Source organism: Chiloscyllium plagiosum, unplaced genomic scaffold (assembly GCF_037043375.1).
Source record: "Chiloscyllium plagiosum isolate Xiang-an unplaced genomic scaffold, Cpla_swu_hap1 HiC_scaffold_41, whole genome shotgun sequence".
Taxonomy (NCBI): domain Eukaryota; kingdom Metazoa; phylum Chordata; class Chondrichthyes; order Orectolobiformes; family Hemiscylliidae; genus Chiloscyllium; species Chiloscyllium plagiosum.
In genome coordinates this window covers 25,172,751-25,461,108 of record NW_028270179.1, presented here as the reverse complement: position 1 = coordinate 25,461,108, position 288,358 = coordinate 25,172,751, and positions in this window count along the sequence as shown.

Genomic DNA, 288,358 nt, shown 5'->3' with positions numbered 1-288,358 from the left:
TTATCCCTCAGTTACACGACACTGAAAGCACTGTGCACAAAGATGGACGAGATGTCCCTTCGGTTAGTCACAGTAGAAGCAATGCGTACTTGTCTGGTCTCTACATCCCTTACTTCGTCCAAACTGCAAGCACTGTGCTCTGTCCTTGACGACATATCCCTTAGTTTGACTATACTGTTTTCACTGAATATAGCTATGGTCTCCATATACCTTGGTAAGACCACACTGTACATAGTTCTCGACGCCACATACCTCAGTTCGACGACAGTAGGAACACAGCACACAGTCCGTGTCTCAATATGTCTCAGTGACAACATTGTTTTAATAGAACCCCGACTGTGTGGAAACAGGCCGTTCGACCCAAGAAGTCCACACCAATCCTAAGAATACTTACTCACCGAGACCCATTGGGAAGGTGCAGACAGTTCTCATCTCTATTTCCCTTGATAAGACATCACTGGGAGCACTGGGCACTGTTCTCATCTTTACATCCCTTGGTAAGCCTACATTGGGTGTACTGCGCACAGTTCTGGCGTCCATCTCCTTGATTGGATCACACTGGCAGTGCTAGATACATTTATGCACGTCATGTTTCCTGCTTTGATGACACACGGAGAGCAAATTATCCCTGCTGGAGACATCAAATAATTATATCTTCTTGTCTTACAGCTTCCATGAAATATTGTTTAGTCCAGGGAGGAATTTGCAGGCGTTCCCTTTGTCTTCCACATGAAATTCCTTCCAGTGGGTTTTGTGAACATGGGGGGTTCTGCTGCCAGAGAAAATGAACGCACAGTATATAAATCTGAAGTGAGGCCCGTCTGAGGCACCAACTGTTGCACACTGTTACTTCTATTGACTGACTGTGTTCCATTGTGTGGTTCCAATGACCCTGACTTACTGCTTTGTAAATCATATCAATAAAATTCGTTGCAATGTATTTGTCCTAGCCCGAGTCTTTCATTCATTTGATCGGAGAGAGGGGAGGTCACAAAAACACTGGAAGAATCTTTCATATTTTGCAGTTCAAACTGTGTCATCCTCATCTGTTGGTCTTGTCCTCCACAACGTAAACCAACGGGAATAAACTGTTGGAGAAGATCCAGCACTTGATTCCATTCTGGCTTTCGGATTTGAACCGCTTTCACCGTGGAAGTTTCGGGTTCTCCAGAGACTAGCCGAATTGATCAAGGTTTGAAAGCACAATTTTGCCTGCAGTTCGTGGTGAGAGAACCAGCAGAAAGGGAAATAATGTCCTTGCCTTCCTTCTAACAAATCATCCTGCCTCACACACATCTGTCCACATCGTCATTGTTAGAAATGAAGACCACACAGTCCTGGCAAAGATAAAATATTACCGCCACAATGAGGATACAGTTCTGTTATTGGGTACAGTCATTGTCCCAAAGGCAGCAGATTCTGTGCAGATCTGGAATCTCCGATCTGGGCAGCCATGTGGCGGCAGTGGAATTCAATTTAATCACAATCTCTTAAAACACTGCTTAATATATGCGTAATCCCCTGCGATCATCACCTGACAAATCTACGTAATTCATCTCACCTTGGCCTTGTGAAGAGATCGCCAAGGAAATCTGGTGCATCTGAGCAATTCATCATGCACGTGGTACGCATTGTTGGTCTGAATGACCGTGGTGTGGGAGCAGATCTTTGTTGAAAGTGTCTCTGAAGCATTTACTCTATTTTCATACAAAGCTTACAGTGTGGAAACAAACAATTAGACCCACCGAGCCCCACACCAAAACACTGAGCGGTATCCCTTCTCCAAACAATCCATTCGCCTACGAAGTACATTTTCCATGACTGATTCCCTGAACCTACATAACCCTGGAATGGATAGGCAATTCAGCATGGCTAATTCACCGAACTTGCTCATCTTTGACTGTGGAAGAAAACCAGAGCACCGGAATGAAACAACTCATATGTGGGATTTTTACATGTACAGGTGCTGCCAGAACTGCTGAGATTCTCCAGCAGTTTCTATTTTGTCAATCTCTGAGCCAAGATCCCGTTTACAAATTCTACTCAATTTGAGGTGTATCCCAGCGAATCGAGCTGATAGAGGAACGCTGTGCAACGGATAGAGCAATGGCAATCTTTTCTCCCACAATCCCACGCCATTGTGAAAGGCATCTATATCTGGGCTTGTGTTTGCCGTCCACAGGGTTATTGCGAACGTCTTCCAGCAGCAGGAAGGGAAGTAGTCTCCAGTCCAAAGGCTGTGCTTAATAGTAATACAACTCTGCATTTCCCTTTCACCTTCCCTCCCAGCCAGAGGGGAGAAGGTTCTATGAGGCCGCAGGAGCGAAAGGCAAATGTTGTTTACTCTCACCTATGAAACTCTGACCACAAAGATACACACAGCTCCACGTGTTTCACTTTGTGCTTTTCTGTGCCCATTCACGATGCCTAGTCAAAAATGTGGGACCCCACCAAGAGCCATCAGTCACTCACTGACCAACGCCTGGACTCCGAGATCAAACACTCCAGTGAGTTGGCCATACAGAACAGAAAGATAATTTCCTTCTACGTCCTTTGATTTAATTCGGCGGAAACCAACCTTTGTGTATTCAGGCAGATTTCGCTTCATTTATACATTTCAAAATTAGCTTCAAACGCTCACTTTGGGTTGTGCAATTGGATAGAGCAAGGACTTTCAGGAAGGGTTTGCTCCATTAGATACCACGTATCCAGTCTGGCTGTTAGACCTCGACAAAGGTTCCCAGAACAAACCACACGAGGCAACCTGCACCATGGATTTTAAATTTGCATCAACCAGAGTACATCCTGCTCCTTTGCTGATTTTCCGTATTTCTTTCAGCCGACATTTAACATTGACACACAGAATGGCATCAGTGCAACAAATTTTGCACATCACTACCTGATGTTGATTGTTTGAGGTTGTTGTGTATTTATTTCTTAACCGCTTCAACAGTCACACATTGACAATTTATTGCTGCTCCAAGTCACAGTAAGAAAGCTCCACCCTTCATTTCCTTGTTCTCTGTATTTTCATTGCTCCTGATCTTCCTGTTCACTCATTCTCCATCTGTTTGCATATCTCTTTCTCACTCTAACGCTCGCTATCTCTTTCCATACCTATCTGTACATCTGCTCACAGAACTGTCCCTGAATCTCTCTCCCTATTTCTCTTTCCTCCCACATCCACATCCTTTTCCTATCTTTTTTTGTCATTGTATCTCTCTTTCTCTATCGTGCAGATTCGTGAGTTGGTTTTCTCTCTGCATTACCATTTTTACCTCTTTTCGTCTCTCAAAATCTCTCTCTCTCTCTCTCTCTCTCTCTCTCTCTCTCTCTCTCTCTCTCTCTGTTTCCCTGATGTATCGAAATGCTTCAGATGTTTAAATAGAGTCATAGAGTCATAGTGATGTACAGCATGGAAACCGGCACTTCGGTCCTCCTCTTCCAAGCTGATCAAATATCCCAACCTAATCTAGACCCACTGCCATCACCTGGCCCATATCAATTGTAACCCTTCCGACACATAACCCATTCAAATGCCTTTTAAATGTTGCAAATGTAAGAGCCACCACCACTTCCTCTGGCCACTCATTCCATTCATGTACGCCCTCTGCGTGAAAATGTTGTGCCTTAGGACTCTTTTACACTTTTCCTTTTTCAAACTCAACCTATGTCCCCCACTTCTGGTCTCTGCCACCCCAGGGGAAAATACTTTGTCTATTTGCCACATCCATGCTCCCTCATGATTTTTAAAATATCTTACGCCTCCGACACTCCAGGGAAAACTGTCTCAGCCCATTCAAACTCTCCTCCTACCTCAAAATCCTCCAACCCTGGCAACATTTTCGGACGTCTTTTCTGAATGATTCAAGTTTCACAAATTCCTCGCCATTGGAAGGAGACCGGAATTGACTGCAATAGTCCAGAAGAGTCCTAACCAATGTCATTTAATGCTGCAACATCACGTCCTAACTCCTGTATTCAATACTCTGACCAACAAAGAAAACCATACCAAACACTGGCTTCATCATCCTATCTACCTGAGACTCCACGTTCAATGAGATTTGAACCTCCCCTCCAAGGTATCTTTACTCAGCAACAATCTCTAGGACATTGCCATTAAGTGAATAAGTCCTGCGAAGATGTTCTTTCCCAACATGGAGCCACTCGCATTTATCTCACTTAAACTCCATCTGCCACTTCTCAGCCTGTTGGCCCATTTTAATTAGATCCCGTTTTAATCTGAGGTAACCTTCTTCACTGTCCACTGTATCTTCAATTTTGGTTTCATCTGCTAATTTACTAACTCTGGCTCTTATGCTTACATCCAAATCATTTATGTAAATGACGAAGAGTGGCGGATCCAGCACCGATTTCTGTGGCATGCCACTGGCGGCAGAGCTCCAGTTTGGAAAACACAATCCACGAGCACCCTCTGTCTTCTACCCTTGACCCAGTTCTTTATCCCTTTATTCCATGAGAGTAATCTTGCTAACCAATCTCCCATGTGGAACCTTGTCGAACGCCTGACTGAAGTTCTTAAAGATCACATCGAATGCTCTAGCCTCACCAATCCACCTTGCTACTTTTTTAGAAGACTCGATTAAGCTTGTGAACCATGGTTTCCAACGCTTAAAGTCATGCAGACCACGAGTCCTTGCCTTTCAAAATACTTGTGCATCCTCTCCCTCATGATTCCCTCAAACAACTCGCCCATCTTCGACGTCAGACACATTGATCTACAGTTTCCTGGCTTGTCCTTACCACCTTTCGTAAACAGTGGCACGGCGTTCGCCAAACTTCAGTCTTCTGGCACTTCACCCGTGACGATCAATGCTATGAATATCTCACCAAGGGGCCCAAAAATCACTTCCCATCTCCCCGCAGAGTTCCAGCTTACACCTGACATGGTGTTGATGATTTATCGAATTTTATGCGTTTCAAAACATCCAGCAATTCCTCGTCTGGAAAAAGACATTTTTCAAGATGTCATCTTCCATTTACCTATATTCTATATCTCCCATATCCTTTTCCACATCAAACATTGATGCAAAATACTCGTTTAGAGTCTCCCTCATCCTCTGCGACTCCACACAAATGCCATCTTGCAGATCTTTGAGGGGCTGTATTCTCGACAGTTACCCTTCAGTAAATGATTCTTTTATTTTACTCACTTGTGGATTCACAATTTATCGCCAAACATAATTTAGCCTTAAGAAAATAGCCTTAGTTCCATCGTGAAATACTATGTTCCATGTATTGTAGGTAGAGTCCACTGTGCCACTCCAGACGGAATTCCAAACTTTTGACTTAGCAGTTACGAAGGAACAGCGATATATTTCCACGTCAGGACAGCGTGTGGTTTGGAGGGGAACGTGCAGGGCGTCGTATTCCCATACATTGGTTGTTTTGTTCTTCGAGATGGAAGTCGTCATTTGCTTGGTAAGTGCTGTCTGGGGATCTTTAGAGATTTTATGTTTTTTTGTAGTTGATACGCATTACTGCTACTGTGCCTTTAAGGTGGAGGAAGGGAATACCTGTGGATGGGTTCCCGAAACATTCGTTCTGTTTTCGCCTTGCACCTGGTGCCAGATCTGCAGAGTTATACAGCAATTTCACTTTTTGGTTTGAAGAATGCTTGTTGAATGTGGTGTCAGCCAGGCGGGCTGATTTACCTGCGATAATGTTGACTCTCTGGATTCTTGTTGGAGTTGCACTCATTCAGACATTTAGAAAGCATTTTTCATTACGTTCCTGACTTATGCCTTATCGATGGTAGAACGGCTTTAGGGAGTGATTCACGAAGTGAGTTAATCGCTTCAAGTTTCCCTTATTGTTCCTCTACTGATCTGGTGACTCCAGTTCAATTTCCGGTCAATGGTAATCCACCACGTGTTAATCTGGAGGGAATTCAATGTTGGTAATGCCATTGAATATCAAGGGGCTATAATTAGATTCCCTCTCAATGGAAACCCCCAAGATGTTGTGGGGTGGGCAGCATTCAGTGACAGTGACATCATTGAACTTCAAAGGACAATGATTTGGTTCGATTTCAATGGTAATCACCAGCATGTTAATAGTCAGAGAATTCGATAATTCGCTGATGGTAATACCATGGAATGATATGAGGCAATAAGTCGATTTGCTCTCAGTGGTAAACCCAGGATGTGGATAGATGGGTTGAGGGGGGCGGGCGACATCAGTGATGGTAACGCCATTGACTATCAAAAGGTAATGATTCTAAAGTGTCTTATTAAGAGGGCCATTGTCTGGCAATTCTATGACGCTAAGATTCATTGCCAGTTTTCAGCACAGAGTACTCATGTAAAAGTCATTGCCGGTTTGTTAAACATTTACCCTCGAAGTGAAATTGTCCTGCTGTCAGTCTCCATTCTGCATGACACCCTTCAGCGAAGTTCAAAAGTGTGAGCTGGTGCCAAGTATGCACCAATCGCTCATTGTCTGTTTACGGGAACAGTGCATTAGCGGTGGATATTGACTGTTCAATCGCTCTTCATTGGAAACTGTGTTCACTATCATGGGTTCATATAACCACAGCGTCATAGAGATGTACAGCATGTAAACAAATCCTTCAATAAAAATCTTCCTCTGGCAGCACATTCCAAATATGCACCAACCCCAAGTGATAAAGGTCCCTTTTAATTGTTATTACTCTCACGTTAAACATATGCCTGCTTGTTTGGACTCCTCATTCTGGAGATAAGGCGTTGTCAATTTACCCTATCCGTGCTTATCATGATTTTACAAAAGTTGTTACGTTCATCCCTCAGCTCCTGACTCTCCAGGAAAAATAGCCCGAGCCGTTTCAACATCACCCTCTACCTCAAATACTCCAACCCTATTAACATTATTGTAAATCTTTTCTGAACCCTTTAAGATTCACAACATTCCCCGATGAGAAGGAGAACGGAATTGCACACCATCTTCCAAAAGTGGCCGACACAATGGCTTGCTCAACCATAATATGCCCTCCCAACTGCTATACTCTATGCAGCGATACAGGAATTCTAAACGCAGCCCTCACTATCCTATCTATCTGAAATTGCACTCCCAAGGTTCAATCTCGTACTTGTTGTGAAGCATAATGTGTCCGCATGGCAAGAAAAAGCAGGCATGCACGTGTATATTCTCACACAGACATACGTATATGCTGACACAAAAAAACCCACACAGAGTACAGAGTGAAAACATGAGATAAAATTGGAGATGGAGGCGAAGGAAGGAGGAGACAAAGCTGGAGAAATCAAGGAAGACAGTGAACACAGAAGGAGAGATATTATATATTTGGTGAGAGGAGGGGATAGAGGGCATTGAGAAATGTGATGGAGAACAGGAACGATCGGAAGTAGAGAGGAACAGTATCGAGAGTGAGAAGGTGAGGAAAATGAAGAGAACGTGAATATGAGAGAAAGAGTTAAAGACAGAAAGAGAGAGAGCCGTGCAAAGGGAAGGAGAACAGAAGGTCGAGTTTGAGCGATTATCTGAGACAGGCCAAGGACATCCCAAAATTCTGTTAAACAAAGCTATTTACAAATCACTTTGACTGCTCATGGCAAACAATTTGTGCACGGAAAGCTCACACAAACATCTGAATTGTAATTAGTGGAAGAGCTGTCCTCATTTTGCTACTGACGGGGTAACTACTGGTGCCAAGGTAACAGTGAGAGATCTGTGACTGCATCACGAGGCGTAGGCCATCTGTAAGAAAAAAGGAGATTGTGTGGGTATCTGTAAATGTTTCTCACTCGGTGAGCTGAAATTTTCGCAGCAATACAGAAAGATTCTGATTTCGGTCAGTGAAAGCAACAAAGTAGACTGTACCATTCATATGACCGCCGTTGGAGACCAATCCGCAGAGGCCCTGTTGGTCAATACATTATAGAATAATCGATAATGGGCGCGTCCGTGGAGCACAGTGTAAGGTGGGGTAAACAATGATCTTCAATCTTGCAAACTTGATGCCGCTGGAAACTTTTGTTTCCAACAAAAGATGTCATAATTTCTTTTACCGGGTACATCTCTGAATGAAGAGTCTGCTAAAATAATGATTGGCCCGGCGACGTTCTTTCAGCCTGTCTAACCTGTACTGATATGTCAGTGGAACATGGTTCAACAGTGTCGTCTTACCATCAGAAAATCGTAGTTGCAGGATTTGTAAAAAAAAAAATCCCTTTTCAGACGGAAAACTATCAATCAGGGTGTCAAGTGTTTGGAAAACATTATTTACACGATCATTGTCAATAGAGTGGCAAAAACGACTGCCGTCACTAATATATCCCTGGACCCCTTGTATCTCCCTCGAACATGTCGAATCTGGGAGATGATCTCCATCAATTCTACACCACGGTTAAAACTGTGTGTGTGTGTGCGTGTAGTTGTGGTGTGTGTGAGAGAGAATGGCTGTGGGCGTGTGTGGCTGTGTGTGGAAGGATGTGTGTCGGTTTGCGTGGATTCGTGTGGGTGTGTGCGGGTGTAAGTGCGTTTGTGGGTTTGTGTGTGTGAGTGTGGGTGGGCGTGGGTTTAATAGATTTGTGAGAATGGATGTGTGTTGTATGTGTGGGGTGTGTGTGGAGGCTGTGAGTGTGAGTGTATGGGTGGATGCATGCCAGTTTGAGTGGGTGTGTGGGTATGCGTGTGGGTGTGCGTATGGGTGTTTGGTGTTGTATGTGGAGTGTATGGGGGTGTGGTACGTGTGGGTGTGTGTGCGTGAATGGCTGTCGATGAGTGGATATTGATGTGTGTTGGTGTAGTTGTGTGGTTGTGTGGGTCAGTGAGTGGATGTGTGTGGGTGTGCGTCATTGCGTGTGGAGGTGTGTGGGAGAGTGGGTTTGTGTTTTTGTGTGTAGGGGATGTTTGCTTGTGAGTGTGCAGTCGTATGTCTGTGGATGGGTGTTTGTGTATGTGTCCATGCGATTTTGAGTGCGTTTGTGGTTGCGTGTGCATGCACTTGTCGGTGTGTGTGTGTGCCTCTGCGTGTGTGTGTGTGTGTGTGTGTGTGTTTGTGTGTATACGTTTAAGTGCGCATGTGTGTGTGTGTGTGTGGGCGTGTGTGTGAATGTGGGTGAGTCCCTTTCGGGTGCGTTTGTCTGTGCATGTGCATGTGGGTGGGTGTGTGAATTTGTGTTTAAGTGCATGTCGGCGTGTTTGGAAGTGTGTGACAGTGTGAGTGTGTGTGTGTGTGTGTGCGGCTGTGTGTGAGTGTGGATTTGTGAGTATCTGCATGTGGGTGCGTGAGTATGTTTTTGTGAGTGTTAGTGTGTGGGTGTGGGTGTGTGTGTGGTTGTGTGTGTAGATTCGTGTCTGTGTGTGTCTGTGTATGCCTGCATATGTGTTTGTGTGTGGTGTTTGTGGGTGTGCGTCTATGCGTGTGGGTGTGTGCGTTTCCAACGCTTATCCCTCCGGCGCATGATGATCCCTCCGGCGCATCTCATCCACTTCCTGCAGCTCAGCTCCGCCCACAAACACTAACCATCCGATTGCACGAAGGAAACAACCCCCTGGTCTTTCCCTTCCAACTCGCCAACCTCTGTATCAATCGCAACATCGTCCAGCATTTCTGCCCCCTGCAAACGGATGCCACTAACATATATATTTTTCCCGCACAACCTTTTGCCACTTTCCATAAAGAATGTTGGCTCTGCGATTCGCTCATTATTTTCACACCTCAAGCAATCCTCTCCTCCTGGTACCTTCTCCTGCTCCCGCAATTTTTGCAAAACCTTCGTCCAACCTCTCCCTCATCTCCATCCATGTTCCAAAGGAGCCTTTGGCATACATCAACGTTTCACCTGCTCTTCTGCACATGTCAGTTACTGCATCTATTGATCCAGATGCGTCTGCTCTACACTGGGGAGACAGGATGCCTAATCGAAAAGCCCTTCGGAGAACATATCCGCAGCACCCGCAGCAACCAAACCCACCGCCCCGTGGTTAAACACTTCATCTCCCACTCCTACTCCTCCGAGGACATGCAGGTCCCGGGAAACTGCCATCGCCACTCCCTAACCACCTTCTGGAGGAAGAACGCCTCATCTTCGCCTCGGGACTCTCCAAACCACGGAATGAATATGAATTTCACAGGTTTCCTCATTTCCTCGACCACACTTTATCCCAGATCCATGCTTCCCAATCGGCACCACCTCATGACCGGACTATCTGTTCATCTTCCTTCTCACCTATCCTCTCTACCATCGCGTCTGACCTATCCCCATTACCCCATCTCAATTTAACTCTCACACTCTCAGAGAACGTCCCCAAGCCCAAACTCCTCCTATTGACTTCTACACCCCCGACAGCCTCATTCATGATGAAGGGCTTTTGTCCAAAACGTCGACTCTGCTGCTCCTCGAATGTTTTTCCTTGACCTGCTGTGCTTTTCAGCACCACTCGCACGACTGCAATCTCCAACAGCCACAGTCCTCACTTTCACTCCAGTGGTAGGTCTGGGCTACCTTCCTGATATGTACCTTCAACAATCCGACGCTGCATATATCATTACAAGGGTGGATGAAGTACTGACATTTTTTTAAGACTGACATTTCAATGTTTTTGGTGTTTTATTTTTCCCAAGTGAAAAATGATCCATGTTGCAGATGTCTTTGTCGGACAGTCATGGTGCTCACCTATCCTGGCTGAAGATGTGTAAGTATGTCGTTGTCCAAACAAGTAAACAGTTGATTGTCCTCAACATAGATCAACATAAACAGAGCAGCAAGCCTTGATCTTATTCATTCACAGATGGGGGTGCCACTGGCTGGAAACAATATGAATTGGCCCACTGTTACTGCTCCTTCAGAAGGTGGTGCTGAGGTGCCTTTTTAAGCAGTTGCAGTCCATGTGGTGTAAGGACTGTGTAATTATGAAGGCAGTTGCAGGGTAGTTTCTCCTGGCACTGAAGGATCAGTGATATTTTTCCAGGTTGGAATGGTGAATGACTTGAAGGGGAACGTACAGATGGAGATATTCACATGTATCTCCCATTCCCATCATTCGAGATAGATCACGTGAAGTGGTCGTGGCTTCAGAAGATGCTATCTGAAGATGTTTGGCGAATTTCTTGCTGAGACTGAGCGTTGGTGGTGTACGGAATGGATGCTTGTAAATGAGTTTCCTAAACAATTGGGTTGCTTTGTCCCGAATACTAACGCTTCTTTTGTGTTATTGGAGCTGCCCTCATCCAGGGAGTTGGGGAATATTCCATCATACTCCTTACTTGGGCTCTGTTGAAAGGCAGTGACTGAGTGGCTATAGGATTCTGTATTTTCAACCTGCTCTTGTAGCCACTCCTCTTATATTGCAAGCCTAATTTGTACAGACTGCTGCTACTGAGCGCAGGGATGAGTTTGAAATTAGATGATCCATTAACTTACTGAATGGCAGAGCAGGTTTCTAATGATCAAGCTCATATGTTCGGAAGGGTAGCTTCCTCTGGGCATCAGAGGAGAGGTTTGACAGAGGTGATTGAGAAAGTATAAATGACCGCCCCAAACCCCCACCCCCCAATAAAAAAGGGATATGAGCATTTGCGTTGTGGCAGTGATGTGGATGGAGAGGTACGGTTGTGAGTGAGACCACCCGAGGAAAAGTGATACCATCTTGTGTACTGTACCATGGTGCCTGTTTAGAAATAGATTGAACCATAGGCGCAGAACTATCCGTGGTATTGTAAATAGCTTGTAAAGCGTTGGTTTTATAAATAGCTGGAACAATATATGTAGCCTGGATGGGTGGGTCCTGGTCTCACAGGTTAGGATTTCTAGATTGTTTTTAGTTCTTAAATTCAGCAGAAGTAGAAGAGATCTTTCACCCGCTCGCGTGTACAGCCAGAAGGTGGTGTTTCTCTTTCTGCTGCAGACGTTGCATGTGAGGAACTCTGACTTCTAAATTTGCGTTTTTTGCGAAGAGGTGTGTTCATGGCATGTTACTGTATTAGAACAGTTCATCAGTAAGATTTAATGTATCCAACACACTGTTAAATTTCCCAATGGATTAAAGTGATCCTCAGCTCTCCATTTGGCCTTTGCCTTTTAACGATAGTGTTTGAATAAATTGCGTTTTGCTTAATGTTGAGTTATTGAACCATTAAGTTCGTATCTGGAACATGGTGCCTTACATTTGCCTTAAAATAAGGAAACCATCCTGTTTAGACAGCAACCTTAAACTATTTGGCGATTGTCTGGTATGATCCGGACCATAACAATCCCTTTGGGAGAAGACCAGGAGTTAACCTACATCAGCCCGATGCCAGGCCAGCGAAAAAGACACTATTTCAAATCCATTGCCCACCATCATTCCTCCAACTACTGGATAGGCCCGGAAGAACAGTACCATGACGAAATCCCTCCCATATCTTTAAAAAAATTCATCAGGATCCGTGGAAGTCTGGCCGATTATCACAAACTGTGGAAATTGCAGAAACCCTGCATTGAGAATTATGCAAACTGCAACTGGAAGGCAGCATTGATATCAGCATTACAATCTCTCCCATGTTTACAAAATTAACCATCAAACACCTGGTTATTGTTCAACAGGTTTCTTTGAAATAAACCTTTTGCACTATAAGCTGGTGTTTTATATTATTTATAAGGTAGTCCACCTCCACATTATGTTTTCCATATTGGCTCTTGTAGAAAGCAAAGATTCCAAATACTCTTCATACGTCAGTGAACCTCTCGTTTGGTTCAGTCGCAACGGCTTCTTCACAAAAAGACATTCCAGCGATGGAAAACTTCCATAGCAGAGAGATTGGGCACGGTCCAATTAAAGTCAAGATGACATTCAAGACCAATGATTCAAGGAAACAAGAAATTTGGAAGAATTGGGAATTTTTCAGACACAGCATTTGTGACTTCGTAGGGTCGTTTGGATATAGGTGGTTTTGATGCAGAAGTTAAGCATACACACCGAAAATGTCGATGCTAACTCTAGTGTCAAGAATAAAACTTGGATAGAGCTCATGTGTCATCTCACTGTTTTGAAATAAGTATGTCAAAGATCAGATGAGACTTATCCAATCTAATTCTGTCGAAAATGCATGGATTGAAGATTTCAGCTCCAGGTCACAGTGTGTTAATTATCTCCGGTCTCTGAAAGTCAAAGAACAGTTATTGGTGAGAGAAAAAGTAACAAAGTAAACTCCTGGTTCCATGCCATAAAGCACAGTTTCATATGAACACAAGAAAGGAGGAGTCGGTTAGCTCTTCATGCACATTCCACCATTACCGACATACTGGTTGCCTCTCTTGCCGAACTCCAAATTCCTGCTTTTTGCCCATAATCCCTAGTGTCTTTGGGCAACAAAAGTCGAAAAACCCATCCAGAATTCACTCTCGTTTGTGCAAGATCGTTTCAAACATCCATGTGAACAAGTGCTTCGCAACATCTCTGGCTCTAAATGTCATGCAAAGTCCACTACTTCCATAATAACCAATCCGCAAAATAAATTTATGTTTGTCCACCCTTCCCCTCCCCACACTCCGACTCCATTGACAGTATGAAGATTTCCATCAAACCTTTACCTTTCTAAATTCTAGAGTCAAAATGCTAAGTTTTATAATCCTCATACCGTAACCCGGAAGAACATGCATCATTTCTGTAAACCTGTACTGTACTCGCTCTATCGCCAACATGCCCTTCATATTCTTGAAGACAAAGGCCCATGGTGTGCTTGCCTTCATTGGAAGTGGCAAAGAATATAAGTATAGACAAGTTATTCTGCAATTTTATCGAAATTTGGTTAGGTCACACTTGTAATATTGCGCACAGTTCTTTTCACCGCACTACCAGAATGCTTTGCCGACGGTGCAATAACGTTTAGGGGGATTGGCAATGTCAGCTGTGAAGAATGTTTGCACAAACTGGCTTTGTTTTCAATGGAATGCAGGAGGTTGAGGGGCGACCTGATAGGTGTTTATCAAATTGTGAATGCATGGATCGTGTGGAATTCAGGACACTTTTTTCACATTTTGGAGAGTCCGTTTACTAAGCGACTCAAGTTCCAGGCGTTGGAGGAAGTGGGGGCTGTGCTGTGGAGAGAGTTTCGGGATTGTTGGTAGCTTTAAAAGAGATTTGCGAGGCATGTCTTTGACGCAAATGGTGTTGAGTGCCTGGAACAGGCGGCCAGAGGAGGTGTGGATGTAGACACAACAGCAGCATTCAAGAAGCACTGGACGAATGCATGATTAGAAAGGGAAAGGATGAATACAGAATCTGCAAGTTAAGACAATGTAAAATTTATCACCACAGGTTTGGGGGCGGAGGGGTTGTTCCTGTTCTGAATTGTTATTTGCTGTTGGATAAAATTGACTGTCGAGACAGTAGAGAGCGAGAGGGAAGAAGAGAGAGCAATGGAGATATGGAGAGATAGCGAGTTGGTGAACAATGATGGAGAGGAAGGCAGGAAGGAAGAAGAGATACAGTTGACCAGTGGAATAGACGAATGTAGAGAGTCAAGCAAATTGTACAGCAGAAGGATTTTAGGGAGTGAGAGTGTGCGCGATGGCAGACCAATCGAATGATGCCTCCTTTTGTTTTGAACCCAGAGTAGGCAGACTGATCGACAAGTGCCAAATAATCTGTGCTGGAAGATTGAAACAAGCCAGTAGTACCTTTAGAGGTTTAATACAGCGACAGGCAGCGTATTGCTGCAAACTTTTTTTTAAAATACATACTTTTCTGGATTTAATTATTAAATTTGTGATTTTTGATCGATTGATTGAGTTGACGATACTCAGCACAATCTTCAGCTGCTGTCTGAATGTAGTCTGGGTCACAGCATGCAGCGCAGGCTCTGTTCAGCAGCTGAGGATCTGCAGCAAGAAGCCCTATTCTGGCACAAAGTAATGACATTGACTGGCATTCCGAATGATACATCTGATACCAAAAAGTATCACTGAGAATGTTGACCACACCAGGTCAAAATTACCCGCAATCACAAACAGTAAGATGTTTTTTTTTATTCTTGGGATTACACTTCAGGTTCTTTCTGACTCTCTTCATCGCTGTAAGACCGTACACTCCTTCATTTTTTTCTAGTCATTAAAGTGATTCTCATGTTTAAAAAATGGGAAGCATAACCGGGAGAGATGTAGTTTTGGGGTTAGAATGTGGTGGAGATTCTAAACTGTGAACCAAACTCGAGAATACATAACACTAATTGTTCCACCACGAAACCAGAGGGTTTGTGAGATTGAGTGAATGCACTTCCGAAATATAGTAATTTGTCATCTTCAATCTAACACTCTCCCACATGGCACTCCCTCAGATTATTTCGGTCATTTACCCAGTCATGATTAAAGCACATATCAACAAAACTGGTTGACCAGCGCGGAAGCAATTTTCTTCCTGGAGCATACAGCCCATGCTCCTCAATCTCAGCAAGCACAGCGAATGAAACGGAACCAAAGGTTACTACGTGAGCCCAGAGAGTGCTACGTAGGCAGAATTACAATTAAGACTACACAGATCAAACACTGGCAGCGTCCCCATGTATGCATGTGGAAATATGAGTATTTCGACACTAAACGTATATTTGCAATTGCCAGCGTATTATTGGTGCCCTTTCGTCCGAATTACTTACATAGATCGTCTTTCCGCAGATGAGAGTAATGTGGAAACTATGAAAACTATAACAAACCGAGGAAATGCCAGTTCTTAGAGACCTGTTGCCTCAGGAAGTTATTTGCCTTTCTATCATCATTGACTCTCTTTGTTAATGTAATTGATGTACTTCTGAACTGTGTGGGTCAGAACAGCTTTCATGACCCGAATAGAAAAGGTATACAATTGATTTTGCACGAGTGTGAGGCCAGCACAAAGCTGAATGTTCTCACTGCAACACGGTGAGAGCATTCTATATGTTACAGAATGCAGCAGAACTACGACAGAATTCGCAGCTATCTAAGCTGTTCCTTTCCTGCATCTTGAGAACCTCACACTGTGGTGGTTGTCCTTGCTCTGAACTCCGAAACGTCCCATGTCCCGACATTCACTCGGCAATGTTGGTCTCAGTATTTCAAGAAAGCTGGCGATATTACTGTTCTCTGGGCTATGTCGCCTTCTCCTGTGTATCAGGAACACTTTATGCATCTTCATCAATTGATTTGTGTTTTGTCAATGCCAACTAACTAACAACTGAGTGTTTGAGATACATGGTGACTCACCACCTCTGATAGTTGCTCAGGGCCTAAAGGTGTACGATCTGTCTTACGGGTAAGTGAATATATTCTGATATTTTGATTGCATTCTTTATAACCACTGTCTCCCCATCACAGTTATGACTTTGCCTATTCATTGCAGCTTCCCAAACAAAATGCTGAGAATGAAAACTTGTCCAGCTGGCGATGCAATGGTGTAGATTTTTTCTTCTGTTATATTTCTGCTTTCAGAATGTGAACCATCCTCCGTGAATCTCAGAGTATTCAACAGAAAAGTTCATGAATGCACGAAGTAAATTCTTTGCCAGATCTCCCCACACTAATGTTGATGTCAGCTCACAACCTGTGTGGTCGCATAAGATTCTCTGGAGAAACAAATCGATGGTCCTGAAACTTGACTCACAGAAGCATACAACTGAGGAAAGTTTTAGTTGCTGTAGTCATCGCGAAAAGATGTATATTATCTCACATAGCAAACATCACTAACCTCTGTTGTCACAAATTCGTTGATTGCTCAATTTGGTTCCCATCTGTAAGCAATATTTTCTTTCAAACGTATTTTATTGCACAAGACGACATCTTATGATAATAAGATGTCGTCTTATGCGATAAAAGAGAACTTTGAGAGAAAATATTGCTTAAAGATGGGGAACAAATCTGCAAGAACGAAATGTTTAGAACATAGAACATAGAACAATACAGCACAGAACAGGCCCTTCGGCCCCGGATATATACATTCCCCCCGAAACCTTCCACCCTTCACCTTAAATTTATGTCCCCTTGTAACACTGTTGTGCCCGGGGAAAAAGTCTCTGACTGTCTACTCTATCTATTCCCCCTGATCATCTTATAAACCTCTATCAAGTCACCACTCATCCTTCTCCGTCGTAATGAGAAAAGGTCTTGCGCTCTCAAGCTATCCTTGTACGACCTATTCTACATTCCACGCAACATCCTGGTAAATTTCCTCTGCACCCTCTCCAAAGCCTCCACATCTTTCCTAAAATGAGGGGACCAGAAATGCACAGAGTACTCCAAATGTGGCCTTACCAAGATCCTGTACATCTGCAACATTATCTCACGACTTTTGAATTCAATCCCTCTGCTAATGAACGCTAATACACCACAGGCCTTCTTACAAGCTCTATCCACCTGAGTGGCAACTTTCAAAGAGCTATGAACATAGACTCCAAGATCCCTCTGCTCCTCCACCTCACTAAGAACCCTACCGTTAACCCTGTATTCTTCATTCTTAATTGACAAACACCGCCCCGTCCAATCTACTTGATCTAAAGAGCTTCCAATCAATATTTGGGAAGTTGAAATCGCCCATGACTCCTACCCTGTGGCTTCTGCACCTTTCCAAAATCTGTTTCCCAATCTGTTTCTCCACATCTCTGCTGCTATTGGGGGGCCTATAGTAAACACACAACAAGGTGACTGCTCCTTTCCTATTTTTGACTTCAGCCCATACTACCTCCAAAGGCATATCCCCCTCGAACTGCCTTTCTGCAGCCGTTATACCATTTCTAATTAGCAACGCCACATCCCCCTCCTTTTTTTACCACCTTCCCTAATCTTACTGAAACATATGTAACCAAGAACCTCCAACAACCACTCCTGTCCCTCTTCTATCCACGTTTCCCTGATGGCCACAACATCGTCGTGCCAGGTATCGATCCACGACTTAAGTTCACCCATCTTATTTCTGATACTCCTTGGGTTGAAGTATACACACTTGAACCCATCTCTCTGTCCGCAAGTATTCCCTGTCAGTGCTACATTCTCCACAGACTCCCTACATTCTTGGACATCCTGAAAAACAGCTAACCTACTTGCTGGACTACAAGTCCGGATCCCATCCCCCCTGCCTAATTAGTTTAACCTCTCCCCCCCAAAGAGTGCCAGCAAACCTACCTCCCAGGATATTGGTGCCCTTCTGGTTCAGGTGCAACCCGTCCTGCTTGTACAGGTCCCACCTTCCCCAGAATGCAGTCCAATTGTCCAAATACCTGAAGCCCTCCCTCCTGCACCATCCTAGCAGCCACGTGTTCAACTGCACTCTCTCCCTATTCCCTGCCTCACTGTCACGTGGCACCGGCAACAACCCAGAGATGACGACTCTGTCCGTCCTAGCTTTTAGCTTCCAGCCTAACTCCCTGAGCTCCTGAATGACCTCCCCACCCCTCTTCCTACCTATATCGTTGGTGCCAATGTGCACCACGACTTCTGGCTGCACACCCTCCCCCTTAAGGATTCTGAAGACACGGTCTGAGACGTCACGGACCCTGGCACCCGGGAGGCAACGAACCATCCGAGAGTCTCGCCCATGCCCACAGAACCCCCTGTCTGTCCCTCTAACTATAGAGTCTCCTATAACTAGCGTTCTCCTCCTCTCCCCCTTTCCCTTCTGAGCCTCAGAGCTGGACCTCGTGCCGGAGATCCAGTCACTGCAGCTTACCCCTGCTAGGCCGCCCCCCCCAACAGTATACAAAGCGATATACTTATTGTTTAGGGGAACGACCACAGGGGATCCCTGCACTGCCTGCTTCCTCCCCTTCCCACCTCTAACTGTTACGCTGCTACCTCTGTTCTCTGGCGTAACTATGTCCCTGTAGCTTCTATCTATCACCATGTCAGCCTCTCGAATAATCATCAATTCACGCAACTCCAGCTCCAGTTCCCTAACGCGGTCTGTGAGGAGCTTGAGCTGGCTGCACTTCCTGCAGATGAAGTCAGCAGGAGCATTGCTGGTCACCCTTACCTCAAACATCCTGCAGGTGGAACATTCCACAGCCTACGCTGCCATAACTCTACACTTAGTCTCTACATGTGTAGTGTATCGGGTTCCTTCTCTACTCAAATAACAATCACTTAACTTCCCAACCAGCTCTGCGCTCCGACTTCACTTCTGCCCAGCTCCTGCCGCTCTCTGCTGTGAAAAGACCGTTGGCGTCGAGGTAAGTTCTTAAATAACAATCACTTACCTTCCCACCCAGCTCTGCCCTCCGACTTCACTTCTGCCCAGCTCCTGACGCTCTCTGCCGCAAAAAAATTAGTTTGTGAACTAATCACACATCTTCAAATACTCCTAAGACACTTAATATTTCTACTAATGGATAACTATAAAAAAAGCATGGCGACTCTGTTTGTTTACCAGAATTATTCGTCCAGCAGCTGTTTCTCAGCCATTCTTCCAGTGCTGCTGTGTTTACATCAGTTCTGCATCTTCCTGCACGGCTCATCTCCATTATTGGTATGAATGCAATTGCTATCAGTAAAAGATGTCATGTATTTTGAATATGTTCACCGTTATACTTACCCATGTGTTATGGACGAGGCCAGAAGCCTTCAAAATATTTTACAACCTGGACCATCAACGTTTCCAGTTCCTTTAAGCAGATGTAGCGTGGATATTCTCGGAGGAGAACGTGAGGACTGCAGATGCTGGAGATCAGAGCTGAAAGTGTGTTGCTGGAAAAGCGCAGCAGGTCAGGCAGCATCCAAGGAACAGGAGAATGGACATTTCGGGCATAAGCCCTTCTTCCTGAAGATGGGCTTATGCCCATAACGTCGATTCTCCTGTTCCTTGGATGCTGCCTGACCTGCTGCGCTTTTCCAGCAACACATTTTCAGCTCTGGATATTCTAGGAGTAATGCAGCTGGACCATCCGCTTCATTTTGAAGAAAAGTGAATGCACTTGCAAGATTATTAGGAAAACAAACAAAGCAAACCAGAATGCGGAATGCCTGATCGGATCTGAAAACCCAACAGATTATCCCAACTTAATGAAGCTGATCCAAATACCTGCACCAATCCCTTTGAACACGCCTTTACAAAAAAAAAATAAGAATCAAAGACAGGAGTCTTTTTCAGGAGTGATGTCAGGCAGAGGAAGGATCAGCATGGATCTGCCTATTTGGGTCCAGCTGCTTCATAACTGTCTGCTTTAAACAAAAATCAAGGGGAGACCAACTGAGTTGGGAGAACTGCCCACTCCTCTTTCGTTGGCCAAGTGTACTCCTTCAACTTGAATGCCTTTTGTCTGAGGCAGGTTCGGATAGCTATAAACAAGTTGGCCCTTTAGAACTTTGAACCTAGACACCCGGGAACCAGTGTATTTACCACCTCTCTGAGAAAAGACAAGGAAAGCATTACCTTGTTAAAGAATGGCACCATCACACATGTCTTAGCCCAGTGAATTCTGATATTCCGGGATTCCTACATATCAATTATTTTAGGCAAGAATTCTCTCCCTGTTCCACAAAGTATTTTTCCGACTTCCCACAATCCACCTGTGCTTGGACTACGCCCTCTGACCTTTCATCTGTAGTCGACCTCTTCATTGCAATCTTTTAACTTCACATTCGTCGCCTCAGATTGTCTGTTCCCCGTTCTCCATTCTAGACTATCTCCCTCTTACCTGACTGCATTTCGTGCTCTCAGATCCAACCCTACTATTTTCTTAAGATTGTCACTAGGCATGGTGCGGTTATTGTCTGGCCTACTGAACAAACATTACAGATGCTCGATGTTAGCTTTTGGATAGTGTCTGCCTTCTCCAACTGGACAATGACTCCAACATGGAACATCAGACCATAGTGTCTATAACGGTCACGAAACATATTCCATCCTGTGATCTCCTGTCCACTGCGTCCACGCTCTTAGTCTACAACCCCGCTAAAGCACGCATTTGCCTCCTTCCTAAAATTCACAAACTCTTCTGCCCATCTGTGTTTTCTGTCCACTCTTGCTCCGCAGAGCACGTCTGTTCCAAAATCGATTCAATGTTTTTCTCCTCTTCATCGGTTCATTCTGACGTACATCTGCCAGTCCTCTGTCGCTTTACTCCAGTTTCACAACTTCCAGTTGTCGGGCTCCTCCCAGCTTCTCTTCGCAATGGGACATGCAATGCCGAATCATCACCACTACATGAGGGTGTTCTGAAGGCGTGCCACACTTTATTGAACAAAATGCCCACCCACCCCTCTGCCTTGCCCACCTTGGCCTCACCCTGAAGAGCTGTTCTTTAGGTTCCCTTACCTTCTTCACATCGCGAGGTCTGGAAGCCATTGTTCAGGCATGGTTCCAAGTGCAGCCTTCCTCTTTGTGAGGTACATGGGACATTCCTTATTGCGGTCTGACTATGGTCCCCACCCACAAATCTATCTGCGAGGTATCAACGACATTATCAGTACTGCTTCTCTCTCTCTCATTGGGAATTGTAAAAGTTTACCTATTTTACTTTCAATTTCTATCCTTTCTTATCTTCAGGTGCTCCACCACTGACCTGGTCGGTTGCCTTCGTTAAAATCTCGATTTAAATTTATGATGACAGATTGTTCACTAACAGCCAGTATAAGCCCACTGACATGCAGTTACCTTAACTGTGCATCCTCACTCACTGCTTTCTATAAATACGCTATTCCATGATCAATTTCCTCCATCTCTGTTGCATCATTTCTGATTATGCCACCTTCGACAAGAAGGCCTTACGGAGTGTGCATTTTTATCCTCAACCGAGAATTCCTCAGCACTGCAACTGGGGTCCAGATCTGACCTTCTCTCACTTCAACCTTATCACCTTTCTCCTCGCCCGACAGGATCGATAGAGTCCGCCTTGTCCTCACTCACCAGCATCAGTGTCAAGAGGAGCATTCACCGCCGTTTGCGCCACGTGAGAGTGTTGTCACCACGAGTTACATGTTACCCTCCCGTCCCTTGTTAGCCTTCCGCAAGGAAGATTGCATCCGCGGCGCACTGATCTACTCCGTGACTGTCGTTTTGTCTTTTTTCTTAAAAGAGAGCTCGTGAAGGCAGAGGTGCCGCTGAGACCATGAAAATCCGAGTTGAACATTTTTAGTGCAAGGGTCATTTTTTTCCAGTTCAAGTTAGTTCTTGTTTGGTTCAGCTGTGGCAGTTACACGATTCGATGGCCCATCTTTACAAACAAACACCCATTAAAGTGTCCAAAGGTTTTGGTTCTGAGCATGATTTCTTGAACAGGACAGATTGAGAATGAAAGGGGTTACGCGAACAAACTCTAAACTGCTGTAGAGCTGTTCCAACAAACCTCTGTCTCTCACGTGTTCTGTTCTCCAGTCTCCATGCAGATATCGAATTCAATTATTTTCATCTGTCTTTTTTGTGTCTCTGCCCGTCATTCCATAAATGGCAGGATCAGTACTGATCATGTCGAAGTTTCAAGACGGTGCAATGGACCAAGTTAGCTTTTTCTGCTGTTGACGTTTGTAGGTGTTCGTGTATGGATGTGTGTGAGCGTATGTATTTGTGTGTGTGTGTTTATGGATGTGTGTGTGCATGTATGTGTATGTATCTGTTTGTGTCTGGGTGTGGGTGTGTGAGTGCTTGTGTGTGTGGTGATTCTGTTGACAAGTGCGGGTGTGTGTGCTTGTATGTGTATATGTAGGAGGTCTGCCTGGGTACGTCTGTGTGTGCATAAGTGTGTATGTTTTTGTGTTTGTGGATGCATGTGTGTGCAGGGTATGTATGCGTAAGCCCGACCATGTGTTTGCTTGTGACTGTGTGAGAGCATGTGCATGCGTACATGTGTTTGTGTGTGTGTGTGTGCGTGTATGTGTGTGTGTGTGTGTGTGTGTGTGTGTGTGTGTGTGTGTGTGTGTTTCCCTCTCTCTGTCCTTTTTTTAAACTTGCCAGTTTCAGGCTGAGCGATTGTTCAGGTTCGATGGGTCGATTGGCCTAATCCAACTGAGAATTGCCATTTCAAATAAATAGCAATGAACTGAAACAGTTCCAGGAGTCCAAGGACGAAAAAGAATATAAGCGTCATGTTCTTGTCAGGTCCTCCGAGACTGGACAGCACAAAGGACAAAATGTATCAGACACCAATTGCAATCCCAGGTCCACGGGTATGATCTCCAAAAGTTCCACAGCAAGGGTCAAGTGACAAGTGGAGCCCTCCATCCTGGTACCAGGAAGAGACCAGAAATAAATGGACTGGTCATATAAGCTAAGAATCCGATATCTCTCACCTAGTTTCTCTCATTCTGTCTTGTACCATCTTCCCATTCTATCAGTTTAGGTATCTCCTACTCTCTCGTCTATCACTTGCCTTTCTCTTATCTTCCATCTTTCTCTGATCTTGTGTATCCCTCTTTAATTTGTCACTCACTCTGCCTTTCTCTCTGTCCGTCACTATTTGTCTGTTGGAGAGAGTGAGTTCTGCAGATACTGGACATCAGAATTCAGTGTGTATTGCTGGAACAGCGCAGCAGGTCAGGCAATATCCGGGGAACAGGGAAATCGACGTTTCGGCTCGGAGCCGTCAGGAATGAGACTGGAAACCTCGGAGGTGCAGAGATAAATGAGAGCAAGTTGGAGCTGAGGGGAAGGTGGCTGAGAGTGCAATAGTTGGATAGAGGAGGGTGTAAAGTTCATAGATCGAAGACAATGGTGGTGCGGATGGGTGTGAAGGAAGATTGACATGTGGGACAGATCACGAGGGCTTTGCTGAGCTGGACATTTGGAATTGGGGTAAGGTGGTGGGCAGGGAAAATGATGAAACAGGTTAAATCCACATTGATGCCCTCGGTTTGAATGGTCCAGAGGCAAAATATAAGATGTGTTTCTTCCAGGCGTCGGGTGGTGAGGGAGTGGCGATGGAAGAGGCCCAGGACCTGCATATACTCGTTGGAGTGGGACAGGGCGTTGAGATGTTCGGCCACAGGGTGGTGGGGTTGATTGGTGCAGGTGTCCCAGAGATGTTCTCGAAAGCACTCTGCGAGAAGGCGCCCGGTCTTGCCAATGTAGAGGAGACTGCAACAGGAGCAACGGATACATAAAATGGCATGTGGAACTGCAGGTAAAACTTTGATGGAAGTGGAAGGCTCCTGTGGGGCCTTTAACGGAGCTAAGGAGCGTGGTGTGGGAGGAGGGGTTGCAATTCCTGAGGTAGCAGGAGAATGTGCCAGGAGTGGAGTTTAGCTTATTAGGGAGCATGGACCTGACAAAGTAGTCCCGGAGGGAACGGTCTTTGCAGAACGCAGATAGCGGTATGAAGGGAAATATATCCCTGGTGGTGAGGTCTATTTGTGTGTGGCGCAAATTTCGGTGGATGATGTGAATTATGCGGATGTTGGTGGAGTGCAAGTGAAGACTGGGTGTGTTCTGTCCTTGTTGCGGTTGACGGGGTGGGCGTCGAGATCATAGGTACGGATGGTGGATGAGATGCTGTAGAAGGCATCTTCAAACACATGGTAGGTGAAATATGAGCCTTCAAGGGATGAGGTCATCTTTTGTTTACTGTGGTGGACCTGGCCCTGCTGGGAGCAGATGCGGCAGAGGTGGAGGAATGGGAAATACCACGTGGCATTCTTGAAAGAGGTAGAGTGGGATGAGGTGTAATCCAGGAACCTGTGGGTGTCGGTGTGTTTATAAAAACTGTCAGTGTTGAGTGAGCCTTCGCGGATGGAGCCAGAGGGGTCTGGGAAGGGGACGCAGGTGTCAGAGATAGTCCAGGTGAATTTAAGGTCGGGGTAGAATGTGAGGATGAAGTGGATGAACTGATCGACCTCCTCACGGTAGCACGAGATGGCGCCAATGGAGTCATCAATGTCGCAGTGGAAGAGGTGGGGAGTGTTGCCGGTGTAACTCCGGAAGATGGGATGTTCTACGCAGCTGACGAAGAGACAGGCATAGCTGAGGCCCATGCTGGTGCAGAGGGCTACCCCTTTCGTCTGGACGAAATGGGAGGATTGGAAGGAGAAATGGTTGAGTGTGAGGACCAATTCAGCCAAACGAATGAGTTTGTCAGTGAAAATTTTCTGCCGTGGCATCTGGAGACGGAGAAACGGAAGGCTTGGAGGCCCTAGTCATGGCGGTTAGAGGTTTCGTGGGACATCAGTCCATGGTGAAGATGAGGCGTTGGGGCGGGGAACTGGAAGGCTTGGAGGAGGTGGAGGACGTGTGTTATGTCCCTTACGTGTGTGGGAATTTCATACTTTTTGTTTCATTCCCTGATTCTCTTCGTCTGTCCCACCTTCTCTCTCCATCTCTCTTTCTCTGGTACTCACACAGTGTGTCTTGAGCTCAACCACTGCCTCTCTGTCTCTGTCTGGAACTCTGTATCTCTTACTCTATATGCCAGTCTACCTCTTTCAGTTGGTCTTCTGCTCAGTTTCTCTCACTCTGTTTCTGTCTGCCTTGGATCGCCATCCATCCGAATTCATTTCAGGCTCTAATCATACTGATTTTGAAATTTGATCCCAGATTCTCCATCGCTGGTCGTTTCTCCAATAGTTTTTCAATCCGCTCGTAAACCTTCTTGACTCAGACACTTGAATGAAATATCCTTCTTAACCTTGTTTGCTTGTAGACGAACAGGTCCTGTCTGAAGTCTCATCTTGCACAGTGCTATTCAGCAATGGGGTCCTGCAATAAGCGCTTCTGCACAAGATCATTCCGAAGACGCTGGAACTGAGTTGTTCCGAACTGAATACGTTTGCAACAAGATGAGCGAGCTCTACTTTCTCGGATTAAGGAACTGGAAATACTGACTCTGCGATCGGGTTTTGTGGGCGGCACGGTGGCATAGTGGTTAGCACTGCTGCCTCACAGCGCCTGAGACCCGGGTTCAATTCCCGCCTAAGGCGACTGACTGTGTGGAGTTTGCACGTTCTCCCCGTGTCTGCGTGGGTTTCCTCCGGGTGCTCCGGTTTCCTCCCACAGTCCAAAGATGTGCAGGGTCAGGTGAATTGGCCATACTAAATTGCCCGTAGTGTTAGGTAAGGGGTAAATGTAGGGGTGTGGGTGGGTTTCGCTTCGGCGGGTCGGTGTGGACTTGTTGGGCCGAAGGGCCTGTTTCCACATTGTAATCTAATCTAATCTAATCTAATCTAAAATCTAATCTAATCTAATCTAAAACAGTACAATGCCAAGTGAGATGTGGTGCTGACATGCAATGACTCTCCTCACGATACCTGCACAGTGTTAACTCACTGCTGTCCCACTTTGACAAAGGGCTGATTGTGTAACTTCTATGGACTTTGGTTGATGCTGTATGAAGATAGAGAAGGAAGGGCATCATTGGTTTGAGTATGTCCCACGAATTTGAGTGCCTTCCTTATTTCATTAACATTTGATACAATCTGGGTATGTTCCATCTTACTACCTTGGCACTTCAAAATCTGCATCTGAATTTCAGTGGTTGAAACTGCTGATCATGAAACCCATTCCTACACAGGATCACAGGCAGATGTCTACACAAAGATTTGGGAAGTACATGTGTTCCTTGCGGAGAAGGAACACCGAATCAGAAGTAGACCATTCAGCCGATCAAGATTGCTCAGCCATTCAATGTGTCGTGGTTCATCTGATCATCCTTGCTTCCAGTTTCTGTTTCTATCCGTTAACCCACGATTCACTTCCTGATTAAACATCTGTCTCTGCATCTCAGCCTTTAATGTACTGACTGACCCAGACCCGACTCCTCCTTGTGGTAAACAATTCCACAGATTTACGCCACTGGGAGCACAGCCCCTCCAACAGTCTTGTACTCCATTAACACTGCCCCCCACCTCCCAAGATAGTGCTCACTCCTTCAGCACTGAACCTCCGAATGTCCGGCACTCCCTCAGTACTTACTTTCCGACAGTGTGCCACTCATTCAGCCCTGATCCTGTGACAGGGCCCACTCTTTCAGCAATGATCCTCCGATTGTGGAGCTTCCTCAGCGTAAATCCTCTGACATGACTGCAATTCTTCAGCACTGAACCTCCGATAGTGCGAAGATCCCTCAGCACTGACCCTCGACAGTGCAGAGCTCCCTTAGCACGGACCGTCTGACAGTGTGTTACTCTCTCGGAACTGACCTTTTTCCAGGGTGGCACTGTTGTAACACTGCCTTTCCGACAATGGAACTCCCTCAGCGCTGACACTCCAGCAATGCAACACTTCCTCAACACAAACCCTCTGGCAGAGCCCACTTCCTCAACAATGACCTTCGAACAATGCCCACATTCTCAGGGCTGACCATGCAATAGTGCTTCCATCGTCAACACTAAGTCTCTGACAGGTCAGGTCGGACCCTCTGACAGAGTCCACTTCGTTAACACGACCATGTGACAGTCTTTTCTCCCTGGCACTCTGACAATGCCATTTTCTTTAGTACTGAATGTTCAACGGTGCGAAGGGTTGCAGACACATCGTCCCTCTGATGGGACACGATATCTCTCGACGTCGTGATGAGTGTGTCCTTCGAGTTTTGGCTGGTTAGACGAAGCAATGTTGTTGCTTGCCTCTGGAAGTTTGGCACTGAGCGATAACACGGTCATTGGAATGGAAAACGAGAAACAAGATATCAACGAGGGAATTTCTACTTACTGATTTCCCCTCCACACTATCACCATCCAGCCCCACCCCAAACGGTCCACATAATGCTGAGAACACCCTGATTCCAGTGAGAAATACGAGTCAGACAGGATGCTGTGATCAATGCATCGAGCTTTATTTTAATCTTTTTGAACGCAGTGGATGATAATGCTATCGATTCGATGGAATGGAGCAGAACCCGAGTCATAGATTTGGCAGCGAGCATCAGTCGGACCTCAGTAATGCCTCGCTCTGTGACACACTCTGTTTTCTCTTACTCAGTTTTTCAAACAGTAGAACATGCCGGAGATGCATAACCCTTTCAGTGTAGTCTCACTTCCGCTACAATAGGCATGCTTACACGTTGCTCCGAACTTTTACATCCGTTGTAGAAACCTGGAAAATAGAAAACATTATTATTAGGATTCATTGTTATAAACAGTCTATGCTCAAAATAGGCCGAAGCAAGGATACATCGAAGAGAACAGTGCAGTGTTGTCAAATAGAGGAATACTGAAAACGGAATTATCCGGCGTGCTCCACGTGTGCACCAACGGAAGGACGGAGAGAAGATAACTCTGCAGTAATCTCTGACAGAGGATCATGGAGATCCAGTACTGTGCACAGAGATCCAACTGTGATCTAGCCGAGCGATACGGAGATCAGAAATGTTCAGCGTGCTTAATTTTGTATGTAAGTGAGGGATATGGTGAGCAGAACTGCATGCTGAGTTCCCAAAGTGTTCGCAATATGTGGTATGCAGATCAGAACTCTGTACAGTGCTCCAAATCATTTCGACTGAGGGAAATAGAAACTGGAATTGTGCTCGATTGTCAGAATATTGTACATTAGGATAAGATCTGCTTTCATTCATCTAACTCCAAATCGTGCATGCTCAATTAACTTAATCACGGCTTTGACGAGAATTCCTCCATGCTCAGGCCAAGCAGTCGATCCTCTGTATACTGCTTCCAATGCCAATCTGTATTTGCGTGGTTAAATAGAGTTAAATAGTTTTGCCATGTCCAGCCGTAGTTTGACCAGTCCATTGTACGATTTCAGCAAACCCACACGAATTATACACGACATTCCTTTTGAAATAAAGCTCACGTTCCAGTTGCTGTCCCTCGTAAACATTGCACATGGATGCTGTATTTTCGAACTTCATGGATGGAGCCCCGCTAATCACCCGGTTCAAGAATGTTCTGCATTCTTTCTCCACTTTATAAAATTGACCTACTCTCTTTTTCCTGTCAAAATGCACAACATCAAATTTCCCCACATTATGTCGCAACTTCCATTTTTTTTTCACATTCACATAGGTTCTCAATGTCCCTCTGTAGTATCTTTACATGATCCAAACGATTTGTCTTCCAGACTATCATAATGCCATTGAAAACTTGGTTCAGGTGCATTCGCCTCCCTCGTTAAAATAATTAATGTCGACTTGAGGTAATTACAGCCCAAGCTATGTTCCCTGTGGCAGCCCCCGAGTTACAGTGTTCCACCCTGAAGTTATCTCCTTGTCCCGACTCTCTGGTTTTTATTATTTAGCCATATCGTTGATCCGTTCTAAGGTACTATCTCCAACATCTCTTTCTGTAATCTTATTAAAAGTCTTAATGTGTATCCAATGCTTTCTGAAAACATTATTTTTAAAAAAGTTAAGGAATAGGTCAGCAGCTTGACAAGCTTATTTTAAGGGTCTCAGGAGCGATACATTAACAGGAGGTGCACCGTCATGTGAAACGGAAACGAGGTTCACAGTTCAAGTCAAAACTTTAGTGTCGAGACAATGGCAACTCTTTGCTGAGAAGTGATAATCCATCCGATTATTGCTGCAGTCCAATGATTTGTCTTTCTTGCTGAAGTTTAGTCCGTGTCATTGGAATGTCCTTCCGTTGAAGATTTTCTTGCTGTTAATTTAGAGCCATGCATTTCAGTCCGGTTATCCTGTTATCCTTGGGCAATTCTCCCCTCATCCCCATGTAGCTTGCTTTCTTTTAATTTCAGATATTTAGAGAAGCTTGGAGTGCTCAGTGTGAATCTTCATTGTCGATTTGAATTCCATCTTATCACCCAACGCTCCAAGTCTTGTGTTAATGATGAATGAGAATAAATAATAGTGATCAATGGCTCCATCATCAACACATTCCCTGTTTGGACCAGTGTCAAGCATTGTCCCATCAATGTTCCCAATCTACCTTTTTGCAATGCTTCACGTCACCGCCCCCAAGCTTCCCGCTGTAGTCATGATAAACTCCAGTCCTAACAGGAATTAGTCATAATCTCAACGCCTTTAAAACCAAAACCAAAATCCCCCCATCAGTGTTATCGAGCTGCAGTACGGAAATGGTGTTTTTACGTGTGGATGCTATCTGAGGGTGTATTCAAGACCATTGTCAGCACCTTTACAGGGTCATATGATAACGTGGGTCTCGTCCTGAACATCCACAAAACAGGCTCACAATTAACCTGGCATCGGCATCGCAGAGTGAATCCCCGATTATCAATGTCCAAGGGGAGACTTTGGACTTTCCAACCCCTCCGGAGTACCGTGTCGACCATAGCAGGTGTTGCAAAGAGATCGAACACTGCCTCCAATGTGCTAGTACCGCCCTCTGCCGTCTGAGGGAAAGGGCGTTCGAGGACAACAATAGCAGATCCAACCACAAACTCATATTATACTGAGCTGTGGAGATACCCAACCTCCTATGTGGTTCGGAGAGGTGGACTGTCTGAAGCAAGGTCCTCAAGGTGCTGAAGAAGTCCCACCAATGCTGCCCGTGCAAGAGCTTGTGAATCATTTGGGAAGACAGATTGACGAACTCCAGCGTCCTCGACCAGGCCATCATCCCCAAAATCGAGGCATTAACACACCGCCGCCTATCAGCTGAAATGGGCTGGGTGCATCGTCTCCATTACTGACACGAGACACTACCAAGCAGGTGCTCTACTCCCAGTTCTGAAACGGCCGGCGAGCCCCAGGTGGACAGACGAAGTGCTCCAGCAATACCATCAAGGCTTCAGTGGGCAAGTGAAGCATTCCAATCGACATTTGTGAATCACAGGGCCATTGGACCATTGGGATCCAATGATCACTTTAAGACTTGCTGTTGGGGATAAAAGGAAATCCAGGAGCAAACAGCAGAAGGAGTGCGCTAGCACACCAGCGCCACATCCATCCCTTCCCATGGCGACCTTTTGCCCCAAATGTAGCAGAGTTTATGGAAGACATCATCCGTCGATCAGAGCTTAAAAATGTGTTGCTGGAAAAGCGCAGCAGGTCAGGCAGCATCAAAGGAGCAGGAGAAGAAGATCTCCTCATCCGTCTATCAGTCAACTCCAGACTCTGCCTGCGAGTGGGAACAGACAGCATCGTCTGTGACTCAGCGTCAATGAGATGATGATATGGGAAGAGTGGATCTTGTCACAATTATCACAGTGCCTCTGTCACAAGTTCCAATATTTTCCTTTTATGCAGTACCTCAATACAATGCTGTAAAGTGGCATTAACAGTGTCCTTCTACTTCTGTGTTCTGACACGTTTGAGCCATAATTTGCGTTCATATTCATTAATAATCTGAGGCCACATATTTTTTGTTCATCCCATTGTTATCCCTAAGTATGAGAGCTCCCCATCCTGCTTCCCACTCTGCCTGACTTTCCACAATGCTGTTTATCCATGCATATTAATACCCAACCTTTATGTTCACCCTGTGACCACATCTCCCTGATTAGATAGAAATTACAATACACATATTAACCTTTTTACAGAAACTTCATGATTCAAATTAAGAAACAGTAGCTTACTATTTCACCACAATTCCCGTCACAAACTTTATTTGCTCATGTACAATTTTAGTGAAACTCAGGCCATTCCTGTTTCTTTCTTCAGCCGTATCCCCATGTTCTTCCAATATTTCAAAATTTCCCTACGGACTTTGGAATTTGCTTTCACCTGAGCCGTGCTTCTCCTCATCGATGTCAGTTCAATCGACTCTGCATAATTATGGTCATATGTTTGACCAGAGCACTGGCCCCAGCACAGTTCCAGATGAGCCCATCCTGATGTAATAGCTCACTCCTCACTGAGGACTGTTAGCAGTCTTCATTGAATATGTAATACTCACTGCATCAGTCTAATTTCTGACTCTTCCTATTTCTCAGTCTCCGGCTTGTACATAAAACGTTCTTGAATCAACAGAATTCCCAAAAACATCTCGTCCATCCCCTCATGGAAGACGGTTGTTCAGCCAAAGAGAGATGGAGAGTGACATCTGGAATCTTCAGTAAATCCTGCAGTCGGTAAGATCACTCACAGGAGACAGCATGTGGAGGTGAGCGGGCTGCTATATTCAGATCCACAAAACAGGGCATAGGTACAGTACTGGCAGGGAAACGCAACACTCTCGGCTTCATTGCCACCAGCTTGTGAGGGACATGCATTCACCTCTGTTGATTGGTTTTTACTGAGACTGCATAGGGGATTCAAGACATCACTCCTGCCCCGTGCTGAATGAGTGATCCTTGTGATATCCTTTCGATCATTCTTCTGTTTGTAACCACCTCCAGAACGCTCCCTATCTCTGTCAGCTTCAGAAATCCCTAACACTCTAAGCCCTAAACGTCGCCAGTAGATACTGCCTTTCTTTATCTCTGTAAATTCCGACGGTCATGTCTATCCCTGTAAGCTCCTCCTCCAAAAAAAACCTCCTGGGTCTGTATATTGAATTCTTTCAGAATGTTACAAAACACGCTGATTGCCTGTTCAGAAATTACGGATGCAAGGGGTACAGGGAGATTTGGCTGTCTGAATACATAATGAGCTGGCCTATAGATGACAGAGTGGCAACAGAGAGAAAGCATTCAGCCTGGAGCACGATGACCTGTGGTGGTGTGCAGGGACCGGCTCTGGGACCTCTGCGCTGTGTGATTTTTATAAATGACTTGGATGTAGATGTGGAAGAGTGGGTTAGTCATTTTGCTGATGACATAAGGGTGGATCAAGTAGTGGATAGTTTTTAGGGCTATTGTAGGTTGCAAAGGGGCATTGATAGGATGCAGAACTGGGCTGAGACGTGGCAAACGCAGTTCCAGTTGGAAAGGTTGAAGTGATTAATTTTGGAAGGTCAAATTTGAAACCAGATTACAGGGCTCAAGGCAGAATTCTTGATAGTGTGTAGTAACAGAGGGATCTTGGGGTTAATGTACATTGATCCCTCAAAATTGCCGCACAAGTGGATTGGGTTGTTGAGAAGACTTATGCTGTGTTGGCTTTCATCAGCTGGGGGACTGAGTTTAAGAATGGTGTGGTTTTGATGTAGATCCCTCGAGACCTGGTAAGACCAGACTTGCAAAATTGCTTTCAGTTCTAGTTCCTTCATTACAGAAAGGATGTGGAAGCTTTTTAGTGGGTGCTGACGTGCTTTACAATGACGCTGCCTGGACTCTGGGGTATTTGTTATGAGAAAGGTTAAGGGAGCCAAAACCATTCTGATTGGAGAGAGGAAGGTTCTGGAGCCACTTGATAGAGGTGAACAAGATGATGAGAGGTACAGATAGAGTGAGTAATCAGCGATTTTATACCATAGCAGAAATAGATTTCACAAGAAGATAAATATTGGAAGGCTTCGGGGAGATTTCAGGCTTCTGTTCTTTACACAGAGTAGTGTTTATTTGAATTGCACTGTCAATGGTGGGAGGAGAGTCAGATACGTTAGGGACATTTAATAGACACTTGGATCGGCACACAGATTATAGTAAAATGAAAGCTATGCAGGTTTGTTTGACCTTAGAGTAGGATCAATGGTTGTATTGTACTGTGTTCCGTGTTTCACGTTCCGTATGGTGGACTGGGCAATCAGTTCAGATCAACGTTAAAGGAGATGGCATCTATGAGGAGCTAGTCAAACGGATATAAAATTGGTTTGATAGGTCGAGACAGAGGGTGGTGCGAGACGTTTTGATTTGCTGACTGGAGGCATGTGCCAGCGGTGTAGTGGGTCCATTGTTATTTGTCTTTTGGATAAATGATTTGTATGAGAATTTTGGTTTCCTGGGAAGTAAGTTTGAGTGACACTAAAATTGGTAGTGAAGAAGGTTATCTTTGATCCATAAGGATTAACAACATTTTTGGAGTAGGGGGACGAAGAATAGCAGACAGAGTTCAATTCGATAAATTTGAAATGATCCATTTTAGTGAAGCAAATCAGGACGGAACGAGGGCAGTTTTGTTTTGGCATTAGGGTCGTGTTGTTAATACGTTACCTCGGGTTTCAGGTGCACAGTTCTTTAGAAGTGGCGTTGCAGGTGGATAGAGTAGTGAAGCGGGCATTTGGGTTCCGTTTCTTCCTTGATCAGAGCATTGAGAGTAGGAGTTGGGATATTATGTTGTGGTTAAACAAGACTCTGTTGGGGCCACTATAAAAGCATTGTTGATCAGTAGGAAGAACTCATCTGGTTCACTTACTTCCTTTAGAAATGGACATCTGACATTCTAACCTGGTCTGGCTCACAGTGACCTCAGACCAAAGCAATATGGCACGAATGAGCTGCGCTCTGGGCGATTAGCTTTCGGGCAAAAAAGGCAGGTAAAATCAGTGACACGCTTAAATAAAAATACATATTTCCTTCCCTACCACTGCAAACACCTCCAGTTGCAGCATTTCCTTTTGGCTTTGTAATACCGTCAGACCTGGCGACTCTCTGTAACACTCAAACCACCGCCAGCACCTTCACTTCTACCTTTTCCTCTGTATGTCATTATACCCCGACTATGATTACTCTTCCCACGACCCTCCTCCTGCTGGTATGCAATACCTTTAACATTTATTCCTAAAACACTCCCTCACTTCAGATTTTAATCTAATGTTTGGTGATCTTCCAAGCCTCATAATATACTAGAATCCGTTTTGGCGTCAGTGAGGGACGAGTGGGAATTTCATGCTGAGGTTTTGTCTGCTTCAATGGAATATCATTTTGTTGAGTGATTTACATTGTTCCTTCAAATTTTTACCACTGCCCGTTTGCAGACATACATTTTTCTCTGTTTAGCCAGTTTCCCTTCGTCAGTTTTCCCCTCAAACTCGTGTAAAAGGCAATTTTGTTTCTAGTTGTAGCTTTCTGTGATTCTCTTTAAAACTTTATTTTTCTTTAAACTACATGTAATCAAACTTTCCCAGGGTATCTCACCATGTGACATTACTCATTCACTCAGTTTCATGACACATTGGTCGATCTGAGATAGTTACATCCCTAGCCAGTTTCACAATGTGTTATTCAAAGAGACACTGACAGAAACATTCCCGAAACTCATTCAGCTATGTTACTCTTGCTAATGTCATGGTCCAAGATTATACGAATATTGAGGATTCCCAAACTTATTGCAATGCCATGGTTAAACATTCCAATGAATTCCAGTTAAATGCAGTGATCAGCAATGAAATGCTGTTAGATGCCCTAAAACCTTTCTCCTGCGTGAGTCCTTGGCGGGTAGGAGCCAGAACTCACATCCATACTGACATTAATTCATGAACTGAGACCAAATGCTTTCTCGCTCATATCTTTATTATACATTACTATCAGTGTTATCCATACTGATTTTCTCATTCTGGCAAAGACGCTAAAACGTTGTGTGCCATTGAATATTTATGTTCCACCTTTTATTCACACTGTAACCGTGTATCTCAGGTGGCACAAATCAGTCTACCTTATTGTAGAGATTTTGTCCATTCCAGAGAAATCACATAATTTACTCTTTCCCACAATTTCACGTCACAAACCTATGCGCTGATACGCAATTTTAATTAAATTCCGCTCCACCTGTGTGCTCATATTCAGCCAAATCCCCATGGTTGCCCGATGTTTCACATTTTCTCTTTGAATTTGGAAAACTCCTTTCACTTGAACCCTGTTTCTGCATCCTCTCTGTCGGTTTACAAACCTATCATAAACCTATCGACTTCTATGCCGCTCATTTAATACTTGCACCATTCTCTCTGTGGATAATGTTCTCCTCCGATCCCTTTTAAGTACTCCTCTCTCACTCCATACCTATGTCCTCTAGTTATGGATTCCTCTACCCAGCGGTAGATACCATGTTTATTCCCCTTATTTATATCCCTCATGGTTTTATAAACCTTTATAATGTCATCCCTCAGTCACGTACGCCCACTAGAATACGAAGGACAACGATACAAATCCTGATCCGTTCCCCGCCACTATTTTGCCACAATGTTCTGGATACACTTGTTCAGAACCACGAGCTTTCTCTACCTTCATGTTTTAAGACCTCCAACAACAGCTCTTCAGGCATAGGAATCTCTTTACAAGCCATCACTGCTTCTTTCCCTTTGTTTAAATGTTTTTGTCCACAGTACAGTCTGACATGAATTATTCATTTCTGGTCTCGCCCAACTCTTGTGATTCCACACATGGATGGCCTCATTGAAGTTTGAGGGCCCAATTGCGTCTCTAGTTGCTTTTTTGTACTTGTATCCGGACAGAATCTGTTTGCTTTCTCCTTCACCTTATCTGCCACAACTATCTCATTTCCCGTTTTGCTTTCAGCTTATGGAGCCTCTCCTTGTACGTCAAATCCTCCAGTGTCAGTAACCCCTTTGTCAATCTTTGCTCCATTTGCATTTTCCGAGAATGCTTCGTACAGCAGGATGATCAGAATTCTACTCAGTACTCCAAAGAGAGGTCCAGCAATATCTGGTATCAACTCATGCCCAAATTCCTCTGACCAATGAGGGCAAATGTGCCAAATGCAGCTTTCAGCACCTTTTCCACATGTGATTCCACCTCCAAGGAGAAATGCAACTGCGCCCCTTGGGCTCTCTCTATTCGAGAGAACTGCGCTTCGTCTACCATTCTCTGCGTGAGTCCTCCCTGTTCTATCTTTACAAAAGCCTACACCTGAATAAAACTCCATCTTTCATTCCTTGACCTATGGACAGATGATTACGATCCCCTGTATACACTTCCCACTGTAGCACTAATTTTGGCATCCGTAAACTAACAATGACTCTGATATTCTGAACAAAATCCTTCATGTAACAGATTAACAGAAGTGGATCCACCGCTGGTCGTTGGCCTCCAGTCTGATGAACAACCATCTAACACCACCACCTCGCTCCAACTTTCAAGCCAAGTTTGTATCCATTTGTAACCTTACTAACCAGTGTTGCCTGGAAAACCCTGTCCAAGCCCTTGCTGAATTAATTATAGAGAGCGTCTTCTGCTCTGCCATCATCTATCTTCTTGTTGAGCTCATCAACAAACTCAATCATGTTTATGAGATAGTAATTTGTATCCACCGACACCTACAAATGGACCCCACCACAGGAATACATTTCCCTCCCCAACCTTATCCACTTTCCGCAAAGACGGTTCTCTCTCTGCCCCATAACAAGCCAACCTCAAAGCCTGGTACTTTCCCCTGCCACCGCAGGAATTGTAAAAACTGCCCCCACACCTCCCCTTAGCATCCGTCCAAGGCCAGAAAAGAACCTTCCACATCCATAGAGGTTTCACCTGCACTTCCAGATATGTCCTTGATTGTATTCGTTTCAGTCTCCTTTCCATTGTGCAGACTGGACGCCTTCTCGCAGAGTGCTTTACAGAACATCTCCAGGACACTTGCACAAAAGAACCCCACCGCCCCCTGTCTGAACATTTCAACTCCCCTTCTCATTTTTCCGAGGGAATGCAGGTCCTGGACCTCCTCCATCGTCACTCCCTCACCACCCGACGCCTGGAGGAAGAATGCCTTATCTTCCGGCTCAGAACTGTCCAGATCGAGGGCATCAATGTGGACTTAAACATTTTCCTCATTTCTTTTACCCCAGTTCCAACCATGCAGATCAACATCGCCCTTATGACTTGTCCCACTTGTCAATTTTCTTTCCCACCTCTATACTCCACCCTCCTCTCTATTACTTTACACCCGCCTCCATCGACCTATTGCACTCTCAACTACTTTCTCTCCAGCGCCGCCGCCTCCCTTCTATCTCTCCACCCCGCGTCTCCGAGCCTCATTCCTGATGAAGGGCTCTGAGCCGAAATGTCAATTTCCCTGCTTCGAGGATGCTGCCTGACCTGCTGTGCTTTTCCAACAACACACTCTCAATCCAAGCACAAAGTTGTGCCGACTATCGCTTATCAATGCGTGCCTCTCCAAATGTACGTTATTCCTGTCCGGCTGAATCGCTTCCAACAAAGCACGGACAACTGACCTCAAGATAATTGGTGTTTGGGTCTCTGGCTTTCACTTGCAGGCTTTTTTTTTCAAATAACTTGCTGGCATAACATTAGCCAACCTCTAGGCTTACCTGTGGCGGTCAGTAGAAATATCTCTAAGGGGCTCCGATATTTCTTCCTGAGCTTTCCATAATGATCCGGGATGTACTTGATTAATTCCCAGGGAGTTGGCTATCTTTATACGTTTCAAAAACTCAAGTACGTCCTGTTCTGTAATGTAGACTCTTTTGAAGACATCTTTCTTTATTTCACTGACTTACCCAGGTTTTCTCCACAATGGCGTGAAATTTTCGATTAGGTTCTCACCCATTTCATGTGGTTCCACGCATTGATGGCCCCATTGATCTTTAAAGGACTACATGCGGTCAAAAGTTCATATTTAGTTATTAATATGCATGCAGGTTCTCTTTGGATTTTCATGAACCCGATCCGCCAACGCTTTCTCAGGCCCCCTGTTTGCCCTCCTGCGTTCCGCGTTTCGTGCACTACCACACCTGAAATGTTATTCAAGTGACTCACTTCATCCTGCTGACTATATATAGTGTGTGTCCCTTTTTCTTGACCAGAGCCTCAATATGCACAGTCATCCAGTATTTCCTCCCTGTGTCAGCATTATCCTTCATATTAACAGGAATATTCTTGCCCTGAACTCTCGTTGTTTCTCTCTTTTGAAAGTTTCCCACTTGCCACAGGTCCTTTTAACTGCAAATAAACTCCAATAATTAACGTTTGAAAGGTCTTGATTAATAATTTCTGGATTGCGGCAACACCAATTTTACTCTTTAACTTGTGGAGCAGGCCTGTTCAATTCCATAACTATTTTCAATCTAATAGAATTGTGGTCTCTTTGACAAAATGCTTGCGCACTAATACCTCAGTCCCTTTTCCCTAATTGTTTCCGAAGGGGAGGCCAAGTTTTGGCCCTTTCTCCAGTCCGCCTATTTCCATATTGACTGAGGCAGTTTTCTTGACCATAATTAATAAATTCCTCCCATCCCAGTTCTGTATACTACCGCATTCCCAGTCTCGATTTGGAATGTTACAACGCTCTCATTCGTATAGATATCTGAGATCTCCTGACATGTTTGCTGCTCAAATTCCCGCTGACTGTTGGGGGCCTGTCGTACAGTCATGTGAAAGAGATCATCCATTGTCATTTCTCAGTTCCACTAAATGGTTTCACTGGGCGATCCCCAGGATTATCCTCAAGTGGGTGTCGGGTTGTACTTGAACCACGGAGGCAACCTGGGGCAACATTTGCTATTATTAACTAGGAAGCATGAAACTAGTTTGACAGAGGGTTGGGACTCTGAAGAAGAGAGGGGAAAATACATCAGCCATTGAGAGGAGGTTGACTGTTCAGGAGATCCAGCAGCACTGCAAAGGGAGGAAAAAGACGTCTGGTGTATTTATTTCACCACACGCAGCCTGATTGATAAGGCATTCAAGCTCATAGCATGGATTGGCTCTGGGATGGGGATACTATAGCCATAACGAAAAGATGTCTGAGAGAAGGGTAGGACTGGTGGATCCGTTTTCCAAGATGCAGAAGCTGCAGGCGTGACAGAAATACAAGCAAGTGAGGAGGGGATGTTGTCTTTTTGATAAGGGAGTAAATAACATCAGTGCTAAGAGATGATACACTTAAGGAATCATTTAATGAGGTCATGTGTTTAAAATTTAGAAACAAAACGATGATATTCACTCTGTTAGGACTGTATTATAGAATACCAAATAGCAAACAAGTACTAGAGGAGCAGATGTGTCGCGAAATTACAGATACCTATAAGAATATGAGAGTAGTATTCGTTGGAGATTTTAGATTAGATTAGATTTTGACAGATCAGCGAGGAGAGAAGGTGGAGTGAAGCGTTTGGTTTTTCTTCTTGTAAAGCTAAGCTTACAGTGGTAGGGGACCACAGACTCGTGGCATGTACCTCTCGCTTGACGTGACTGACGTTCCTGCCTCTTTTAATTGCTGGAAATGTGTCCAGCTCTGCTCGTTTTTGACCGCATGGCGGCTCTGGAGCTGCGGATTTACTCACTGTGGAGCATTCGTGATGCTGAGGAGGTCGCAGATAGCACGTTTAGTGAACTGGTCACACTGCAGGTTCGAGTTGCTGAGGGAGACAGAGAATGGGTGACCAATCGACAGAAAATGAGTAGGAAAGCAAATCAGTGCAGGTGTCCCCTGTGGTCATCTCCCTCCAAAACAGGTATCCTGTTCTGGATACTTTTGGGGGTGATGGCACATCAGGAGGGGGCAGCAGTTGCCAGGATCATGGCACGATGGCGGGCACTACTGTTCAGAAGGGCGGGAAAAAGACTCGTAGGACCGTAGTCACCATGGATTCTGTTGTGCAGGGAGTAGATAGGCGGTTCTGTGGCCGAAAACGGGATCCCGGATGGTATGATGCCTCCCTTGTGCTCGGATCAGGGATGTCACCGATCGGCTGCAGAGCTTTCTAAAACGGGAGAATGAACAGATAGTTGTCTTGGTGCATATCGGCACCAACGATACGAGTAGAAAACGAGATGAGGCCCTGAAAGAGGAATTCAGGAAGCACAGAGAGTGGTGAAAGAGGAGGACCTCAAAGGTAGTGATCTCGGGATTACTACCAGTGTCACGTGCTAGTTTGCGCAAAAATAACAAAATACGCAGGATGAACACGTGGCTTGAGAGATGGTGTAGGAAGGAAGGGTTCAGATTTGTTGGACATTGGGACCTGTCCTGGGGAAGGTGGGGCTATTACAAATTGGACGGTCTACATCTGAACCAGACTGAAACCAATGACCTTGGGGGAGTTTTTGCTACTCCTCTTGGAGAGGTTTTAAACTAATGTGGCAGGGGGCTGGGAACCAGAAGAGAAAACATATAGGCAGTGAGGTGAAGACTGGAGACTGTAAGATTTATGAAGATAGCATTAATAAATGGAGAATATGCAGAGAGCAGATGAGTGCAAAAAACAACTCGTGCCATGAAATGCAGCTACTTAATGCAAGGAGTCTCGTGTGTAAGGCAAATGAACTTAGGGCTTGGATTGATGCCTGGTAGTATGATATTGCAATCACAGAGTCTTGGCTGAAGGAACAGCATGATGATTGGTAATTAAATGTTCCAGGATACAGACGCCTCAGACAGGAAAGGGAGGGAAGTAAAAGCGGGGGGAGTGGAGTTGTATTGCTGGTCAAGGACGATATCATGGCTGTGCTAAGGGAGTACACTATGGAGGTCTTCGGTATTGAGGCATTATGGGTGGACCAGAGAAATACAAAAGGTGCAGTCACACTGGGCTGCATTACAGTCCTCTGATCAGTGAGCGTGAGGTGGAAGAACAAACAGTTAAAGAGATTATGGAAATATACAGAGGCACTGCGTTAGTGGTGATGGGAGATTTTAATTTTCCCAACATTGACTGGGATACACTTAACGTCAGATGTCTGGATGGGATCGACTTTGCAAGAAGCGTTCAGGAGAGTTTCTAGAACAGTATGTCAATATTCCGTCGAGGGAATGGATCATTCCACACTCACTGCAAATCCTTCCACCTGTTGAACATCTCCCTTCATTCTAACTACCTCCATCCCTTACAACCTGTCTTTCGTCTCGTCTCTACTGCATTCCCTACCGACCTTGTTCTTTGTTATCACAATGCATTGCTTTGAGCTGTGTGGAAGCAAACCTGAAGTATGTTTGGGCCAGTGAAAACAAGATAACTCTGTCATTCTCTATGTTAGTCTTACAAATCCTCCTTATTTATCTCTCATCCATAAGGGGAAGGAAGCATCGTTTCGCATCCACCCTGTCCATTCTCCTGAGAATCTGTACATTTTGCAGAGAACAACGGTCCACCTAATGACCATCAGCAGTATAACACCGACGTGACATGTTGATATTACTCTATTTTCTGCAAACACTTCTTGTTGCTCCATCCTTCTCTAATTTTGAAACCTTCCCCTGAGTCAGCAGTACTCCAAACCGCTAATTACTGGGAATGCCCAAAACACCCTTACCCCTGAAAATTCCTCATATTCCGATAACCATCCTTGTCTGTGGGGACCGCTCCAGCTTCTACAGTCGTCCCAATTCATTGCATGTCCTACAACCCACACCACCTCTGCATTCTCTAGTCGTTACATTTCTCCATGTCAACTCTGTTCCTTCAAGCCTCCTATCTCTGGCAGATCCTATAGTTCTGAAACCAATCCCACTCACAGGAATTTCGACGAGAGACGACAGCACTCCACGTCTCTGTGATCCCTTTCGGTTCTCTCCATCTCTGTTCTGATCTTACTTCCCAACAACCCTATTTGCATGTACAACATCATCAAGTCTCTTCAACTCTCCTGATCTGTGGAACGTCCAGCAGACCTTACAGCTCTTTGCTATCTCTGTAACTGCCTGCAGAATTTTGAACCCTCCCCAATTCTGTAACATCTCCAGTCGCTGTGCCCCTCCCTACCATGCTGAGCAGCTTCAATCCCCACAATCTTCACTGCTTCTGTACGTCAGAAGGATTGGTATAACTCTCCTTTTTCTGTAGTGCCCAGCAACCCCCGGAATCCGCCATGTCTGTCCAAATATTTCCTTCCACTCGTACTCGCTCGATCTGTGTAAAGCCTGTGTAAGTACAATCCCCATTACCATGTTGCCACCCCCAAACCCGAGAGCCATCGCCATTTGTATAACCTCACACAGACCCATATACTCCCAAATGCTGAAACTTGCTCTCACCAATGCAACCCTCCCTACCCTTTTAACAGTGTTCAGTTTTTAAAACCGTCCCTATCAGTGTAATCTGCTCCAGTCCCTGCAGCATTCTCGAGCTGCGTATCCTTTTAAATCCCAACAACACTCCCTGTCTGTGTAAACCCCTGCAGTTACTGCATACCTCGCTATAAGTGTAACTGCTTTCAGGCCACTATACCTTCCATTTGTCTGGAAACAGCTCCCTGTAGCCCATCCTTCGTTCGTAAGTGAATAGTCTACCACAACCCCCTCATGACTGTATCCACATTCAACAAGCCTTCCCATCCCTATCACATCTTCCAGCATGCATAATACTCACTCTCTTAAATATCTTCCAGTGTATAAATAATTTCTCTCTCCTGGATTTTCTCCAGTCCATACTATACTTCCTCGTCCGTACAATCCACGCTGTCCCAGTAATATTCTCCAGTCCATACCACCATCCTTATCCTTAAAATGATCTCCAGTCCTGACCACCCTCCCTATACTTGTAACATTCCCCAGTCAATGCCACACCCCCTATCCATGTAACATTCTCCAGTACATACCACGCTCGCTATCACTGTGATATTCTCCAGACACCACAACTCCTGTTATAATATACCACATCCGAGCTACCTCTGAATATTTCGACACCTTGATCAATATCGTCCCTGTAACGATCCACAGCTCTGTACTCATCGCTATGTCTGGAATGTAATCCAGGACCCTCGATCTGTGGAACATCCTCCAATGCCTCCCACTACCATTCTTTCGTATCCTTAACGTTGCAACATCCTCGAGCCCGTGAACAACTCTCTTACTCTGTAACCACTGCCTATTCCTTTATCCCCGACTCTCACTAAGACACTCTGTGCATTTCCAAGAAGTCAGTTGGAACGACAACCTTAACTGAAGTGATCAGACATGATTGAAATGCCATTATGGACTTATGGGTCAGAATGACAATGGCTGGGAGGTGAACATTGAAGGGTTGTCAGGATTTCGAATCATTTTTAGGTCGAACTGAGAAGCCGCAAGGGGCAGCAACCATGAGCAGGAATTCGTTTCTGCACACCAGAGCGTTATAGTAATGTAAATATGGTTACAGTCAGGAGACTGAATATGCTTGCAACAAGGGGAGTACAGTTACTGTGTGTGACAGGAGTGTCCATCCCGTCTGGATAAATGTTGAATATCGGGAGTTCATGGATAGAAACTTGGATTGTGGAAGAGATGCTTTTCTGTAATAACATGTCAAGGAACAATCAAGGGAGTGGCCTATTCATGATGAAATGTTGTGTAATGAGAAATATCAAATTGTCTGATTGCAATGCTGCTTTGTGAGCAGAAAAATCACAATATTATGTCATTGTTTGAGTTAAAAAGTGATTTAGTTCAGCCAATGAGATGGAGAAGTGGAATTAGACCATTTGGCCCATCGAGTCTGTTCCGCCATTCAACGAGATCATGGCTGATCTGGTAATCCCAAATGTAATTTCGTGCCTCCTTGTTCAGGATTCTCACACAACGGAAACCAAACGAAGTGGCAAAGATAAATATTGAGGGTAAGGTTATGTATGGTGCAGACATGGACTTTACTAAAGCATTAGCTAATATTAGCTTGGCCTAGAAAATAAAATCACAATCCATGCTATCCACGAGGATTGGCAAATCGGATGCAATATTTTCCTGTGAACAACATACAGAGGGATGTGAAGGGATGTATTTCTGATTGGAGCTCTGTGGCCAGTGGTGCTTCAGAAGGATCAATTCTGCGAATTCCGTTTGACATTTACGTCAATAATAAAGATGTATATGTCAGCGGCTTGATTAGTAATCTTGAAGACCACGTTTCGAAAGGCATATAGTGATTAGGAATAGTTAGGGGAATTGTGAATAATAGGGAAGAATGTTAAAAGGTTCAGCCGAATATCGATCAATTGGAAAGACTTAATAGAGACATGCAAGGTAATCAGAGGATTAGACAGGTTTGACAGTGAGAAGCTTTTTTCTTGGATGGGGATGGCGAGCACAAGCTTTAATTTGCGGAGTGATACATACAGCACAGATGTCAGAGATAGTTTCTTTACTCAGAGTAGTACGGGCATGGAACAGCATACCTGCAGTAGTAGAAGACTCGACAACTTTAAGCCTGTTTAAATGGTCATTGGATAGACATATGGCCTAAAATCGAATAGTGTAGGTTAGAGGGGCTTTAGATTAATTTCACAGGTCGACACAACGTCGAGGGACGAACAGCCTGTACTGTGCACTAAAGTTCTATGTACTATTGAGAAATGGCGAATGGAATTTCATTGGGACAATTGTGAGGTGATGCATTTTGGAAGTCAAATGCAAGAGAAAATTACACTAAAAATGACCAGAACTTTTGAAACAGTAATATACAGATGGAACTTCAATGCAATCCATAGCTCCCTGAAAATAACAACACAATAGGATGTGGTGATAATGAAGGAATATGTCGTGATTACCTTCTGCGGTCGCAGCATTGACTTTCGATGTTTGCATGCCATGTTGTAACCGAATAAAACATCAGATCGACCACGTTTGGAATGCTGTGTGCTGTTCTCGTCACTATACCATGGGAAGGATGTGTGGAGGCGTTGAGAGCGTGTAAGAATGATCTACCAGCTTGTTGCCTGGATGTAAATGTGTTGACTATAATGAGTGTTTGGACCCAGTTGGTGTGTTTTGCGGGAGTGTCGGAGGCTGTGGGGCGACCACGTACAGGTATATTGCGTTATGAAAGGCATGGATGCTGTAAATAGTCGAAATCTCATTTGCAACGTGCAAATGTCAAATACGAGGTTGCCTCGGTTTCAGATGAGAGTGGGAATTCCAAGTGAGATGAATGAGGCAAGGTTTATATTTCCAGTATGGTTAGAATCTGCTCAGAAGGTGGTCGAAGCGGAAATGTGGAAACGTTTTGAAGTGGCATTTAGACAGAAACATGAACAGGCAGAGCATAGAAGGGTATGGACCATGTAGAGACAGATGGTGTTGTTTAGAATAACATCATGGTCAGCACAGGCATGGTATGCTGAAAGGCCTGTTGCTGTGCTGTGCTATTCTGTTTTCTAACTTCCCAGCCTCCACCCTGTCAAAGCTCCTCAGATTCTTGAACGTTTCATAAAATTTCTCCCTCATTCTGCAAACTTCCGGTGGGTTCAAGCTCAGTCTACTTCACCTCTTCACATTATAAAAGAATTCCATTCCCAACATTAGCTGAATGAAGCTTATTTGACCTGCCTCCAATTCAAGGATACCTTTCCTTCGGGCATTCCGACTATTCATAATATTCGAAATGCGATCTGACTCTCACCTCGCATAGTTTTAGCATGACGTCTCCATATGAGACTGCATTCTCTTTTTCATAAATGCAAACATTTGATGTATCATCTCTAATACCTGCTGACAGTGTAAACTACCATTTTCAGATTGATACACAAAAACTCCCACAACACTTTGTGCAATCAGTCTGAAAGCAAACGGTGTCAGCCTGGGTGTATGTTGGGAATATGCTGGAAGGCATTGTAAAGGAGTTGGCAATAAACAATAACTGGACACTGGCAAACAACGGAAGATGCATGATTTTATAAAAGGAGAATATTTTTAAATCTGTTGGATTTTATATTTTTGTGCAAGGATGAATTTCAGAACAGATAAAGGTGGGGGAGGAGAGTGGTGGTAGCGGGATATTTGAAGGTACAGAAGCATTTTGACAGATTTCAACAAGCCAGGGTCCATGGAACAGGAGAAGCAGGGCTTTTGCCTTAAACGTCTATTTTCCTGTTCCTCGGCGACTGCCTGACCTGCTGTGTTTTTCCAGCACCACTCTCACCTTAACTCTAATCTCCAGAATCTGCAGTACCCACTTCTGTGATGTTTATCAAGGGACTAATGGTTACCGAGGGAAGGAATAGGGCCTCTTAAAAGTCAATGAGGCTGTCCATATGGAACCAATGCTGATGAGGGAGTTCGCAAAGTAATATATTGCATTAGGATTTACTGCGGAGAAAGACATCGAAGCTCAGGAACGTGGTAAAATTAATAATGATGTATTGAATACTGCTCACATTGGAGAACATGAGGTTTAGGATGTCTTGAAATGCGACAAAAGTAGAAAACACCTTGGTATCACGAGGTGCCATGTAACCCAACAGCTTGTGAGAAGCCAGGGCAGAAATTGCACGGACCCTGGCCGACATATTTGCATCGTCTACAGCCACTATAGGCCAATGAGACTGATGGCAGTGAAAGGTAGGTTGTTGGAGGAGCTTCTGAGGCAGGGTCTTCAAATATTTGGAAAGGCAAGGACTGATTGGCCATCGATAGCATGGCTTTGTGCGTGGACAATCATGTCTCACAAACTTGATTGAGTTTTTGAGGAAGTAGAATAGTGATAGATCAAGGGAGAGCAGGAGACATGTCTACATGGGCTTCAGCAAGGACTTTGACAAGCTCCTTCATGGCAGTCTGGTTTACATGTTTAGATCACACATAATTACGGAGCACTTTACAGCTGGATTCAAAATTGGATTGACGGTAGGAGACAGAATGAGTTTATAAATGGTTTTGACTAAAACTGCAGACCTGTAACCAATGGTGTGCCACGAGATTCGGTGCTGGGTCCACTGTTGTGCATCATTTATATCAACAATTTGGTGGAGAATAAAGGAGTCATAGTTAGGAATTTTGTGAATAACACTGAATGTGGTCGGAAAATGGACAGTGAAAAGTGTTATCTAAGCGTAGAATTGGGTCACCAGTACTGCTGTACCAATAAGCTGAGGAATAGCAGGTGTGGAAATACACGATGCTGTATTTTGATGAGGCAAACCGGCGCAGTACTTGTACAGTTAATTTTAGGGCCCTGGGTAATGTTGTCAAACAGAGAGAGCGAGAGATGCAGGTAAACAGTTCTTTGAAATTTGTGTCACATGTGGACAGGGTGTTGATGAGGGAATTTGGACCGCTTTCCTTCATGGACCAGAGGATTGAGAATAGAAATTTGGACGTCATGTCATCGCTGTACAGAACATTAGTATAGCCACCATAAAAGCATTGTTGATCATGTCGAAAAACTCAACTGTTTCATGTCTTTCTATTAGGGAAGGATATCTGACATTCTTAACCGGTCTTGCTTACATGTGAAATCAGACCAACAGCAATATGGCTGACTCTGAGCCGCCTCCGGGCAATGAGCAATGGGAAATGTATGGTGGTCCAATCGGTGATACACTCAGTCCATGAATGAATAAATAAAACGATATATGTCCCCCATCCTCCCACCTCCCACCCCCCACCACCTCTGTAAATGCCTCCAACTACAGCAATTCAAACTGGCTGTGTAAAAGATTTTAGTCCCTTGATCCTCTTGGTATCAATCTCACCACCTCTATCTTCTTCAAGTCTCCCTGTTCCTAACATCTCATTTAAACCTGACATTGTTTCCTCTTCCTGTTGCACTCTTGCTTTTAGGAGATTCGTTGCGATCCAATTAACAAATGTTCCCATATCTCCAAAGCATTGGTTTTTCAGAATTGTTAGGTTTTCTGTCTTTTTCAGCATCCCTTAATCAAATCAGATCCTTCATCCCTGCGTGACGTGCAGGTAGGAATGTCTTGCTGAGGTTTTGTCCTTTTGTTCAATATTTTACACAGCTGCTTAAAATGATTTCCACTGTTCATTTATAACATACCTTTCAATCTGTTTCACTTGTTTACCTTGTTCAGTTCTCCTCGCAAATCCTTGAATTGGCTTTGTTTCTGATTGTCGTGTGTGATTTATGTTCACTATATGAGGTTTTAAATCACTATTCATTCCTCTATATTACAATTTCCCGGAGGATCTCTTCAAGTGACATTACTCATTCACTCAGCTATATTACGCCAACGGTCGATTTGAAATAGTTACATCCAGAGCCATTTGCACAACATGTTATTCAAAGAAACACTGGCAAAAACATTCTCCGAAAGCCTCTTTCAACATGACATTTCCAATTATGTAAAGATTAAAGTCTCCCAAAATTATCACAATGTATTTGTTACGAATTCGAATAAATTCCTGTTTCATGCAGTGCTGAGCAATGAAATGCTGCTAAGCAGCAGAAAACCAATTCTCCTGCTTGTATTTGGGACACATGGTTCTCAGAATCTGGATTCCAGCTGACTCAACTGCATAATCGGAGGCCAAATGCTTTCTTTTCTATTATGCCTTTGTTGTCCATTACTGTCAGATTTACTCATCCCGCTTTCCCATTCTGCCAGAGGCCCTGCAAGGTTGTTCACTGTTACATAAGTATGTTCTACCTTTTCGTCGCTCCGTAACCACATCTGTCTAGTGTTGAATCGCATTTATCTCTTTGTCACATGTCCATGTACGGTATTGTAGATAATCTGTCCGTTCCATAAAAGAACTTTGCAATTTAGGTTTCCCAATAATTTCTTGCCACAAACCTATTCGCTAATGTATATTTTTAGTGAAACTCTGTACCTTCCTGTTCATTCCTTCCTGTTTATCTTCAGCCACAACACCGTGTTGTTCCGATGCTTCACACTTTCTCTTTGGATTTGGGAAGATCCTTTAACCTGAACAATATCACAGCATCCTCTCTGTCAGTTTAAAGCCCTGTCCTTCAACCTACCGCCATGATTGGCCAGGACAGAGGTCCCAGCATGTTTCCTTGGTGCCCAGTGCAATGTGACTTTTTCTTATTCACTGGTGAGATACAGACGTTTCTAGCTGGCCAGAATTTCATGCCCACCCACAGCTGCCCTTGCGCTGAGTGGCTTGCTCGTCCATTTCAGACGGCAGTTGAAAGTCAACCGCATTGCTCTGGCTCTGGAGTCATATGCAGGCCTGAGCGCTGCCGAAAACACATTTCCTTCCTCAAAGGATATTAAGCAATCAGATGAGTATCCCTGATACCGGCATTAAATGCTCCATAAGCAGTCTCGTGAGAATGATACTGGGCCGTTATCTGTCCCACTCATACCTCACACATCTCTGAGTACTGCACCAAGCGTCAAAACACTTTCAGCCTGACCACTGTTTTAACCTGATACCTTCCTACATTCTGGTGCTGTCATTCAGTATATCTCCATGTGGTGTCCCTCACTGTGTGAGGTTAATCCTTGCCTCTATCAATGCCCCTGGCTCTTGCAGCCATTCCAGATCTCGATACAACAGAATTCTCCACTCCAGACAGGCAGGACTGCACAGTCCAGGGATGCAGACTGGAAATTTCCAGATCTCTGAGGGACTGAGTATTATTTTCCATGTGTAATCCCCGCTGCAATAATCAACTTTCCGATTCTATCTTTTCCCTGACGACCATAAGTACTTGGGAAGTTTCTGACTCAATAAACTTTGTGTTTTATCCAAGTCAGAGTAAACTTCTCCAAACACTGCTTCTCTGTACCTCCTTTTCCAGTCATCCCCATCAGCCTCCACATCTTTGCATGTCTCCATAATCTTCGCCAGGCTGAATGATGCTCTTTAATATCGATCAGAATCCACAACCTTCCCGATCTCGATTACCTCCTCCAGTCCCTCCAATTCTTTCTTTTTCTGTCACCTCCCTCCGTCACTTCAATCCTTCCGATCTTCATAAATTCCTCCAGTCACTACAACCCTCCATATCTCTGGAATATCCCCACTCATTCCAACTCTTCCTATTTCTGTAAACTCCCGCAGTCACTCCATACCTCGCTCTCTCTTAAACTCCCCCAGTTATGACAGACTATGTTTGGGACAAAAGCAGCAACATTGCACTGAGTTAATAGGTCCGCTGTAATTATAATCAATGTGGAAACAGGCTCATGGAGTTGAATGGCCTGCCCCATGCCCCTCTGTACTATGTTTCTGTGTAACACTCCCTATCTCTATATCTACTTGATTCCCTGCTACCTTTCCCATCTCTGTAAACTACACAACCTCCTACAACTGGAACTTTCTCAGACCACAGAATTCTCCATATCTGTCAAACCTACTCCAGTCCCGAGAGCTCTACCAATCTATTTACTCCTCCAGCCGATAACCCACTGTATCTTTGTAACTTCCTCGAGCTGCTGGAACCTACATATATCTGTAAAATAATATCCTACAGCGTCCCTACCTTTGCGTTCCTATCCAATCCCTACCGCCGTACCTGCCTCTGTAACCATTTCCCATACACTGACCCCTCTTCCAAAGTTGAAACCTTCTGTGTCTCTGTTACCTTCACCTGCTCCTTCAGCCCTCCATGTCTGTATGATCCTCTGCAGTTCATCCGCCCGCTCTACCTCTACTTTACCCTCCAGCCTCCATAACCCTCCTTACATTTGCAACCTCCTTTGGTCCGTATGAAAATCTCGTTGTAACTGATCCAATCGCAATATCACTCCCCATCTGTTAGGCATACTCCAATCCCCACAGACTCTGCAGCCCACCCTCTCCCTCACCTCCCCCGGGCCCTGCAAGTCTCCTATATTCGGTATATTTTTCCAGCCACAACAGCACTCCACATTTCTCTTTGCCCGTCCACTCCCCACAGCCCTACCCGTACCTCACACCCTATTCCTTTGTGTTCTCTGCACCCTTCCCTCAGAGTTTCGTGTTACTGTTCCTCAAAATATCCCGCGATCGGTAAACAGTTGCAACCCTCCCATCTCTGTAAACTCCAACAGCTCCAACATCTCTCCTCATTTGTGTAACTTCCTCCAGTTTTTAAACGCTCTCAAAATGTGGAGACCCTACAATCCTCCCGATGTGTTGTCCTCTGCCATCCCGGCAATACTCCCGATCTGCAGAACCCACTCCAAAACCTGCAATTCTTTCGATCCTTTTCCTCCAAGGCTCAATGTTTATTTAACTCCCATCTAGTGTTGTCAACCACCCTGTACATGTGAGCTCCTCTTGTCTCTACATCCATCTACTCATCTTCATAACCTTTTCAGCTCTCACACCCCTGTCTGTGTAAATGTCATTCGCCCGTTCAACCCTTCCTACCGCAGGAATATCCTCCAGTTTGTGCGATCCTCCCTATCTGTGTAAGTGTCTCCAGGCCCTATTGTTGTTCGCGTGTCTGTAAGCCCTGCCAGATAATTACTCAGTAATACGTTCATTTGTAGAGCTGGTGTAAACGTATTGGGCTAAATGACATCCTTCTGTGTCATAAGACATCTGTGTGGTCCTGTGTGATGCCGTGAGAAGCATTTAACTCGAATAACCTCCTATCTCTTCCATGCGATCCATTCCAATCTCTACACTATCCATCAGCAAATACATCCCTCTTTATCTCTGTAACTCATACAGACGTAAAGCCATATTCTTGGTCTAGAATCTGCTCCAGCCCCAACAATGTTCCCTCTTTCTGGAGAGGTTCTCAAGTCCTTACAGCTCGCCCATTCTCTGTAACAACTCCGATCCATGCAAACCTTCCAATCTTTGCGACTGCTCCTTTCCACAAAACCAATAATATCGCTAACTCCCTTCTGCCCTGACAAATCTCATTATTTCTATAACATCCTCCTGTCAATAGTGGGCGTTATGTCTGCAACATTTTCCAGCAAGTATAACTCTATCAATGTCTATATCTTCCTCCTCCCCTAAACGTTTCCCTGTTGTGTAACCCCCTCCAATGTCTAACGAGCTGTTTAACATCCTCAAGCCTCTACAACGTTGCCGATGGTGTAGCCACCTCCTGCTGCCTCACAGCCCAGTATCTCTGCAAACTCCAAGAACGAAATCACTCCCTATCTGTGGGAACATCTCGCCCTCCCTATCTCTAATCTTTACCAGATGTTAAAATCCTTCACGTAACTTTAAACGCCATTATCTTCTTCAAATCCACAACTTTCTAAAACATCCACCATCTTCTTAAATCCTCCCTATCTCTGTAAAAGCCTTTAAGAAAAGTCACATCATTTTCTGTAGAAACTTCTGTTATTAATTCCCTGCAGCATCAATGTAAGCTTTTCTTTCTGCTTTCTGCAATCTCTCGTTTTCAACGTTCTCCACCAAGAATATTCCTTGTTATCTCTAATCTGTTCCAAAAACTCAATCCACCCGTACTTTTGTGAACCTTTCCATGAGGAAAATATATGTTTGTAACGAGTGCTATGTAGTTTGGAAGAATGTCATAAATTGAGGACAATGTGTAGAAACTAGAACATTTACAGAGGTTGGAAGAGCTATCGCATGTATAAGATGTTACAGAGAGTGGCAATTTGTAGCCACAGAGGCACGTGTGGCTGATTGGCTGTGGGGTTCAAGAAAATATTGAATTGACCTACAAATGCATAGAATGGGATATACCGACTCTGACTGTGGGCCTCGGGACTGGGATAAGTACCAGTAGTTGACTCTGAACAGGCTTGGCAGATTGTATTTGATCTTCCTGATGGGATTTTGGAGCTCGGTTCCAGGATGGAAGATAACAGCTGTCCAGTTCAGGCAACAGAGGGAACCTGGTACCTTCCTGATCTCATTGCGAGTCGATTTTCTGGAATGGTTGTGAGATCTATAAATAACTAATACGCTGGGGTTTGTACAGTTCTGAGTGTATTTCCCTATACTTTGTGTCTCGATGTGATTCTGAAATGAAACAATTACAATGGAAGTTACGCCCCACAATCACAAGCTCTCGGTATCAATTCATGACAGCGGTCAGCTCACGAGAACCTCACATCAGAATAACTTCTCACTTCCCGAAATGTTACAACTGAAAGCAACGTTTCAACTCGTGTGAATTGCTTCTGCATCATTGACCATAATCTGTGAAGATAGAAAGTTCACTTCCCTTGTCACTGTGTGGGCTCCATCCTCAGGACTGATGTGCCTGAATTCCCTGTCCCTGTCCCTGCTGCATTTATTTCTGGCGCACAGAGACTCAGGGCTGCATCATGTGAGAGGTTCTCCATGTATCATTTTTGTCAGCGTTCATAAACGGCTTCTGTTCAAAATGGTTTCGTAGCCAAAATATTGATCTGGCTAGTCCAGCTCAATTTTCACTTGAACCAAAACCAAAAAAGTACTTGTCTTTTGAATCTCCTTCAGCACCTAAAAGAAATCCGTATTCCAATAATGTCCCCCATCCTTCACTGTTTCTGCAATCTCCTCTGTACCCTACAGCCATCCTGCTATTTATCATTTGCTGCCAACCCTGAATTCCTCCCAAACTTTTCAACAAGGCCAATGAAATGAGAGTTTAAAATAGTATGAACGAAGTCAGACGTAGCTGTCATATGAAGATGAGGCTGCAGTGTGGCCAAGGCTGAGAACTGGATATTCAAGGGTTTACAATGTTTACACAGCAAGGATTAACAGGCCAACACAGTGAAGTAGTATTGTGTGAAAAGGATGGAATCAGAACTATGGTGATGTTAATCACTTTTCACACTGATCTTCCCTGCCCTCTTGCCTTATCCCTGTACATTGATCAGATATTGGTGACCTTTGAAGACTTCAGGAAATCGCACCACATACAGGAAATCATTTTGTAGACTGTCTGCATTGGACAAAAACTGTTTTTACGCCCTTGTTCTTACTCCCTGAAGACTATCGCACATCGGGTGCCGATCTAGGCACCGTTAAAATTGGTTTGAGAGTTTCTGCCTCTCCTATGCTCCCGTGTATGACTTCAAAACCCCTGGCATACTATAGCTGAAATAACAACTTTCCTCACTGCTTCTCTAATGTTTCAAACAATTACATTTAATATTCACCGCTGGTCTGGTGTCATGGAGGAACGTAATGTCCCTCTGCTGCACCACGCCATCCACCAGAACCTTAGATGCTTGTCCACCTCTGCCATGTTCATGGCGGTTTCACATTGACAATTTTAGAGATGGCACCTGTAACAGGGAGGCCGATTCATTCTGAGAAATCATGGCAGTGGGCTGTTGTTATAACAAAGGGAAAATCATCGGGATAATGCCAGATCAGAGGAAAACCACGCGGCAGGGAGGGTAGCTAATGAGGGAGATTGGGGATGGTGTAATGAGAAAACACACTTCTTATTCACAGGAAGAATATGGCATCTCCCTTTCTACTGATGCCCCTGAAAATATGTGCACTCTCACCCTTTCTGCATCCTGCATTCTAATCTTTCCTCATGACTGCACTTTCACTTTCGCAGGGTAACTAATATCCTCTATACTCTCTCCAGTCAGAATCCCTCCTTGCATGTGATGAGGTAACCAGGACCGCACACAGTACACAAGCTGTAACTGAACTCATTATTTATGCAGTTCTGACAAAACATTCCTGCTCTTAAATTCTCCACTTTGGCTGACAGAGGGACTAATGAAATTTCTGCTGAAGGAGATGATTGATGTGTCCCGCTACCTTTTTGGATCTGCCTAAACTGACCATAATCTCATTTAATGTGCATTCCTCTCGGTTGTGGCTGTCCCCAAAACGTCTTGCGTTTCATGTCTCTGGCTGGTTTGCTACTTTCACCTGGACCCCATTGTTTCTGTTTCTAAACAGTCTGCAGTGTGACCTCTTGTCAAATCCAACCAAGTCACATCAAGTTTGGAGAAACTGTCTCAAACCAGCAGTCAGATTAATTGCACACGATCTTCCTTGAATAAATCCAAACCGACTGTCGTGGAGTCTCTCAGACTTCCTCAGCGACCGTTTTACCTTTGTCTCAGAATTACAACCTCAACTCTTCAGTCTCTCCCTTGATTCATATTAAACAAAACTGCAATGTTTGCCCTTCTCCAGTCGTCAAGCACCATCGTCGTATCCAGTGAGGATTGGACGGTCACTATAAGGTGGTGTTTATTTTTGACCTCTTGAAACAGTCTGGAACATACTGTTGTTAATTTAGGGATTTGAATGTCGTTTGTAATTTTCCTCCCCACAGAAGTATATTTCTCTTGATATGCCGCACTACACCGTGTGGACCGCCTTCCTATTTTGGTTTAGACAGACAGGGGCCCAACATCATTAACTACATTCCCTATCCGCGTGGTTTTCCTCTCATCTGGCATTATCCCGATGATTTTGGCTTTGCCGTAATAACTGCCCCCTGCCTGGATATTCGAGAATGAACCGCCCTCCTTGTTACAGGTACCATCTGCAAAAAGCCATTACACTCTTCGATTGTCAATCTGAAACTGCCCTGAACATGGCAGAGCTAGTAAAACTGGTTCCCTTCTTTGTGGTCAAGCCCCCAAGCTTTTGGTGGATGGCATGGTGCAGGAAAGGGACATTATTTTCCTCAACGACTATGAAGGGATGCCATGACGCCAGACCATGCCAGCTTGGTCCAAGGTTGACCCTGAGTCAGTGAGGTGTCATCCTCCTGGGTGAATGCCCAGCAGAGTAAGAAGGAGGTCAGTGACCGTCTCCACTCCACCAGGGTATATGCCACCTTCTGCACTTTGTAACGTCGCGGTCACTCTATCTCTGTTACTGTGACCATCTCCAACAAAGGTTCACGTTCTTACACTCTCACAGAATGCAGCACCTCCTCTCGTTCTCTCTGTTAGATCTTCACGTTCTCTCTCTCACCTCTTCACTGACCGTATTCCTAAATCCGCATGGTGTCTGCGTTACCTACTCAGTCACTCAGGACAACTCATCACCTGTCCCACAGCTTTACCAGCACTATTAGGTGTACCAACCTCTGCCATCTCCCTTAATACCTCTTGGCAATTCTCACATTCCAGATGGAATAATCCCACAATAAGTCAGAAAGAGTCATGATGAATTGCAGTCTCCCCAACATTGAGCTCCTCACCCTAAACAGGGGAAGGATCCTGACCCTAACAACCACGAGAGGCTGAATGACAGTTTCCAAGCTCCTGAACTGGTATCAGAAACTCCCCTTTACCCATTGAGCTGGGCACCTTGACTTATGGTGGACAATGATATCAGGTTTTCTGGTTTTCTATCTGTCTAACCAACAAGACAATACAGCAGCTGCGTGAGCCTGGTCCCTCTGGCTGAGGGGAAATACAGCTAAAGGCAGGGTAAGACACGGCAATAATTCAGTGAGCATTCATGTCAACTCAAAGTCAGTGTGTACACTCATTGAGTGAGCAGCCCAGATGTGCAATCCATGAGATGGGTGTGTAGCGGTCTTGCGGCAGCATTACAACGAGAGTTGTCAGCGCATCCTGATCTGCAGTACAGAATTATACTGTCACTGACGCGGAAATGTCGTGTAATGGCATGGTGAGGCTGGCATGTGACAGATGCCAGCATTGGTCCGTGTGGAGTACATGCAGCTTCTGAATGTGCAGTGTAGCCCTAGACGTTGTTGTCCAAGGTAGATGTCCGCTGATGCGAAGAGCGAGGTGGAGTCACTAGTTACCAGCTCTGAATTTCATGTCGAATTCCCCATACTGAGTTTCCCCACAGTGGGAGGGAGGCTATGAAGCTGTGATTGATGAGGAAAGATCTACATAAGTGTGTCTTTTGATCTTCAGTGTTCATGCAGTCAGCATCTCGCCACTATCTTTCTGAAATCTTGTCGTATAGAACAACACAGAACAGAAACATGCCCTTCGGCCGTCCGAGCCTGCACTGACACATGATGCCTCACCAAAAGTTAAAAAAAATCTATAGCACTCTATTCTCTGTTTACCCATCTCTGTGGGAAGATACCTCTTCACCATCGCTATTGTTTCTTCTACAACATCCTCTATCAGTGCATTCGAGGCACTTCCACATTCTGTCTGGAACAGAAGGAAAACAACTTGCCTATTATAACTCCTTCAAACATTCTCCTTTTTATCTAAGATGATGGCCGTAGTAATTGATATTTCTATCCTGGGAAAAAGGCTCTGAATATCTATTCTGTCCATATCTGTCATACGTTTGGAATGCTCCTGAGGTAGCCCCTCAACCGGTAACGTCCAATTGAAAACAAGCCACGTTTGTCCAATCTTTCCTTCGTGCTAATATCCTCCATACAAGGCAACATCCTCGTGAAGGTTTTTCAAACCCTCTCCATCACCTCTACATCCTTGTGCTGATGTGGTAACCGGGCTTGCACGCAGATTTCCAAACGTGACCAAAACAAAGTTGTATCCAGCTCCAACATGACTTTCTAATTTTTATACTTTTTGCTCTGATTGAGATACGCAAGCATATGATAGGTTTTCTTGACCGCAACGTTCACCTGTGTTGCCACTTTCAGGGAACTGTGGTTTGTTGGCTCGATACCTTAGATGTTGCAACTATTTCGAGTTCTTCCATTTACTCCATACTTCTCTCGTACTGAAGACCTTCTAAAATGCATCAACTCGCATTGGCCCAGATTAAATTGCATCTGCATTTTTCCATCCAAGACTCCATTCTATCTATAGCCTGCTCTATACTGTGCCAATCATCCTCACAATCCGCAGCTCATCCAATCTATTCACAGATCTCCCGTTACAAAATATACCCTTTCCCCACCACTCCGTCTTCGATGACAAACGAGTTCTGTATCAATCTTATTGACTGCCCGCTAATCGAACTTGACTTCACCTTCCGTATGAACCTGCCAGAATGAACCATATCAAAGGCCTTGCCAAGGTCCATATGGCCAGCATCCAGCCCCATGGCCTCATCAATCACCTTTGTCACGTTCTCAAAATATGCAATCAATTATTTGAGAGACCACCTTCAACACATAAAGCCACGTTGCCTTTCGAGATAATTCCATTCTTTTTCCAAAATGGGAGTCAGGTATATCTCTAAGAATCTCCAATACTTTCTCTACCAGTGAGATAAGGCTCAAGACCTGAACTTTCTTGCATTTTCCATGTTATACTTCATCAAAAAGGAACAATACGAGCTCTTCTCCCGTTCTCTTGGAACCTCTCCTGTGACTGAAGAGCATGCAAAGAGTGCGTACTATGGTCAAGCAAATTACTCCCTAGATTCCCTCAGTATTCTAGAATTTATAACATCATAACCTGGAGACTTGTGTACCTCGTTGCTTTTCAAAATTACCAGCATAGCATTCATTTTTCAAATGTCGAAATGCTCTGGAATATCAACTTATCTTTCTCAAGGCTCATTATCCATCATATCCTTCTCCTTTGTGAAAACCGATGCAAATTATTAAGGCAGTCCCTGGCTTCATCCAGATCCACGCACTAATTTCCTCCTTTGTCCTTGAGTGGATCGATTCTTCCCCTGGCTACCTTCTTCCTCTTGATAAACTGGTTGGAAAGTTCCTTAATCATGATTCTCAAAGACAATTCGTGGTGTCTTTTAGCCCTCCTAAATACTTGTTGATGTTTTTCCTGTTTTTTGTTATATTTTTCGAGACCCCGATCCACACTCTTTCATGTGCCCCCTTTATCTTTTTTGACTGATCTCACAGTTTCTCTTGTCATTAAATGTTCCCAAAGTTTGTTATCATTGCTACCTGTCTCGATGACCAGATCTCAGAAACCTCAATACAGTAACATTGCAAAGGGTCTCATGTGCTTCTCAGACAATTCTACTCGACTCATCATGATAGCCCATTCAGGCTTCAATTCAATCTTAAAACCATAACGCATCTCCAACAGTGACATGTGGTTTCCATTGATTGCCTTTTGTTCCCTTACTTAATTTCATTCTCTGCTTTGAAAATGCATCTGTGAAAGATTGCTTGTCGTTTTTTGCCAACATGACTTTGGACGCACAATGTTCTTCCTAATTTCTTTTTTGGGTCCCACCCCTTTGCATTCCAAACTCCCCTCAGCTTTCTGTTGTATTCAGGAGAGGCTGATTAGGCTGGGGCCGTTTTCCCCGGAGCGTCGGAGGCTGAAGCGTGAACCTACAGAGGTCTAATAATATTGAGAGGCTTGGATAGGATAAACAGGAAATGTATTTTCCCTGGGCTGGGAGAGTCCAGAATTGTAGTACAGGGTTTAGGGTGGGAGGGAAATGATATAAAAGGGACCTAAGTGGCAACGTTTGCATGCAGCAGGTGGTGCGTGGATGGAATGAGCTACCAGAAGAAATGTTGCAGGCTAGAAAATTATAACATTTAAATGGCATCTGACTGGGTATATGAAAAAGAAGGGTTAAGAGGAACATGCTTCCAGTGTTGATAAATGTGATGAGATTATGTTAAGAATTTCTGCGGCATTTGCATGATGGACTAAAAGGTCTGCTTCCATGCAGTATATCTCTCTGCTCGACGGCACTATTGTCCTCGCACTGTCTGATCTAACCCTTCCTGTTCTGTCTGTATGTTCCTAGACGTCCAAGGAGCTCAGGATTTCGCAGCCTGACGCTTTTTCACTGTGTGAAAACACATTTTCATTGAACGAATTTAATCTCCCCTCGGAATGCCTTCTGCTGAACTGGCTCTGATTTATTTTCTCTTTCTTGTTTCCTGTTCACTTGAATGAAATCTATTTTCAGCCGACTCAGTTTCGAATGATTCATACTAAAACTTCATAATCTGGATTAATGCTTTATAGTACTTACATAAAGTCATGAATTATGCTCACTTTTCTTTAAGTGCTGCCCCTTTCCTTCCTGATGGGAGTGGAATGAGTGTGGAAAGTAGAGTATAAGGAGTGCCACGGCACTAACACCTGCTGGTGACTGTCGGTGTTGGAGGGAAGGAGTGATTGTGGATTGGAACCATTCGAGTGGACTGCTTCGTCTTTAGTCGTGTCAAACAGTTTCAGTACTGTTGACGTGCATTCATTCAAACACGTGTAGATTACATTTTGCTCGCTTGAACCTTGGAGGTAATGGAGAGGAAGACAGGGGAAAAGTTACTGGCTGCAGGATTCCTAACTTCTGATCTGAAGTTTTCACCATAGCAGCTATATAGTCTCGGATAAACCTGACAATATTAGTGCCAATTAATTGAACAATGGTAATGCCTTTGGATGCTGAATAGGTTTAGCCCTCTCGTTTAGTGATGGTTTATGATGGCCATTGTTTGACATTTATGTGGCACGAATGTTACTTGTCACCTGTCAGCTGCAAAGACTGGCTATTGTCCAAGTCCTGCTGCATTTGGACTGATTTTGTGATCTGAGGAGTTAAGAATTTTAAAATCATGAACGAACCTCATTAAATCTGACAGTATGAAGGAGAAGGATTGCAGATAGCTGGTTTTCGAAAGTACGTGCTGCCTTTGTTCTTCGAGATGGCACTGGGTTTAGTAGGTGCTGTCTACTAACCTTGGTGCAGTGAATCTTGTAGATGGTGCAAACCGCTCCTATTGCACCTCAGTAGTGGAGGGGATTGATGCTTGTGGAAGTGATAGCAATTAAATGGGCTGGTTTTGTCCTGGGTTTTTCCTGGGATGTACTCCATCACAGGCTTTGGGGAGTCACCAGACGAGTTACTGACTGCACAATTCCTAGCCTCTGACATGGTCGTGAAGACCGTGTTATTTATATGCCTTGTCCCGGACAGTTTATGTTCAATTATCATAAACAGGATGCTGATAAACACAGTGTTGGGGACTCAGTGGTGGTAACGCGGTTGAAAATCAAAGGATGGTTTGATTCTTTATTGTCATATATGTCCATCATTTGTCTGTCGTGAACATTACTTGCCATTATTAGACTAAACCTGGATGAATTTGAACCTGGACTGTTTCAGGGATGATGCAATCAATGAACATTCCCACATCTGACCTCATGATGGAGAGAGTAGCTGGAAATGGTTGAGTCTCGGATACACTCTTTCCTGAGGAATCGTTGTAGAGCTCACCTGGAGTTCGAATTACTGACACTGACAGCATTTTTTTTTTGCTGGTGATAATTCTAATCAGGAGAGTACTTACCCCAGATTCTGAATAAGTATAATTTTACTCAGGTTCCTCTTCTCCCACCCTGTTAAATAGTGTGTTGATGTGAAGAGTAATTACTCTCACGGTCTCTTTGAAATTCCACTCCTTTGCACTAAGTTTGCAATGGGGTCAGGAGCTGAGTGGTCCCGACGGGACACTAACTAAATGACACTGAGCAGGTTATTGCTGGTTGATCACATTATTGCGAAAAGCTTTCTTCACAACTGGCTGCAATGCAAGTGCACTGCTTTTTGTTTACAGGACATAATTGCCATTTATAACATTGTTGGTAAGTAGTAGTATTCTTAATCAAAATGATAACTTGGCAAGAGATGTGGCAATTTCTGGAGTAAAATCACAGTTTCACGTCTCTCCAACCATTTCTTGGCATTGTGTGGAGTCAATCAAACTGTCTGAAGATTAGGGTCTGTGATGCAGCGGCCCACTGAAGGAGACCGAAATGGATCATCTGCTTAGCCCTTCTGGCTGAAGATTGTCACAAATGTATCAGCTTTATTTTTTCTCCGAAAACAGGGTATTTCATTGTTGGACAGCAGTCCCCTCCTCCAATGGTATCCTTCATTGTCCACTAAATTTTATGATCACATGTGGCAGGACTTCAGTGATAAATCAGAGCAATTGATTGTGAGATAATTGAGCTCTGTCCATCAGTTGCTGCTTATGCTATTGAGCATGCAAGTAATCGTGTTTTGTTGCTGTAGACACAAAAGCTTCTCCAGGTTGTCCCCTCAATTCTGGGTCTGCCAAGTGGTACTCCCGCCATGTCCTTCTGCCCTCTTCCGTGACTCAGTGTGGATCCCTGGCTTGATGGTTCCTGTAGAGTGGCATGTATGTCAGGCTGTGACGTTGCAGACTATATGAGTTGTACAGAGTATGATTCTGCTGCTGCCGATGGCCCACTGCATCTCATGGACATCTCGCCAAATTGTGACGATGGACCTTCCTCTACGCGTGGACTGTGCCGTGGCTGTTCTTATCTTTATAAGGGGCGGCACAGTGGCTCAGTAGTTAGCACTGCTGCCTTACAGCGCCAGGGCCATGTGTTGTGTTGCTGCCTGGGGAGACTGTCTGTTTGGAATTTGCGCATCTTAACAGTAGGTGCTGAGTTTTCTCCGAGTGCTCCGGTTTCCTCCCACATTCCAAAAATGTGGAGGTTAGGCGCATTCTTCAGGAGTAAATTTAAGTTAGACAAATGTCGGTGGGTTAGTCTTCAGAAGATCTTTGTGGACTTGTTGGGCAGCAGGCGCTGTTCCACACTGTAGGAATTCTTCAAAAATGCACATATTAAATGGGGAGGTGCATCTGAAACAGGTGGACGGTTGAGAAAATGCACATATTAAATAGGGAGGTATATCTGAAACAGGTGGACGGTTGACAAAATGCACATATTAAATCGGGAGGTATGTCTGAAACAGGTGGACGGTTGACGATAAGGTCAATTGTGTGTTTCTCTTTTATTGATTCCCTCCAAACCTGCTGCAGAGCAGTCAAGCTGCAGCAGGATCCAGAATCAATGCTGAGAACTTTATTGACGATATAACAAGGAGCTGCCCACTCCGTCTTGGACAGAATCTAACAGCGGGGGTGGTGTGTTGTCCTGTTCACAGAATCCTGTTTTACAGACAATGTATGACTGTTGCTTGATTAGCCTGTGGGAAATATATAACAGGTTAGTTCCACATTTTCTACAATTAATGTCACTTTATTTCTTATATATTTTGAAGTAAACTAAGAATCATTGTGTTCCATTTGAAAATAATTGATGCAAAGAAAAATTAGATTACCAGAGTACACATAATCCAGTGACTGTAGTAAACAGCTAATTCATGTTCAGATTAATGAGCACATTATCCTGCAGTCAGCAATCTGTTGACAATAGACAATAGACAATAGGTGCAGGAGTAGGCCATTCTGCCCTTCGAGCCTGCACCACCATTCACTATGATCATGGCTGATCATCCTTAATCAGTATCCTGTTCCTGCCTTATCTCCATAACCCTTGATTCCACAATCCGTGAGAGCTCTATCCAACTCTTTCTTAAATGAATCCAGAGACTGGGCCTCCACTGCCCTCTGGGGAAGAGCATTCTACACAACCACCACTCTCTGGGTGTAGACGTTTCTCCTCATCTCTGTCCTAAATGGTCTACCCCGTATTTTTTAAGCTGTGTCCTTTTGTTTGGCACTCACCCATCAGCGGAAACATGTTTCCTGCCTCCAGAGTGTCCAATCCTTTAATGATCTTATATGTCTCAATCAGATCCCCTTTTAGTCTTCTAAACGCAAGGGTATACAAGCCCAGTTGCTCCAGTCTTTCAACACAAGGTAATCCTGCCATTCCAGGAACTGACCTCGTGAACCAACGCTGCACTCCCTCAAAAGCCAGAATGTCTTTCCTCAAATTTGGCGACTAGAACTGCACACAGTACTCCAGGTGTGGTCTCACTAGGGCAATGTACAGCTGCAGAAGAACCTCTTTGCTACTATACTCACTCCCTCTTGTTATGAAGGCCAGCATGCTATTAGCCTTCTTCACGACCTCTTGTACCTGCATGCTTACCTTCATTGACTGGTGCACAAGAACACCCAGATCTCTCTGTACTGCCCCTTTACCTAAATTGATTCCATTTAGGTAGTAATCTACCTTCCTGTTCTTGCCACCAAAGTGGAAAACCATACATTTATCAACATTAAACTGCATCTGCCGTGCATCTGACCACTCACCTAACCTTTCCAGGTCACCCTGTAATCTCCTAACATCCTCATCACATCTCACCCTGCGACCCAGCTTAGTATCATCAGCAAATTTGCTAATGTTATTGCTAATACCATCTTCTTTATCAAAAACATATATTGTAAAAAGCTGCGGTCCCTGTATTGATCCCTGCGGTACCCCACTGGTCACTGTCTGAAAATGACTGAAAAAAAGCCTGAGTTCAGACTCAGTGCTATTGGGCCTCACCAGTACCTCCAATACAGTGATCATATCCAAAATCTGTCCTAAGATCTCGAAACTGGAGCTGGACCCTGATTGAGACAATCTCTTACAACAGACCATATAGAGTTATACCTGAACAACAGGGAAATGTGTGGGGCAGACAGGCTATTGGACTAGCATAGGGCTCTGTGTTGGTCCAGGTGCAATTCAACATTTGTAAAAATCACCTCACCACAAGCATGTTTTGCAAGTTTATCTCTTCTGGTGTGCCACCTAAACTCTGGAATTCTGCATCTTGGACCCAATCCTAAAGGAAGGTACTATAAAGGTGATGGAGTCTGCAGCTCATGGCGTATTTCATTGAATCCCTCATTAAACAAATCCATGTATATGAGCTACACAACATCAGTATCTCAATAGAATTGTACAACTACATTGGAAGCCGACATGATCGCAGCCCAACGTCCTTGTGTGTGACTCAGCATAGAAATGTCTGTGTAAATATTTGCAGCATTGTCCTAACCATTAAAAGCAAAGTCTCTTCACTGAAGGTTTGACATCCCTTCATAATATCCAATTGTCGATTGTCCTATATGTGCAATATACACCCATTTATTCAGTACACTTTTATGACAACAATATGATGGAAACAGTGCGCAAATCAGAGTAAGGGGCTTTGAAAAACTGAGTCGCGTTACTACACCCAAGATTAAATTATGATTACGTACAAGGAGTTTAAAAATATATAATTATTTTCCCTTGCATTAAAACAGTGTGCTAATAATCATGCACAAACATTTTCATGGTATCAATATCACTGTCTAAACATTCTAACGACAGATATGAGTAAGTTTTCAATTGTTTCTACCTAACTCACAGCTCAGTAATGTGGTCTGTGAATGTCAGTCTCTGTGTAACGCTACGTATGTAGGCCATGCCTCTGAAAGACTGACAGATTGTTTCAAACAGCATATCACTTTAGATGCTCACAGCAAACAAAGTACTGACTGGGCCTAACTGGCCTGCACTCACAGAACCCAAAATTCAGTGCCAAGCACTGGGGCGTTTGGACAATATATTTCATTCTAATTTATTCATGGAGTATGGGACAGTATTTATTGCCCATTCTTCTTTACCATTGAGAAGTTGGAGCTGCCACATTGAACAGCTGCAGTCCACGTGCTGTCGGCAAACTTACAATGCTATTCGGGAGGGAACTTGAAACAATGACAATGAACGAATATCAACATGTTTCTAAATCTAGGTAGTGAGTGGATTCGATTTGAACTTGAACATGTATTTCCGGCCTTTGTCCTTCCTGATGGTCGTGGATTCAGATGTATTTCGTAAGGAGCCTTGGTAAATTTCTAAATATCACCGTTTGGATGGCAGGCATGACTCCTTCTGAGTATTAGTGTTTGAGGGATGAAGCTGCAATCAGCCAGGAAATTGGGGCGCATTTCAGCATACACTCATTCAAAGTGTGTCTTATACATGATGGACAGGTTTTCAAAAAACTTGAGGAAAGTTATTTCTGCAGGATTTCGAGCCCCTGACATATTCTTGTAGCCAATGATTTTATACAGGTTGAAAAGTGTGGCTTTGGAAAACTACAACAGGTTCGGCAGCATCCGACGTGCAGGGGAAACTTCGTTCCAGGCATAAGCTCTTCATAGGAGTAGGTGATGAATTTATATGGTCTGTCCGGTTCTGGTTTACGGCAATCCCCAGGATATTGGTAGATAGACGTTCAGAGATGGTGGTGACGTTGAATGTTAGGGGATGATGTTCCAATTCTGTACAGTTAGAGGTGATCATTGTCTGTAACTTCTAAGTACACGACCGCATGCAATACATGTCAGAGTTATTGCGAATATTGTCAAATCGTGAACATTGTCTAATCATTGGCGAACAACACTCCCCCCCCCAACCCTTCTTGTAATTTTACGGTGAATGGATAGTGATTTATGAAGCAACTGAAGACTGTTGGGCCAAGGACGGAGAACACTCTTATATCTCACTCATAGTGTCCCTCCCTCTGAGCTAGGAAGCTTGATTCAATTTCAACCTACTCCAGAAGTGTGTAACACCATGTCTGAACAAATTAATATTAAAAGAGATACCCTAAGGAGCTGAGTGAGGACGTGCTTACCTCAGTCAGTTGGACGGCTGTTTGGCAATGCAGATTATTGCTGACAGTGTGAGTTCAATTCCTAAGGTGACTGTAAATGAATCCTAATCAAATTCTCTTTTACTCGAGACATGATGACTATCCAGATAGGTGCAGTCACTCTCGCCTCACCTCCACACTTCACCAGTTTTTGTTTTTAAAGTTTGTTTTCCAATCTTAAATCAAGGCTTCAAAAGCTTCGGGGGATGAGTCGTCCTGGCACAGGCCAAACTGAACTTCAATGAGTACGTTAGTGCTGAGACATGCTGCTTGATACCACTATAGATGACATCTCGCATCTCTTTATTAATGAAAGCAATTAGACCAATAGGGGAGTCATTGATTGTCTGAACTTTTATCTGTGTTTGTGCGGATAGTTTTCCACATTGTCTGCTAGATGCAAGTGCTATAGCCCAGAAGGAACAGCTGTAATGGAAGGTTATCAATGCCTCAGTCTTTGCATTATTCAATCCCTCGAGCCGCTTGTCGATCTTTCTGGATGTATCGCGACCTAATATGGCAAATGTACGATTCAACACTGAAGACGGTTACAGAGAGTGGTGAACTCGGCCCAGACAATCCCAAAGGCCAACCTCCCATCTACAGAATCAGCCCACCAGGCCCGCTGGGAAGGTAAGGCCGCCAGGATTCCCAAAGAAGCATTCCACACTGACAATACTTTTCTGCAACTTCTGCCATCAGCGAGAACGTACAGAAACCTGAACACATTCAACAAGCCGGTTTCGAAACAGTTTCTACTCTCCGGTTGTTCAAATACTGAATGGACTCGCAAAGTCTGAACTGTGTTTTGGTTTTTGTCACTGTTAACCTATTGTTAACTTATCTATGCTATTTAATTTCGTGATCTGCCTGGTACACCAGATAATAAATGCAATTCAATTCAATCCAATGCAATCTCAGCCGAAATTAATCGAATTCCGTGAAGACTACCATCGGAGGAGACAAAAATAGTTAGTCACATTGACACTTCTGTCTGAACATTGCTGCGAGTGTTTCAGTCTCATCTTTTCTATTGTTGTGCTGGGTTCCTCCATCATTGAGGAATGCGATATTTGTGGATCCTCATCCTCCACTGAGTTGTTTGGTTGTTCACCACTATTCACACTGACTGCATATGACATGATTGCATATATTATGTCCAATTTGTTAAATCTCTCGATCACTTGCAGCTTAAACTATTTGGCAAGTAAGTGGTCCAGGTTACTAACTTCACCTCATAGCGATGTGGACCTGGTGTTGCTCCAGGCAGGCTATTCGGTGTTCTTCATTGAGCAATACTCTTTGTGGTGGTTTTGAAATGGCCCACCCAGTATACATCCTCCAACTTGATCAACCTCTCAATTCTTCCACCAAACATTATTTAAAATGTGTGTTTGTTGGGGGTGGTGGAGTAACAATGATCCACCAGCTGAAGGAGGGGAGTCAGCAGGAGATCTCTGTGACAGTGTTAAATCTGACGCCATGAGGCTGAGGGAGGGGAGTCAGTTAGCTGCTTCCATGTCTGTGTTTGATCTGACGCCATCAGGCTGAGAGTGGAGTCAGCAGAATCTTTCTGTGTCAACGTATGATCTGATACAATTAGGCTGAGGTGGATGGATCAGCAGGATGTATCCGTGTCAGTGTTTAATTTGACATCATGAGGCTGAGGGAAGGGAGTCAGAAGGAGGTTTCTGTGTCAATGTTGGATCTGACACCGTGAGGTTTCATCATGTTCTGTTGTTGCTTGAGCAGTCTGTAAGGCAGCTCTCCCAATTCTGACATGAGTCCCCAGATGTTAGGAAGTAGGACTTTGCCGGGTCCATAGGGCTTCTTACTTTGTTACTGTCAACTGAAGGGCTTGTCTTTTGCTGTGTCTCACTGACTCAACTTCAATTGTGATTGGACCCCGCAAGGTCTCAGTCATTCAGTTCCAGTTCCTCCCTGTGCCTTGTCTATTCTACAGAGTTCAACAACGTGTTATCTATCAAGTCAATGCGCAAATCTGTGTTTCTGCTGTGCATCTGTATCTCTGGAAATTTCCCTGTCATCAACTTCATCTGCTACAATCACCTCTATCGCATTATCGCAGTAATCTTCAGCTTCTACACAATCTTCAGCAGCTACAACAACCCTATTTATCACTGTACATTCCTCCAATATCTGTACTCTACATATCTCTCTAACACCCTCCAAAGCGGGACACCATTCGTCGTCTCTCTAAGCTTCTCCAGCTCCTTCAATGCTGTTTAATTGCAATTTCCTGCAGAATCTTGACGACTCCCTATTTTTCTAATCACCTCCGGCACATACATCCCTCTTGATTTTTCTAACCTCCTCCAAATCCAACACTCCTCCCTATCTCTAAACCTCCTCCTAGCCCTAGACCGCACCCTATCTCCCTAACCACCTCCAGCCCCTATAACCGTCCCTAACTCTCTGACCACAGCCAACCCCACAAGCCTCCCTATCTCTCTAATCTCCTCCAGCACCCAAAGCGATTTCCATTTCTCGAACCTCTTCCAAACACTGCCTCCCTCCCAATCGCTCGAACCACCTCCAGCCCCGCTACCCCTCCCTGTTTCACTAACTACCTCCAGCTCCCACACCTCCTTAACTATAACCACCTCCATACCTAACTCTCTAACTACCTCCAGCTTCCAAACCCCTGCCTATCTTGAACCACATCCCGCCCGTACACACTTACCTATCTCACTAATCACTTCCAACCCAACACCATTACATATCACTCTAACCTCCTTTAGCACCCATACCCCACATTTTCTATCACCTCCTCAAACTCTACGTCCCTTTCAATCTTTCTAACCTCCTCCAAAACCTACAGCTCTCCCCATCTCTCTAAAAACTCCAACCACTACACCCCTCCATATCCCTCTACCCACCTCCAGACCCCACACCACTCCCTATTTGTCTAAAAACCTCCACCTCCCAAACCCCTTCTCTATCTCTCGAAACACCTGCAGCCCGTGTACCCCAAATTAGTCGAACCACTTCCAACCATTACACAAGTCCCCATCTCTCTAACCTCCTCCCAAGTGCTACAGCCCTCCCTATCTCTAACCTGAGCTGCTGCAACCCTCCCCAAACCGTGGGAAAGAATTAAGAAAACATCAGTAGCCTGTTCGAGTATGCACATGCCTCGCTATCTCTGTAATATGGAGTAATCTTCAGGTTTGATTTCCTATTTTTGTAACAACCCCCAGACTAGAAAACCACGATTATCTCCTGCAGATTTTGCACATCTTTATTTCTGTAATTTCCTCCAACATCTACTCAGCTCCAAACTGCTGTTCTCACCTCTTTCCGCACTCGGTCCCTCTGACAAAAAAACTCCTCCAGCATCTATTCCACATTCTATATCCTCCAGCCCCTGACTCCATTTCTGTCCCTGTAACATTCTCCAGCGGCTAAACCCCACCCTATCCCTGTAACAATCCCTAGACCCGACACCAACTCCTTGTCACTGTAAAACGCTTCAGCACAAACACATGCTCCCTATCCTGTAACATTCTCCAGCACCTGCATGCACCTGTTGTCAATGTAACATTATCTAGTATCTAGACCTCTCCCATCCCTGTAGCAGTCCACATCACCTATACCACTCCATATTCCTGTAACATTCTCCACCACCTACACCACTCAATACCTTCTAACAATCTCCAGCAAATAAGACCCTCCCTAACCATATGACATTCTCCGGAACCTGTAATCCTCTCAATCACTCATACCGTGGGTGGCACGGTGGCACAGTGGTTAGCACTGCTGCCTCACAGCGCCAGAGACCCGGGTTCAATTCCCACCTCAGGCGACTGACTGTGGAGTTTGCACATTCTCCCCGTGTCTGCGTGGGTTTCCTCCGGTTTCCTCCCACAGTCCAAAAATGTGCAGGTCAGGTTAATTGGTCATACTAAATTGCCTGTAGTGTTAGGTGTAGGGGTAAATGTAGGGGAATGGGTCTGGGTGGGTCGGTGTGATTTTGTTGGGCCAAAGGGTCTGTTTACACACTGTACGTAATCTAAAAATAAACATTCTCCAAGCCCTACACCACTCTCTATCACTGTAACATTCTCCAGCACCAACACCCACTCCCTTCCCTGTAACATTCCCCAGCACCTACACCCACTCCCTATCAATGGAACACTCTCCAGCAACATCACCCCTCCCCATCAATGATACATGTTCCAGCACCTACACCCCAAGTGTTCTCTGTGACATTTCCCTATCCCTGTAATATTGTCCCGACCCTGCATCCCACCCAATCTCTCGGCCTACCTCCATCCTGCACACCACTCCCTATCTCTCAAACCACCTCCAGTTCCCGGACACATCCCTGTCGCTCGAATTAACTCCAGCCCATATACTCCCCATTCAGTCGAACCACTTCCAGCACCTACACAAGTTCCTATATCTCTAACCTGAGCTGTTGCCCCCCTCCCCATACCCTGTGAAAGAATTTAGAAAAAAATGAGTATACTGTTGGAACATCCACGTGTCTCTCTATCTCTGTAACATCTTCTCCCTTGCTTTCCTATTTTTCTAACATCCCCCAGACTATAAAACCATGATTGCCTTCTATAGATTTCACTCATCCTTATTTCTGTAACTTCGTCCAGCGTCTATACAGCTCTAAAATTCAGTTACCATCTCCTTCGTGTCCCGTCCCGCTTCTAGAAAACTCCTCCAGCTTGTATTCCATTTTGCATATCCTCCACCCTCTGACTCCATCTCTGTCCCTGAAAATTTCCCCAGCATCTAAATCCACCATAACCTTTTAACAATCTCTACACCCGACACCAACTCCGTGTCACTGTAAAACGCTTCAGCACCAAAACACAATCCCTATCCCTATCCAGTCACTCTATACAGTCAACACAGGAATTCTTGGACATCATCAGAAATACACACATAGACAAGGAAGAAACCATGGTCTCATTTGCTGTAACAGCACTGTTCACCTCGATCAACAAAGCCCTAGCCAGAGAAATAGTAGCCAACCTGCTGGACATACAGAACAGACAAGACCGGGAACCGATCAAGAAAGAGTGCATACTGGAAATACTGGACCTGAGCCTCACAACATACTTCACATTCAACAGCCAAATATATGAACAAATCAACGGCACACCCATGGGCTCACCAATCTCTGGACTGTCATAGCAGAAGCAGTAATGCAAAAGTTAGAACAAACAGTTGTACCGCAAATTCAAAACTCTGGGTCAGATATGTGGATGACACCTTTGTAATCATTAAAAACACAGAAATAGAGAACACACACCGGATCATCAACGCCACACTCACAGGAATCCGATTCACTAGAGAGGAAGAAAAGGACAATCAACTCCCATTCCGAGACGTGATGGTACAGAGAACACCGAACGGAGAATTCACCACAAAGGTATACAGGAAAGCCACACACACAGACCAAGTCCTAAACTACGAAACCAACCACCCCAACACACACAAAAGAAGTTGCATCAAGACACTGTTCAAAAGGGCCACAACACACTGCAGTACACTAGAACTGCAAAAAGAGGAAGAAGAACACCTATGCAATGAGTTTGCAAAAAACGGATCCCCCTGCAGTTTCATCAACAGATGCCTAAGGGAAAAACAACGGAATGAGGACATGCCACAACCCAAAGGACTAGCCACATTGCCATACATAAAAAACATTTATGAACTGACAGCCAGACTGCTGCGACCACGAGGATTCATAACAGCACACAAACCAACAGCCACTCTCAGACAACAACTCACCAGGACGAAGGGCCCGATACCCAACATGAGCAAAACCAATGTAGTGTACAAAATCCCATGCAAGGACTGCACAAAACACAACATAGGACAAACAGGAAGACAGCTAATGATCCGCATCCATGAACACCAACTAGCCACGAAACGACACGACCAGCTATCCTTAGTAGCCACACGCTCAGATGACAAGCAACATGAGTTCGACTGGGACAACACAACTATTATAGGACAAGCCAAACAGAGAACGGCCAGGGAATTCCTAGAGGCATGGCACTTATCCACAGATTCAATCAATAAGCACATCGACCTGGACCCAGTATACCGGCCACTGCAGCAGACAGGTGGAACTGACAACCGGAAGCAGCAGAGACAAACCACCATTAATTCCAGATGAAACATCACGGAAGCGCTTCACAGAAGATTCCCAAGCACTGAGGATGTCACCTAGACAGGGGACGAAACGTCTGCAACACAAATTCCCAGCTCGGCAACCAGAACCACAACAATTATACACCTTCCTATTTCTGTACCCTTCTCCAGCAGTGACACTCCTCAGTACCTCAATCATCACCTCCACAGTATTTCCTTCCCTATCTCAGTAACCTCCTCCAGCATCTGTGTCACTCCACTTCAAGTCGTCTCCTCCAGCACCTGCATTACTCACTATCTTTGCATTCTCTACTGGCACCTACAGTCTTCTCTATTGCTGAAACGTCCTCCAGCCTTGTCTTACGGTCTCAAAATACTGACCTGGTGAATCAGCAGCCCCCATTTCACAAGCGGGAGTACAGAGAGTGTCATTCTGGAGCAACCAGTAAAGTAAATTAGTATTTAAACTACTGATCTAGCGAATCAGCAGCCCACACTTCACCAGTGGAGTGGGGAGAGCGTGAACCAGGAGGAAACTGGGAAGGTATATTAGAATATAAAATACTGATCTGTTGATTCAACAGACGTATTTCAGCTGTGGGAATGGGGAGAGCGTGAGCCAGGGCAGGCGGGAAGTTAGATTAGAATATAAATTACTTACCTCGCGAATCAGTGGAGCGAAGGCTGAACAGGAGCGGAAGTAGATACAGGATTGGTAGGGAAAGTGAACTAATATATTCGCAGGTGGTGATGGTGGGGGGTGTAATTAGCAGGGGAAAAACACAGTGACCAGGTCTCTGTGGATCAGAAGGGAAATGGTAAAATAGGATAGCGATGGTGACAGGAGATTCAATGGTAAGAGGAACAATCAGGAAATTCTCTGGTCGCGAAAAGGACTTCCGGCAGTATGTTGCCTCCTGGTTGCCAAGGTCAGGTATGTTTTAAATGGAGTCATCAAGATTCTTAAGTCGGAGGGAGAGCAGGCAGAAGTCGTGGCACAGATTGTCACCAATGAGATAGCTAGGAAAAGGAATGAGGACCTGAAAATCAATATGGGGAGTTACGTTCAAAGCTAAAAGGCAGGATGAGCAGAGTAGCAATCTCATCATTGCCAAAGGTGTCACGAGCAAGTGAGGCTGGGAAAAGAGAGCGAGTGCTGCTGAACACGTGACTGTAAGGCTGGTGTTAGGCGGAGGGCTTCAGATATGTGAATCACTGGGATATATTCTGAAGAATGCAGGAACTGTACAAGGTGGATTGGTTGCACCAGAAGTAGAGAGGTACCAAGATCTGTGGGTGGGACGTTTGATCATGCTCTTCAAGAGGTTTTAAACTTGTTTGGCAGGAGGATGCGAACCGGAGGTAGTGGTTGCTTGTGAACAGGCACATATAGCGTGTAGAGTCTGTGAGGAATGACAGATGGTTGACATGGCAAAGTTGAAGTCAGTGTGATGGATCAAAGCGTGTTTATTTTAATGCCAGGAAGTATCTAGAATAAGGATGACGAACTCAGAGCATGGATTAATAGTTGGAGCTATGATGTTCTGGCTATTACGGAGACTTGGATATCACAGGGACAGGAATGTTTGTTGGATGTTCCGGCGTTCAGATGATTCAAAAGAAATAGGAAGTTAAATAAAAGCGTTGTGGTAGTGGCATTTATAATCCTGGATAGTATCACAGCTGCAGAAACAGAGATTGTCGGGAAGGGTTTTTCAACAGAGTCAGGATGGGTTGAAGTCAGAAACAGGAAAGGAGCAGTAACTTTATTCGGAGTTTTCAAAGACCAATTCCCCTCCCCCACATCCCGCTTCCCCATTGCAAAAAAAGACACAGAAGTGCAAACTGGGAGGCAGATTTTGGAAAAATGCTGAAGCAACAGGGTTGTTGTCATGGATTACTTCAACATCCCTAATATTGGGTGGAATCTCCTTAGTTCAAGTACTTTGAATAGACTAGTTTCTTTTCAGATGTGTCCAGGAAGGATTCCTGATTCGATATGTGGATTGGCCGACGAGAGGCAGACCACACCGGATTTGGTGCTTGACAATGAACCAGTCGAGATGTCAAATCCCTCAGTTAGCAGACTGAAGGATTTAATAGGTCATTCTTGTGTGAGAATGTGTGCAATATGGAAGATGTAAAGATTATTGAAGATTGAACAGGCCCCCGCATGGCCAAGATCAGTATAAATGACATATGGTGCGAAAACATGCAGTTATCCAATTTGTTGGAGAGATTGGTGTGCAGTATATTTCTTACATCGTAAAATGTTGGAAACTACAGATGTTCATTAAACCCAAGGTGTCCTGGTCTATCAAGAGCTGACATTAAAATTACAGGTGCAGCAAGCTATTTTGGAAGCCAGGGGAATGATAACTTTTATTGTGAGAGGATTTAAATGCAAAATATCTTGCTGCAGTTGAATAGAAGCTTGACAAGGGGAAGAGCTGCACTCTGTTCATCCTATCCACACCCCTCATGCTCTCAAATACCTTGATCCAGAGCTCCTCCCAGCCTTCTCTGCTTCAAACAAAATCCTTTTTTTATAGTTTGAGTACTCTCTTGTCGTGTTAATTAAGAAAAGCATTACCTGATATGTCATCAGTGTTGAGTTTCATCAGACATTAACGTGGCCCCCTGAAAAATCTGTTTATTTTCTCATGTAGCCTAACACGTTCCTCCTCACTGTGAACTTTCTAACTATTCTTTCTGTCATCCACAACATTGCTTACCATTCCCGCAAACTCCATCCCTCACGTTCATTTCCTTATCATTTATGAAGCTCACAAATAAGCCTTGATTTTCTACCTGTTCATCAGATGTTATACATAGAAGAAGAATTGAGAATCGTAGTTTCTTGTCTTTCCTATTGTGATGAACTGACAGCGTGATGCAGTTGAGGCCTTTTTATGAGGAAGTCACAATTTTACTTTGGACACGAAGCTGAATTATCCTTTTATACTATGCTCCTCTATATGTTTTATTCGTAAGGCTTGCATGTAATTTACACTGAACTAGGTACAGGTGACTTGCACTGCAAATGTTTTTATTTTATATGGATCTGCATAATGATCTTTATAACATTCCCAGCAATAGTCAGAGCTGCAAGGAATTTTTCGTGAGCAGGATGGAAACAGACCCATAAGGTTGTTTGGAAGAGCGAGACTAATAAGAATACAGGTTCAATTGAATTCTACATGATTGACATAGTGTTGGAGATCAATTCATATTCAAGTTTACCTTGAATTGGAAACAAATGATTAGAACATACGGCTCCAGGGATTGCAGGCATAGTTAAAGATTTGTTATAAGGGTTTCTAAACTTAATATAGTCATTATAGCTTACTTATATAAGATAATTGAACACGTTTTGTTTTATTAACATTCAACAACAACCACAAGATAACAAAAAGAAGCAAACAAAATCGAGATTTTTTTTCCAAATGACTTTTTTACCGAACTTTCTAAGGGTGGTCTAAAATGAAATTCGAAAAGTCTGTATGTGTTTTAAAAGTTCATTTTTTAAAATTAAACTGCAAAACTCTTTTTGTTTCGAAAAACCGAAGTTTCTTTTCTCAAATAAGAAGTTGTGCTTTCATTATGGATACACATACTCAGCTCTGTAGGAGACATCTTTCTTCAAGGAATTTATTGAAGAGGAATTTTTTTATTTAGTTAATTAGCTAAACGGTTGGTTTAATTTAATGATTACATATATATGCATATATATTTGTAAATGCATCCCATTTCATCATGACATGTAATATTAGTAATAGTAACATATTAAAGCCACATATAAGGTACAGAAAAGATGGCTGAAGGATTTAGAAAGTTGTTACGCAGCAAAAACAATCAGACAGATGGGAGATTCTCAGAAAAGTTAAGAAGATCGTTGAAAAGTCTTCGGTGGCTACTCCTCTATCAAACAGATATTCAGTCTTTGCAACTGTTGAAGGTGGTCGTCCCTCTGAGGAAAATGGATTCGGCATCATTTGTTCGACACTTGGAACGATTCTTATGTTCAGCAGCGTTTGGCAAGATTTAGTAGAAACGTTGCTACAGGGGAGTCTTCTGTCAGGGGTATCAATAGGACATTCTGGGGCAGTGAGCATAAATTTAGAATAGATTGCTGGTTTCCCGGTGCGAGGTTTAAGTACGTGTCCGAACGTTTCAAACATATTCCTAAAGGTGAGATCGTAAAGCCTGATGTTTTTTACATATTGGTAGGAATGACATGTTCAGGGAAAAGTGAAGGTGATAGATCAGAGGGAAAAGATTAAACCAGTGCATCTAAGAGGTGAGGTATACGACTAAACAAAATTCTTAGTGAAGTCCTTTATTTCTGATTTACTCCCAATGCAAAACTCAACCGCGGGATGGAAAAAAAGGTTATCGAGAAAAATCAACAGCTGAAAAGCTAATGTGTTGTTCAAGGATTTAGGGTTTTGGGAAAATGGGATGTCATTTGGAATAGAAAAGGCCTGTTCAAAAACGATTGCTCGAATCTAAACTGGAAAGCGACCAATATCTGAGCAGGAAGATTTGCTCACTCTAGTAGGGAGACTTTATATTGACAGGGAAGGCAAGTGCCCGTATTCTAAGTGCCAGTATTAATGATAGGATTGGTGGAGAAGATTCTGAATGTAAGGAGAGTACGTCAATTAGAAAGGAAAGACGAGAGAGTCAGGGTATAGAGTAATTCTGGAGACCTAATCTACTTTTATTTCAATGAAAGGGTTTTACAGGGAAGGCTGATGAACTCAGGACTTGTTTAAAAACATGACATTGGGACACCATAGCAATCACAGAGATTTGTCTGCGACATGTTCAAGAGTGGCAATCCAATGTTCCAGGTGCTAGTTGTTATGAGAAGGATAGAAACGGATTAATGGGTTGGGGGCTGGAGTTTTTGATTAAGAAATAAATTATTGCTAAAACTAGGCAAGCTATTGTTGAAAACTGGTCCAGTAAAAATATCAGGGTATAAAATAAAAATTAAGAAGTAACGATCACTTTGGCATGTTTGGACTATATTCTCATTTCTGAGAAATATACCGGCAGAACTTTAAAAAGAAGAAACTGAAGATCACATGGATGGGATTGTACTATATGCTCACAACAGTAAGAAAGTAATTGAAAAACAAATATGGAGGATGATCTCAGATATATGTAAGCATAATGAGGTTGTACTAATGGAGGAATTCAATTTCCTCAGCGTTGACTGGGACTAACAACATGCTAATGGTATGGATGATGAAGCATTTGATAAATGTGTTCAAGAACTTATTTCTTTATCATTATGTAAATGTTCCTCCGAGAAAAGGAACAAATTTCGATCTTCATTTGACAGTAAGGCTGGACGGGTAAGTTAAGTAAAAGTAGGGCAACATTTTGGATCTTGCGATCGTGATTCCATTAATTTGAAGATGGTTTTTCAACTAATAAGCCTTTCATTAAACAAATCGTTTTTATAATTGGAGTACAACAATTTTTAATGGCATGAGACAGGGAGAGTGAAATGTTGATTGCAGTAGACTGTTCGCAGGGAAAAGGATCTCTGAAAGGTTAAAGGCGTTCAGCAGTGTGACGACGAGATACAGAGACATTATATTACTGGTAGAGTGAAGGGTAAGGCTGGAAAGATTAAGGGTTTAGTTTAGAGCGATGCTGTAAAATGACAGCAGTTAGGCAGCACCTGAGGAGAAGGAAACCAATGTTTTGGGCAAAATCCATTCATCAGGAATGGAGGCAGGGAGCCTCCAGAGAGGAGAGATAAATGGAGCGGGGGGACGGACTGTGGAGAAGGTAGCAAAGAGTATATGAGGTGAATGGGGATGGGGATGGAGTTGATAGGACAGAGAGGAGGGTGGGGGAATTTAGCAAAATATACATTTTTTGGACGTGTGTATGAAGGACATAGATCAGAGGGGGGTGGAGTGGATAGGTGGGAAGGGGGATCGGCAGATAGGGCAGGCTCGGAGGAGAGTGATAAGCTGGAAGTTTAGAACTGGGGTAAGTTTGGCGGAGGGGAAATAGGAAACTGGTGAAGTCCACATTGATGCTTTTGGGCTGAAGTGTTCCGAGGCAGAAGATGAGGCGTTCTTCCTGCAGGTGTCGGGTGGTGGGGGAGCGGCGGTGGAGAAGGATCAGGATCTGCGTGTATTCGTTAGAGTGGGAGCAGGTGTTGAAATGTTGGGCCACAGGGTGGTAGGGTTGATTGGTGCGGGTGTCCCGGATATGTTCCCTGAATTGCTCTGTGACGAGGCGTCCAGTATCCCCAATGTAGAGGAGACCACATCGGGAGCAACGGATACAATAAATGACATTGGCAGATGCGCAGGCTCTGAGAAAGCAAATGTGGCTGTTGTAGCGAGTCTGTTTCAGTACATGGTTGAAGAGTTTCAGGGCAAAGGAGATGACCTGGGGGTTGCAGTGAGAGACAGACTCACTGAGGGTTTTGTGGAGAGAGGAGTACTTCTTCAGGGTAGGCACCCTTGCAAGAAGATTCGCAGTAAGGTTAAAATCAAGTAGGCAAAAGTGAGGTCTGCAGATGCTGGAAACAAGAGTATATGTTAGAGTAGTGCTGGAAAAGCACAGCAGCTAAGGCAGCATCCGAGGAGCAGAAAAATAGCCGATTATGGCAAAAAAAATCATTCAGCAGGAATGGCGGCAGGGAGCCTCCAGAGTGAAGAGAAAATGGGGGTGGGCTGTGGATTGGGAGAAGGTAGCAAAAGGTGCAATAGGTGAATGGATGTGCGGATGGAGTCCCTGCGCCACACTCCATTTATCTCCTCCTCTCTCCACAAGAATGCCAGTGAGTCTCTCTCTCACAGTAACCCCCAGGTCATGTCCTCTGCTCTGAAGCTCTTCAACCATGTACTTAAACAGACTCGCTACCACAAGCCACATTTGCTTCCTCAATGCCTGCGCATCCACCAATGTCATTTATTGTATCTGTTGCTCCAGATGCAGTCTCCTCGACATTGCGGAAACTGGGCGCTTCATCGCAGAGAGTTTTAGGGAACATCTACGGGACACCCGCACAAATCAACCCCGCTGACCTGTAGCCCTACATCTTAACTCCCCCTGCCACTCTATCGAGAACATGCAAGTCCTGGGCCTCATCCACCGACGCTCCTTCTCCACCCGGAGAAAGAACGCCTCATCTTCCCCCTCGGAACACTTCAACCCCAAGGCATCAATGTGGAATCACCGGTTTCCTCATTTCCTCTCCCCAGTTCCAAACTTTCAGCTCAGCACTGTCCTCATAGTCTGTCCTCCGTGCTGATTTCACTTCCACCTCTCCGCTCCACCCACCCTTCTGACCTATAACTCTTATCCGCACCTCCATCCTCCCATTGTACTCTTTGCTAACTTCCCACACCCTCTCCTCTGACCTATCACCTCAATCCCCATCCCCATTAACCTATTGTACTCTTTCCTACCTTCTTTCTGGACCCACCCCTCTCGTTATTCTCTCCACCCTGGAGGTTCCCTGCCTCCATTCATGATGAACGGCGTTTGCCGGAAACATCGGTTTTCCTGCTGCTCGCATGATGCCTGACCTGCTGTGCTTTTCCAGCACCACTGTAATCTAAACTCTGGTTTCCAGCATCTGCAGTCGTCTCTTTTGCCTGGTAAGATTAAGGAACGATGGATAAATAAAATTATTGAGGTACTAATCAAGAATAAAGGAGAATCTTAATTTCGACATAGGCAACTTGGTTCAAATGAATCTGTTAACCATTGTAAAGAGTGTGGGTGACTCTTAAGAGTGAAATCAGGAATGCCAAAAGTGGATATCAGATAGCATTAGCAGATAAGAATGACAATAATCCAGGGAGTTTCCACAACTACATTAACAGCAAGAGGGGAACTAGGGAGAGAGTAGGGCCTCTGAAATTTCATGTAGGATATCTTTGTGTTAAACCCAAGAGATGGGGATCACGACCATCTTGTTAGTGATGTTTCAGACAGCGGCAAACACACACTATTGCGTGCACCTCACATTTATCCAGATTCAACTCTTTCTGCCATTTGTAAACCCATTGATCCATTTGATCAAGATCCTTTTGTAATCTTAGAAATTTTTCTCCACTGTCCACTGCACCACCAAATAATGGTGTCATCCGCAAACGCACTTACCATGCTTTTAAATTCTCATCCAAATCATTTATATAGATGACATACAATGAGAACCCAGAACTACCATCTGTGGAACTCTGTGGGTCACAAGCCTGCATACCGAAAAGCAACCCTCCACCATTCCTCTCTGTCTCCTGCCATTAAGCTATTTGATAGTGCTGGAAAGAAACCCAGCAGTTCTGGCCCCATCGAAGGAGAATTAACGTTTTTAAATCCAATATGACTTGTTCAGAACAGGTTCATATCAGAGTCGGTATGTTAGCTCTGTTTCTCTCTGGTGATCCTGCTTATCTGTTGCGTTTCTGCACCATTTTGTGCTTGTTTGTCAGATTTACATTATCTCTAATAGTTTGCTGTTTTTGATTGTTCTGGATGTTGAACCTGGTTATATTCGGACCATATGCTCCGGTCCTGTTGCCATTACTTGTGCCGGTGTCACTGGTATTGCACTGGAACCTGTAACTGCCTTCTTTTCCAAAAACAAATCCTTGTCAATATCGTCATAAATGTGTGAACCTCAGCAAATTGATTTTGATTTGAAAGACACTAAAGAGGCGGCTACACTTTACGAATAAACAGGATTAGACTGTTGATGATGACATTGTCTGTCCTTTGTGAATAAGCCTGTCTTCTCAGGCTCTGAAAGTTTTTAAACTATTTATCAGGATAATTAAAGTGAAGATAGTGGTCACGTAGCTTATCATGTCTGCACCAGACGGAATGAACTGTGCACTTCCTATTACGCTGCTGCAACTCCCTGTAATCCCATAGATTTAGATTAGATTAGATTACTTACAGTGTGGAAACAGGCCTTTCGGCCCAACAAGTCCACACCGCCCCGCCGAAGCGCAACCCACCCATACTCCTACCCCTACATTTACCCCTTACCTAACACTATGGGCAATTTAGCACGCCAATTCACCTGACCTGCACATCGTTTGGATTGTGGGAGGAAACCGGAGCACCCGGAGGAAACCCACGCAGACACGGGGAGAACATGCAAACTCCACACAGTCAGTCGCCTGAGGCGGGAATTGAACCCGGGTCTCTGACGCTGTGAGGCAGCAGTGCTAACCACTGTGCCACCGTGCCGCCCATTTCTTACCTGTGTCTGTTTTTTAAATTTGAATATGCTGTTCAGATATAAGCAATCTCCCTGACGCATTAAACATGGGTTTTAAAGAACAAGGTTATTGTACATGTCACATTTGTCTTTGGACTGAAGTCACAAATTTTAAGTCTTATTGCAGTAATCCAATAAGCTGTTTTCAGATGTTTGTGACTTTATATTAAAATTCCTGAAGCACTTTGGGTGTTGAATATACAAAATTACGTTCTAAGTGCAATAAGATCAATGTCCAGACAAATCCACAGTTCCTGTGTATGGTCAGGGCAAATATGCCCCATGATAATCTATTGTTTGGCAATGTTTTGGAGGAGGGGAGATTAGCACAGTAAAAATCTCTTGATTGCGTGTCTTTTTTGTGGAGCTTGTGGGGGTTCAGTTGTTACAGCATTGTACATGGACAACAGAGCAGAATCATCCAGCCTGCTGAAAGGAATCATCCATCATTCTTCCTCAGAACGAACTTCACTCGAGCAATTCCTGATGGGGGATTAGACCAATTGCCAAAATTGTCAATATCCATTCCACTCCAGCTTTTATTGTGAACTGAAAGTAATATACTGAAAGAAGTTAACAGGAATTGTTTGTACAGTGATTGCCTTTGATGTCTGTCTCCATGGATACTAATTGTGTCACTGGAGGGTTTACCTCTTCTATTAGTAAGGGGCTTCTTTCGAAGTGTTATCTTATTGTAGCAGCAGATGCATCACATCAGACACTAACAGCGTTCAGCAGTTGCAGTGATCGGGAGAAGAAAATTCAAAATCTAATAACTTTAGACTGGAAAGTTACAATAGCAGATCAGATTCTGAAAACGATAGACTGCAATGTTAGAACAATGAACAGGAGTCTATCCGAGGGCCTTTACTATTTATCCTTGTCAAGGTTATCATTACCATTTCGAATATACGGTGTGCTGCTGATTATTCAGGCGGGTTACTATCTCATCCTCGCCATTATTGGTGTACCAGGTAAGTCTCTCCATTTCTTTCCATTTATTAATCCCGATAAACTATGGTGAACTTCATTGTTAGTTCCATTATCTATACTTGGCAAAGACGGAAACTGTTGTGCTCAGCTTTAATTACGACCTCCATTCATTTCCCACATACTTCAGACCTCCCCCCTCAACTCGGAAACATCTGAAAACAAGACTGTTCACACTCTCGAGATCAATTTTTGCCCTGAATTGTTTTATTACTCGGTATTCTCTCCATTAATAAACCTATCCACTATCTGATCCATCATATCCCCAGTTTTCATCTCTGTGCCAATGCTGTTGCGAAATAAACCATGATCTATGCCTTGGTAAAATTCAGACATTACGGTTCCAGCTCTATTTTGAGCATCTTTCAGTTACAAATGTTTCGATCACACACTTGTTCTTGAGTCTAAAATAACTTCATGATGGGGACATTGTGTCAGAGTCGTAACACCGCTGGACATGTAATTCACAGCCATTTGAAACACTTTGTAAAGTTATTACACGAAAAACACTGTATTAAATCCTACCAGAGGTTATTCCAGAGCATAAATTCATATGACACAGATTGGAAATAAAAGCGAACTTTACTAATGCAATCGTAACTCGGCCAGCATTTTGTTTATAAACTTTTCTATTTCACTGATGTTCTTGAAATTTAACATTATAAGGTGGTTTGGCTTAAGAGTGAATTCTGACCGACAACCATGTGTTTGGCACTGTACTGCCATAAGGAATGGCCTCACAGTAAGGGGAAATCAGTGAGGTCAACAAATGCTGCCGTTTTCATCGTTGCAAACATCCCATGCAATCACAAAATTAAAGTTTAAACAAACAAGGAATGATGCTCGCTCTCAGAAACAAAAAGATCAAGAAAGTGCCAGAGAAACTGAGCATACAAGGAAGCCTCGGGTCGACAGCAAGACACAATTGGCATTTGCAGTCCACTGACCATATGTCAGCACTGAATACAGCTGTGAAATAATTTGTTTAATGTTGGTAACAGGGATCTCTGCTGCAATGAGGAGAAGGAGTGAGTTGAACTGATAGAGAAAGAGAAATAGATGAAAAAAAAACACATAAAGCGGTTCTCGAAGATCAGCTGGAATGGAACGAAAAAAAAACCAGATTAATCTAATTTGTTTTTCTCTTGTTCCCATATTGATGAATGTCATGAACATGCAGGGGAGACATCAAATTCCCGATCTCAAGTGAGTTAGTGTAATAACCGCCTTTCACTCATTAAAAGAATGCTGGGCCAGCATTTAATTCCCTTTTCCCATTGTCCGCGAGAAGGTGTCGATGAGCTGCCTTCCTGACCCACCACCGTCCGTGGGCTGGAAGGAGTCAGTGCTTAGGTCCGTCCAGGTTAATTTCTTTGAGACTTTGTCGTGAGTCATACAACTGAGTGGTTGTTTTGGCCATTTCAAACGCCACTGGAGAGTCAAGCATATAGCACTGGGTCTGGACTCACGTGTAAATCGACCAGGTGAAGACAGCAGATTTCCTTTCCTTCCTGAAGGACATTAGAGTGTCAGGTAGGATTCTCGGACTTTTGAGAATGGTTTTATAGTACGCTTTGATACTTAATTCCTGTTACTTTAAAAATCGAATTAAAATTCCACCAATTGCCATGGTTGGATTCGAATCTGATCTCTGCACCATGACCTGGTTCGCTGGATTAATAATCCTGATGGAAAAGAGCGAGGTCATTGCTTCCCCAGCATCTCCAATCAGCTCCATTGTCGATAGTGGATGTTGCAGTTGACATGGCTGCGTTTGAAGCACAGCTGTTTGCAAGGCAAAGAAATATTTTGGCAAAAAACACCATCCTACTTAATTTTGCATATATTAGAAGGTTTGAGGATCAGAAGAGCACTTACCGAAAATGAGCTGGATGTCCTTCGTCATGAGTTATTAACAGATTTCATATCTGACAGCAAATACTCAGCACAGGGAATCGGGTGCAGTCCATCATTGCAAATTGTTTAAAGTGAAACAGTGAAGACGTCTTTATGTAGTAGTCGAGTGCTGTTCAGAAAGTACTTTGGGCACTGTGTACAGTTTGTCCGTCATTCATAAGGAATGGTCTCCTTGCCACAGAGAGACAATGTAAAGGGGTTTCCCGAGATTAATCCCTGCGGTAATAATACCATGAGGAGAGTGTGAAGGAAATACTTTTTATCGATACAAAAGAAGAAAAGGTGATTGCATTCAAACTTGAGGGTTAAAACCAACAGAAAAATATCAAAACAAAACATGGATTATGAGAAATATAACGTGTTTTCCCGTGATGCATGTTTTCACATTTGGACAAATACTTAGAAATGAAAGGATATGGAAGAAGTGCAGGGAAATGACTTGACTGCTTATTCTTATGAGTAACAATGGACAGGTAGGGGCTGGAAGAACACAGTGTGCCAGGCAATATTGAGATTGACAACTTTAAATGACATCCGTTCCAACCCCCAACTCCCTTGCCAGCCCCTTCCCCACCCTTACATTCTGCGGACCAACCCTTCTTACAGCTACCAACCTATCATTCCACACATCGACTAACCGGGTGGTACCCTCTACATGTTTTCACCTATCCCCACCTCACCATCTTGCCTCCTCCTCACTCGCCCTGCCTTTCTTTCCTTTGCGTCCGTACACCTACCCCTCAGTACGGAAGAAAGTGATACCAAGGTGTTGACTTCTCCACGTCCTGATGCTGTCCGGCTTGTTGTGTATTTCCAGCTTCCTGGGTGTCTAATTTCGATTCCAACATTTGTAGTGTTCCATTTTAATCTCTTCTTGAATAATAGGCAAAAGGGAGTGAATGGGCTGTTCCTCTTCTTATCTAATAGTTTTGATGAGCTTAATGGATTTCTAATACTCCTGTGAAACAAGTTCGAGAAACTCAATGAGCTCCTGTTCTTTTTTTCATTGTGGAAATGTGCAGTGTCGAGCAGTACTATTACATGTATGTTACCGACACGTTCACAGGACAAGCCTGAAAGTTGTCCAGGTTTTGATTCTTTAGCACTTGACGGGGTTACAATTTTTTTCTGTTTGATCTTCACTGAACATCCTCAGCTCAGACTGTATGCGGGAGGGAAGGACATTAATGAAGCAGCTGAAGATGTTTCACCGAGGAAGCTACCCTGAGGAATGTCCATAGTGATATCCAGAGACTAAAAGGATGACATTCACCAGTCACATTGTACTCTGAATGACCCAAACAGTGATGAGGTTCCAAATGATTTCTGTTAAGTTGAATTTTTCTCATTCCAATCCTGCCGTGATATCAGGAATTGCCACTCTTACGCTGTGTTGATATATTTTGTTCAGGCCAAAAGGTTATGTGTGCGGAGGGTTTCCTTCTCTCAGAGGGTAGTGACAGTAGGTGCGTCTCCATCCCAGAGAGGTTGGGGAGATACATCACTGAAATGTCCATGGGCTGTGCCAACGCATTTTGACATATCAGAGGCGACAGAAAATTGGGCATGGATGAGAAATTGCGGCCGACTGAAGATCAGCCCCGATCCACTGAATGGAAGTGAGGCTTGAGGGGTTAAATAGCCTCCTGTTATTCCAGTATACCCATACTCCAGTCATTTTGTGTTCTCATCCAGTTTCTGTGTTACTGACATGAAACGGCTGAATGGACTCATACTGTTGCTGTGTGACAAGATACTGATGCTGAATAAAAGCAAATTACTGTGGATGCTGGAATCTGAAACCAAAAGAGAACATGCTGGAAAATCTCAGCAGGTCTGTCAGTATTTCTAAGGAGAGAAAAGAGCTGACGTGTCGAGTGTAACTGACCATTTGTCAGCGCTGTAAAAGAAAAGGGAGAAATAGGGACGTATTTGTTCTCGGTTGAGAGAAGGTGAGTCATGGCTCCAGAAGCAAAAGTAGCAATAAAGAGGTGATAATGACAGTAGATAGACAGATTACAGGGAGATTAGGAGCTGTGAATGACCAAGGCTGAAGCCAGTGCTATGTGACAAAATATGTGGGGGTTCGGGGTGGGGAGGGGGGGGGGAATGGGTGAAGTAGAGGCAAAATGGAAAACAGGGGAGAATGGTCGCAAAGGGGGAAGAGGAGAGGAAAAAGGTGATGAGAGTGGGGAGCGAGAGAAAGAGAGACAATCAAGAAATAAGAGGTACAGAATTGTGAAAAAATATTTTAAAAATAAATAAAATAAATGAAATAAAATTACGGACCAGAATGAAAACAGAGGAGTTGAAATGGGATAATCATCTGCATTTGTTGATTTCAATGTTGAGACTGACAGGCTGTAACGTACCTAGTCGGAATATGAGATGTTATTCTTCCAGTTTGCGCTGAGTTTCACTGGAACATTGCCGCAGGCCAAGGACTGACATGTGGGCATAGGAGCAGGATTGTGTGTCGAAGTGGCAAGCCACGGGAAGGTCCGCGACCTGATTGCGTACCCAATGAATGTGTTCAGAAAAGCAATCACCCATTCAGCGTTTTGTCTCTCCGAAGAAGAGGAGACCACATTGGGAGGAACGAATGCAATGGACCAAATTGAAAGAGGTCGAAGTGAAACGCTGCTTAATCTGAAATGAGTGCTTTGGGCCTTGGATGGTGAGCATGAAAGAGGTAAAGTGGCATTTGTTGCACGTTCTGCGGTTGCATGGGAAGGAGAGGTGTTAGGTGTGATGGAGGAGTGAACTAGTTTGTCTCGGAGGGAATGATTTCTGCAGAATGCAGACAGGGGGAGGGAAGGTAAGATGTGTTTAGTGGTGGTGTCGTGTTGGAGTTAGAGAAAATGGCGGAGGATTATTCTTTGCACGTGAAGGCTAGTGCTGCATGGCCGACTTTGGTAGAGAGGCTGAATGGCCTGATCCTGCAACTGTATATCAGGCTCCAGAGGTTGAACAGCCTCATCCTGTTCTGATGTACCTGAAATCCATATGGAATAAATCATCAGCCCCGAGAAAAAGTTAGGACTGCAGATGGTGGATATCAGAGGAGAAAATTTTGACGCTGGAAAGGTACAGCAGGTCAGGCAGCATCTAAGAAGCAGGAGAATCGAAATTTCGGACATTCCAGATTAAGGGCTTACACCCAAAACGTCGATTCTTCTACTCTTCGGATGCTGCCTGACTTGCTGTGCTTCTCCTGATTCTCACTTTCCGACGACTAGTTCAGCAGGGCAATGGGAACCTGAGGTGTAGTTCCAGTGCACAGGAGGATGAGAGTAGGGAGAACAGGGACAGGATTTCACGGTCACAGGAATGTGGGGGCAGACAGCAAGCTGGTTTGAAGTGTGTCTACTTCAATGCCAGAAGTATCGCAAATATTGTAGGTGAACTTGCAGCATTAATAGGGACCTGGGAATTCGATGTTGTGGCTATTTAGGAGACATGTATAGGGCAGGGTGCGGAATGAATGCTGCAGGTTCCAGGGTTTAGATCTTTCATGAAGAATAGGCAAGGCGGTAAAACAGGGGTAGGTGTGGACGTGTTTGTAAAAATGGTATACTGGTGGCTGACAGAACTTATGACGAGGTCTTGTGTACTGAGGTAGTGTGGCCTAAGGTTAGAAAGAGGAGAGGCGAGACCACACTGCTTGGAGTTTCTTATAGGCCTCCGCAGAGTTCCGGGGATGTGGAGGAGAGGTTTGGCAACATGATTCTGGGTAGGAATGAAAGGAATAGGTTGGGCAGTATGGGGCACTTTAACTTCCCCATCATTGACTGGAAATTCTACAATTCTCGTACGTCAGATGGATCAGTGTTTTGTCCAACGTGAACAGGAGGGTTTCCCGACACAGTATGTCGAACGGCTGAAAGAGCGGAGGCCACACTGGATCTGGTGCTTGGTAATGAAGCAGGCCAGGTGTTTGCCTTAGTTGTAGGTCAGCACTTTGGAGATAGTGACCATAATTCAGTTACGTTTAGTTTAGCGATGGAAAGGGATAGGTACATAACACAGGTAAAAGTCATCGATGGGCCAAGGGCAATTATAATGCAATTAGGCCAGACTTAGGATGCATAGAATTGGGTATCAAAATTCAGGAGATGCAGACAATGGCAATGTGCAGCTGGTTGAAGGAACAGATATTGCGTATCCTTCATAGGTATTTCCCTGTCAGTCAGGGAGACAGTGCCAAGGTAAGGGAACCGTTGTTTCCTGCAGAAATTGCATCTCTTCTAAAGCAGAAGAATGATGCTTATGTGTTGATGAGTCGAGATGCTTCAGATGAGGCGGTGCAGAATTACAGTTCACCAAAGAAGGATTTGAAGAGAGAGTTAAGAACAAAGAGAGGACACGAGCAGTCTTTAGCAAATAGAATAGAGGAGAACCCTAATGCTTTCTACAGGTATGTGAGGAATAAAAGGACGATTCGGGTAGGAATAGGGCCAGTCAAAGACAGCAGTGGGAAGTTGAGTGTGGGCCCTGTTGAGATCGGACAGGTGCTAAACGAACATTTCTCATCGGTGTTCATTCAGGAAAGTGAGAATATTGTTGAGGGGAAGAATGAGACAGAGATATTAGACTAGAAAGGATCGAGGTTAGTTACAAAGAGATGTTATAAATACTAGAAGGAGTGAAAGTAGGTAAGTCCCCTCGGCCGGATGGGATGTATTCGAGGATTCTCTGGGAAGCTAGGGAGGAGATTGCAGAGCCTTTGGCTTTGATACGTGAGTCGTCATTTTCTACGGGTTTAGTACCAGAGGACTGGGGGACAAATGTTATGTCCTTGTTCAAGAAGGGCAGTAGAGATAACCCAGGAAATTATAGACAAGAGCCCTAATTCGTTTGTAGGAAAAGTTTTGTAAATTATTATAAGAGATAGGATTTCTAACAATCTAGCAAGCAACAATTTGATTTCAAATATTCAACATTGTTTCGTCAAGTGCAGGCGGTGTTTCACAAACCTCAATGAGTTTTTTGTGTAGGTGACCCAGCGTGTAGATGAGGGTAGGCTATTGACGTGGCATGCATGAACTTCAGTCAAGTCTTTGATAATATTCCACATGGTAGGCCTTTGGATAAAATGTAGAGGCATGAGACTGAGGGTGATTTAGCAGTTTGGATTAGAAACTGGCTTTCTGAAAGAAGGCAGCGTGTGGTGGTTGATAGAACATATTCAACCTGGAGTCCGGTAACTAATATTGTGCCACAAGGTTCTGTTTTGGGACCGCTGCTGCTTGTCATTTTTATAAATGACTTAGACGCAGGCATAGGTGGATGGATCAGTAAATTTGCAGCTGACAATAAAGTCCTTGGAGTAGTAGACAGTTCGGAAGAATGTTACAGATTGCAGGGGGACTTCGAGAAACTGCAGATTTGGGCTGAGAGGTGGCAAATGGAGTTCAATGCAGCTATGTGTGAAGTGATTCTCGTTGGGAAGAAGAACAGGAAGGCAGAATACTTGGTCAATGGAAATATTCTTGGCAGTATGGATGTACATAGATCCCTTAAAGTTGCCACCCAGGTTGTTAGTGCTATTAAGAAGGCATATGGTGTCTTCGCTTTCATTGGTAGATGTATTGAGTTCTGGAGCCGCAATATCATGCCGGAAATATTGAAAACGCTAGTGCGGCTGCACTTGGAATACTATGGACAGTACTCGTTGCCAAATTTCAGGAAGGATATGGAAAGCGTCGAAAAAGGTGCAGAGAAGATTTAACAGGATGTTGCCTGGTCTGGATGGAAGTTCTTATGAGGAACAGCTGAGGGACTTGGGTTTGTTCTCATTGGAAAGAAGAAGGCGAGCAGGGGATTTATTAGAGACATACAAGATGAGCAGAGCATTAGATAGGGTATACTGTGAAAGTCTTTTTTCCAAGGTTGATGACGTCATAACTGCACATTGAGGCGTGATAGATTTAAGACAGATGACGGAGGTAGGTTCTTTACTTAGAGAGTGGTAGGAGAGTGGAAACCCTACCTGCTGATGCAGTTAACTCAGCCAAATTAGGGAGATTTAAACAATCCTTGGATAAACACATGGATGGTTTTTAGATTAGATTAGATTACTTACGGTGTGGAAACAGGCCCTTCGGCCCAACAAGTCCACACTACCCCGCCAAAGCGCAACCCACCCATACCCCTACATTTACCCCTTACCTAACACTACGGGCAATTTAGCATGGCCAGTTCACCTGACCTGCACATCTTAGGACTGTGGGAGAAAACCGGAGCACCCGGAAGAAACCCACGCAGATACGCGGAGAACATGCAAACTCCACACAGTCAGTCGCCTGAGCGGGAATTGAACCCGAGTCTCTGGTGCTGTGAGGCAGCAGTGCTAACCACTGTGCCACCGCGCAGTGAGAATAGTTCACATGTCGCCGCAACATTGAGGGCCTAAGGGCCTGTGCTAAACTGTATTGTTCTATGTTCGATGTTGTACCGTCCAACCCTCGTCAGGCTTCCAGCTCAAATCATCAAAGTAAATTTAATAATAAAAACTTTAGGCGTGAACCTTCATGCACAAAGCCATGTTTACTGTTCCTAATCAAGCCCTTTCATTACAAATGCATGTATTGGAGAAAGTGAGGACTGCAGATACTGGAGATCAGAGCTGAAAAATGTGTTTCTGGAAATGCGCAGCTGGTCAGGCAGCATCCGAGGAGTAGGAGAACAGACGTTTCGGGCATCAGCCCGAAATGTCGATTCTTCTACTCCTAGGATGCTGCCGGATTTGCTGCGCTTTTCCAGCAATACATTTTTCAGCAAATACATGTGTATCCTATTCTGGAGAATCTCCTCAATTAACTCACCTACCACAGATAATCTTAGTCGTCTATATTTTCAGCTTTTTTTCCCAATCCTTCTTGAATAAGTGCACATGTGCGATCCACGAATCTTCCGCGATGGCTCCTGTGGTTAATGATGATCTGAATTATCAGCCAGGGACCCAGCAAATGCTTCTCTAGTCTCTTGCACTGTTCTTGTCTTTATCTAGTAAGGACCGTGAGATTTATCCATCTTCATACATTGTAGAAAGTCCAACACATTTTCTACTGTGATATGGAATGTCTCTAAGATATCACAACTAACTTCCCCAAATTTTCAACTCTTCCAGTCTTTCTCCACGGTAAACATAGAGGAGAAACATTCGTTGAGGCCCTCTCCCATCTCCTATGTATCCACACAGACATGTCCAATTTGGTTCTTCAGGGGTCCCATTCTCTCTCTTGCTATTTTCTTGCTCTAATATACGTAAGATATCTCTTGGATTGATCCTAAACTGATCCACATGGGCGACGGTGCCCTCCAGCGCATCTTCTCCATTTCACACATCTCCACTCGCAACAAGAATGGAACACCCACCCCCCACTCCGTCGACCTCTTCTATCCAATCAACCTGCGGATGCAGCGCGTCATCCTCCGCCATTTCCGCCACTTACGAACAGACCATACCATCAGGTATATGTCTCCCTGCCCACACGTATCTGCATTCCCTCCCTGACCCCCTTGTCAGTTCCAAGCCACCCCTACCCCCACCCCCACCAACACGGTCTCCACTCCCAGCACCTCCCCCTTCAACCGTAAGACGTGTTACCCGTCCCCCACAATTCTGCCCACGGCTCTAAAGGGTCCGTCACACATCTGACAGAGATGCACCTATACATTCGCACATGTCATCTACTATGCCCGTCTCTCTCGATGTGGTGACCTCTACATTCAGGAGACAGGACAACAAAACGTGGAATTTTCCAGTGAACATCTCGGGAACACACGTATCAAATAACCCCACCACCCTGTGGTCAGACACTTTGAAGCCCTTCCCACTCCGCCAAAGACACACATGTACTGGGCCTTCTCCACCACCAAACCCTAAACACCTGACACCTGGTGAAAGAACGCCTCATCTTCCACCTTGAAACTCTCCAACCATATGTAATCAATGTGGATTTCATCAGCTTTCTCATTTCTCCACTCATCATATTGTCCGAAATCAAACCCTCTAACTCAGCAATGCCCTATCGAAGAACTGCCCTCCCTGGCTCTCTTTCGTCTCACATATAAGCTCTACTCTTCTCGACAACTGATCACATTCACCCCACTGTCATCTATCTTTCGCATTTCTAGCTATCTTCTGCCCAACCCCACAATCCTCGTACTTATCTCGCAGCCCCCTTGGGCCTCAAGCCTAATTCCTGTTGAAGAGCTTGTGCTTGAAACATCGATTCCTCTGCTCTTCAGATGCTGCCAAACCAGCAGTGCTCTTTCAGCACCACTCTTCGACTCACCTCTCAGAAATGGGCAAAGTGCAGTCTGAATTTGCTGAAGAGTCCGAGTCGAAAACTATGCCTCTGGAAAAGCACGAGAGTCAGGCAGCATCCAAGGACAACAATTCTTCGCGTCTTAGGCATAAGCCTTTATCATAAAAGCATTCCTGTCTTCCCATTATTTTCCATTTCATGATTCAATGGGATTAGGAACGATACTTGTTCAAGAATGGCAGAACTGTATATAGCAGTGAAATGGAAAGCAGTTTATCAGTTGCTTGAACTGAGCTTATGGAGTTGACAAGTTGAGTTGAAGTACAAACATAACGATAAATAAATCCCCCGGTCAATTTCGGGCACAGTGCAGATTTCTAGCGATTACTGCAGGAAGCGAGGAAAGAGATTGCTGCGCCTTTCTCAATTATCTTTGTTTCCTCACTGACAACTGCAACAGTGCCAGGTGTGTGGAGGTGGGTAAATGCCATTTCCTTGTACAGAAAAAAAGGAATAGGAATAATCATGGGAATAACAGACGTGTTGGTCCTACGTCAGTCATAGGCAAATTATTGGAGTGAATTCTGAGAGTCAGTATTTATAATTACTTTCAAAACCACAGTTTGATTAGTCATAGTCAGCATGGCTTTGTGAGGGGCAGGTCATGCCTCCCAAAACTTGTTGAATTCTTTGAGGATGTGAAAAAACACATTATTGATGGCAGAGCAGTGGATGTGGTGTACATGGATTTTAGCAAGACGTTTGCTAAGGTTTCCGTGGTTGGCTCATTCAGAAAGTAAGGCGGCATGGGATACAGGGAAATCTGGCTGCCTGGATGCAGAATTCGCTGGCCCATAGAAGACAGGGGGTGAAGTAGATGGAAAGTATTCAGCCTGGAGATCAGTGACCAGTGGTGTCCCACAGCGATCAGTTTTGGGACCTCTACTTCTTGTAAATTTGCTAAGTGACTTGGATGAGGAACTGGAAGTGTGGGTAGTAAGTTTGTCGATGATACGAAGGTTAGTGGAGTTGTGGGTAGTGAAGAGGGCGATTGCAGGTTGTCATGGGACATTGACCGGATGCAGAACTGGATTGATAAGTGGGAGTTGGGATTCAACCAGGAAAAGTTTGAAGCGATTTGTTTTGAATGGTCGAATTTGAATGCAGAATACGGGGATAAAGGCAGGATTCTTTGAGGTGTGGAGGAACGTAGGCATCTTGTGGTCCATGTACATAGATCATTTAGAGTTGCCATTCAAGTTGATAAGGTATTAAGAAGGCCGATGTTGTTTTGGCTTTAATTAGCAGGGGGATTGTGTTTGAAAGCCGCGTTGTTATGCTGCAGCTCTTTCGAACCTTGGTTACATCTCACTTGGAATATTGTGTTCAGTTCTAGACGCCTCATTTTACGAAAAATGTAGAAGTTTTAGAGAGCGTGCAGAGGATAGTTAACAGGATACTGCCTGGACTTGTGGGCATGTCTTATGAAGAAACGTTGAGGGAGCTAGTGCTTTTCACATTGGAGAAAAGAAGGATGAGATGTGACTTGAGAGCGTGTATGAGATGTTGAGAGTCATAGATAGAGTGTATAGCCAAGACTTTTTTCCAGGGCATACATGTCTATCAAGAGTGGGCATAACTTTAAGGTGCTTGGACGAACTTTTAGGGGAGATATCGGATTTGGTTCTTTAAGAGTTGTTGGGTGCGTGGATTGTACCACTGACAGTCCAGTCGAGTCATATACATTAGAGACATTTAAGCGACTGCTGGATAGGCACATGGAAGGTATTGCAATGAAGGATATGTAGGGTAGTCTGAATTTAGGGTAGGACAAAAGGCCGGCACAACAGAAAGGCCGAAGTGTCTGCACTGTGCTCTTCTGTTCTATATTTCAAGTGTCTCCCCACTTGTGGATTCTTATCAATTGGTGAACATGTGTGGGAGTGAGGTGTATGAAATCAGGAAGCTGGCGAGGAGTGTTCGGCCGATTCTTCCAGGTATGCAGCACATTATTACATTTAACTCAGTGCCAGGCAAATATCTGCGTGTTTATCTACACTAGACAAAATCCACCAAGTTCCGCTATTAAAGTGATTCTTAGCTTGATGTTTGCTCCTGTTTTCTTCATATACATTCTGTTGGTTGATCCATGTATTAATATTTGGACATCCACAAAGATGTGTAATTTTGTTTTGATACTGGTGAATGTCAAGGCGACATTCACCATATAGTTAAAAATCACACAACACCAGGTTATAGTCCAACAGGTTTAATTGGAAGCACACTAGCTGTCGGAGCGACGCTCCTTCATCAGGTAATTGTCTGATGAAGGAGAGTCGCTCCGAAAGCTAGTGTGCTTCCAATTAAACCTGTTGGATTATAACCTGGTGTTGTGTGATTTTTAACATTGCACACCCCAGTCCAACACCAGCATCTCCGAATCATGACTTCATTGCATATGGTTTTGGAGGATTCACTGTGTGACTCAATGTGCTGCAGAAGACTGTCAGTTTGTTAATGTCTTCCGTCAGTGTCCAGCCCAGGGTGCTGATAAATAGCGTCTGGGGTGGCGGGGGAGGCAGTCGGATGTTAACACCATAAAATAACTTCTGCGGTGTGATTCCGAACCACCTGTCCATACATCTGCTCACTGGGCCAAACTCTGACTGAAGAGGGATTTGGAAGACATGGTTGCTCGTCAGACATTGGTATCTAACTTGAACAGCATTTGTTCGGACATTTAGACTGGTGATATAGTCTGTTGGCAAGTTTACCCCTTCCCAAGTTGAACTCCAAATGATTTTTGTGAAGGAATGTTTGAATGACTACCCTGATGCAATTTGGAAACTCTCTGGACAGATTCAGGAACAGACCAGTGGATCACTCAGTATCACAGACAGCTGTGAAGTTTAATAGAAATGTGTTTGATTTCAGGCCTTCTGGAATCCATTTCCAATGTCGGTCATGTTTGCAAGCGACGAATTTACTGACCCGTACCGTAATCAGGTGTTTGCCATGTTGTGAATTGGAAAAAAGTTAGATATGAATTATGATCATTCAACTGAACAAGAATTGAAAATAATTAAGTTGATTCTACTTTTATGGAACTAAAGTATAAACACCTGTCAACATTACATGATACAAAAATAAAGGATGCACATTTTATTTGAACCGGAAAACGCGCATGCCTAGCTATCCTGGTGATCATAGTTATACATTGACTGTTAGAGCATTCAAATGTATATATCATTGCACTGTCGTTTGCAAAGTGGTTGGTCTGGTCACACCACTCTGGATACTACATTTCCAGTGTACCGAGGTCCATGGTAAACAAATGGACCTGAGACTATACAGAAGGGAAGTTCTTACACGGGAAGGAGCAGGCCACTGCACTTTCCCGCACAGATTTCCATGAACATTTTTCAGTTCCAGGTGCAAAGTGTGAAACTAGCTTCTTTCAAAAATGAAGTTGTCGCAGAGCTGTGTCTTATTCCTCAGTAAAACCTCCAGTCTCACACCAGGGACAAGACTGTGCTGACACTCACCATGAAGTGAAATGGATTGATTCTGAAACTTTCCAGGCAGCAATGGGTGACATATCCATCATCTCCGAAATGCAGTCCTTGGATGTATTCACGAGTTGACAGAAGCCATCTGCCCACTGAGAGGAATACCTTGGTACTATATCCCCCGAGGAAGGTACATAATCTAACTTCCAGAAATACTAGGGGACTGGGGATTGCTGAAAATGAGGAACTTCAGAAAGTTAGAATGAATGAAGAGCAAGTTTTTCAAAATCGAATTGAATTGAAACTTGGTAATTTGCTGCATCTGATTACTACATGCCTTTGTATTGAAGAGGTGACAATAGAGCTGGTCAAAGAATTACTGATTATTTTTCTAAGGCATGTAGGGGTGGAAAATATAACATATGAATTAAAAATTGGATAATGGATAGAATGAAGAGAGTAGTGTTTTTCTCTGGACAGAAGGCTTGTGGGTTATTAGAAGGACCAGTGTTTGGGCAATAGCTGTTCGCAAGATATAAAAATGATTAATATGTAAACAACAAATGTACTCATTCGCATTTATGTTTATTAAATGGTGAGAGGTCAGGAAGTGCTGTTGTGGAAAAGGACCTGGATGTCCTTGGTTATAAGTCACGAACAGAATTCATACGGGATAGTAAGTAATTATAATTGTAAATTATGTGTGGTCCTCCATGCAAAATATTTAAATTATGAGTGTAAATATATCTGACTTGATGGTAGTGTTCTGTTGAGACAGTAACATTGCGTAGAGATTGAGTCTGTTTGATAAATAATTAAAGGCATGAACGAAGAGAGAGCAAAGGAGCTTCACAACATTGAACCTGGCATAATGTTGCTATGAAGACAGAATGCATCAATTATGTGTTTAATATGTCGTTCTGTCCGAGAATAAGAAGTTTAAACTTGATGCTTATGAATGCACACTCATTATGTCTGAAGCAGCCATAAAGAAAGAAATTCCATATTTTCCCTAGGATGCTCGATTCCCGACAGTTGACGTGCTTGTGCAGAGACCTCATGTCAATTGGCGGAGTTCTGAACTCTAAACACATTAATGTGCAGTTGCTATGTGACCCTTCACTCAACTTTACACTGTTCACAGTCCTGTCAGCAGCCTGAATACCTTAATTCTGAAACAGTGAGACATTCCTCACGAGCTTCGGGCCTCCAGATAGAAGACGGGTCTGCTGTCTCAGAGGTGCAAGACATAATTGAGAATGGCTTAAAAAGGCTTCATTCCACTACCAAATATGTGGCAGATGGAGATCAATGGAGGTAGATGTGACATTGTGCACTTCGGTGTAAATAGAGTATGGCAGCCTACCATATGAAAATGGATTGGCTGTAAAACGTTGATCTATAAAGGGACTGGTGCTCCTTTTTTGTTTCCTTCTGTGTAGTCGCTAAGGTCCATTCATGGCAATGAGTTCTGAAACCAGAAGTCAATAGTGGGAATAGCATTGTCATGCTGACCAGTGAACATACACGCAGCAAGTGAGTAGCGGTAACATTGAAAACGATCTGGTTCTCCATGCACACCTGTCCCTGAAAGCAATATTGCAGGAACAGAAAGTAGTTTGGAACATAAATGGTCTGTTGACCCTCATCGGAACGGGACTTGAGTACACGTGTAAGTAGTTGTCCAGGGCCTGGGTGAGCCCCCATGTCGAATATTGTGCAGTATAGTATGCAGTTTTCCTCTCCTTAGTTAATTAAGGAAAAACTTGACGTTGAGTGAGTGCAGCAAAGGATGACCCGACTGATCTCTAGGAGGACAAGCTTGTTTTGGGAGCAAAGTTACGGACATGAGGTTTAGGCAAATGAGTGGAAATCTCAGTGAAATAAATATATGTCTGTCAGGCGAGAGGGATTGGAAGCAGGAATGATAATTCCCCTGACTGGGAAGTCTAAAACACGGGGGTGACAGTATTAAGTACAGGCAGGCCGCTCTGCATTGAGATGACAATAAATGTCTGCACTCATTGACTGGTGAACCTCGGCAATTCTCGCCCACATAAGGCGAGAGAGAGAGCAGGGTATCGGTGTGGAAATAATGGGTCAGCCATCATTGTATTGCATTGGATAGAAACGTCAACGGACACAACGGCCCACTACAGTTCCTATTTTATATTTTCCACAAGGTCAGTCAGATTAAGGGATATGTACATTGTGGATGAAAAGTATATTCAGGAGATGTTCGGCCATGAACGAGAATGGGGAAGACCCAATGTGTTGAATGGCCTACACCTTTCCTGATGTTTCTGTATAGTCTGTGGGAAAGCTCTGTCAACATTGTCACAAGTTCTCAAACACTAGGAAGGAGGTCTCTGCAGAGTCGACAAGAATGTGTTTCCCATTCCCTTTTCCAAAACAGAGGCGAGTGACGTGTGTTCTTTTCGGTTTTATCCTTTCAGTCCTCGGAGCTGTTTGATACAATTCAGGGTCTTGCATGGCCGTTTCGGAGACCATTGAAAATTTTATCACATGTCTGTGAGTCTGGAGTCACTTCTCGGCCAGGGCAGGAAAGCACTGGAGATTTGATGCCTGACAGTACTTTGGGGAAACAAATTTACGTTTTATGAACGACGTTGGCTTCAGGGTCACTATTACTGACACCAGACTTTATATCTAGATCTTTTATTAATTGTTTTAAAATTACACCAGCTGCCAGAGCATGAGCCAGGTCTGGATTAGTAATCAAGTGGCATGCTCACAACAGCACCATCTGCACATGGCGACCTATCGGAAACCACAATGAGCCGGTTATTTCTGTGTTGCTTGACAACTCTGTCAAAAACAAGTTCCACCAATTTGACAGTCGTGATAGTTCTGAGGGTATGGTAAATGGTCTGATTGTAATTATTCTCCTCTTACGGGACTGGACATAGCTGAGTAGTTTTCTACATTTTCAAGGAGATGTCAGCGTTGGAGCTGGAATGAAACAGCTTCCTCAGGGACACGGCTTGCTGTGCATCACAAGTCTTCAGTCCTATTGCAGGAATGGTGTCACGGCCCATTGTATTTGTCGTATTTGCTGTTTTCTGCTGTTTCTGCATGTCAAGTGCTGCGAATCAAATTGATATTGTTTGGAATGTAACCTGCCAAGTGTCGTAGCTTTAATGAGTTATCATCCGTTGTGGGTACACATAGTTCTGAGGAGAAAGTGAGGTCTGCAGACGCTGGAGATCAAAGCTGAAACTTTATTGCTGGAACAGCACAGCAGGTCAGGCAGCATCTAGGGAACAGAAGATTCGACGTTTCGGGCACATGCCCTTCTTCAGGAATGAGCAGCGAGTGTTCTGACCCAGGCATGCTCACCCACACTCGTCACTGAACCAGAGATCGGCTTGATGGTCGTGGTAGACTGAGAGATTATCCCTTGCAGAAAAGTTATAGATTCTGGTTGAATACAATTCTACTTCTTCCCTACTGTGTCTGCAGCATCACATCCATATCAGAAATACTCTATTAAAGAAAGGTCAGAGAGTTAGATTGTTGAAAACATTTACAGAGGATATTTGACCTGGAAGTAAATTGGGGGCGGTGAAGAATTAGTGATGAAAGAGTTGTTATAGAGTGTTAAACTCTCACAGTCATGCAATATGCAAACAGATTGTTCGGCCAAAATGGCCCATCCTCACTGGATTTCCTAAGCTGAACTTTTTCGACATTGCTACTTTTCGCACATGCCTCTCCAAAACTTTCCTATTCATGCACCCATCCAATCGTCTTTGAAATGCTGCAATTGTACTCACCACGACCACTTCCTCTCACCTTTCGCTACGTATAAACAGAACCCTATGTGAGAAACAACTGCCCCTTACTTCCCTTTTAAATGTCTTCTGTCTCACCTTAAACCTATACTCTCTAGTTTTAGAGACTGCCACCTTGGGAAAAGACCATGGATATTCATCCTATTCATGCCCCTCGTGATTTTATAAACGTCTATGAGGTCATCCCTCAGCCTCCTACGCAAATGGAACAAAATCTCAGACGATCCTTATGTCTCAAAACTTCCAGACTCCGTGACGTCATTTTAAATATTTTGTACTCTTTCCAGTTCATAACATCCTTCCGAGAGAAGGGTGACATGAACTGTACTCAATACTCCCAAAGTAGATTTATCATTCTCTTCTACAGCAATAACATGATGTCCCAATTCCTATACTCAATGCTCTGACCGATGAAGGTAAGAATTTCTAACGCTTTATTCACATCCCTATCTACCTGCTGGTCCACTTTCAAGCAACTTTCAAACTCCGCCCCAGGTGTCTCTGCTCGACAACACTCCCTACGACCTTTCAATTAACTATTAAATTCTGTCCTCATTTGTCCATCAAAATGCAATACCTCGTATTTATCTGCATAAAGCTCCATCTGCCATTACATCGCCCACTGATCAAGATCTCATTGTCATTTGAAATGGCCCTCTCACCTTCCACTGGAACACAAATTTTGATTTTGTCTGCAAACGTACTATCCATGGTACCTATATACTCATCCAAATCATTTATAAAGATAACAAACAGCAGCTGCCTGATCCTGTCGCACACTGCCGGTCACAGTTTATTAGTTGGGACCACAAATCTCTCCAACCACACTCTGTCGCCTGCTGTCAAGCTAATTTTTTATCGAATTGGCTAGCTCTCCCTGATCCCCTGTGATCTAACCTTATTAACCAGACTACCATGCAAAAGCTTCTTGGCCTCACTAACGTCCACGTTGACAACGTATGCTGCTTTCCCTTTATCGATGTTATTGGTCACATCTTGAAAAGTTTCAAACAAGTTTGCGCGACACGTTTTAAAATACACAAAGGAGTGATAACTCCAAAATTAGGACTTGCCGTTACAATTGCATGTAAATCATGTTTCTGAGAATCTGTTCCAAATACTTACGCACTCCTGACATCAAACTCACCGCACTGTCGTTCCCTGCCTTTTCCTTGCAGCCGTTTTAAAATTAATATTGTAACATTAGCTGTCTTCGAGCACTTCATCACGTCACCCGTGCTTCTCAATGATACAAATAAAACCTGAACGAACTGCAAATGCTTAATCGGAAACAAAATATAAAATGATCTGGTAAATTTCAACTGGTCTGGCAACATCTGTGCAGAGAATACAGAGTTAATGTTTCGGGTCCAGGACCCTTCCTCACAACTCTGAGGATAATACGGATATCTCCACTAGGGGCTACACAATTTCTTCCCTCACTCCCCACAATGACCTGGGATACGCTTGAACAGGTCCTGAGTATTTGTCTACGGTTATGCATTTGAAGAACTTCACCACTTCCTCTTCTGTAATTTTGTCTCGTTTCAAAACTGCATGGATTTATTTCCCCGAGTTGCCTCACTTCCATCTTTTTCTCCACAGTAAATATTGATGCGGGGTATGTTTGTGTATGATCTCACTCATGGAACAGGAGCAGGCTGTAAGGCAGAGGAGTCTGGGAGTTTCAGTCCTTATGAGGAGTGAGTACCCAGCATGGCCAAGCGCTTATGGACTGCGTTGTTCAACTGGTCACTGTCTGTCTATATATCCACTATTAAATGAAGGGCTGCAATGTTTTACATTTTAACTTTGGTGTTTTTATTTTTCCACTTTTCACTAAGATTCTGTAGCTGGAGGGGTTTACCTCTTTATGTAAGATTGTGTCACATGTCGTGACTTGTAAACTCTTCACTGTTCTCATGTGAGAGCATGTGACAAGAAACGTAATAAACCTAATTCATCTCCTGTGGAAACACACATAGATTGAAGTTTGATTTTTAAGCAGCCCTATTCTCTCCTTAGTATGTCTTTTGCGCTTAATATACTTGCAGGATTTTTTTCCATTCCCTTTAACCTTATCAGCCAAAGCAATCAGATGTTCCCTGTTTGCCCTTCTGATTTCCGCCGTAAGTGTACTCTAACACCCTGGAATCTCAAGGGATTCTTTTGATCCTCGCTTCCTACAACAGACATATGTCGCCTTCTTCTTCCTTGACCAAAGCACAATATCTCCTGTCATGTGCTATTCCCTACTCCTGCGAGCATTCCTCTTCATGCTAACAGGAACACGTTGTCCCTGGACTTTAATTATCCCGCTTTTCAAAGATGCCCACTTCCAGATGTCCTTCTAACTCAAACAGTTTCTCTCTGACTATCTTTTGTATTTTCCTGCCTAATGCCATCAAAATTACCCATAATTATAAAGTTAAATTGTGGACAAGGTCTAGCCTTTTCCGGAACTATTTAAAAACTAAGGGAATGACAATCACTCGTTCCAAAATGATATGAGTGTAACAGCTCAATCACATAACCTGCCTTATTTTCCAAGAGGAAATAAAGTTGAGTCCCAGTCGTCAACCAACGACATCAAACTACTACGTGTGTACTGAGAGCAATGGGGTCCCGGGAACACCGATGACCAGACCATCAAGGAGATGAAGCAACAGTTTCGATGTCTGAAACTGTCAGAGTGAACCCACCAGTACACACTGTATTATTAAGTCCTGTAATCTCCCTCTGTTTATGTAGTATACAACGTTTCATTCTGCTTAAAACATTCACAGATTCATTGTTTCCCACGTTATATTCCAGCTGTCAAATTGTTGTCCATTGCTTATCCAATGAAAGATTCGCTACCTCATCTTGATAACTTCAGTTCCTGTCTCGCTTAGTGTCATTTCAAATTTAGTTAGAGCACGTTTGTTCCATTTATTGAAGCCATGATATCGTTTGCAAATAGGTAAGGCCCCAGCACGGGTCAATGTGCCACTGCAGTTGTTAATTTGTGTTAAAATAATAAAGACTGATTTAAACCAAATTTATCTCTGCACCTGCCTTACTAATCAGTCCACTACGTACTTGTTTGTGGCTGTTTTGAATGGATGAGTGTTACCTTCCATTTCCTGTGTAACAGTCATGAGAGACTAAAAGATCTGCTCACGTTGCTGAGGAAGTGCCTCGGATAACTGAATGGCCTTACTCTATCCCTGCTTAATACTCTTGATGTGCTGAATAGCTTGCTTCAATATAGGTATAATTGTGAATGTTGCTGAATATTTTGGAACCATCAGTGAACAGCCCATTTCTGACTTTATTATGGATGGAAGTCCGTTGATGATGCAGCTGTCGACAGCCCACAGTGCCTCATGGATGCCCACATTATATTTTCTCGATCTATTAGCGGTATGTCCTACTTCACAGGAGGTAGTGCCACATAATACAGTGGACGGCATCTTCAATATGAGACTGAGACGTCCCCGCGCTCAGGACTGTGTGCTTCCCGATCCTACAGATACCGTTAGGGACACATCCATTTGTGACAAGTAGTTTGTGCGAATGATTCCTTATTTTTGATTTCCGCATCACTTCACAAAGTCGGGTTACTCTATATTTCTCGCCTCGCCTTGCTCAGTCTTTGGTGGACCTGCAGAGACACTCTTGATGATGGACTTTTTCGTCCCACACTCAGAGTACGTTCTGTGTCCTTGTCTGCCTCATTGCTTCATCCGATTGTTTTAAACGTCACGGGGAACTGAGTTATCAACGAGGGGTCGGGAGGAGGGCAGTAGATGTACATCATCAGGCGATTTTCTTGACCAACTTTGACCTGTTACCATGAGATTTCCCGGATTCTAAAATCAGTGTTGTGTAATTCCAGGGTAACTCCTTTCCCAAATATATTCCACGGTGACGGTGTGACAGGGTATACCCGGGGTGGTAATGGGGCTACATGAAATATTATCCATCAGGTGTCATTCTGTGAGTATGACGATGGAACAGCAAAGCAGGTCAGGCAGCACCCGAGGAGCAGCAGAATTGACGTTTCTGGCATAACCCCTTAATCAGGATTAGTGCTTGCGGGTCTTTGTGTTAGTGTATAAATGGGAGGGAGTGGCGTTGTGGAGAAGGTAGCTGTGATACGATAGGCGATGAATGTGGAGTTTTGGTGACAGGCCAGAGAGGAGGTTGGAGCAGAGAGATGGGAAAGGTGATTGACAAGTTAGGAGGGCGGTGCTGATTTGTAGGGTTGGATCTAGGATAAATCTAGGGGGAGGTGAAATGAAGAATCTGTTGAAATCCACATTGAAAGCATGTGGTTGCAGGGTCCCAAGGCAGTTCTTCCTCCAGGCGTCGGATAGTTAGGGGTTGGTGATTGGAGGAGGCCCTGGACATCAATGTCATTGATGGAGTGAGCGGGAGAGTTGAAGTGTTCAGCCACGGGGTGATGGAGTACGTTAGTGCGGGTGTCCCAGAGATTTTCTCTGAAAGGATCCAGAAGATGGCATCCTGTCTCCCGGATGTACAGGAGACCACTTTGGGTCCAACTTATGCACTGAATGCGAGTTGCTGAATTTCAGGTAAATTTCTGTCCGATGTAGAAGGATCCTTTGTGGCCTTGGACAGAGGTGAGGGGAGAGTTGATGGCGCAGGTTTTGCACTTCCTGCGTTGACAGGGGAAGGTGTCGGGAATGTGGTGTGGACTGGTAGATTGGCATGGATCTGACAAAAGAGTCATGGAGGGAATGTTGTCTAGGGAACACTGATATCTGCACGTTGTGGGCGGCACGGTGGCACAGTGGTTAGCACTGCTGCCTCACAACGCCGGAGACCCGGGTTCAATTCCCACCTCAGGCGACTGACTGTGTGGAGTTTGCACGTTCTCCCCGTGTCTGCGTGGGTTTCCCCCGGGTGCTCCGGTTTCCTCCCACAGTCCAAAGATGTGCAGGTCAGGTGAATTGGCCATGCTAAATTGCCCGTAGTGTTAGGTAAGGGGTAAATGTAGGGGTATGGGTGGGTTGCGCTTCGGCAGGTCGGTGTGGACTTGTTGGGCCGAAGGGCCTGTTTCCACACCGTAATGTAATGTAATCTATTCTAATCTAAAATATATCTCTGGCGGTGGGGTTTGTAGGTGGCTGAGTATGAGGCGAAATATCTGCTGGTTGGTGAGCTGGAAGGTGTAGACTGTCCTTATTCCGTTGGGAGCGGCGGTGTTCAAGTGGGGAGGTATGGGAAATGGAGGAGATGCGCTGGATGGCATCGTCGACCACGTGGGAAAGGTATTTGTGGTCAAGGAAGAATGAGTCAATTTGACGTGAAATTAGTCAACCTGGAAGCATGTGTGGTGGAGGTAGAGGAATTGGGAATAAGGAATGGCGTTTTTACAGAAGACAGTGTGGAAGGAGATGCAGTACAGGTAGCTCTGGGAATCGGTGGGCTGGCAGTAGATGTCCGTGATTAGTCAGTCACCAGAGATGAAGATGGAGAGGTCCGTGAAGGGGAGTGAGGTGAGTGCGATGATCCAAGTGACCTTAAGGTCAGGGTGGAATGTGTTCATCCTCCTCTTGGGATCATGAGGTGGCACCGATGTAGTCATCGATGCAGCAGAGGAAAAGATGAGGAATCGTGACGGTGTAGCCACTGAAGATTTCCTGGAATGTTCTCTACCCAACATTTATAAATGACATTGCTGGAAAATTCTGTACCCCACATTCTATAACCGATATTCCCAGGAACATTCTGTATCCAACATTGTATAACTGACATGACCCAGAACATTCTCTACCCGACCATCCATAACTGAAATGCTCTGGAACATTCTGTACCCAACATTCCATGATACACCTCCCCAGATCATTCTGTACCGTACATTCTATAGTAGAAAAGTGTGGTGCTGGAAAAGCGTAGCAGGCCAGCCAGCATCCGATGAGCAGTAGAATCGAAGTTTCGGGCATAAGCCTGAAGAAGGGCTTATGCCCGCAATGTCGATTCCCCTGCTCATCGGATGCTGCCTGGCCTGCTGCTCTTTTCCAGCACCACACTTTTCAACTCTGGTCTCCAGCATCTGCAGTCCTCACTTACTCCCCGTACATTCTATAACCGACATTCTCTGGACCATTCCATCTCTGACATTATTTGTGAACGGCCAAACGTCAGTGAATTGAACAAAAGATAAGACCCAGAGGGAAGAGATCACGTTCCAGAGAGAAGGAGACTCTGTTCCAAAGCCATCTCAGACAGTTTAAGATGGGAATACGTTTTATTGTATTTCCATTTCTTCACTTGGATCAAATACAGTTTCGACTGAAAGACAGACATTTCCAACCACCGGTTGTCTTCAAGGAACTGAGAGAGAATCCTTGACGACAGCACCGTTTTCAACCTCTGTGTTAACATCTCGAACCAGTGACTTGGGTTTGCTATGGAGTGATCGAGTGTTTCGGAATGTTCTGGAAACCACCTGTTCTTATGGATGTACCTCTGTGTGTTTGGGGAGGGAGGGTTTCATGTGTGCTATGACACATTTTTTGTCCATAATACAGACCTTCTCATTTGTTATTTCAGCTCCAATTATTTTAGTTAATCACTGAATGCCGTGACACATTTGAAAAATCTCACTGACTCTTCAATCAAACTGGTGACTTTGCCTACTGTCAGATGGATAATATATTTCTTTTCCTTCCTCACAGTTAACATAGTGACGATCTATGTCTTGCTATATAAAGATTGTGGATTGTCTCCATGTGTCAGACGTTACTTGGGGTCTATGGCAGCGGCGGATCTACTGGTTATTATCCTCGACCTGATATTGAGACACATTCCCATTGCTTATCGGACAAAGATTTATTTCCTGTATTCCATCCCTGTGTGTAATGTCCACGCCGTCCTGCTTTATGCAGCAACTGACTGTTCTGTCTGGTTCACCGTCACTTTCACCTTTGATCGGTTTGTGGCCATTTGTTGCCAAAAGCTGAAAAGTAAATATTGCCGTGAGAAAACGGCGGCTGTGGTTCTGGGAGCAGTGGCAGTCCTGAGCTGCTCAAAGAACATTTTCTGGTATTTTTTGCTCACCGCTCGATATCGGTTGGGAAACGACCCCTGGTTTTGTGTTGCAATAGACGGCGCTCATTCCTCCCGTTTCTGGATCACAACTGAGTTCCTCCACCAAATTCTAACCCCGGCTCTCCCATTTCTCCTGATTCTGCTGTTCAATGTGTTTACGGTCCGACACATTTTATTCACCAGCAGAGCCCGCAGGAGACTCCGCGCTCACACCAATGGGGACGCTCAGCCTGACACTGAAATGAAAAACCGAAAGATTTCCATCATTTTACTGTTTGTGATCTCGGCCAATTTCATCCTGTTATGGTCAACGTTAATGATGTATTCTATATGGAACCGAATTTATTGGATTTTGGATACGCCTGTGATACCTCATCCTTTCGTTCAGGAATTGGGCTTCATGCTGCAGCTCCTCACTCATTAATCAATCCTCCGGGATTTTCTCATTTCAGTTCAGTGTGTCAGCGATGCAGCAGCCTATCCTTATTGTAACAGACTGAGGGTAGCGTTGGTTTCGCCATCCTTATCCCACGGGTGGGGGAGGGGTGTGGTTAAAGGGACACGGGGACTTATTTCAATGTTTCTCACAACCCAGTGGCCAGTGAGAAAAGGCACCATCGCCTGACTGTATCAATTACTTCAGTTTGGAAACAATAAAAATGTTCATTAAATGTGACGATCAGCACAGTCAATGATGTTCTTGTTTGTCTTTGTGTTGAAGAAGCTGAGCTGGAGAGAGGCAGACTCAGCTCCAAGTCCTGGTTCTCAGGGAAGCAGAGAGAACTGAAACATGAGCTCAGGAGTTGGGTGTAACTCCCTCTGTACTTGCTTTCACCTCGAGGTTGCCCCCATTCCAACCTGGCCTTCGGCAAAGTTCATCTCTCGACTGCGTTTCCTCCACCTCCACTCAATCGCATCCTTCTCTTTCTCACTCCCTTCAAACCCTCACTCTCACTCCTCCCCCTCACCCCCTCTCTTGAACGCTTTCCCCATTTCCTCTCCCCATCTTTCTAATCTTCATTTCCCTCTCTCTCATTTTCCTCAATCTCTCTCTTCCTCTGCTCTTCTCCTTTTCCGTTTCTCTTGCCCCAACTCTCTGTCTCTCACACCGTCGCTCCACCTGCCTCAACTCTTCTCACACTCCCTCCATTTCTCTCTCACTCTCCTGCTACCTCTGTCTGCATCCCGCCTTTCCAACTCTCCTCCATTTTCTCCCTCCTCACATCCCCCATATCCCTCTAACCTCGCTTCCACCCCCCAACCCCGCCGGGAATATGAATTAAAAATTGGATAATGGATAGAATGAAGAGAGTAGTGTTTTTCTCTGGACAGAAGGCTTGTGGGTTATTAGAAGGACCAGTGTTTGGGCAATAGCTGTTCGCAAGATATAAAAATGATTAATATGTAAACAACAAATGTACTCATTCGCATTTATGTTTATTAAATGGTGAGAGGTCAGGAAGTGCTGTTGTGGAAAAGGACCTGGATGTCCTTGGTTATAAGTCACGAACAGAATTCATACGGGATAGTAAGTAATTATAATTGTAAATTATGTGTGGTCCTCCATGCAAAATATTTAAATTATGAGTGTAAATATATCTGACTTGATGGTAGTGTTCTGTTGAGACAGTAACATTGCGTAGAGATTGAGTCTGTTTGATAAATAATTAAAGGCATGAACGAAGAGAGAGCAAAGGAGCTTCACAACATTGAACCTGGCATAATGTTGCTATGAAGACAGAATGCATCAATTATGTGTTTAATATGTCGTTCTGTCCGAGAATAAGAAGTTTAAACTTGATGCTTATGAATGCACACTCATTATGTCTGAAGCAGCCATAAAGAAAGAAATTCCATATTTTCCCTAGGATGCTCGATTCCCGACAGTTGACGTGCTTGTGCAGAGACCTCATGTCAATTGGCGGAGTTCTGAACTCTAAACACATTAATGTGCAGTTGCTATGTGACCCTTCACTCAACTTTACACTGTTCACAGTCCTGTCAGCAGCCTGAATACCTTAATTCTGAAACAGTGAGACATTCCTCACGAGCTTCGGGCCTCCAGATAGAAGACGGGTCTGCTGTCTCAGAGGTGCAAGACATAATTGAGAATGGCTTAAAAAGGCTTCATTCCACTACCAAATATGTGGCAGATGGAGATCAATGGAGGTAGATGTGACATTGTGCACTTCGGTGTAAATAGAGTATGGCAGCCTACCATATGAAAATGGATTGGCTGTAAAACGTTGATCTATAAAGGGACTGGTGCTCCTTTTTTGTTTCCTTCTGTGTAGTCGCTAAGGTCCATTCATGGCAATGAGTTCTGAAACCAGAAGTCAATAGTGGGAATAGCATTGTCATGCTGACCAGTGAACATACACGCAGCAAGTGAGTAGCGGTAACATTGAAAACGATCTGGTTCTCCATGCACACCTGTCCCTGAAAGCAATATTGCAGGAACAGAAAGTAGTTTGGAACATAAATGGTCTGTTGACCCTCATCGGAACGGGACTTGAGTACACGTGTAAGTAGTTGTCCAGGGCCTGGGTGAGCCCCCATGTCGAATATTGTGCAGTATAGTATGCAGTTTTCCTCTCCTTAGTTAATTAAGGAAAAACTTGACGTTGAGTGAGTGCAGCAAAGGATGACCCGACTGATCTCTAGGAGGACAAGCTTGTTTTGGGAGCAAAGTTACGGACATGAGGTTTAGGCAAATGAGTGGAAATCTCAGTGAAATAAATATATGTCTGTCAGGCGAGAGGGATTGGAAGCAGGAATGATAATTCCCCTGACTGGGAAGTCTAAAACACGGGGGTGACAGTATTAAGTACAGGCAGGCCGCTCTGCATTGAGATGACAATAAATGTCTGCACTCATTGACTGGTGAACCTCGGCAATTCTCGCCCACATAAGGCGAGAGAGAGAGCAGGGTATCGGTGTGGAAATAATGGGTCAGCCATCATTGTATTGCATTGGATAGAAACGTCAACGGACACAACGGCCCACTACAGTTCCTATTTTATATTTTCCACAAGGTCAGTCAGATTAAGGGATATGTACATTGTGGATGAAAAGTATATTCAGGAGATGTTCGGCCATGAACGAGAATGGGGAAGACCCAATGTGTTGAATGGCCTACACCTTTCCTGATGTTTCTGTATAGTCTGTGGGAAAGCTCTGTCAACATTGTCACAAGTTCTCAAACACTAGGAAGGAGGTCTCTGCAGAGTCGACAAGAATGTGTTTCCCATTCCCTTTTCCAAAACAGAGGCGAGTGACGTGTGTTCTTTTCGGTTTTATCCTTTCAGTCCTCGGAGCTGTTTGATACAATTCAGGGTCTTGCATGGCCGTTTCGGAGACCATTGAAAATTTTATCACATGTCTGTGAGTCTGGAGTCACTTCTCGGCCAGGGCAGGAAAGCACTGGAGATTTGATGCCTGACAGTACTTTGGGGAAACAAATTTACGTTTTATGAACGACGTTGGCTTCAGGGTCACTATTACTGACACCAGACTTTATATCTAGATCTTTTATTAATTGTTTTAAAATTACACCAGCTGCCAGAGCATGAGCCAGGTCTGGATTAGTAATCAAGTGGCATGCTCACAACAGCACCATCTGCACATGGCGACCTATCGGAAACCACAATGAGCCGGTTATTTCTGTGTTGCTTGACAACTCTGTCAAAAACAAGTTCCACCAATTTGACAGTCGTGATAGTTCTGAGGGTATGGTAAATGGTCTGATTGTAATTATTCTCCTCTTACGGGACTGGACATAGCTGAGTAGTTTTCTACATTTTCAAGGAGATGTCAGCGTTGGAGCTGGAATGAAACAGCTTCCTCAGGGACACGGCTTGCTGTGCATCACAAGTCTTCAGTCCTATTGCAGGAATGGTGTCACGGCCCATTGTATTTGTCGTATTTGCTGTTTTCTGCTGTTTCTGCATGTCAAGTGCTGCGAATCAAATTGATATTGTTTGGAATGTAACCTGCCAAGTGTCGTAGCTTTAATGAGTTATCATCCGTTGTGGGTACACATAGTTCTGAGGAGAAAGTGAGGTCTGCAGACGCTGGAGATCAAAGCTGAAACTTTATTGCTGGAACAGCACAGCAGGTCAGGCAGCATCTAGGGAACAGAAGATTCGACGTTTCGGGCACATGCCCTTCTTCAGGAATGAGCAGCGAGTGTTCTGACCCAGGCATGCTCACCCACACTCGTCACTGAACCAGAGATCGGCTTGATGGTCGTGGTAGACTGAGAGATTATCCCTTGCAGAAAAGTTATAGATTCTGGTTGAATACAATTCTACTTCTTCCCTACTGTGTCTGCAGCATCACATCCATATCAGAAATACTCTATTAAAGAAAGGTCAGAGAGTTAGATTGTTGAAAACATTTACAGAGGATATTTGACCTGGAAGTAAATTGGGGGCGGTGAAGAATTAGTGATGAAAGAGTTGTTATAGAGTGTTAAACTCTCACAGTCATGCAATATGCAAACAGATTGTTCGGCCAAAATGGCCCATCCTCACTGGATTTCCTAAGCTGAACTTTTTCGACATTGCTACTTTTCGCACATGCCTCTCCAAAACTTTCCTATTCATGCACCCATCCAATCGTCTTTGAAATGCTGCAATTGTACTCACCACGACCACTTCCTCTCACCTTTCGCTACGTATAAACAGAACCCTATGTGAGAAACAACTGCCCCTTACTTCCCTTTTAAATGTCTTCTGTCTCACCTTAAACCTATACTCTCTAGTTTTAGAGACTGCCACCTTGGGAAAAGACCATGGATATTCATCCTATTCATGCCCCTCGTGATTTTATAAACGTCTATGAGGTCATCCCTCAGCCTCCTACGCAAATGGAACAAAATCTCAGACGATCCTTATGTCTCAAAACTTCCAGACTCCGTGACGTCATTTTAAATATTTTGTACTCTTTCCAGTTCATAACATCCTTCCGAGAGAAGGGTGACATGAACTGTACTCAATACTCCCAAAGTAGATTTATCATTCTCTTCTACAGCAATAACATGATGTCCCAATTCCTATACTCAATGCTCTGACCGATGAAGGTAAGAATTTCTAACGCTTTATTCACATCCCTATCTACCTGCTGGTCCACTTTCAAGCAACTTTCAAACTCCGCCCCAGGTGTCTCTGCTCGACAACACTCCCTACGACCTTTCAATTAACTATTAAATTCTGTCCTCATTTGTCCATCAAAATGCAATACCTCGTATTTATCTGCATAAAGCTCCATCTGCCATTACATCGCCCACTGATCAAGATCTCATTGTCATTTGAAATGGCCCTCTCACCTTCCACTGGAACACAAATTTTGATTTTGTCTGCAAACGTACTATCCATGGTACCTATATACTCATCCAAATCATTTATAAAGATAACAAACAGCAGCTGCCTGATCCTGTCGCACACTGCCGGTCACAGTTTATTAGTTGGGACCACAAATCTCTCCAACCACACTCTGTCGCCTGCTGTCAAGCTAATTTTTTATCGAATTGGCTAGCTCTCCCTGATCCCCTGTGATCTAACCTTATTAACCAGACTACCATGCAAAAGCTTCTTGGCCTCACTAACGTCCACGTTGACAACGTATGCTGCTTTCCCTTTATCGATGTTATTGGTCACATCTTGAAAAGTTTCAAACAAGTTTGCGCGACACGTTTTAAAATACACAAAGGAGTGATAACTCCAAAATTAGGACTTGCCGTTACAATTGCATGTAAATCATGTTTCTGAGAATCTGTTCCAAATACTTACGCACTCCTGACATCAAACTCACCGCACTGTCGTTCCCTGCCTTTTCCTTGCAGCCGTTTTAAAATTAATATTGTAACATTAGCTGTCTTCGAGCACTTCATCACGTCACCCGTGCTTCTCAATGATACAAATAAAACCTGAACGAACTGCAAATGCTTAATCGGAAACAAAATATAAAATGATCTGGTAAATTTCAACTGGTCTGGCAACATCTGTGCAGAGAATACAGAGTTAATGTTTCGGGTCCAGGACCCTTCCTCACAACTCTGAGGATAATACGGATATCTCCACTAGGGGCTACACAATTTCTTCCCTCACTCCCCACAATGACCTGGGATACGCTTGAACAGGTCCTGAGTATTTGTCTACGGTTATGCATTTGAAGAACTTCACCACTTCCTCTTCTGTAATTTTGTCTCGTTTCAAAACTGCATGGATTTATTTCCCCGAGTTGCCTCACTTCCATCTTTTTCTCCACAGTAAATATTGATGCGGGGTATGTTTGTGTATGATCTCACTCATGGAACAGGAGCAGGCTGTAAGGCAGAGGAGTCTGGGAGTTTCAGTCCTTATGAGGAGTGAGTACCCAGCATGGCCAAGCGCTTATGGACTGCGTTGTTCAACTGGTCACTGTCTGTCTATATATCCACTATTAAATGAAGGGCTGCAATGTTTTACATTTTAACTTTGGTGTTTTTATTTTTCCACTTTTCACTAAGATTCTGTAGCTGGAGGGGTTTACCTCTTTATGTAAGATTGTGTCACATGTCGTGACTTGTAAACTCTTCACTGTTCTCATGTGAGAGCATGTGACAAGAAACGTAATAAACCTAATTCATCTCCTGTGGAAACACACATAGATTGAAGTTTGATTTTTAAGCAGCCCTATTCTCTCCTTAGTATGTCTTTTGCGCTTAATATACTTGCAGGATTTTTTTCCATTCCCTTTAACCTTATCAGCCAAAGCAATCAGATGTTCCCTGTTTGCCCTTCTGATTTCCGCCGTAAGTGTACTCTAACACCCTGGAATCTCAAGGGATTCTTTTGATCCTCGCTTCCTACAACAGACATATGTCGCCTTCTTCTTCCTTGACCAAAGCACAATATCTCCTGTCATGTGCTATTCCCTACTCCTGCGAGCATTCCTCTTCATGCTAACAGGAACACGTTGTCCCTGGACTTTAATTATCCCGCTTTTCAAAGATGCCCACTTCCAGATGTCCTTCTAACTCAAACAGTTTCTCTCTGACTATCTTTTGTATTTTCCTGCCTAATGCCATCAAAATTACCCATAATTATAAAGTTAAATTGTGGACAAGGTCTAGCCTTTTCCGGAACTATTTAAAAACTAAGGGAATGACAATCACTCGTTCCAAAATGATATGAGTGTAACAGCTCAATCACATAACCTGCCTTATTTTCCAAGAGGAAATAAAGTTGAGTCCCAGTCGTCAACCAACGACATCAAACTACTACGTGTGTACTGAGAGCAATGGGGTCCCGGGAACACCGATGACCAGACCATCAAGGAGATGAAGCAACAGTTTCGATGTCTGAAACTGTCAGAGTGAACCCACCAGTACACACTGTATTATTAAGTCCTGTAATCTCCCTCTGTTTATGTAGTATACAACGTTTCATTCTGCTTAAAACATTCACAGATTCATTGTTTCCCACGTTATATTCCAGCTGTCAAATTGTTGTCCATTGCTTATCCAATGAAAGATTCGCTACCTCATCTTGATAACTTCAGTTCCTGTCTCGCTTAGTGTCATTTCAAATTTAGTTAGAGCACGTTTGTTCCATTTATTGAAGCCATGATATCGTTTGCAAATAGGTAAGGCCCCAGCACGGGTCAATGTGCCACTGCAGTTGTTAATTTGTGTTAAAATAATAAAGACTGATTTAAACCAAATTTATCTCTGCACCTGCCTTACTAATCAGTCCACTACGTACTTGTTTGTGGCTGTTTTGAATGGATGAGTGTTACCTTCCATTTCCTGTGTAACAGTCATGAGAGACTAAAAGATCTGCTCACGTTGCTGAGGAAGTGCCTCGGATAACTGAATGGCCTTACTCTATCCCTGCTTAATACTCTTGATGTGCTGAATAGCTTGCTTCAATATAGGTATAATTGTGAATGTTGCTGAATATTTTGGAACCATCAGTGAACAGCCCATTTCTGACTTTATTATGGATGGAAGTCCGTTGATGATGCAGCTGTCGACAGCCCACAGTGCCTCATGGATGCCCACATTATATTTTCTCGATCTATTAGCGGTATGTCCTACTTCACAGGAGGTAGTGCCACATAATACAGTGGACGGCATCTTCAATATGAGACTGAGACGTCCCCGCGCTCAGGACTGTGTGCTTCCCGATCCTACAGATACCGTTAGGGACACATCCATTTGTGACAAGTAGTTTGTGCGAATGATTCCTTATTTTTGATTTCCGCATCACTTCACAAAGTCGGGTTACTCTATATTTCTCGCCTCGCCTTGCTCAGTCTTTGGTGGACCTGCAGAGACACTCTTGATGATGGACTTTTTCGTCCCACACTCAGAGTACGTTCTGTGTCCTTGTCTGCCTCATTGCTTCATCCGATTGTTTTAAACGTCACGGGGAACTGAGTTATCAACGAGGGGTCGGGAGGAGGGCAGTAGATGTACATCATCAGGCGATTTTCTTGACCAACTTTGACCTGTTACCATGAGATTTCCCGGATTCTAAAATCAGTGTTGTGTAATTCCAGGGTAACTCCTTTCCCAAATATATTCCACGGTGACGGTGTGACAGGGTATACCCGGGGTGGTAATGGGGCTACATGAAATATTATCCATCAGGTGTCATTCTGTGAGTATGACGATGGAACAGCAAAGCAGGTCAGGCAGCACCCGAGGAGCAGCAGAATTGACGTTTCTGGCATAACCCCTTAATCAGGATTAGTGCTTGCGGGTCTTTGTGTTAGTGTATAAATGGGAGGGAGTGGCGTTGTGGAGAAGGTAGCTGTGATACGATAGGCGATGAATGTGGAGTTTTGGTGACAGGCCAGAGAGGAGGTTGGAGCAGAGAGATGGGAAAGGTGATTGACAAGTTAGGAGGGCGGTGCTGATTTGTAGGGTTGGATCTAGGATAAATCTAGGGGGAGGTGAAATGAAGAATCTGTTGAAATCCACATTGAAAGCATGTGGTTGCAGGGTCCCAAGGCAGTTCTTCCTCCAGGCGTCGGATAGTTAGGGGTTGGTGATTGGAGGAGGCCCTGGACATCAATGTCATTGATGGAGTGAGCGGGAGAGTTGAAGTGTTCAGCCACGGGGTGATGGAGTACGTTAGTGCGGGTGTCCCAGAGATTTTCTCTGAAAGGATCCAGAAGATGGCATCCTGTCTCCCGGATGTACAGGAGACCACTTTGGGTCCAACTTATGCACTGAATGCGAGTTGCTGAATTTCAGGTAAATTTCTGTCCGATGTAGAAGGATCCTTTGTGGCCTTGGACAGAGGTGAGGGGAGAGTTGATGGCGCAGGTTTTGCACTTCCTGCGTTGACAGGGGAAGGTGTCGGGAATGTGGTGTGGACTGGTAGATTGGCATGGATCTGACAAAAGAGTCATGGAGGGAATGTTGTCTAGGGAACACTGATATCTGCACGTTGTGGGCGGCACGGTGGCACAGTGGTTAGCACTGCTGCCTCACAACGCCGGAGACCCGGGTTCAATTCCCACCTCAGGCGACTGACTGTGTGGAGTTTGCACGTTCTCCCCGTGTCTGCGTGGGTTTCCCCCGGGTGCTCCGGTTTCCTCCCACAGTCCAAAGATGTGCAGGTCAGGTGAATTGGCCATGCTAAATTGCCCGTAGTGTTAGGTAAGGGGTAAATGTAGGGGTATGGGTGGGTTGCGCTTCGGCAGGTCGGTGTGGACTTGTTGGGCCGAAGGGCCTGTTTCCACACCGTAATGTAATGTAATCTATTCTAATCTAAAATATATCTCTGGCGGTGGGGTTTGTAGGTGGCTGAGTATGAGGCGAAATATCTGCTGGTTGGTGAGCTGGAAGGTGTAGACTGTCCTTATTCCGTTGGGAGCGGCGGTGTTCAAGTGGGGAGGTATGGGAAATGGAGGAGATGCGCTGGATGGCATCGTCGACCACGTGGGAAAGGTATTTGTGGTCAAGGAAGAATGAGTCAATTTGACGTGAAATTAGTCAACCTGGAAGCATGTGTGGTGGAGGTAGAGGAATTGGGAATAAGGAATGGCGTTTTTACAGAAGACAGTGTGGAAGGAGATGCAGTACAGGTAGCTCTGGGAATCGGTGGGCTGGCAGTAGATGTCCGTGATTAGTCAGTCACCAGAGATGAAGATGGAGAGGTCCGTGAAGGGGAGTGAGGTGAGTGCGATGATCCAAGTGACCTTAAGGTCAGGGTGGAATGTGTTCATCCTCCTCTTGGGATCATGAGGTGGCACCGATGTAGTCATCGATGCAGCAGAGGAAAAGATGAGGAATCGTGACGGTGTAGCCACTGAAGATTTCCTGGAATGTTCTCTACCCAACATTTATAAATGACATTGCTGGAAAATTCTGTACCCCACATTCTATAACCGATATTCCCAGGAACATTCTGTATCCAACATTGTATAACTGACATGACCCAGAACATTCTCTACCCGACCATCCATAACTGAAATGCTCTGGAACATTCTGTACCCAACATTCCATGATACACCTCCCCAGATCATTCTGTACCGTACATTCTATAGTAGAAAAGTGTGGTGCTGGAAAAGCGTAGCAGGCCAGCCAGCATCCGATGAGCAGTAGAATCGAAGTTTCGGGCATAAGCCTGAAGAAGGGCTTATGCCCGCAATGTCGATTCCCCTGCTCATCGGATGCTGCCTGGCCTGCTGCTCTTTTCCAGCACCACACTTTTCAACTCTGGTCTCCAGCATCTGCAGTCCTCACTTACTCCCCGTACATTCTATAACCGACATTCTCTGGACCATTCCATCTCTGACATTATTTGTGAACGGCCAAACGTCAGTGAATTGAACAAAAGATAAGACCCAGAGGGAAGAGATCACGTTCCAGAGAGAAGGAGACTCTGTTCCAAAGCCATCTCAGACAGTTTAAGATGGGAATACGTTTTATTGTATTTCCATTTCTTCACTTGGATCAAATACAGTTTCGACTGAAAGACAGACATTTCCAACCACCGGTTGTCTTCAAGGAACTGAGAGAGAATCCTTGACGACAGCACCGTTTTCAACCTCTGTGTTAACATCTCGAACCAGTGACTTGGGTTTGCTATGGAGTGATCGAGTGTTTCGGAATGTTCTGGAAACCACCTGTTCTTATGGATGTACCTCTGTGTGTTTGGGGAGGGAGGGTTTCATGTGTGCTATGACACATTTTTTGTCCATAATACAGACCTTCTCATTTGTTATTTCAGCTCCAATTATTTTAGTTAATCACTGAATGCCGTGACACATTTGAAAAATCTCACTGACTCTTCAATCAAACTGGTGACTTTGCCTACTGTCAGATGGATAATATATTTCTTTTCCTTCCTCACAGTTAACATAGTGACGATCTATGTCTTGCTATATAAAGATTGTGGATTGTCTCCATGTGTCAGACGTTACTTGGGGTCTATGGCAGCGGCGGATCTACTGGTTATTATCCTCGACCTGATATTGAGACACATTCCCATTGCTTATCGGACAAAGATTTATTTCCTGTATTCCATCCCTGTGTGTAATGTCCACGCCGTCCTGCTTTATGCAGCAACTGACTGTTCTGTCTGGTTCACCGTCACTTTCACCTTTGATCGGTTTGTGGCCATTTGTTGCCAAAAGCTGAAAAGTAAATATTGCCGTGAGAAAACGGCGGCTGTGGTTCTGGGAGCAGTGGCAGTCCTGAGCTGCTCAAAGAACATTTTCTGGTATTTTTTGCTCACCGCTCGATATCGGTTGGGAAACGACCCCTGGTTTTGTGTTGCAATAGACGGCGCTCATTCCTCCCGTTTCTGGATCACAACTGAGTTCCTCCACCAAATTCTAACCCCGGCTCTCCCATTTCTCCTGATTCTGCTGTTCAATGTGTTTACGGTCCGACACATTTTATTCACCAGCAGAGCCCGCAGGAGACTCCGCGCTCACACCAATGGGGACGCTCAGCCTGACACTGAAATGAAAAACCGAAAGATTTCCATCATTTTACTGTTTGTGATCTCGGCCAATTTCATCCTGTTATGGTCAACGTTAATGATGTATTCTATATGGAACCGAATTTATTGGATTTTGGATACGCCTGTGATACCTCATCCTTTCGTTCAGGAATTGGGCTTCATGCTGCAGCTCCTCACTCATTAATCAATCCTCCGGGATTTTCTCATTTCAGTTCAGTGTGTCAGCGATGCAGCAGCCTATCCTTATTGTAACAGACTGAGGGTAGCGTTGGTTTCGCCATCCTTATCCCACGGGTGGGGGAGGGGTGTGGTTAAAGGGACACGGGGACTTATTTCAATGTTTCTCACAACCCAGTGGCCAGTGAGAAAAGGCACCATCGCCTGACTGTATCAATTACTTCAGTTTGGAAACAATAAAAATGTTCATTAAATGTGACGATCAGCACAGTCAATGATGTTCTTGTTTGTCTTTGTGTTGAAGAAGCTGAGCTGGAGAGAGGCAGACTCAGCTCCAAGTCCTGGTTCTCAGGGAAGCAGAGAGAACTGAAACATGAGCTCAGGAGTTGGGTGTAACTCCCTCTGTACTTGCTTTCACCTCGAGGTTGCCCCCATTCCAACCTGGCCTTCGGCAAAGTTCATCTCTCGACTGCGTTTCCTCCACCTCCACTCAATCGCATCCTTCTCTTTCTCACTCCCTTCAAACCCTCACTCTCACTCCTCCCCCTCACCCCCTCTCTTGAACGCTTTCCCCATTTCCTCTCCCCATCTTTCTAATCTTCATTTCCCTCTCTCTCATTTTCCTCAATCTCTCTCTTCCTCTGCTCTTCTCCTTTTCCGTTTCTCTTGCCCCAACTCTCTGTCTCTCACACCGTCGCTCCACCTGCCTCAACTCTTCTCACACTCCCTCCATTTCTCTCTCACTCTCCTGCTACCTCTGTCTGCATCCCGCCTTTCCAACTCTCCTCCATTTTCTCCCTCCTCACATCCCCCATATCCCTCTAACCTCGCTTCCACCCCCCAACCCCGCCGGACCCACTCCTCTCCACTCTCTGGAGAAGAGGGAGAGGGAAGAACCAGCGAGAGATTGTGTGTCAGATAGAGAGGGAGGAAGCGAGATTCTGTCAGATGGAAAGGGAGGGAGACAGAGAGTAGGAGAAAGAGAGAAAGGGAGCGGGTTAGAGAGACAGAGAGAGAGTGAGATGGAGAGGGCTGAGAGAATTGGACGGGGTGGAGTGACAGAGTGGGAAGGGGTAAAGAGAGAGGGAGAAGGAGGTAGAGAGACGGGGTAGACAGAGAGAATGGAAGCAGGGAAGATTGAGAAAACGACAGAGTAAGGGCTGTGTCCCGGGGAGTGTGCTGGTATTTACAGGGCGTTTCTGAGAAGAGTATAAGCATGTGCAGGGGTTCCCAGGGAGTGTGCGTTCTTGCGAGTGTGTCAGTTTTTTACGGGGGGTGGGTATGCTCCGGGAGAGTATCAGCATTAGCAAGGGACTGGCAAGCAGTATGTTATTACTTGTTGGGGGTTTCCGAGGAGACTGTCGGTATTTATAGGTGGATCCTGTGTGGAATGTAGTGGGTGGCACGGTGGCACAGTGGTTAGCACTGCTGCCTCACAGCGCCAGAGACCCGGGTTCAATTCCCGCCTCAGGCGACCGACTGTGTGGAGTTTGCACATTCTCCCCGTGTCTACGTGGGTTAAATCCGGGTGCTCCGGTTTCCTCCCACAGTCCAAAAATGTGCGGGTCAGGTGAATTGGCCACACTAAATTGCCTGTAGTGTTAGGTGCAGAGGTAAATGTAGGGGAATGGGTCTGGGTGGGTGCGCTTCGGCGGGTCGGTGTGGACTTGTTGGGCCGAAGGGCCTGTTTCCACACTGTAAGTAATCTAATCTAATCTAATCTAATCTAATCTATTTACAATGGGGCTGAGGGGGACACCATCGAAATTTATGTGGGTGGTCCAGGAGAGAGTACCGTTATTTTCAGTGTGTTCCCAGGGAGATTTTCGGTAGTTCCATGGTGGTCATTATGCACACGGAATTTCCTGCGGTGTTTTCAGCATTTACAGGGGGCCCTGGGAAGTGTGAAGTATTTACAGTGGAGTTCCCGCGCAATGTGACCGTATTTACAGTTGTGTCCAGGGAGCATGTCAGAATTTAGAGGGGATCCCAGTGTGTGTCATTATTGGGCGACACGGTGGCTCAGTGGTTAGGACTGCTGCCTCACAACACCAGGGTCCTTTCTTTTGATTCCTGCCTGTCTGTGTGGAGTTTGCACATTCTCCCTGTGTCTGCGTGTGTGTCTTTTGGGTGCTCCGGTTTCCTCCCACAATCCAAAGATGTGCAGCTCAGGTGAATTGGCCAGGCTGAAGTGCCCACAGAGTTAGATGCGTTAGTCAGGGGTGAATATCGGGTAGGGGAATGGGTTTATTGGGTTTCTCTTTGGAGGAGCGGTGCGGACCTGTTGGGCTGAAAGGCCTGTTTCCACACTGTGGTGAATCTAATATAATGTTCACAGGGGAGCCCTGTGGAGTGTGTCGGTTTTTGCAGGGATATCCCAGGGAGAGTGTCTGCATTTACAGCGAGCGTCCCAGAGGGTGTGTCATTATTAACAGTGGGATACCAGGGAGTGTGTCAATATTTACAGGGAGGTCCCGGGGAGAGTGTTGGTAAATACAGGGTGTCCTAGGGAGTGTGTTGGTAATTACCAGGGGGTGCCTGGGAATGAGTCAGCATTTAAAGGGCGGTTCCATGCAGCGTGTTTGTATTTATCTTGGGATCCTGAGGACATAGTCGGCATTTATAGGGGGGTTCCGGGGAGTGTACGAGTATTTCAAGTGGGTCCTGGGGAGTATGTCAGTGTTAACATGGGGGTCCTGGAAAGTGTGTCGATATATACAGGGTACCCCGAGGAGTGTGTTGTTATTTGCAAGAGGGTCCTGGGGAATGTGGTAGTATTTGCAGGCGGTTCCCAGGGAGTGTGCCAGTATTCAAGTGGGGTTCCAGGGAGTGCGTCAGAATTTGCAGGATGGCCTCAGGGAGTGTGTCAGAATTTACAGGGTGGTCCCGGGATGTGTTTCAGTATTTACTGGGGTGTGGTGCAGAGTCTGTCAATATTTTCATGAGGGGTCCCGTGTATTGTGTCAATATTTACAGATGGGGTCACGGGGAGTGTGTCGGCATTATCAGGCAGACCTGGGGAGTCTGTCGGTATTTACAGGTGCGTCAAGTGGAGCTTGTCAGTATTTACATTGGGGTCCCGGGAAGCGTGTCAGTATTGACAGGTTGGTTCTGGGCACTGTGTTGATATTGACAGGGGGGTGACCCTGGCGCTGAGTCGGCATTTACAGCGGTTGTGTCCTGGGAGAGTGTCGGTATTTAAAAAGGGACCCCGGGTAGAGTGTCTGTATTTACAGAGGGGGTCCCAGGCAGTGTGTCATTATTTGCAGCGGCGTCGCAGGGAGTGTGTCGGTATTTAGAAGGGGTGTATTTACAGGTCCTGAGATAGTGTCGCTATTTACAGAGCGGTCCCGGGGAGAGTCCCTGCATTTCTTGGGCGGGGAAGGGGTCCCAGGCAGTGTATTGTTATTTCCAGGTGGATCTTTGGGAGTTTGCCAGTATTCACAGGAGATTCCTCGGAAGTGTGTCAGTCTTTACAGGTGGTGTCCTGGGGAGTGTGTCAGTATTTACAGGACAAAACCGAGGGATAGTGTCAGTATTTACAGGGGGCCCTAGTGAGGATGTCCTTATTTGCAAGTGTGTTGTCATTTAGAGGGGGCATCGCATAGAGAGTGTCTTTAATTGCACACAGCATCCCGGGTCGTGTGCTGTGATTTGCAGGGGGATACCAGGGAGTATGTCTGTATTGGCAGGTATTTCCCAAGGTGAGTATTGGTAATTATGGGGGGGGGGGGGGTCCCGTGGAGTGTGTCAGTATCTACAAGGCTTGGCGCCAGGGATTGGTATTTAAAGGGGGCATGCAGGGTGTGAGTCACCATTTATAGTGTGATCCTGTGGTGTGTGTCAGTGTTTACAGGGGTGTCCTGGGGAGCATGCCAGTATTTACACAGTGCTCCGATGGACTGTGCCGGTATTTACAGGAGGTCTCCCGCGGAGTATTTCAGTATTTACAGGGCCCACCCGTAGAATGCATCATTATTCACAGGGGACGCCCAGCGAGTGTGTCAATGTGTACAGGGTGATGCCGGGGAGTGAGTCAGAATTCACAGTGGGCACTTGTGCTGTGCGTTAGTATTGACAGTGAGTTCCCGAGTAGAGTATCAGTATTTATAACTGTGTCCCAACCAGTGCATCAGTATTTACGGGGGTGTGGGGTCCTGGCGAGTTTGTCGGTATCTACAAGGGTTACTGGGGTTTGTATTTATATTTACAGGGGTGTCCCAGTGGATTTTGTCGGCATATACAAGGGTGTTTCCGTGGCGTGTGCCAGTAGTTACAGGTGGGTTCACAGGGAGATCGTTTGTAATTACAGGGGGTGTCCCAGGTAATGTGTTGTTATTCACAGGGGGATCCCGGGGAGTGTGTCAGTATTCACAGGATCGCAACAGGAAGTGTATTACAACTTACTGGTATCTTCTCGGTGAGTGTGTCAGTATTTGCAGAGGATTCAGGGGAAAGTATCGGAATTTATAGGGGTTCTTGGGGAATATGGCAATATTTGGGGCGCCAAGATGGCTCAGTGATTAGCAATGCCGCCTCACAGGGCCAGTGACACAGGGTCGAATTCTGACTGTCTGTGTGGAGTTTCTACATTCTCTCCTTGTCTGAGTAGGTTTCCTCCGGGTGCTCCACTTCCCTCCCACCGTACAAACATGTGTAGGATTGGTGGATTGGCCAAGGTAAATTGCCTGTAGTTTTAGGCGCATTAGTCAGAGGGAAATGGATCTTGCTGCTGAGTGCGGACTTGATGGGCAGAAGGGTCTGTTTCCACACTGTAGGGGAATCTAATCTTTACAGAGGGGTTCCGGGGGACAGTGCCTGTATTTAGAGACGTGGTCTCAGGGAGGATGCCATTACTTCCTTGGGGTTGGTCCCAGGGAGTGTGTCGGTATTTGCAGGGTGTTAAAGGGGTATGTGTCAGTATCTATTGGGATGTGGCGGGGAAAGTGTCGGTATTTACAAGTGGTCCTGGAGAATATGTCAGTGTTTTCGGGGGTCGCGTGGAGTGTATTGATATTTACAGTTGGGTCACGTGGAGTGTTTCAGTATTTAGTGGGAGTTCCAGGGCGTAGGTCAATAATTACAGGGGGGAGTGCAGGGGAGTATGTCGCTACTTGCAGGGGCGATCCCCGGGAATGTGTCATTATTTACGGGAAATGTGTCAGTCTCTAGGGGGGAAGGTAACAGGACAGTGAGACAACATTTACAAGGGTGTGCTGAAGAATGTGTCAGCATTTACAGGGCTCCTGGGGGGAGAGAGTTCATTTTTATAGGGGATGCCATGGAGTGTGTCAAGAATTACAGAGGTGGTCAGAGGGAGTGTGTAGGAATTTGCAGAGAGTTACTGGGATAAATGGCAGTATGTACAGTGGAATCCCGGTGGAAAGTGTCGGTATTTACGAGGTGGTCATGTTGAGTGTGTCAGATGTTCTTGAGGAGGCTGCTGCACTTCCGGATTGGGATCCTGGGGACTGTGTCAGTATTAACAGACAGATTTCCAGATATTGTGTCAGTATTTACAGGGGTGTGTGGGGGAAGTGTCAGTACTTACAGGAGGGATCCGGTTGTGTGTCAATGTTTATTGGTGTGTCTCATGATGTATGTCAGTATTGACAGGGGAGTCCGACGGAGAAATTCGGTATGTAGCGCGGGGGTGGGGTCAGTATTTACAGGGGTTCTAGGCAGTACTTGAGTATTTACGGGGGTATACAGGGGAGTGTGTAGTTATTTACAGGTAGTTTCCGGGAATTGTGTCATTATGGACAGGGTCGTCTTTCGGGGTGTGTGCCAATATTTACAGAGGGTTTCCAGGGCACTGTGATGGCATTTAAAGGTTTGCGCCGAGGAGTGTGTCAGGAGTTACAGGAAGGTTCCCTGAGTTTTTCGGGTTTTCACAAGGCGTGCTGTCCTGCGCTGTGTGTCAGTATTCAGTGGGAAATTGCCAGGAAGCAGTCCGTATTGAAAGGGTTTTCCAGGGAATGTATCCATGTTCCTGGGCAGTGTGACAGTATTTAGAGGGATGCACCGGGGCATGTGTTAGCATTTACAGGAATGTACCCCGGGCATTTTCAGTATTTACGGGGGGGATGGAGGAGTCTCCCAGGGTGTGTTAATATTCAGACGCGAATTCCCGTGCAGTGTTCGGTAGTTATTAGGGGATCAGGGGATAAGTGAGTATTTTCAATGGAGTTCTTGAGCAGTGTGACAGCATTTAAAGAGGTGTACCGGGGAATGTGTCAGTATTTACTGGGGTCCTGGGCTGTGTGTCAGCATGTCCAGTGGGTTACCGTAGAGACAGTTGGTATTTATCGGGGAGGGCACATGGAGATTGTAAGGATTTGCAGGGGTGTCCCGGTGGAAAGTGTCAGTATTTACTGGGTGGTCTTGTGGATTGTGCCAGTTTTTGCAGTGGGGATTCCGGGGAGCATGTGAGTGTTAATATGGGGCTCCCGTGATGTGTTTTAGTATTTACAGGTGAATCGTGGGGAGTGAGTCAGTAATTACAGGGTGGGTCACAAGGACTGTGTCGGTGTTGCGAGACTGTACCTGGGAGTATGTAGTTATTCCAGGGGTGAATGCCGGGGATCGTGTTAGTATTTAAAGGGTAGTCCAAGGGAGTGTTTTGGTATTAATAGGCGGGTCCAGGGAAACGTGTCAGTTTTTACAGGGAAGTGTTGGGCATTCTGTCAGTATTTAAAAATGTGTTGCTGGAAAAGCGCAGCAGGTCAGGCAGCATCAAAGGAAAAGGAGAATCAACATTTCGGGCATATGCCCTTCTTCAGTATTCCTGAAGAAGGCCCGAAACGTCGATTCTCCTGCTCCTTTGATGCTGCCTGACCTGCTGCGCTTTTCCAACAACACATTTTTAAACTCTGATCTCCAGCATCTGCAGTCCTCACTTTCTCCATTTTGTCAGTATTTACAGGGTCTCCCCAGGCAGTGTGTCAGTATTCACAGGGAGTCCTGGTGAGTGAGTTAGTACTGACAGGGTGATCCAAGGTATAGTGCCAGTATTCACAAGTGTGGTCCCGTGGAGATTGCCAGCATTTACCGAGATGTCCCGGGGAGTAACTTCGACTTTACACAGTGGTGTTGTGAATGTGCGTCCCAGCCAACACGGCAGTCCTTGCAGGAGGTTCTGCGGTATGCATCAGCATTTGCACGTGTGTCACGCATAAGTGGCAGAATTTAAATTGAGGGCCAAGAGTGTGTGTCGTGGTTTAATGGGATGTGGAGGAGAGTGTGCCATTGTTTACAGGTGCACTTCGGGGTGTGTGTCAGTATTTGTGGCGTGTCCCAGGAAGTGCGTCTATATTTACGTGAGTGGTGTGAGGAGTGTGTCAGTACTTCGAGTGGAGTTCCTGTGCAGTGTGACGGTATTTACAGGGTTGACTTGGGGGGTGGGTAAGGTTTTACACGGCAGGTCCCAGACACTGTATCAGTATTTACAGGAGGTTCCTGTGAAAGAGACTGTATTTATCGGGTGGGTCCCGGGGAGTATGTCAGAATTTACAGCAGGGGTCCAGAGGAGTGTGTTGGCATTTACAGGTCGTTCAAAGTTTGTGCAAAGAATTGTAGCTCGGGTGCTCGTTGTTGTGGTTCTGTTCGTCGAGCTGGAAGTTTTTGTTGCAAACGTTTCGTCCCCTGGCTAGGCCACATCATCAGTGCTTGGGGGCCTCCTGCGAAGCGCTTCTTTGATGTTTCCTTCGGTGTTTATAGTGGTCTGTCCCTGCTGCTTCCGGTTGTCAGTTTCAGCTGTCCGCTGTAGTGGTTGGTATATTGGGTCCAGGTCGATGTGTTTGTTGATGGAGTTTGTGGATGCATGCCATGCCTCGAGGAATTCCCTGGCTGTTCTCTGTCTGGCTTGCCCTATGATAGTAGTGTTGTCCCAGTCGAATTCATGTTGCTTGTTGTCTGCGTGTGTGGCTACAAAGGATATCTGTTCGTGTCGTTTCGTGGCTTTTTGATGTTCATGTATGCGGATTGTTAGCTGTCTTCCTGTTTGTCCTATATAGTGTTTTGTGCAGTCCTTGCATGGGATTTTGTACACTACATTAGTTTTGCTCATGTTGGGTATCGGGTCCTTCGTTCTGGTGAATTGTTGTCTGAGCGTGGCTGTTGGTTTGTGTGCCGTTATGAATTCTAGGCGTCGCAGTAGTCTGGCTGTCAGTTCCGAGATGCCCCTGATGTATGGTAGTGTGGCTAGTACTTTTGATTGTGGTATGTCCTCGTTCCGTGGTCTTTCTCTTAGGCATCTGTTGATGAAGTTGGGCGGGTATCCGTTTTTGGCGAATACCTTGTATAGGTGTTCCTCTTCTTCTTTTTGCAGTTCTGGTGTACTACAGTGTGTTGTGGCCCTTTTGAATAATGTCCTGATGCAGCTTCGTTTGTGTGTGTTGGGGTGGTTACTTTCATAGTTTAGGACTTGGTCTGTGTGTGTGGCGTTCCTGTATACCCTTGTAGTGAAAACACTATATAGGACAAACATTGAAGACAGCTAACAATCCGCATACATGAACATCAACTAGCCACGAAACGACACGACCAGCTATCCTTAGTAGCCACACACGCAGACAACAAGCAACATGAATTCGACTGGGACAACACTCCTATCATAGGGCAAGCCAGACAGAGAACAGCCAGGGAATTCATAGAGGCATGGCATTCATCCACAAACTCCATCAACAAACACATCGACCTGGACCCAATATACCAACCACGAAAGCGGACAGCTGAAACTGACAACTGGAAGCGGCAGGGACAGACCACTATCAACACCGGAGGAAACATCAAAGAAGCGCTTCGCAGGAGGCTCCCAAGCACTGATGATGTGGCCTAGCCAGGGGACGAAACGTTTGCAAAAAAACTTCCAGCTCGGCGAACAGAACCACAACAATTTACAGGAGTGTTCCCGAGGAATGAGTCAGTTCCTCCGGTGGGGGGGGGGGGGGGGGGGTGTCACGAGGAATATGTCGGTACTTACGAGGATGAAGTTGCCAGGGACTGTGTCAGTATTAATTGTTTTTTTCCTGGGCAGTGCGTTCGTAATTAACGGGTGATGCCGAGGTATGTATCAGTGTTTACAGGGTTGTGGCGGGGAAATTGCTCGTATTTACGGGGACGGGGTCTCGTGAAGCATGTCCATATTAACAATTTACAGATACGTTTCGGGAAGTGTGTCCTTATTTACAGGAAGGGTCGTGGGGAGAATGTTGGTAATGAACAAAGACCATAGAACATTACAGCGTCGACCTGTCACACCAATATGAAGCCCATCTAACCTACACTATTCCATGTACAACCATATGCTTGTCCAATGACGACTTTAATGTACGTAAAGTTGGCAAATTTACTAAATTGCAGGCAAAGCATTTCATACCTTTACTACTCTCTGAGTAAAGAAACTACCTCTGACATCTGTCCGATATCTGTCACCTCTCAATTGTCCGCTCGTGCTCGCAGTCACTATACTTGGAAAAAGGCTCTCTCTGTCCTCCCTATCTCACCCTGTTATTATCTTATACATCTCTATTAAGTCATCTCTCAACCTTTTTCTCTCATACGAAAACAGTCTCAAGTCCCTCAGCCTTTCTTCGTAGGATCTTTCCCCTACACCAGGCAATATCCCAGTAAATCTCCTCTGCACCCTTTCGAAACTAATTAGCTTAGCCTCTTGGTGTCAGTGATATGTTGTCACAGCGATGCTATTGGTAAATTAAGGGGATGACTCAAATTAAACTAAACTGCCTGTGAGAGCGATTTATTCCAGACTTCCAAAGAGTGTGATCTCTGGGATGATCTTAGAGAGAGACTTTACATTTCTGAGTCCACAAGAGATTTTCTGGGCCAGTTGAAATCTCAACTTTCTGACTCCCTTGCCAATTCGGCCTACTGGTCATAAGTGCGAGGTTCTAGGCTTTTCATGAATGCAATTTCTTCTTACTAATAACTAAGAGCTAGGCCCAGGCCTTTTGGCCACCTTTATCCCTTGTGATCAGTCCAGCTGATGACGAGGAGCTAGGCTTCAGGCTTCAGTCACTCCAGATCCTTGACACCTCAGCCCATCCAGTGTGTGATGATGTAGTAGTCGTTGACTTGGCCTCCCAGTGTGTCATGCCCGAGGGTGGGATGGAATGTTCCTGGGGCTGCTTGACGCTTAGCAGCTTGTTGGAGGCCAAGCGCAGTGAGGTCACGATGCAGCACATTTTGGCATCCGGGCCCTGGAGGCCTGTAATGGTTCACTGCAGCTACTGGTGAAGGTTTTGCCTGGCTTTGTTCAGCTCCCCACTCACTCAGGATAAGTTGCAGGAGGGCAGCCAGGTGATGGCATGGGGCACGATGTTGACACAGGTGGAGAGCAGGCTCCCAAACATCCAAGTCGTTGCCAGGGCTGGGCATGCAGGTAGCTGGAGTTGGGCATCTGGGGACCCTGAAGTGACGTCGGCGACTCCTGCTGATCCATTCGCTGGGAGGGAAGGATGATGGTTCTCAGGGACGGGGAGGCTGCACTCACCCGTGGAACAGTCGTGGCCCCCCATGCCAATTAGACAGTGCTGAGGCCTCAGTCAAAGACCCAGCTGATTGATGAAGCAAGTGAAAATGAAGCCTGAGTGTTAATTTCCCTGAACTGAGCTTCTCAATAAGTCCTGCACTTGGATTGGCTCCTTCAGCACTAGGCCCATTATACCATTTGGTCATATATTTCCCCTCATTTAATCCATAACTGAGTGTGAAATTGTCTAACCCAGCTCTCGCCCCTTGACGCATGCTGAGCCGATATTTCTCAGCATTGTGGAGATATTGGCTAATTGCCTAACTCAGCATTAGGCCTGAGATGCAACCTGGACGTTTATCATGGCCAGGGTAGGAGTGGGATATGGCTCATTTAATCCACCACCATGAATTACATTGGCTGATGAGGACCAAGATACATCTTTACCTCTGGTGTATGGGTGGTGTTGATAATCACTGATCTGATACCGGGAGTGGAATTGGCTAATCCAGTCCTCGGCCAAAATTCGACCTGGGCTACATCTTCCAATTCTGTTGGTTTCAATTACCCCTCGATTAGAAGTAAATATTTGGTTCGGGACTGGATGTTCGGCCTAAGTTTCCCCACACTGTGCTTCTCGATTCATCCCACATCATCGAGTGTGAGATCATTGGAAGGATGTGCCTAAGAATGGAGCCTGAGACTCTCCGGCTCTGTATGCACATGTATATCGCTGGGACGGTGAGGAACCTTGGTTCCCCATTATTCCATCAGATCAATTAGCACTAGGCATACGATGAAGCCTAAGTTTACGTTTGCTTACGTTGTGGGTTTTGGTCAGTTCGAGAAGGAAATGTCAGGAAAACTGGCAGATGAGGCAGATTGATCTGGGTCACCTGGTTTACTTCAAAACAGAGGACCAGTACATTTACTTCCAAGGATTACTGGTTTTTACTCTCTCTGGTTAAGAATGAGATTGGTAATCTCAGAAGTATTAAGCCAAGGTATAAGCGTGCCTGAGACAGAGCCTGCACGTAAATTACACAGTCTGTGTCTCCAGATTTCTCACATTGGATAGAATTATTAAATTCAGTGCTCTGCTGATAATGGGACCTGAGGCCTACATCTCTCAACATGGGGCTCCAAAGCTCCCACATTAAATCATAGAATACTTATAGCGTGGAAACAGGCCCTTCGATCCAACAAATCTACACTGATCTTCTGAAGAGGATCCCACCCATAGACCCATTCCCCTAAACTCTTACTCTTTATTTCACCTGACTAAGGTGCACCTGACCCACACATCCCTGAACACTGCGGGCAATTTAGCATGGACAGTCCATCTAACCTGCATACCTTCGGACTGGGAGGAACCCGGAGCACCCGAAGGAAACACACACAGACACAGGGAGAACATGCAAATGCCACAGAAGCAGTGATCTAAGGCTGGAATCCAACCTGCCTCCCTGGTGCCATGAGGCAGCAGTGCTAACCGCTGAATCATCGTGCCACCTCACCACTGATCCACCGTGCCACATTGGGTGGAATTGTTATATTCAGAACTAGGTCCAAGATGGAGACTGAGGTCCACATTACCCCACACGGGGCTCGAACATCCCACACCAGGTGAAATTAGGAAAAGAAGTGTTAGGCCGTGGATAGAGAAATCCCGAGTCTTTGCTGTGCATCGCCAGATGGGAGGAGGATTAAGTTCCTGGCCAAACAACGATTCAAGGAATAATATCAAAGATCAAGGGCAGAGTTTAATCGCTTAAAAGTCAGGAATAGGAAAGGTGAAACCACAATGGTATACGACAGGACACACAACAGCCAGCGGAGACAGAGGAGAGAACATGTGGACAGTTTTGGATAGACGCAACATTAGCAGGATTGCTGTTTTGGGTAATTTTCATTTCCTGTACATTGACTGGGACTAACTGTGTGCTCGGGACTTGGATGGGGCAGAATTTGTAAGGATCATTCAAGAGGGATTCTTGACATGATATGTAAACAGTACGACCAGGGAAGGGATTATATGAAACCTGGATTTGGGAAATGAGCCCGGACAGGTGAGTGAAGTTTTAGTCGGGGTCAGGAATCGAAACTGAGTCCGTAGCGCCATTGGACAGCAGTACTCACCGTTGAATCACCGTGCCACCCCACCACTGTTCCAACGTGCCACATTGGGGAGGGGGGGAGGGGGGGACTTGGTGGGGGAGGTGGGGTATTTTGGGAGTAGCGACCATAATACCGTAAGATGCTCGTGGATTAGCTGCCTCAGGTGAAGGCCTTAAATTAGAGGAAGGGGAGCTACTACAAGGCTGGAACTGGACATTATTGGTGGGAGCCGGCTGTTTGAGGGTAAATAGACATCGGAGATGTGGGAGTATTTCAAAAAAAAGTTGATAAGAGTTCAGGAGTGGCACAATCCTGGGAGAATGAGGGATGCGAATCGCAAGATGCATGAATTTCGGATGATCAGGGATGTTAAGACCATGGTCAGAAAGAAAAATAAAGCATTCCTATGGTTTGATTTGAAGTTGCTAGTATTGGACGATTGTGGACAATGTTAAAAATCAAACAACACCAGGTTATAGTCCAACAGGTTTAATTGGAACTCTAGCTTTCTGCACGCTGCCACTTCATCAGGTGGTTGTGGAGTATAAGATTGTAAGGCACAGAATTAAGAGCAAATGTCCACAGCGTGAAATAACTGAAGTTTTATATTGGAAAAGATCTGAAATGTTTTTTAAGTTTCTTATTTTTTAGAATGGGCATGATGGTTTCAGTTCTTTCATATGCAAATTCCAGAACTTTCTAAAAGTTACATTTTCTCGGAAACTTTCACCCTCGGTGCCACGTTGGCTCAGGTAATGCATTGGAGGTGTGAGATGCCATGTGTGAGGCTATCTGTGCCCTAGTGTTCAGACTGATACTAATCTAAAATAAGGATCTACAGAATCTTACATGGGGTTAAGCCGTTTTTGAGCGAAATAAAATGTAATTCTGCAAGTGAAAATTCACCCCAAAAAACTAAGAGGTGTGTGTCACCTGTAGGGTCGCATAAACCTAAGGTCCCGGTTGAGGCCATCCCCCTGAGTGCGTGGCACGTAGTTATGTAGACATGTGACTCTGCCAACGTTGTCTATCTCATACACTGCAGGAATGAATGCCCTGAGGTATGGTATATTGGCGAGAACAAGCAGAGGCTACGGCAATGGTGAGTGGGCACCGCACAACAGTCAACAGACAGGAATGTTCCTTCCCAGTCTGAGAACACTTCAGCGGTCCAGGATATTCGACTTCAGACCTTCGGGTGACCATCCCCCAAGGCAGACTTTAGGACAGGCAACAACGAAAAGTGGCCGAGCAGAGGCTGATCGCCAAGGTTGGAACCCATGGGGTTGGCCTCAACCAGGGTCTTGGGTTCATGTCACACTACACGTGACCCCACGACATTAGGCACACACACACACACACACACAGAGACACATACACACACACACACCTACAGACCCATTTACCCACAATTCTACAGACCCATACACTCACGCAAATATTCTCTCATATGCAAGCTGTCTCTCATAAGCTCACGCACACTACCACACTCACTCAAGCACCCTCTCACATACTTATAACCCTATTCACTCACACTCACACGCATACACAGACACGCTCTGTCTCACAGACACTCAACCACACTCCCCCAAGTCCACATGCACGCGTGTGCACACACACACATATCAGTTTGTGGGGAGATTTTGTGCTTGCAGAATTACATTTCATATTGCTCAAAAATTCTTCAATGCATGTAAGATACTGTATAATCCTTTTTTAGATGAGAATCAGTCTGAACATTGGGGCACTGACAGCCTCAGGGCATCTTGCACCTTCAATGCACTGTCTGGGACAATACGGCAGAGGGTTAAAGGTCATTTGAGAATGCAACTTCAAGAAACTACTGGAATGTACCTATGAAAGGAATGAATCCAACATGCCCATTCTAAAATATGAGAGACTTATCAATAAACCAGGTCTTTTTCAAAATATAATTTCAGTTACATCACACTGGACACTTTTGCTATAAGTGCTGTGTCCTATGATCTTATACTCCACAACCACCTGATGAAGGAGCAGTGCGGAGAAAGCTAGTGCTTCCAAATAAACCTATTGGTGTTGTGTGATTTTTAACTTTCAAAATTTAGGAGGATGGGAAATGACAAAACCCTTGAAGAAAAGAAATAAAGTAGAAATGGACTTATAAAAGGAATTAGAATGGCTAAAAGGGGCCACAAAAAGTCATTAGCAAACAGTATTAAGGAGAATCACAAAGCTTTTCACACATATATAAAATAAACAAGAATGTAGCCAGGGAAAAGATTGGCCCACTCAAGGATAAAGGAGGGGATCTATGTGTAGAGTCAGAAGAGGTAGGTGAGGTCCTAAACGAATACTTTATGTCAGTATTCACCAAAGAGAACGAATTGGTGGAGGATGACCTCAGGGAAGGGAATGGCAAGTTTTTAAGCCAGGTTACTGTTAAAAAGGAAGAGGTGTGCGTTTAAAAACATATTAAGATAGACGAAACACCAGGTTCTGATGGGATCTGTCCCAGAGTATTGAGTGAGGCAAGAGAGCAATTTACTGCAGCATTCTATCAACAAACTCTATCAACAAACACTTTGAGTTCGACCCTATCTATCACCCCCTGAGAAAAGGAACAGGAAGTGGTTTCACCACAGAAAATAACATCACGACAGCAATTGACATCACCAACCCAAACAAATGCAAACATACAAATATAATGCAGGAATTTTCAGCATTGCTTCACCAGAGACCTACTGAAGATGTTACCTCGTAGGGTATCGAAATATCTGGAAATGAACCTTGCAGCTCAACGACAAAACCTACCTCCAAAAAATCAACCTGAGCTACAAATCTTCTCAAAACGTATTACTAGAGCACAGCCAGATACCTTTGTGTCTTTTTTAGCCACAGGTGATTTCACAGAGGTCTGTCAATAGCTCATATAGTCCATACAGGCTGTCAATCCATGTAATATCTCGTAAATTCCCCTTTGCAAACAGAACCATTCTGGCTCAAGATTGGGTACAGACAGACACTGATCTCACACCTTTAAAGCATTGTCTGAGCTGAGATGTCACCATGCGTTAGAAAACCTTAAGTTAGCTCATGAAGGAGGCTTAAAAGATGTTCTGGGATTTACTTATTATTGAATCGAAACTTGCAAACCATTCTCAAAGATGGAAGAATTAACAATCCGGTTTTGTTCAATGTATCATGACACTTTGTACATTCTGTGTCCTGTGATCTTTTACTCCACAACCACCTGATTAAGGAGCAGCGCACTGAAAGCTATTGCTTCCAATTAAACCTGTTGGTCTCTGATCCGGTGTTGTGTGAATTTTAACTTTATCCACCCCAGTCCAAAACTGGCTCCTTACATAGTCCCATCATATCGAAAGGATAGCAGGGATAATCCAGGATTTTACAGGCCTGTGAGTTCCACATCGATGGGAGGGGAATTACTTGGAAATATTCTCGGGGAAAAGATCTATGTACAGTCATAGGGATGTACAGCACAGAAACAGACCCTTCGGTTCAATCAGTCCATGCCGAACAGAATGCCAACCCGATCTTTGTCTATTTATCCTATCCATGCCCCTGTTAATTTTCTTAACCTCTGTAAATTCACCCCTCAGCCTCCGACGCTCCAGGGAAAATTGCCCCAGCCTGTTCAGCCTCTCCCGATAGCTCAAAACCTCCAATCCTGGCAATATCTTTGTAAATCGTTTCTGAACTCGTTCAGGCTTCAAAATACCTTTGTGACAGAAAGGAGACCAGAATTGCATGCAATACTCCAACAGTGGCCTAACCAATGGCCTCGACAGCCGCAACATGACTTCCCAACTGCCGTAGTCAATACTCTATCCAATAAACGAAAGCAGACTAAACGCCTTCTTCACTATCCTGTTACCTGCGACTCCACCTTCAAGGAGCTATGAACCTGTACTCCAAGTTCAGCTTGTTCAGCAACACTCCCTAGGAGATTACCATTAAGTGTGTAAGTCCTGCTAACTAGTCCCTGGTCCTTACTAATTATGCATCTTATGCTCACATCTAAATCATTTACATAAATGACGAAATGTAGTGGACCCAACAACGATTTTTGTGGCACTCCACTGGTCACAGGCCTCCTGTCTCGGGCCACAGTGCGTGGTCTCATAATACTTGGTCACTTATTTAAGAACGAGATGAGGATCAATTTCTTATTATCACTGAAAACTATTGAGACTGGTTTATTAAGTGTACTGAAAGCTGAGATGGATAGATTTTAATCAGGAAGGCAATCAACGGTGAGACAGCAGAAGGCAGACTGGGTCTGGAAGTGGTGACCAGATAAAGAACATATTCAAATGATTTCGGGCACAGTGTGATGCATCTGTTTTTGTTTGACACAGGGAGAATGTCTGAAGATTTTGGAAAATGTTTGAATGGGAGTTTGACAGGCGAGGCCAGAAGTGGATGCCCATCTCTAATTATCCCGAAAATGATGTGGAGGAGCCGGTGTTGTACTTGGTGGGTAAAATGAAAATTCACACAACACCAGGTTATAGTCGAACAGTTTAATACTCCATCACACGCATGTGCATATTCTACCGAGCATGCACACATGCAAACCAACTCTCTCTCACGTACACTCACACGCACTCTTACACACACACACACACACACACACACACACACACACACACACACACACACACACACACACACACACACACACACACACACACACACACACACACATATATATATATATATATATATATATATACACATATGTAGATACATTCTATTGTTGCTCAGAAAGCATGCAGCCCGCAGAGAGTCAATTCCTACCGCAATTTATAAATTCCTACTCTAGGAATTGAACCAGTCTTACTCAAGCTTGGGATGCAGACAGATTCTAACCTCATAGCTTGAATACATTGTCTGAGCTGAGATATATTTTTGTTTTATAAAACCTTAAGTTACCTCGAGAACGTGACATAAAAGTAGTTCTGGGATTTACATCTTCATGAAGCGAAACCTGCAATACGTTCTAAAAGGTGAAAGACATAATAGCCATCTCGGTTCGTTTAATGTATCATTTCAATTGCAGGCCACTGTGATAGTTTACTATAAATTCACTCTTTTAGGACCCCACTGCACTAATTACCTGAAGCGTCAGCACTCTCAAAGCTAATACTTTCAAGTAAACCTGATGGACTATAACCTGATGCTATGTGATTTTTAACTTTATCCCTGAAAAGTAATGGTGTGTTCGTCAGCTACTTGAAGTGCTGCAGACTCTGCGTCTCTGTGTCTGCCTTGAGACCACTGGATTCTGCTTCTCTTGCAGAATAAATGTGGATGTACTCCTTAAATTGGTATTCTTGCAAACGGTCCCAATGAATGCATGGTTGGTTGTAGGAGGGTGGGACGCGGTTAACTGTTGCGAGAGGAGGTAGCACAACAATTGAGTGTGGACTGACATTTACAGGCCCTTCCATCCCTTCCTCCCTACGTTGATACACACTAACACACATGCCCCAGACTTGAAACCCACACAGAGATTCCTCACTACCTTGTGGATGATCATTGGGAGAAGGCAGCCCCGGATCCAGTTGTACACTACAATGTGAATGATTGGGGGAGGGGAGAGGGCGGTCCCAGCTCCTGTTGCGCTCTCCCTTATGGATGATGGGAGAGGGGAGAGGGCAGTACCAGCTCCTGTTGCTCACTCCCTTGTGGATGATGGGGAGGGGTTAGGGCAGGCCCACCTCCTGTTGCTCACTCCCTTGTGGATGATGGGGGAGCAGTGAGGGCAGTCCCAGCTCCTTTTGCTCACTCCATTGTTAGGGATGGATTTTCCAGAAATTGCCTGAATTGGGCGAAGACCGATCTGACTGACTGGAATGGGCGAATGGAAAAGCAAGACTATTTGAAAAATGGGCTTCCCGCTTCTCTGAAACTTGTGTGGACAGCATGACGGCCAATGAGGGATGGTGGAATGAAGGGGCAATCGTGGAAATGTCAAATGAGGAAAAGAAATGGGGACTTGCTAATGACAAGAGAGGAGTGTGTTGGGACTGAAAGTGTAATTGATCAATAATGGAGGAAAGGGTGGGAGCCTCGCTGTGGTTAGACATGCTGTGGGACATAGGTAAAGCATTGTTACTTCTGCAACCATACTTTCTTATGCAAGATAAATGAATTAAAACCAGTGTATAATTGTTTCAGCCAAGAGCTGAATAAATAATTGATCATGCAAGGTAAATAAACTAACACCAGTGTATAAGTGTTTCAGCCAAGAATGGAAACTACATAAAGGAAATACATAATTGCTTTCATTAGCTGAAATGTGAATACATAATGAAATGTGCCTGCAAACAACGGAAGATGTTAAAGACAAACAGATAAAATGCAAAGAACATTGAGTTACGGGAGACTTGGCACGTTGCCCTCATATAGGCACTGAAATGAACCAAGTTAGTTTCAGGGTAAATTAGAGTGAGGGTCACTCAGCTTGGAGTAGGGGAGGAAGTAAACAAGGGCGGAGCGCAGCTAGGCAGGCACAGAACACAATAAGTAATATTGATAGGTTTGAAGGCCAATGAGGGAAACGGGGAAGTATCGACAGAGTCTCAAGTAAACTGCATAAATTGTGAAGTAATTTTTGGATTGAGGTGCCTCCTTGCTAGACACCCGTCTTGCAAGAACGTTTCAATAAAGTTCGCTGTTTCAGAATTTGACTCGGGCTGATATTTATTATATTGTGAGCTCTGGTTCTCACAAATTGGACGCTCAACCGGGGTGTCCATCATCACCAACCGGGTAGACAGCGTCGATGGTTGGTAAGATGCATCCTGTTCCTTTTAGAATGATCCCGTGTTTCTCAGTAGTGGGTTCCCCCTTCTGGTTGACTGATCGAGATCCGATGAGCGTCCATCTGATGGCAGGAACGCATTGCTTGTTTGCTTTCAAAGATGATGTGCCTTTTCTGTGCTTGCAGATTTAAAATGAATATCTGTGGCCTGTAGCCAGAGAGCGTGTAATGACACAGAGAAACACCCGAATTGCAACGTATGTATTAAAAAGGCCGTACAGTCAGCAGGACAATCAACAGTTTTTACCAAGGCGACAGGCTTTTGAATTTAGCCAATCAATTTGAACCAGGCACTTAGATTCCAAAATCCGGTATATTTATGCCTGCTGGTTTTGACAACATGGGATCAATACTATTGGTATGTCATCATAAAAAGAAGGGCCCAGTGCCAGCTGCCATCTACTAGATATAACAGACATCAGCTCCAGACAGAAAATGTCTAGAACTCACAAATCCTCCATAACTGAGAGGAAGCCCCATCTAAATTCCAACCATAACACACACGGAACTATCTAATATTCCTGAACTTAGAGTCAACACTGAAAGCAAACAGTATTCTGGAAGACTAAATTTTGGGAGAATAAGTTCCAATATCCTTGAAGAGATGGGACCTGTATTTATTGGAACAGCATGACAAAATCATCTTGCTTCATTCGGGATTATTTAGTAATCAGAAGTGATTTATTCAGTTTGTTGATGGTTCAGATAGGTTGTTCACTGTTAGAATCGGAAAAATGAATTGTTACTTTTTTTTAAAGTGAGTGTCAAGAAGTTATTTTATTGAGCAGAAGAAGTTGATCAAACGCAGTTGTCACTACTTCCCACACCGTGTACGTTGCCGTACTGTAGACGTTGCATGACAGTAGTAAAGCAGGCTGCACAATTCTAAAAATACAAATATCAGTTCTACTACATTGTAGCCATTATATTTCTGTCGATAGTATGCAAGAGCAATGTGCTGAGTGTCCAAATATCAGTCGACATGGTCGTCCTATTTCATACAATATTTCTACTTCCCTGTTATTGTCCCTGGCTTCCAGTACAATGGAGGTGGAGTCAGGTTTCTGAGCCCAGGGTCGTCTGCTACATCGGGTTTTCTTCTCGTGTCTTTACATTTCTCTCCTCTTTTTGTCTTTTTATAATCTTCTCATACATTTTCCTTGCCTTTGGGTGAAGATCTCTGACACAGCGATAGCATCTGTGATGGAAAGTAAGCCCAGCAGCGTGGAATTGTGCAGGCTCAGCAGCCCGGACTGGTGATGGTGGCTTCTGCAATGTAGGAACACTCTGAACGCAGATTCCTGGAGGCGGTGGCGGAGGCGAATTTGGCTGCCTCAAAAGAGGCTGCATGTCAGACGGATGCCCGAAATGGTGTCGCAGAAATATAGTGGATAACAGCAGGAGGAGGCTACTCAGCCCTTTGAGCATGCACTCAAATTAGTTACGACCATGGATGATCGTCCAACTCAATAGCCTCATTCTGCTTTTACCCATTCACAACGGGTTTGTCATGCATAATGTCCCCTTCATAAATCCATGTTGACTCGGTTTGATCCAATCACTGCATTCGAAATTCTCCTGGCGGAGTTTGTGCCCGTCCTGAACCTGTCAGCACCTGTTGGGTCTACATTGGTAGAGCTGAAAATGTGTTGCTGGAAAAGCGCAGCAGGTCAGGCAGCATCCAGGGAACAGGAGAATCGACGTTTCGGGCATAAGCCCTTCTTCAGGAATGAGGAAAGTGTGCCCAGCAGGCTAAGATAAAAGGTAGGGAGGAGGGACTTGGGGGAGGGGCGTCGGAAATGCGATAGGTGGAAAGAGGTCAAGGTGAGGGTGATAGGTCAGACCGGGGTGGGGGCGGAGAGGTCAGGAAGAAGATTGCAGGTTAGGAAGGCGGTGCTGAGTTCGATGGATTTGACTGAGACAAGATGGGGGAGGGGAAATGAGAAAACTGGTGAAATCCGAGTTCATCCCTTGTGGTTGGAGGATTCCTAGGCGGAAGATGAGGCGCTCTTCCTCCAACCTTCGTGTTGTTGTGGTCTGGCGATGGAGGAGTCCAAAGACCTGCATATCCTTGGTGGAGTGGGAAGGGGAGTTGAAGTGTTGAGCCACAGGGTGGTTGGCTTGGTTGGTCCGTGTGTCCCAGAGGTGTTCTCTGAAACGCTCTGCAAGTTGGCGACCTGTCTCCCCAATATAGAGGAGGCCACATCGGGTGCAGCGAATGCAATAGATGATGTGTGTTCAGGTGCAGGAGAATTTGTGTCGGATCTGGAAAGATCCCTTGGGGCCTTGGAGGAAAGTAAGGGGGGAGGTCTGGGCGCAAGGTTTGCATTTCTTGCGGTTGCAGGGCAAGGTGCCAGGAGTGGAGGTTGGGTTGGTGGGGGGTGTGGACCTGACGAGGGAGTCACAGAGGGAGTGGTCTTTTTGGAACGCTGATAGGGGAGGGGAGGGAAATATATCCTGGTGGTGGGGTCCGTTTGGAGGTGGCGGAAATGACGACGGATGATACGATTTATATGGAGGTTGGTGGGGTGCGGGCGGAGCCGCATGCGGTGTGTTCGTTTTGCATGTTAGTGTTGTCACTGGGGGCGGAAGTGGCTGTGGGGACGACGGAAACGGTGTTATTCCCGATAGCTGTCGAGCCCGCGGAGGCCGCGAATCTGTCGGTGAAGGTCTTCCTGGCGATCATGGAGGCGGTTGTCTGGGCGGCGATCGCAGAGGCTGCAATGTCGGTGGGGGCGGATGTGACGTAATTGTCCGCGGCGACGGTTGCTGCCGCGGGCACTGCAGCGTCCGCGTGGTTAATGGCGCCCGAAAGATTTCGAAGGCCGATGGAAGATTCTAGAACAGTTGAGGAACCCAGAGTGTGGGGGTAAGTACATTAAAGTTTTTGGTACTTACTGTCTTTAATTTCCGATATGGCTAGGATGAACTGTTTGTTTAGTGTATGGATTCTTCTGTGGGTGAAGAACAGTAGAGGTCCTTTGCAGGTCTGTGAGAGTGTTGTCCTGAGGTGGGGTAGATCTAATTGTAGGGAATGTAGGTAGCGGTGCATGGCTGCAAGCGTGGAACGGAGGATCCGGAGGGGAGTCTGTTGCTGGAGGCTTCGGATTTGTTTTAGGTACTGGTTGTCCTGGTTGAGTCCAAATTTTGTTGGTCTGAATGTAGTCCGGAGTCCGTGCAGGGTCAGTCGGTTCCGTCGGCAGGTGCTGAGGAAGGAGATGAGGCTGTGGTAGCGAGTATGTTTGAGAACGTGGCTGAAGAGCTTCTCGGCAGTGGAGAGGAAGCGAGTACTCCACGTGGGGTTGCGAGGGTGGAGAACCTCTGTTGCACAATGTAAGTTTGGTGTAGACACAAGGGGCTGAATGACTTATTTCTGTACTGTAGGGAATCCATGATTACTCTGTGAAATCATAAATGTTCTGACCTTCAGATGATTGGAATCTTATGTACTTATGACCATCCTTAAAAGGAACAGATTAGATGTCAGGGCGAAAGTGGCTGATAACTCAGCCCCACTCTCCACCACCTTTAAGCCAACGTCCGAAATAATGAAATACTCTCAAATTTGTTTGGATAAAAGCAGCTCAGGTATTACTTGAGGTCTCAACAGATGTAGCAAAAGTCACCTGGTGAAATTGATGGCAAGTTCAGTTGGAGAAGAAGAGCCAGATTCTGACGAGATTTAAATAAACTTAAATAGTTTCAGAAAACAGACACAGGCACAGACCTGCACACACACAGACACACACACACACACACACAAGAAGTAAGGTGTAAGGTCGGAGACACCGTAGTCTGCAATATGCCCATGAGCTGAAGTGCTTACACTCCTTCTGCAATAAGTAAACAATAATGTAAGTACTGCTTTTGCTACTAAAATTCCTGTTACGTGTCGACCTATCACTTGCTGATGCAACAATGAACTCAAGATCAACAATCAGTTCAAATATCTCTCCGAAAACTATCTGTCGAACCATTCCGATGATCGGAACGAGACCATTCAGACATTTAAGTCCGTGCTTCTGCGAATTTAAACCTTAGTTGCTTTATGTCTTCATTCTGTTGTTTGTCATCCGACGAACATCCTGTTCAGGATGAGTGGAAAATGGTAGAAGAACTGTTCATCGTATTTGCTTCCGTGTTGCAAAATGAGCAATGAGTACAGGTTCTGTACTTCGACATCCAGTTATTGAAGGAAATTCATAATACATGAGAGGTATTTCAGAGAATGTATACAGGGGTGAGGTTGCCAGATAATTCTCAGCATGTTATTTCACTGCAGTTAATGAATTAAAGTGATGGCAATTTGACAATCGTAATTTCAGAATGCACGTTTTTCGGCACAGATAGGAGTAAAATTCAGGATCATGTTCGCGGTCAGCTCATTCTTTATAACGTTCCTCATGTGTCTCTGGTTTTATGGTGACTGGTGACAGGACAGGTCAACTTCAGAGCGCTAAGTGCAGCATGGACCTTTGATCATGGAACCATTATCGGTCAAAATGCAACAAGCTGCAGAGAAGACACTCTTGTGCTGACGATGAGCGAAGGTAATCAATGTCACACAGTTATCAGTAAAATCCGAATTCAAACAGAACGAAACAAGCCACTTCCTGCCGTATAACCATCTTGATAGTCAATGATGTTCCCATTGCTGAATGCTGCCCTATTAACATCCTGTGGGAGTTCATTCATCTGAATATGAATAACATTGTTCATGCTGGTGCAACATCAGGAGGTCAGAGCCTGTGAATTCGATTCCATCGACATTGACTCTCCCAGGAGACTGTCGGCCGTTTGAATAAAAATGCAGCGACAACATTGACTCACTTCACTTCCATCAAACAACATCACATACAATACACACTGCTGCTACTCTGAAAGGCTCCATTGGCAACATTTTCTAAAGCCAATATTTATGCAAACGAGAAAAACTGAGACAGTAGATGCAGTCATATCGTGAAGCTCACCTCCATCCACAATACCTCAAGTGTTCGGACTACATCACTATTCTTGCATATTGATGGGACAAAACTCTGGAAGTTGCTTCCTGACATCACTCAAGCATGTGCTTGCCATAACATGAACAGCAGTGCCTCAGTGAGGGAGCACATCACCACCGTCAAAGGGGCATTTCCTGTGAGTAGTCCACATTACATTGAGCAAACCATCCAACGTAGTAATGAAAGAACATGCAGAGAGACAAGCACAATGTAGAGGAACACTTGGACACATGCTGCGACTTTCTAAGCTGTGACCTATTACAGTGGACACTTCACACAGAAATTAGTGCAGAGCGATGGAATATGCAACCAGTGATTGGGAGGGGAATTGTTTCCTGTTGTGATAAAATGAGATGAAACACATGAGGCACTTCGAGTTTCGATCACACTAAATATATTGGCTTTATCACTGTTTAATGAATTTAACTATTTGATGAAAAGGATAGTTCAGCACGCTTTCCACTGATGTCTGAGCTTAGTCTGGGTTATGGCATTAATACAAGAAGGTGTGCAGCAATTAAACAACTACATCATGAAACTTATTTTCTTATTAATGTCAGGTATCCATTGGGGATGCAGCCGGAAAAGAATATGCAAAGCCACATCGAATAACTCATCAATATTGTTGATATTAAGACAACATTCCATCAGACAACAATTAATAACACGATTTATTTCCTTTGATTATAATTCTTATTTCGATCTGCCCATGTCACAAAGTCAACATCACAGTAGATTGGAGAAAATTGTTCTGAGATTCCAAACATATTCCGTGAACCATGAAGTACGAAAGACTGTCATGTTGCACGCTGGCAGCAGGGCAGGAACTATCAACTGGCACTCGTCTTCTTCATTTGCTGTTCTTATTTGCCGGTACCTCTTCTCTTTCTCATTCACCTTTTTTTCCTTTTCCATCTCCTTCTTGTTATTTTTACCAGTTAATTCCTGACCTCCTCAGACGACTCCAGCCTCTGGCGAGCTCTGGTGAGGAGTGACATTCCTTGGCCCTTGTTGAGCAACTCTCCTCAGCTTGTGGCGTCTGACGATTCATCGCTGCTGAAGGCGATCACATATCTCTGACAACCCCTCCAGTGATGACTCACAGGCTAGCGCAATAGTCTCTCTTCCTGCGTGGCGTAGCAATCTTGCGGCTTCCAGCATCAGCCTTTTGCAAAGTGTCCCCCACGTGTGGCAATCTCGTGGAGTGGCTTAGCGACCTCCCGAACTGACCCAACAGCTCCTACAGCTGTCTTCCAGTGTGCGTGACGACCTTTACCCTCCTGCAGCGTCTTCCTCGTCTGGGATTTCAGTGGTGTATGTGGAGCCAGGATCCAGTTGTGACTGGAAGCTAAGTGCCACCGTGTTCTACTGTACTGAACTATTTTCTGAAATGCTGGCTATTTCATTTCGCTATTGGCTTAATCTAGGAACGAAAGAGGCTGTGGTGTTTGACTATTGCATTAATGTCGGTTCTGTAATTAGCGGCAAATACCATTTCCATTATATTCATTGAGTTATTGTGACATAAAAGGCTGTTCTCCTCCTTTCCATTCTATTCTTTTCCAATTTTGCAAGCTGTGCAATTCAAATGATTGTATGCCTTCTCTAAAATAAAATTCTCTGTTTATGCATTGACGAAGGGAGGTAAGCAGTGGGTGTCACTGGACAGACAGCTGATGTTATTTTGGAGAAAACAGGAATTCCTTAACTTTTCAACTTGCAAAATTGGAGTAGAATAGAAGAGGAACAGAGAGAGGAAGTGAAATGGACACACACACACACACACACACACACACACACACACACACACACACACACACACACACACACACACACACACACACACACACACACACACACACACACACACACACACACACACACACACACACACACACACACACACACACTCCGATCCTTTCAAGTAATTTGTTCCAAGTTTGTCCCAGTGCAGGCAGAGCTAGTCATACAGCAACATTCCAAAAAAAACGGAGACACAGAATTGACCACATACAGAAACAGACACAGATAAACAGAGATGTGCAGACACATATGTAAATGCACACAATAATAGAAATAGAAACATTCACAGACACACGCATATGAGGACAGAAAGACAGATACTCAATGTTTCTCCGCATATTGTCAGGCAAGACGTCGATCTTTTCAATAAAATGAAGTACTTTGGCGCATGAAACTCGTGCTAATTTGTACAATCGATCTGTGTAAGAACTTGATGCTCAGAAAATCAGAAGCCTTTGATTCATTACGTTTTAACTGATTCATCCGAAACGTATGTCCCATTTATTGCAGACCTAATAACACAGAGATGCATTTAAATAAAGAGATACACACACACACCGAAAAACACACCCATCCATCCACACACACCCACACTCTGCCACACACACAAACACACAATATCCATACATAAACACACACATATATATATATATATATATATATATATATATAGACTCACAAATATCAAATAGTGGAGCGGTTTTGCTTTGAAGCGATGATGTGTAAGCTTTCATGCATGATGTACCGGAAAATGCTGGTTAAACAGTTCAGTGCAGTCACTGTTCCCAGAAATGCAGTCACCGGTTTTCTTTTTGTTATGTCTGCAATCCCTTTAGAGTGGAAACAGACCTACAAGTCCACACCGACATTTCGAAGAGTAATCTGTACTTAAGTTTCAGCCTCTGGCAACAAAAGGCCACAAGTCGATCAAAGGTGAAACTGATGGTGAACCAGCAAAAACAGCAAGTCATTGCACAAAGCAAGGATGTGTGGACATTTCACACAGGGATGGACTCTAGGATAAATCAATGTATTTTCAAAAATGTACTTAATCAATTATTTGGGGGGCATTGTTCCAGGAAACGACTTACAGCCAAGTAGTGTAACATGTTATTCTTGATGTAAACAATTTCTTTGTTCCTGCTTGAATGTAAAGAACTAGCCTTAACCAGAGAGTATACTGAGTGCATACTTGATCATCTGATGTGACCCATCTTCACGAGTTGATTCTGCGATTAGAATTTATTTGGCCCACTCTATTACAAATCAGAAACCAACCTGGAGAATGATATAACTGGTCTGTACTTGCATCGCGTCTCAGAAACATTTATTTGCAAGCTGCACACTGCAAGCATGTCAATAAACCTGGAAAACTGCATCGTCACTCTGTCTCTTTAATAATTTTGTGTCATGTGTTTGGAACATGATTTTAAATGAAACAGTGATTCAGTGGTTAGCTCACAGCAACAGCGTCCGAGGTTCGACCACACTATCAGACCTCTGCCCGTTTGGAGTTTGCATATTCTCTCTGTATCTGCTCTGGTTTTTATCCACAGTCCACAGATGTGCAGGTCAGGTGGATTTACCATGGTTAACCTTTCTCACAGGGACTGGGGATGTGCAAGCTTGATGAATTACCTATAGAAATGCGATGATAGGGTGAGGGGGTGTTTTTCTGTGCAGTGGTTTTATGCTGAATAGCCACTTTCGGTACTGTAGTGAATATCCAATATATTATTATCAGTGTAACAAAAAGAATTGAAACTGTAAGTCTTATTAAATATTTTCTATGAAAATAATATTTTAAGTTCTCAATACATACATATGTCTTTCTGTGAACCCTTGTGCCGACAATCCTCATCTGTGGACTTCTAATGTATTGTGGTCACAATGCATTACTACACCCCAGTCCCATCTCCCACCTCCACCCGCACATGGAGGAAAACAGCGGTTGCAGGACTGGATGGAAGAAAAACAGACATTTCGATCATTTTTTCTTCACAGCTGGCTGGACGTTGTAGCGAAATTCGTACATTTCCTACAAAATTCCTAATGGATGTGTTTGTAAAACTGTGAATAAGGCCTGATTCTCTATCGGGGTTTTAGCGAAATAAACCTGGTCACGTCTAAAAACAGTACCTAAACGGGCCATACTGCAGCAAAGCAGCATGTACTTAGAATTAACGACTATAGGTAGAGAATCTAAAGGAGAGTATTTGCCTGATTATATCACCTCAAAACCTCAGGGAATATTGACGACATTCGTTCTCAACTTCAGTCTCCTGAGCAACAACAGCAAAAGTCAACGATGGACATTCACTGGTTTATGTCTCAGCCCAACCAGATTCCCACAAATTGGTTTGTATTTAAACGGTATTTACCATGTATTGTCAGCCTATATTGATGGATATATTCCCTTAGGAACTGATCCTCCTCATCTATCAGATTCACACTGTCTGGTGTAATTTTCGACAAAGAGTGGCAGATAACTGTCAATCTGTAAATATGGGCGAAAATTCACACGAATCGCCCTGACCACTCTGAGTCATAGTTTGCAATTTACGTGTAACAAATCCATAGAGTTAAATGTCATGCTGCATCCACTGGTGCACTTCCCATTGGATCGACCTTACAAACCAGAAGCATAATGCCTAGTTCAAATGTAGCCAAACCTGGTAGTTAACTGTTAATCTGCAGCACTGGATCCATTATTCAAAGAAATAATGGACCAATCAGCTATATATTGCCAGTTTAAATGTAACCTGGTCTGGCCAATAACTATCAATCTGCATCAATATGTTCATGGTCAACAGGAATACTCCGACGGATCCCTTCTAACTAATCACTGATCTCCTGTCCTGAAGGTTGAACGGTGTTTTTCAAAAATCAGTTTGAAATATCAGGAAATCTCCTGATGAATGCAAAGCAATCGTCGTCGACATTTCCTTCAACAAGAAACCTAGTTAGTCTAGAAAAGCAGGCTATTGAACTGGAAACTTTACAAAATACAAGGTGAAATGAGTAGTTATGAAAGTAACTGGAGCAAATATAAAATGGTGACTGTCTGACTTCGGATACCTGAGTCCACGTGGATGAGAACAGGCACTGTCCGACTTCTTAGTATTATCTATATTCTGGCCAAAATGTGTTATTCCTCGTCAGTCTTATCAATCTGCCTTCTTAACACCATCATATGTAGGTGCAATATAAGGCCACACGGCGTTTCCAGACTTTTGAAACATTCATTAGATCGTGAATGACCTGATCGTCCTCAAATTCACGTTCCTCCCTTTTTTACTGGTAAAAAATCGATCTATCTGAACTTTGAATTTTCTTAAGGATGCAATTTCAACAGCCTTCTGCGGGGAATAATTCCACAGATAAACTAACTTATAAGAAAACAAATCCCTCTTCGCCTCTGTTTGAAATTGGTTACATCTGATCCTCACTATCAACGACAATACTATATTTCAAGTCATCTGCCAATTTAATAATCATATGTTTCATATTCTCACCCAAGTTGTGAATACACAGTTCAGATTCCAGAAACATGGGATCCTATTGCTTCAAAATAAAGAAGAGATTGTAAAAGAGAGATGAGGAGACTTGTTTCCCTCGAAATCAGAGGGTTGTGAGTCTTTGGAAATGTCTTCCTCGAAAGGCAGTCTTTGCAAACATTTTTTGTTACGGCAGATGTTGATAGATTCCTGAGGATTGAGACAATCAAAGATGACCAAATGTAAGGCACGAATGCAGATTTGAGGATAAAATTGAAACAACCATGATCTTACTGAGTGTGGTTGGTTTCGGGCGGATTGGACACGAAGGGCTAAGTGGCCTATTCTTGTTCTGTGTTCGGGTGTTCAGATGATTTCAAGGAGAATGTCTGCTGGCCTCTATTACCAATACATGGTGTTTGCGACAGGGAGATACTTTAGTGTATCCTGCCAACTCACTGGTTTGTTCACCTCCTAATGAAAGCCATGCATTGTTGCATTTCACTCCCTGCTTGAACAATGTGGATTGTGATGAAATAAGCCTAGTGTTGGTGGCTGGCCAGCAAGCAATGTTTTTTTTTTGTTAGTTTCCTGCTCTATCCCGCTGTAACTCCCAATTTTCATCCAGTATTTGGGCTGAGAACATGAGGCCACGGTAATTCCCACTGTTCCACCCAAAGTGCCCTTCGAGTTGAAAAGAACGCTGCCTCTTCGACACCATCCCCACTCAAACCCTCACTGCCCCACCCACACCCACCTCTGCCATGAAGCCTGCAGAACGAACCAGTGACTGGCTGCAGGCTGCAGTTTGAGTGTGTTCGAGAACAGAATCATAAAGTACAAGGTTATTGGAAAGTCGACTGCGTGAAATGATGCTTGAATTCTACACTGGATTCCCATCACCCCACACGTTAGCACCTGGCTTTGAATATTAGGGTATTTCAAGGGGTTAATCCAAAGGCTTTTAAACGTTTGTCAGGTTAACCGCCTCAGCTACCAACCGGACAATGCATTGTAGATGCCCAAAACCCTCTGTTGGAAAATGTTTCTCCTCACCTCCTCTTTAAACATTCTCCCCATCAATTCCGAAATGTAGTGACACGGTATTAACTTTTCATCTGGGGGGGAGCATGTGTTTTATGTTAACTCTGTCAGTTTCCCTTATAAGGAGAAAATAAGCACTGCAGATGCTGAAGGTCAGACGTGAGAGTGTGATGAAGGTCTTATGCACGAAATGTCGATTCTTATGCTCCTCGGATGCTGTCTGACCTGCTGTGCTTTTCCAGCAACACACTCCTGAACCCGTGACCCTCATAGTCTTTTCACCTCCTGAGTCTCTCCCCTACCTCCAGTTCTCCAAAGAAAACAAGCAGAGCATATCCAACCTCTCTGCATTAAAAAAAATCTTCAATAAAGAATAGAACAGTACAGCACAAGACGAAGCACGTCTGCCCAACTTGTCTCTCAGAAACACAATGTCATGGAACACTCTGCCGATCTGTTCAGACATTGCCTGTCTCCCTGTATTCTCTGACTATGTATAAATGTATATCACCTTTGCTGTAAGTAACCATTTCCACCATCTCCCTTGGCAGTGTCATCCAGACGCCAAACATCGACTTCGATAATGCTTTCCTCGCGATTTTCCTTGAGACCTTTCCCCTCTCACGTTGGACCTAAGCACTCGAGTATTTCATATTTTCAAAACTGGAGAAAATGCACTGACGAGATAACTTATACATGCCTCTCATAATTTGAGATACTCTGCTCATGGTCTGACTCCCTGTATTCCCTGTCTATGTACAAATGTTTTTCAACTGTGCTGTAAGTTACCATTTCCACCGTCTCACTTGGCAGTGTCATCGAGATGCCCAACACGGACTGCGAAAATGTTTTCCTCGCTATTTTCTTTTAGACCTTTACCCTCTTACCTTCGACCTAAGTACACTAGTATGTCATCATTCCAACCTGAGAAAAGGCGCTGACGAGATAATTTATACATGATTCTCATAATTGTATATACACTGCTCAGGTCGTCCCTGAGCCTCCAAAACCCCAGCAAAAACAATCTAGCATTATGCAATCTCTCATCATTGATGATATTCTGCCATCCAGATGACACTCTGTTAAATCTCTTTGCTCGCTCTCCAGAACCTCCACACCAGAACATTGCACTGTCCTCCACTTTGGGCATAACCAAAGGCCCGCAGAGCAGCTCGGCTTCTCCAAGCAAAATGCAATCAATGTATGTTGTTTGTTTTCTGAACTTCCTCTCTGTCACTTTTTTTAAGACACGGATCTGAATGTGAAATGAGACCTAGACAATCCATGTTTCTCATGTTCACACAATTTTATTCACATTGCTGAGAAAACAGAGTGTCAGTCTCAATGGATTAGCACAATCAAATGGAGCCTGAAATGACAGATCTCTCCAGTCGGAAACTCAGATGCTTTCCAGCGTTGGCATTTCATCTTTGATGTCAGAGAGGTAAACAACACCATCGCATGGACGGGCATTTCCCTTCTACCAACTTTGCCTTTCGTTCCTCACATTGTAGTCTACTGCAGAACCTTCCGCCCCCATCACATAAATCGATAGGAACTAGAATAAAGAATTAAAAAAGATAAAAGATGCATTGATTTTACCAGTCAGACACAATATACTTTCGATTATAGGCGGATATAATTGATTTTTTTTTTCAAGTGAGCAGATCAGTGATAGGTCATATTTAAACCTGAAGTGTAAGGTGATGCGCGTTGGAAGCAGGAGCAAGACAAGGGAGCACCCAAGGAAAGGCGGGTCACTAGGAAGCTGAGAGTGGCAGAGGGATATTAATCTGCTTGTCCACAGACCCCTGAATGTGGTAGGAGTGAATAATAGGGGAGCGAAGAATGCAAAGGAGCAACTTGGCTTTATCAATAGTGTCGTATATTTTAAGAGCAATGAGGTTATTTAGCCGATTACCATTACTTTGGTGACACGCCGGGTGGAGTATTGGACGGAGTCCTGCTCTCCACCGAAAAGCTGTGATTGGACTGTAGAGGGTGCAGAGGATATTCACTAAGACATAGCCTGCAATGACGCATTTACCTTTTGAAGAGATGTTGAACAGCTCGAGTTGTTTTCTATTGAGAATGGAGGGTTGAGATGGTGTCAGTATGATGTATTTAAGATAATGAATGGTATGGACAGGTTGAATAGAAAGCAGTGGCGAAGTCAAAGTGCTAATGCAAGAGGGAGCACGATTTTCATGTGAACGTCACGATGTTTAGCACAGATTTGAGGGTAAATGGCATCACCCAGAAGGAAGTGGGTTCATGCAATGTATTGTCTGGTAGGATATTTGATGCAGGAAACCTCAAAACCTTTTCAGAAAGAGAGCGATGGGTGCGTTGAATTTACTGCCTTCAGTTGCAAAAGAACGAAATACTTTAGGGACACTTTAGCGACTCTTGGATACACACATGTGAGATACTACAATGAAGTATGTAGTTTAGACTGATATTAGAGTAGAATAAAAGGTCGGCGCACATTCGAGGGCCGAAGTGTCTGTACTGTGCTATGCTGACCTGCTCTATGTTTTATGTTCTAAGACGTGGCTGAACACTTGCAGAATTTTAACATTCGGGCTACATGCCAGACCTTGGTTAATGGGGTTGTTGTAGATTTGAAAGTGCTGTTTCATGGTTTAGACAAGATGGATTCCAGGGTATCTCCGAGGGTCTGATTCTGTGATCGAGTGCTCCATTACTCACAAACTCCCACCCTTCAGCCAAAGCCGCTGGTTCACACCCCTCTGAGGTGTGAACCTTCTTCACATTTCTTCACATTTCTGTGTTTAATTGGTGGCACCTCATTAAGTAATGATACCCTCTGTTCTGAAACTTTCCAAGAAGGGATACTAACAGCTCTTCAGCCACGTTGTCAAATCCACTAAAAATATTAAATGTTTCAATAAGGTCGCTTCTCGTTCCTCTGCACTGCACTCAGCGCAGGCCCAACATGATCAACGCCTCATCACAAAACAATCTCTCCACAAATGATTACAGCTGAATGAACTCTCAATGGACTGCCCCCAAATGCAGTTTACATTTCCTTCACGAAGGGAACAAAAATTGTTCACACTATTCTAGCTGTGTTATAACAGGAGCCTTGGAGACTTTTAGATAACCTCCTGACTTTTATCCTACAATCTCTTTGAATTTTGCCATGAATATGTCACAAATTTTGGCGAAGCTGCATTCGAATCAGCCTCTTCAGCGAAGATATTGTTCACCCGTGGATCCAGTAGGACCTGAATAAAGATCTTCCCAGCTCTGAGAAAGGGACACTGTGTGTGTACCACAAGAATTCGCTGTTACTGAAGTGCAGTATGTCGATGGGACGCCTGACGTGGCAGGGAACAGCTCCTTGGCCAATAATGATTGCAATGAGAAAGAATGAATGGGCATAATGTTAAAACAGCGGAATTCCAAACGGTAACTTTCTGAGTGGAATAATGCTTCTTTTCCATAATTATGGAAACTGTATGGGCAGATGGAAGGAACACACATGATCCAACCGAACAGAAGCAAAAACTTTAAGACCACAGTGGCCATTGTCCCAACCCGTGGTTCCTCTGTTTGCCGACGGAAGATGGACAAACCTCTACATGCAAGGTCAACAAATGTACGTACCAATAACATTAGCTTCCATTAACACCAGAGCTCCAAGCAGCAACACCAGTGTCATCCACATCTCTGTTGTGATTCTGAGAGGGAGAATGTTTAGATTCGAACAAAGTTCCACTTCTTATGAGCTCATAGATTACTGCGGTATTATTAATTATTGACACAATAGCGACTGGCTGCACTTCAGATTCTATTAAGATGTAGCTTAGTAACTGAGACTGACGACAACTGGAACCTAAGTTTAAATGGATCATAAACTGACCTCACTATTGAATGAAATGACAGAGATCAAAAATCAGTTATTCTTAGGAACCGGAGGTGGTTATTCAACCAGTCGACCCCTGTCAGCCACTCAACAATATCGAGGCTGATATGTGGATAACTACATTTACCTGCCCTGGGCACATATCCTTGATACCCTTGGTATATTTTATAAGCATGTCTCTTTCAGGTATAAATTTAAAACTTGCATTAGCATCCACTGCTGTTTGAGGAAGAGAGTCCCAAATTTCGAATACTCTTTGTCTGCAGAATTGTTTTCTATCATCTCTCCTGAATGGCCTGCCCCTGACTCTTAGACTACCACGTGGGCGTCACTGGCTGAGCTCAACAATTAGCGTTAACCTTCTAATTTCGAGAGTAATAAGGCTCAATGCTCTCGTCTCTCCTCAGTGTGTAAACATCCAAAATTCAAGTATTGTCATTGTAAACTTGTACTGAATGCCGTCTAGGATCAAAATCTTATTCGTAACGTATGGTGCCAGGCTTTTTCCACGGTACTTTCAGAGAGCAACGGACTTGGATCCAAGATGCATCTCTGTACTGTCTTCTCAATACTTTTTGGATGTTATGGATCTTATATTCACCACCCTCACAGTTCCAGAATCTCACCACCTATTGAGCAAAAATCAAATTCGTCGTCCCCTCTAAATCGTTTACCCTTTACTGTAGATCTATACCCCGTGTCTTTGATCGCACAATAAGGCAGAACAGTTGTTTCTACGACATGTCAATTGTTTTCATCTTTTATAGACCACTATCATGTCATCTCTCAAGATGCTTTCTTCTGTGAAAACATATTCAGTTTTTTCAAGTTCTGTTCACACCAGAAACTCTTAAATTCAGGCAACACGACAGCTAATCTGCTCTATCAACCACTACGTGGTTCCTACCTTCACGTTACGCCGCAGTTTTATCACACCCCTCCTAAAACGTGGATTCCAGAACTGCGCTCTCCACTCTGCCTGTAACCTGAGCAATGCTTTATGCAGTTCCACCAGAACGGTTCTCAGCGGCGTCATGACTGATTCAGATCTTTAGTGAACTGAACGACAGTTGGTGCCTCTTGCAGAGCCCTGAAAAGCTACGCAGAAGGTCTTCAAGACACGTCCTACTTGTAGAACTGGTTCCTGTACAGGCTGACAGTAGCTGAGGGGTGGAGCACACTCTTGACTTCACCCATGCACTCTGATCCTACTTGCCCACCATGCTCATGAAAAGGTTTCCTAAACTAATCACAAGTAAGAAGGGACTATCTGATGTGGAATGGTTTAGTTGTTGGTCGTGTACTCATTGACGTTTCATAGAACGAGAGGCAACTACATTGAAATATACCAGATTCTCAGCGGACTTGACAACGCAGATGACGATAGGCTGTTTCCTTTTGTCAGAAACTCTACGACCACAGGATAACAGCTCAGAATAAGGGGTTGCCCATTTCATGCAGAGATGAAAAGTGTTTTCTTCTCTCAGGTGGCAGCAAATCCTCAGAGTCATTTACAGCCAGGGGCTGTGGACCTTAAGTTCACTTAACGCTGTGATTCAGAGATTTTTAATCAGGAATGGTATCAAAGGTTATGGGAAAACGGCAAGAAAACAGACGTGAGGATGATCACGTCAACCACCATTTCATTGACAGAACCCTCTCAATGGGCATTCCAGCTCTGTTGAAAATCTACTATTTGAGGTAAAGAGACCAGAACTACACACAGTACTGAAGCGGTACTCTCTCACAGGCTCTTCTGAACTTCAAACCTCTTGCAATGAAGGCTACCATCCGATAGCCTTCAAACGTTTTCTGCAATTCAGACAGTAAGCTGTTGGTTTACAATGACCACACAGTTTCCAAGCAGCTTGTGAAAGAATGCCAGACAGGATGGCGACTGGCTCCGTTTCAGAGCCAAACAATGAAGAAAATGTCAGCGGCTCATAAGAAATGTTTAACTATTGGCAGACAGCTGATAGTGGTTTAACCAAAAGGTACCACACCACAGGCGAGGGATTAGCTTTAGAAGATAGGACCTGCATGATATTAATAACTTGGGGCAAGAAATTTAACGCTCTGTCACCTGAATTGCAGACTACTAAACCGGTTTAAATGCAATTTATGCAAGGGACAGAAGCAGGCTATAGAAAGATACTGATATTTCAGATGAGTGGGCAAAAAAAAGGTAAATGGTGAAAAATATGGGATAATGTGAAGTTGTTCATTTTCGAAGGGAGAAGGAAACAACAAAATGTTATTTAAATGGAGAAAGCTGCAACACCAGGACACTGTTTTACATGTGCACGAAGCACAGAATGCAGCAGGACAAAAGAACGCAAGGTGTTATTTCGAGTTTTTCTTTTTACATTATTCATTGGGAGGATGCTACATCGTGGGATCGACAGAATTTATTGCACGTCATTAATCAATCTTGAGAAGATGGTGGTGAGCTTTCCTCTTCAACCGCTGGAGTCCTGCTATGTGTTGAACCACCATGCCATGGGGAAGAAATTAAAATGTTATGATCCAACAATAATAACTCGCCTTAACAATATTCGACCCAAATTCATGACCCCACACTTATTCACGTTAAACTGCATCGACAACATTTTGGCCCACTCTCCTCATCTATCTATATTCATTTGTAAGGTTTTATTTCCTCCTTGCAATTTATTATCCCGCCCAATTTTGTGTTGTCCGCAAATTTGTCTTTAGACCCTTCTATTTCTGTATTGAAATCGTTAATGTAAATTGTACATAGCTCGGGTCCAAATGAAGGAACGGCACAAAACTTCCAATTCACAATGGTTAGTGGCTCGGGTAGAAACTTAGAAGTAGCGGTGTTCTCATATATCTGCCTCCCTTGTTCCACTTGATGGATGTGCCCATGTGTTTGGATGGTGCGGTCTGAGGATATTTGGTGAATTTCTACAGTGCCTTTGTTGGAAGTGCACACTGCTGCTGATGAGATTCATTGGTAAAGGGAGTGAATGCTTGCGGATATCGTGCCAATTAAGCGTCCTGCTTTGTCCTGATAGTGTCAAGCATTTTGCGTGTTTTGGGGGCCGCATTTATCCAGGCACGTCGGGCGTAATCCATCACACTCCTGTCTTGTGACTTGTAGATTTTGGACAGGCTTTCGGGAATCACGGAGTAAGCTACTCGCCAATTTTGGCTTGCTATCGCCGCTTCTGGCTTGTATTCGTCACTTCTGGCTTGTTCTTACAGCCGTTTTGTTTAAGTGGTGAGTCAACTTCTGGTTCTGGTCAGAGTTAACCTCAGGATGTTGACAGTCAGTGATGTTAACACCATTGAGCACAAATGGGTTTTGTTTGGGTTGTCTCTGATTGGTGATGGTTCGAACTTGGCATTTGTGTAGTGCAAATGCTACTTCTGACTTCTCACCCTAAACCCAATTATTTTCTTGACCTTGTTGTATTTGGACTCCTTCAGTATCTGAACGGTGCAGAACATTGTGCATTCATTGGTGAATATTCCAAATGTGACATTGTGCTGCAGGCAAGGACATTGATTACGCACCAGAAAATGGTTGGGCACAGGGCACTATCTTGCGCATTACTGCAGAGGTATCCTGGAGCTGAGATGACTGACCTGCAACAATCACGAACAGTTTCCTCAGTCTCACGAATAACTCTAACCATCAGAGATGTTTCCCTGGATTCCATTTGATTCCATTTTTGCCAGGTCCTCTTGATGAGATACTCAATCGAATGCAGCCTTAACATCAAAGGTTGTCACTCTCATCACCCCTCTGGAAATCAGTTGTCTTTCCCGACTTTGTACCAGCCTGTAATGATGCCAAGAGCTAAGTGATCCTGGTGGAATCCAAACTCGGTGTCACCAAGCAGGTTTTGTTGAGCAGGTTCTGCCTGTTGGAATATTAATGACACCTTCCATCACGAGGGGTGATGATCAATAATAGAATAATGCGGCCGTAAATGGCCACATTGGATTTCCCATGATTTTTATTATATCAACAAAAGTTACTGGGGTAATTAGGCACATTGTTTGCTCGAAGCTAGCATTCTCATTGTATGGGAATGGCCTGGCTCAGAGAGCTGAAAGTTCTGGAATGCAATTCGTCAGTACTATTTTTGGATAGTTATCAGCGCTAGTAGCCTTTGGAGTATTCATTCTCTCGAGTGAACTGAATTGGCTGACGGATGATACCTGTAATCCTGCAGACCACTGGATGAGATCCTGGATGGATCATCCATTTGGCACTTCAAGCTGAGAATTGATGGAAATGTTTGAAACGCGTGTTTTACTCTGATATAGGGCACTCTTACGTCATTGTGAATGGGCATATTTCCGAAGCCTTCTCCTCCAGCGAGTTGCTTCATCGTCCATCGCCATTCATGACATGATATGGCAGGACTGCACATTTTAGATCTGATCTGATGGGTCGTGGGATCGCTTAGGTCTATCACTCCGATGTATGCAGTTTGGAATAGAAGCAGCCCTGTTTAGTATCTTCACTACGTTTGCACCTTATCTTGAAGTATGACTGTTGCTGTTCATGACATGACCTCGAGTGCTTTTCATGACCTGGTTCATGACCTCATTGAACCAGGGTTTATCTCCTGGCTTGATGGCTTTGACTGAGTGTGGGATATTCTGGGCCATGATGATCCAGATTGTGCTGAGGTACATTTATGTTCCTGTTGATAACCCAATGCTCCTCATGGATACTTAGTCATGAGTTGCTGGATCTGCTCGAATTTCGTCACTTTATCACGATATTAGTGTCACACAACACGGTGGAGGCTAGTCCTAACGTGAAGTTCGGATTTCATCTCCACAAAACGGTGCGGTAGTCACTCTTCCCGATACTGTTAAGGACAGTTGCAGCTGCAGCTGCCAGGTTGATGAGGGTGAGTACAAGTCTGTTTTTACCTCTTTTTTTTACCTCATCATCTGCCACAGACCCAGTCAAGCAATTAAACAGTTCTGTCCATTTCAACCCTGACGAGCCACTGCGGGTGACGGATATTGAAATCCCACACCATGAGTATGTTTCGTGCCTTTGCCATCCGCAGTGCTTCGACCGAGTGTTGTTCATCATGGATGATTACGATTGTTCAGCTGAGGGGCAACAATACATAGTAATCAGCAGGAGGTTGCTTTGCCTTGCTCACCTTAAAACCATGCGTTTTCACGCGGTTCAGAGCCAAAATTGACGACTCACAAGACATTTCGCGCTCTACCGTGTAACAAAGTGCCGCCACCTTTGCAGGGTCTGTTTTGCCAGTGAGACAGGACATATATAGGGACGGTAATGTTGGTATCTGAGACGTTGCCTGTATACAACTATGTCAGACTGTTGCTGAAAAAGAATCTGTGAAGCAGTTCTCCCAACTTTGGCACTAATTTTTGGAGGACTTTGCAGTGTCGACAGGGTTGCTTCAGTGTTTGTTTTTAAAAGTGCATTGGTCGATGACAAATGATTCTTTTAATTTCAATTGTTTTAGAATATGTAGCAATTGGTACACCTGTATGGCTTGCAAGACCATTTCAGAGGTCAATTGACAGTTACTCAAATTGTTCTGTGTGGAGTTACATTTATGTTACACCAGGTGAGGACGGCAGATTTCCTACCATGCAGAAGGTTAGTGAATCAGATGGTTTTTATTCAACATTCGGCAATGAATTCATAGTCATCATGGTATTCTGAATTCCAGGAGTGTTTCTTACTGAATTCAAATTCCTCCGTATGCTACGTTGGGAAACGAACCTGCAGCCCCATAACATTATCTTCGGCTCTGTTCACCCTTATTAAAACCAGCTCGTTGCCTTCTCCTTGGAGTATAAGAATTGGAAAGTCTTACTGCAAACTTACAATTTGCTGGTGAGGCCATATCATGAACACTCTGAGCAGTTTTGATACAAACATTTTCAGATTTATGCCATTTCATTGGACATATAGAAAATAAAACTTTGTGGAATTACTGTGGAAGTAGAAATGGAGAGAGACAGAGAGGGAGAGAGATAGAGAGAGAGAGAGAGAGCACGCGATCAGGTCGAGGCAGCGAGTTCAAGATGTACAGACAGAGGCCAGCGGGGGGAAAGCAGAGTGGGCTGCTGAAAAGGTGACAGATCCGAAAAGGTGAAGAAATAAAGTAAACAATCGATAGCACTCTCCAGAATTCTTTGCGGCCTCAAAGTGTTGAGCAAACATGTCATGAATCATGTGTGATGTGAGTGCTTTAATGGGAAAGACAATACTGCTAATTTGCATACCGTTAGCTCCCAGAGTTCGCTGGAAATTATTGGCTGGTCTGGCCGAGCACTGAGGTCGTGGGACGGCAAATCTGAAGGCTTGATTCCAAGAAATGTCTGAGTTTGCAAGATATTCTTTTACCCGGAGATAGACACCGATCGGGAACTGAGAGGACAGTGACTTGGAATATGAGGCCAATCGGTGTTATGTTGGTTAACGGAAAACAACCATGCGAAGTCCATAAGACCACACGAGCAAAAATAATGCTTTTTGACCCATCAAGTCTGCTCTGCATTCGATCATGTCCATTTGAGTTTTAGACACCATTTTCCAGGTTTCTCCACGGAAACATTGACCCCCCTGGCAATCAAGATCTCATCTGTGCCTATCTTAAATACGTGCCCTCCGCAGTCTTCTGTGGCAATGAATTGCACAGATTTACCAGACGGTGGTTGAAGAACATTCCTCTTATCTCCGTTCTAAAGAGTCTTACCTTTACTCTCAAGTTGTGCCCTCGGCTCATTGTGAATGGAAGCATTATCACAACCTCCATTCTGTCCTGGCTGTTCATTGTTCTGTCCGTTTCAGTCCGATCACCCCTCATTACTCTATAATCCACAGAGTACAATTCCATTGTCACTCATCTTCCCTCACATGTGACACGTTTCATTTCTGGCATTATTCTCGTGTGCATCCCCTGGGCCTGTTTCTGATGTATGAGCTCTAATTTACTCACAATACACTCATTGTGGTTTGACCAGAACCTTAAAAATCATCCGAAGTGCATGCCAACATTTCTCTTCTCGTCCTCTCGAGATGATTTGCAACATTGCATTTGCCATCCTAATTAGACACACATCCTGCAATTTTACCTTGAGAGAATCCTGGATGAGGACGTCCAAGACACGTTTCGCCTGATTTCTGAATTTTCTGACCGTTTTGAAAATAGTCCATTCTTCTATTCCTTCTCGGAAAGTGCATGGCTTCACAGTTTCCCGCATTGTGTTTCATTTGCCAATTCTTAGCCCATTCTCACAATCTGTGCAAATATTTCTGTGGCCTTCCAGACATAACAGTACAACTGGTCTCTCCACTTGTATCATCTGCGATGTAGCCGACGACCCACAGTTCCTTCATCCAGATCATCAATAATTAAAGGGAGAAGTTATGGTGCCAACACGATCACTTGTGAGTACCATCTGTCACTGACTTCCATCCTGAGAACGGCCATTTTTTGACATGATTTGGAGATGCTGGTGTTAGACTGGGGTGTACAAAGTTAAAAATCAGACAACATCAGGGTATTGTCCAACAGGTTTATTTTGAAGCACTCGCTTTCGGAGCGCTGCTCCTTTATCAAGTGATTGTGGACAATAAGAATTTATGACACAGAATTTATAGTAAACGTTTACAGCGTGATGTAACTGAAAATATATATTTAAAAAAACTTGGATTTTTTTGTTAATACGCTCATCTTTCAGAATGAACATGTTTATTTCAGTTCTTTCACATGTAAACCGCAAAACGTTTTTTTTTTAAATGTTACTTTCTCAATTGAACGGCAACAAATGATGTCAGATCGGCCCAGATAATGTATTGAATGTTTCAGCTCTGCCACAATGGCCATATTGATTATAACCTAAAGAAAAGATTTTACAGAATCTTACAGGGATTCATGCAGTTTATAAGCAAAATAAAATGTAATTCTGATAGTACAAAGTCAACTCACAAATATATGTGTGTATGTGTGCATGTGGGTGTGTGTGGGAAGGGAGTGCTGGAGGGTTATGAGTGTTTGCGAGAGGGTGTGTATATGTCTGTGATTGTAAAGTGGTTTAAGTCTGTGAGATTTCATGTGTGCGAGTGCATGTGTGCATATATAATAATGGTCTGAGTGTGTGCGTGTGTGTCTGTCTGTCTGTGCGTATGTATAGTATGGGCACTCGTAAATACTCAGGAAATGCTTTCATAAGAACGGGGTACGATGTTCAACTCATGGACCACCAGGTACGACGTCCTACATAGAGGAACCGTAATGACCTCCTCAGGAGACAAACACAATCTGCAACTGTCAGGGTACCGATTGTTGTCCAGTAACACGCAAGAGCTGAAAACTACGCCATGTTCTTTGCAGCCTGCAACACATTATCAATGAGAATGAACACCTCGCCAAGACAGTCCCCATACTTCTTCTTCTCGCGTTTGCACAGCCACCAAACCTCAAACAGATCATTGTTCTTATCAAACCACTCGGCTTTCAGGACAATACCATACAACCCTGTCACGGTAGATGCCTGTCACATGTCAGAATGCCCACACAGATACCACCATTACGCGTGGGGACACCTCTAACCATCAACGTGGCAGGTAATCACGTCACTCATCCAACGTTGTCTGTCTCATACGCTGCAGGAAGGATGCTCTGAGGTATGGTACATTGAGGAGACCAAACAAAGGCTACGACAACATCTGAATGTACACCGCAGAACAACCAACAGACAGGAGTGTTCCCTCCCAGTCGTAGAACACTTCAGCAGTCCGGGACATTCGACCTCGGAACTTCGGGTGACCATCCTCCAAGGCGGACTTCGGCATGGCAATAACGAAAAGTGGCTGAGCAGAAGCTGATAGGCAAATTTGGTACCAATGGGGATGGCCTCAACCGGGACCTTGAGTTCATGACACACGAACTCTATACACAGACAGACAGACACACACACACACAGACACTCAGTCTCTCTCTCATATACTCACGTCTACACTCCGACACACGCCCTCTCACAGTCTTAAACACCTTTGCACCCACAGTTACACACGTGCACATACTCTCACACAGACACTCATAGTCAGCCCCAGCCTTCACCCCACATACAGCTGCATGCACATATACACATATAAGTTTGTGGATTGAATTTGTACTTGCAGAATTACATTTTACTTTGTTCTAAAACTGCATGAATCCATGTAAAATTCTGTAAATCCGTTATTTTTCGATTGGAGACAGACTCAAAGGGAGCTAACACCTTCAATACATTATCTGGGCCGACATGACACCAATTGTTATTGTACACTTGGGTAGGTAACTTTTAAAAAAAATCGTTTTGCGATTTACACATGAACGAATTGAAACCGACATGATCATTCTAAAAGATGAGAGACTTAACAAATATTCCAGGTCTTTTTCAATATATAATTTCAGTTACATCACACTGTAATGTTTTGCGTTAAATTCTATGTCATGCAATCATATTCTCCAGAATCATCTGAAGAAGGAGCAGCACAACCAGAGCTAGCGCTTCCAAATAAGCCTGTTAGACTATAGCTTGGTGTTCTGTGATTTGTACATTCTTATCTCCACTCTTTGACTTCTGCGAGGCAGCCAGGCAAGTGTCCATGCTCGTAACGCCATATTACTCAGCAGCCTCCTATGTAACACTTTATCAAATGTCTTTGCATAAGTCTAGACAGCTCACGTTTATTGCCACTCGTTGATATAACCTGCTCGTTGCCAGTTTAAAGAATTCTAACAGTTTTGTCAAGCATGACTTTACTTTGATGAAACCATTGTTAACATTGCCATATTTTACTAAGCATTTCCAAGTAATCAGAAATCTCGCAATGAACTGTTAACAATGTTAACAATGACTACAGTTGTCTAATCGGCCTGTAATTTACAATCTTTTGCCGAAGTCTATTCTTCTATTTGGTTGGGGGGAATTACATTAGCAATTTTCCAGACCTCTGGGATCCTCCACCATGTCCCCAGTGAAACCAAAAGTTTCTTTACTGTATCGTCCACTATCTCCTCAGTTATCTCTGCCAGAACTTGAGAGTGTAGCACATCTGACTGAGTTGATGTATTAACTTTCAGACCTTTCAGTTGTTCTGGCCTCTTCTCCTTTACAATGGACGCCGTACTCATTTCTGACCATTAGGTCTCGCGATTCCTTTGGATATTACTTGTGTCTCTCACCGTGAAGACCGACACAAACTACTCATTAACTACTTCAGCCTTTTCTTTGCGCCCCATTACCAATTTTCCACATTGTATTCCAGCTTTTGCCAATCATTTTCTTTCCTTTAATATCGACAGCAACTCTTGAAATCTTCCTTAATACCATAGTCTTGCTTATATTTAATTTTCCACCATCTTATTATATAGTTCATTGTCCGATGTTAATCATTGTCGGCTTCCCATTCCGTTGATTTCCTACTCCACTTTGCCAGATGATATGCTTTCTCCTTTACTTTTCTGCTGTGCCTCACTTCCATGGTCAGCCATAGTTGTCTCATCCTCCATTTAGTATGCGTCTTTTCCTTCGCGATGAACGTTTGCTGTATCTGTTACTGAGTAATTTTTTCTTCATGTTGCAAATATTTTGCACTATATTTTGTACTGGAGACTTAAATACGTTTTACTGAGCTATCCTTTCTTTTCATGTTTGTCATATTCTTTTCAATGCAGAAACGAGTCTTATCGATGTTTACCTGCAGATTTTCACCGCATTGCTTATTAGACTTCTTGGAGTTTTCCTCTTTGCACGAATTACTAGTTTGATGTACTGTTGACCACCCGATTAACCTTTTTCGCCAGAACCCTTGCTCCAAATCAGTTCTGGTCTTCAAAGTCCCAATGGTAAAGATCCCTCTTTTTCCAATACTGATACAACTGCCTCATGAAAAGGCAGCCCTCTTTGCTGCTCTGCTCTATTGGCGGCATGTTACTTCCCTTATTCTCCTATCTCTACGCCAATTTGCGAATGACTTGGTCAGGAATCCAGAAATTATGCCCATTGAGGATCTGTTCTTTAAATTGGTTCTTCCCTCCTGATAATGTCTGAACAGATCCTTTTTCCTAGTCTTGCCGTTGTTATTTGCATAGACATGGAACATGAAAATTGGATCGTTACCCTTCCTGTCCAATATCCTTCCGAGGCAGTCGATGATGTCCCGCATCAGGAGCTGAAATTGGCGTGTCGCAAAGATGTTACGACAGTTGTTACGGGGGATTTCAACATGCAGGTAGACTGGGAGAATCAGGATGGTATTGGACCTCAAGAAAGAGACTTTGTGGAGTGCCTCAGAGATGGATTCTTATAACAGCTGGTGCTGGAGCCGACCAGGGAGAAGACTATTCTGGATCTGGTAATGTGCAACGAACCAGAATTGTTCAGGGACCTCGAAGTGAAGGAGCCATTGGGAAGTAGTGACCATAATACAATAATCTTCAATCTGCAATTTGAGCGGGAGAGGGTACAATCGGAAGTGACAATTTTTCAGTTGAATAAAGGGAGCTATGGAGCTGTGAAGGAGGAGCTGGCCAAAGTACAATGGTGCAATACCTTAGCAGGGATGACAGTGGAGGAACAATGGCGGATATTTCTGTGTATCATGCAGAGGTTGCAGGATCAGTTCATTACAACAAGGAAGAAAGATAGGAAACAATGAGTAGTGATAAACAGCCCCATTTCGGAATGGCAGGCAGTGACCAGTGGGGTACCGCAGGGATCAGGACTGAGACCGCAGCTTTTTACAATGTATGTTAATGATATAGAAGATGGTATTAGTAATACCATTAGCACATTTGCTGATTATACTAAGCTGGATGGCAGGGTGAAATGTGATGAGGATGTTATGACATTACAGGGTGATCTGTACAAGTTAGGTGAGTCGTCAGATGCATGGCAAATGCAGTTTAATGTGGATAAATGTATGGTTATCCACTTTGGTGGCAAGAACAGGAAGGCAGATTACTACCTAAATGGAATCAATTTAGGTAAAGGAGCAGTACAGAAAGATCTGGGTGTTCTTGTACACCAGTCAATGAAGGGACGCAGGCAGGTACAGTAGGTAGCGAAGAAGGCTAATAGCATGCTGGCCTTCATAACAAGAGGGATTGAGTATAGAAGCAAAGACGTTCTTCTGCAGCTGTACAGGGCCCTGGTGACACCACACCTGGAGTACTGTGTGCAGTTCTGGTCTCCAAATTTGAGGAAAAACATTCTAGCTATTGAGCGTGGGTTCACGAGGTCATATCCTGGAATGGCGGGATTACCTTATACTGAAAGACTGGAGCGACTCGGCTTGTATACCCTTGTGTTTAGAAGACTCAGAGGGGATATGATTGAGACATATAAGATAATTAAAGAATTGGACACTGTGGAGGCAGGAAACATGTTTCCGCTGATGGGTGAGTGCCGAACCAGAGGACACAGCTTAAAAATACGGGATAGACCATTTAGGACACAGATGAGGAGAAACTTCTTCACCCAGAGAGTGGTGGCTGTATGGAATGGTCTGCCCCAGAGGGAAGTTGAGGCCCAGTCTCTGGATTCATTTCAGAAAGAGTTGGATAGAGCTCTCAAGGATAGTGGAATCAAGGACTATGGACATAAGGCAGGAACAGGATACTGATCAAGGATGATCAGCCATGATCATATTGAATGGTGGTGCAGGCTCGAAGGGCAGAATGGCCTACTCCTGCACCTATTGTTTATTGTCTATTGTCTATTGTAAAGAATAGGTACCAATACCTTTGGACAACGTTAACAGCTGAACATGGAATATAGAACACAGAACTGTTCAGCAAACGCAGCCATTTAGCTCTCGAAGCTGTGCCGAACTTCTTTCCTTTTCTGAGATCAAACTAACCGATATTGCCTTTATTTTACGATCATCCATGTGCCTATGCAACAGACTATTACATGTCCCTCATGTATCTGAATCTACCATCAACATTGGCAGTGCATTCCACACACTCACTACACTCTGTGAAAAGAACTGACCTCTGGTGTCTACTCTGAACCTTCTTCCAATCACCTTAAAATTATACCCACTTGGGATAAGTATTTCTGCCCTTTGAATATATTTCTACCTATTCACTCTATCTATGCTTCTCATCACTCTGTACGCCTCTATCAAATCACCTCTCATCTTTCTTTACTCCAATGAGAAATGTCATATCCCCCTCAAACTTTCTTCAAAAGACATGACATCCAGTCTCAGCATCATTCTGGCAAATCTCCTCTGTGCTCTCTCTGAAGCTTCCACATTTTTCCTGTAATAAGGAGACCAGAACTGACCACAATATTCGAAGTGTGGTCTTCATAGTGTACTATACAGCTGGAGCATAAACTCAAAGCTTTAAAACATAATACCGATATTGAAAGAAAGTACACAATGCGCCTTCTGAACAAGCCCATCAACAAGGGTGGCGACTTTGACCAATCCATGAACGTGGACACCAAAATCTCTATGTTCCTCCACACTGCCATTTTCCTGCCTCAACCCCGTATTTTGCATTAAATTTCGAATTTCCAAAATGAACGACTTCACACTTTTACAGCTTGAAGTCAATCTGTCACTTCTCACCCCAGGTCTTTATTATGTCAAGGTCCTGTTACACCCAACAAATTCCCTCCTCACGATCCACCACTTCAAAATCTTCATGCCATTGGCAAAATTACTCGCCCCATCCTGCCACCTCGTCATTCATGTATAAACATCACAAAAGTCAGAGGACGTGGATCGGAACCCGATGGAACACCTATGTTCACTGGGTTCCAGTCTGAATGATTTCCATCTACAACCACACTATATCTTCTATGGGTCAGTCAAGTCTGTATCCAGACAGCCATACTCCCCTGTATCTCCTCATCTGCTGAATGAGCCTACCATGAGAAAACCTATCAATAGCATTAATAAAATCAATTTGCACCACGTCGACGATTCCACGTTCGTCAGTGTGTTTTGTGACATCCTCACAGAATTCAATAAGGCTTATGAGACATAATATGCCCCTCACAAAGCCTACTGACAATCTCTAATCAAACTATGGGTTTCCAAATGATGATACATATTTTCTCACAGAATCCACTCCAACATTTCATCGACTGGAGTCATAATTCTCAAGATTATCCATATTCCCTTTCTTAAACAAAGGTATGAATTTTTTCAGCTTCTACTGATCTGGCACAACTCCAGGTGATTGTAAGAAAGCAAAAATCATCGCCAACGGTGCAACAATCTCGACCCTTCCTTCCGGTAGTAACCTTTGGGTTTATCTTAACTGGCCCAGGGAACTCCACACTGCCATTTTCCTTTATTCTTTTGATTCTTTTACATTTTTAAGCACATTGTCACTCATATAATCAACTTTTTCGAGCATGTCAGCCTGTTCTACGCTGTCCTCAAAAACATCAAGGTTCGTCTGAGCAATGAATACTGAAAAAAAATATTCATTACATACCTCCCCTACCTCCTCCAACTACAGGCACAAGTTTCCTCCACTGGCTGTGTTTGGTTCTATACTCAATCCGGACATTTTCCTGCTCTTCGCATACGTATAGAATGCTTTAGGGATTTCCCCAATGCTTCCACTAAAGCTTTCTTATTCCTCTTCCAACAGTCTTGAGTCCAGGTTTCAGTTCAGTTCTGGCTGCCTTGCAACTCTTGAGAGCCCTGCCTCATCCTTAAATTCTTATACTTATAGCTGGATTCCTCTAAATGAAGCCCACTACCTGCCTCACTTGCAGCCACACTTTACTGTTCCTGGCTTCCGACAGAGTTTGTGAAAGTTCATCTACCAGGTATGACCGCCTCCTAAAATAAAGTGTCCAGGTGCTTATTCAGATCCTGGATATGCTGCAGCGTTTGAAGCTCAGATTCCAGCTTATCAAATGAACCAGACTTCTTCAAACAAAGAACAATTTTGTAGATGTGGTCAATGCAAATCGAAATGTGATCAGCCATCTCCTACATCACACAGTGACAGTACATGGCCTGCACAGCCGTCTCTACTTAGTTAATTAAATTGGTAATTAGTTAATCATCGATTAACTTTTTTTCTCGATTTGCACTCTTTTTTTGTTCAAATCTCGGACAGATTTCCGATCAGCTAATCAGGTCAGATCTCTCGTATGACGTGCTTAAAGCTCGGTTAATCATGCCATTCACTGTTGAAAGCAGACATGTAAAAGACAAGTCTGGTCCCATCATAACCATCGGGAAAATACAAGCGATGGTTTCGGCATAAACTCCCAGTCACTTTCAAAGTAACGACCGCAACATTCCCTGCAAAATTTCAATGAGTTTAAACACAGACTACATCTCATTTTCTCCGTGCCAATGATGGCTCCAGCAAACAGCAACCGTTCTTAATTCTGAAAAGAAAACGAACAATTGCCAAACTTATCATGTTGGTTTTATGCTTCCGAAGTCTGACGAGGAGAGTTAAGCTATGAATCCAGTCCTCCTGGATTAACGACTGATGCAATTCCCTTGCATCACAGCATCCCTCAGGCGTTTGCCTGTTACTGTAAAATCTTTAAGAGCAACACGGTGATGACGATGAATTGGAGACGAATTTCTCCTCAGTGATCAGATCAAGCTAAAAAACTGGATATGGAAACTATTAACTGAAACACTTTCGTTTCAGGATTTGGTTCTCCCACCTTGTTCCGGGATGCTAGAAGCATCCTGAAGAAATGTGGTTAACTTGAGAAATTTGGTTGGTTCCTGGGACTTCGATGTTGTGGCCATCTCGGTGACATGTATAGAGCTGGAACAGAGTGCGTGGTTCAGACGATTCAGTAAATCAGTAAAAGTGGTAAAAGAGGAGCGGTGTGGCATTGTTAGTCAAGGACAGTTTTATTGTGGCAGAAAGGATGGTGCTGAGGACTCGTCTATTGAAGTAGTACTGGCTGAGTGTCGGAACAGAAAAGGAGTGGTCACCCTATTGGGTGTTTTCTGTAGCTGTACAATCAGTTCCGGAGATGAAGAGGGAAGGATAACGAAGACGATTCTGGATTGTAGCGACAGTAACAGGGTAGTTGTTATGGGAGCCCATAAATTTCCCAACATTGACTGGGACTACTATAGTTCGACGACTTTAGATCGGTCAGTTTTTGAACTCTTGGGTGTTTTCTGTAGGCCTCGAAAAGGTTTCAGAGATGTAGCAGAAAGGATTGTAAAAAGTAATCTGGGCAGGAGCGAAAGTAACAGGGTAATTGTCCTGAGAGACTATAGTTTTCCAAATATTGACTGGAAACGCTTTAGTGGGAGTACTTTTGATGAGTCAGTGTTCCCAGTTTGAACAGGAGGGTTTAATGACGCAGCCAACAAAAGGCGAGTGCACAGTGGTTTTGGTACTGGGTAATGAACCAGACCGGTTGTTAGATACGAAGTGAGGTGTGCACTTTGGTGTAAGTGACCACAATTCAGTGACGTTTACTTTAACGATGGAAAGGGACGGGTATGTACTGAAGAGCAAGAGTTATAGCTGGAGTGAAAGCAACTATGATGTGTTTAGGCAAGATTTAGTGACTATAGGTTGGGGAAGTAAACTGCAGGGGAATAGGCACAATTGAAATGTTGAGCTTATTCAAGGAAAAGCAACAGTGTCACCTTGATAAGTATGCATCGGTCAGGCAGAGAGTAAGTGGTCAAGTGAGGAAACTGTGGTTTACAAAAAAAGTTGAATCGCTTGTCAAGTGTAAGAACGAGACTCATTAAAGATGAGACGTGAAGGCTCAGTTAGGACACTTGAGAGTTACAAGTTAGCACGCAGTGACCTCGAGAGAATCTACGTAGAACCAGGAGGGGACATGAGAAATTTTCGGCCGATAAAATCAATGGAAATCAGAAAACTTTCTATTGGTATAAACAGTAATGAAAAAATGACAAGATCAGATTAGGGCCAATCAAGTAAAATAGTGGGAAGTTTTGGATGGAGTCTGAACAGATAGAAAAGGCGCTAAATGACACAGGAATAATGCAATGCTGTCGAGGGGAACACTGAGACACAAGATACGAGAATAGACGGCATTGAACTTCTTCAGCAGACGGTGTTATCAATTGTCACAAGTATGAAAATAGGAAAGTCAACTGGGTCGGATGGGATTTATCCTGGGATTATCTGGAACCCTAGTGAGAAGGTAGCATATCATTTGTCATTGATATTTATGTTTATGTCGTCATTGTCTGTACGAAGAGTGCAAGAAGATTGGAGGATAGCAAATGTGGTTCCCTTGTTCAAGTCGGGGAATAGACACAACCCTGGTAATAATCGACCAGTGAGCATTACTATTCTTGTTGGAACGTTTTCGGTGGTATTGTAAGAGATAGGATTTATAATATCCTCGAACGTAATAATTTGATGAGGAATATTCAACACGGTTTTTTGAGGGGTAGGTCGACCATCACAAACTTTAGAGAAGGTTCTTTGAGAAGGTGACGAAACTGATGGATGAAGAGAAAACTGTTGATGTGCTCTATGTGGATTTCAGTAAAGCTTTTGATAAGATTCCCTGTGGTGGGCCATTGTAGAAAATGCAGAGGCATGGGATTGAGGATGATATAGCGGTTTGTAGCAGATAATACCTCGATGTCCCCTTCTGGTTCTTCCTTCTTCCCTCTTGAGGTCCTACCTGGCTAGCTTGTAACACTCAAGCGCACTAACTGCGCCTTCACGTTTCATTTTTCCATGAGCCTGGATTTCCGTTCGTACTGCTGCACCGCAAGGATCTGCTTTTGGACCACTACTGATTTTCATATTTATAACTGACCTGGATAAGTGCGATGAACGATGTGTAAGAACATTTGCCGATGACCCTAAACTAGGTGGCGCTGTGGACAGTGTAGAAAGATATTGCAGGTGACAGTGGGACATAAGAAAGTTGGAGAACTGGACTGAGAGATGGCAAAAGGAGTATAATGTGGAAAATTGTGAGGTGACGCATATTGGATCGAGGAACAGGCATATAGCATACTGGGCTCAGGGTAAGACTCTGGGCAGTGTGCATGAGCTCAGAGGTCTCTGGGTCGATGTGAATGCATCCCTGTAATTTGCCACAAAGGCTGATAGATGTGGTGCTGGAAAGTCACAGCCTGATCGGCAGCTTTCAATGAACAGGAGAATTGACGCTTTGGGCATAAGTCTTTCATCAGGAGTGTCTCTTCTGCTGCAGGGCTTTTCCTAAGCCTCGGATGTTGCCTAATGGGCTGTACTTTTCCAGCGCCACACTTTTCGACTCTGTCCTCCAGCATCTGCAGCCATGACTTTACCTCAGGTTGATAGGGTTGTTAAAGAAAACGTTTAGTTTTTCAGATTTTATTCGCAGACGATTTGAGTTTTGGAGCTATGTGGTGTTGTTTCAGCTGTACAAAACTCTGGTGCGGCCATATGATTGGAAGTCTGTGGAAACTTTGGAAAGGCGTGCAGAGGAAATTTAGCAGGATGTTGCCTCGTATCTTAGTAAAGTCTTATAAGAAAAGGGTGAGAGACGTGAGGCTGTTTTTGTTCGCGAGAAGGGGGATAAGAGGTAACTTCATAGAGGCATACAAGATGATCAGAGCATTAGATAGGGTGAGAGCCTTTTTTCCTTGGATGGTGATAGCTCGCAAGAGGTGACATAGTTTTAAATTGAGGTGTGATAGATATAGGACAGTTGTGACAAGCAATTTATTTACTCAGATGTGGAAAGACCTGTCTGCAACAGTAATGGACTCGGCAATATTATGTGGATTGAAATGGTAATTAGATAATCACATGAATGATCATGAAATAGTGTAGGTTCGATGGGCTTTCGAATGGTTTCACTGGTCAGCACAAAATCGATGGACGAAGGGTCTGTACTGCACTGTAATGTTCAATGTTCAATATTGAACATTCTACGTTGTACGTTCAATGATGTGTGGGGTACTAATCTCGGATCATTTTGAATAGTTAATTGCTTTGTTAAACATTCACCTCGTAAAAGGACCTCGCCGGCTAAAAGGCTGTATCTAATCTTTCAGCGCTCAAGAAAGGCTACGTTGTTTTCATGCAAAGACCGGAATTGATGCAGTATTTCACATGCGCTCATGTTTTAAATACTGGGGTTGAACAACTGAATGTGCACGTATCAGTCTCCCACAATAGCCATTGCCTGCCTGTACACAGTACACTGTTTCTAATGTGCTAAGCATGCAAATTTCAGTAGTCCCGCACGAGACATTGTACTACTGCAGTCAATGTACATTTTGCACACTGCTGAGTGTTCATATATGAGTTATCTCACATTACATATAGTACTACTGTAGTCAGTTTATTTCTATAGGCAATAAACATGTTGCATATTGCTGTTTTTCCAAACATTAGTTGGCCTCCACAGTAGTCGTTCCATTGATAGACACCATTCAGCAGCTGAATATTAGCTGATGCCCCAGTATCTGCTTTCTCACTGTGTTGAATTAATATTATTGCAGTTAATGTCTCTTTGCGCATGAGGGGGTATCTCACTGTAACTGTGTGTATGTTTGTGTTGTGTGTGTGTGTCTGCATACATATGTGTCAGTCAGTGAATGCAGTGTGCTTACGCATCTGCTGGCATTACTGCCTGTTTGTATGTGTGTCAATGGAGTTGAGTTTGTGTTTATGTGAATGTGAGTGCATATACCTGTGTCAGTTTGCGTGTGTTACTGTTTGACTCCACAGTGCACATCATGGATTCTATCTGTGTTGTGGTTTTAGCAATTGTTAATGCCAGAATTATCTCTGTCATCAATGCTGTTTTATCATCTGGGTCGTTCAGTGGAGGCTGAGATCCAGCCTGTTTGGAGACCTTGGGTTTTTGGGATGGTGCAGCTAGGGACTTCTGATGAACGAACAAAACCAAACCTTTTATTAAGACGTGATTCCATCTCCATTGAAACCACCTTCACAAAAATTCTGCAGGACAGATTGAGTGTAAAAAGTCCTGGGCGAGAAAGTTTTGTTCCGTTGGCGTTCAGCTCACAAAAGCATAAAATCCATCGCTTGATACTGTGACCATACTGCCTCTTTCACAAGTTTATTTTGTCATTTATTTTTACGTCAAGAGGGGGGTCGGAAAGGCAGTGGTGCTGGTTGTCCTGGATTGGCAGTAGAATTCCCAGTCCTCAGGTGGTGATAGTTCGGACGAGGGGACGCAGCTTTAAATTGAAGGATGATAGATATAGTATCGATGCCAGAGGTAGTTTCTTTACTCAGAGAGTAATAGCGATGTGGAGCATACTGCCTACAACAGTAGAAGTCTCGCCGACTTTAAGGACATTTAAATGGTGATTGGAAAAACATATAGATAAAATGGGATAGTACTGAATATACAGGCTTCAGATTAGTTCCACTGGTCGACGCAACATGGAGGGCCAAAAGGCCTGTGCAATACTGCAATGCTCTATTTTCTATGTTCCGTGTTCTGTGATGTCTTAGTGATGAAATTGAGTCCATCACATGTCCGGACAATTGAGTAATGAGTGGAAGTTCATGCAGTTATATACCAGTGTGTTATCGGAAGAAGTTGCTTTGGATAGTGCACGGACTCCAAATAGCAGGTCATTTACGGGTTCAAAACTCTTAAGATAAAATGCAAAATCATTTTTACTGGCACCGACTGCTCAAGGATATAGTTGAATTTTGCCAGACATGTCACTCGTATCAGTTAATTGTAAGCCGCAGAGAGTAATGAAGCTTGCTCTTTGACTACCCATTCCTGCATTTCAGTAATATTTCACAAGTGTCTCAATTGATTGCGTAGGACTCCTCCCTGAATTAGAAAGTGGAAAATCAGTATTTCTTAACAATATGGTATTTGTCCACTAGATTTAAAGAGGCCCTTCCATTATGCAAAATCACAGCTAAAAGGATTGCTTAAGAGTTACTCTTTTTAAATACAGTATTGATTATGCACGGCGAATCAGTCCGATTTGAGGACAAACGTACATCAGAATTATTCAAGGAAGCTGTGGACAGCTCCCAAATAAAACAATCTAAATCCATTGCGTTCCATACAAAGTTGTAGGAAGAGCGACAAATCTACTGGGACTGAGAGAAACAGCCACATTGAAAAATGCGTTTCTCGTTTCAACCGTGGTCTTGTCAGAAAAATTTCTCTGATACCACTTATGCTTGCATTATACTTTTACATGATGTATGATTATGGGATGTTGCAGAGAACGGAACAGTTTTATTAAATTGCGAACTCGTGTTAATTAAGTTTTCAGTAAGTTATATGCAATCATGCTTTCTTGTGTTCCTGTTTCATTCATAGTGATTTAATAAATTCTATTTTGTTTAAAGCTCTGTGGTTTGACCAGCTGCATCAGTGCTGGATAATCCACTCTGCATCTGCATTTACAAAAAACAATAAGTAGTCCAACTTCTTAAAATATTTTGACAAGTTCTGGCGTGGACCATAATAATATCAACAGCAGTTATTCATGACATTCAGGCATTGCTGCCAGAAGCAACATTCGTTTCCCATTCCTTTCTGCCCTGCAGGGCATTTAGAAATGAGTCACATGACAAATGAAAAATTTGATCAGATACGGACCATAGATTTTCTTCCCGAAAGAATGTCAGTAAAGTAGATGTTTCATCTTTTCATTGTACTATTTGAATATGATAACCATTATAAGATTCGATGGTGAATCCACAGAACATGAGTTTGCTGGTCGTGTATTGATAGTGAAGAGATAGTCCGAGCCTCCATCAGCCAATCATCATGCATTTGGTGATCCGACGAGAAAATTTGCCATCACTTCACGGTCTCCAGTATCAAATACGCAAAGCTGTTGCATGTAAGATGGAAAAGCAGACACTTCATACACCACGCATCACTGGCAGCGACAAGACAATCTGGAAATTTTCCCGCATGTGGCCTCTTTTGAATAACACAAGGCAAAATAACTATCCAATCCAGCGACATCAAATCTCTCATTCGGCAAAAGTTATTCTCAGCAAAGTGATGGACAGTGTCATTGGCGGAGGCATCAAAACATGCAGGCACAGCTTGTTGCATTTTTGTGTCGGGGGAGCGTGAGCAGCAAGAAGTCATGGTTAAGGTGAGACAGTTAGGAAAATGCATGACGGCATGGCAACTGAATTTAAGTAGTGAGGAAGGAGGCGAAAAAGAAGCACCACAAGAATAGTAAACGCTGGTGCTCTCGCTATGTCACGCACCAGTGAGGGAAAAATTAAGAAGATTTGTCAGGCAAATGCTCGGCAGAAGAGGTGATGCGGAGTGCAGGACAGGATTTCCGATTTGTGCAACATTAGAACGAAGAAACTTTGAAATGTACGAAAGAGTTGGGTTACACCTGAACTCGAAGGGGACGTCTATCCTTGCCGGGAGGTTTTCTAGAGCTCCTGGGGAAGCTTGAAACAAGGTTGGCCGGGGGTAAGGTTTTTGTGAAACATAGCATCAGGTGAGAAGATTCCTTGTTTGGTTGGATGGCAGATGTAACAAACAGAAAGACTTTGAGGAAGGTTCGTCAAAAATGGTAAAACGACGTGAGTCCACGCAGAAAGGAAGAAGGAAGCAATGCTGAGACCAAAGCAAAAGTAAGAAAATAAATAAAAGTAAAATTGGGTGACAAAATAGTTCCAAAGACTAGCTCGATTCGACAGCAACAATGAGTAAAACGGCAGCATTCGGAATGCCCGTAGTATTCAGAATAAATTCAATGAACTTGCGCAAGTCTCTACAAAGGATTACCATTACAGAAACGTGGTTGAAGCAAGATGATGGCTCGGAACTAAATATCCAAGGGTATCTTGTAATCAGCAAAGACAGGCAGGACAATGGGAGATGGTGTCACACTCTTAATTAAGAATAGGATTCGGGCAATAGGGAGAGACGACACAGGTGTATGAGAAATATGTTGAATTCATTTGGGTGGAGATCAGGAATAGTAAAAGAAAGAAGTCATCTTCGGATGATTCTGCCGCCAACCCAATAATAGCACAGGCAATCAATCAAGAAGTAACTGACGCAAGTATGAATGGAACGGCAACAGTCATGCAGGTGTTCAACATGTACACTGATTGACCAAATCAGGTCTGTTGAGGCAGTATTAAGACGAGTGAAAGTAACATATCCATGATAACAATCTTGAACAGCATGTTACCGAACATTCAAGAGAGCATGAAATCTTAGACCTGGTCCTCTGTAACCAGACAGGAAAATAGAATGATATTGCATTTAGGAATCCTCTCGGAAAGGGTGCTCACAATATGGTCGAACCTCGGACACAAATGGGCATTGAAATAATATCACTAAAAATCAGGGTGTTTTGCTTAAACAAGGGATACTATAATGGGATGAGGAAGGAGCTGGTTAAATTGCACTAGGGACACAAGTTATGTTGTAGTAGATTTGAGTAACAGTTGAGGAAATACAATAAGATCTTTTCACAGCGTTGAAGGAAAATATACTCCTGTTCGAAATAAGGACAGCAAGGGGAGGATGGGTCAGCCTTGAATTGATGAGGACAGATAAGTTACCTGGGCAAGATGGCATATATACAAGTTTTCTACGGAATGTAAGGGAAGTGTTGCATACTTGGCGAAGGCCTTCGCGTCCTCACAATCCACTGGTGCATTATCAGAAGTTTGGAGGGTGGATATGATATTCTCTTATTCAAGAAAATGATTATGGATAACATTGTGTATTGCAGGCCAGCTTGCCTGCAACACACAATCTGCTGGCAAAAGTGTAGGAGAGGATTCTGATAGGCAGGGTTTATGAGTATTTGGGAAAACTTAGTTTGATAAGACATAGTTTGCATGCCCTTGTGATGGGCACGTCATTCCTCGCAAGTTTATTCTTAGAGTATGCAACAGAACACAATGATGAATATCGAGCAGTGTCTGAGATGCATCTGCAATTCAGCCACACAGTTGATGAGGTTCCTCATGGTAGGCTCATTGAGAAAGTTTGGAGGCAAGGGATACAGGGAAATCTAGCTGTCGGGGTGCAAAATTGACTGGGACATAAAAGACAGCCTGTGGTAATGTTCTATGGATATTGAGTATTCAGCCGTGTGCTCGGTGATCTTTGGTGTTTCAAAGAGATCGGTTCTGGGACCTCTGTTTTTTGTGATTTGTATAAATGTCTTGAATGAGTAAATGGAAGGGTGCATGAGTAATTTTGAGGATGGCATTATAGTTGTTGGCGTTGTGGTGAATGTGGAGTGCTGTTGTAGATTGCAACAGGACATTGACAGAATGCAGATGTTGTTGAAAAGTGGAAGATGGTGTTTAACATGGAAACATGTGAAGTAGTTCATTTTGAAAGGTCGAACTGGATTGTAGCTTACAGGGTTGAATCTTAGATTCTTGGCTGTGTAGAGGAGAAGATGAATCTTGGGGTCCACATCTATCGGTCCCGCAACGTTTCCATCCAAATTGATAGGGTTGTTAACAAGGCATATGGTGCGTTGGTTTCTTTAGCCGAAGGATTAAGTTTAAGAGCCGCAAGGCTATGCTGTAGCTCTATAAAACTCTGGTTAGTCTATCCTTGCAATATGGTGTTCAGTTATGGTTTCCTCATCATAGGAAGGATGTGGAAAATTAAGATAGAGTACAGAGGAGATTTACCTGGATGCTCCCTGGAATGGAGGGCATGTATTAAGAGGAACGTTTGAGAGAGATGCACAAGATGATGACCTTCATAAATCGAGTGAATAGTCATTTTCCCAGTTCGAAAATGGCAATCACAAGTTGGCATAAGTTAAAGTTGATTGGAAAAATGGTATAGGATAGACATCAGATATTGTTTCTTTACACAGAGTGTGGTGGATGCGTAAAATGCACTGCCAGCAGTGGCAGTCGAGTCAGGTACATTCGGGACATTGGAGCAATTTTGCACAGGCTTATGGATAATCGTAAAATGTCCGGTATGTCGTGTTATGGACCAGAACAGACCGCATTGAAACATTTCAAGAAATAAGCCCAGACCGTAACTTTGCTCGTTGTTTTAAGTGGGTGTAACACAGATATTGCAGGAGTAATACAGATGATTGAACCACTTAGTTTGAAACAAAGTCATATTTATTTAGAACGTTACCGAATGAGACACGAAAAAAAAACATAATACACTATCCAAAAACCCAACAGACCACCTCAACTTAATGACGATGGCAAAAATAATTGCAAGAATCCCCATAAATAGTCCTTGTTACAAAAGGTGCCATGGAGTGCAGTGTATTACAGGAGAGATGGTCAAAGAAATATTCAGCAATAACTGACATATTTGGGTCCATCAGCTTGCAAAATCTGCCCGCTCGACTGCTTTCAGTGAATAGCCATTTTGACAAAAATAAATAAAACCTGAGAAAAATGCTGAGCTGGTAGAAATGGACGTCCATCTTTCATTGTACAAGTGTTCTTTTCTAATCTTGATAACCATTGGCCATGAGGCAGAATTTGTGTGCGATAATCAAATTGGTCCAAACATCTTTCAAACTTGGATGCTTCTGAGTCTGTGCCTTTCCGACCTCTCTGAAATGAAAAAAAAGCCAAGGACAGCATAACCTTGTCAAATGTGCATCATCGTCACAGTAGGTTAGTTTGAACTTAGAGCAGGATAAAATATTGGCACCTCTTCACGGGCCGAAAGGCTTGTACTGTGGGGTACTACTCTATACTCTATGTTCTAAACATGGATTTAAAAGAAGGCAGCCAACTAACAGCTCAGGCTTACAAAGTAGCCAATAGTACTGTAGGAGGAAACGGGAAGATTGGTTAAAATAAATTAAAAAGCAACAAAATAAAAGCACGACGCAAGCAATAAAGAAAGGAAAGATAGACGATAAATGCGAACCAACACAGAGTAAATAGTCAGGTAGGAAACGTTTTTATAATTATGAAAACATAAAAGGCTGGCTAAAGTAGAGTTCGGGCCATTGCAGGAGCCGAAATGGGAATTAACGTCGGGCAACGATGAAATGGGCAAGGCTTTGAATAACTATTTTCCTTCAGTCTTCACAGTGGAGAATATGTCTCACATGCCAAAGAATGGTGTTAAGGTATGATGGGACATCAGGTTATCAATTCAAATGTTCTCACTATCGGAGTAAAGGTCAGCAAACGTGAGGGTCGTTAAGTCCCCTAGAATCCATCCAGGTTGCTGAAAGGAATGGCGGAAATGTAATTGAAGCGTTAATGTTAATTTGCCAGATTCACTGGCTGCTCGCAGTGGACTGGAAGACAGCGAATGGCATGTTGCTGTTTTTAAAAGTGAGTAGGTAAAAGGCAGGTAAATTAAAGGCAGTTAGATTAGCATTTTAGAACTTAGAATCTCGACAGTGTGTAAACAGACCCTTAGGGCCAACACGTCCACTCGAACCCTCTGAAGAGAAACCCACCCAGCTCCACTGCCTTACCCTATTGCCTGATATTTACCCCTGACTAATGCATCTAATCTACACATCCTTGAACACTATGGACAATTCAGCTTTGCTAATTCACCTAACCTGTACCTTTTGGAACTCTGGAAGAAAACCAGGGAACCCAGATGAAGCTCACGTAGACACGGTGAGAATGTGCAAACTGCACGCAGATAGTCCGAGTATGGAATCGAATCCGGGTCCCTGGTTTTGTGAGGGAGCATTGCTAACGACTGTGTGAACGTGCTTCCTCAAACACATACCCTGCAAGTGTGAACCCATGACTTGCAAATCCCAAAGACACACCTGGTCAGTTTTCGGAGTTAAACTACGACCTTGGCGTTATTACAGCACTCTTTAACCATCTGAGCTAAACCTCCTACCTATTTGTAGTTGGGAAAATTTTGGAGTGCATTTTATTACAGGAAATAGTGAGACATCTGGAAAAAAGGGTCCATCAGGCAGAACGTAAAATCAATACAAGAAGGGAAGGTCGTTCGTGACAAGTCTACTGGAAGTTCTTTTAGGATGTAACAAAGATGGTGGATGAGGGAGACCGGTTGGATGTTGTCACCTTGGACACACACACGGCGTTTGATAAGAAGCTGCATAAAATACCCATTCATAAGATACGAATGCACGGAGTTGTGGGGAATTCACAAGCATGGATGGAAGATTTGTCAATCAATAGAGAGCAGAGAGGTGCAGTAAATGTTTGTCTCATTAATTGGAGATCGGTCTTCACCAGGGTGTCGCAGGAATCCGTGGTCAGGCCAAAACTGTTCATTGTATACATCAATGATGTGGAAGTGGATATCGAGTGCAACGTATCCAACTTTGCTAATGACACTAAATTGAGTGGAATAGCAAACTGTGCAGAGGATGTGGTGGGGCTGCAGAGAGAGTTTGATTAAGTGAGTGGGCTAGGGTTTAGCATGTGGAGTACAATATTGGTGAAAGTAACGTTGTTCACTTTGAAAGTAATGATAGTAAGACAGCGCATTATTTAAATTGTGAACGATTGAAGCATACTGCTGTGCACAGCGACTTAGAGGTGATTGTAGATGAATCCCGAAAAGCTGATTCGCAGATACAACAGGTAATCAGGAAGATAAATGGAATATTGGCTTCGTTGCTAGAGGGAGTTTCTGCTGCAGTTGCACACAGAGATTGTGAGGTCGCACTCTCAATATTTTCTGCAGTTCTGGTTTCATTATTTGAGGAAGGACATAGTGGCCTTGGAGGCTTTTCAAAGGAGGTTCACCAGACTGATTCCACAGATCAGAGGGTCACCCTATCAGGGACGTTTGAGCCGCCTTAGGCAGTACTCGCTCTAATTTAGATGGAATAGATGGGACATTACAGAAACATATAAACTTATGGAAGGGATTGCGAAGAATAAGGCAAGAAAATTGTTTCCGCTGGTGGCTGAGACTACAACTCGATACATGGCCTCAAGGTTAGGGGGAGTAAAATTTAAGACAGTGAAGGGGACGAACTGGTTTTCCCAGAGAGTAGTGAATGAACGGAAGTCTCTGCTCAAGGATGCAGTAGACGCAGCTTCGTCTATGAGAAAAAAGATAAGTGATAATAAAAATAGCGTGTTTGTTAAATTTGCTGGTAACGTCAACTAAATCTTTGGAAACGGCAAGAATTCAATTGTAGGCGAGGCAGAATAAAGACGAAAATGATATGATACAATTTCAGTAACGGTTAAAAGCCGATCATAAAGACAATGAGATGAAAGACTGAGCCGAAGAAAGAGGTAAAACTTGAGAAGGATGAAAAACAGAGAGACGAAAGGTAGAAATAGAGAGACCTTGAAATTAAGGAATTGGCATTAAAGATTGTAGGGTACACATCGTGAGGAAGAGAGTGAGGATGAGCAAACCCATCGTAGTGAAAGGCCTGGTAAGAATCTGTCTAAATATATCCAAGCATTGTCTGAATTTGATAGAAAGGAAGCAGAAGTCTTGTTCATTTAATTTGAGAAAATGACTAAAACAGCACAGTGGCCAGTGACTATGGTGGTTCGTCGATCCAATCAGAACTGGTAGGTAGATCTCATAAGGTGTTATTACAGGAATATCTTGAGAGTCTGTTGAAGTGAAGGAAGCTCTCTTAAATGCACATAAGCTTGGAGCAGAAATAGAAAGAGACCATATCTGAATCTAAGGAGGGACCAGGTTAAACATACATTGAATGTGAAAGGAACAAAAAAGCAATGCTGACAGATGAGTACAGACATTAAAATATTTCATATATGTAACTCTTAAGGGAGCCGACGGTTTCGGAGCCATGGAAATATTTACTTCCAGAGGCAGTGAGAACTCACGAGGAAGAGCAGAGTGACAACGACAGCATCAGCAGTTAAAATGGCTGAATATTATGGACTGGTTTATGAATTATGGTTTGGTTGGTGTGTGCTGTCAAGAAGTGAGGCGGGAACGAGAGGTTCCTTGTTATGGGAGTCGAGGAAATTAGATCGTCTGAAATTTTGAGACTTGTTTCAAGGAACGTCTTTTTTTTTTCGTGAAAGACTGCCACAGGCTTCACTGTCTTACTACAATTTCTCGAGTTGAACACTCAGCCTATGTTTATACAATGATGCATAAAACGTTGCTTGTTTTACTTAGATTACATTCCGCACTCAAGTAATGTAGAATGCAATAATTCAACATAACCAAAAGCACAGTGCCATTTCTCTCTTTGAACTGGAATTTTCTCAAGGACAGAGAGATTAGGAGTGTAAGATGAAATCTCCATAATTCGTCAAATAGTATGACACAACGCCACTCTTTATCTCCAGAATTACGTTTCGATGACAGCTGCAATTCTGAGAGCCGGGTTACCTAACATCTTGGCCAAGTGTCCGATAATGCAGCAGTATGTCAACTTCTTACTGCTTCCACAACACTCTCCTTGTTGACCTTCCAGATCAAAATCTAAGTTTACAATACCGATTCATCAAATAAAGGGAGCGCATTTCCTTCTGGAAAATGGAGCATACTTATATATATTTTTTCATCGTAGGAATCGTGATGGGGTAGGGTCCAGTAGATGATCACTGGATTTGGACTAAAAAATGTGGAAGGAACAAACTGCGCACAATAACAGCCTGTAATTCTCGGTAGGATGTAAAGTATCCGGAATATGATAGCAAAGGTGATGATCCCAATGCGTGGAAGTTCCCCTTTTATCCAGCCAGGCGAGTTCAAAAGCCATCCTCAAATAAAACAAGAGCGTAATTTCGTAATTTCTGTGATTCACGAAATCGGATAGATTTTTGGAATTATCTGATAGCGGGTACAGCATTCCGCAACAATAACAGCACAAATGTCACACACACCCCTGCGATATTAGAAAACCGAAGGCCAAGCGGTTTACAGGGAAGACTGTTCTATATTCGACGTGCTCAGTATTGCTCTCGGTCAGGCCTGCAGTGCTATCATTGTCGACAATTTCCAACACTATTTCTAATTTGCCCAATTCTTGGGAATGCCAACAGGTTCAAATAGGAGTGGAAGATGTTGTGGTTCTGTTCGGCGAGCTGGGAATTTGTGTTGCAGACGTTTCGTCCCCTGTCTAGGTGACACCCTCATTGCTTGGGAGCCTCCTTTGAAGCGCTTCTGTCATGTTTCCTCCGGCATTTATATTGGTTTGTCTCTGCCGCTTACAGTTGTCAGTTCCAGCTGTTCCTTCAATTGGTCGGTATATTGGGTCCAGGAGGAAACGACTTGCCCACCCGGGTTAGCAAACAGGTGAAGGAAATCTTGAGCTTCGGTGTAAAGGTATCCTACATAAAACTATGATGCATGTTAAGACATATCCCATTGTTCCATCATTACACAGCTCACAGGTACTCTTGGCACTCATAATGCAAGGCCACACACCTGCACTTTTCAGGGGGGAGCAGCCAACTGCTCTCAACAATCTCTTGCCCAATGATCCTTCTGATCACAGCGAATGAAACCTTTATTATCCTTGGACTAAACCATCCACTGCCAACCCATCCAATTGGTGTGGGCAATACTTTTGGTGCCTTCCTTACGAGATTGGTTATGTTGGAGAAACTGGCATTCAGACCCTAATATGCCTGATTAAATAAACCATGTCAGTCCACATAAATGAGAGATTTAAAAAAACAGCCCTGCAATTCTGCCTATGCTAGATGAGATTGATAATTTTGTAAACCGGAGCGAGCTGGCGCTCAACACAATTTTTTTTGTTCCCAGGGGTACTCCCACGAATGATTCCGACAGGAAGGGAGTCGGAAGATGTCGTGTTAGACATTAGTGAATAATTTGTTTCACTATTCATTACTTAGTGGGACATTCACTTTTCTGGGGAGAGCTTGAAATAGTCTTACATGAAATAAAATATTGATTTTAGGAAGAAAGATGTGCAGCAAATTTTGAAAATATCGAGGATAGGCAAATCCCCTACACCGGACGGGATATACCCGAGGTTTCTTCGGGAAGTGAGGGAAGAGATTGGGCCTTTGGCACAAATCTTCGAATCCTCGCTGTCCATTGGCGAAGTGACAAATGGTTGTCGGTTGCAAACACCATTCCCATGTTCAACAAAGGGTAAAAGGATAATGCTGATAATTATAGACCAGTAAATGTTATGTCTGTGGTGTTCAAATTATTGGAGACAGTTCCGAGAGACAGGATTTATGATAACTTGGAGAACCTCAGATTGATTAGAGATAGGCATTATGAGCAGGTACAGTTCATGCCTCACAATCCTTCTTGAAAAGTTTGAGGATGTGACAAAATACGTTGATGAAATTAGAATAGTGTTGGTGGTATATATGAAGTTCCGCGACGTTTGCTCATTCAGTCAGTAACGAGGCATGGATGCAGTGCAACCTAATTGGCTGGGTCGAGAATTGGCTAATCAACAGAAGACAGATGGTGGTGGTAGATGGAAAGTGTGTTCAGCCTCGAACAAAGTGACCAATGTTCTGCAGAGACTGGTTCTGGGGCCTTTGTTCTTTGTGATTGTTATAAATGATTCGAATGAGGAAGTGAAAGGATTGGGTAGTACGCTTGCTGATGACACGAAGTTTGGCGGAGTAATAGACATAGTGAAGGGCTGCTGTGGATCACAATGAGACATTGGCAAGATGCAGAACGGGGCGGACAAGTGGCAGATGGTGTTCAACCTGGAAGAATGTGAAGTCATTCACTTTGGAAGCTTGAAAGTGAATGTAAAAATTATAGGTTTTCAGGCAGGATTCCTTGCAACGTGGAGGAACAGAGGATTCTTGTTTTCCCTGTCCACAGATCTGTCCGAGTTGCCACGCAAGTTGATTGGCTTGTTACTAAGATGTGTGCTGTGTTGCCTTTCATTAACAGGGAGAATTGGCTTCAAGATTCACGAGGTTATGCTGAAACTCTTTCGAGTCCGAGTTAGACCACACCTGGAATATTGTGTCCAGTTCTGTTCGCCTCATAATAGGAAAGCTGTCGAAGTTTTAGAGAGGTTGGAAGCAAGATTTACCAGGATACTGCCTCGACTGGAGGGCATGTCTTACCAATAAAGATTGAGTGAGCTTCGCCTTTTCTCATTGGAGCGAAGAGGAATGAAAGATGAATTGATAGAGGTGTAAAAGATGAGGAGAGGCATAGACAGAGTGGAAGGCCAGAGACTTGGGAATGCATTGCCAGCAGTGGTTGTATAATTAGATAGGCTAGGTACATTTAAGCTACTCTTGGATAGGCACATGGAATTTAGTATAATAAAGGGTAAGTAGGTTCATCTGGGTTTTTGAGAAGAACTGAATGCCAGCACTACAGCAAAGGTGAAGTGTCTGTTTTGTGCTATACTGTTCTATGTTCTATGTTGTTAAGTTGAATGGGTCCTTAATATAGTGGACGTAATCAGTAAGACATTCTCCTTTCTTATGAAGGCATCGAGTGATCGCCCCAAAAACACGATGCTGCTTAACCCCATTTTATGTGGCCTGTACAGCTTGATTGCGGGGCCACCCTTTCTGGCGATGTTTCCCTGACCCCACTGTTCGTTTTTGGGTTCCTCTATCCAATACATATTTTCCATGTCCGGGACTGAGACAAGAATCCTGAGAAGCCACCATTGCATTGCAATATGTAACTTTTAGCAGAAGAAGAATATACCCGTGTAAGGATGTCTCTAAATTTGGCAGGTATGGACAAGCCAGTTATTGAAGGTGCAGGCTTCCTCAATGGGTGAGGATCCTCATTAATCATGTTTTGAACCTCAGAGAGGATCGAGGCTTCAGGTCAGCGATATCATCGACCGGGCACACATGTGGCAAGATAAGTGAAATTAAAAGTTTCATTAGCATCAGTGGGGGCGGTGAGCGACTCAGATGCTATATACAGGGGACGCATTTAAACCTGGAGGCTAGTCTGCTTCATAATGGGGTCGGTAGAATCAGGTGAGGATATTGTCATGCCAGCAATCTGCACGAATTCCCGGCACTGCAAAGTTTGATTAGAGTTGGGGTGGTACTGGGTGGGGTGGGGGGTGGGGGGGGGGGAACTGTTGTTGATCGGCTGTAGTCAGGAGGATATTCTCCTGAATTGTGACCTGCCGATATTCATTCTGAGGATACAGCCCCATCGAGGCAAATGAAGGGCATTTTTACATTCATGACGTTCAGCAACGTGTAACCATTTAATGAAACAATGCATCTTATAGCATTTGTCCCAGTTGGATCAACAACACCTTCCTGAGTAATTTCTTGCCAATCCTAATTTTATTTAAGTCAAACGATTCTTCATAGAGCCAACGGTCCTTGGACTATCTGAAAAGATCTAACAAAAGGCAATGACGCACCCACAATCTCGTGTTTCACGGAGGACCATAACACCAGTGACCCAGTGGAACGATGAGGCCCAATACCTGTTAGCGTAATATTTCCACCTTATGATGCAAGTTATTTTTCTCAGTGATTTTGCTTCAACCTTTCAGCTGTCTTGGTAAAACTGGATAAGATACACTTTCTATAATTCTGCAAACGAAATCACACAACAGAAGTCTCAATATCAAGCAATATTTTTCCACTGTAGCTGCAAGTCTGAGAGCCAGGTTATTTTTTCAGATTGGTCAAGTAACCCATCATAGTATGTCAAGTTCTTACGACTTGCAAAATGGGGCACTGGCATTAGTATTGGAACAGAAGGGATCTGTACCGATACCTAAATCGCGTTGGTGCCAGTGTTCCAGCAGAAAAGGTAACTCGGGTGATCAACAGGACTTTAACCTAATAAATGAGCAGAAGGGCAGGGAAAACTCCAAAACGTGTAATGCCCAAATGGTAGCGAATCTGCAGTTTAGATCTGTGGTTGTGGATTCAATTACATTGACATGTATGAAAAAAAAGAGAAAATACGGGACAACTCAGGAGGATTGATTAAATTTTACAGCCCACAAAATAGTGCAGAGTGTTTGGAATGGGTTAGAAACTATACTTTAAACAAATTTGATTAACGAATAACAATCAGAACAGGTACGATCAATACAGAACTAAAGGTGTGATTTCCGAAATCATGCCATATACGAAATAAGGTAAATGAGTTTGTGGTGTGAAACAAAACTGGCAGGCATGGGCGGTTACAGAGACGTGGCTAAAAGGGAGTCGGGACAAGTGACAAATTATCTGTGGGTAACGTTCCACAAAAAAATCAGACAGGTGGGCAGATTAGGTGGGGTTGTGCTCTTTCTAAAAATGAAGGTAAATCTATAACAGTATATGAAGTAAGGTCAGGTGATGTAGAATCTGTGTGCGGAGGATACGGAAAAGTTAAACAAAACTAGTTTGGTAGTAATCTACAGAGTTCCAAATCATAATCAGGATTTTGGGCATACGATAAACCAAGAAACAGAAGGGTTGGGCAAGTCAGGCAAGATTAAATAATAATGATTGAATTCAATGTTCAGATAGAGTGGCAAAATCAGATTGGTCGTGGATCGCATCAAAACGTAGTTGTAGAACGTCTATGAGACGTTTTCTTTCAGCACCTTTTGGTGGATCCCATGCAGAAGAGGCAGTTTATTATTTACTGTTTTGCAGTGACATAGATTTGGTAAGGGTGCTAAAGTTAAAGAAATTCCTAGATCAGTGACCATGACATGCTGGAACGTACAATGCAATCTTTAAGGAGAACATGGATTCTGAGCTAACAGTATAACAGTCGAAAGAAGGCAAGTACAACTGCACGATAGTGGAGCTGGCAATAATTGACTGGAAGATGAAACCATAAGGAATGACTTTGGAACAGCAATGACAGGACCTTCCCGTAGAATTGAGAGAGAAGCAGCAAAACTCCATCCGAGACAAACAAGTAGACTAAAGGGAGGATGATGCAAAAGACGTTTGGGCAAATGCATAAACAGGAATGTTAAGAAGGATATGGGCCATTTGCTGGGCAATGGTGCAAGCGTGGATGAAACAGTTCGCGTGAAAGGGTCTGCCTCCTCGACGGGGGTCTCTTTGAATCTATGACCTCGAAATCAAAATATAACTCATAATTTTACTCACAGAGATCAAGTGTTAATGTTACTTTCAGTATATGTGTTTCAACGCTGCTGCTTCAACAAAACAAAACTGGTAGTTAAAGCGAGTGAGAAATTTGCATCACTCATACAGTGTATTTGGTGCATATGAGGAGGTGAACAAATCCATCTTCACTGCATATGAGCTTGTGCCCGCGTTTCATGAAGCTAACGAGGCAAACGACATTGAGTTGGAAAGGATCAAATAAAGTAATTTTGATAAGTGAAAAAACTGGGAGGAATGTTTATGTTGGAGAAGAGTATGGAGTACTCATATGGAAGAGCACAGAGATAAAACGGCAACATTCACAGCCGAAATGATCGATAATTATGAATTGGTTCAGAAGTCAAAGTTGGGTTTCTGACATCAATTTCAATCCATGAGGGACAGACATTATGAAAAGAGAAAATCTGGCGTGGCAAGGAAAGTTTGGAACTCGATGAGCATAATCAGGATGAAGGAAGAGCTTCAAATTGAAAGACAAGTTGGAAAACTCCCGTAGTTTCACTGCACTGAAGTAGGACACGTTAATAACAATGTTGGTGGGTCAGAAAAAAACATGGGAAGCCAGAGGTAGGAAACATAGTAAGACAGTGAATTTTGTCGATGTGATAAAGAAAGACAAAGTGGAGGCTAAACGCCAACACCAGAATGTACAAGCCAGTCGGAGGTTGGATCAGAAGGAAGTGTCAGATCTTTTCAAACTATATACCTGCCAAATTAAAACTTACTCGCATAGTAGCAGCTGGTAAAGAAGTTACAATATGAAGGTATACAGGATCCTCACAATCTTTGATGATCAAAAATGAGAACCTACGTTCCTCTGAAGAATAGTTATCGGAGTATATGAGAGTCATGGGAACTCAATGTGAGAGAAGAAGAGTTCAATTACATAAATTGAGGCAAAAGTGTCAAGTGAAGAGTGGAGAAGTCGTGTTAGAAAAACGGTAAAAATTCTCAGTTCCAGGAACACAATCTGTCATAGCTACCCATATAGCTAGTTCAGATTTAGGAATGCTGGCTACTCTGGTTGAATAGACAGTTGTTTACATCAGGAGAACATGAGGATTGCAAATGCTGAAAATCAGAGTCGAAAAGTGTGGCGCTAGAAAAGTACAGCAGGTCAGGCAGCAGCCGAGTAACAGGAGAATCCACTTTCGGGTATAAGCCGTTCATTGGGAATGTATAGGGTGTGGACGTGGGGTAGGTATCCAAGACTGTCCTGTGCTTGCTGTGGTTGGAGGAGTGGAGTTCAATGGTGCAGGTGCAGCAAGTGAAGGAGATGCGTTGGAGGGCATTATTAAAACCATCAGAGAGGAAATTGTGGTACTTGGATACGAGGCCGTCTGGGATACGTTGGAGGAGAATTGTTCCCCGTGGGAGCAGATGCGGTGGAGACAGAGGAATCAGAAAGGGTCAGTGTTATTTCAGATGGGAGGAGGGGTACTCCACGTAGCTGTGGGAGTTCGCAGTTTTGAATTAGATGTCCGTGTTGAGTAAGTTGCTGGATTGATTACGGAGAGGTTCAGGTTGGGGAGGGCTGTATCCGAGCTGGTTCAGATGAACTTGAGTTCAAGGATGAAAATGGTTGTGAAGTTGATGTACTGGTCAACCGCCTCGTGGGAGAACGAGTTTGCGCTGATACACTCAGCGATTTAAGTGGGGAAAAGGTGGGGAATTATGCCAGTGTAACTGCCGAAGAATGGCTAAACTATATATCCGACGAAGAGGTAGGTATAGGTAGGGCCATGGCTACACATTTGGCCTAATGGAAGTGGGGGAATTCGGATGAGAATTTGTAGATGGTGCGGACCAGTTCAGCCAATCGAATGAATGTATCATGGTGTTATTGGGGTACTGGTTGGGTTAGCGGCAAGGAAGGAAACGGAGGGCTTGCAGGCCTTTACCATGATGGGTAGAGGTCTACAGGAACTAGACGTCTATTGTGAAGATGTGGTGTTTTGGGCCGATGAAACAAAAGCCACGGAGGAGCTGGAGTTCGCGGGTGGTATCCCAATCGTGTGCGGGGTGTTCCTGGACCAAGGGAGAGCGGATGTTGAAGTATTTCTGCAAGCACATCCCAGCACATCCCAAGAGAACAGATGAGCACCTTCAAATGGATGTTGCAGATATCCTGATTGATTCGACGTTTGAAAGAAAGTAGGAGTAAATGGGTGATAAAGGAGAGATCTTCAGCTCTGGAAAATTAACCGAGTTACAGCTGAAAGGTGCGAAACAGAAGGAATTGATCGAAAAGTATAATCAAAGAAGACTCTAGATGCATCTCCGTGTGGTGCATTCTTAAAAGTGGTACCTTAATAATAAATTGGAGGCCACCACTTATTCAGCCAGATAGAGATGGTCTGAAGTGCATCAAGTTATATTGCAAGTGAGTTTTAGAAAGGAGGTGTTGCAGGTAACACATGAATTACTACGAGGATATTTAGGAGCAAGAACAATTCAAACTGAAGAATAAAAACATTTTTACTGGCTTGGACATCCAAGAATGTAATTGAATTTTGTCAGTCATGTCATACCTGTAAAGTAATTGGAAAACACGGGTAGCAGAAAAATTCGCATCTTTATAACTATTCCTGCATTTGAGGGACCTCTGACAAGAATCTTAATTGATTTTGTAGGATCGCCAACGTAAATCAAAAGGTGGGAATCAATATGTGTTAACATAAGTGGATGTATCCACGCGATTTGCAGACGCCACTTCTTTACGCAATATCCCAGCTCAACTGAACTCACAAAGAGAGCAAGGTTCACACTTTGCACCAAAATTACTCAAGGATATTACGGGCAGCTCAGGAATAAAACAATTCAAATACAGTGTGCCCCATACAAAGTTGCATGGAGGGCTGGAAAGGTGGCGTCTGACATTAAACACCATGTTCAGAGCTGACATTCAAGACTAATCAGATGATTGTGATGAAGTAACTTCATTTGTAGTTTTGTAACAGAGATGCATGAAATGAATTGAACACATTCTGTCCGCTTGAAATCATTTTCCTTCATGAAGTGAGAGGAAAAATAACATTGAGTCAGGTGAAATTCGGAGACATAATTCAGAGACCACATTTTGGGCTATGTGTCAAATTATCGGGCACACATAAATAGAGCAGTGGAGATGGCTACACAATATTTAAAACTTTTACAGCATACCATGCAGGAAGCAGACACGAAAACGAAAACGCTGCAATTTTGAAATTGGAGACCAAGTGTTCGTGTTACTTCCAGTGGCAGGTGAACCTTTAAAACCAAGGATTACTCGACTTTATCGAATCGAAAGGATATTGTGAGCTGAACAAGTTGATAAGAACTGCAGAGAGAAAGAAAGATCACAGAGTGTATCGTGTTAATAAGCAGAGAAGTATTTTCACAGGGTAGGAATACTAGGGGAGAATGTGTTATTGATTGCAAAACAGAAAGAAGAACCAAGTTCAGAACATTCTGAACTGGACTCTCCCCAAGTTAGGTTACTGAATGGGGAAGATGTCAAAACGTGGGATAATTTTTTGAGTTACATTCTCGTGGAAAATCCAAAATACCTCATGCACTTATAGCGATCGGTATGAAGATGTGGGTTTACTGTATCTTTAAGAGAGTTCAAAGACAGCAGAACTACCTGACAACACCAAATGTCCTGAACAAGATATAATGTAACATGTGGCTCAGTAACTGGGTAGCTGGTTGTCTGGAAACGACCAAATAGTTTTGAGTGAGGTCAATCATTTTAAATTATATCCCCCACAAAAAAAAGAAACTCCAAGTAAATCTGAATTTAGTATATTGGCAATCTGAAAAGCCAGTGACACAATCAAATGGTTTGGAGGTGTAAGACCGGGCAAAATTGCACAGTTGGGAGGAGAAATGTCGCGCCATCAGCATTTGCAGGCAGCCCGATAATCGCTCTTTTAAAAGTATCTTTATCGAAAAGTGACCTGTGAGACAGAAATCCCGAAGAAGAAAAGAAGATCGATGCAGAAAAGGTTCGAAATCTGGCTAGTTTTGAAATCTTGAACTTTTGGTAAATCTTAATCGTGGAGGTTTAATAAGATTAGTAATGTAGAAGGGCAAGGTAAAAGATAGGTTAGAGGGGTGAGTTGTGAATAGTTGTTAGGTAAGTATTCTCTGTTAGACCACAAGAAATAAAGGTGTGAATTCTTACGTTAAATAGTTGTTCGCCTCTCGAATTTTCACAGGTCAGTGCAAGAGTTAAACCTTTTCCGTGTTGCTGGTTTTAATTGAGCAGGAGGCTTACACCGTGTGTACCACTGTTACACAGTGAGACAGTAGGAATAAAACTGGAAAATTTGACCTAATTATGCCTGATATCGATATCAGAGATGCTGTTCCGATGCAGCAACATCCTTGTCGATATAACCCTCTAATGTTGGCAAAGTTTTAAGACGATTGAATGCACGCTCCAAGACGACATTGTCAAAGCGGGTTACCGTGACTGGATCTCACTCATAGTAATGGTGTCAAATTCATATGCATACCAAGTTTATGCATGAACTGTTGCAAAGTGAATGCAGTACCAAAGGCTCATTCAGATACGCTTACACTTGTGGAAGACTATATTGAACAGATTAAATAATCAATTGATATTTCTGTTTGGATTTGCTCAGAGGATACTGGCAGGTGCTGTTGTCCAAAATAACGAATATATTATTGGCTTTCCTCAGACAGAATGGACTGTCTCAGTTTAAAGTCAAACTATTTGTTATGAAAAATGCGCAGCCACATTTCGATGACTAACCAACAAAATAATTTCCAGCATTCCAAATTGTACAGTAAATATTTATTACCTGGTGATTTTTAGGTGCACATGGAAAAAAAACATTTGCCAACTGTATCCGAATTCTTCAAATGACTTCGGGAGGCAGGCTTGGTGGTAAACCTAGCTATCAGTAACTTCACCAAAGCTCAAGTTAACTTCCTGGGGAATATTATTGGACATAGACAATTGCCCCCACGGAATGTAAAAACAAAGGTAAGTGGAAACTTTCCATTGCTATCGACGAGAAAAGCAATGCCAATGCTCGTATGGTTAAGAGGATTTTATTCAGAATTTCGCACCATGCTTTCGCAATGTGGCTGCTGCACTTACTGAATGACTGAAGTAAGGCAAGACGTTTCAGTGAACGATAGAATGTCAGAAAGCACTTGACTGCTTGAAAGCTGTGGTAACTATCGCCCCAGTATTAACCACACCTAATAACACAAACGTTCAAGTTGTCTATTATTGCAAGTATGTGGACGTCAGCGAATCACTTGCTGGAAAACGATAAGAAGGTCGACCATCGTAGATCTTGTTTGCATGATTATACTCAATGTGATATTTATATGTTGGAGTGTAATAACAGTGTAAGCTTACAGGGGTTTTAAAATGAAGGCAATCTTGGATACTGATAGGTCATTACCTGAATTGACAAACGAGTGACAATTCCGCTTCTTTTCTGAGGTCATTCAGACGTTACTTCTTTTTTCAGAAAGACAGAGATTCCGAATGCCGGGAAAAATCTCCATCAAAACATATGTATCATTATGGCGATCGGCTAGTTCCCCCAGTTCAGGTTTTTCTGTCTGCTTTCATTTTATCAAGTAATCAGTAAACAATTGCAAAACCACTACACGTACAAAATGTGATTCATATCCGATTCCGCAGTAGAACTTTGCAATGAAAAGGTCAGAAACGCTAGATACATTTTTATCTCAGAAATATATTCAGAGGATGCTGATGGGTGCCCTTTATCTGAAAAAGTGAAGATAATTTTGTTTTTTTTTAGAACATGGAATGAACTGTATCAATTTAATTCATGTTAGTTGGTATGAAAAATGTGGCATCAAATTTCAGGGACACAGCAATAAAGTCATTTCCGTGTTACACAACGGCGTAGTGTATATTGAAGAACTAGTTTTTTTTTTGTCACACATGCAATAGAAATTTTCAGAATTTACAGAAATGATTCGATTGACTTTCCGAGGCAGGCTCTTTGACAAAGCTGACTCAGAATGAATTCGTGAATGTCCAAGTTATTATCCTGGACCATGTTATTGGATATGCACAAATGCACCAAGGAATGTGAAACCAAGTTTAAGTGTGGAGTTCCCCATGCCGCGATAAAGAGCGTAATATTACATCTCTTGGGATTTAGTGTGTTTTATCGGGCATTCAGAACAAATGTTAGGAGAGTGCTTGTCTCGGTCACTGTTTAATATCTGTCTTGCCTGTGATGCTTCTAAAACAGTCTATATGCTCTCACATAGTGAGGTGAACAATTGTACAAGCTGTGAGGATGTGACGTATCATAGCAAGACAGAAATTGAGGAAGCAATATCACAGGTCAAGATGCTCACGAAGAATGTTGGGAGGCAAAGAATTACAGGAGATGAGAGGCACAGTGATGGGAATGTTGATGGTGTTTTGAAGGCAGCAGCACAGATATAGAAAATGAATGAGATGGTATTTGGATATTGTCCGATTGCAAGTAATATATGAGCGAGCTGTATATATGATTCGTTAGGTCCAGAGGGAGAATTGTAAGCTTTTCCATACTTCTTTATCCTCTCTTTAACTTTATACACTGTGTTCTCATGTATGTCGCCCATGTGGAAGATATTCTCAAAATCTGAGCCACCAATAACTCTCTTAATTTTATACATCGCAAGTAGACCCACAACGGCATCATGTGCCTCAAGAGGAACAAAGACAGACTGCCCAGTCTTTCCTCATAACTGAGATAGTTATTTGCAACATCGTGGTGAATCTGCCCGCACACATCCCGATGCAACCATATCCTCTACAATGTGGCGAACAGAGATAAACACAGTTTTCCATCTGTGACTGAATCAATGGTTGACAATGTTGCAACAGGACTTTTCTGCTCCGATATTCCTCACACTTGCTGAAGAAATCAAGCTCCTGTATGTCTTCTTCATCATCATAGAATCCTCACTGTGTGCAAACCAGCCATTTTCCAAAAATGCCCACATTGGTCTTCCGACAGGTATTCCACCGAGACCAATGTTTCTGCGCTATTGCGCTATGGATCCCCTACCTAATGTGCCTCACCAATACGGCCCTGAACACGATGACCGATTCAGCTTGGCCAGTTCACCTAACCATCCTGTCGAACCGTGTAGACATATGAAGGGATCTATTGCCTCATACACCATGATATCTTAGTTCGGCGGTGCTCTTTGGCGACTTGCCATTCGTTCTTTCCATCTTTCGCTTATTAAACACTCCAAAATGAATCACCTTGCAGCTTTAGAGATTAATTGTATCTGCCATTGCTGTGCGCAATTTACTTGCTGATCAATATCAGACTGTCTGCTAAAACGATCCATATCACGTTCAACAGTAATACCAAATTTCAAGTCATCTGCAAATTTACGAATTATGCATTCTATATTCATACCAAAGTTGTGAGTGTGCAGTTCAAAATCAGGAAATTAGGAAAATATCTTGAAAATAACGGGACTTCTATTTGAAACGCGATTCAGGAAACGTATTTTTCTCTCTCAATTACTCAAGTGGTAGCGAATGCAGAAAATTTAAATTGTTAGGCGCACTCTTGATAACCAAGCGATTAATAATAATCAGAGACATGTAGGATTGCAGAGTTGAGGAGGAAGTTGGAAGGGTATTGAACTTATTGCTTGTGACTGTGTGCTGGGGAACGAGTCGCCACGAAGCACTCAGTTGCCTATCCTTTTCCTCGTGTGGTTGGGTGACTTCACGGAGAGAGATTGGTGACCTATCGTACTGATAAATGGTGTCTGTAACAGCGAGATCCTTTATCTGTGTTTTGCCCTCTTAAAGGTTTCTTCACATTGTGATGCAAGCCAAGCCTGGTCGATATTTCCCCTTTGCGTTTGAACAACTCCACCAAGAATTGATGAAACTGGATATGTCTTGGCGTTCGAAGAGGGAGCAGCACACATTTTGTCTCCTGCTGTATTCCCAGATTGTCCATAAACACTCCACAGTCAGTCCGTTCAGCCACAGCGACTGACCACTCGAGAGCCATCCGAGTGGCCAGATCGTCAAGAGTGACGGGATCGTCTAGAAAGCTGGCATTCTCCGTGCTTAGCTGTGACAGGTCATCCTGCTCTCTGGATTCGAGACGAGGGAGCCATCATCGGCCGGCAGCACAAGGAGCTGCTGACCAGTGCCGAGATTTCTTTTTTCAGCAAGTAGAAGAAGTGGAAACTGCCGGTCAATTCCTGGAGAAGCTGCATCATCGACCTCATGAACGCGCTCTTATGACACGGGAAAATGCCCAATTCTGATTTAAACCTGACGCACAGAAATGTTTCACACCGTGCTGTAATCTGCAAATTCGACTGGCAAAGAACTATCCCAAATGTTACGAGCGACAGAAAAAATTGACAACTGTAATATTAAAAGTCGAACACAGAATAATTAAATGGAAATTACTTACAACCCCTTTCTCTAAAGTATTTTTTAACTTCCCGTTGACAACACTGGTCCGATAAAACTACCTCATTCAGAATTTGAGAAAAAATCATATTTCAAAACCAGCCACCTATTGAATTTTCTCTTTGTTTCTTCCTCTATAGATTTTTTTTCTCCAGTTCGGTGTCAATCATTTTCGCTGTGGAAAGTTACATTCCAGAGAGTTTTTTTTTACTGGCAGCCTTTATCTGTTGGCTTTTTGCATTTCTCCTCCAACTCTTCATTTTATTTTGGTGTTTTACCTCAAAGCATGGATCTGTTATCATTGTCAAAAAAGACAATTCAAATTGCTTGGATTTTGGTATTTTACTGCATAATTTAACCTGATTGACCGAATTTACATTTGTTTCTGATGTCTTCAAGCAACCCAGCTACGCCAGCTGTTCAACCAAATGTTTCACAATTACCTTTTTCAGAACACCGATGCTGTATCAGGTAACAGTGCTCACGTTTAACGTTCTGAAAAGTACAGTACCCTTTGCACCTTCATAACACCTCCACTCTTAAGAAATAATGATCCATCGTAATGAAAAGATGTTTGTTTTGTAGGATGCAAAAAGGTTACCCTAACATACAAATAACTTTAACTTAAGTTCACCTTAACATCTTCCCATATACTGGGAGATATAAACCATTCAATTTTTTTTAAAAAGCTAAACTTTATCAATCAAATCCACAATAATGCACCTGCGATTGCATTCATATGACCCGCAACATTTACGATTTTTAAGTTAAAACTCTGCAATCTAAGCTTGCAAAGAACAAGTCGCATATTCTTGTATTCTCAGCTTTTCAAGAATGCAAGAGGATTGTTTTCTGCATACGCAACCGACTTGGACAAATTGTTCGTGTCACACATATTCGTGGGCGGCACGGTGGCACGGTGGTTAGCACTGCTGCCTCACAGCGCCAGATACCCGGGTTCAATTCCCGCCTCAGGCGACTGACTGTGTGGAGTTTGCACGTTCTTCCCGTGTCTGCGTGGGTTTCCTCCGGGTGCTTCGGTTTCCTCCCACAGTCCAAAGATGTGCAGGGTCAGGTGAATTGGCCATACTAAATTTCCCGTAGTGTTAGGTAAGGGGTAAATGTAGGGGTATGGGGTGGGTTTCGCTTCGGCGGGTCGGTGTGGACTTGTTGGGCCGAAGAGCCTGTTTCCACACTGTAATCTAATCTAAAAAAAAATTCAATAACAAGGTCAAACGTGCAGAATGCCTATTGCAACTACAGTAGATATACGCTAGAAATTTCTCCATTTTACAGTTCTTGTTTTCTTCCACCTACTGTTTCAGCCAAAATAAACCTCACTAATTCTATTGCTTTGATGACTGTGATTATGTAACTGAGTGATTGCCCCGAAGAATTGAAGTATGTACAAATACAGATTCCCTTCGACTCCCTCTGCTCTGTGCACTCAAAGTATTTCAGCTTCTGCAGACACCATACACTGTCACATGAAATGGGGAAGCCTGCAATTCTGCTGGTGAAAGAGTTTTATTACCCATTACTTGCATCTGTAGCTGTTCCTGGTGAATGGATTCTGCTTTTTTTAAAACTAGTTTTGCGAATCAACTTCTTTCATGACACTGTTTCTTAATACCTAACTTGTGGAACAGGTTTGTCTACCTTGCGTTATATTCACTGTTTTTGCTTCATCTCTCTCGTGCGATAATAATGCTCCTTAATGATTCCGTGTATATTTGGACTGCCTTGTTATCCCTTTCAAGCTAATTTCAGCGAGAGATCACAAAATATATATTGGATGTTGTTAAGCACATGAAATTGACTGACATTGTCATATTTCATTTCAAACAGGCACTGACATATTATTCACTGCTTTCCTTTCTGTCTCATAGCGAACTTGACCACAATTTGGATTCTTTTACAAAGGAAATGTGGTCTTTCCAAATGTATCACTGTTTACATGGTGGCCATGGCAACAACGGATCTTCTGGTCCTGATTAACAATGTAATATTCTATCACATCTGCAGTTACTACTTCCCTTTTTCATTTCTGTCCCATACTCCTGTTTGCAGAGTCATTATATACATGACCGCTGTCACTCCCGATTTATCTGTTTGGTGCCTTGTTTTTTTCACATTTGATCGATTTGTCGTGATTTGTTGCCAGAAACTTCAAACAAAATATTGCACTTAAAGAACGGCAATCATTCTGGTAATTACGATCACGATTCTGATCGTATTGAAGGAACTTCCGGTTTTGTTTGCTTATGAACCTGAGAAAATTATCAGCAACGTGCAGTGGGGCTGCCGGTCAAGTGCAGCATTTTTTTCGTCTTCTGCAGGTATAGGTTATATCTGGTTTTACAGCGCCTGTGTCATTTGGATTCCCTTCACTTTGATTGCCTTATGCAATACATTAACTGTCCAACGCATTGTACTGGCGAATAGAACCCGCACTGAACTCCGCAGCTCCAAGAGTGGAAATCCGTGTGACTCAGAAATGGAGAACCGCAGAAAATCCATAATTTTATTACTCTCAGTATCAGTAAGTTTTCTCTTGCTTTGGTTGACAAATGCCGTGAGTTTAGGTGTTACCAAAATAACAAATATAGTTTATTACAAAGGCAAGTTTACAAATCCTGAATTTATCGCCATTGAAGTGGGAAACATCTTGAAGTTTTTTTAATTGCTTACTGAACCCTTGTATTTATGCAGCGACCCAGAACAAATTCAGAGCAGAGTTTAAAAATATGGTAAAATCTCTGTGCGTATTAATCCAAATAAATTTGGACAGAAGTCTAGAAAATAAATTTCGTCGAGAAATGATTTTGTCCTCAATGTTTTAGTTTCAGGTCTTTCTCCATCATAAATTTGCCCTGTTTCTGATAAAATGTAACATGATTAATTTCTACATTCACATATCTTGAACATTCCAGAGCACCTTCAGTATGTATGTTGTTTTATTTTTACCTAATAATTTGTTGAGTGGACACAACCTATTCCAGTCGGTACAGCACATCATGCAGTCAAAAAATTAAGATAACATGATGTTTGAGAATTTAAGCATCCATATGAAAAACAGTTGGTTCCATTTCAGCCACTGAATTCGAAGAGGTCTATTTGAAAACATCAATCAAATTCATTTAATCTGGAATGCCTTACGGTATGATCACATGCCTTGACAATTCTCGCAGAAACTGTATCAGAATATTCTATTCCATGGACATGTTATGGGAAAGATGTCGTCAATAAGAAATTTGACAGGATTCTTCAGACAACGGATGTCATGTGGAGGAAACTGAACACTCTCACCAATCCTAATTTCTACAACAGTATATTTTGTTGCATTATTAATTTTGAATTAATGGAGAAAATCAGCATGTCTGGCAAATTTGCTAAGAGAGGCATCGGCGTAAAGAGGCCTATCTGGATAGCGGGGATGGGAGTTGCTGAGAGCAGTGGAATGGGGAATGCAGTCAGTGCAATGGGGGCTATCCGTATGATGGAATGTAGAGGGTGTATGAAAAACAGGAGGACTTCTGGGATTATGGGAACGTTCCATTGTTCTCAAACACTCTCTTCCAACTCCTCAAATTGTCCCAAACAACCCAAACCGTCTTGTCCTCACCATGCATCTCTGCCTTCCACTCGGACCATTTTCTTTGCAAATCCATGGTCTGTGCCACGCTCATTCCATCTCCCCTCCACTGGCACTTTTCCATGTCTCTACAAAAGATGCAACAGCTGTCATTAAAACATCTCCCTCAACTCCATCAGGGTGCGAGGCAGGTGACACACATGTTCACCTATACTTCCTCCAACCTAGTCTACTGCATCCGATCGTTCCTGCTTGTTTTTGTTTTTAGGAGCTAGTCTGTTTGACACCGATAATCATGGTTTATCTGGAGACCCAAGGAAGCGGCTCCATGTTGATCATCTTGTACCCTGTCATTTCTCTTGTAAAAGACTGTATTTGATTTTGCCGTTCATTGCCAGTGGAGTTTTTACTGGGATTATGCACGGTTTTTTGATCACCATCATTAATTTGTGATACGGTTAAACGGTTTGTCAGATAGGTGATGTTAATTCATATCGTGTTCACTTTTGTTCATGGTTTTTCTGGTAGTCCGTGAATAAATTCTGTTTCATTTAAAACTGTTCCAAGATAGAAACGTTCTGTGAACAGATCACTTGGCAAATAAAGGAAAATGCAAGCACAGATTCTGATATGCAATGCTCCAATTCAGAATGGGAAGAAGAATCTAATCAAAATGTAGTCAAAGAAGCAGCGAAGAGATGTTCACTGAAGTTTTCAAATGTTTGAAACTCCAACAGCGTCCGAATAAATCTAGACTGACAAAGCAGGAAGAAACTAGAATGTTTCCTCTGTGACACATCTCAGGTTGTTCTATTTTTGCCAAGATGAAAAAATAACGTCAAAGCTTCGGAAGCTGAGACCTCGAGTGGTCTTCAGTAGCCAGGTCAGAAAATCTCATTCAACTCCTCTTTGAAAAGACATCAGGACAAAGGGAATTCTTATAGTGACTGCATCGGCACAATGAGGACGACAAGTGGCTGACGATGGCTATTTTGTGGAATTCGGACATGAGATGAAGATGCCGGGTGTGTGGGGTTGGTTAAAATCATCGAGGAAGGTGCTCGATCTCAATGATTGTTGAGCTCGATATAAAGCGTCAGTATTCCCATTTGGTAAACGATGTACTGATTTTCCATACTGCACTGATTTTCACTGCAACAAGCCTGAGACAGGAACGATCGCCCAAAATTCGATGGTATGTTGAAATAAAGGGCAACATGGTCATGTCTGTAGACAGAAGCTAATTGTACAAAACACAGTAACACGGTCTGCGTTTCGGTTCCCCAGTGTACAGCGCACGACATTGCAATCAGTGAATACAGAAGGCTCGATTGCCTGAAGGCAAGATACAACCTTGTCTGAAAAAAGGGAAAGTCAGGAGTGACAGAGTAAACAGACTGGAGTTAAACATTCTACAATTGCACAGAGTCTACTTGGGAGAGAAGAAGGAGTTGCTATGGACAAGGACAGACCACCTCAGAAATATGTTATGTAGGTATCCTCGACCCTAATTTTTCACATTTTATCAGCAGATGAGAAATGGATATTTCAGGTTTGGTGCAGCTGGTCAAACCACTTGGCTTTAAGCAAAACAGAATCCAATTACACACAACTGTAGAAACACAACCAAAGAACAAGGAATTTAGATAAACTTAGGTATTGGAAATCTTAACTGGCCTGGTACAGCAACTGAGCCAAGGAACTTTTCCAATTCAAGAATTATCCCAGAAACAGAACGATTGGCAAAAATGTAAATTCGAAAACAAATTCTTATTAGCAGGAAGGAACAACGTTCAAAAATATTTCAGGGAAATCATCAGTCAGGAAACATTTTCCAGAGTCGACAACCTTCCTGGAACCCACCATTTTGTGACCTATCCACCTAAACCATACTATAAACATCCTGAACTGAGAAAATCAGCCTCACATCTGGCATTTCAAAGCTGGGCTCTTCTTGGACCCGTCGGTACCTCTGTATATACGACCTCTCATTAACAAAAATAGGACAACATTATCTTGTTAAAATGACAGTATCGTCACAGATTGCACCAGGGAACCTGAGCTTGAATGCTCCTGAAGGAAGTCTGACACTGGACCAGAGGGGAACATATAACTAGTTGTGGCAAACTGATCGAGTGATACAAATGGTGGATAATGGTCCTTTGAATGCTGATGCTGGTGGTAGCGGATAAGGTGACCACTATTGGAGTTGTAAGGGGGAAAGAGAATGGCTGGGACAGAAGGCTGGGAGACAGCTCAAGGCTCTGGCAGCTACTTTTACAGCTATAAGCAGGAAATTAAAGTCTGCTAATCTGTTGCATGGAACAATTCTGCCAAACATATTACGACGAATTATTCAAAAGAAAGAATTTACTCGATGTAGGTGTCACTGCCTGCACTAGCATTTGTTCGTAAAATTGACAGAGACCAGTAAAGTGTTAAACACAGTGCCGTGGGTCTGTATCACATGTAAAACAGACAAAGTAAGGAAGTCTGTTTCTCCAAAGGTCATTAGAGAACTCACAGCTTTTTTTCAACAATGATACTTAATTAAAGATTCGAACCTCATCCCCTATCCTGCCCCTGCCTTTCCCTCATTCAGTTCAAATTCCCTAATCAGAATTGTTCTGAAGAAGGGTCACTGCATTTAAAACGTTAATATATCTCCTCACATGTTTTCAAGTCTGTTGAATTTCTGCAGCAATTTCCATTTTGCTGTGTTACAGTGAAATCATTCATCTTTGTGCTGGCCTCACACTCGTGCAAATTGAGCTCCAAGTCTTTTTTTCAGTCATACTGTTCAGAAATATGTCAATTGCATTGACAAAATTAGTGGGGATACAGTAAGTGAAGTAACCTCCCACGGGCAGCAATATTCCAAGGAATGACATGTTGTTCAGGTTGTTACAGTTTTCATGTATTCTAAGTTAACTTCATTTACATTGAGATCATTGACGGAAATGATTAGGAAGGACACCAAGAATATTCTGATAATTGCAAACAGATGTTAACTGTGGTAATAGTCCATTTTCACAATGTGTCGGGAGAGACACCGCCCGTGTTTGATCTGTCTAGTTTCAATTTTCATTCTCCCTTGTCAGCACCCTCGTGGCTCACATAGTAACGTAGAAGTTATTTCCTTTGAGGTTCTGTTTTGTAATTGGCCGCGTTTATTGACATTGAGGTCAATGTGCAGTATGCTAAACTGAGAAGCTGGCTCACGAAAAAGTCAGTTAGATTTGCTTAAAAATACTTAACTCGTGACTGGGTAAATAACCGGAAAGACTGAAAGAATGGCATATGGGAGAGTGTTAGATATCCAAGACCCGGATTTTGAAATCAGTTCATTAAATTTCACAACCCCTCTGGTTATGTGATGTAACACAATTTCTCTCAGGTTTGGGTCAAAATTATGATTCTCCACCGCATTCGAACGCCAACGCTGCATTTCTCATGATTACGCTTCGCATTAAAATAAAACACATCAGACACATTTTAATGAGCAGCCACTCCTTCAGGAGCCTCCGGTATCTCCGCAAGGGGGAGAGTTAGAGAGAAACTGAAATGTAATTCCAAAAAAGAAAACATCACCATAACCTTTCTGTTTCTGATCTCTTCCATGATTAACCTGTCATTGTCAATATTATTTATGATACTGGATGCATATTTTGGGTTGTCAGTCAATGTATCTAATTTACATTGTGCAGGATTTGCGCTTCATGCTGCAGATTCTCAGATGCTGAACCGAAACTGCAATGTATGCTATGGCTCAATGTGCGTTCAGTCACCAGCTGAAGATGGTACTAAAATATCCCTTAATATATGATTCAATCAGAAGTCACTGCCTTCTCAATAAATCCAGAATTTTACAATATCAAATCAAGTTTGCAGCAATGAAACAGCCCGCCGCTGTTGTCAAATTCTATGCGCAGTTCCAGCTTGTCCTATCTTCTCACACAGATTATGGGGCACGTTTCAACGTCTCTGTCAACTTTGGGCGAGCAGTTCACTTCCCCTGTCAACAACTTCAACTTGTGAGTTAAAAGGGTGTTCATTTAAAATTGCCCAGCGGCAGAGCTAACTTGCGGTTTAGCATTTTCGTTTAAGGGGCTGAGCGAATTAAAGACAGACTCAGATCCAATGCATAGTCCTCAGGGAAGGTGAGGCGATCGGGAATGAGTTCAAGAGTTGGGGTCAAATAACCGTGTTCTAAATTGCACTTCTGAAGTTACGACTCACTCTGCGTCTTGCCCTCCCACTCATTGCTCCAACCACGCTTAAAAATTCTCTGTTTCCCAAACTCTGTCACCTCCTCCTGCAAAGTCCTCCAGTTTGCTCACTGTCTTCCATTCTTACTTCCCGCTCCTTCCTGCTTCACACTCTCTGCCTCGTGAATATCTCACTCCCCGGAGTTCTTCTGAGCTAAATATTTCTTTACTACCCCCATATCTTTCCTCGAGCCATTTGTCGCTCTTCGACCTTTTCCTCCCTCTTTCTCCATAGTTGTTCTTTCACTCTGTCTCCCTCTATCTCTCCACCGCTCTCTTTCCCTTTCTCTCCTCCTCTTTTGCACTTCTGTCTGTCTCGCCATTATTACGAAAGAACAAAGAAGAGCACAGCACAGGAACAGGCCTTGCGGCCATTCAATCATGAGCCGCCACATTTTGTCCTTCCATTTTAAAGCTGTGTTCACTTACAGGACCCATACCACTCAATTCCCTTCCGACTCATGTATTCGTCCATTGATGCCTGAATACAACCATTGTGTCTGCTTCAACTATCTTGTCTAAGTGTACTTCGAGGGACTCACCAACACGAGTTTCAAAAACTTTATTCGCACATCTCATTTAAAATTCACCACAACCCACCCACATACCTTGAACTCATGGCCCCCTCCACCCACAGATAAAGCGTCATAAGTTGCATATCCATCTCATTAACAATCCTATAACTTCTCACAGATCGCTCATCAAACTCCAGCATTCTCGTGAAAATCGTCCAGAACTTCATTTATCTGAGTATCGTCTGCAAACTTATTAACTGGACCAGCCACGTTTTCCTCTGAATGATTAATGCACATCACAAATAGCAGAGATCCCAGCACTGATCCCTGTATAACACAGCGAGAGACAACCCTCCATTCTGAGAAGCGTCCATTAACCCTTATCATCTGCCTCATATGACTTCGCCAGATCTGTATCCATCTTGCCAGATCTCCCCTAACACTTTGTAAATTTATCTTTTATACCAGCCTGCCATGGAGAAATTGTCGAATGCTTTAATAAATTCCATGTAGATAACATCAATCACTTTGCCCTCATCAATCATCTTCATTCCCCCGGCAAACAAAACTCGATCAAGTTAGTGAGGAAGGACCACGCCTGCAGTAAACCATGCTATTTATGGCTAATAAGACCTTTTATTGTAAAGGTGCATAGATCTTGTTCCTGGGAATCTTTTGCAATAATTTCCCGACCACTGATGCGACACGCACAGGTCTGCAATTTCCAGGATTATCCCAGTGATCCTTCTTAAATAATGGGACAACATTGGCTATTTTACAGTCCTCTGGGACCTCGTCTTCGGCCAAAGAGGATACAAAGATGTCTATCAGTACTCCAGCAATTTGTTATTTTGCCTCCCAAAATATTCTTGAAAAGATCTCATCAAGAGCGGGGGATTAATCTATCCATAACATTTTTGAAGATGCTCAAAATCTTTTCCTTTTTATAGCAACTTAGCTAAGAAATTTGTCACTCTGTTACCTGAGATCATTCTCTACCAGTTTCTTCTTTTTAGTGAATACTGACACAAGATATACATTTCGGGACTCACTTACCTTTTAGAATCATATAATCTCTACATCGCTGAAAAAAGTCCTTCAGCCCATCAGGACCACATCGACACGCCAGAGTCCATCGCACACAACGCATTCTTCCTATACATCCCTGAACACTGTGGGCAAATTAGTATGGCCAATTCACCTAAAGTACACATCTCCAGATTGTGGGAGGAACCTGGAGCAGACCCGTGGAAAATGTGCAAACTTCACACAGATGTTACCAGAGATATTAATCAAACCCAGGTCCCTGGCACTGTGAGCCTGCAATGCGAAATACTCAGCCATGGTGCCTCCCTGAGCTCGACACCTGGATTCACTCCTTTGTCCTTGACAGGGTTAACGTTTTTCCTGGTTATCCTCTTTCATTTTGTAAATGTATGATAAATACATTTATGAAAAGCATCAGCAATTTCTTTCGTTCTGCTTGCTAATCATTTCTCATCACCTCTGATTCTCTCAGGAAAGTGCCGCTCCTGAATTCTTAGCAATTGCCAGTTGAAATACTCACAAGTGTCACGTGTTGATTTCCCCTCAGCACGCGGCTTCAAAAATACTTTTTTTTCCACCTGCTGTCGTATATTTTTCATTTCACCTTTCCCCAATTTCACACCGTCACCTGAGGACTGCTGTGATCCCCATCTGTGTGCATCTTAAGACTCACGTTATCTCAAAAAATAATAATACTGCATGGCCTGGACAAAGTGGTTGCTGGAAAGATGTTACCAGTGGTAGGAGAGACGAGGACCCATGTTAACAGCATCAGAGAAAATGGAAGATATTTTTGAAGGCGATATGGATATATTTCCTCAGCCAGAGAGGGATGAATATGTGTAACTCACTGCCAAAATACGCTGTGCAGACGAGGTACTGATCACATTTTAGCAAAGATAGATAGGTTCTTGTTTATCAAGGGAATCCAGGGTTACAAGGAGAAAGCGGGAGAGTGGGCATTAGAAACATATCAGTCTTGTTTGAATTTCAGAGCTGACTCGATGAGCTAAATCGCTTAATTTCTGTCCAATGTGTTATGGTATGATGAGATTTTGGTCACTACTCCCGAAACGCGCTTCAGCACTGAAACTTCACTCACCTGGCTCAAGACTCATTTCCAAAGACCAGGTGCAGTTTGACGTCTTCCCTGGTTGCGATATTTACAAACTGTGCGAAGAAACCCTCCTGAACTGTCCTGACAAATTCCACTTAATGCAAGCCCCGCGCATGAAGTGATTCCCAGCCAATTTGGGAAGTGAAAATCACCCATCACCACCTCCCTTTTTAAAACCATATTCCCAAACATGGTCCATATATTGGATTAGATTAGATTCTCTACAGTGTGGAAACAGGCTCTTCGGCCCAACCATTTCCCTCTGATTAATGCACCTCAAACTATGGGCAATTTAGCATGGTAAATTCACCTGAACCGCACATCCTTGGACTGTGGAAGGAACCGGAGTACCCGAATGAAACCCACGCAGACACGGGGAGAATGTGCAAACTCCGCACAGACAGTTGCCCGAGGCTGGAATCAAACCTGGGACATTATTGCTGTGAGGCAGCTGTGCTAAACCCTGAGCCACCATGCCGCTCCTTTATCTCACCCTGGATTTTAGGAGGCCTGTCGTTCATCAAAAACATTGTTATTTCACACTTGCCATGCCTGAGTTCTACACAGATTGCCTCGCTGCACGAATACTGTGATGTATCGTCCGTCAGTTATTATTATTGGATACTCCTTTAGCAGGGATGTAACTCACTCACACCTTCTGTAACTTTTTCAACCACACCTCAAATATGTTAATTCTGACACACCCGGCTATTGGTGCTGTCTCTCTTTCAACGAAGAAATCGCAATAATTGTGTAATCACCATAACGTCATTGTACAAGTGCTCACCAAATCTGTAGATTCACTTACCTTGCCTATTACATTTCTCACATTGATACACGTGCATTTCCGAACACTTCCCTTGCTCCTTTGAGCAGCGAATCAAAGCCTGGTTTACCCTTACTCGGGTCTGCCTTGATTTCTAACTCTTCCTCAACTTCTGCATGTACTGCCCTACTCCGCTGGTTACCCCTGCTCTCCCAAATGAGACGAAACGCTCCCCAACCAGTCTAATAAGTAGTACCAGTCCCTTCCCCGAATCAGGACATCAGTCCCAGTCCTAACGAGGTATAAACAGTCTAGTGTATACATGTCCCACTTACCCCAGAACTGGCCCCAAATCTCCAACAGCATCTTTTCAGCCACACGTTGCTCAAAGATGTCCTGTTGTTCCTGCTCTGAACATCACGTGACAATGGCTGCAATCCTGAGATAACTACATTTGAGCTCCTACATTTCAACTTCCGTCCTCGTTCTCGATATTTTACTTTTCGGACCTCCTCATTTTTTCTAACCTATTTTGATCGCACCAACATGTACCACAACCACTGGCCCATCTGGAATGTCCTGCAACCTCTCATGGATATCTGGCATCCGAATTTAAGGGACACAACCTACCCTAAAATAACCTACTTATTCCCTTAACAATTGAATACCCAAAGACTACATCTTTTCTGTGCGCATTTTTCACTCCCTCTGCAGCAAAGCCAACCATATTTGCAGCATTTTAGATGCTGCTGATCTCCAAAACGGTATGTTTGTTTTACAGGAGAACATCCACAGAGGATTCCAGCACTTCACGCTTGGCCGTCCTGACCTGTCTTATTGAGTCTGAGTCTGCGGTGTGACCACGTCTCTATCCATGCTGTTCACGATAATCTCCGATTCTCAAACATTTTTTCAGTGTTCGCATATCAGGCAATGTCGACGGTACTTTGGATTCCAGCTGCCACATGCTGCAATTATATATAATTAATCCAAACAACATCGAATAATGTTAACATTAAATTGAAAAAAGCTGCTGCTGTATAATCCGATAACAATTTCGCAGAACTTACCTGATACTCACCAGCAACAGCTTTCAAAAGTTATTTCGGGTTGCACTCCAGTACCCGCTGGAACGCTCACTGCCATATTTTCTGTGATGCTTAGATTAGAGTGGTGCTGGAAAAGCACAGCATGTCAGGCAGCATCCGAGGAGCAGAATATCGACATTTCGGGCAAAAGCCTTTCACCAGGAATGGAAGCAGGTAGATTTCAGGGTGGGGAGATACGTGGGCGGGAGTGGGTGGCTGGGGAGAAGTTAGCAAAGAGTACAATTGGTCAATGGGGGTGTGGATGGAGGTGATCAGTCAGAAGGTATGTTGGAGCGGATAGGTGGGTAGGGAGATTAGCAGGTATGACATGTCATGAGGACTGTGCTGAGCTGGAAGTTTGAAACTACGGTAAGGTGGTGGAGGGGTAATTTGAAAACTGGTGAAGTCCACATTGATGACCTGGGGTTCAGTGATGTCACGATGTTCTGTCTCTTCTTCTCTGGAAGTTACATTTCTTTTCTTTTGGAGAGGAAGGAAGAATGGAACACTGGAGGTTGGCAAACGCTAGGCCCTTATTTAAGATGGGCTGCAATTAAAAACCATGGAACTAGAGACCAGTAAAACTAACATCTATGCTGAGTGAGTTATCCAAAAAGATTCTGAGATAAGATAGACAGGGTTTGGGTTGCAACAGTCACCATGGCTTTATGTGTGGTAGATCATGCCTCAGGATTGGCACATCTAACACCTGACAAATGTAGAATGGGAAAAGATGTTTAGATTAGAAGATAGAATGGCGAATAGCAAATCGGAAGATGGAAGACAGGCAGGAAATCTCAATGAACGGTAGTGTAGAACAATCGGTGAAATGTCGTCGAGCATGGACTTGGTAGCAGAGTACTCAGAAAGCGGGGGCAGGGTTTATCGTTTTGATGGACAACGTACAGTTCAATCCGACGGAGGGGAATGTGCAGGACACGATGAGGCACCGATCCTCAGACCGATAAGAATGTGGGGTGGGTCGAGAATGTTCATCCTAACAGGTGAGGACCAACGAGGTATTGTGGTTGGAAGGAACATGACAATAAAAGTGGAAAGCACACCAATCGACAAATGAGGGCGGAGATTAACGTGTTGCAAGGTCATAGAAAGAGCCGAGCGAATGGAGGGATTAGGCCTCAGAACAAGATGGACACATGCAATGATCATTGGAGAACAGTGTAATGGTGGGAAGGGACGATGGACATGAGAGGCGACCAATCCGAGAAAGAGGGATAGGTAATACCTCCTACTTTCATTTCCACCACCCACCTCACTATGTTCTCTAGCTCCCAACGCCCACCCTCAGACCATGTACAAACCTTACCCTCCTCCACGCCTCCTTGAACTGACCTTATCTGTCCATTTTTCTTTCAACTGATGTATCACAAGAACTCCCTACCTGGTTCCTCTATCACTATCCCACCTAACGTTCCCCTAGCTGCAACCCTTCACCCTCTTTATATCAGAACTCACTGACCCCTTTCCCATTCTTTTGAAGGCTGTGGAATGGGAAATGGCCTTGCACATTTACCATATCATGAGTTTGATAAACCTCTATAAGGTCACGCCTCAGTCTCCGTTTGTTCAGGGAAGATTGCCCCAGTGTATTCAGCTTCTCCCTAAATCTCACATCTGGAGGGCTTGTGTAAGATGCAAGGAGATATTGAACGGATGCAGAACTGGGCTGATAAGTGGAACGTGGTATTCAAAATGAAAAACTGTGCAGTCATTCATTTTGTGAGGCCGCATTCGGATACAGAATACAGGGTTAAAGGCAGGATTCTTGGCTATGGGAAAGAACAGAGGAATATTGGGTTTCATGTTCATAGATCCCTGAAAGTTGCCACCCAAATTGATAAGGTTGTTAAGAGGGCCTGCATTGTGTTGACAGTCATTACCGGCGGATTGAGTTTGAGAGCCAGAAATTTCTTCTGCAGCTCTCTTCAGTCCTGGTTAGATCACACTTGGTGTATTGCGTTCATTTCCCATCACCTCGTTCCAGGAAACATATGGATGCTTTGGAGAAGATGCAGTGGAAATTTATCAGGATGCTGCTGGAGTGGAAGGCACATCATAAACAAATGCTTGAGGGTGCTCGGCATTTTCTCATTGGAGGGAGGAGGATGAGAGGTCACTCGTTATACGTGTTCAAGAGGTTGAGAGGCCGAAAGAGATGTGGATAGCCAGCCACCTTTCCTTTTCTCATGGCGGTAATGTCTGTCATGAGGGACCGAATTTCGGTGTATTTGGACGAATTACCTTAATGTTAGGTCCCTTCATGATAGACATTTCCGTTTAAAAGCAAATATTGTCATGCAGCATACAAGGAGCAGGAGGGAAGGCGTTTCAGGCATTTCAATAAGGATGCTGTGAGTGGGAGAAGGAGGCTGAGCATTGAATTGAAGTGTGGGGTTGACTTTGGGGGAAAGTAGATATGAAGGCGATAGGTGGAGATTCGCACGGATCTTTGTGGATGGAGGAGGAGAATTTATTCCCAGTGCGGTGTGTGATGGAGACTTCGCAATAAGGGTCTCAGCAACTAAATAAAGTGAGGACAGCAGATGCTGGAGAGTCAGAGTCAAAACAATGTGTTGCTGATAAAGCACAACATGTCTTGCTGTATCTGAGGAGCAGGAGAGTCGATGTTTTGAGTATAAGCCCTTCATCAGGAGTGTCGAGGGAGAATAGGGCTGAGATGTAAATGTGGTGAAGGTGCGGGTGAGTGTGGGGCTTGATAGAAGGTAGATGGGATGGCGGTTCCTGGATGTAGTTGGGGGATGATTGTGATAGGTCGGTCAGCAGGGTAGAGAAAAATGTTGGGATGTAAGATGGGCAGTTGGGTCAGATCAACATGGCAGTGCACATTGGAGGATTCGGTCTTGCATGATGTGAGGGAGGTGAAATTTGGAAACTGGTGAAGTCAATGTTGCTGCGGTGTAGTTGTCGGGACCCAAGGGGAAGATGAGGTGTCCTTCACCCTGTGAGTGGGTGGCGTTGAATTGACAGTGGAGGAGGCTCTGGAATTTCATGCACTGGGGTAATGTGAGGGGATGTTGAAGTTGTTGGTTTGATGTCTAACATTCCAGTCGTGAGTTACTTTAAAGAGTGCAGACGAGCAATGTTCTCTGAAACACTCACCAAGTTGTAGCTTGGTCTCCCTGATGTAGAGAAGACCACGTCGATATTATTCGATGCAGCAAATTTGTCCTGTTTATCTCTCAGTGCTTCCGCTATTTCACTTTCTTGAATGCAGGGCTTGTGCCCAAAACATCTACTTTCCTGATCCTCGGATTTCTGCCTGACCTGCTATGCTTTTTGCAGCGTAAAACCTTTCGCCAATGATACAGGGATCAGATCGCACACTTTCGCACACACATGCACACAACGACTAAGGAACACGAATGTCAAAACACTGTGATATTTTGAAACAATGAATCTCCATTAAATAATCCCTGATGTCTAATTAACACAGAATATTGACACAGCTTGGCCAATCTCAGGATTCACCTCTCCCGACTTTCAAACATGGTATTGGAAACAGTGTTGCATTTGAAAGCAGTAGATCGCAAATGGGATGCGGACGAATGTTCATGTGCATGTTAAGTAGCGGAAATCTCGCACGGAATGAAAACAGAACACAGAGAAAATGAGATGCTGGAGATCAGACTCGAGAGTTTGGTGTTGGAAAAGCAGAGCAGGTCTGGCAGCAATGGAGGAGAAGGATATTCGACGTTTCGGACATGAAAACTTCATCAGGAATGAGACTTGTGGGTGTGGTCTGAGAGATAAATAGGACGACGTTGGGTTGCTGGGAGGTAGCCGGTAATGCAGTGGGTGGATGAAGGTGAGTGAGAGGATGGTAGATCAGAGGGGGAAGGGATGTTGTGCTGCGTTGGAGGCCTGGGACTGGAATAAGGTGGAGGAAGGTGAGATGAGGAAGCTGTTAAAATTCACATATATCTCATATGGTTGCAGGGTCCCGAGGCAGAATACCTCCTCCAGGCGTCAGGTGGTAAAGGTTTGGCGGGGAGGAGTCCCAGGATCTGCATGTCCTTGATGGAGCGGGAGTGGGAAATGAAGTGTTCAGCTACAGAGCGGTGAGGTTGCTGGGTGCGGGTGTGTCAAAGAAGTTCTCTGAAATTATCCACAAGAAGGCCTCCTGTGACTCCAATGTACAGGAGACCACACCAGGTTCAACGGATGCAGTAGATAACAATGCTAGATTTACAGGTGCATTTCTGAAGGATGTGGAAGGATTTTTTCGGGCCTTGGACGGATGTGAGGATAGTGGTGTGGGCGCAGATTTTGCTCTTCCTATGGTGGCAGGGCAAGTTGTCAACGTGTGCTCTGGTGGGTTGTGTGGACCTGACGAGGATTCGCAGAGTGAATTGTCATTTTGGAGCGCTGATAGGGGTGGGGAGTGAAATATATCTCTGGTTGTGGGGCCCGTTTGGAGGTGGAAGAAATGGCATAGATGATGAGTTGTATGCGGACTTTGGTAAGGACTGCGTTGTCCTGTCTTTGTTGCGTTGTGATGGATGGTGTTCAAGGGCAATGGTACGTGAATTGGAGAGATGGGCTGGTGGGAATCGTCAATATTTGTGGGAAGAGAAGTTGTAATTGCGGAAGAATGAATGCTTCTGTGTCTTTCCGAGTTGGAATTGGTCATCCTGGGAACAGATGTCGAGTAGTCAGATTAATTGAAAATAAGGAATGGTGTTTTGTCAGGAGGTAGCATGGGAAGAGATGGACTTTGGGGAGCTTGGAGGTCTGTGTGCTTGTAGAACATCTCTGTGATTAGACACTTGCTAGAGACGGTGATGACGTGGTCCAGGAAGAGGAGAGAAGCTGTTACAGGCTGGATCTGTTTTCCCTGGAGCGTCGGAGGCTGAGGGGTGACCTTATGGAGATTTACAAAATTATGAGGGGCATGGATAGGATAAATAGACAAACTATTTTCCCTGGGATCAGGGAGTCCAGAATTTGAGGGCATAGGTTTAGGTTGAGAGTGGAAAGATATAAAATAGACCTAACGGGCAACTTTTTCATGTGGAGGGTGGGACATGTATTGAATGAGCTGCTAGAGAATGTGGTGAAGTCTGGTACAATTACAACATTTAAGAGGCATTTGGATGGGTATATGAATATGAAGGGGTTGGAAAGGTATGTGCTGGTTGCTGGCAGGTGAAACTAGATGGTGTTGGGATATCTGGTCGGCATGGACGGGTTGGACCGAAGGGTCTGCTTCCATGCTGTACATCTGTATGACTTTATGATGATCCAGGTCGGCGTGGAAGATGTTGGTAAAGTTGATGAACTGTTCAACCTCCTCGGGGGAACACGAGGCGCTGCCGATACAATCATTGCTGTAGCGGAATTACAGGTGTGGATTGATGCCGGTATAACTGCGGAAGATGGACGTTTCCACGTATCCGACAAACAGACGAGCATAGCTTGGTCCCATGCGGTTGTCCAAACCTACCACTTTTGTTTGGATGAAGTGGGAGGATTGGTAGGAAAAGTTGTTGAGTGTAAGGACCAGTTCAGCCAGGCAGATGTGGGTGTCGGTGGAAGTGTACCAGCTGGGATGGCGTGAGAAGAAGAACTGGAGGGCTCGGAGAAATTCATTGTGGTGGATCGACCTGTACAGGGACTCGAAGTACATGGTGATGATGAGGCGTTGGGGGCCAGAGAAGCGAGATTCTTCGAGGAGGTAATAGTCATGGCGTTGTCAAAAAAGTAGATGGGGAGTTGCTGGACTAAGGGGGGGCAGGATGGTGGTGATCGAGGTAGAGATGAGTTCAATAGTACAGGCGTAGGCTGAGACAATAGTTCGACCGGGGCAGTCATTATGTGAATCTTAGGAAGGAGGAAGAAAATGGGGAAGAACCCGAGAGAGAGAAAGAGAGATAGAGTTGAGATGGTCACCTTCTCCAGGACTTTTACACAGGAGGCACTGTCAGAAGGAGGCAATGTCCCCGTGATACTGACCCCACACATTTCATTCAGAATTTCTCCCAGGTTTTGAGGTTTAAACATCGCCATGGCAGATAGTGCAATTTGAATTTAATAAATAAACCACAGTTAAATAAATGAAGAGGGAGCTGTCTATTCCCATGTTCAGGGGAATTTCATGACTAGTGGTGCAAGTTTTTAAGGGGAGGACAGAGAGATTTAAAATAAAAACACGCGAGGGCTTTTTTTTTCATGATGTGGAATAAACTACCTCTTGTCGTGGCGGGTGCAGGTAGAATTACACACTGCAAAAAGCATTTGGTTGGATGCAGGAATAGGAAATGTTTGGAGGAATGTGGGCCCGGAGAGTACAGGTGGGACTAGTTTAGTTTGTAATCATGTTCGTCAGAGACTGGTTGGACCAAAGTGTCTGTTTTGTGCTGTGTGACTCTGTGACCAATGTGTACAGTCATGACCATGGCACTCATGGTCATTGTTTGAAAAATTCATCTGGTTCACTGATGACATGTCGTGAAGGAAATCTAACCTGGTCTGGACTACGTGTGACTCCAGGTCCACATCAATCTGTTTGATTCTTAACTCTCCTCTGTCAAATTATGAATAGACAATGAATGATGGTTTAGCAGGCAATGCCAATTATTCCCTTGTTGTGAATGATTTTTTAAAAAGTAGGAAGGTTGAAAATGCAATCTCGCCTGATGTTTTGTGACGACACCTGACGAAAGAGTAGCGCTTTGAAATGTGGAATTTCTCACTAACAAAGCTGATGGTTCACACAAGGGAGAAGATCTAACAACTTCAACAAGAATGCACATGGATACGGGTAGGTGTACAGATACAGAAAGATAATATTTTGTTCATGTGAATGGTCCAAATAATGACCGATGCAGGCTGCTCATACAGAAAGAGAAACGAGGATAGTTTGGGTTGGGAGAGGGCAGCAAGTGATTATCTCGAGGACCATTCTACCCGCCACTGAGAACTGGAATTGTCCAATAGATAACTAGAATTGTAGGTTTAATGTTAAGCAGTAGCAGAGGCTCAGAGGAGGTTATTCCTGAAGATCAGCGTTTCCACTGCGCAGATGGCCACCCAGGAAAATGCACAAGGGAGAATCACTTGGAACACCAATCTTCAAGAGTGTCTGAGAGTGATGCAGCACGGAAACAAGGTATTCGTTCAAAATCGTCCATGCCCACTATGTTTCGCAAACAATATTAGTCCCACTCACCTGCATTTAGCCCATATCCTTCTCAACGCTTCCTGTTAATGGATTTGTGTTTTTAAATGGAAATGTACCTGCATCTACCATTTCCTCTGGCCGAACATTCAGCATCGGAGCTACCATCTTTTGGAAAAAAATGCCTCTCAGGTCCCTTTTGAATCTTTCTCCCCTCGCCTTAAAAATATGTCTCTTTGTTTTTAACTCCCTCAACTTAGGGAAAAGAAATTTGCTGTTCTACCTATCTTTGTCCCATATGATTTGTTAGGCGTCTACAATGCCTTATCCTCCGATCCTGCACTGAAAATGTCCCAGTCTGTTTTATAAGTCCTGGCATTAACCTTGTAAATGTTTTCTGAACCTGGTCCAATTTAATAATGTCCTTCTTGTAACAGGGTGATTAGAAATTGACACAGTACTCCAGAAGAGTCCTGAATACTAAAGATTATATTCGAACTCCGATACTCAGTGGTCTGATCAATGATGGCAACCGTGCTAAACACCCTCCTAAATATCCTGTCTACCTGTCAAACAAAGAACGATGGACTGGAACCTCTCGGTCTCTCTGTTCAACAACATGACCCAGGGCCCCATGTGTAAGTCCTGCCCTTGTTTGCGTTACCAAAATAGAGTATTTTGCGCTAATCCTAATTAAACAGCATCTGTCTCTTTTAAGCCCTTTGGCCCAATTGATCAAAATCCCTTTGTAATATTAGTTAGGTTTCTTCACTGTTGACTGTAGTTGCATTTTTGGTGTCACCCGCACTTACAAAACATACCTACTCAATTCTTATCCAAATCGTTTAAATAAATGACAAACTGCCGCGGACCCACCCCTGATTGTTGCAGAAATCTACGATTCACAGGCCACCAGGGATTGTGCTGTGAAGCTCTATCGTCAGGGGAGTTGACAGACTCTGCATATCTCTAATGAGTTCACAAATGATAATCTTCTCCCCCGGGCCAGAAGACACTCCATCAGAAAATATAAGCCATTTTTCTCATGAGACGGAGGCAGGTAAGGAAGGAATACGAGTGTGAAGAAACTTTAGGTGTGAAGAGATGTGGAAGAAGGAAGCTGACATAAGTTTGAGGAAGCATGGATAAACAGGGCTCTGCAAGATTGCTAAGGAAGGAATTGAGGAATGGATTTAGGGCAGCGTGAAGGCGGCATAAAAAAAAGCCTTAACTGGAAAGATTAAGTAAAAACCCGAAGCGTTCTACATTTATGCGAGTAACAAGACGGTGGTGAAGGCACGGCCAATCACAGGTTAGATTAGATTTCCTCCAGTGTGGAAACAGCCCCTTCACCCCAACAAGTCCACACCGACGAACTAAACAGCAACCCACTCAGACCCAATCCCTTACATTAACATCGGCTACTGCACTCAACACTACGTGCAATGTAGCACAGCCAAGTTACTTAACTTGCACATCTTTGGACAGTGGGGGAAAACCAGATCACCCGATGGCAACCCACGCAGACGCGGGGAGAATGTACCAAATCTACGCAGACAGTTGCTTGATGGGGGAATTGAACCCGGGCCCTAGTCACTATGAAGCAGCAGTGCTCACGACTGAGCCACGGTGACAACACAGGAGATTCGATGTGGAGGTGGAGAAGGTAGTAGAAGTCTTCATTGAATATTTTGCTTCATTACTAAGTGAGAGAGGGACCTTGTCGTTGTGAGGATAGCGCGAAACAGGAAGGTGTGCTCAACAGTTGAATGTTTAGAAGGAGGATGTGCTGAAATTTCGGGGAAAACATGAGAATAAAGAAGTAGCCTGGGATGGGATATATGGAGGGATATTTGGATAGAGATGGAATACACCCACTACAGATAGCGAGGGAAGAGGATGCTGCAACTTTGACAATGATCTTTACATCCTCATTGTCCATTTGATTAGTACCAGACATTTTGTGGATAGGAAATGTCATTACCTTGTTCAAGAAAGGGAATAGGGATTATCCTGTAAATTACTGACAAGTCAGTCTTACATCAGTAGTGGGCGAAGTATTTCAGAGGACTGTGAGTGAGAGGATTTATCATTCCTTGGAACACCATAGTTTGATTCGATATAGTCAGCATGGTTTTGTCAGAGGCAGGTCATGCCTCACAAACCTTCTTGAATCATTTGCGCATGTCACAAAACATATTAATGAAGGTACCGCGGTGAATGTGGTGTACATAGAATTCGGAAAGTTTTAGTATAAAGTTGCCCATGGGCTTATTCAGAATTTATTGAGGCATGGGATACAATGGAATTATGCTGCCTGGGTACAGAATTGGCTGACACATCAAAGACAGAATATAGTGGTTGATGAAAAAAATTCAGTCCGAAACATTGTGAGCAGTGATGTTCCACATGGATGGGTTCTGGGACCATTGTGATTTTTAAAAATGACTTGGATGAGTTAGTAATTGTGCCAATGACACAAAGTATTGTGTAGTTGTAGATAGTGTAGAAGGCTGTGTGCAGAAGTTCCTTAGTGCCGGCCTTCGACCAGTGCCCACTCCCTCAGCACTGACCCACTGAGAGTGCCCACCTTCTCAACACTGACCCACCAACAGTGCCAATCCCTCAGCCCTAACATGCTGACAGTGCCCACTCGCCAGACCTGACCTCCAGACAGTACCCACTTCTTCAGAACTGACACTATGACGTGCACACACCCTCAGCACTGATCCTCCAACATTTCCCACTCCCTCAGCGCTACCCTTGCACAGTGTTCACTCTCTCAGCACTGACGCTCCGACAGTGTCCGCTCCCAAAGCACTGATCATCTGACAGTGTCAGCATACGTTCAGTCCGGTCGCAATGCCCCACCCAATGTCCTGCTGTGCGTCAAGAAGAGACAGACCTCAAGTGAGTGCCAATATAATGATTTTATTTCTGAAAACTCTCCATTATTTGACTCGCTGAAGTTACAGTATTCGATGGGTCTGGCGAATGTACACTCTCACACGGCTTATTTTGAGATCGTGTCTACTACCTTGGTAACCTTCCCACCATCTCAACCATTGCGCAGGCAGATGCAGCAGCCATAAATAAGAGGCAGAGACTGCTTTTCCGGATCTCTCCCGGATCACAGCCAAACAAACAATACAACCCTCTGGCCCTGTGGCATCCAATTGCCGACGCTGAAATGCAGTGTGATAGGTCATTGGTTTGTGGTACTCAGCGGCGGTGCATGAGACAATGGCCATCTATCCATTTCCACTTCGTGTTTTTTTAAATGCAGCATCCCCATTTACTCATCTGCATTATACATTTCATCATTCCCATATCTGATGGCTCATATACACTTAGATGCACAGTCCTATGATCTATCTGCTTCAAGTGGAATACACTAGGAATATGGTGCACAGTTCCCCTCCTACTATTCTTCGGTTAGTCCCATGTTGGGAGCCCTGTCACGGTCCCTATCTACCTATCACTCAGACCACGCTGGGAGCAAAGTATACCATTCCCAGGTCCGTATCTCTCAGACCACACTGAGAGCCCCGTGCACTGACCCGATCTTCCTATCATTAAGTTATATCCCATACTGGGAACGCGGTGCACAGTCTCCAGCTCCCTATTCTTCAGAACACATTAACTCTACCACCGGTTCGATGACACTGGTTGCTCTGTATACAGTTCCAATCTCCATACCGTGGAATCAGTGAGAACTTCAGCTGATGGACGTTAGAGCCAGGAACATTTGAATCTGGAAAAAAACAAGTCAGACAGCATCTTAGAAGCAGGAACATCGACGTTCATTCGGAAACGCTTTCGAACTGAAGCGTTGACTTTCCAAATCATGTGATGCTGTCTGACCTTTTGTCTTTTTCAGGCTTCGCATTTTACAGAATCCCAACTCCTAATGCTTCAGTTGCATCCACAACAGAACACTGCACAGTTCTGTTATCCATTTCCTGAGGAAAATCAATTGATCGCTTCCTTAGAGCGAGCCTCCGATTTAAATGGAGATTTGCAAGGGTCCGAAAGGAGCATTCAAGTTCTCGGATGATCCCTTCACTGTCTACTCCAACTGGGGATTCATGAGCATGCCCACGGTAAGCTCCTATCTCGGCTGGTACCATGACCGTCAGGCTATTGGAAATCGCTAGGTTATTCGGCTGAAGGGAGAGCTTGGACGGCATGGAGGCATGACAGTCAGTCTCCACAGAGACTACTTATTTTATACACTGATGTCACTGGAGAATCAGTTCATGGGTAAGTGGTGTGTGTGAATGTGTCCATGTAGTTATGAAGATATATTTGTGAATATATGTGTGTGTGTGTGTGTGTGTGTGTGTGTGTGTGTGTGTGTGTGTGTGTGTGTGTGTGTGTGTGTGTGTGTGTGTGTGTGTGTGTGTGTGTGTGTGTGTGTGTGTGTGTGTGTCTGTCTGTCTGTCTGTCGGTGTTCATGTATGACTGTGTGTACGTGTTTGTATATGTCTGCATCATAATGCATGTGTGCATTTGTGTCTGGGGGTGCGTTTGTGAATCAGCACGTCTGCGTTTGTGTTATTAATTATGTGCGTGTGTGCATCAATATGTATTTGTGTCTGTATAAGTGTGTGTGTGAATTAGAGTGTGTGAATGTGTGTGTGAGAGTCACTGTCTGTGTGTGTAGTGCATGTGTGCATTTGTTTGTATAACGTGATTGTGTGTGAAAATTATTCCTTCGTTTTTGACATTATTACTAAATGGACACACTCTGATATCGGATCCATTCAATTCGTACTCCAGTCACCACAGTGAGAAGCTGGGCAAAAAATGTGGAAAACACATTCAATTTTGGGTTTCTGCTGCAGGGTCAGCTGTTCAGGGCATATCAGGCATTTTTGTGCCATTTAGCTAGTTTTATCATTAAATAATCCATGACAGCTTCTGAGCATGAGCAGAAAGGGATTGTGCACTATGAATCCATCCTGCACCTTTATCAGATCATGGCCAATTCGAATATCAAAAAGATCAGTGTATTCTCGCGCTGTCGCTTTCAGTCACTTTGCAAATTGTGACTTATCAATTTCAGTTTTGGAACATTTACAATCATTGTGCATCATTTTTTTCATAAGATATCCTCATCTGATGTCCTAAAAAAACTGCCAGCCGTTCCACACACATACCACCTCTCAGTAATATCCTGTGATAAATGTCTTCCAGGTTTGCAAATCCTCCCCAAATTCCACATCTGTAATCTCATCTAGCATTAAGATTCCACATGGCCGGGTGCTCTTGAAGGTGAGATTGCATGGAATCCAGAAGGATCTGGCAAATTGGATACACAATTGGTTTGATTGTACGAAGCAAAGGTAATAGTGGAATGATGCTTGTCGGACTGGAGTCCTTTGATTAATGGAGTTCCCCACGGGACAATGTTTGGCCCAATGGCGATGGCTATCGATACCAATAATGTGAATGAGAATGTACAAGCTATGCTTACTAAGTTTGCAGAAGACTCAAAATTGTGTGATATCGTGGACAGCAAGGAAGATTATCAGAAATTGCAGTAGACCCTTGACCAGCTACGAGGTGGGCTAATAAACAGCAAATAAAGTTTAATACACATATGTGTGAGGTCTTGCATTTTGGAAAGTCAAGGCCAGGAATAGTTTCACGGTGAGTGGTAGGGCCTCACGGAATACAATGGAACAGAAGGGCTTTGGAGTTCATGTGCATTGTTCTGCGAAATTGGAATCAGATATACACACAGCATTGAAGACGGCTTTTGGCATGCTGGCCTTCAGCAGTCAGTGCTTGGAGAATAAAAGTTAGGAAGTTATATTGCAGGTTTTCAGGCATTTGGTGAGACTGCACATGGAGTATTATGTTGAGCTCTGATTACGTTGCTGTAGAAGGTATGTTTATGAATAGGATTTAGACAAGCGAGGACATTTTTTTAGAGTGTAGGACACGAAGATGGGATCTCATCGAAGTGTATAAGATAATAAGAGGCGTACATAGTCTGAATACACTCTTTTTTCCGAGGGTTGGAGAATCAAGGTTAAAAGATATCATCAGTTTACATTTCGACTGGAAAGACTAAAAGGGAACCTGAGGAGTAACTTTTTTACACAAATGTTGGGACGCATGTGGAATAAGATGTCTATGTACATGGTTGGGCCGGGTGCATTGTCGGCATTTAAAAGGAATTTGACGATATGCATGAATATAGAATGTTTGGAAGGATATGAGCCAAGTTCAGGGAAAAGGGTTCAGCATGGATAGACGTTTTGGTTGGCATGGACCGGTCTGAGGCAACAGGCCTGTTTCTGTGCTGTGGGTGTCTATGCTTCAATGACTGCATTTAAACGATTTTTTTTAATTCTAGCTGCTCTCTTCATATTTTCAGCTCTTGTTCGGTATGTGAGTGTAACCACAGAGATGACGGGTTAATCTTAGAATGAGAGATCGAGCAGTTATAGCGTCAGCGAATCATAGAGATATAGATCACGGAAACTGAACCTTCAGTCCTAATCGGCCATTCCAACCAGATATTCTGAATTAATCTTTTCCTATTTACCAGCACTTTGCTCATATTCAGCTAAGCACCTCCTATTCATATACCCCTTCTGATGTATTTTAAATATTGCAGTTTACCAGCCTCCACCTCTTACTTATTTAGCTACATCCTGACACTCACCACTCCCTTCCCCAAAAACGTTTCCCTTCAGTACCTTTTAAAGGTTCCCCTATCACTCTAATCCTATGCCCTGTCGTCCTGGAATTCCCCCCAAAACCAGGAACAATGACCCTGTCTATTTACTCAAGCCATGTCTCTCATAATTTTATAAACCAACGCTAATTCATAAATGACTGTCTGACGCTCCAGGGGATAAAGAACCTGTCCCGGCTTATTCAGTCTCTCCCTGAAGCTCAAGCCCGTGAAACCGGACAAGATAATCGTATATCTTATCTGAACCCTTTCAAGTTTCACAGCATCCTTCCTTCAGTGACCAGAATTGCACGAAATATTCTGAAAATAACCGAACCAATGTAGTGTGCAGCCGTGACATGAGCTCGCAAATCAATGTACTGCCCAATAGAGGCAAGCATACCAAACACCTTCTTCACTTTACTGAGAATACTGTGTTCAGTTCTGGTCACCTCATTCTCGGAGGGATGGAGAAGCTTTAGAGATGGTGCAGATACGATATACCAGGATGTTTCCTGGAGTGGAAGGCATGTCTTCTGAGGAAAGTTTGAGGGAGTGAGAGTTTTTCTCATTGAACTGAAGAAGAATGAGTGGTCTCTTAATAAAGTTGGACTTGCTTATGAGAGGCATAGATAGAGTTGGTTGCCAAAGACATTTCGCAGTCCAGAAAAGCCTATCACGAGGGATAATAATTTTAAGTTGATTATAGGAAGGTTTTAGTGGAGATGTCAGATGTAAGTTCTTTACTCACAGAGTGGTAGGTGCGTGGGATGCATTGCCAGCAGTGATGCTACAGTCAGACACATTGTGGACACTAAAGCGACTTTTGGATAGGCACATCGATGACTGTAAAATTAAGAGTATGTAAGTTAGTTTTATCTGACAGCAGGATAAATGTTCGGCACAACATCGACAGGTGAAGCACCTGCACTGCGTTGTATGGTTTTATGTTCGGTGTGCTACGAGTTATGCTCTATCCCGCCTATCAACGACCCAATTTCAAGGTACTATGTATCTTGCTCCCCAAGGTACCTTGCTCTCTTTGTTCAGGAATGCTCCCAAGAACCTCACCCATTAACGGAATAAGTCCTGTCCTGATTTGCTTTTCCAAACATCGCCACTACTTCTATGTTCTGAACTGCGTTGATACTTGACCGAGCATTCCCCAAATGTTAATATTTCTTTCAAATAAATGTCCGAATGTCTGGATGCACCTAAACTTCTTTAAGTCAGGATATTTGACAGGACTCAATTTCCCCAACAGCGGAAACCCAGCGTGGCGTGAAGAGATCTTAGCACTATCCCATAGGAAGGATACGTTTTTGATGGAGGGAGTACAACATTGTATTACAAAAATAATAGCTGACCTTCAATGTTAAGTTAACATGATTAAACAAGTTAAGCTTTTTGCCTCGAGACTTTAGAAGATCAGAGATCTGATGGAAAACTTTAAGCTATCAACGGGGCAGTGGTAGAATGGGGAGGGGTAAAGGTGGATTAATATTCATTTATCCTGCTGATTGGATATTTTCGAACTCGTGGACAGAGTGTCACTGTTAGGGTTAGAGTGCTCAGGAGAGATGTTAAAAAGAGTGTCGACACACAAACGATCATGGAAGTTTTAAACGGTCTTCCAGAAGTCACAATGAATTATGCATCAGTTCTCTGATTTCTTTTCTATATATGGTTGAATTTGAAAGTTCTCTGTTAATCATATTTTAACAGACTACGTGACGAAGTGAGCTTTTCTGGTTGTTTGGTTTAATTACAGAAGGGCTCACCACCGAGTCACAATATTGTATTTAAAACTGAGATAAATAGGTAGTTGAGCATTGAGGGGATCAAAGAAAGTGGGAGCATGGAGGTAGAAACTTGATTGACAGATGAAACAGACTCCATGGGGCAAATGACCTAATTTTTGCTCTGACATCGAACGATCTTGTGGTCCACAGAAGAGTGAGGAAGTCGAACGACATAAAAGTATGTCTATCGCGATGATATTTGCACAAGCGTGAGGACCTGAATGGTCTCTTCTCCTTCCCAGGATGTTCCTACCGAGAGTGCATGATATATTCATGCCCAGCAAGATCAACCAAAGCCACAAATGCAGTACCGATCATCGGCTGCACCAGCATAGGGCCAGGCATCCATTGAGAAAATGCAGCACATTTTTCATTCATTCCTCTCCTTTTCCTTCAAACAGTGATCTGCCGGAGAACAGTTGTGAATTGTAAACGTGCTGAGCAAACAATAGTTTATAATGATCCCGGATACATTGCAGTTGGCCCCACGTTGGAACTGTTAAAGGGACAGTTCTCTCACCAAGAGCAGCAGCAACTTGGAGCAGGTAGAAAATCTGAACTTCCAGACTGTTCTTTAATAATCGCAATTTCGTCGCTGATGTGTACAACACACAAAGCATATGTTATATTGACGTTGATAATTGTATTCAAGTTGTGCTCATTTCATTAAGACCAAATGTAACGTGAATGAACGATTAAGCCTTTATGTCAATCAGTTATTTCTCAGGGATTGCCGTTCCCTGGTTGTTTTCAATGTAATATGACATTTTTCACTAAAGCATTAGCACGCAGTGTTGCTTTATTTGATTTAGGAATAAGGTTCACAAGTATGAAACGAATAAAATATAAATGTAACGAAAAGGGTAAGCCATTCAGTCCAGTGTGTCACTGCGAGCACTTTGTGGGAGAACTGAAAAGAGCCAGCGCAGGAACGATGGTTTACTTCGCTTGTCCAGTTTGAGCATTGCCTGTGAAGTTTCATAATGTCAACAACTATACTGTTGGACCTCTCTGTTCACTGATAAATGACTAATTGACAGAAACGCTTAACCTTTAATTTCAGTTACATTTCATCTTAGTTTGTGAAATGACTTTATAATGAACACAACGTGGATCCAATCTTCAACGTTGATCTCTGGTTCTTAACTACAGAATAGCGTCTCATTTGGTATAAAGTGCCTCCCTGTTACAGTCAGCTCATCGTGACTCTGAAAGACTCTAGAGAGAAAGATGAAATCACTGGTTTTTCTGCAAATCGTTCTGGTGCTTGTCGAGCCAATCATTGCGGATGGACAACCAAGACCAAGGCTTTTCTTTACTGGTTAGTGCATTTATTTGAAAACGGGCTAGAACTCCACCAGCCCCTCAAACGTGTGCTGTTTTGCAATTGAATTTTGACTGATTGTTTGCCTTCTTTCAATCAAGCCGAATTCCCATCCTCACCTGCTCTGAATGAAAAGTTATCATTCCATTTTGGAAAATTTTGGAGGAAATTTTAAATTTAATTTGCTGATTATCGACCCTCAAAAACTGTTCACGAATAAACTGTTCTCAGCAGCTTCGTTTCCATGTTGTAAAGGGAGACGTTGAAAAATCTCACTTTAACCCGCCGCTCCCGTGCTCTGCAATATCCCCTCGTCCCGATAACGCTTCTTGATGCCCAGACCACTCTAATTCTGATTAATTCTAAGAGATTAGGCAGTGACTCGTTGTTTGCATTTTGTTCAGCTGTCTTAGCCCCGGGTTGTGGAATGCACTCCTTACAAACACAATATATTCTCGAAAACAGTACTTAAAACAAAACAATTGACAAATGGGCGGCACGGTGGTTCAGTGGTTCGCACTGAGGCCTCAAAGCATCAGGGTCCCTGTTCGATTCCAGCCCTAGGCGACTGGCTGTGTGGTGTTTGCATATTCTCCCCGTGTCTGTGTGGGTTCCCTCTGGGTGGTCCGATTTTTCTCCCACAGTCCAAAGATGTGAAGTTCAGTTGGATTGGCCATGCTAGTGCTAGGTGCATTAATCAGGGGAAACTGTGTCTGGGTGGGTTACTCTTCGGCGGGTCGATGTGGACTTGTTGGGCCGAAGCGTCTGTTTCCACACTTTAGGGAATCTAATCGAAAAGTGCTTGGTAACCTGCTCGTGTGTATCTCCTTCTGTATTGTTTTCTTCCTGTTTGAAAGAAAACACTGTTCACAGAGTTATTTTACGTATCCATTGATTAAGTCACACTGGGTGCACTTTGCGCAGTTCTGGTCCCTCTGTCCCTTGGTAAGATGCTACTTGGAACAATTAAGGAATGGCCTTGATCTCCCTGGGTAAGACAACACAAGACCCCTGTGAAGCTTCATATTCTTCTTATCTCTCGGTTTTACCTTACTTCGTCCACACTGGGATAGGACCTTGTCTCCATAGCCCTTAGTTACTTTCCACCTTGTTCACTGTACATGGAAATGGTTCAATCTGCCTTTGTATGACCACATTGTACATGGGTCTGGACTCCACATCTCTCGGTTCAGAAACAGTTGCAGGGCAGTGCACAGTCCTCTGCCAGTGACTACAATGGGAGCAAGTGGACATTTCTAGTCTCTATATCCCTTCATAACACAGCACTGAGAGCATTGGTTGCGGTATCATCTTTACACCCCTTGGTAAGGCCACACTGAGAATACTGTGCAAAGCTCAGGTGTCCACCTCCTCGATTCAATCACTCTAGCTTCACTAGATAAAGTTCTGGATGTCATTATACTTGATTTAGTGACACACTGAGTGTTAATTGTTTTGCAGTGGACATCACTGTACTATCCCTTTCTCTTTAATAGGTTTCTTCAAAGCTTGTGCATTTGAGAAAGGAATCTGCAAACGATCCCCTTGTCTTCAGCATGAAATCACGGTAATGGGCATGTGTGTCATCGGAGGATACTGCTGCAAGAGAAAATCGATGTGAAGTAAAATGAATCTAAAGAGAAAAACGTGAGACGGGCCAAGTGATTTCTGTAAATTGACTATGTTCTATTGTGTAGATCTAATGACACTTCACCTGCTGCTTTCTGAATTGTATCAATAAAATTCGTTGCATTGTCTGTTGTCCATACCCTAGTGTTTTTTTCATCCATTTGATCGGAAGGAGGGAAGATCATAGATAAAAAAAACAGACAGAATCATTCACAAATTGTAGTTCCAACAACGCTAGGCTCACAGAATCACATAGTTCAGCCACATGCATCTATCACCACCCGTCGGGAGGCCCTGTCGTATTGGAAGATATGGTAAAGGAATCTTCCTGCTGGTTCCCACCTTCCACCCTCCTTCAGCTGATGGTCTTGTCCTGTACAATGTTAAACAACAATCATAAACCATTAGTGAGAAGCCAGCCCTCCGAATCCATTCTCACTTTCGAACATGAATCGCCTCCACCCTGAACGTTTCGGTTTCTCCAATGATTCTTTCAATTATCCGAGATTTGAACACCAATATATTCCTGGCGAGGGAAACTGCAAAAAGGGGAATATCGTTCTTGCCTTCCTTCTTACGATTTTCCTGCCTCAAATACATCTATCCACATCATCATTAGTAGGAATACAGATCACTCAGTCTGGTGAAGATGAAATGTTGCCTTCACTGAGAAAACAGTTCTGTTGTTGGATGTAGACATTGTGCCAAATACAGCAGAAACTGGACAGATCGTGAAGCTAAAATCTGGGCATCCATGTTGCTTCAATGGAGCTTAATACATTAACAATCTCTTAAATCATGGCAGGGCATTTGCCTCATGCATAATTATCTCACAGCATCCCCTGAAAGACCTCTGACAATTCCTCTCACCTTGGCTTGTGAGGAAATCTCCAGAGAGGTTTGGAGAATCTCTGTAGCTCATCATGCACATGGGACACTGTTGTTTCTGAGCTTCCATGGTGCTGGGAGCAGATTTTGTTTTTGAATGTGGCTGCGAAACATGCACTCTGTTTTCATAGAATCCCGAAACTGAGGAAACAGGTTTTCGACCCAATGGGCCCATTCCGACATTCAGAAGAGTAACACACCTAGATGCAGTCCGCTGTCCTACAAACTTACATATCTCCTTGCTAATGCATCTACCCTACAAATCCTTGAGCTCTATGGAATATTTAGCAAGGCCAATTCACCTAACCTGCACATTTTTGATCTGTGATAGGAAACCGCAAAACCCAAAGGAAACCCACGCAGACACTCGGAATTGAGTGCATGCAGGTGCTGCCAGAGCTGCTGAGTTGCTCCCGATATTTCCTATTCTATTTATCTCTGAGCCAGAAGGTTCTGTTTCAAATTCCACTCATGACAGAGGCTTGTTCCAACATGACCAGCTGATGAATGACCCTGTGCAATGGATGGAGCAATGGCAGTCTCCCCTCCCATAATCCAACGCGACTGTGAAAGACTTTTGTCTTTCAGCCCGTGTTGTGGTTCACAGGGAAGTGCGAAATTCCCTCGGGGGCTGGGATCGAACCAGCCTCTATTCCAAATGCAGAGCTTAATGGGCATAGGATTCTGGATTCCCCTTCCTCCTTCCATGCAAGTCAGGAGGGAGAGGTTTGATTTAGACTGCAGCTGAGATGGGAACATGTTTTTCACTCTCAACGCTGAAGTTATGTCCCCAATGTTGCACACAACACCGCGTATTTCTCTTTATGCTTTTCTGTCCCCATTCCATCAGCCCTCCTGTCAAATATGTAAATCCCCAACAAGAGCCAACAGTCACCAATGACCAATGCCTATACTCTGAAAACGCTGACCCCAGTGTGTTGCCCATCCAGATCAGAAAGACAATTTCCTTCCACATTCATTCGGTGAATGTGGCTGAGCCAAAACTCTACGTGTTCGGATGGATCTCCCTGTATTTACGAGTTTTAAAATGAGCTTGAAGCACTCATTTTGAGTTGCACTGTTCGATGTTGGGATGAACTACGGCTATAGGTTGTTCCATCAGATACCACATGCAGAGCTTGCCTGTCAAAACTCTGCAAATTTTGTCAGAACAAACCAACCGAGGCAGCGCTCACTATGGATTTCAAGTTTCATCCGGTTCCTTTTCTTACGAGCTAGGCCAGCCCATTCACAATATTCTTAAGCATGCAGCCACAGACCATAAGTTTGCAATTGGTTTCGGTAAGTATGCAGTGATATTTACCCGGATTAAGATAACTATTTTGAGTACTACATTTTAAAGCAGACAAACATTTATTCACAAAATTACACAACGAACCAGAAAGAACAGTTTAAAAAATTCCTACAGAACTCACCCTATCCAACTCAACGAAATTATGCTGTTCCAAATGTACACAACAGTCCCAATAAGCAAACTCAAATTAAAAATCGGTATAAATAGAACACATGCTTACAGATTGAAGTTGAATGACAGAAAAGAGAGAGAGTTTCCACACAGCTCCTTGTTCAACTTCCAACCAGTTCAAGAATGAACTAAAACTGCTTAGCTCAACTCAGCTATCGACAGATCTGACCACTCTCGTTCCATTAATCAGGTCACTTCCAAAACATGACCAATTTGGCCTGAAGTCTGATCTGTTTACATATAAACTGAAAGCCTCTCAAAATCATTTTAATCTCTGTACCAAATCAGACTGATCGAAACCAGGCCTGGTTTATTGCCCTCTCCAAAAGAATCAAGGCCAGAGTCTTCTTGAGCCACGAAACAGTTTTGATGAATAAAGAAGGGTAGCTTTCTGACACCTACCCACTTACTCAATGAACCATCAACTTTAGAAGATGGCTTCATTTTTAACCTTTCACAACACGGTTAGTCTGAACACATAAAAATACACTTTACTAAGTATAAACATGGAAACATGCACAACCGTATGGAAATTCAGGCCGTGATGCACTTCCTTGTCTCATCCGAGTCTTCATAACGCATCAGAAATCATATTTTCGCGAGTTGTCACATGCACAATTCTGAACTTGAATCGCTTCTAACAACACCATTAAAAAAGTCTGGAATTTTGACCTTACATTTTTCCAAAAATGTGAATTTGTTGTGATTTGCGTGTACAATTGTCTCAGATAACTTGCTGGTAATATAAATATTGAAATGTTGTAATGCTAAAACTATGTTGAAAGACTCTTTCTCCACCGTTAACTTACTCCAAATTGGTGAATCAGCTATATCACTTGTAAGGATAAATCGTATTCCTGGAGCTGAGTCTGTCCAGTATTCCTACCACAATGCCTGCACACTTCTCTGGACTCTCCAGACGCACTTCACGTAACCGAGCATAATTTGTTTCAGTTTCCTATTGCAGAATTCCTGTTACCAGCACTTCTTCTGGCAATAACCTCACAAGAGTGCATATCTCCTTATCCATTAGCATTATAGACTGAGAGGATCCTGTGTCGCTTAATATTATAAGCCCGCTACATATTACCTTTGGCCGACGTGAATACTCCCTAAGCTTGCATGTATATTTTTAAGCAGATCTAGAACATCCTCCTTAATCAATCTCTGATCATCTTGTACGTTCTGAGAGAGTTGTGTAACTTCACTTTTGCTAATTATTATTAGACCAACGAACCTTCCAGGCTTGTCTGATTTTCCGACATCTGGCTTTCTCCGATCCCACCAACACTGTGATTTCGTGTGGCCCACTTTATGACAATGAAAACACCGAAGCCTTTTAAGTTATTTGTTCCCCTCAAGGATTTCTTTATTTTCATTCTTTGGTACGTTATCTTTCTGATCTTCAATGAAATGTACCTTTCCCTTTCCACGTGAGGAATTCTCTTTTCCCCAGTTTCTATCCCTCATGGACTGAAATTGATTATAAAAGACAAACTGTGCTTTATAGACCAGCTCATAGTTATCAGCCACTTCAGATGCTAAACTTACTGTTTTAACTCTCTGGTCTTGCACAGGAATTCGCTACATATCAGGCAGTGGAGTTTTGATTTCATCCAAAACAGTTACCTCTCTTAGGGCATCATAGGTTTGCTCAAATCTTAACGGTCCTATCCACCTGTCAAAATTACTCTGTTTGAACCTTTCATACTCCATGTAGGTTTACCCATTCTACCTCCTCCGATTCCTGAGGCGTTGACCACAGGCTTCTGTTAGAAACTCTTATGCACTTAAAATGGCTTTTTTCACCTCCACAGATACCTCTACTGATAGGGATGCGCACAGCTCACTCGCCCTACCTGCAAGTTTTGTCTGGACCAACAAGACGAACATTTCCACTGGCCAATGCATTTTTATAGCGACCTTTTCAAATGAGATGAAAAAGGATTCCGCATTCTTCTCATTGTGTTTAGGCAATACATGTACATGCGTAAACAGTTTTTCATTCGGGTTCTTACTACTAGGGGCTTGTTCATCCCCACTCCTTTCCTCACTAAGCCTACACTCAATCTTTATCTCCAACCTTGAACTCTAATTTTCCTTTTCAACTGTCAATTTTTGAATTTCAAAAGCTTTCTGTGTTTCTCTCTCTTTTACTGCGCTCTTTTTCGTTATCTTCTGCTTTTAATCGTAACTAAAACTGTTTCATTTCTGTTCACTGTTCCTTATCTCTTGCCTCTATCTCAAGTTGCCTCATTTGCAATTGAATTATTGCTATCTCTGTAGATACTATTGGTTACTCCAGCTAGTTGGAATGCTGAACTACTGCTGGAATTATCTCTCCTTTCTGCACAGAAGCATGCAGTTCCAATTCCAGCTTCTCTGTTAATTCTTGCAACTCGGTCTTATTCACTTTTTGCAAACCTCCCAAAGTCACTGCATCGACATCTTGAAAACTTCTGGCTACTGAAAGATCTATTACTATCATAAGCTTTGTCTACCCAACCAAACCAACAACCAAAATGAAGCCACAGCAGCTACCACTCGCTGTTTAACATCCCGCAAAGAGTCCACAATCTCGTACAGAATAGGCCAGACGACTCAAAACATTCTTAAGCAGGCAGCCTCAGGCCATAAGTTTGCAAATTACAGTGAAAATTAACAGGAGTAAGACAGCCAGGTTGATTGCTAGATTTTAAAACAGATAAGAATGTATTCACACAATTACACAATAAAGCACAAAGAACAGAATAAAGAATCCCTACAGAACTCAACCTATCCAACTCGAATTAATTGTGCTGTTCCAAATATACACAACAGTCCCAATCAGCAAAATCTCTTTAAAAACCAGGATAAATGGAACACGTGCTTACAGGTTGAAGTTGAAGTCAGAAAAGAGAGAGAGTTTCCACACAGTTCCCAGTTGATCTTCCAACCAATTCAAGACTGAACTAAAATTGCTCATCTCATTCTCAGCTAGCTGGAGAGCGGAACACTCCCCTTTCACTATACAGGCCACTTCTGAAACATGACCACTTTAGCCTGAAGTGTAATCAGTTAACATGTAAAGAAAAGTCCACTCCAAAACCTTTTCATTTCTGTACCAAACCAGAGTGATCGGACTCCGGCCCGGTTTATTGCCTCTCTAAAGATAATAAAAGACAGAGTCTCCTTGAGCTGAGGCACACCTTTTTGAAAACAAAAAAGACGATAGTTCAGACACTTTGCTGATTTTCAGTTTTTCTTTCAGTCGACACTTAATATTGACACAAAGAAAGGCATTAGTAGAACAGATTATGCCATCATGCACGTGTGTTTATTTTGTGACCTTACTGTGCATCTAGCTCTTCTACAGCTCCAGCAGTTTCACACCTCACTGGCAATTCATTTCTCTCCCAAGTAACAGTAGGAAAGTTTCACATTTGTTTCTTAGTTTTCACATTTCTCCTTACCTCCACCGGTCACTCCTTTTTTTCATGTGATTGTATCTCTCTTTTTCTTCTAAACTATGTGAGTTTCTCCCCATGCGTGTCTCTACTTATGTTGTAGGCCTCTCTTTCAGTCTCTCTCCCTGTCTCCTTCGTCATGCTTCCACACCATTTTCCTGGATTATTTTCATTATAAATCCCTTTCTCTATCCTAATGTTTCATGAGTTAGTTCTCTGTCTGCTTCCCCATCTTTCCCTCATGCTGTCTCTCCCTCTCTATTTCCCTGATACATTCAACTGCCTCTGATATTTAAATAGTCATTTTATTTCATTCAATTGTGGATCTAGTATTTACCATGATTAGTAATTGCCCCAGGAAAAGTGAGTGCCTTCTTGAACTTATGTATTCCATGTTTTGCACGTCAGTTCCATAGTGCCATTACAAAAGAATATCCAAGATTTTAACCAAGCAAACATGAAACAGCAGCGAAATTTTTTCAAGTCAGGATCGTGAGTGCCTTGGAAGGGGACGTGCAGGAGGTGGTGTTCCACTTGTCCTTCCACATTCAAATGTTCATAGTTTTGGAAGATGCTGTCTGAGGATCTTTGGAGCAGGTATGCAATGCGTTTTGTAGTTGGGATGTATTACTTCTACCGGGCCTTGAAGGTGGAGGGACGGTTTCACTGTGAATGGCGAAGTAAAATATTAACTGCTTTGTTTTCACAGATTGTGCCAGATCTGCAGAGTTCTCCAGCAATATCACATTTTGTTTGTCCCTCAGCCTTCAAAAGCGTTCTTATTCATATACTCATTCAAATGCCTTTTAAGTGTTATCTTCTTACAAGCTTACACGCCTTCCTCTGGCTGCACCTTCCAATAGTTTTCAATAAAGTAGCCAAAAAGGCCTGTCAGCCACAGTTCGATTCTTACTTCACTTGTATTTCCCTCTAACATGTTGCATTTGGGGGATAATTTCTATCAAGTTTACACCGCAGTTCGAACTCAGGCCAATTGATCTCTTGTTACTCCTCTTTGGTAATGATCTCCAGTCAGTCGATCCTGCACGTCACCTGCATTCCTCCAAATGTCGTTTCTGGAAAAGTACGTGATTGTCTTTCTTCTGTCTTGGTCATTGTTCCCTCATGATACGGAGCTACAATATGCCTAAAAGCGTCCAAACCTCACCACATTCCCAGACTGATTTTAACAATCTCCTTGCACCCAATCACTTCCACTGAAGGAAATAATCGTGTGACATGTCAGCTGCTCATGTCATCCAGTCAACGGGTTATTCAGTCATCTCCAGGTGATTCAGTCATGTCAGAAATTTAAATTCTGACAGAAGGCGAGATATCGGCTGCTTTTCTGTAAAGCTATGCAGTTTTTGACACGTCCCTCTATTAGAACTTAATTGGAGCACTGTGCACTTTCCTGGTAACCATGTCCCTAAGTTCAAGCATATCTGCCGACTGTGCAAAATTTTGATGAACATATTCCTCAGTCCGATCATACATGGAGCATTATGCACTGTTCTGCTCTCTATGTCCCTCAATAACCACGCTTAGAGTACTATGCACATTTCCAATCCTGATGTATCGAGGCCAGATCATACTGGAAGCTATGTACACTGTTCTGATCATCAAACGCGTCTCTTACTCTATATCTGGAGTACTGTACACTCTTCTGGTCATTATATCCCTTGGTCAGATCTAACTGGGCACACTGGACTTTATTTTGATAACCAATAACCCTCACTTCGACCATATGTGGAACACTGTATGCATTTCTTGGCTCTATGTCACTTAGGTCTGGAGTCATTGAGTCCTTCAGCATGAAGACATGCCCTTTGGCTCAAACTGGTCCACGCTGGCCAAAACGTCCACCTAAGATAAACCCATTTGCCGGCAATAGACTTATATCCTTTGAAACATTTCTTATTCATGTAGTTGGTCAGCTGCCCTTCAATTTTGCTAATGTACCTGTCTCAACTACTTCGAAGTTATACCATACTTGGAACCCTGTGCATAGTTTTAATCTCCATGTCTCTAAGGTAGACCAATCTGGTAATAATTTACACTGTTCTATTAATCAAATACCGCTGTTCAGCCATGAAAGGAGCACCGTGCACAGTCTGATTCTGTTTTTGTATCCGAGTCTAATGACGGTTTTATTAATTTAGACTTCCTTTCCGTTCTCAGTTAATGTATTGGAATGTGAGGATGATGAAAGGATCTGCAGAGAAGAAGGCTGTCTTGTGCATGAGATTGCCCACAGAAGAAGGCTGTCATGCAAATGAGATTATCCACAGGAGGAGTTATTCCTTCAATGCCATCTGCTGTTTTATTATATGATACAAAAAGTGCAATATTCCCAACTTTGAGACTCATCTGAATTTCGATTAATGCTAGCTGTAATTTTTATACTTCAGTCTCTGCTTGACTCTCTAAATATAACCATCCACTGTCCCGTTGATTTCCTAAAGGTGACAACACATCTTACTGCATTAACACCACTTCTTGCCCATCATTAGGTTATTCACTGGGATTAGTGTACACGCACAATATCAGGCGAAATGGACAGGTCAGAAAACGGGAGGGACACATTGCCATCAAGAAACTCCTTTTTCTTTCGCTGTTTCTCCCAGTTTCCATTCCTCTTTTACACTTTCTCTGTTTCTCACGCTTCGTACTTTGCCTCCTGTTTCTGCTCAGGTATTTTCTATCTGCTCCTCCTTCGCTCTTTCAAATCATCCATATTGGGATTCTATTCAGCCCATCGAGCCCACACTGACCGTCTGATGCTCACAAACACCTAACAAATCCCTGCCTAAATTTCCATCTTGTTTCTGCATCAGTTGTGGTCGTGATCATTGTCAAACGACCTAGCCTGCAAAACTTTAGACTGTGGTAGGACACTGGAACAGAGTAAACCCACACAGACAAAGATGGAAACTGCATACAGGCAGTCACCCAAGTTTGAACTCAATCTCAGGTCCCTGCCAATGTGAGGCAAAATTACTAACTACTGTTCTGCCCCTGTCTTCTTCTGTTCCGTTCCATACTCTCCTTATCCCTTCATGTTCCTTCTTCTAACTTGTTTCCTCTCTGATTCTATGCCCCACCTTCTCCCTCCCTGATTTCTGACCTGTGTCTCCCTGTCCAATGCTTCACTTCTGTCTACCCCTACTTCTGTTGTTCACCTTGTTGTGACATCATAGTGACTGTCATGCAAACCAAATCAGCATCCCTATCCCTGAGTCACTTCACATTAAAAGTAAGACATTCAATGATTTTCAAAGAGCTGAAATCTCAAACATTCCCTGATATTTTCCAGATTGCTGTTCCTTCCTCAAAACATCAGGATAAGTTGAAAAGAGCAGAACTCAAAACAGCTTCCAGTCCAGCAGCTTCCACGCGCACAGCCTTCAGCTCAATCTCAAGATTAAACTCTTTCAAACTGCATATTTCATGGTTTTCTGTGAATGAATAGCTATTCCAGTCTATCATTGATTGACCCATCCAAGGTCCAAACAACTGTTATTCTCTGAGCAACGCATCCTAATGCCAAAATGTGAATAGTGCTCCAGAAGCAGCAATTAACCTGCAAATATCTATCCAGGACAGTTCGTGCAAACAAATATATTTCCTTCTTCCTTCCAAATACCAGATGCTCCTTAAAGATCAAATCCAACTTTCACTGCAGGTTCTACAATAGATTTGCGAAAAATTGAAGTCTCAAATGCAAGTCTCAGCAACAAGCATATTCTCAATATAAACCTCACCCACATACCTGCTCCAGGCGCAAATCCCTCCAAATCTTTCCTATTCGTGGACTTTCCCAAATGACTTTTAAATGTTGTAATGGTACCACATCCATTACTTTCTCAGGAAGTTCATTCTACAAACTAACCGCGCTCTGTGTTAAAAAAAGACTCTGTTTATTTTCTGAATGCCCCATGTCTCATTTTAAAGTTGTATCCCCAGACTTGAAATTCGCATCATAATGAAATGGCATCCACCAAATAATATGACGTCATGGTAGCGGGTCAGTTATCAGCATATTATGCGTCAATTGGACGACTTCTTCTCCGAATTTGCATGGTTCTGGGTCTTTCTCTCTCTGCCTGTGTGAATTTCTCTCTGTTTGCCAGTCTATCTGTTTGGTTGCCTGACCCTCCAGGAGAGGACCAGACCTCGTCATGTGAAAGGGTGGAGCAGGAGTCAGGGGCCGAATGGTTTACGCATCTTACTATTTTATGTGTTTTGGATTCTCTCTCTCTCTCTCTCTGTTTGTGCGGGTGTATCTCTCTGTCATTTTGTCTCTGTCTTTCTTTCTAAGGGAAAATGATCAGCAAAAGTCATATTGAATGGGCCCAGTGGCCAAGGTCCAACACTAGTTTACGAATTTCTGTGTTTGGTCTCTCTGCCTGTTTCTCTTGTCCTATGAAGAGGATGTTGCCAAGACCAGTCGACAAGAGTTAGAAGAAAACTATTGCCAAGGTCGGACTTTATTCCTTGGGAGGTAGGTGAATGAGGGGTGATCTTATTGAGAAGTGTTAATGAGTGCATGTTGTATATTTACCCAGGGTTGGGTAAACTAGTGGGCATTGGATTCAAGTGAGAAGGGAAAGATTTATAAAAGACCCGATGGGCAACCTCTTTACACAGAAAGTGGTGCATATGTGGAATGGGATGCAAGAGAAAATGCTCGAGGCAGGTGCAGCATCAATATTTTAAAAAGCATTGGGATATGTACATGGATGGGAAGGAGTGGAAGGATATGGACCAAATGCAGGCAATTGAATCTATCTGAGTGGGCACCATAGTCTGCATGGATCATTTTCGGCCCCAAGGATGTGTTTCCATTCTGTGTTACTCTATGACTCTATCTTAAGAAGATCAACCATGATCAGACCAAATGGTGGAACAGAATTGATTGGCTGACTAACCAGTTTCTGTTCACAATTCAATCTTTGCATGCAAATATCACGGGAGGCACTGTCAGACGGTGTACTTACGGGATCTGGAGGATTACTGGTAAGAATAGGCCTGAGTGGAGTGAAGCCTGGAATCCGGCTCAGCTACCATCTCCTGGGAAAGCGGGTACTATACTTTCACTGTGCCAACCAGCTACTCGACAAGCCCCACCAGAACGCCCACATGTGGTGGCGACTGGCCTGTGTGGATGACATGCCTCCGTGGCAATGGGACAGTTCTGGAGAGAAACATGGCCATGAATCCAAGGATGATGAAGAATATACTTTTCCTCTTCCTGTCAGCTCCTCCAAGCCAGGAGAGTACAGAGGACAGAGGGAATTTTGCACCGTTTACAATCCTAGTTCCACAGGAATGGACTCCAAAAACCCCACATTAAGAGGAAAGTAAAAAGCGGTGACCTCCAAACTGGTAACTGGAAAAGACCAGGAAAAACTGTCTGTCAATATCGGCAAAGAGTCCCAACAGCTTTCTGTCTCTTACTTTGTTTTTGTCTTGTTCACAGACTCTCAATCTTTTTCTACTTCTCTCTCACTCTACCTCTGCCGTCTCACACACTCTGTCTTACTCTCACTTTCTGTCTTACCCCCCTTTATGTCTTACTCCTTTTCTATGTCCTGTCTGTGTGCATTACACTCCCTCATTTCTCTCACAAATCCTCTCATTCCTTCTATTTTCATTGATATATTGTTCAATCTGTGTTTGTCTTTCACTTTTTCTCTCTGTCACTTTTTCTGTCATTCTCACTTCGTCTGTATCTAGGATGATTTATATTTACACCTCATTCTCTCCCCTCTCTCAGTGTCTTGTCATCCTTACATACATTGTCTCTAATTCTGTGTCGTCTCAGGCTCACTTACCGTGTAACAATATGTCGTACTGTCTGTCACTTGCCGCCTCTCACTCCCACTGCCTCACTTGTATCTGCGACGTTCTCTGCCAATCGCTCTTCCCCTCTCCTTTCTTACTCTCTCCAATTTTCTGCCACTCTTTCCCTGTCTGTCGCGCTCTCTGTTTCACTATCCATCCCTCTCTGCCTCTCTCACTCTCTCTCCATTCCTCTCTGCCGCTGACACACGCACACTTCACTTGCTCCCAATTTCTGTCTCTGTCTCTCTCACTCTCTCGTTGTAGCTGCCTGGTATCTTTGTCTACTGTCTTCACAACTATTTTTAGTTTTTGATTCCGGATACTGCTCCCCTTGTATATTTTCCAGCAGTTTTTCCTATGAAATACATTCCTCACTCACACGGTGAATGAAATCCGCAGCTTCACCTTCTTTACTCTAAAGTGAGCTGGCGATGTCTGCCGATTTGTCTTGGGTGGTGCTGTTCGACGCGAGAATATTGTGAGGAACGATTCTGTGCAAGGTCCGTCCTAACCCCTTGGAGCTGAGTAGTTCTGGACCGAACAGACCCACAACAAGACGATTAGAACACCCTCGTTCCTGGTATGAAGGATCACCACCGGCTGAATCCATGGCCGCTTGAAATCAGTAAATTGTGCACCTACTCTCTGATAAATCCCGGGCTTTCACCGGCACACTGCATCAGCATGTCAGAGATTCTGTGCAAATTTCATCACCTCCTTCACTGGGTTCAACTGATATTTGTTTTCCCAATCTCAACGGGCTACAGGGAGATGGCTATTCGAAGCTTTATATTTAGAATCCCTCTGGTGTAGAAGCAGAATAGTGAATGGTTTGGTCAGAGTGGATATTGAGAAGATGTGTTCATTGGCACGAGAGAGTAGGATATTAAAGCACAGCTTGAGGGTAAATGGAAGATCTTTACGAATAGTGATAAGGAGAAACGTCTTCAGCCAGTGAGTGGGGAACCTATGCTGCTCTATCTTACTCTGTTTCTATATCACTGCCTGTCTACCTTTCACTCCCTCATTTCTCTCATTCATTTTCCTTTCATCAATATGTTGCTCAATCTGTCTTTGATCTTCACTCTATCTTTTTTTCAGTTTTTTCTGTCACTCTCATTCTGAATGCCTCTATATATACTTTTCTCTCATGTCTCTCACTGTCGCTTGTCACCCTTGCTCACATTGCCCCACTCACTTTCTCTCGTCTCAGCTTTACTCGGTGTAATAAGATGAATCAATCTCTTTCACTTTCTGCCTCTCACTCTCTCTGTCTCCCTTGTATCTGTGACTTTGTGTGCATCTCACACTCTCTCTCACTCGTTGCTCACTCTAGCTAGCTTTCTGTCTTTCTTTCTCTGTCTGTCGTGCTCTCTATTTCGTTGTCCTTGCTTCTCCACCTCGGTCACTCTCTCTACATTCGTATCTCTGCCGCTCAAAGACAATCTCATTGGCTCTCAATCTCTCTCTCTGTCTCTCTCTCTCTCTCACACACACACACACACACACACACACACACACACACACACACACACACACACACACACACACACACACACACACACACACACACACACACACACACACACACACACACACACACACACACACACACTCTCTAACTGCAACTGCCTAGTTTGATTGTCGACTCGCTTCACATCGATTTGATGTCCTTAATTCCGTATTCTGTTTACACTGCACATTGTCCGTCGGTTTTGCTTATGACGTATCTGCCTGCCTCGCAGGCCAGATATTGTGTGGAGCGTTTCTGGACAAGGTCCGTCCGAACTCCCTGGAGCTGACTTGTTGCAAGCCTAATAGACCAACAAAAAGACAACGAGAGAGGCCCCGTTGCTATGAGTACGGAATTCGAAATGTCGCGTTCTTGACTGCTTTAAATAATTAACATCTATGCACACGCTCTGAAATATCCCAGGATTACCCCCATCTCACTCTCTCGGCATTTCAGAGACCCTGTCCAAATTTCACCACCTTCTTCACTGGGTCAAAATCCTGATCATTTTCCCCAAACCCACAAGGGTGACAGAGAGATGGACTTTTGGGGATTTGCGTTTACATTCGCTGCAGTGCAGAAGCAGAATACGAAATGGGCAGATATAAGAGTGGATTTTGCGACGATGTTTCCATTGATAGGAGAGAATAAGACCCGGCAGCAAAGCCTGGGTGTGAAAAGAAGCACTTTCAGCAGCGAGGTAAGGAGAAATGTAGTGAGCCAGAGATTGGTGAATCTATGGAATTTATTTCCACAGACGTTTTTGCAAGTCAGGTCGTTGCGTGTACTTAATTTTGAGACAGATGCGAGATACTCCTGATTATTGAGGGGATGAAAGGTTATGGGGGAAAGCGGGAGAATGGGAATCATAAACCTATCAGCCATGATTTAATGTCAGAGTAGACACAATTACCAGAAACCTGTAATTTCCGTAACGTATTGGATACATTCTGGAAAAGATGTGATCTTTAGAAGAAGTATGTATTGCACCTGAACTGGAGGGGCACCACAGGAGGTGTGCTAGAGATCTTTGGGTGAGTTAAATCTAGATAAGCAGGAGTATTGTAAACAGCACCATGGAGCAAATTTTGCAGTCGGAAGTGATGCACTAGATACAGCTTGCAGAGGGTCTGTGAATAGGGACAGGTGATAGATTGTGCAAAAGGTTCAGTCAGTGTGATGCGTTGAAATTTGCCTACTTTAATACAAGAAAAATCAAGAATGAACGTTCAGAACTCCAAATCTGGATCAATACTTGGAACTGTCATTTCGTGGCCATTACGGATAATTGAATACCAAAGAGGCAGGAATGGTTGTTGGATGTTCCAGCGTTGAGATGTTTCAAAACCAATTGGGTGTGTGGGGCGGAAAAGAAATGGAGGATTGGCATTGCTAATCAGCGATAATATTATAGCTGCACAAAGGAAGATCGTCGATGAGGGTTTGTTTACAGAGTCAGTATGGTGGAAGTCAGCAACTTTCATATCAATATCCCAGTGACATGGAGGAAGGGAGTGGTCAGAAAATGGGTAAGATGCATTGATTATAGTCACACTGCAGCAGCTTACCTGCCGTGTGGGCCTTTGGCGAGGCCACAACTGTAAGATCGTTTGCAGTTCAGTTCGCTACACTGAAGGGCGGGCCTGGACGGTTTGCAGCACCTCGGAAAGTGTTTTACCAGAATGTTGCTTGGATCGGAGATGATGAGTCACCAAAAGCCTTTTGACAAATTTGGATGATTTGTCCTCGAGGTTTGATGCTGAGAGGCGATCTGAAAGAAGTATAAAAAAAACGCCCAAGTTTGCTATGTCGCTTCATATCGGGCACAGGGGAAAATGTTTGAAAGAATATGCATGAGACTGTTTGTTTTTACAGAGAGGGTGGTAGATGTCCGGAATACACTACCAGGGAAGTGGTAAAATTGAATATAATAGCAAAGGTTAACAGGCAATTGGACAGACAGATGAACATGTCAACAATATAGCACTCTTGACCATGTGAAGGCAGATGGCATTATATTAGAGTAGTACAATCGTCACAGACATGCTGAAGGAAGGGTCAGTTCCTGTGTTTCTCTGGAGAATTGTAGCTTCGGAGAGAGGCTGGACTTAAACAGAACTTTTTTCTTTCGAGCAAAGGCCGTATTGGCCAGGCATGTTTCATGTGAACAAGTTTTTGGGGAGCACGGGCAGAGCGAGCAGAAAACAGCTGCTCCTTTGAGTCCAATAAGAGGACACAAATAGAAATTGAAAAGACTTGAAGATAGTCTCCTAGGTTCTCTGATTCTCTGCTCCAACAGACACAAATAGAAGCTCGCAGGCAATGTCATTGGCTCATTGTCTACTCTTCACTTCGGGGAAGGGAAGCGTGCTTTTACGCACAGAGGGATGCTTGTATATCTCCAATGCATCACTCTCCGACCACAAAGACTGGAAAGAAAATTGGGAGTTGCACTGGGAAGGAGACAAAATGCACACGTCATGTTGGCCGACAAGCAGGAGAACGTCAGTTGCATCACTTCTGAACCACACTGATCAAACACAAACGGAAATATCTACCAAGCTTGGCTGACATCATGAGGTGAACGAACCACTGAGCAGGCAGAAAACAAATAAAAACTTCCAATGTACAATCGCGACTTATCAGTCTGGGACACTGCCAGGGGTACAATGTGTGGTCACCCGAACACACCAAATAGGAACAGGAGCAGGCCAATCAGCAATTCCAGTTTACTAGAATTCAAATCAATGAGATCATGACCAACTGAAAGAGCTGGCAAAGTTCAGCAGATTTGGCAGCATTTGTGAGGGGAAATCAGTGTCACCTTTTCGATTCAAATGATCCTTCCTCAGAACGAGGAAAGGCACCACAGTTCTGTGGAACGGTCGCTCGCCCCGAAACTTTAAATCTGGTTTGGATCCACAAATGCTGCCAGACCTTCTGAACTTTTCCGGCAATTGCTGTTTTTCTTTCTGATTTTCAGCATTGACAGTTCTTTGGTTTTCTTTGCAAAAAGGTCGTGGCTGAATTTTTTATACGTCAACTATGCTTTCTTACGTATTCGTTGAGCAATTTTCACCTGTCAATGATCGACAATATGTCGACGTCAGCATGAAAGCAAAATCTAAATTATTTGCATCCCTTACCTTCTGAGAAAGGGAATTCCAAGCACTCACAACGTATTAAATGGGTACCTCCTTCCTCTAAAGTAATGGATGTCTATTTCTTGAATATGGACTTGCATTCACAACTTGGACGAGAAAGTAAATCGACAATTAGTAAGTTTGCAAATGACTCGAATTCTGTAGTGTTGCTGATCGTGAGGAAGATAATCTCAGTTTTGAGTTTGATAATGCTCATTTGTTCAATTCGCAGATCTACGGCAGATAGAATTTAATCCCAAAAAGTGTGAGCTGATGAATTTTTTGAAGTCTAATAGGGTACGGATGTGCACAATGTATGTTAGGCCCCCAGGACGTATTGAGGAACGAAGGAAACTTAGTGTGCAAGTTAGTAGGTCTCCGAAGATGTGAACGCCTGGAGACAGGGTTATACGAAGGGCATACGTGTTGTTTTCACTTTTTATTCATTACAAATTGGAAGCAAGGAAGTCTGCTTACAAAACTATAAATCATTGCATCAACCATAGTGGGAATACTGAGTGTAGCTCTGCTCACCACACTGGTGGAAAGTCCTGCTTCCACCTCAGACATAAAAGACGAGATTCAGCATGATGTTACCTGGTATGGATGTTCTCAGTTATGACGAGTGACTGGGAAGGCTGGATTTGTTCTCCTTGGAGCCCAGAATACTGAGGAGGAATGGGAAATTATGAGACGGATAGATTATGAAAATCTCTTCCCCAAGAGTGCCGTATCTAAGACCAGAGTGCATACGTTTCATAGGTGCAGTAGTTGGTCAAAAATAGAATGTGCTGCCTGAGGGCTTGGTGAAGGCATTTGCTACATTCCATTTGAAAGAAAGGCCAACATTACATTCGTAGGTCAGTGACAACGCTGTTGAAGTGGGTCTGCCTTCACGTGCAGCAGCAGACGAGGTCAAGATCATAATTACGTTGTGAGTCTGGAGTTAAATATAGGGACAAGGCAGGCCAGTAGTACGCACAGCGCCGTGCCTATGGTTTCGATTGAAGGGATGAGAAGGTCTGTATTTATCGCATTGCTGTTATCATTAAGTCACGAAGTATAGACAGAGTAGGTTAATGCAACTGTGGTTCTGGATTCATAAATACACCCAGACCTGAGTGTTGGTAAAAGCAGTGCTGTCATCACAAGTATAGGCATAGCAGATCAACAGCAACCATAGTGCTGTGGGTCTGAGATCGCATGCAGAGCCAGAGCACGTCAGTTATAACAATAGTGCTGTGGGTTTGCAGTGACATGTATACTCTCAGCAGGTCAATAATAACCAGATTGCTGTGTATCTAGAGTCACCTTTGGAGGCAGAGCAGAGAATAGAAACCAAGGTACTGTGGGGCTGGAGTTTAATGCAGAGATAGCACAAGTAAATGAGAACCACAGTACATTTAACCAGGAGTCATATGAAGAGACACAGCATATCAGTGGCAAGGACATTACGGAAGATCTGGTGTCACATGTAGAAAGAGACAACGCCAGTGCTAAACACAATGTTTTGTGTCTGAAGCGACGTACAGAGCCAGATAGGACTCTGATAAGCACATGTCGAGTAAAAGCAGATCAGGCAATACGACAGTGCTGTTGGTCACGAGTCACATGCAGTTGTAGAACAGTTGAGTGCTAACCGCAGTGCTAGAGGTCTTCAGACATCAGGACAGAGCACGTCAGGTTAACCACAGAGCTGTGCGTCTGGAGACAGAGTAGGTCAGGGGAAACACAGTGCTGCTGTCTGAAGTTACTTGCCGAGACATTGACAACAATATTGTAATAGATGAATGGAAAGCAAGGAAAGCAATGTAAGGGACACATGGATGACGAGGGAAGTTAGGAATTGAGTGAAAGGGAAAAAAGAAGCATACGTAGGTTTTAGGATTTATAAATTGGAAAAGGCCGATGAAGAATATAAGGAAGGCAGGAAGGTACTAAAGCAGGGGTTTAGAGGAGCAAGAAAGAGCCATGACATGCCTTAGGCAAGCAGAGTAAAGGGAAGTTCCAAGACATTCGATGCTAACATTGAAACCAGGAGCATAACGAGGAAGAAAATGGACCACACAGGGATAATGGGGGGGACCTGTGCTTGGATGCGGAGGTTGTGGATGAGATCCTGATGAATATTTTGCATCGGCAGTCACCCATTAAAAGGACATGGTGGAGATTGAAATCTGTGCGGAGTATACAGATATGGTAGGGCGCAGTGAGATCAAGAAAGATGTGGTTTTGAACCTCTTGAGAAACATTAACATGGATAAGTTGCCAGGGCTTGAAAGTATCTCCTTACAGTTAATTGAGAGAGGAAAGAGAAATGTTTGTTGCGGCTTGGAACAAGAGCTTTGTGTCATCGCTAACCACGTAAGAGGTCCCGGACGACTGGCGAATAGCTATTGTTTTTCCTTTATTCAAGAAGGGAAATAGGGGTAATACAGGAAACTATCGGCCAGTCAGTCTCACAATGGTGTTTCAGAAGATTTTGGAGAGAATTCTGTGGAATAGGATTTAAATACATTTGGAAACGCATGGCCTGATTAGGGGCAGTTAACATGCGTTCGTGCAGTACAGGTCATGTTTTTCTGACCTAATTGACTTTTTGAGCAGGTCACAAAGATGATCGATGAGGGTAGAGCAGAGTATTTTGCTTACATGGATTTTAGTAAGTGATTTGAAAAGAAACCACCTGGTGGACTCATGCAGAATCTTAAGATGCATGGGATCCAAGGTGACGTGGCCGCGTGGATACACTTTTGGGTTATCCAAATAAGGAAGAGGATGACTATAGAAGGGTATTTGTTTTCTGTAGGTCCGTGACTAATGGTTGTCCACAATGGTTCTTACTGGGACCTCTGCGAATTCTGATATATATAAATGATTTAGTTTGACATGCAGATGTAGAGCCATAATATATCACTCGTATTCACAATGCTGCCGATCCAGTGTCATAGAATCACCGACATGTGTAGCAGGGAAACAGGACCTTTAGTCCAACTACCCCATTATTTCCCATTTGACACTTATCTCTCTCAAAGTTTCCTGCTCATATGCCCATCCAGATACTTTTAAAATGTTGTAACTGTTGCAGTGTTTATCACGTCCGCTGGTAGGACATTTCATGCATACACCATGTACTGTGTGAAAAAAGGTCGCCCCTCACGCCCTTTTAACAATTTTCCCTCTCACTCTTAAGCAAATGCTCTCCAGGTTTGGACTCCTCGACTGTCGGGGAAAGGTATGAACTTTGCTACTTATCCATGCCCCTCATGATTTTGTAAACTTTTATAAGATCACCCATCGGCTCCAGGGAATAGAAACAACAGCTTGCTGAGGCTCTCCCTGAAGCTCAACCCCTCAAAACTTGGCAAAATTCTTCCAAATCCTTTGTGTTACGGGCAGTGTTGTAAGTCTGGAATCAAGTGCAGAAAAAGCGTGGACCAGTGGTAACTATAAGTGCTGTGGACTGGTGTCTCGTGTGGATAGATATCAGGTCATTGGGAACAACTGTGCTTTGGGCCTGCTCTCAAATGTAGAGACAGGATAGGTCAATGGCAACCACGGTGCTTTGAGTCTGGAGTTACATATTGAGACAAAGCAAGTCATTGGTAATCACCATGTTTTGTGCCTCGAGTCACATGCAGATAGAAAGTAGGTTATTTCAAAGCGAAATTACGTCGGCCATACGGCATATATTAAGACAGAATAGAGAAATAGAACACCCAGTGCTTTCTGCCTGTCGTTACATAGCAGGTCATTCATAACAGTGCTGTGAGTCTGTAGTCAAATATAGATAAACGCAGGTTGGATTAAACACATTGCTGTGGGTCTGATTCGAATGTAGATGCAGAGCAGGTAAGCGGTAACCACAGCGCTGTGTGTCAGGACGCGGATGTAGAGAGGGAGCAGGTCAGTGGTAACCACAAGCCCGTGGGTCTGGAGTTACATGTAGAGACAGCAAGTTAATAATAAACAAACTGTTGTGCTTCTGGAGTCTCATGTGGAGACAGCGACGATCGGTGTTGCCCACAGTGCTATGGGTTTGGAGTTAAAAGCAGTGATATTGCAGATTGTGGTGACCATAATGCAGTTGGCCTGGAGTTATATACAGCAGTTCAGTGGTAGATACTGTTCTGTGGGTCTGGAGTCGAATGAAGAGACAGTGTAGATGATAATATTTACAGTGCTGGTGTTCTGGAGTCACAGGTAGAGGTAGAGTAGATGAGTGTGAAATAGAGTGCTCTGAATCTGGATTCACATAGGTAGCCTGAGCAGATCAGTGATAACCACAATGTTTTTGTTCTGAAGGCAAATGCACAGAGAGAGCAGATCATGGGAAAATATTATGCTTTATTTGTGATACTGCAGAGAAAAACACACAGAACCCATCCATAAAGCTCAATAACACCATTCTTGGCAACATTCTTATCAATACTTTCTGGTATCCAAACATCACGGTGTCTCAGTGGTTAGCATTGCCGTATCACAATGCCAGGGACCAGTGTTTGATTACAACCTTGGGCAACTTTCCGTGTGGAGTTTGCACATTCCGCCTCTGCCTGGGCTCCTCCAGCTGCTCCCGTTTCCTCGCACAATCTGAAGATTAGGTGAATTGGCCATGCTAAGATGTCCGTAGTGTTCAGGGATATGTTGGTTAGGTTCATTAGTTCATGGAAATGTGGATTAATAGGGGAGGGGAATGCTTCTTGTTGGGTTACTCCTCAGATGCTCAGTCTGGACTTGTTGATGCAAGGAATCTATTTCCTCACTGTAGGGATTACATGAATCTATGATGTTGTGGGTCTGGTGTAAGAAACAGTGCAGACCAGCAGTATCAAGAGTGCAGTGGATTGCAGTCACGTGTAGAGAATAAGGAGGTGAGTGGTAACCAAGGTGTTGTGAATCTGGATTCAAAAGCAGAGCCAGACCAAGTCGTTGGTAATCATAATGCAGTCTACCTTGAGGCAGACATGGAGACAGAGCACATCGGTGGTAACCAAAGTACTGTGCATCTCAGGTCACATACAGAGACAGAACAGATCTTTTGGAAGCACAGCTTTGTATCACATACTGAGATACAGTAGGTCAATGGTATGCAGAGGGTTGCAAATGTGGACTCACATGGAGATGCAGAGCAGATCTGTGGTACAGACAGTGCTTGTTTCTGGAGTCACAAGCAAAGAAAGAGCAGTCCATTGTAAAATGGGTGTGGATTCGCAACTAAGTCCACAGCAAGTCAGTAGCACCCACAGTGCCGTGGGTTAGGCATTACTTGTGGAGACAGTGTAGGTGGGTAGTTACCACAACGTTGTCGGTTGGAGTCACATGGTAACAGATATATGTATTCACAGGTATTCGGAGAATCTTTGAAGATTTCCACAATGATCTCCATGCGCCAACAACTCCTTCGAGAATGTTACTCAGTTCAAACTACTCCATCTGCCTCAATTCCATTCCAATCTATATCCCTCAAGAACTTAGGCCTGGCCTCTGGAGAAAGCTTGGCACGTTTTGTTTGTTCCCACTATCAAATAATCCATCTGATATTTTCCAAATGGAGCAGTCACTCGCTTGCTCAGCACGGGTAGGAGATCGATACCACAGATTGTCGAAAGGAGTGAAGGGAAGTAAACATGATTGGAAGTCGACATTTTGCAGAAAATGTTCAAGGCTGTTGAAAGAATATTGTGTTCAACTTGAGGGAAAGGAGTATGACGGCATAGAAGCTGTGCTACGATTTGACAACACTCTGTTTACACCCCATTTCTCTCCTGTGAGTAGATCTGAGAAACAGATCTTACAAAGGTTTAATTTGCCTTGGATCAAGTAAAATATGGGTTTACATGAATGATGACTTCGTGTGTTACCTTTTGAGGAGACCTGTATTTTCTGGAATTGAGAAGGTGAAGAGATGACCTGATTGATGCCGTCAATATATGACCAGTAAAAGACTGTGAATATAAAGATATTATGATATAGAACCATCGAGTTCATGTCGACCCCCTAAAGAGCTTCAAGACCAGATGAAATTCTCATCCTCCCCCTTTTAGCCTTGATTCACCAAGTCTAATTTAACTAAACTGCGACATCTTTGGAATGTGCGAGACAACTGGATAAATCAGAGGAAATCCAACAGAGATGAGGTGAAAGTACAAACTCTGCACAGCCAGCATGCAGTTGTGGAATAGAGCCTCAGCCCTGGTGCTGTGAGACGGGAATGCGAACCACTGATGCATTGTGCTGTTCAATGAAGGAAATCGCAATGTGGGAAACTTACATTGATATGGTACAACATAATATTTCATAATATAACATGATATAATATAATATAAAGCAATGTTAGTTAATATATTGCTCCAGTTTTGACCTCCTTAAGTGAGAAAGTGCAACGAAGGCTTACAAAGCAGATTCCTGGGCTGGAGTGACTGATGTACAAAGTGAGGAATGATCGGTTTTGAATTTATTTTTTCTTTCCGTACTTCCCCAGCACCCAAGGTTTGCACGTGCAGTTGCGAGACACAACGAAAAACCACAGGTGCATAAACCCTTATTCATTTTCCACCAGCAGGAAGGAAGGAGCACCATAGGGGCTAGTGACAAAAAGTGCCCTTCGCGCCAAAGAGCAATTTTCCATGATCAAAACGATGAAGGGGAGAGCAGGGATAAAATCAAAATAGAGTAAGAGGGGAGAAATAAAACAACTCCACTCCCAGCTGTGCCCGCCTGTCCCTGAAAATTTCGAGGATATTGGTAGGCACCGTGTGCTCTTTCTTCAGGGATATCCGGACTCAAACGTGACCACTTAAGACGGGGAGGCAATCGGTCATAACGGCCGCCTCCACGCCCCGCTGCCGAGACCTGTTTTTGACCAGTTTGCACAGGCCCAGTAGCAGACCCACGAGGAGTTCCTCTGAACTATCCTTTTCTATTGGCACTGTGTGCCCAAAGATCAGGAGCGTGGGGCTTACGTGCAACCAAAAGCAGAGGAGAACCTTTCCAAGAAACTCAGAATGAAACACCCCACATATCATTGGTCCTGAATGCCCAGCACCACAGAACAAGCAGTTGGGCTGGAAGTCTGTCAACCATCGCAATCTTCACCTTAGCCTGTGCCCTCTGATCCTGGTCTCTCAAGTTGAATGGAACATCTTCCCTCATCCACTCTATCGAGACCTTCAGTATTCTGTATGTTTCAATTTGCTCATCCTTCATCCTTCGAGATTCTAGCGGACCACATTCCTAAAACTTTCCTCATACGTTAAGCCTTTCATTCCTGGGAGTATTGTCGGGCTCGCGGACCAGCACATCCTTCCTGAGAAATAGGCCCAAACTTGCTCTCAATGATCAAAATGTCGTCTGGCCAGACCAGAGCCTTATAAAACCTCAGAACTCTATCCCTTTAGTTTTATTCTCGCTCCTACCTGTCTTGTTTACAATCGTGCAAGTGTGGACCCCCTCATTACTGATATACAAACGAGAGGGAACAGAATATTTTTCTTTACTCCTGTAGCAAACATAAAATGGTGCACTCAGTCAGCGATGCCCACATAACGTGAAAGAATGTATTTATAAATTTCTGAAAGTTTCACCTGAGTTGCCAACAGATTGTTTCAAAATTTCATATGTAAAATATTTACCTCCTTCATGGAACAGATTAACTGCCGGTTGACATTCTGTCGACTTCAAACGAAGTTATGCAGCTATTCTGGAATGAATCACAGCACCATGTGTTTCATAGTGAAAAACAGAAACGATGAGCAGGGATAGACCATTCAAGCATTCGAGCCTGCTATAACATTCAATGTGACCTTTGGTGATCATCCAACACTATCCCCTGTTACTGTTTTCTCACCATACCCTTTGATGCATTTCGTTCCAGGAGCCATGTCTAATTACTTCGAAAAACAATATTCATTTTTGTCGCCTTGACTGCTTTAAGTGGCAGATAATTCCACAGTCTCCGCGCTCTCTGAGTCAGGAAAGATCCCCTACCCCCGTTTTAAATGGCCTGTCCTGAATGCCTTCGACTGAGACCCCCTTGGTTTTGAACTCATCTGCTCATCGTGAACATGCTTTCCTGCGTTTAATCTATATACTCTTGCGAGAATGCTACAGATTCAGGCAATTCAGACCCTCAAGCCTCTTTCCGAACCTGAAGAACAGAGATATATAAAAGCAATCTTCAGCAAGAGAGTGGCTAATCGATGGAATTCATTGCAACAGAAGGTTATGTAGACGAAGTAATTACATTCATTTTGGACTGAGAGGTATAGGTTCCTCACGATGAAGGAAACCTAAGGTTACATTAGATTAGATTACATTAGATTACATTACAGTGTGGAAACAGGCCCTTTGGCCCAACAAGTCCACACAGATCCGCCGAAGCGAAACCCACCCATACCCCTACATTTACCCCTTACCTAACACTATGGGCAATTTAGTATGGCCAATTCACCTGACCCTGCACATCTTTGTTACTGTGGGAGGAAACCGGAGCACCCGGAGGAAACCCACGCAGACTCGGGGAGAACGTGCAAACTCCACACAGTCAGTCGCCTGAGGCGGGATTTGAACTCGGGTCTCTGGCGCTGTGAGGCAGCAGTGCTGGCCACTGTGCCACCGTGCCGCCCACAAGATGGCGGTACCATGAGATGGCGAGGGATTTTTTTTGAGAAACGTACCAGCCAGATTGAATGTCAGAGAAGACTCGATGGCCTGAATGTCGTATGGTCTCATGGGCTTTATCACTAGTTCGTCCTTAAAATTGGCTAACTGCAAGCCAACTTATCCAAAAAGATTTAGAGACAAATATAACACAACTAAAGTTAACTTAACGTCTACCATTGGTAACATGTTAGAATCTATTATTAAGGAGGTATCAGTAAATCATTTAGAAATTCAGAGTAACGTGAAACACTCTGAGCAAGTATTAACGGTAGATTAACGGTATTGTAACATGTACTGACATAAAATGAAAAAGACTTGCTATCTCGGCAAATCATGTCATAAAAGTACATTATCCTAAAAGAACAGAGTGCAGAATACATTGTTACAGCTTCAGACACGCAGCAGAGAGAAAACAAAGATTAGAATTTCGCAGGTTTGTTTCAAAGGTTGTGATCAGAGTGGGAAAAGTTGTTCTTGAATCTATTGATATTTGAAGTAAAACATTTAAATCTTCTACCCGTCAGAAGAGGATGAAAGATAGTAAAATCCTGGTGAGTTGTGGGATATTTGATTCTGTCGGCTGCTTTCCCGAGGCAGCGGGAAGCATAAATGGAGTCAATGGTTTGTCGACTAATCTGAAAATACACTGGGCATATTCATGACTCTATGGTATTACTTGCGGTATTGGGCATAGCAGTTACCGTGCCAAGTTGTGATACACACAGACAGGATACATTGTATAGTGCTCGAGAAATAAAAAGTAAGCTTCTTGATGTACATAAGGAATTTCCTTCGCCCTCTGAGAACGTAGAGACATTCTTGTGCATTCTTCACCGTAACATCGATGGGGAAGCTCTGGACAGGTTGCTGGTGATCGTTACGTCTGGTAACGCTCCTGACCATCTTCATCTTAGCACCACTGATGCAGACATATGTATGTATTTCACTCAGCCATGAGTTAATTCCTGACACTGCTACTGGAATTCAAAAGTCACAGGTGGGACGTCAATCCGGAATGGCTGGGTTGCCCGAGGGTGGGGTGGGGGTGGTGTTTGAGTTGTGGGGGCATGTGCGGAGGTCGGTGGGTGGGTGGGAGCTGAACATTTCTTATCATGGTATTTGATCTCACCCCACCGTGGTATACTTTCGATGGTGATGCAACATTGTCTGCTCACTGTGAACTGTCACTTTAACAAGTCAAGAACTCAGAACTTGAGAGATTATTAACTACAGAGATCTCCAAGCCCGCTGAACAGGGCTCCTTTGTTTCATTGATCTCACTGTGACTCTGCAGAACTTGTTGGGCGATAATATAAGCTCTGCCACTGCTCCTCGCAACACGTGATTTTGGGGAGGTCAACACTGATAGTGGGAGGTTTAATATTAAGTAAGTTGCCACAGGTGGGTTCATCCATCAGGAATTGACGTGAACGACCTTTCACAGATAGAGCACAGGATTTACCATTTACGGACAGGCCTGCCACTGAGTTAGATCCTGCTGAGTTTGGAGATTGACACTGTGGCACGAAGTGCAGCCAAGATAAAAGTTAAGGCATGCAGAAGGAGGCTTAATGGATAGAGAGAGAGCATGAAATAAAGGTCGAGGGAGTGATGAGGAAGCAAGAGAGAAGCATAATGGAGATTGCAAGATTAACAGGAGAGGTGGAGGAGACAAAATACTGTAAATACAGGTATTACAGAAAAATTGAGGTGCAAAACGTAATGAGGGATACAGAGACAGAAGATTAATGTGTTAGAGAGAATAATGTGAGGTATGCAGAAGGAAAGTAAACGGGTAAGAAAGCGGGATCAATTCCTGCGGATTGGAGGGTGGTTCATGTTGTATCACTTTTTAAGAAAAGTGGGAGAGAGAAAGCTGGACATATGGACCAGTTCGTCTGACCTCAGTGGTGGGAAAGATGCTGGTGTCTATTATAAAGGATGAAATTACGAAACATCTGGATAGTAATAACAGGATAGGTCAGAGTCAGGATGCATTTATGAAGGGGAAATCATGCTTGATTAACCTTTTTTAATTTTTTGAGGATGTAACTCTGAAGATGGACGAGGGAGATCCAGTAGATGTAGTGCTCCTGGACTTCCAGAAAGCTTTTGATAAAGTCCCACATAGGAGGTTAGTGAGCAACATTAGGGCGCATGGTGTTGGGGGCAAAGTACTAAAAGTTGGACTGAAAGTTGGTTGGCTGACAGGAAACAAAGAGCAGTGACAAACGGCTCCATTTCGGAATGGCAGGCAGTGACCAATGGGGTACCGCAGGGAGCAGTGCTGGGACTGCAGCTTTTTACAATATATATTAATGATATAGAAGTTGGTATTAGTAATAACGTTAGCAAATTTGCTGATGATACTAAGCTGGGTGGCAGGGTGAAATGTGAGGAGATTGTTAGGAGATTACAGGATGACCTGGACAGGTTAGGTGAGTGGTCAGACACATGGCAGATGCAGTTTGATGTGGATAAATGTATGGTTATCCACTTTGGTGGCAAGCACAGGTAATCAAATGGAATCAATTTAGGTAAAGTGGCCGCACAAAGAGATCTGGGTGTGCTTGTACACCAGTCAATGAAGGTAAGCATGCAGGCACAGCAGGTAGTGAAGAAGGCTAATAGCATGCTGGCCTTCATAACAAGAGGGATTGAGTTTAGAAGCAAAGAGGTTCTTCTGCAGCTGTACCTGACCTTGGTGAGACCACAGCTGGAGAATTGTGTGCAGTTCTGGTCTCCAAATTTGGGGAAAGACATTCTGGCTGTTGAGGGAGTGCAGCGAAGGTTCACGAGGTCGATTTGGTGGGACTAACTTACGCTGAAAGACTGGAGCGAGTGGGCTTGTATAACCTTGAGTTTAGAAGACTGAGAGGGGATCTGAATGAGACATTTCAGATTATTAAAGGATTGGACACTCTGGAGGCAGGAAACATGTTTCCGCTGATGGGCGAGTGCCGAACCAGAGGACATAGCTTAAACATACGGGGTAGACCATTTAGGACAGAGATGAGGATAAACGTATTCACCCAGAGAGTGGTGGCTGTGTGGAATGCTCTGCCCCAGAGGGCAATGGAGGTCCAGTCTCTGGATTCATTTCAGAAAGAGTTGGATAGAGCTCTCAAGGATAGTGGAATCAAGGGTTATGGAGATAAGGCAAGAACAGGATACTGATTATGGATGATCAGCCATGATCATATTGAAGGGCAGAATAGCCTACTCCTGCACCTATTGTCTATTGAAATACAGGTACAGAGAATAACGAGTGGCAGAGAGAAAGGAGATAAATGTGTCAGAGTGGAATGCAGAGCAGAGAATGAAGAGAGAAGTGTGCGTGAGAGAATGATTAATGAGGGACAGTGAAAGAAGATGAATGTGTTCAAGAGGAAAAACAGAAACAAAGACTAATGAAAGAGAGATACATGAAAAAAGAATTGGAGAAAGAGAGATTGGGCAATGAGAGTGAAAGAGTGTTTGAATGAAGACTTTACAGAGAGAATGAATCGTATATTGTTTGACATAGGTGAGGGAGTAAAAATAACAGCGTTCAAGATAGAAACAGCGACAGAGACATTAATGAGGGAGGAGAGAGAAATTAATAAAGTGTGAAAAGAAAATCAAGCACAGATAGGTAGAGATACCTCAGTGTGACCTATCTTGTTATTGATATCCTCGGATGCAGTTCAGCAAATGTCAGCTCGAGGATTGTACATTAATCTATCGTCGTAATGATCCTGGTTTCTTGCATTCATGTCTAAGCGTTTTTGTGAAGTAACATTTTCACAGTGAAGTCTGAAATTGTATCAAGACAGAGTGATAGAGAATCCTTCGGTGAGAGGGATGCAATAAGCTGGCGTCGGGATTTCAGGTGTTGGGGGAGAGAAGAACGACATCTCACAGATCAGTACCCTCTGAAAGCACATCATCATTGTCTTCACTCACCCTTCATTTCATTTCATTCACAAGACGAGGTGCATATTGGCCGGTCCGCCATTTGTTGTCCATGCCTATTTCCCCCTTTTGAGAAGGGAATGTGGCTGAACTCCTTCTTGAACTGCAGTGGTCAGTGTGCTGCACGCAGACTAACGATAAACCGTCAGTGAAGCAATTAGACAGTTTTGACCCAGTGACTTTGAAGGAACTCTCGAAATATTTCACTTAACTTTCATTCCTATTCATTCACTTAAAATGAGAGCCACTTGTTCGGCCAACATTTTTGCTCTCCATCATTCCCCGTGAGAATGACGTGGTGGACTGCACTCCTGAAACAAAGCAGTCTGTGTGCTCTGTGTCGACCCATGATTCCATATGGGAGGACTTCCAGAATTTTAAACTATAATAGTGAAGGAATGCGATACACTTCCAAGTCACAATGGTAAGTGGCTTGGAGAGGCTGTGATCCCATGCGTCTGCATTCCTTGTCCAGCTGGATGGAAATGGTCACGGGGTACAAAGGTGCTCAATCAGGAGTTCTGGTGAATTTCTGATATGCACCTTGTGGAAGGTACACACTGCCACAGAGATTTGGTGGTCGAGCGAGTATTATGTGTGTGGATGCTCTCTCAATCAATTGAACCTTTTTGCCCTGAATCGAGTCTTTTGAGTGTAGTTGCAGCTGCATAAATCCAAGCAAATGGGTTTCACACAACTCAGTTGTGCCTTCTCATTGGTAGATAGATTTTGCGAGGTGCGAGGGTTGGAAGTGAGTGGAGGGGAGAGTAAGGAGCTAAATTAGCCGCTGCAGGATTTCTCACCTCTGAGTCGCTCTTTAGCCACTGTATTGATATGGCTGGTCCAGGTTAGTTTCTGGCTCAATTTTCAGATCCAGGATGATGGTAGGTGAAAGCTGTGGGTGGCAGCGTGGGGAATGGGTGGTTGTCAGTGTATAATATAATGTAGATACCATTGAACGTCAAGTGGGAATGGTTTGATTTTCTCTTTATGGTAAGCTTCAGGACATTAAATGTTCCGGGGGCAAATCAGTGAGTATAACACAATTGAAGTCTCAGTGGCAACAAGTTCTGAAGGACTGAGAATGGGGCCAACTCAGAAGGCTATGAGGGGGATAAGCGGGGAAGGCATGAATAGATAACCTGAAAGATAATTAGGTTTGTGAAGGTGTCTGTCAAACAGGTTGAGGGTGGGGCTGTTGGACTGATGGGCTGCGTCAGCAATCCGTTTTCCCTTTGTAGTTTTTACTAATGATGCTAACGTGTGTGTCGATTCTGGCCCTTTAAAAATTTACGTTGTCCTTGTTTATATTGAAGAGGGATCGTGAAGACAGAGTTTCTGATATGTCTGTCGAGGGCTACTTTCAATAGTAGGAGGGAATTGGCAAGTTCTCCCTGTTCATGATATTTTCTAGTTTGTTCATTTTTAGCAGGTTGTTAGAAATACCCTGTTAACAGAGAAAGAGCTACCAGTAAAAGATGTTCCATGCTTCAACATATGTTTATCACCAGCTTTCTCTCTGAAAGCTCACCTGTACGTATGAACCTGAGTTTGATTTTGCCTTTTGCTAAGTGGTGCGATTTGGGATGTTGCAGAAATTGGAACAGCTCCCTCGCTAACTTGCAATAGAGTCGTTTGGGTTTTCAACTAAGTGAAGTTATTCAAATATCTGTTTTCATTCTGTTCCTGTTTCATACGTAGTTTTCAAACAAATTTTGTTTTCCATCAAAACGTACTGTTTGATCAGCTGCACCACTCCTGGAATTTCCACTGTCTATCCGCCTCAGAAAGAATGTTCGGCTCTGTTGCGTCACCTTAAAATACTTTGAGGGAGTCTGGCCTTCTTCATAACAGATCTCAACCTGATTGGAACTGCCTCATACTTCGTTCTCACCCAGGACACAACTGGCACACACAGGCTGCATCCAGTGTCTGACATGCTTCTCTAAAGTTCAATCTCGGTCTCAGAGAGATGTTAGCAAATATGACAGTCTCCAAACCTCCAAGAGAGATTAATCCCAATTCAGGCAGTCCTGAAAAGGTTCAGGTGCTGTCATATGTCAATCCCCCCCGGCCAATGTCACTCCCCGAGCTTTCAGGATACAAACAAAACTGCATTGGTGATCACCTGCGTCTACATTCACACATGTTTCATGGTACAGATCTGGCTATACAGCTGGGGAATGGACATTCTATCTACTTTGGATGAATAGGTTCAGGAAGAACAGGGGGTAATGAACGGAAATATGTGCCGTTTTGGAAGGACTCTCTCTCAGTTGCCCACACTGAACATGGTTCCTCAAATTTAATGTGCAGAGCTGACACAGAACTCCCGGACCACACACTGAACACACAGACCCCACCCAGAAATTAAAGACCTCATATTGAAAACAGATGCACCACATTCTTGTGTGTGTGTTGGTGTTTCTCCATATGTGTTAGTCTATATGTTAATATGTATGTCTCTGTTTACGTATGTGTGTGTGCTGTGTAAGTTTGCATATGTAGCTGTTTCTGGGAACGTGTTGTTTAACGTGTGTCTGTGTGTGTGTGTATGTGGAGCGGGGTGTGTTTACGTGTACGTGGATCAGCCCTCTTTCTCTATCTACTTATCCACGGCTATGATTCCACGTATGTGTATTTATCTGTGTTGCTATGTGCTTCTATATGTGTGTGTCTATCTTGTGTGTGTTTGCGCATTCATACGTGTAACAATGATTTGTTCTATTGTGCACCTCTGTTCAATGGAGTCTCTGCAATTGAGTCATAGAGGCAGAGAGATTTACAGAACGGAGACAGGGCTTTTGATCAAAACTGGTCCTTGCGAATGAAAACATCCAACCATGCGGAGCACAGTTCCTTGCAACTGGTCCATACACACCAATTTCCTACCCAGGTATTTGGTCAAATGACGTATACTTGTTGTTAACGCACCCACCTCAACCACTTCCACGGCAGCTCACTTCATATGCGTACAATCCTCTGTCTAAAAAATCTCCTCAGTTTCCCTTTTTACGGTTTCCTCTCGAACCTTAAACTAGCTCCCTGCATTCCTCGATTCGCAAAGCCTGAGAAAAATACTGAGTGCAATCCCGCTATCTAAGCTTCTCGTGGTCTTCAAGATAACTCCTCCATGTCCTACACTGTCATGACAAAAAAAACAAGCTTGACCAAACTGTCCCGAAAACTCAGGCGATTGAGCTCGGGCAACATTTTTTCTAAATGTATTCTGCTTTCTTTCCAGCTTAATACCATCCTTCCTATAGCAAAGCGGCCAAAACTGAACTGCAGCCTTGCCAACATCCTGTAAAACTGCAACATACCTTCCCAACTTCAATACTCAATACCTTGACTGATGAAAGTCAGTGTGCTGAAAGCCTTCTTCACTGCCCTGTCCACCTCTAACTTCACTTTGAATCAACTTGTGCCTGAACTCCAAGTTCCCTCTCTTGCAATACACTCCTTCAGGTCCGACCATTCACCATGAAACTCTGAACGTTGCTTAATTCAAAATACAACACCTCACCCTTATCTGTATGAACCTCTGTTTGCCATTTCTCGGCCAACTTCCCGCGCTGATAAAGGTCCTGCTGCAATTTGTGATAAACTTCCTCACGGTTCACGATTCATCCATTTTTTATTGTCATGAGCGAACTTACTCCATTTGCCATGTACATTTTCATCCGAATCAATGACAGAGATTAAAAAAAGAGATAACGTGCAATAAAAGTCATCTTAAATTCTGAAGAAAGTCTTCACGCAGAGGTACCTGCATATAGTTCCAGGTAAATACTCGGTGTCACGAATGATGCCCAAAATTAAGTTATTTCCTCGTTACAGAAGGAGCAGAAACATTTCTCCTCATGGGCACGTTCGACTCTGAGGGTTTTCATTCCGATCACAATTCTTCTTAAATCTGGTGTCTGTTTGTGTGTGTGTGTGCCTGTGTATGTTTCTTTATGCCTGTTTGAAAGTCTGTGTGTCTATGTATGTATGTATGTCTATGTGCTTGTTTTTGCATGATTGAGAGTGTGCGCGCGTGTGTGTATGTTTGTGTGTGAGAGTGTATGTTTGTGTGTGTTATGTTTGTGTGTATGTGTGTGTATGTGTTTGTGTGTGCGTGTGTGTGTGTGTGTGTGTGTCGTTGGAGCCGTCACTTTGTATTATGCAATGAACTACTGTCCTCCTTCTCTGCCCGTCTGACTGAATCCCGAACGGTTTTCGATGAAATCTACTGCTGACTGTGCATGGTTTCCGGAGGCCACAAAGAAAGGCATTTAATCACTTTGAACACCACAGAGATATTCAGACCTGCACATGCTCCCAAACGCACGCAGATAAACGAATATGTTGTCATCCAGATCGGGGTGAATTGAAGTTCCATAGAATTTCGGCAATTCAACAACCTTCTCAATCTTGTATTAATAAATTTCACAAATTGCATTCACGAATCGAAGCGAAATCAGTGCACACAAGGAACAGTTCCCTGTTATCCTCGGACTCTCAATCCGAATGAACTGAAGGCAAACACAGCTGATCAGTCCCATAGGTGCAGTTAAATATCTGAATGGGCTGGGCCAACCCTTCATTAGCAAATGGAGGATTCAATATCTGATCGAAACGCCAAAATGTCAAAGCTTCACTGTCTGCTCCTCGTTCTCACAGTGGTTAGTAACCCGGTCTGTATCTTGGGCGTTTAGGATTCAATTCACTGGGCAGGCAAGTCGAATGAGTTCATTGAAATAATGAAAACATGACACTGCAATTAGATTATCAAATTGAAAATCATTCCGGTTATTGGAATTTGTCATGCCCATCAAGATTTTACATCAGAAACAGACATGGTGAGTTTTCGTTTGAATCAAGGATTGCAGTCGGACACAATCCCCTGAGAAGAAACTCCCAGCTCTGCAAATTCCAGTGACAAGCTTCATAAGGGTTTTCACACAGAAATGGGACTGAATCGACATTTCTGCAAAGCCAGTGAACTGGTAGCTTTAATCCAGGATCATTTCCAGGAACAAGATGGGTTTGAATCGAGTGATACCAGCCATTTTCGAGTTATGTTGCGAAATCTGACAGAATTCATGCATACTCTGATAGATATTGAGTATCTTGTAAACAGTGACGAGGACAAGACACAGTAACCCAGATTGTAACCTCTGCCTTTATTTTCATTAGTTTTGTTAACTTTTGCATGGTAACTGTGCATTATTCTGTCATTTACAGACACTAATTTTGTTTCTTCCCTTCTCCCATTTGTATTGAAGTATTGAAGATGGAATTCAAGTCCCTTCCAGTAAAATTAAACGTATGGACATAATTCATCAAGCATGCAAAAAAAATAAGAGTGACCTGAGTGCTGAGTGAATCTCAAACTTGCATACATGACAGGAGAATTTGCACGACATAATACACTAACAGAGAGTATGATTCAGAGACAGAATGAATCTCGCGATCAGTACATGTCCAGCAACAGAATCCCACAGTTATATACAATCATGAATCTGACAGTGAGAGATGGGGAGAAACTCCATGTCAAATACAGAACCAGATGCTATTTAATGCAGATGGAAGTCCATATTCACTGGCAGTATCCGTGATCGACACAAACACGCAGAAACCGCTGGAATTATCAAACAAAGGGCACTTTGCACAAATGCCAACAATTGACTATTTAATTAATCTCTGAACCACAACATTACGATTGTAAAAACGGTTTGACATCGAGGGAACGAATTATTAAACAATATTAAATATTGTGTTTTAGCCAGCTCACAAATTGGCCTGTACAATGTCATTAAGTAATATGCGCATGCACTTCTCCAATATGCAATCTTCATTGTTCAGGACTGTGAATACTTTTATTGGCCGTAATTCACATTTCTGACAGAGTTGGACAAGTTTACATTTCTTTCAGTATTACAGACAGAGGGCATTTTGAACGTTATTTATGTCCATAAATCTTGTATTTTTTTTGCCGAATCTGCCAGCGGAAAGCACCGGAAAATGCTGTTGGCTGCCAATCTTTTCAGATCGAATGGATCAGAAGGAGAGACACTTAGAAGCAATGAGGAATTTGCAACAGCAATGCTATGTGATGGATGGCAGTTATAGGAAGGAGAGAAGTCTCAGATGCAGTCACATAGATGGGGTAACTCCAGGAAAGTTAAGTGAGATAGGCAGTTAGGGCAGGAGTCTTTTGTGGATATACCCATTTCCAGCAGGTATGCTGTTTTGGAAAATGTAGGGGGTGATGGATTCTCAGGGGAACGTCGCAGGAACAGCCATGTTTCTGATAATGAGACAGGTTCGAATGCAGCGACGGCAACGTGTGGTTCCACGAGATCAACCGTGTTAGCAGATTCTCTCTTCCGAGTTACGGACAGATGTTTCTGTGGCCAGCAGCGAAAAATTAGAATGCTGCGTTGCTTACCTGGTGCCAGGATGAAGGATGTCTCAGAGATGGTGCCGAATGTTCTCACGGGGGACAGGGGCCAGTAAGAGTTCATTGTCCACATTGGAAACAACGACATATGAAGTTTAAAGGTTGAGATTCTGGAGACAGATTACAGGGAGTTAGGCAGAAATTTAAAAAGGAGGTCCTCGGGACATGTAATATCTGGATTACTCCGGGTGCTCCGACCTGTTCACTGCAGGTATAGGAGGATGGAGCAGATGAATGCATGGCTGAGGAGCTGGTGTATGGGAGAATGATTCACATTTTTGGATCATTGGAATCTCCTTTGGTGTAGAAGTGACCTGTACAAGAAGGACGGATTGCACCTAACTTGGAAGGGGACTAATGCACTTGTAAGGAAATTTTCTGGAGCTGCTCGGGAGGATTTAAATTAGGAGGTGAGGGCGTGAGAACCAGGGAGATAGTGACGAAAGAGATCAATCTGAGACTGGTCCAATTGGGAACAGAAGCGAATCAAACAGTCAGGGCAGGCAGGGACAATAAAGGACGAATAAAGGACATTTATTTCAATGCAAGGGTCCGAACAGGGAAGGCAGATGAACTCACGACATGGTTGGGAACATGGGACTGGGATATTACAGCAACTACAGAAACATGGCTCAGTGATGGACATAACTTGCTGCGTAATGTTCCAGGACACAAGATGGATAGAAAGGGAGGCAAGAGAGGCAGGAATGGCATTTTTGATAAGGGATAGCATTACAGCTGTGGTGTGGGAGGATATTCCCGGAAATACATCCAGGGAAGTTATTTGGGTGGAACTAGCCTAAAACTAAGCTAATACAATTTGTATACATTTGTGTCATATCGCTCTAACACATTCTTATTTTTGCATCTATTTAAATTACTTCTTAATGTTGTCGCTGTAGCTGCATCTACCACTTTATCTGTCATCGTATTCCACATACAAACCATAGTTTGTACGAAAGGATTTCCCTTCAAGTCCCTTGGAAATCTTTCCCGTCTCGCCTTCAAATTATGCCTTCTTGCTTTGAGCTTCCCTTTCCTTGGCAAAAGACCTTTGTTTTTCAACAGCATCCTCGGCTCCAGTTAAAATTATCCCAGCCTATCCAGCCTCTCTGTATAACTCAACCACAGTCAAACCACCATCTGCCCGCCTCTCCATATCCCAGAAAAATTGGGGCAGAATATCTTGCAAATCTTTTCTGCACACTCTGTGATTTCATAATAGCCTTGGACCAGTCGCTGTGATTTCTGGAATAAAGGAATTACATTTAAAAAAATGAAGTTAAAATGAATGCCTTTGGCAGAATGGCGTAAACGTGACCGAAACATATTTCTCCAGAAGCATCGTTAAACGAGCATGGTTTTATTCATTCTTCTGGATAAACCAATGACAATTCATGGATAGATTGTCAGATTTGTCATTTTCAAAGCTGCCAAGGAACGATGATGATGTATTTACTGGGTGTACGTGCCCTGTACGAGCGTATTTTAACATCAGCAAAATAATGTGGCTTCAAAACCATTGAGCGGTCGTTGACATTATTCTGTTGTTTAGGAATTATGTGTGGTGTTCAAATTGAGACAAATAAGGTATAATGAGGTTTGTACACGGAATAATGCAAAGTTCTGAATGTGCTGCATTCTAAGTTTCATTTGGCAGTCATCGTTAAATGGCAAAAATAAGTCAGTCAATATACAAAATTGATTAGTTTACTCGAGTACGATGATAACTGCTTTGATAAAGTGGAGAATACATGATGGGCCATTGTTAGCAGGTACTGAGGGACGCAGTGACGGATTGCCATGCGGATGGAGGCATGTGATGTGCAATTGATTGAATCTCATACGGCGTCCACATTCAATTAACTTTCTATTAAATTCCATAAATATGAATGAAGAAATTGCAATCATCTCTGCTCATTTTTGCATATTCTAATGGCCCTCGAGTTTTTCATGATGCCTCCCTGTCTAAACTTTTTGAAGACGAACGTCTCAGTGCAAACTAATGAATCCCGCGTCTGCAATAATTTGCTGCTGTGCCATTCCAAGCAGTGATTGTGACGCCTCTCCAGCAGATGGAACCGTGCTGGCCTTTGCTGCCACAATCACAACTGGCTGAAAAATAAAATGTCTATGTCTCTGATGCAGATCACAATGAACTCTGGGAAGTTTCCAGCCTTTCACCGAGCTTATTACTTTATTTTAAGTGTTTGTCTTCGACCTGCTGAGACTTTCCGTTGGTTTCTCGCATCGAAATTACGCGTTCTTCAATTCGGCAACTCAGATATATTTTGCAATAAAAATGGCACTCACGTCACTCTAACCTGGCAGCCGCTATAGACGAGGTGCATTTGGATTGACAAGTTGGGAACTAGTGGCAGAAGAGATGGCACTATCGGGACCCAGAACCTTGAGGGGAATCAGAGCAATGCCCTGCGACCAAGAGCACAAATAGTGCCTGTCGACAAACTCAGAGCAGTCAAATAAAAACTCTTTGCTCCGTAATTCGACCTTTCAGGATCAGAATCGGAATGCTTTACTGTCACTTTATTGTTTCCTTTTTCACCTCGTTCTGGCCCTTTAAACCTTGATTTACTGGTTGGTCTCGAATTGATAAGCTCCTCTACATGACTCAGACTTGTCCTTTCAGTCTGTCTCGTCAGACAGCAGATCACACACCTCTGTACAGGCATATCTTTACACCATAAGACTTAGAATGAGAAGAAGGCCATTTGGCCCAATGACTCTGCTCAGTTAATAAATGAAATCTAACTTATATAACAATCTTTAGTATCACTGTCTTACGTTATTCACATATTTCTTAAAACCTGAACTGATTAAAAATTCATATTTAGTCTTGTATACACATAATCGTCAAGCGTTGACAGGCATTACAGTGAAGTATTCCAGATTCACACCCTCTGACAGGCGAAAATCCTTAAAGTGTCTGAGTTCAATGTTTGTGCTTGATTGCACTTCTTCTCTTGCTGACAGCTCACATTTCCTCTTGGACGACCAGTTTAGATTCGCTGGATGCTACTCCATGAGATAAAAATATCGAGTGTATGTTTGTGATAGTTGGTATTCCAACTCCATCAGGACTGTGGTCTGGAAACAACTGGCGATTCTTTTATGGGCGATGCATCTGTGACAAGTGTTTTGGTACAGAAGCATTTCAACCAAGATGCATCACCATTGTCGGTTCAGTCATCCCTTACTGCAGTCTAGCTTTTGGGTCTTTATTGTCTCGACCTGCTTAGTCAAAGGTTGTCCAGTGGAGAAATTCATTCTGATGGACATTGAAGAGTATGATGTGTGCCGTATTCAAGCTCAGTGGAGTCTCCAATTTGTTTTCATGATCAATGAGACCTAATTTATGAAAGGGTGTACTGGGGAGAGCAGGAGATTTCAGTGAGCACAATGTTTCCTTTAATCTATCTGACCTGCTGTCATTGAGATTTATGTGTCTGAAGCCAGTTTTGACGATTTCCAGAGTTGCTCCTTTCCCACCTCTCTCACACTGCCACGAACAATCATGATCCTGTCCTGCCAATGGGATAGGAAATAATTAACGAAAGTGATGGTGGTTCCTGAGATATTTCCAATCAGGCCTTTTCTTGATCAGTCCAATTGGCAAAACACAGATGCAATCGGGAAGGGAATAATGGCTGACAAGCTGAAAGAATGTCATTTTTAAGGACGTGCACTGTATCTTCAAAAACTAACCTACAACCCTCCCCCTGCATTGTGCATTTATGCGTGGAACTCCTACTGCGTGGGGAAGCACACATGCAGGACCACTATTTCCCCAAAACCAGGAGTGAAGGCCATGACACCAGACGAAGGCAGCCTCGTCTGAAGTTGCCGATCTAGCTTTAAGCAGTCTCGGATGTCTGGAAGAAAGCTTAGCATTGTCCTTTCCACTCCTTCGCGGTGAGGGGTAACCTGTTGACAATCACACCATTCCCATTCAGAAGAACAAACAAGAGGCAGCGAGATGATCTCAAAATCGAAATTGGCCTCACTGAACATCCGGCTCGAATCTGCCACTCAGGTCGCCTCAGCCCAGATTCCACACAATCAGTTTGAGTGAAGTTCAGAAACAGCAAGGAGAAACAAATGCTGGGGAGAGTTGCATACCGATTTCAAATCCGCAGTACAAGTTTTGTGGATGTATAAACAGGCAGTTTGACTTGTGGGTATTGAAATTGTTCATGGAACTTAACAGGTCTCATTGAATCTGCGGGACGAAAGCTGTCAATATCTCAATTCTGACGAGTTTTCATCAAAAGAGTTTGGTTTCAGATCTTCAGCACACGCATTTCTAAGTTGTATTTTAAATGTGCAAGTGGTAATGAATGTCTGAGGAAAAATGTTATTTAACAGCTGCATAAAATGACACTCATCCCCCACTCCGTTACGATGCAGCTGGCAAATGTCTTTAGAAGGGCACATCGAATAAAGGAGATGTGGCAATCGCTGATACCAATGTTGCATGCAATCATTTTAACGAGATATGTGTGAACATCATGTACTATATTCGGAGATAGGGAGTGTGCAGAATGCATTGGACTCTCACCCCAATGACCTCCCCAGGCTGAATTGATAAGGAGCTCCGAACAAAGATCGATGTCTGAACACATGACACGGGAGGCCTCTTGAAAACTTCTCCAAAACAGTAGAAAATAACAGCAACATGAGGAACTGGGAATGCTGCCTTTAATGACAGAGAACGTGTGTAAGTGGGGACACTGCATGAACAAGGAGACATTATGTGGATGTGGCAACTCCAGTCAAAATAACAGGGGAATGTGGAAGCGGGCATATTGTCTGAAAAGAGAGGGACAGGTGGAAGTGCAAATTTTGCTGATCGCACCAGTGGAAGTGGGAATCGTGTCCAATAAAAACAGGGAACATTTGGAAGCTGGAATGTCTCAAAAATAACAAAGAAATGTGTAAGTGGGAATATTGTCCAAAATAATTGGAATATGTTAAAGTGGTGATACTGTTTAAACCAACAGCACAATGTGGCTATTGGAATGTCATCTCAAATGAAATGATCGTGAGGATGTGGGAATTGTTTTGAAAATAACAGGAGAATTTTATGGTGGGAATGCTGTCTGAAGTTGATTTAATTATTCATTGATATATTTATAGTCGCTCGTATCTTGTTCCTTAACGTCGTGAAAAGTATTTTATACCGTGGCCAAACTCTAGTGCCATCTTAAAGCAAAAGAAACATATGTCAAAACATAGAATATAATGTCAGAGAATGAATAAATAACATCTAGAATTCATAGAATCGCTACCGTGTAGAATCAGGCCAGAAGGCCCAAAAGGTCCACACAGACCTTCTGAAGAGTATACCATGCAGAATCATTCTCCTAATACACTACATATCCCCTGACCAATGCACTTCTTTACACACCCCTGAATAATATGGGCAGTTTAGCATGGTCAATTCACATAACGTGCATATCTTTCGATTACAGAAAATCTCCAACTTTACTGCTCTTTCATGGGCAATGCACCTGGAGGCCAGGAATGAGGGTTACCCTGGCACTGCAACTGGACCAAATATCACTCCTCTTCAGCGCCATCTTTCCGTTGCCACTATGAGTCCTCGCTGGACCTCACCACCACAGACACAACTGGTGCTGACGGGTGCAGAATCTGGCAAACCGCCGTCACTATGAGCATTTAGAAACCAGCGGCTGGATCATACAGATTCAACATGGATTTATGAAGGGGAAATTATGCTTCTCAAATCTGTTGATTTTGGGGAGAAATCAGGATGAGGTTGTTGAGTTGTGCAATCAGCCATGGTCATGATGAATTATGCAGCAGGCTCAAAAGGCCGAATACACTCCTCCTGTTCTTGTCCTAGGTGCTTGTCCAACACGATTTCGGACATCCGTCGGTCATGTCGCCCTGGCTGAGGCCGCCAGGTGTCGAACGAGGCCCAAACACACCTCGACCACAGCCTCAAGGAATCTGCATTCAGACTGTTTCCACAATGCAGAAGCCACGGTCAACAGTCTGCGCTGCTGCGCCCACTTATCGCCACAGAGCTCTTCACTGAAAGTCAAATAAAAGGAAATAGAAAATTATAAAATGATAACGGGAGAAGAGAAAAGTAAAGAAACGAAAATAAAAGCGGATTGAGCAGACGACCCGGTGCTCAGAAGCCCAAAAACAACTCCATTTTACAGGAAACCAGAGACAATGACAGGAAATATGTGTAAGTAGGAATACGCTATAACATTGCACGACCATATGAACTGATACTTGAAAACTCAGCAGCCCGCACTTGCATGCCATCGACAGCAATATAATGTCTAATATGTAGGACAACTAATACCTGGACTCCCAGAATTATGCAGAGTCTGTATTATCTACGTGATGCAATGTCGCCAGTACTGCAATGTACACAGCATGAGAAGTTGTGTCAACTGCTTTTCATCAAATTCTTATGATCAAGCAATATAAATCCTTGACACTAATTTATAAATCACCCAGGACCAATTCATTTCTCTAACTCTAAAAGTAAGTAAACTAACTGAACTATTAACAAACTGAATAAACCCTTTCTCATTACTAAATAATACCTAATAAAAGATTCCTCAAGAAACCTGACAAGATTTGTTTGGCGTGCTGTTCGAATAGACACAGGTATCGCCTCTTTATGAAATCCTAGAATTTAGACTACCAAATTACAACCAAGTTGCATATCTTCCGCGGTGATGTTTTGCCTTCTCTGTTGATTCTACGTCCGCATTATTCTTCAGTTGTGTCGCTGTTCTCGATGGTATTTCGATGGTGTTTCACGTCAGTCATAGAGAACCTTTGAGAGCTAAACATTTTCTGTCGGGTGCTGACGACCATTAGTTCTGGAAGATGGCAGCCAGCTCTGAGGCCTTTGTCCAACTGCCCCCTTCTTTTTATACAATTGGTGAGATATCAGTAGTATTTAATATCGGATTGGTCCTGTGATGTTAGAACTATCAGTCTGAAATTTCTCGGATTCAGGAAACTAAGGGTCTGGTTCAAATTGATTGCCTAAATTCAAAAGCCTGTCGTCTTGGTAAAAAACTGCTGATTTTCCGACTAACTGTACGGCCTTTTGATACACATTTCAATTCGGGTGCTTTCTGTGTACGTGCAAATTTTCAGGCTACTGCTCACCGACATCCATTCTAAATCTCTAACAACAGAAAATGCACATAATCTACAAAAGCGGACATGCAACACTTTCATGCCAGCATTGTGCAAACACCAAATTCTAACTTCCTGCCTCACAATTCACTAGTTATCTTTTCAGTTTCACAACATTTGGACCGCATTTGATTGCAGCAGAGTACAGTTCGAACATTGAACACACAAGCTTATAAAGAGATGCTGGATCATTTCTAGTCCTTACTGTGTGACAATGCAAACTTGTTCAACTCTCAGACCGAATGGAGTCTCGTGGCCAGTGAAGTCTGTGTTAGTGGCGAATATTTAACAGAGAGATGAACTGTTCAAAATGGTCAGTGACTGCTTCCCGTCACAGCACTTACCATTTTGATCACTGACCAATGTAAGTATTTCTGTCAATAGTGCCATCCACCAGGCGTTTGGGCTGCTTTTCTGTTCGTGTTCTGAGTTTAGTCTGCAGCTGAATCTCCACAATAAAAGTCGAGTTACTGAGGGCTCATGTGGTGCAATGGAAGAGTTGTTTCTTTGTTTCAGGAAATCCAGATTCATCTCCGAAATTTCTTCATCATACCTAGGAAGCACGAAACCAACTTTAAAATAAGGGCAGTGTTTTCATCAAAATTAAGATTGACTGCATTTTCATAATTATAGATTCATGGAGTCCTGCAGCACGGAGACAGGCCCTTTCACCCAAAATGATCAATGCCGACTAAAACGTCACCCATACGAACCCCATTTCCCTGCACTTGGCCATATCCTTCTAAACCTTTCCGATCGATTGTATTTGCCCAAATGCATTTTGAATGTTGCTCGTGTACTCACCTGAACCAATTTCGCTAGCTGGTAATTCCATATGCAGACCAGCCTCTGCGTAAAATAAATGATCTTCGTGTTTCCTTTTATTCATTCCCATCGAATCTTTAACTGATGCCCTCTTGTCCTTGATTCCCCAACACCGTGAAAAACTGTCCTTGTCTCTCATGATCTAATCCAATCCGATGAGATCCTCCTCAGTCTCCTATGGTATAAAGAAAATGTTCTATCTTGTCCAATCTCTCCCTGTAACTTTGAAAGTCGAGTCTTCGAAACATGCATGGAAACACATTCTGAACTCTTCCCAGTTTAATAACAAATGTTCTGTAGCACGCTGAGCACAATTGAGCACAGTCCTCCAAGATGCGACCACGCCAACATCCTGTACGACTGCAAAGCAACTTCTCAATTTCAGTACTCAACGTTCTGTCTGATGAAGGCAAGTGTGTGAACAGACTTGTTTTCTGGTCTGAGTACGTGTGACTCCACTTTCAGGGAACTGTGCTCCTGAACTCCAAGGGCACTCCGTTCCAGTACACTCCTTAAAGCCTTAACTTTCACCATGAAAATCAAATCTTGATTTGACTTTACAAAATGCAAGGCCTCACACTTATCCATATGAACTGCTCTTTGTTTATTCTCAGCCTGATTAAGGTCCTTCTGCAATTTATGATCATCTTCGTAACTGTCCATGATCCTTCTACTTCATGTACTGCATGTTTCAGTAAATGATGTTCAGTTACCCAGAATGCCTTCTAAAATCAAATATCCAATGTGTCTTCTAAAATCAATCTTATGTACCTGAACTGTTATCTTCAAGGTCCTTTGCATATGTGAACCAAATGTTCGAGGTAGGGTTAGGATTCTAGTTACATTTGGTCTTAGTTAGTGAAATGTCATTTCAATGAGCACAACGTGGATCCAATCCTCAACGTTGATCTGTGATTATTAAATACAGAATAGTTTCTCATTTGCTATCAATCGTCTCCTTCTTACAGTCATCGCATCGTGCAGCTGACAGACTCTACAGAGAAAGATGAAATCACCGGTTTTCCTGTTCAGCGTCTTGGTGCTTGACGAGCCCATTACTGTGGATGGAGAATCTAGAAGATTTTTTTGGTTTATAAGTACAATTATGTTAAAACGGATTTCATCACCATCAGCTCCACAATCGTATGCTGTTTTGGAATTGAATTTTAATTTTGACATCGATTTTGCTTTCTTTCAAGTAGCCAGAATCCCATTCCTGCCAGTTCTGAATGAAAAGTTAGCTCCTCATTTTGTAGAATTTTCGAAGAACTGTTCAATTCAATTTGCTAATTATCTACCAGCAAAACTATGCACCAAGAACTGTTCTAAGCAGCCTGGTTTCTACGATGAACAGGGACATGCTTTCAAATCTCTTTTTGACCTGCTACTCCCGATGTCTTTAATATCCTTTAGTCGTGACAACACTTCAGGATCCCCATTCTATTCCAATTATGATAGATTTAGAGATCATTGTTTGGATTGTATTCAACTGCCTGAGCCCGAGCTGTGGAATGTACTCTGTAGGAACACAGTTTATTCTCTAAAAGATTACTTAAAATGAAACACGATACAAAACTGTCTGGTAACCTGCTTGCGTATATCCATCTTTTTTTATCTTTCTGTATGAAAGAAAACACTGTGCAGAGTTGGTATACATATCCATTGATAAAATCACACAGGAAGCATTCTGCTCAGTTCTGGTCCACATATCTCCTGACAGGACACTACGTGAAACATTGTGCTTAGCGATGGCCTCGATTCTCTTTGGTAATACGACATGAGAAATCTGTGCACCCTACTTTCCTTATCCCTCGGTTAGATAGCACTGAGAGAACTATGCATAGCGCTGGACTGCATGTGGCTCGACGAAGTCGCAGTAGGAGAACTGTGCACGTTTCTGGTCTCTGTATACCTTCCTTAATCCCCCAGGGAGCTCTGTACACCGTCCTAGTCCCCATATCCTTTAGTTAAACTTCACTTGGTCCGCTGTATATAGAGATAGTTTCAACTCCGTTTGTAAGACCACACTGTACATAGTTGTCGTCTCCACATCTCTCAGTTCGACGACATTTGTAGGACAGAACACACCCTTCTCTCAGTGACCACAATTGGAGTATATCGATACTTTTAGTCTTTACCTTCCTTAATGAGACAGTACTGAGAGCACTGGGCACTGTTCTCCTCTTTACATCCCTTGGTAAGATTACACTAGGAAGATTGTGAAAGCTTTGGTCGACCTGCTTCGATTGGACCGCACCAGCAGCAATGGATACAGTTCTGCTCGCCTTAACATTTGGTTAAATGACAGATTGGCGACGTCCCCATTGAACAGTTCCTTTTTGTCTTACAGTTCCCATACCACCTTGTGAACTTAAAAATGGAATTTGTAGGGAATCCCGTTGACCTCCGCATGAAATTCGTCAAAGTGATGCTTGTCTCGCAGAGAACTACTGCAGCAAGTCAAAACGGATGTGAAGCAAAAAAAAATCGAATGTGAGATACGTGTGAGGGACCAGCTGACTTCTGTTGATCGACTGTGTGTCATTGTGTGGATCCAAAGACATTTGACTTACTGCTTTCTGAATTGTATAAATACAATTAGTTGCATTACCTGTTGTCTATGCTGTAATTTTTCCACCATTTGATGTGGCGGGGGGGGTGGGGGGGGGGGGGGGAGGTGAGGGGGGAGTCGTAAAAACAAGCAGAACAATTCCAACAGCACCATCCTCACAGTGTCATATCGTTCGGCCGCAACCATTTGTTGGAATAAAGGCCACTCTGTCCTAGTAAAGATGCAATGTTGCCTTCATACTGAGGACACATTTCTGTTGTTGGTTATAGTCATTGAGCCAAATCGAACAGAGCTTGCAACGATCAGTAAGTTTCAATCCGGGCATTCATGTGGCGCCAGTGGGGTTTAATACAATCAAAATCTCTTAAATAACGTTGTAGCATATTCTTCATGCATAATCATCTCAGTCCACTTTTGACAGACCTCTGCAAATTCCTCTTAACTGGACTTCGTGAAGAGTTCGCCAAGGAGATGTGGTGAATCTCTGCAGTTCATCATTAACATGGTACACACTTTTGTTCAGAGCTTTCGTGGTGCTGTTAATTGATGCTTTTGTATGTGGCTCCGAAACATTCACTCTGATTTCATAGAATCCTGACAGTATGGAAACAGGGCATTAGAACCAATGGGCTCAATCAGACCCTCCGAAAACCATCAGATCTCGAACCATACCCCTACCCTGCAATACTACTCTTTCCCTGTCCAATACACCTAAACTACACGTTCCTGAAAACTGGGGGCAATTTAGCATGGCCACTTCTCCTTGCCTGCATACCTTTGGACTGTACGAGGAAACCAGGGAAATCGGAGAAAACACACGCAGAAACTGGGAGTTGTCTGTATGCAGGTGGTGAAAGGCCTGCCGATTTTCACTCGCGACTTCCCATTTGGTTAATCTCTGAGACAGAAGGCCCGGTTTCAAATTCTACTGTTTTTAGAGATATGTCCTAATATATTCAGCCGATGGAGGGTCCCTGTATAATGAATTGAGCAATGGCAGTCCCTCCTCCCACAATTCCGCGCGTCTGTGAAAGGGTTCTATCTTACAGCTTGTGTGTCAGTCCACAAGAGCAATGCGAAAGTCCCTCGGGGCCAGGAGATGAGCCTGTCTCTGTTCCAAACGCTGAGAATAATGGGAATGGTACTCTGGATTCCTGTTCCACCTTCCATCCAAGTCAGAAGGGAGAGGTTTCATTGCGGCTGCAGGACAGAAGGGCAAATGTTGTCACTCTCAACTGTGAAGCTATGTCCCCAAAGATATATGCAGGTCTGCGTGTTTCACTTTGTGCTTTTCTAAACCCATTCAAAATCCCCAGTCAAACATGTTGGTCCCCAAAGAGACCCATCAGTCACACACTGACCAATGCCGAGACTCTGAGGGCAACAAACTCGAGATCAGAAACACACATTCCGTCCAAATCTATTGGTCAATGTGGCTGAGCCCAAACTCTGTGTGTTCAACCGGATCTCCCTGAATGTATGCATTTCAAAATTAATTTCTAACACTCAATTTGGGTTGGTTTGTTAGTTGAAGGAAGGAATTACGGGAAGAGGTTGTTCCACCAGATATCACTTGCAGTCAGGATGTGAGAGCTCGACCATCTTTCTCAAAAGCAAACCACACGAGGCAGTCTTCACCTTGGATTCAAATTGCAATCGGATCAATTTCTTATATTCCGTGTTTCTTTCAGTGGAGACCTAATGTTTACACACAGAATGGCATCAGTGGAGCAGATTATGCCATCATGACATTATTTTCATTTTGTGATCTTGCTGTGCATCTATTTTTTGAATCGATTTCCCTTTCTCTATGCTGAGATTTCATGAGTTAATTCCCTACCTTTCAATGTCTCGTGACATCTCTCTCTCTCTCTCCGGATAAATTCAACTTCTCCAAACGTTTCGATGTTTCTTTTACTTTATTCACTCCAGGAATTGGTATTTATCACCATACGCAATTGCCACTTCAGAAAGTAGTGCCTTTTTGAAATATTATGTTTCATGTCTTGTAGTCAAATTCCATAGTGCCGTTGCGAAAGGAATTTCAATATCTTGACCATGCAGGAACAGCAAAACATTTCAAAATCAGGATTGTGAGTGGCTTGATTTGGGGACATGCAGAGTGTAATGTTCACATATATCTGCAGCCCTTGTCCTTCCTTCGAGGTGGAAGTGGTCATTGTTTTGGAAATTGCTGTCTGCGGATCTTTGGAGAAGTTAAGCTGTGCGTTTTGTAGTTGGTAAACATTGCTGCCAGTGTGCGTTGAATGTGAAGGGACGTCATGCCTGTGTACCGCAACATGAAATGTAAACTCTGTTTTCTGTTCACTGATGGTGCCAGACCTGGAGAGTTCTCCAGCAATTTCACTTTTTGATTGTCCCTCACTCTTCGGAACATTTCTTATTCACGTAGCCATCCAGAAGTCTTTAAATGTTTCACCATTATAAACCTGCATCACTTCCTCGGGCAGCTCATTTCAATCATTCACAATCTTTGGTCCCTTTTACATATTTCCTCTCTCATATTAAGCCTATGCCTTTTTGCTTGGACTCCCTACTCCAGAGAAAAAGATTTGTCTATTTACTCTATTCTTGACCTTTATGATTTTATAAACCTCTATAAGGTCATCACTCAGTTCCTGACTCTGCAGGAAAAATAGCCCCAGCCGAATCAGTCTCTTCCCCTATCTCAACCTCAAAACTTTCAACTCTGACAACATCATTGTAATATTTTTTTTCTGAATCGTTTCAAATTTCACAAGATCCTTCCGACAGCACAGAGAACGGAATTGCACGCAATATCCCAAACGTGGTCTAATCAATGTCCTGCACAGCCACGACGTGATCTCCAACTCCTCTCGTGAAAGCAATGACCAATAAAGGCAGGAATACCAAAAACAGCCTTCACTGAATTATCTATCTCCAACGCCACTGAGCAGCAAACCTGTTTACAAAGTACGAACGCTCACGGCATCCAGTTTGAACACGAAAAGCTGCCACACGCTTCAGAATGTTCGTAAGTGGAAGAGCTGTGCTCGCTTTGCTGCTGAAGGGGCAAAGACAGCAATAAGAACGCTGTTACTGCATCAACAGGTGTGGGCCAATCTTTAAGAAATAAGATATTGTGAGGGCATCTGTAACTATTTATCACAAGTCAACTGAATGATTCACAGTAATGCCGACTGCTTCTCATTTCAAGCAGTGAAGAGTAATCAATTCGCATGACTGTTCCATTCACATGACTGTTCCATTCACATGACCACGGTTTGAATTCAATCCGCACGGACCTGTGGGACTATTCACTGGACAATCATTTGAGAGCTTAGACAAAGGGTGTGCGTGCTCCATTCATTTGATAGCTCCTCCGAAGAGCTCAGTGCAAACTGGGGAAAAGATGGCTAATGATCCTTGCAGCCTTCATCTGGTGGAAGCTTTTCCTGCCAATGAAAGATGTCGTGTTTATTTTTTCCTGGTACTTCTCTAAGTGTTCAATCTTCTGAAATATTGATTAGCACAGATGGTGTCCATTTAGCCTGTTCCACCTGCACTGACATGAAGGATGATCATGATTGATGTTTGCCTTCATACCATCAGAAAATTGTGATACCAGAATTGGAAAAAAAATCAGAGGAAAAGCTATCAATCTGTGCATCAACCGTTTTGATGAAAATAATGGCACTATCATTTTCAATACAGTGGCCAAAACAACTGCCCGCCACTGACCTATCATTACTTCCCTTGCAAATCCCTCTCATATGTCACACACCTTAAAAACAGACCTACAGATCAAGCTGGTCCATTTTGGTAAATATGTCCGCCTATGCTAACCCGATTTCCCAGCACTTCGCTCATATTCTTCTAAGATTTTCTAAATCAAGTATTTGTCCAAATACCTTTTAAATGTTGTTAATGTACTTACCTCAGTGACCTCGAAGTTATACCTAATTTCCAACAATGTGCATGGTCCTATTCTCCATGTCTCTAAGTTAGACCACACTGGAAGTAATGTACACTGCTTTAATAATAGCAAACCTCTGTTAGACCATACTAGGAGCACCGTAGTATGGTGCACAGTTCTGATCTCCATTATGCTCGGTGTGATGCTGTTTTGCTGCCACAATGTATTGAACATTTTATTAATTGAGACCTCATTTGCTTTTCGAAGTTAATGAGCTGCAAGGTGAGTGTGAAGGACGGATCTGCAGAGAAGAAGACTGTCATGCAAATGAGATTGCGTGTAGTAGGAGATGTTCCTTCACTGCCATCATCTGCTTTATTTTCTGACATAAAAACGGGGGTTTCCGACTCTAAGATTCATTTGACTTCCGACTAATGCTCGCCGTCATTTTTATCAATCAGTTTCTGCTTCATTCTCAAAGGTTAACCATCCATTGACCAACTGCGTTCTAAAAGATGGGAGTAATGCTCAATGCATTAATTACCACATCTTGGTTGTCTCTCAGTGTTTCACTGGGATTAGTTTGTGCACTCTATAACTGGAGAAATAGAGAGGTCCTAAATGGGAGGGTCGCATTGCCATCATGGAGCTCCATTATTTTCTACACAACCAATGTCACTGACCCCTCCATTACAGTTCCTAGCGGTGTCTATCACCTCATTCCTGCACTCTTGCTCCCCACCTCCCACTTCTGGTTTCCTTGTCTAAATTTACCCCAACATTCCATCTCTCTTTTCATTTCGGTATTTCTCTGTTCCTAACATTCCCCCTCGGTCTTTCCGTAGTACTTCTGTTTCTTCCTTTGTGATTCTCCATCTCTTCACCTCTCCTTCATTCTCACGCCTTATTTCACCTGGTCTACTTCTTCCTTTGTATTTTGCACTCTTTCTTTTCTCAGCTATTTATTTCCCTTTGTTTCACCCCAGTCTCGTACCATCACCTGTATCTCTCCCTCTCTTATTATTTCCTTCCGTGTCTGTTTCGCTGTTTCTCCCCGTTTTCCTTCCCCTTCTCCTCCTGCTGAATTTCTCACTCTTTGTATTTGCCTTCTATTTTTCCCCATAAGTATTCTGTCTGTTTCTCGCTCTTTTTCCCAGTTTCTCTGATTCTCCTCAGCTATTTCTTAACATCCACATTGGATCCCCATTCGGCCCATCGAGCCCACACCGACCCTCTAATGCTCACAATCCGCTACCATAATCCTTGATATAATTGTCATCGCTAACCCACATTTTTTTTACATTCGTGGACAGTTCTGGAATTTGAAATGACAAACCCACCCAACTTGCATAACGTTGGATTGTGGGAAGGTGCTGGTATCATCTTCATTTAGACAATAGACAATAGACAATAGGTGCAGGAGTAGGCCATTCTGCCCTTCGAGCCTGCACCACCATTCAATATGATCATGGCTGATCATCCATAATCAGTATCCTGTTCCTGCGTTATCTCCATAACCCTTGATTCCACAATCCTTGAGAGCTCTATCCAACTCTTTCTTAAATGAATCCAGAGACTGGGCCTCCATTGCCCTCTGGGGCAGAGCATTCCACACAGCCACCACTCTCTGGGTGAACAGGTTTCTCCTCATCTCTGTCCTAAATGGTCTACCCCGTATTTTAATCTGTTTCCTCTGGTTCGGCACTCACCCATCAGCGAAAATGTGTTTCCTGCCTCCAGAGTGTCCAATCCTTTAATAATCTTATATGTCTCAATCCTATCTCCTCTCAAGTCTTCTAAACTTAAGGATATACAAGCCCAGTCACTCCAGTCTTTCAGTGTAAGGTAATCCCGCCATTCCAGGAATTGACCTCGTGAACCTACGCTGCACTCCCTCAATAGCCAGAATGTCATTCCCCAAATTTGGATACCAGAACTGCACACAGTACTCCAGGTGTGGTCTCACCAGGGCCCTGTACAGCTGCAGAAGAACCTCTTTGCTTCTATACTCAATACCTCTTGTTATGAAGGCCAGCATGCTGTTAGCCTTCTTCACTACCTGCTGCACCTGCGAGCTTACCTTCATTGACTGGTGTACAAGAACACCCTGTACTGACCCTTTACCTAAATTGATTCCATTGAGGTAGTAATCTGCCTTCCTGTTCTTGCCACCAAAGTGGATAACCATACATTTATCCACATTAAACTGCATCTGCCATGCATCTGACCACTCACCTAACTTTTCCAGGTCAACCTGCATTCTTCTAACATCCTCACCACATTTCACCCTGCCAACCAGCTTATTATCATCAGCAAATTTGCTAATGTTATTACTAATACCATCTTCTATATCATTAAGATATATTGTAAAAAACTGCGGTCCCAGTACTGATCCCTGTGGTACCCCACTGGTCACTGCCTGCCATTCCGAAATGGAGCCGTTTATCACTACTCTTTGTTTCCTATCAGCCAACCAACTTTCAATCCAAGTTAGTACTTTGCTCCCAATACCATGCGCCCTAATTTTGCTCACTAACCTCCTATGTGGGAGTTTATCAAAAGCTTTCTGAAAGTCCAGGTACACTGCATCTACTGGATCTCCCTCGTCCATGTTCAGAGTTACATCCTCAACCGACACAGGCACAGTTACCCTTGGATGGTCAGTTTAGTCTTCTCGGACCAAAAAGGCCTGTTTCCACACTAGGGAATCAAATCAAATTCCACTCGCACACCACCTCACGACAACAGATAGTTAAGCGAAGGACATGTCTCACCTGACAGCCACGAGTGTCAGCGGATGGGATTTGGAGGGGCGGGCACTTTCAACGTTAATCTTCCCAAACAAATGTCCGTGAAATGTTTTTGACTTGGAAATTGCCTTTTTTTTTTAGTAGAACAGAGTGGGATGCGTGCAATTGGGAATCGACAACATCCAGAAAATAAACCTCTAAGCTGCTCCACAGATCTTCTGGCAAAACTCTCGCTCTCACTTGCTCTGTTCCCCAGCCGACATGAGTATATCTAAATTAATTCTTCCTACCTATTCAAAAGGAGGCTGCCTGAATTCCAGGGCCTGACAACGCATACGAGTGAGACTGGAATGTCACAGAGATCATTGCCGGGCCCACAAAACTTCAAGGAAAATAAAGCTTTTTGTATTATTTTAAAGTCATCAAGTAGTATGAAGTGTAAGTGGGAATGTGACATTGAGGTCGAGGATCAATTACCAGCAGGTGGAGGCGTCAATGAGATGACACCGGATCATATTTTACGTAGTTCTGGGTCTATCTCTCTCTGTCAGTGTGTGGTTTTCTCTGTCTGTCTGTCAATCTGTATGTTTGTTTGCCTGGCCTTCAAACATAGCATGTTGAGGCGCAGAAAAGGTGTGAGGGACCGATTAGTCTATTTGCCCTCCTATTGAACGTGTTTTTAGGTCTCTCTCTATCTGGGTATATGTGTTTTTGTGGATGTATCTCTTTCCCTGCCATTGTCTTGCACTTCCTTTCTCTCGAAGGGAAAACGAACAGCAAGCTGCATATTGAAAATATCAGAGAAGGCAATGTCATTCGTCGGAGTGCTGGGGAGTGGGGAATTACCGGGACCAGTAGCGTGTGTGGAGTGACAGTTGGGATGAAGCTCAGCCATCATCTCCTTTCACTGCGTGTAGTGTTTTTTCACGGTGAGGTCCAGCCTTTCGAAAAGACCCAACCAAAGGCCTCAATGTGGTGGCGTCTAACCTTTGTGGATTAAATAAGTCCATGGCAAGGTGATGGCCCAGTTGCAGACACAGCCAGGAACCCAAAAAGGGGCAATAATATTCCTTTCTTCTTCTAGTCAGCTCCTCCCAGCCGGGAAAGAACAGTGGGCAGACCGAATCTGACACCGTTTACAATCCTAGTTTCATGGAAATTGACTCCAGCAGCCCCACGTTAAGATGCAAGTGAGACGCCAAATCCTGCAACGTGATAACTGGAAAAGAGCAGTAAAAATCGGATTGTGAATTTCGGCAAAGATTTCCTATGCCTCTTTCTGTCTCTAAGTTTACTTCTGTCTTGTTCTCATGTTCTCACTCTATTTGTATTTCTCTCTCACTCTACCTCTCTCCTTTCTCCCACAGTCTGTCTTTCTCTCATCTTTTATCTCCAGCTTTTATTGCTCACTCTGTCTCTCTGTTTATCTCTTTTATTGTTAGCCTGTACCTGTGTTTCTCTGTCTCATACATTCTCATGATTATCACCCTTTCTGTCATTTTATTGTCCCACTCAGTCACTCACTGCCCCCATTTATATCTTACTCTGTTTCTATGTCCCTCGCTGTCCGTCTTTCACTCCCTCGTTTCTCTCACACTTTATTTCATACATTCTCTTTCCATTGATATATTGCTCAATCTCTATTTGTCTACCATTCTGTCTCGCTACCATTATTTCTGTCACTCTCACTATGGCTGATTCTATATTGATTTCAATTTACCTCTCTCATTATCTCATCCCTTTGCGTCACTTGTCACTCTTGCGTTGTCTCACTTGTTCTGTTTCGTCTTCGTCTCCCTCACTCATCTGACTCAGTCTTTCACTTTCCGTCTCTCACTCCCACTGCCTCACTTGCATTTGTTACTTTCTTTGTCTCTCACTCTTCCCTTCCCCTTTTTTACTCTCAAACATTCTGCCTTTCTGTCATTGTCTGTGAAGCTGCCTGTTTCTCTGTCCGTCTCTCTCCCCTCTCTCATTCTCTATCCATCCCTCTCTCTGCCGTTCAAACAGAAACACTCTTGCTCTCAATCTCTGATCTGTCTCTTTCTGTCTCGCTCACACTTTCACTGTAGTCTTCTGGTTTCTTTGTAGATTCTCTTCACAACGATTTGCAGCTTTAGATTCGGAATTTTGTTCCCTTTGCATATTCTCCAACTTTTATTTTACGATGGAATACTTCCCTGACACACTCCAGGTGAAATCTACTGCTTCCCCTTTTTTACTCCAACGTGAACGGGCTGTGTTTCAGGGTTTGTCTTGGGTGGTGCTGTTAAGCCCGGAGATGTTTTGCTGACCGATACTGTACAAAGTCCATCCTAACTCCGCAAAGCTGAGTTGCTCTGAACCCAACTGATCCATAACAATACGGTTAGAGAGACCGCGTTCCTGGTTGGATGGTTCTCGACCAGCTTGAAATAAGTAAAGTCTGTACTAGCCCTCCGAGAAATCCCGGGCTTGCACCATCTCACATCATCAGCAGTTCATAGAATCTGTCCATGTTTCACTACCTCGTTCACTGGATCAAATTGCTGTTCATTTTACGTAATCCCACAAGCTTTCAGAGAAATGGCTATTCTAAGATATGTATTTAGAATCCCGGCGGTCTATAAGCTGAAACTAAATGGTCTTGTCCAAGTGATGTTGGAAAGATATTTCCGTTGATGGGGAGAATAAGAACCGATGCACAGCCTGAGAGTAAAGGGAAGACCTTTTAAAACGTGAATCTATGCTGCTGTATCTTCCTCCGTTGCTATGTCACTGCCTGTCACTCCCTTATTTCTTTCGCACTTTTTTGCATCTCACCCATATATCCCTCATTCTCTCTTTGCCTTTCACTATGTATCTTTGTCCTTCTTTCTATCACTCTCACTCTGTCTGCTTCTATGTTTCAGTATATGCATATATCGTTCTCTCATCTCTCTGACTGGTGCTTGCCACAGTGACGCACATTGTCTCACTCACTCTCACTAGTTGTGTAATAATCTGTTTCACTCCGTTTCACATTCCGCCTCTCACTCTCCCTGCCTCTCTTTTATCTGTGACTTCATATGTGTGTCTCACACTTACCGTCTCGCTTGTTCTCTGCCAAACATCCTACCTTCCTGTCGTGTTTCCTGTTTCAATGTCCGTGCCTCTCTGCCTCAATCACTCTCTTTCCATCCGACTCTTTGCCGCTCAAACGAAGTATCTATTGCACTCAATCTGAGTGTGTGTGTGTGTGTGTGTGTGTGTGTGTGTGTGAGTGTGTGTGTGTGTGTGTGTGTGTGTGTGTGTCATTCATTCTCTAACTCCAGCTGCCTGTTTGAATTGTCGACTCTCTGAACACCGATTTGAACTTTTTGTTTCCAGATTCTGCTCCACACAATACTTTTTCTGAGGTGTTTTTCCTATGACTCATCTTCCTGGCTCACAAGCCAGGGATTGTAATGAGCGATTCAGAACAAGATCAGTTCTAACTCCCTGGAGCTGAGTTGTTCTGAACAGAACAGACCAACAATAAGACACTGACAGAGCCCTCATTCCTATGAATGTGGAAAGGGACAGATCAAATCCGTGAGTGTGTTAAATCTTTCACATCCATACTCACAGTCTGATATTTCCGGGGCTTGTTCCATCAGAATACCTTGGCATCTCAGAGACTTTGTCCAAATTTCACTTTATATTTCACTGTGTCAATCTGCTAATCATTTTCCCCAATCGCACAGGATGCCAAAGAGATGGCTACTTGAAGAATTGCATTTAGATTCCCAACAGTGTAGATGCGGAATATTGAATGGCCATGTCAGACTGCATGTTTGAAAGATGTTTCCATCAGTACGAGAGAATGAAAACGACAAAACAGCCGCCTGAGAGTAAAGAGAAGCCCTTTAGGAACCGAGATAAGGAGAAATTTCTTCAGCCAGAGATTGATGAATCTGGGGAATTCACTGTCAATGACGGTTCTGCAATTCAGGTCGTTGAGTACTTTTAAGACTGAGATAGATATCTTTTTGATTATCATATGATCAAACATTACGGAGGGTAACCGGAAAAATGAAAATGAGAAACTTATTGTCTAGGATTAAATGGCGGAGCAGTCTCCATGTAGTAATTTCCGAATCCTATTGGATACATTCTGGAGAGATGGGACCTGTAAAAGAAGTGCGGGTGCACCTGAACTGGAGGAGCAATAATACCCTCTGCGTGAGGTTTGCTGGAGTTCTTTGGGACGGTTAAAACTAGATAGGTAGGGGGTTTGGAACAGATGGTGTGGTAGGTCGTGTAGCGCTGGACACAGCATGCAGAGGATTTCTGAGAAAGGGCTAGCACTTGATGGGGCAAAGGCGCAGTCATTGTAATGGGTTTAATTGTGGCTATTTTAATACAAGTATCAAGAATAAATGTGAACAACTCAGAGTCTGGATCAGTACTTCGAACAGTCATGATGTGGTCATTACAGAGACTTGGATATCAAAAGGCAGGAGTGGTATTGGATGTTCTACCGTTTAGACGTTTCAAACCAGAATGGACGTGTTCTTAAAAAAAGGTGTGGGAGTGGCATTGCTAATCAGCGATAATATCACAGCTGCATAAAGGAAGATCGTGGAGGGGGGTTTGTCTCCAGAGTCAGTCTGGTTGGAAGTCAAAAACAGGAAGGGAGCAGTCATTTTATTGGGAGTTTTATGCAGTCACCCCAATAGCAACAGAGGCACGGAGGAAGAGACTGGGGTTAAGATTTTGGAAAGGTGCAGAAGCAGAAGGATTGTTATCGTGGGTGACTTTAACATTCATAATATTGCTTAAAATCTATTTATTTCAAACGGCTTGGATGGATCAGTTTTTTTGCGGGGTGTGTTCAGAGAGCATTCTTGACTCAAATTGTGGAGAGCTTAGCAAGAGGGGAGGCCACATTGGATTTGGTGTCTCCACATAAGGCATGACAGATTTTCAGGTCGCAAGTGGGAGTGCTTTTCAGCGATAGTGATCCCAACTCCCAGACGTTTACATTCCTCGTGGAGAAGGTAGGAACAAACGTTTTGGGAAGGTATGTAATTGGGGGAGGAGGGATTACAATTCTATCAGTCTACAATTGGGGCTCCTAAATGGGAATAGCTATTCACAGGAAAATGCACTACAGAAACGTGAAGGTTGCTTCGGAAGCTCCAGCTAATAGCGCTGGATAATTTTGTGCAATTGCGACAAGGGAGGAATATCAGATTGAAAGAACCTTGTATTTCAAGGCTAATGGAACGTCTGGTCATGAGGGAGAAGGAAGTCTACTTAAGGTTGAGCCGGCAAAGTTCAGACAGGGTTTCAGAAGTTTACAAGTACCTGAGGAGTGGACTTAGGAGAGCTAGAAGTGGCAATAAAAAGCAAGAGAGCCCAGTATTAAGGGGAACACGAATGCTCTCTACACTTATTTAAGTGACAAGAGGATGGCCATGTGAGGTAGTGCCGATCAAGGCTGGTGGAGGGACCTGGTGCCTGGACTCAGAGGAAGTCATTTATAAATACTTTGATTCAGTGTTCACGACAGATGGAGCCCTTGACGTTTCTGATGATAGCATGAAGTAGACTGATATAATTGAACCGTTGATGTTAGGAAGGAGGTTGTGCTGAATATTTTCAAAAAATCAAGAATACATAAATCCCTTGGGATAACAGAATGCACTCTAGGATATTACAGGTAGCCAGGCAAGAGTTTGCCCCTGGCGATGATCGTTGCGTCATTACAGTGTACTGGGTTCGTGCCACATCATTGGAGTGTGACAAATGTTACTCCTTTGTTCAGGAAAGGATATCCGGATGTTTCTGGGAATTGCAGACTAGATAATCTTACGTCGGGGATGGGCAATATTTTGTAGAATTTTCTGAGAGACTGGATTTATGATTACTTGAAAATCGTAGTTTCATTATACATAGTCAGAATAGCTTTGTGAGCAGCAACTCAAACCTCACAAACCTTAGTGAATTTTTTGAGGTCGAGCAGTAGGTGTGATGGACATGGAATTTCACAAGACGTTTGATAAAGTTCTCCATTTTAGGCTTATTCAGAAAATAAGGAGGATCGGGATAAAGATAAATCTGGATGTCCAGATGTAGAATTGGCTGGCGCATAGGAAATGGAGAGTGATAGTAAATGAAAAGATTACAGCCGAGGTTTCGGTGACCAGTGGTGTTCCACAGGAACCAATTCCGGGACCTCTGCTCTTCGTGATTTTATCAATGACTTTGATGTCGAAGTAAAGGTGGGTTCATATGTTTACCAATGACACGAAGTTTGGTGGAGTTGTGGATTATATGGATGGCCGTTGTAGATTGCAACGGGACATTGCAAGGATGGAGACATCGGCTGATAAGTAGGAGCTGAAGTTCAATCAGCAAAAGTGTGAAGTGATTCACTTTGGAATGTCGAATATTCACGTAACATCCAGAACTCTTGGCAATGCGGAGGAACAGAGAGAACCATGTCCATAGATCCACCAAAGTTGCCATCTAAATTGACAGATTTGTTAAGTAGGTGTACGATGTGTTTATTTTCATGAACATGGAGAGTGAGTTTAACAGCTGCGCGATTATACTGCAACTCTATAGACCCCTGGTTAGACCACTCGTCGAACATTGCAGTCAGTTTGATCGCCTCATGAAAAGAAAGATTGCAGAAAGTGCGGAGAAGACTTCCCAGGATATTGTCTGGGCTGGAGGGCATATCTTATGAAGGAAGGTTAAGGTAAGTAATGACCTTTCTCATTTGAGCGACGAGGTATGAGAGGTGACTCGCTTTTCTTGCACAGGATGTTGACAGTCATAGATAGAATGGATAAGCAGACTTTTGCTCCTAGCTTTAATATCTATCACGAGGGGAAATAATTAAGCTAATTGGAGGAAGGGCCAGTGAAGATGTGAGAGCTGGTTTGTTGACACAGGCAGTGGTGGGTGTGTGGAATATACTGTCAACAGTGGTAAAAAAATCACATACGTTTTTCAGCGACTAGTCAAACGGAACGTTCGCTCAGTGGTTGGCGTTGCTGCTACACAGCACCACTGATCCGGGTTTTATTCCATCCTC